General features: G+C 46.1%; 4 protein-coding genes across 7 annotated transcripts; 1 reads left to right on the forward strand and 3 right to left on the reverse strand.

The window, feature by feature from the left end:
• Positions 1–530: 530 nt before the first annotated feature.
• Positions 531–76,633, reverse strand: LOC106598783 (ATP-dependent chromatin remodeler CHD7). Of its 2 annotated transcripts, none has more exons than XM_082973336.1 (34): positions 76,485–76,633; positions 76,298–76,360; positions 49,123–49,178; positions 48,679–48,793; positions 48,412–48,495; positions 44,984–45,121; positions 44,715–44,836; positions 42,132–42,375; positions 41,403–41,579; positions 40,914–41,156; positions 39,858–40,044; positions 39,036–39,246; positions 38,446–38,641; positions 37,927–38,094; positions 37,483–37,662; positions 37,019–37,129; positions 33,099–33,307; positions 30,853–31,052; positions 30,183–30,345; positions 29,333–29,422; positions 19,293–19,396; positions 17,301–17,430; positions 16,913–17,031; positions 14,609–14,942; positions 14,113–14,321; positions 11,838–12,716; positions 11,315–11,475; positions 7,215–7,448; positions 6,771–6,938; positions 6,211–6,441; positions 4,027–4,230; positions 3,612–3,755; positions 3,129–3,233; positions 531–2,929 (listed from the first exon to the last, which is right to left on the reverse strand). In XM_082973336.1, exons 2-34 carry the CDS (start codon positions 76,310–76,312, stop codon positions 1,925–1,927), a joined length of 6,936 nt encoding a protein of 2,311 aa, XP_082829462.1. In that variant the 5' UTR covers positions 76,313–76,360; positions 76,485–76,633; the 3' UTR covers positions 531–1,924. The 2 variants fall into 2 exon arrangements, with proteins under 2 accessions (XP_082829462.1, XP_082829463.1); XM_082973337.1 differs by having other exon boundaries at positions 76,462–76,631.
• Positions 76,634–82,241: 5,608 nt separating this feature from the next.
• On the reverse strand, positions 82,242–144,512 carry LOC106599585 (ATP-dependent chromatin remodeler CHD7). 2 transcript variants are annotated; one of them, XM_082973339.1, is made up of 5 exons: positions 144,251–144,512; positions 119,380–119,474; positions 115,113–116,981; positions 109,735–110,141; positions 82,242–83,819 (listed from the first exon to the last, which is right to left on the reverse strand). In XM_082973339.1, exons 3-5 carry the CDS (start codon positions 116,817–116,819, stop codon positions 83,606–83,608), a joined length of 2,328 nt encoding a protein of 775 aa, XP_082829465.1. In that variant the 5' UTR covers positions 116,820–116,981; positions 119,380–119,474; positions 144,251–144,512; the 3' UTR covers positions 82,242–83,605. The 2 variants fall into 2 exon arrangements, with proteins under 2 accessions (XP_082829465.1, XP_082829464.1); XM_082973338.1 differs by lacking the exon at positions 119,380–119,474 and having other exon boundaries at positions 82,245–83,819; positions 144,251–144,511.
• A 2,315-nt stretch (positions 144,513–146,827) lies between these two features.
• Positions 146,828–162,420, reverse strand: LOC106599584 (ras-related protein Rab-2A). Its single transcript, XM_014190875.3, has 8 exons — positions 162,190–162,420; positions 159,007–159,078; positions 157,582–157,649; positions 152,990–153,072; positions 152,520–152,612; positions 151,987–152,098; positions 150,894–150,962; positions 146,828–149,761 (listed from the first exon to the last, which is right to left on the reverse strand). The coding sequence occupies exons 1-8, from the start codon at positions 162,233–162,235 to the stop codon at positions 149,666–149,668; spliced, it is 639 nt and encodes a 212-aa protein (XP_014046350.1). The 5' UTR covers positions 162,236–162,420; the 3' UTR covers positions 146,828–149,665.
• Positions 162,421–176,401: 13,981 nt separating this feature from the next.
• LOC106599582 (carbonic anhydrase-related protein) lies at positions 176,402–188,702 on the forward strand. Of its 2 annotated transcripts, XM_014190871.3 has the most exons (10): positions 176,410–176,639; positions 176,912–176,932; positions 178,757–178,948; positions 179,237–179,361; positions 180,239–180,334; positions 181,164–181,226; positions 181,846–181,894; positions 181,992–182,104; positions 186,597–186,787; positions 188,442–188,702. In XM_014190871.3, exons 1-9 carry the CDS (start codon positions 176,567–176,569, stop codon positions 186,729–186,731), a joined length of 867 nt encoding a protein of 288 aa, XP_014046346.1. In that variant the 5' UTR covers positions 176,410–176,566; the 3' UTR covers positions 186,732–186,787; positions 188,442–188,702. The 2 variants fall into 2 exon arrangements, with proteins under 2 accessions (XP_014046349.1, XP_014046346.1); XM_014190874.3 differs by lacking the exon at positions 176,912–176,932 and having other exon boundaries at positions 176,402–176,639.
• Positions 188,703–214,249: the final 25,547 nt, after the last annotated feature.

Genomic DNA, 214,249 nt, shown 5'->3' on the forward strand with positions numbered 1-214,249 from the left:
TTTGAATGAGGGTGTAACGTAACACAATGTGGAAAAAGTCAAGGGGTCTGAATACTTTCCGAATACACTGTACATTGCTCTGGAAGCATCTGTTGAAAGACCATATCATGAGGCATATGCTAGAACGTCCCAGTAAGAACCCAAGTTCATGACCTTTAGGACTCAATGACTGTGGCCAAATTCTCAAATAGCCTCACTACATCCATATTGGCTCCTTCTCATGACGAAGATAAGGACTAATTAGGGTTGTATGAGATTGCGTTCACCTATAAAGACCTTCTCATCAGGTGAGAGCAGAGCTGGCAATCAGCCAACGTCTCTCGGCAAGTGTCACCTTTCCTCATGTAGGGTAGATGGATAGCGTGGCTGTTCTAGTGTTTTGCAAAATTACAACATATGCAGACAATTACTTTGCTATGAAATTAAATATGTCTGAAATGTGATTCTTAAGTGAATGTAGTTGATTTTATTGAATCGTTAGTGGATATTTGTAATAGACAGAAGCAATGAACAGATTTGGCGAAAAGTGGTCCATCTGCACTTAAAAACCCTTTATTTTCAGATTCTGGGGTATTTACTTCATTTTCTGCTGCTTTCTGACAATATCACCACCATGAATCAACCAACATCATTTAACACTCAAAATAGACATCTACATTTAACATCTAATTTCAAAACAGTCACAACAAGCACTCTGGGTTTGGTTTCCTAGGCGAATATCATGATTCACTTTTATTAAAAGCGTCATAACAACAGTTCATCGTACGATGTTCCAAAAAAACCCATTTACAACGTATGTCTGTAAACTTCAAGGCTAGTTAGAATTGAGGTAATGCTGTTCAGCTTGGTGGCTAAAAGAAAGAAAAAGTCCATTCAAAGATAAAAGGTACCTGATTATTTTACTCGTACACCAATGCATCATCAGAAAGAGAGTGAGACGAATTGATTGCAGAACTTTTTAATGTCATCATTTGTATGCAATTTCGTTTCTCTTTTTCACCAACACTTGTGGTTGTAGTTGTGTTAAAATGGGAGAGCGATGTTTGAAACATTCAAAAGCTGCCTTCGGTTATTGCTGTCTCCCTCCGCGTTGTGGGAGAGAGGTCTCTCCTCTGCTCGGCTTTGTCAGTGTCAGACTAAAAACAGGCAGGAGAGTCAGGGCCATCGGTCGCTGTGAAACTGGAAAACTGTTTCTAAAACCAGTGTGACTTGGAAGAGTCAGACAATATGGGTGTTAATAGTGGACAGAAAACTGGTACTGAGAAGGGTAATGGGACAGGAACGGTTGGAAGGTGACGGTAGGACCGTCCGATTGAGACGGGGGAACAGTCAGGTAGGATTGTTTAGAGTGTAAGACTACAGGAATAGACAGACGTGTGTGTGTGTGATCGTCAGTGAGAGACTGGGAACAGTCAGATTATTAGGCCATCTGATTTGTGAGAACTTCCTCCTGCTCTTCAAAGCAGAACAGTACAACAGCAAAATCTAAATTACCCATGATTCTTTTCATCAGCAGCATATAGACAGATGCTTAATGCCGTTAAATTGTGCGCCACTGGAGAGTTACGAGATGCTACTTACTGTCACAATATCCACCAAAAAATTAAATAACTGAAACAGAAAAGCAGCATAGCACTATTGGAACGATTAATTCCTATAATAATATTTGAGGAAATTTCCCATTTCATCTAGAATGCACCATTCAGTGAACAAAGACCAAAAATAACACCCTTTTAACATCCGCAAAACTCTACTTCAGTTAGCTTTTTCCCTGACTATGCCATTAACAATACATTAAGAGCCTTTAGCTACATATGCTCTCCCTGATTTACATTTTTACCTGTCAAAGAAACAAAAACAATGAAAACAAATTCATATGTTTGGATATCAAGTTGGTGTGTGGGGGGTCAAAGCCCAGTTAGATTCAGTCACTCTTCTCTTCCTCCTCAAGGGCATCCTCTCCTTCCTCCTCTTCCTCGGCCTCCAGGTCTTCTGGTGAGTCGGCTTCCTCGGCCAATGCGGAGGCCTCATCTTCTAGCGCAGACGACTCTGCAGTCTTCTCCAGGCTCTCAGCTGAGTCACTGTCATCAGGAGTCTCTGGGTCTGCGGTAGCAGCAGCAGGGCGGTCCAGGGCACCCTGGCTGGGCTCCTTCTCCTGGCCCTGAGCTCCAGAGGCAACCCCCATGGCTCCAGCCATGGCACTCTGCAGGTCGGCCAGGGCAGTGGGGGGGAAGCCAGGCAGGGTGAGACCTCCCAGGCCAGGGGGCAGGAACATGTAGGGGGAAAAGAGCCCCGGGGCCATGGTGGAGAGCAGGAAGGGATTGAAGGCCAGGGAGTTAGCCGACATGCCGGAGGCGGCCATAGCGGCAGCAGCCACATTCAGAGCCACGGCCTCCCCATTAGCCTTGCTCGACGCTGTCTCCTTCCCAGTGTCGTCCTTCTCCTCATCCCGCTCTTCTCCACCCTCCCTGGCATCTCTCTTCGATGTCTCGTCCGAATCGCCCTCGTCGTTGGTGCCGTTGGAGGCTGCAGCAGGCGTGGCTGCAACAGGGGTGGCTACAGCCAGGTTGCTGGCGAACAGGCCTCCCAGGCCAAACACGTTGGGCAGACCACCCATACCAGCCATGCCAGGCAGCACGAGAGGCAGCATGGCCGAGACGTGTTTAGCATCAGCCCCCCCCATGCCGGGGAAGCCCATGAGCTGCAGCTGCAGGCTCTGGAGGCTCTGTAGGCCCTGCAAGCTGGTGAGGTCCATGCCTCCAAACAGGCCGTTTATCAGCAGGGGGTTAAGGCCCCCAGAGGATGCAGCCTGGGCCGCTGTTGCCTTGGCGATCTCCGATTTGGGACGTCTTCCCCGACGACGGACGCCTTCCTCACGCACCAAGGGCCCAGTCAGGAGACGGTCGGACATGGCCTCAGGGAGGAAGCCCTAAGGAAGGGAGAGGAGACCACAGTTAGTTTGACCTTACACTCATGGCAGTCAATGACAATTTAGCATTTAGGCATCAATTTCTGCTCAAACAGAGTTCAAACTGCTTGTTGAAATTCCATCAGATAAAGTCAAAATATAAAACAAGTGCTGATTGCCATCATTTGATGGCTAAACAGGAGAAGGACAAATGACTCACCGATTGCTTGACAATGTCAGTCCACTCTGGAGCGACAGCAAAATCTGGGTTCTCCAGGAGCCATCTGGGAAGATCCTTCATGGGAGGGGCCATGGCACCACCCATCTGGGAAAGAAATGGGACAAAATGGTTCTTAAGCTACCAATACCTTCAGTTTGCCATGAAAAGCCAAATTAGGTCTTTGAAACTGTTGCTACACAGCGACCAATGCATTTGTGAAAATTGATTTGTACCGAAATGAGCCCAAACCTTTCTGTACCAAAATGAGCCCAAACCTTTCTGTACCAAAATGAGCCCAAACCTTTCTGTACCAAAATGAGCCCAAACCTTTCTGTACCAAAATGAGCCCAAACCTTTCTGTACCAAAATGAGCCCAAACCTTTCTGTACCAAAATGAGCCCAAACCTTTCTGTACCAAAATGAGCCCAAACCTTTCTGTACCAAAATGAGCCCAAACCTTTCTGTACCAAAATGAGCCCAAACCTTTCTTCCGTTTCTTCGGTTGACCACGGGAACCCTCTCTTCTCCGGTGAGCGTGTTGATGTCGATCTTGTTGGGGTTCCGGCAGCGGTGTCTCTTCTGCTTGGGTTTGGGGAACTGGGAGGAGAGGAGCGTCTCCTCACTCTTCTACAGTGAGGCAGACGGGGGAAGGGACAGGGTTTAGGAACCATGACAGGACATCTGAGATTCTTTAATACACTACAACCGTTACAAAATAGAATAGCTAAATGTTATATTTTGTAACCATAGTTGAATCACTGAAAGGGTTGTGGTAAGATTTGATTTAGGAAAGCGACCAGGGGGTTGAAGGTAAGTCATATGCCACATGAATGGATAGTTCCACTGGATAGGGAAATCTGATAAAAAATATTGTATACAAAAAAAATCTAGTACATACTGGTGTGTACGCAGTAGGCATGTCCATGGTGTATGTGGGGTGCTGTCTGAGCCAGTCACTCAGGTCTTTGTTAGAGGGGGTACCAGCCTCCCTGTCCTCCATAGCGCTGACAGAGGGGACACGGGCGGAGGTGCTGGGAATGTTGTGGCGGTGGGAACGTGGTGACATCCCCTCCACTGAAGCTTTGGTCCTGTCTGAATCTTCCTGTTGTGGGAAGGCAGGAGAAACTCTGTTCATTACCATGTCAAATTACATCATGATCTGTTCATTACCATGTCAAATTACATCATGATCTGTTCATTACCATGTCAAATTACATCATGATCTGTTCATTACCATGTCAAATTACATCATGATCTGTTCATTACCATGTCAAATTACATCATGATCTGTTCATTACCATGTCAAATTACATCATGATCTGTTCATTACCATGTCAAATTACATCTTGATCTGTTCATTACCATGTCAAATTACATCATGATCTGTTCATTACCATGTCAAATTACATCATGATCTGTTCATTACCATGTCAAATTACATCATGATCTGTTCATTACCATGTCAAATTACATCATGATCTGTTCATTACCATGTCAAATTACATCATGATCTGTTCATTACCATGTCAAATTACATCATGATCTGTTCATTACCATGTCAAATTACATCATGATCTGTTCATTACCATGTCAAATTACATCATGATCTGTTCATTACCATGTCAAATTACATCATGATCTGTTCATTACCATGTCAAATTACATCATGATCTGTTCATTACCATGTCAAATTACATCATGATCTGTCATTACCATGTCAAATTACATCATGATCTGTTCATTACCATGTCAAATTACATCATGATCTGTTCATTACCATGTCAAATTACATCATGATCTGTTCATTACCATGTCAAATTACATCATGATCTGTTCATTACCATGTCAAATTACATCATGATCTGTTCATTACCATGTCAAATTACATCATGATCTGTTCATTACCATGTCAAATTACATCTTGATCTGTTCATTACCATGTCAAATTACATCATGATCTGTTCATTAGCATGTCAAATTACATCATGATCTGTTCATTACCATGTCAAATTACATCTTGATCTGTTCATTACCATGTCAAATTACATCATGATCTGTTCATTAGCATGTCAAATTACATCATGATCTGTTCATTACCATGTCAAATTACATCATGATCTGTTCATTACCATGTCAAATTCACATCTGAGTATTTCTGTGATTTATTTAAAAAAAAAATTTTTATCAAATATATACTGAAAAAGAATAAACGCAACACCAGCTACTTCGAAGATTTTACATAGCTCACAAGGAAATCAGTCAATTGAAATAAATTCATTAGACCCTAATCTATGGACTGGGAATACAGATATGCATCTGTAGGTCACAGATACCGTAGAAACAATGGGCCTCAGGGTCTCGTCATGGTATTTCTGCCCATCCCATAACCTCACCTCCACCATGAGGCACTCTGTTCACAACTTTGACATCAGCAAACCGCTCGCCCACATGGTCTGCGGTTGTGAGGCCGGTTGGATGTACTGCCAAATTCTAAATCTACGTTGGAGGTGGCTTATGGTTGAGAAATGAACATTCAATTCTCAGGCAACAGCTCTGGTGGACATTCCTGTAGTCAGCATGCCAACTGCACGCTCCCTCAAAACTTGAGACATCTGTGGCATTGTATTGTGTGACAAAACTGCACATTTTAGAGTGGCCTTTTATTGTCCCCAGCACAAGGTGCACCTGTGTAATGATCATGCTGTTTAATCAGCTTCTTTATATGCCACACCTGTCAGGTGGATGGATTATCTTGGCAAAGATGAAATGCTCACTAACAGGAATGTAAACACATTTGTGCACCAAATTTCAGAGAAATAAGATTTTTTGTGCTTATGGAATATTTATGATATCTTTTATTTCAGCTCGTGAAACATATTTTTCTTCAGTGTAATTTGATGTTTTCATTCCTATCAAATTTATTTGAATGTAGTTTAGTCTAATTGAGAAAGCATGCCTTTTCCCAAAAAGATCCAATACGTACAATGTTCAGGGCATCTTACAAAAACGTTCAAAACTAAATCCATCTGTGTATTTTCTTTAGAATTATTGACATGTATTTCTCTAGTAATGAGTCCTGTACCGTGGCTCCTCTCATGAACAGCAGCTCCAGCCCCTCCACATTTTTCCTGCGGCCCCGCCTCCTCCTGGTGGGCAGGTCAGCCTCGACCAATGAGCAGTTGGCCCTGTGTCTGGAGGGTGTGGACGCCTGCAGAAGCTCCATCTGTGCCTTGAGGGCAGCAGGTGACACCATGCTGCTGGAGGAGCTCGCCGGGGACGGCGCTGAAGACTTGTGGTGCTGGTGCAGAATACCCTGGAAAAGATAAACCAGTATGGAAACTTTTAGAGTAAATGAATAGACTAAATACAATACCCGTAACAAAAATGGAAACTTTAATATAATACAGTCCATAGTGCTTTACATATTTGATTAATTTATATAAATAGATGTTATGATAAATACATTTTATTTTAATGATATCCATTTTACTCCTACACCTGATCCCATTGAGATTAAAAGTATTTAAAATCAGGGACCTGACCCAAAACTATAATTAAAAAATGAAACAATGCAGTTGTAAAAAGTGACGCATAATTCTCATTTCTGAATTGAGTATTAATTCCTAACTCTAAAGACCGTGCCTTGGTAAGATCCATGGCCTGGCTCTGGGACTCTGCAGCGTGAGACTCTCTGAGCTGGGCCACCATATCCATCAGGTTCCTGCGCTTGGCCACACGCTCCGCCTCTATCTCCACCTTCCTCCGCCTGCGACGACGCTGCTTCGGCAATGATATGCTCAGAGCATCCTCCTGTACGGAGGAAGGGAAGAAGAGAGGGATGATTAAGATGTGATCACAACAACAATTAAAATCAATGAAAGTAAATTGCAATGATGTAAGGAATGTGTTTTTATGATTAATAAAGGAATATCTATTTACAGACCGCATCAATACATTAACTTCAATCAATTTATTGTGAAGGACTAATATCTTGATAAATTGTGCAGTTAGAACAAACTAAACCTACTTTGGGAGGGTAGGGATAGAGTCTTCGGTTAGCAGTTTCGGGCCTAGCTAGCGACTTACATTAACCTGGGGCGACAGGGTGAGGTCCTCGCTGCCACTGAAGCTGGTCTGAGCGGCCGCTGCCATCGACAGTTCGGCCAGGCTTCGCCTCGGCATGGGGCTTTCAGACGTCATGGGGCCGGGGTATCCAGGCAACAGGCCCGGGAAGTCGAAGAGCTGGCGTCGGTTGGCGGGCCACTTGCCCATGATGACCACATCGCAGATGTTGTCCATGCGATTGATCATGACACGATCCTGGAAGGTCGGGACAGAGCAGAGAGAAATGGGTTCATTCTAGAGCAGGGGTTGGAACTTTTTATAGAATACCACTAGGGCACTGGACTAGTACCTTCATGATGGAGTGTAGTCTGACTTGAACAGGGTTTTGCTTGTTTTTCAAAAATTCTTTACATAAACTGATTCGTGTTATATCAATACAGAACTTAAAGGGAACTCATGGCTACCATGTTTATGTCTGTGTGTGCAGTTTGACAAAAGTATGTATGCTTGTCAGAAATCTCATTACAAAATCATGGATATTAATATGGAGTTGGTCCCCCCTTTGCTGCTATAACAGCCTTCACTCTTCTGGGAAGGCTTTACATTAGCTGTCGGAACATTGCTGAGGGGACTTACATCTATTCAGCCACAAGAACATTAGTGAGGTCAGGTACTGATGTTGGGCGATTAGGCCTGGCTTGCAGTCGGCATTCCAATTCATCCCAAAGGTGTTTGATAGGGTTGAGGTCAGGGCTCTGTGCAGGCCAGTCAAGTTCTTCCTCACTTTGTGCACGGTGGCATTGTCATGCCGAAACAAGAAAAGACCTGCCACAAAGTTGGAATCATCTAGAATGTCATTGTATGCTGTAGCGTTAAGATTTCCATTCACTGGAACTAAGAGGTCTAGCCCAAACCATGAAAAACAGCCCCAGACCATAATTTCTCCTCCACCAAACTTTACAGTTGGCACTATGCATTGGGGCAGGTAGCGTTTTCCTGGCACCCGCCCAACCCAGATTTGTTCGGACTGCCGAACAGTTAATGTGCTGACGTTGCTTCCAGAGGCAGCTTGGAACTCGGTAGTGAGTGTTGCAACCGAGGACAGAAGATTTGTATGTGCTAATTGCTTCAGCCCTCGGCGGTCCCGTTCTGTGAACTTGTGTGGCCTACCACTTTGCAGCTAAGCTGTTGTTGCTCCTAGACGTTTCCACTTCACAATAACAGCACTTACAGTTGACCCGCTAGCAGTTACGCTAATGCTAGTTAGCAACTTCCTTCAAACTGCAGACAGACATAAAAATGGTAGCCACGATTTCATCTGACTCCGGGGAAGTAGATAACGGGCTTCATTGCCAAAATATTGACGTATCCCCTTAACACTCTGTCCAAGGAGTACAGTCGTGGCCAAAAGTTTTGAGAATGACACAAATATTAATTTCCACAAAGTTTGCTGCTTCAGTGTCTTTAGATATTTTTGTCAGATGTTACTATGGAATACTTTAGTATAATTACAAGCATTTCATAAGTGTCAAAAGCTTTTATTGACAATTACATGAAGTTGATGCAAAGAGTCAATATTTGCAGTGTTGACCCTTCTTATTAAAGACCTCTGCAATCCACCCTGGCATACTGTCAATTAATTTCTGGGCCACATCCTGACTGATGGCAGCTCATTCTTGCATAATCAATGCTTGGAGTTTGTCAGAATTTGTGGGTTTTTGTTTGTCCACCTGCCTCTTGAGGATTGTCCACAAGTTCTCAATGGGATTAAGGTCTGGGGAGTTTCCTGGCCATGGACCCAAAATATCGATGTTTTGTTCCCCGAGCCACTTAGTTATCACTTTTGCCTTGTGGCAAGGTGCTCCATCATGCTGGAAAAGGCATTGTTTGTCACCAAACTGTTCCTGGATGGTTGGGAGAAGATGCTCTCGGAGAATGTGTTGATACCATTCTTTATTCATGGCTGTGTTCTTAGGCAAAATTGTGAGTGAGCCCACTCCCTTGGCTGAGAAGCAACCCCACACATGAATGGTCTCAGGATGCTTTACTGTTGGCATGACACAGGACTGATGGTAGCGCTCACCTTGTCTTCAACGGACAAGCTTTATTCCGGATGCTCCAAACAATCGGAAAGGGAATTCATCAGAGAAAATGACTTTACCCCAGTCCTCAGCAGTCCAATCCCTGTACCTTTTGCAGAATATCAGTCTGCCCCTGATGTTTTTTCCTGGAGAGAAGTGGCTTCTTTGCTGCCCTTCTTGACACCAGGCCATCCTCCAAAAGTCTTCGCCTCACTGTGCGTGCAGATGCACTCACACCTGCCTGCTGCCATTCCTGAGCAAGCTCTGTACTGGTGGTGCCCCGATCCCGCAGCTGAATCAACTTTAGGAGATGGTCCTGGCGCTTGGTGGACTTTCTTGGGCGCTCTGAAGCCTTCTTCACAACAATTTAACCGCTCTCCTTGAAGTTCTTGATTAGCCGATAAATGGTTGATTTAGGTGCAATCTTACTGACAGCAATATCCTTGCCTGTGAAGCCCTTTTTGTGCAAAGCAATGATGACGGCACGTTTCCTTGCAGGTAACCATGGTTGACAGAGGAAGAACAATGATTCCAAGCACCACCCTCCTTTTGAAGCTTCCAGTCTGTTATTCGAACTCAATCAGCATGACAGAGTGATCTCCAGCCTTGTCCTCATCAACACTCACACCTGTGTTAACGAGAGAATCACTGACATGATTTCAGCTGGTCCTTTAGTGCCAGGGCTGAAATGCAGTGGAATTTTTTTTTGGGGGGGGGGGATTCAGTTCATTTGCATGGCAAAGAGGGACTTTGCAATTTATTGCAATTCATCTGATCACTCTTCATAACATTATATGGAGTATATGCAAACTGCCATCATACAAACTGAGGCAGCAGGCTTCGAGAAAATTTATATTTGTGTCATTCTCAAAAAGTACAGTCGTGGCCAAAAGTTATGTACACCAAACATTAGGAACACCTTCCTAAAATTGAGTTGCGCGCAATTTTTGTCTTGATAATTCACCCTCTCAACGTCACACATACACAATCCATGTCTCAATTGTCTCAAGGCTTAAAAATCATTCTTAACCTCTTATGGACAGGCGTTCCGTTACCAATATCCAATGGTAGCGCCTGGCGCGAAACACGAAAAACCTTAAAAATGCTATAATTTCAATTTCTCAAACATATGACTATTTTACACCATTTGAAAGATAAGACTCTCCTTTATCTAACCACATTGTCCGATTTCAAAAAGGCTTTACAACGAAAGCAAAACATTAGATTATGTCAGGAGAGTACCCAGCCAGAAATAATCACACACCCATTTTTCAAGCTAGCATATAATGTCACAAAAACCAAAACCACAGCTAAATGCAGCACTAACCTTTGATGATCTTCATCAGATGACACTCCTAGGACATTATGTTATACAATACATGCATGTTTTGTTCAATCAAGTTCATATTTATATCAAAAACCAGCTTTTTACATTAGCATGTTTTGTTCAGAACTAGCATACCCACCGAAAACTTCCGGTGAATTTACTAAATTACTCACGATAAACGTTGACAAAAAACATAACAATTATTTTAAGAATTATAGATACAGAACTCATTTATGCAATCGCGGTGTCCGATTTTAAAATAGCTTTTCGGTGAAAGCACATTTTGCAATATTCTGAGTAGATAGCCCAGCCATCACGGCTAGCTATTTTGACACCCACCAAGTTTGGCACTCACCAAACTCAGATTTACTATAAGAAAAATTGGATTACCAAGAAATGGTCAGACAGGGCACTTCCCATATAGAATCTTCTCAGGTTTTTGCCTGCCATATGAGTTCTGTTATACTCACAGACACCATTCAAACAGTTTTAGAAACTTTAGAGTGTTTTCTATTCAAAGTTCTGAATGTTTTGTACACTCAATGTACATAGTGTACGCCTATCGTTCACTGACAGTTCCCACAATGTGTGTTTTTATATATTTGAATACATATGTTGAGAAAAATATATTTGTATATATTTTTTCATTTGTGTGTTCATTTAATTCACCACTACATTAATACATATGAGAATGTATATGGTTTACTACCAACCTTGGGCCAGAAGGATGAGGTGGTTCTCTCCTGGAGGGCCGGGATGGCAGAGGGCTCTCCGTCCTCGGGGCAGAACCCGTCGCGGGTCTCGTCTCTGGCTGTGGTGCTCAGTGAGGCGTTGCTCTCCTCGTCAAAGTTCTTCTGCTCTGAGGTGGCGCCCGCTGAAAAACAACAACAGTGCTTTGTCAATACCAGCCAGAGGAAAATCTACAAATGGCTTCAAATATAGTACTTCCTTAATACTAGCCACAGCAGAATACTACGAGAACCATACAGTGTCCTCAATGCAAGCCTAAGCAGCTTAATTATACAAACACACAGCCATGTAGTCCTTTCTAAATGCCATCTAAAGCAGACCAACTACACACCACCACTAACTGTTGTGGCTGGCTTCAACACAAAGCAGTAGACCCAACTCTTTGTCTAGACTTTTACAGACTCACTGTTGACGGTTTAAAATGAATTCAAACACCAATTGCCCTAAAATACTTATTTAAGCAATGGAGTTAGGAGTAGGACCTACCTTCAGCTTGAGAGGACTTCTCAGAATTGTCGTCTTCCTCCATCTTCTCCTCATCGGGCCCTTTCTCAGCCACTGGTTTAGGAGACTTGGCAGGGCTTCCTTCTTTCTCATCTCTCTCTTCCTTCTTGGTTCCCTGCTCTTCTGATGCTTTAGGATACTCTGGTTTCTCCTGGAATTCCAGCTTTTTGTCCTGGTCGTTGGTCTCCTCAGTGGGGGCTTTGTACTCCTTCTCGGGTTTGGCCTCCTTGGAAGTCTCTCCGTCAGCGTCGCCGTTGACCTCCATTTTCTCCTCTTTGTCTTCCTCCTCTCCCTTCTCCTCCTCCTCGTCCTTCACCTTCTTGGGAGACCCGGACTTCTCTTCCTTCTTCGCCTCCATCTCTTCTTCCTTGCCTTCATCTGGTTTCTCAGTTTTAGTACATGGAATGTCGTCACCTTCCTCTTTCATCTCCTTCCCTTCTTCCTCCTCTTGGACAGGTAAGGATTTCTCAGCACCAGCAGTAGTTGAGGCCAGCTCAGTGGAAGAGGAAGAAGCAGTAGAGAGAGCTCCATCGCGGGGCGGCTGAGGCACCCCAGCCGATCCACCCTTGGTGAACTTCCTGTGGGCCTCCAGGAAGCCCAGCGCAGGGTCGTTGAGGATGTGGTAGTCAGTGCGGCTCACGCCGTGCTTGGAGGCGCCCAGGAGGAGGTCGAGGTCGTGCCGGCCGCAGTCCCACCACTCGGGCAGGTCGGAGCTGGGCTGGCAGAGGCGCAGGCGCTCACCCAGCAGGGGATTGGGCAGCACCTGCTCGCGAATGCGACGCAGCAGCTCAATGCGGTAGAGGGTGCGCGAGGCGCGCTCCTCCGTGATGGGGTCGATGATCAGGGTAGGGTCTGGGAGCTCTGCCAGACAGAAAAGAGGGAGGGAGGAAGAGGGTGGGGGTAGGTAAGGAGTAATAGGGTGGGGGTAGGATGGGAGGAAGGAGGGTGGGAGGAAGAGGGTGGGAGTAAGTAAGGAGTAAGAGGGTGGGAGGGAGGAAGCAGGGTGGGGGTAGGTAAGGAGTAAGAGGGTGGGAGGTAAGGAGTAAGAGGGTGGGAGGTAAGGAGTAAGAGGTTGGGAGGGAGGAAGGAGGGTGGGGGGAGGTAAGGAGTAAGAGGTTGGGAGGTAAGGAGTAAGAGGGTGGGAGGTAAGGAGTAAGAGGGTGGAAGGTAAGGAGTAAGAGGGTGGGAGGTAAGGAGTAAGAGGTTGGGAGGGAGGAAGGAGGGTGGGGGTAGGTAAGGAGTAAGAGGGTGGGAGGTAAGGAGTAAGAGGGTGGGAGGTAAGGAGTAAGAGGGTGGGAGGTAAGGAGTAAGAGGTTGGGAGGGAGGAAGGAGGGTGGGGGGAGGTAAGGAGTAAGAGGTTGGGAGGTAAGGAGTAAGAGGGTGGGAGGGAGGAAGGAGGGTGGGGGGAGGTAAGGAGTAAGAGGGTGGGAGGTAAGGAGTAAGAGGTTGGGAGGGAGGAAGGAGGGTGGGGGGAGGTAAGGAGTAAGAGGGTGGGAGGTAAGGAGTAAGAGGTTGGGAGGGAGGAAGGAGGGTGGGGGGAGGTAAGGAGGAAGAGGGTGGGAGGTAAGGAGTAAGAGGGTGGGAGGGAGGAAGGAGGGTGGGGGGAGGTAAGGAGTAAGAGGGTGGGAGGTAAGGAGGAAGAGGGTGGGAGGTAAGGAGGAAGAGGGTGGGAGGTAAGGAGTAAGAGGGTGGGAGGGAGGAAGGAGGGTGGGGGGAGGTAAGGAGGAAGAGGGTGGGAGGTAAGGAGTAAGAGGGTGGGAGGGAGGAAGGAGGGTGGGGGGAGGTAAGGAGTAAGAGGTTGGGAGGTAAGGAGTAAGAGGTTGGGAGGGAGGAAGGAGGGTGGGGGGAGGTAAGGAGTAAGAGGTTGGGAGGGAGGAAGGAGGGTGGGGGGAGGAAGGAGTAAGAGGTTGGGAGGGAGGAAGGAGGGTGGTGGGAGGTAAGGAGTAAGAGGGTGGGAGGTAAGGAGTAAGAGGTTGGGAGGGAGGAAGGAGGGTGGGGGGAGGTAAGGAGTAAGAGGGTGGGAGGTAAGGAGGAAGAGGGTGGGAGGTAAGGAGGAAGAGGGTGGGAGGGAGGAAGGAGGGTGGGGAGAGAGAGAGATGGGGAATGGAAAACAGAGGGGATAGAGAGAGGTGTTGAGAAAGGAAGAGTTGTTTGTCTTCTCAGGGAAAGGTCCTTTGCTTTAGCACAAGCAAATTTAACTACGAGTGAGGGTTGTTGTAAGGAGACACAACAGAACTAGATAATTGAGGGCCCTTACCTGTGTTGGTCTTGACCTGCATGCGACACACCCGCTTGCACATGGCCACGAAGGAGAAGTAGTATTTCTCCAGGCTCTCGTCACTCTTCTTGTCCAGCCGGGCGAATGCCCTGAACTGGGTCCAGTCAAAGCGCTGGCGGTCCGTGTCATAGATCACACCAAACGTAGACACAACCCGGTAGAAGTCTGATTCCTCACGCCTGGTCCACCTCAGGGAACAAGACAAGGGAAGGGTTAATCCAACAACCAATGGGACAAAAAGCAATGCATGAGTAGTGTATTGATAAGGAGACTGGAGCATTGTGGGTACTGTAGTACAGTTAGAAGTAGGGCTTCTCAAACGATCATACAGGAACAGTTGATATTCGAGAGCTTCTTGTAGTTCTAATGCCTTCTATACAGCAGGCTAACAAATTCTACTGTTTATTATACACAAGTCATCATAAACTGTTCATATTGTTTATCTTGTACAGCATCAGTCATAAGAGATCTATACCTCTGACGCCTCTCTTTGAAGGCGGCCGGGAGCCCCGTCGCCTCAGGCATAAAAGCTCCGCCCTTGGCCATATAAGGACTTCCCTCTGCCATGAAGGCTCCGTCCTCCTGCACGTAGGCCCCTCCTCCGTCTGTGACCATAGAGAAGAGATGTTCTCGGGGCCGGCGGCGGCGTCCGTCAGGCCGGGCCATGGCTTCCTGGCGGAGCTGCTCCCTCTTGTGTGTGCGCTGGTAGGCCGTGATGAGGCGGCGGAGTCTAGCGGTGAGGGCCGAGGCCGCCGGCCAGTACAGACGACCCACCCCTCTGCTGCCTGCTACATTCTCACCTGGTTTAGCTGGGAGGAGGAGGAATATTATTATTATACACACCTGGTTTAGCTGGGAGGAGGAGGAATATTATTATACACACCTGGTTTAGCTGGGAGGAGGAATATTATTATTATACACACCTGGTTTAGCTGGGAGGAGGAGGAATATTATTATACACACCTGGTTTAGCTGGGAGGAGGAGGAATATTATTATACACACCTGGTTTAGCTGGGATGAGGAATATTATTATACACACCTGGTTTAGCTGGGAGGAGGGGGAGGAACATTATTATACACACCTGCTTTAGCTGGGAGGAGGAGAAACATTATTATACACACCTGGTTTAGCTGGGAGGAGGAGGAACATTATTATACACACCTGGTTTAGCTGGGAGGAGGAGGAATATTATTATTATACACACCTGGTTTAGCTGGGAGGAGGAATATTATTATACACACCTGGTTTAGCTGGGAGGAGGAGGAGTATTATTATTATACACACCTGGTTTAGCTGGGAGGAGGAATATTATTATTATACACACCTGGTTTAGCTGGGAGGAGGAGGAATATTATTATTATACACACCTGGTTTAGCGAGGAGGAGGAGTATTATTATTATACACACCTGGTTTAGCTGGGAGGAGGAGGAATATTATTATACACACCTGGTTTAGCTGGGAGGAGGAGGAATATTATTATACACACCTGGTTTAGCTGGGAGGAGGAGGAATATTATTATTATACACACCTGGTTTAGCTGGGAGGATGAGGAATATTATTATTATACACACCTGGTTTAGCTGGGAGGAGGAGGAACATTATTATACACACCTTGTTTTTGCTCGGAGGAGGAATATTATTATACACACCTGGTTCTAGCTTGGAGGAGTATTATTATTATACACACCTTGTTTAGCTGGGAGGAGGAGGAATATTATTATTATACACACCTTGTTTAGCTGGGAGGAGGAGGAATATTATTATTATACACAGCTGGTTTAGCTGGGAAGAGGAGGAATATTATTACACACCTGGTTTAGCTGGGAGGAGGAATATTATTATACACACCTGGTTTAGCTGGGAGGAGGAATATTATTATACACACCTGGTTTGTTTAGCTGGGAGGAGGAATATTATTATACACACCTGGTTTAGCTGGGAGGAGGAGGAATATTATTATACACACCTGGTTTAGCTGGGATGAGGAATATTAATATTATACACACCTGGTTTAGCTGGGAGGAGGAGGAGGAACATTATTATACACACCTGGTTTAGCTGGGAGGAGGAGGAACATTATTATACACACCTGGTTTAGCTGGGAGGAGGAGGAAGATTATTATACACACCTGGTTTAGCTGGGAGGAGGAGGAGGAACATTATTATACACACCTGGTTTAGCTGGGAGGAGGAGGAATATTATTATACACACCTGGTTTAGCTGGGAGGAGGAATATTATTATTATACACACCTGGTTTAGCTGGGAGGAGGAGGAACATTATTATACACACCTGGTTAAGCTGGGAGGAGGAGGAGGAACATTATTATACACACCTGGTTTAGCTGGGAGGAGGAGGAGGAACATTATTATACACACCTGGTTTAGCTGGGAGGAGGAATATTATTATACACACCTGGTTTAGCTGGGAGGAGGAGGAATATTATTATACACACCTGGTTTAGCTGGGAGGAGGAGGAACATTATTATACACACCTGGTTTAGCTGGGAGGAGGAGGAACATTAGGACTACTAAATGAGTCTGCATACTGTTGAGATGATTCTGAAGAGAAACTTTGGTTTCTTTGGATGCGCACATTGGTGGTTTGATACAAAATAGAAATGTTTAAATGAAATGATGGATCATGAATGGTAAATGATCCTCTGATTTGTATCAGATTGCTAGCAAATGTCATTGTCAACCTTTTTGTTCCACTTATCCCAAATGGTGTTTTGTAATATATGACAAAGCTAGACAGGCCAGTCAATCACTTACATTCACCACTCTCAATGACCACAGTCTCCTCTTTGTCATCCAGGGGTGAGTTTGCTAAGTCCTCCATCTCATCTTTAAAGGTCATGCGGAGAGGCTTGTACTCTGGGTCTTCATCCTCTCTGTACACACAAAGAACCAGGGATGGAAAGAAAGAGAAAGAGGGAGAAATGACTTCAAATTAAAAACAGAATGAAACAAAGGAGCGGGGAAAAGAGGGGAACACGGGAAAGAAAATGGAAAGATGAGGGAGATGGGAGGTCAGAATGAAAAAATAAAAAAAGCTGGTGAGAGAAAAGATGAACAAATGGAGAGAGACAGGAGGAAAAGAGGAGGAGGGAAAAAGTGGAGGGAAAAAGTGGTGGTGGTGAATATTGGCTGAGTGTCTTACCCCTCTGGACCATCTGCCATCATGTCCGCCCCCCTCTGCTCTGCAGCGATGGCCTTGGCGTCGGGCATGCCCACCCGCTCCAAGAAACACAGCGCAGGGTCAGCACGCATAGAGTTATACTTCTCATAGCCTGGACAGACAGACAGGAAGACAGACAGGAAGACAGACAGGAAGAGAATGAGAAAAAATGGGTAAGACAGTGATTGAATTACTGAGTTCTACTTTTCACATCGGGGGAGGAGGAGAGAGGGAGTGGGTGAGAGATTATTGAATTATTACCACTGGGAACCTACATGCACAGGAACAAGGCCTAGAACTAAGTCCAGTTTCAATGACAATTCACATTGGAACTATATAGGCTGCACACACCTAGCCGTCAATCCCGAAAGACAACGAACTGCAATACCACGCCAGAAAGATCCGCTTGCATTCAAACAGAGCTAAAACTAAACCATTATGAAGTTCACAGTTAGAATAAAACCCAACTGCCGTCCGTATGAAATGCAGCTGAAGAGGAGAGAAAAACAGACCCAGACAGAGGGCAGAGCCTGTTGGAGTGTCTGACTGGTTGTTTCAGTGGGCAAGAAAATCTTTGTGTCTAAGTGTGTGTGCGCCTTTGCCCAAGTGTGCCAGCGAACGAGAGAGAGAGATGCCCGTTGAAGTCCTCCAAGCAGAACAGATAAGAGCCTGCAGATCCTACTAAGCACGGTGGGTGGGAGGAGGGAGGGAGGAGGGAGGGAGGAGAGAGGCACAGGCTGGACAACCGTGACAGTGAGCAGACCAGACCAGGCCATCAGCCCCCCGCCCCCAAAGCCCCCGGCAGAACATCACATTTCAATTAGGATTTATGTGGTGACACATTGTTCCTAACCGCTGCTGCGCCCCGAGCCTAGCGCTAATCATGAGGGGGTTTATAGGCCATCACTCTTCCCTCTTGCAGTCCTGGAGAGTGCTGTGTGAGACAGTGTGTGTACGTTGTGTAGGGTGTGTGAGTGCTGTGTGAGACAGTGTGTGTATGTTGTGTAGGGTGTGTGAGTGCTGTGTGAGACAGTGTGTGTACGTTGTGTAGGGTGTGTGAGTGCTGTGTGAGACAGTGTGTGTAGGGTGTGTAGTGTGTGTGAGTGCTGTGTGAGACAGTGTGTGTAGTGTGTGTGAGTGCTGTGTGAGACAGTGTGTGTAGGGTGTGTAGTGTGTGTGAGTGCTGTGTGAGACAGTGTGTGTAGGGTGCGTGAGTGCTGTGTGAGACAGTGTGTGTAGGGTGTGTAGTGTATGTGAGTGCTGTGTGAGACAGTGTGTGTAGGGTGTGTGAGTGCTGTGTGAGACAGTGTGTGTAGAGTGTGTGAGTGCTGTGTGAGACAGTGTGTGTAGGGTGTGTGAGTGCTGTGTGAGACAGTGTGTGTAGAGTGTGTGAGTGCTGTGTGAGACAGTGTGTGTAGGGTGTGTGAGACAGAGAGCAGCTTCCTCCCCAGGCCTCCCAAGTGAATGAGGATTATGATTAACTATAGGCAAGCTCTATTGTATCCATTTGTGTTTGAGACAGCACCCGGGGGGGGGGTGTGTGTGTGTGTGTGTGTGTGTGTGTGTGTGTGTGTGTGTGTGTGTGTGTGTGTATGCTCGTCAGTGCTGAGGCACAGGGTGGCAATTACAGAGAATAATGACAATTATCCCAAATTAATATTAATCACCATCAATATAATTACCACTATTAAATCATTACAATTCTAGCTTGTAATCTTGTTTGGCACTGTAATACAATTGAAATGGTCCAATGTAAACCAGCTAGCTCATAGCTAGCAGAGATCAAACAGAACACCGTCTAACCATGAAGTAGAACACCTCCACACACTGACAGCCTCTTCTCAGGCGGCTGGACATGGCCACCAATCAATCTCCTGACGTCTCACTGAGCCAGCTGTGCTCCGCGGTCGCTATGGGAACACCAATCAAGCTGAAGAAGCCAGGGTGTGTGTGACGCAGAGGGGTGGGGCTTACCGTGTTTGAAGACACCGATGAGCAGCGATCTGTCTGCCTCGCTGTCCCACCAATCGGCGGGCACCTCGGCGTGGAAAGGATGAGGGATCCAGATATCCATTTCACTGTGGCCCCAACCAAGGAGAGGGAGAGAGAAAAAGACAGGCGGAGAGACAGGCAGAGAGACAGGCAGAGAGACAGGCAGAGAGACAGGCAGAGAGACAGGCAGAGAGACAAGCAGAGAGACAGGCAGAGAGACAGGCAGAGAGACAGGCAGAGAGACAAGCAGAGAGACAGGCAGAGAGACAGGCAGAGAGACAAGCAGAGAGACAGGCAGAGAGACAAGCAGAGAGACAGGCAGAGAGACAAGCAGAGAGACAGGCAGAGAGACAGGCAGAGAGACAGGCAGAGAGACAAGCAGAGAGACAGGCAGAGAGACAGGCAGAGAGACAGGCAGAGAGACAAGCAGAGAGACAGGCAGAGAGACAGGCAGAGAGACAGGCAGAGAGACAGGCAGAGAGACAAGCAGAGAGACAAGCAGAGAGACAAGCAGAGAGACAGAGCAGAGAGACAGGCAGAGAGACAGAGCAGAGAGACAGGCAGAGAGACAGGCAGAGAGACAGGCAGAGAGACAGGCAGAGAGACAAGCAGAGAGACAGGCAGAGAGACAGGCAGAGAGACAGGCAGAGAGACAGGCAGAGAGACAGGCAGAGAGACAGGCAGAGAGACAGGCAGAGAGACAGGCAGAGAGACAGGCAGAGAGACAGGCAGAGAGACAGGCAGAGAGACAGGCAGAGAGACAGGCAGAGAGACAGGCAGAGAGACAAGCAGAGAGACAGGCAGAGAGACAGGCAGAGAGACAGGCAGAGAGACAAGCAGAGAGACAGGCAGAGAGACAGGCAGAGAGACAGGCAGAGAGACAAGCAGAGAGACAGGCAGAGAGACAGGCAGAGAGACAAGCAGAGAGACAGGCAGAGAGACAGGCAGAGAGACAGGCAGAGAGACAGGCAGAGAGACAGGCAGAGAGACAGGCAGAGAGGGGAATGGATTAAAAGGGTCTAAAATCAACACGCAATCATTTACTCTGATGTGTCTCTGTAATGGGCCCCATCTCCAGGGGTCTGGAGGAAATATGGTCATTAGACAATTCTGGAACATCTCCACAGAGGCCAAATGGCACCCTATTCACAACATTGTGCCTTGACTAGAGCAAAAAGTAGTGCACTAAACATGGAAAAGGATGCCATTTAGGAAGCAGAACTCATCTGGAAGGAGACATAAGCAGAGGAGGCCGAACATCATGACCCCTACCAGACTACTGTCCCCACCACCATCACCCCTACCAGACTACTGTCCCCACCACCATCACCCCTACCAGACTACTGTCCCCACCACCATCACCCCTACCAGACTACTGTCCCCACCACCATCACCCCTACCAGACTACTGTCCCCACCACCATCACCCCTACCAGACTACTGTCCCCACCACCATCACCCCTACCAGACTACTGTCCCCACCACCACCACCCCTACCAGACTACTGTCCCCACCACCCCTACCAGACTACTGTCCCCACCACCATCACCCCTACCAGACTACTGTCCCCACCATCACCACCCCTACCAGACTACTGTCCCCACCACCATCACCCCTACCAGACTACTGTCCCCACCACCACCACCCCTACCAGACTACTGTCCCCACCACCATCACCCCTACCAGACTACTGTCCCCACCACCACCACCCCTACCAGACTACTGTCCCCACCACCACCACCCCTACCAGACTACTGTCCCCACCACCATCACCCCTACCAGACTACTGTCCCCACCACCACCACCCCTCCCAGACTACTGTCCCCACCACCATCACCCCTACCAGACTACTGTCCCCACCACCATCACCCCTACCAGACTACTGTCCCCACCACCATCACCATCACCCCTACCAGACTACTGTCCCCACCACCACCACCACCCCTACCAGACTACTGTCCCCACCACCATCACCCCTACCAGACTACTGTCCCCACCACCATCACCCCTACCAGACTACTGTCCCCACCACCATCACCCCTACCAGACTACTGTCCCCACCACCATCACCCCTACCAGACTACTGTCCCCACCACCACCACCCCTACCAGACTACTGTCCCCACCACCACCACCCCTACCAGACTACTGTCCCCACCACCACCACCCCTACCAGACTACTGTCCCCACCACCATCACCCCTACCAGACTACTGTCCCCACCACCATCACCCCTACCAGACTACTGTCCCCACCACCATCACCCCTACCAGACTACTGTCCCCACCACCATCACCCCTACCAGACTACTGTCCCCACCACCATCACCCCTACCAGACTACTGTCCCCACCACCACCACCCCTACCAGACTACTGTCCCCACCACCATCACCCCTACCAGACTACTGTCCCCACCACCATCACCCCTACCAGACTACTGTCCCCACCACCATCACCCCTACCAGACTACTGTCCCCACCACCATCACCCCTACCAGACTACTGTCCCCACCACCATCACCCCTACCAGACTACTGTCCCCACCACCATCACCCCTACCAGACTACTGTCCCCACCACCATCACCACCCCTACCAGACTACTGTCCCCACCACCATCACCCCTACCAGACTACTGTCCCCACCACCATCACCCCTACCAGACTACTGTCCCCACCACCATCACCCCTACCAGACTACTGTCCCCACCACCACCACCCCTACCAGACTACTGTCCCCACCACCACCACCCCTACCAGACTACTGTCCCCACCACCATCACCCCTACCAGACTACTGTCCCCACCACCATCACCCCTACCAGACTACTGTCCCCACCACCACCACCACCCCTACCAGACTACTGTCCCCACCACCATCACCCCTACCAGACTACTGTCCCCACCACCCCTACCAGACTACTGTCCCCACCACCCCTACCAGACTACTGTCCCCACCACCATCACCCCTACCAGACTACTGTCCCCACCACCATCACCCCTACCAGACTACTGTCCCCACCACCATCACCCCTACCAGACTACTGTCCCCACCACCATCACCCCTACCAGACTACTGTCCCCACCACCACCACCCCTACCAGACTACTGTCCCCACCACCACCACCCCTACCAGACTACTGTCCCCACCACCATCACCCCTACCAGACTACTGTCCCCACCACCATCACCCCTACCAGACTACTGTCCCCACCACCACCACCCCTACCAGACTACTGTCCCCACCACCACCACCCCTACCAGACTACTGTCCCCACCACCACCACCCCTACCAGACTACTGTCCCCACCACCATCACCCCTACCAGACTACTGTCCCCACCACCACCACCCCTACCAGACTACTGTCCCCACCACCATCACCCCTACCAGACTACTGTCCCCACCACCATCACCCCTACCAGACTACTGTCCCCACCACCACCACCACCCCTACCAGACTACTGTCCCCACCACCACCACCCCTACCAGACTACTGTCCCCACCACCATCACCCCTACCAGACTACTGTCCCCACCACCACCACCCCTACCAGACTACTGTCCCCACCACCATCACCCCTACCAGACTACTGTCCCCACCACCATCACCCCTACCAGACTACTGTCCCCACCACCACCACCCCTACCAGACTACTGTCCCCACCACCATCACCCCTACCAGACTACTGTCCCCACCACCATCACCCCTACCAGACTACTGTCCCCACCACCATCACCCCTACCAGACTACTGTCCCCACCACCATCACCCCTACCAGACTACTGTCCCCACCACCACCACCCCTACCAGACTACTGTCCCCACCACCATCACCCCTACCAGACTACTGTCCCCACCACCATCACCCCTACCAGACTACTGTCCCCACCACCACCACCCCTACCAGACTACTGTCCCCACCACCATCACCCCTACCAGACTACTGTCCCCACCACCATCACCCCTACCAGACTACTGTCCCCACCACCACCACCACCCCTACCAGACTACTGTCCCCACCACCATCACCACCCCTACCAGACTACTGTCCCCACCACCATCACCCCTACCAGACTACTGTCCCCACCACCATCACCCCTACCAGACTACTGTCCCCACCACCACCACCCCTACCAGACTACTGTCCCCACCACCCCTACCAGACTACTGTCCCCACCACCATCACCCCTACCAGACTACTGTCCCCACCACCATCACCCCTACCAGACTACTGTCCCCACCACCCCTACCAGACTACTGTCCCCACCACCATCACCCCTACCAGACTACTGTCCCCACCACCACCACCCCTACCAGACTACTGTCCCCACCACCACACCCTACCAGACTACTGTCCCCACCACCATCACCCCTACCAGACTACTGTCCCCACCACCATCACCCCTACCAGACTACTGTCCCCACCACCATCACCCCTACCAGACTACTGTCCCCACCACCATCACCCCTACCAGACTACTGTCCCCACCACCCCTACCAGACTACTGTCCCCACCACCATCACCCCTACCAGACTACTGTCCCCACCACCATCACCCCTACCAGACTACTGTCCCCACCACCATCACCCCTACCAGACTACTGTCCCCACCACCATCACCCCTACCAGACTACTGTCCCCACCACCATCACCCCTACCAGACTACTGTCCCCACCACCATCACCCCTACCAGACTACTGTCCCCACCACCATCACCCCTACCAGACTACTGTCCCCACCACCATCACCCCTACCAGACTACTGTCCCCACCACCATCACCCCTACCAGACTACTGTCCCCACCACCATCACCCCTACCAGACTACTGTCCCCACCACCATCCCACCCCTACCAGACTACTGTCCCCACCACCATCCCACCCCTACCAGACTACTGTCCCCACCACCATCACCCCTACCAGACTACTGTCCCCACCACCACACCCTACCAGACTACTGTCCCCACCACCCACTACCAGACTACTGTCCCCCACCACCCCCTACCAGACTACTGTCCCCACCACCACCACCCCTACCAGACTACTGTCCCCACCACCATCACCCCTACCAGACTACTGTCCCCACCACCATCACCCCTACCAGACTACTGTCCCCACCACCATCACCCCTACCAGACTACTGTCCCCACCACCATCACCCCTACCAGACTACTGTCCCCACCACCACCACCCCTACCAGACTACTGTCCCCACCACCATCACCCCTACCAGACTACTGTCCCCACCACCATCACCCCTACCAGACTACTGTCCCCACCACCATCACCCCTACCAGACTACTGTCCCCACCACCATCACCCCTACCAGACTACTGTCCCCACCACCATCACCCCTACCAGACTACTGTCCCCACCACCACCACCCCTACCAGACTACTGTCCCCACCACCATCACCCCTACCAGACTACTGTCCCCACCACCATCACCCCTACCAGACTACTGTCCCCACCACCACTCACCCCTACCAGACTACTGTCCCCACCACCATCACCCCCTACCAGACTACTGTCCCCACCACCATCACCCCTACCAGACTACTGTCCCCACCACCACCACCCCTACCAGACTACTGTCCCCCCACCACCACCACCCCTACCAGACTACTGTCCCCACCACCATCACCCCTACCAGACTACTGTCCCCACCACCATCACCCCTACCAGACTACTGTCCCCACCACCATCACCCCTACCAGACTACTGTCCCCACCACCATCACCCCTACCAGACTACTGTCCCCACCACCATCACCCCTACCAGACTACTGTCCCCACCACCATCACCCCTACCAGACTACTGTCCCCACCACCATCACCCCTACCAGACTACTGTCCCCACCACCATCACCCCTACCAGACTACTGTCCCCACCACCACACCCCTACCAGACTACTGTCCCCACCACCCCTACCAGACTACTGTCCCCACCACCCCTACCAGACTACTGTCCCCACCACCATCACCCCTACCAGACTACTGTCCCCACCACCATCACCCCTACCAGACTACTGTCCCCACCACCATCACCCCTACCAGACTACTGTCCCCACCACCACCACCCCTACCAGACTACTGTCCCCACCACCATCACCCCTACCAGACTACTGTCCCCACCACCATCACCCCTACCAGACTACTGTCCCCACCACCACCACCCCTACCAGACTACTGTCCCCACCACCATCACCCCTACCAGACTACTGTCCCCACCACCACCACCCCTACCAGACTACTGTCCCCACCACCATCACCCCTACCAGACTACTGTCCCCACCACCACCACCCCTACCAGACTACTGTCCCCACCACCATCACCCCTACCAGACTACTGTCCCCACCACCATCACCCCTACCAGACTACTGTCCCCACCACCACCACCCCTACCAGACTACTGTCCCCACCACCATCACCCCTACCAGACTACTGTCCCCACCACCACCACCCCTACCAGACTACTGTCCCCACCACCACCACCCCTACCAGACTACTGTCCCCACCACCCCTACCAGACTACTGTCCCCCACCATCCCCTACCAGACTACTGTCCCCATCACCCCTACCAGACTACTGTCCCCACCACCACCACCCCTACCAGACTACTGTCCCCACCACCACCCCTACCAGACTACTGTCCCCCACCACCCCTACCAGACTACTGTCCCCACCACCATCACCCCTACCAGACTACTGTCCCCACCACCATCACCCCTACCAGACTACTGTCCCCACCACCATCACCCCTACCAGACTACTGTCCCCACCACCACCACCCCTACCAGACTACTGTCCCCACCACCATCACCCCTACCAGACTACTGTCCCCACCACCATCACCCCTACCAGACTACTGTCCCCACCACCACCACCCCTACCAGACTACTGTCCCCACCACCATCACCCCTACCAGACTACTGTCCCCACCACCACCACCCCTACCAGACTACTGTCCCCACCACCATCACCCCTACCAGACTACTGTCCCCACCACCACCACCCCTACCAGACTACTGTCCCCACCACCATCACCCCTACCAGACTACTGTCCCCACCACCATCACCCCTACCAGACTACTGTCCCCACCACCACCACCCCTACCAGACTACTGTCCCCACCACCATCACCCCTACCAGACTACTGTCCCCACCACCACCACCCCTACCAGACTACTGTCCCCACCACCATCACCCCTACCAGACTACTGTCCCCACCACCATCACCCCTACCAGACTACTGTCCCCACCACCATCACCCCTACCAGACTACTGTCCCCACCACCATCACCCCTACCAGACTACTGTCCCCACCACCATCACCCCTACCAGACTACTGTCCCCACCACCACCACCCCTACCAGACTACTGTCCCCACCACCATCACCCCTACCAGACTACTGTCCCCACCACCCCTACCAGACTACTGTCCCCACCACCATCACCCCTACCAGACTACTGTCCCCACCACCATCACCCCTACCAGACTACTGTCCCCACCACCATCCACCCCTACCAGACTACTGTCCCCACCACCATCACCCCTACCAGACTACTGTCCCCACCACCACCACCCCTACCAGACTACTGTCCCCACCACCATCACCCCTACCAGACTACTGTCCCCACCACCATCACCCCTACCAGACTACTGTCCCCACCACCATCACCCCTACCAGACTACTGTCCCCACCACCATCACCCCTACCAGACTACTGTCCCCACCACCACACCCCTACCAGACTACTGTCCCCACCACCACCACCCCTACCAGACTACTGTCCCCACCACCCCTACCAGACTACTGTCCCCACCACCCCTACCAGACTACTGTCCCCACCACCATCACCCCTACCAGGCTACTGTCCCCACCATCACCACCCCTACCAGACTACTGTCCCCACCACCATCACCCCTACCAGACTACTGTCCCCACCACCATCACCCCTACCAGACTACTGTCCCCACCACCATCACCCCTACCAGACTACTGTCCCCACCACCATCACCCCTACCAGACTACTGTCCCCACCACCATCACCCCTACCAGACTACTGTCCCCACCACCATCACCCCTACCAGACTACTGTCCCCACCACCATCACCCCTACCAGACTACTGTCCCCACCACCACCACCCCTACCAGACTACTGTCCCCACCACCATCACCCCTACCAGACTACTGTCCCCACCACCATCACCCCTACCAGACTACTGTCCCCACCACCATCACCCTTACCAGACTACTGTCCCCACCACCATCACCCCTACCAGACTACTGTCCCCACCACCATCACTCCTACCAGACTACTGTCCCCACCACCATCACCCCTACCAGACTACTGTCCCCACCACCCCTACCAGACTACTGTCCCCACCACCATCACCCCTACCAGACTACTGTCCCCACCACCATCACCCCTACCAGACTACTGTCCCCACCACCATCACCCCTACCAGACACTGTCCCGATTCACGCAATACAGACATGCTGGCTGGCACTTGCACACACACCATCCATCAACTGGCACATTTATAGGCGTACACAGACACACACACTCTTAGTCACTAACTAGCTGGCACATTCACAGATACACTACATGACCAAAGGTATGTGAACACCTGCTCGTTGAACATCTCATTCCAAAATCATGGCCATTAATATGGAGTTGGTCCCTTTGCCGCTATAACAGCCTCCACTCTTCTGGGAAGGCTTTCTACTAAATGTTGGAATATTTCTGCAGGGACTTGCTTCCATTCAGCCACAGGAGCATTAGTGAGGTAAGGCACTGACGTTAGGCGATTAGGCCTGGCTCACAGTCGGCATTGCAATTCATCCCAAAGGTGTTTGATGGGGTTTAGGTCAGGGCTCTGTGCCGGCCAGTCAAGTTCTTCCACACGATCTCGACAAACCATTTCTGTATGGACCTCGCTTTGTGCATCAGGGCATTGTCATGCTGAAACAAGAAAGGGCCTTCCCCAAACTGTTGCCACAAAGTTGGAAGCACAGAATCTTCTAGAATGTCATTGTATACTGTAGAATTAAGATTTAAATTCACTGGAACTAAGGGGCCCGAACCATGAAAAACCGCTCCAGACCATTATTCCTGCTCCAACAAACTTTACAGTTGGCACTTTGCATTCAGGCAGGTAGCGTTCTCCTGGCATCCAGCAAACCCAGATTTGTCTGTCGGACTGCCAGATGGTGAATCACTCCATAGAACGTGTTTCTACTGCTGCAGAGTCCAATGGCGGCGAGCTTTACAGCCGAAGCTTGGCATTGCGTGTGATCTTAGGCTTGTGTGTGTTTGCTCAGCCATGGAAACCCATTTCATGAAGCTCCCGACGAACAGTTCTTGTGCTGAAGTTCCTTCCAGGGGCAGTTTGGAACTCAGTAGTGAGTGTTGCAACCGAGGACAGACGATTTGTACACGCTACGCGCTTCAGCACTCGGTGGTCCCGTTCTGTGAGCTTGTGTGGCCTACCACTTCGCGGCTGAGCTGTTGTTGTGCCTAGGTGTTTCCACTTCACAATAACACCACTTACAGTTGACCGGGACAGCTCTAGCAGAACAGAAATTTGACAAACTGACTTATTGAAAAGGTGGTGTCCTATGACGTTGAAAGTCACTGAGCTCTTCAGTAAGGCCATTCTAATGCCAAATGTTGTCTATGGAGATTTCATGGCTGTGTGCTCAATTTTATACAAGTGTCAGCAATGGGTGTGGCTGAAACAGCCAAATCCACCACTAATTTGAAGGGGTGTCCACATACTTTTGTATATATGCGCGATTACACACATATGCATGCACACACAATAACGGCATTTTAAGTATTCAGCGAAGAGCCTCAGGTGCCATCAATACGGAGCACACATTTCTGCATTATACATGCATGCACATCTGGGTGAGGGGCGGAACGAGGGGATAGAAGAGGGAGAGACGGAGAGGGAAGATCAAGCAGGCAGGGGCTTGGGAGTGTTGGAGGGAGAGATGAAGAGATGGAGGAGCATGGATGCCAACCTTGAGTCTGTTCCCTCTAGGATCCTGTCGGTGTGGTCACCGATGACTTCCTGTCGCAGATAGTAGAGCATACGGACCCTAAGGAGAACTCTGTGGGAGGGAGAGAGAGGGGAAAGAGGGGGAGGAGAGAGAGAGAGGAAAGTGGGGAGATATATAGAGAGAGATTGGAGGGAGAAAGAAAATGATATGAAGAGAGGGGGAGGGTAAAAAAAGGAAAGAGTGAGTGTTTAACTCTGGTTGGTGCACGTGTGCCAGCAGCAGTAGCTGGGTAGAGCGACAGTAGTGGCTCTTTGGCACGAACCCCTGGCCATCCATCATGCTGCCAGGCCTGATTAGCCACGCTGCGCACCAGCCTGACAGATGGCACCACATAATCACCCCTGTGTGTGCCGCCTTTCACCCGCATCCAACAGGTCTGCCTGGCACCTGGCCTGGCGCCAGCCTCGGCCCCAAAAACCTGGCCGTCGCAAAATCTCCCCAACAACAGCAGATTAGAAAGAAAAAGAGCGGAGAGGAGAAGAAGAGTTGTGGCCAAGGAAGAAGGAGGAGGAGTAAATAGGACACTGCCTAGAACTAAACAAAAGAGTGAAGTGAAAAGTGTGTTGGTGTCTGTCACTAGCAGCTAACTCATGGGAAATAGGATTACTGGGGGCTGTGGATGGGGACTGTGTTCTAAATGAAACCACCAACTGTGTTGGCCTATCCATGTGTGGAAACTTGGATGTTTTGTGTTTGGTTTGAGGTTCGAGGTCAAAGGGCTGACAAAAGGCTCACTTGTTCTTGTGGTGTTTCAGCGACAGCGTTGGGGTTAGAGGTCAGGATTTGGGTTTAAAGGTCAGTTGTGACTTACTTGTTACAGTGGTGTTTGAGGTGTCTCTTGTAGCTGTCCTCCTGCAGTAGCAGGTCAGGGTTACAGCTGGCCAGCCACTCTGCCCTGGGGAGCTGGGGAGGGGCAGGCAGGGCTGGTTTTCCCTTCTTCCCCTTACGACCCCGCGGTACTGGAGTAGACAGACCTACAGGAGTGGGGGGAGTATAACAATGGTCAGACAAGTCCACACTCGCATGTTAAAAATGTCAAATTCAGATGACATCTCTTTAAACAAGAGACCTGGGTTGGCCAAGTCTAGTATCAGCAAAGACTTGATTATTTATTTAAACCATTTCAAATGGATATTTGCAAACTATAATTGAAAACAATAGCAACTAATTGGGCCAATTGGAGTCCATGTTTTTTTTTTTAACCAATCAGACTCTAGTGTTGGCTTCTGAGCGAAACCAATGAGGATTAAGGTCAAACAAGTCCAGAATCTGAACCAGTTGGAACCAGACCGCCACAATGTTAGACTAAGGTCAGGTCAGGTGTAGTGGGGAGGACTGTGAAAAATCCTATGGAATTCAATGGATGTTTTTGGGAAGGCCTTGCGGAGCAGTTCATCAGGGTGTTACTGAGCGGAAAGTGTGTGTTTATGTTGTAGCTAAGCTATGGTTGTGCTGCGGTAGGAGTGTGTAGGAATACATACCGGAGTGGTTGGTGAGTGTGCGACTTTGTCCGTCCTCAGAGGGCGTGATGAGGTCCCAGATGAAGCGCTTGATGTTCTCGTCTCCACGGTAGTGCAGCAGGCAGTAGGCCAGCAGGGCGCGGCAGATGGTCTCCACGTCTTGCTCCTGCAGGGGCCGCTTGAAACGCCCGCGGGACAGGATGTCTCCCCAGCGACCCCACCTAGCAGGGAGGGAACGGGGGGAGGATAGAAAAAGGGTGAAGGAGAGGGGGGAGGGAGAGAGGGGAATTTAGTCTGTCTGGAGTATTATCATTTATCCCGATGATTGACATTTACAGTGTCGGGCTGGGAGGTTCCATACTGTTCCATCCCTCCTCATCCACTACAGTAAATGAAGAGAGGAGGGGGTAGGTGTGGCTGGGTCTGTGTTATGTCTGGCTCTCTGAACTTCAACCACGGTCCAATGTCACACCGCGATCTGATTCCGTGACACACTTCATTCATGACTGCACACTCAACTGACATCACATCTCACTACTGTGGGTGACCCAGAGTAGAACAACTGGCCGAAGACTTGTCTCTCCCTAAACGCTTTGACACAACGGTGAGATAACCCTAGTTGGCATGCAGCCCACCAATCCCTCAATTCTAGTACGATCAATTTGACTTTGTGTGTGTTTGTGGGTCGATGGAGACTAGGTCTGGGTTAGGGAGGGGGATCGAGAGAGGGAGTCAATGGCAGCAGCGTCAGTTGAGGGGAAGAGTTCTCAGACGTGATGGCCCTATAATTTGCCCTATAGCCCAGGGGTCTAGACAGTAGTCGAGTCGGTCAGATTGTGAAAAACAACTCCACTGCTGGTCAGACGTGGTTGGTGCGTGCAGCCAGCCGTGATCTGTCACTGTAGAGGGCAGTCGGGCATGGCGACTAATGAGTGTGTGTGTGTGTGTGTGTGTGTGTGTGTCAGGTCACTGTGCATGTGTGTGATTGGTTCACTGTGTGTGTGTGTGTGTGTGTGTTGGGTCATATTAGGAGTTGGGTTCGTGTGTGTGCAAGTAAGCAGGCATGTTTAATGGTCCCATGCGTATCAGAGCATCAGATTGCTGTGTATGTTAAATGACCCTACATGTGAGTGGACAAGCATTAGCACTCTATGACCATTATTCTCCCCAGACCACCGCAGCATGTGTTTAGCCAGACGCAAGCATACATCCTCAGCCTCATCATACTTCAAGGACCTGGCAGACAATAAACCAGACAGGATATGACATCTCTCAGGTGGACATCCTGAGCGAGATGTAGATATGGTAATAGCCCTCTGGTAGGCTTGTGGCAGTGTCTGACATATTTCTTCCATCCCCCTGCAGTCTCAGGAATTTAGCGGTAGATAATAGAATGGGCACGTCTCCATACCAAATTTACCACTATGGCAAAAATCAGGTCGATCGCCTAGTCTGTGAAGACTGCAAAGTGGATAGTTAACCAAATCACTAAAAACCTACTAAATTGGCTCAGGTCTACGAGGGGTATGTAGTAGAGATGTTCTGACCTGCCCATACTCTTAATCGTATCCGTAAAATGACAGTCGGATTGGATGAGACTAGTGATCGGAAAAAACTGTTTTCATATGCCTAAAATGATCATCTTTTTCCCTACCCTCTCCCCGCTAGTTAGATATTATGCACATTGATAGCTTGCTAGATATTATGCACATTGATAGCTTGCTAGATATTATGCACATTGATAGCTTGCTAGATATTATGCACATTGATAGCTTGCTAGATATTATGCACATTGATAGCTTGCTAGATATTATGCACATTGATAGCTTGCTAGATATTATGCACATTGATAACTTGCTAGATATTATGCACATTGATAACTTGCTATCATAGTATTAGGCTAGCAGGAGGCAATCTAAATGATTAAACCGAAAGAGAAGTGATCGGGTGAAATTATTAAACAAGTGAGTGGACACAGAAATACAACTCCAATCAAAGCAGCAGGATCAGCGTACAGCCCGCCCTTCTATTTACAAACAGACAAACTAGCCAGTTGAGTTTAGACTACGTAGCACTTCGCACTTGATTGAAAGACGTAAATTGGCACCCATAAATATACGTTTTAGATCACAGATAATTACAAGAAAACTCTTGATCATATCAGGAAAACTGCTAGTATGTAGAGTTACCCTTCCAAAAGGGCCAGGGTTTAGAGAACAGTCAACCTTTCTGAAAGAATAACAAACATGTTAGAGATGTCCACTCACCCATAAACCAGCAGGTTCTTCTCCACCCTGAAGCACTCGCTGCGGGGGTACCCATGGGCTCGGTCCTGGGGCCGCCTGGGTTTGGTCAAGGGCTTCTCGTTCTCGCCGTCACTTTCCAGCTCGGAGAACTCGGCCAATTCGTCCTCCTTCATCGAGCTGTAGTGGCGTGTCTGCTTCCGCACCCTCGGAGTGTCAATCACAAGGGTGTTCTTGGAGAAAAGAAATACGTGTCAAAAACCCCAATCACACTTTCCTCTCTCCTCCATCTCCCAAGTGTTAAAATGCACAAAAAAAAGGTAGCATGATGTTTTTATTATTGACCTCATTAGCATAGTTTCCCTACTAAGCTCAATATAGCTATAAAAAAAACAGCTGACGTGTCTGTTTATGCGGCTGGATTAAGTGCTATACTCCAGGGCCCTTGAGGAGAGGGAGGGCGAGTACGGGAGCGGCGTGGGGTAGAGGAGAGAAAAGGACTTGCTTTCGACTGACTAAGTGATGTCTCTGTTCCCCTCTGGAGGCAGCGTAAGCTGCTTACTGCCTCTGGGTCCACTGAAGAGGGGAACGCAGGGTAATTAAGGAATATAAAGAGATTCCCACGGCCACCATTTTAAATTAGCTTGCCGTAGCCCAGTTATGACTGGGGCTCCACACATGGCTAGCCTGGGGTAATAAGACAAATTAATTAACGCTTTAGATTTGCGTATGAGGGAGAGAATACCACTGACCTCTGACATTGTAACGTGGTGTCTACAGGGAGGGGAATGCTGGTGTGGTTTCTACCATTCCCATAGCGGTTAAGAGCGTTGGACCAGTAACCGAAAGGTAGCTGGTTTCAAATCCCGAGCCGACAAGGTGAAAAAATCTGCCGATCTGCCCATTAGCAAGGCAGTTAACTCCCCAAGGTCGATGTCCGTGCGGAAATCTAATTAGATTAATACAACAGTCTATTTAAGGTAGAGATGGTTTTTTTTTTGTGCATTGGATGAATATTATTTATCGGCTTTTTTATTTCTTTATTTTTATCATCAGACAAAAGCCGGCTATTACCGGCTAATGGAAACCCTTGCATCGGCTACATCTTGATTTACCCAGTTTATCAATGGAGATTTAGCAGTAAAATAAATGACCACCATTATGTGGTTGTAGTTATATTGGTAAAAACAAAGTCAAATTGATTGTAAACTCAGCAAAAAAAAGAAATGTCCTCTCACTGTCAACTGCGTTTATTTTCAGCAAACTTGTGACTAACAAATGGAATAATGTATCCCTGAACAAAGGGGGGGGGGGGGGTCAAAATCAAAATGAACAGTCAGTATCTGGTGTGGCCACCAGCTGCATTAAGTACTGCAGTGCATCTCCTCATGGACTGCACCAGATTAGCCAGTTCTTGCTGTGAGATGTTACCCCACTCTTCCGCCAAGGCACCTGCAAGTTCCTGGACATTTCTGGGGGAATGGCCCTAGCCCTCACCCTCTGATCCAACAGGTCCCAGACGAGCTCAATGGGATTGAGATCCAGGCTCTTCGCTGGCCATGGCAGAGCACTGACATTCCTGTCTTGCAGGAAATCAGTACAGTACAGGCCTCGGTGTAACGCTCATTCCTTCAACGATAAACGCAAATCCGACCATCACCCCTGGTGAGACAAAACCGCGACTCGTCAGTGAAGAGCACTTTTTGCCAGTCCTGTCTGGTCCAGCGACGGTGGGTTTGTGCCCATAGGCGACGTTGTTGCCGGTGATATCTGGTGAGGACCTGCCTTACTACAGGCCTACAAGCCCTCAGTCCAGCCTCTCTCAGCCTATTGCGGACAGTCTGAGCACTGGTGGAGGGATTGTGCGTTCCTGGTGTAACTCGGGCAGTTGTTGTTGCCATCCTGTACCTGTCCCGCAGGTGTGATGTTCGGATGTACCAATCCTGTGCAGGTGTTGTTACATGTGATCTGCCACTACGAGGACGATCAGCTGTCCGTCCTGTCTCCCTGTAGCGCTGTCTTAGGCGTGTCATGACGTTGGCCTGTTGGTGAGGTTTATGATCCCCATAAATACCTTTCCTCTCTCTCTAGTCTACAGAGTGACTCTTGGAAAGCCCTTTGTTAACATAGAGAGTCTGGTAACATCAAAAGGGTGGTGAACAGAACCATATTTCGGTAATCCAACCAGCTGAAAATATGCGTTGGTACTTAAAGAATATGATGTCAGTTCTGTTGTCATCTGAGACATTATTACTGATGATAGGATGACAAACTGTAACTTGGAAAGTCTACACATTCTAGTTATCAGATTCACATGGAATTGTTGTGCAATTTAAATGTTTAAATATGAAACTATTTGTGAAAAGATGAAATGTAATTTTAGCTTCTAAATGAGAGAATTGTTTCCATAAGGTAAATTCTGTTCACTCCGTGGCCCCGCCCAAGTGAACAGACATTGGTTGTAAACTATGAAACACGCCCTTCTCTCCCCACTACATAAGCCCCCCTTAACTTCTTTGGGATAGGGGGCAGTATTTTCACGTCCGGATGAAAAGCGTGCCCAAATTAAACTGCCTGTTTCTCAGGCCCAGAAGCTAGGATATTCAATTGGTAGATTTGGATAGAAAACACTCTGAAGTTTCTAAAACTGTTTGAATGATGTCTGTGAGTATAACAGAACTTATTTGGCAGGCGAAACCCCGAGGTCACTCTCTTTTCAATGGGGTTTCTTTGGGAACCTACATTTCTAAGGCAGTTGTTTGCAGTTCCTATCGCTTCCACTGCATGTCAACAGTCTTTAGAAATTGGTTGATGTTTTTCCTTTGTGTAATGAAGAAGTACGGCTGTCCAGAACGAGGCTCGAGGGAAGTGTACTGTTTGATAGAGGCGCGTGACCAGAAAGCACGCTCCACATTATTTTCCCCGGGTATTGAACGCTGTTTATCCCGTCTTAAATTTGATCGATTATTTACATTAAAAAATACCTAAAGTTGTTTTAGGAAAGTTGTTTGAAATGTTTGGACAGCGGTTACAGGTAACTTATTACATATTTTGTAGTCATGCTGGGCGAGTTGGAACAGGTGTTTTTCTGGATCAAACGCGCCAAATAAATGGACATTTTGGATATATAACGATGGAATTAATCGAACAAAAGGACCATTTGTGATGGTTATGGGACATATTGGAGTGCCAACAGAAGAAGATCTTCAAAGGTAAGGCATGCATTATATGTTATTTCTGACTTTTGTGTTGTGCCTGGCGGGTTGAATTCTGATCGTCTGTATTTGTTTGATTGTCCTCAGATAATAGCATGGTTTGCTTTTGCCGTAAAGCCTATTGAAATCGGACACTGTGGTTGGATTAACAGAAGTATATCTTTAAAATGGTGTATAATACTTGTATGTTTGAGGAATTCTAATTATGAGATTTGTTGTTTGAATTTGGCGCCCTGCAATATCACTGGCTGTTGTCGAGGTGGGACGCTAGCATCCCACATATCCCAGAGAAGTTAAGCTTTATTTTGATGTATTACACTTGTGATTTGATGAAAGTTAAATATTTATAGTAATTTAATTTGAATTTGGCGCTCTGCAATTTCACCAGATGTTGGCTAATGTAATGATATTGAACTCAAAAGATACCCAACGATTAAACAGAGCAGTAGCTAAGTGTATCTGTCTGGATCAAGTGCCACTGTGACTTTGGCTAATTAGCCTTCTTGTTTTTGCCTTGGTATCATTTTGGAATAGAGTATCTTGATGGTATCTAATATCGTGATATTAAACCAAAATTCTGGTATCGTGACAACACTACCGGTTACAGTTCAACCCTCAGCATTTTATTTTGCATTCCTTGAGAGACAAATACTGACCAAGCCAAGTCTTTGCCCCTTAGGTCATCCCTGTTACACTACATTTCCCACAATACAGTTTCCCGAAGCTCACCCGTCCATTGATGGCTTCCATGTCGAGCTCCGCCTTCTTGGCCCACTTCTGCCAGAAGTCCGGGTCCTCCAGGGAAATGTCCGTCCTGTTCCCAGCGGCCACAAAGCTCGCCTGGGGAGAAAGGTAAAAGAAGAAATGGTCCCAACGGTGAATCTCCTGAATGCATTTTCTCCGCCTTTCTTTTCCAATTACGCTTTTGATCTCAAATAAGTGCTGCTGGGTTGGCCACTGGAACAAGCTCCCAGTGACACTGCACAGTTTGATTCTGAAAGAGCCTGGCTCTCTACTGGTAATGAGCATAGAAATATAATTACTAGAATGGGCCATCAGTACACCTAGACCCATTGACTTGAATGGGAAATCTGTTATAGTAATTCAATTCCTATGTTACTGACCACTAAAATGAAGGAACACGCTACAAAAAGGGTGCTAAGAACACATGGGAGACAGCGTATTGAAGCTACCTTGGCGAAGGTGGACCCCTTGCCCTCGGACTCAATGGTGATGGTCTGGGTTCGTCTCAGGAGGATCTGGTCAATGTCCTCTTCGCAGAACTTCGAGCCCTCGTCCTCCTCGTCCATCAGAGCTCCATAGGCTCCTTTACGGAGGAGGTCCTCCACCTCCTTCTTAGACAGCTGTGGCACCTGAGGTGGTGGAGCACATTTGATGGTTTAGACAACTGAGCTCAGCATATCAACAATAGTTCACCTTTATTAAGACAATTAAATATGGTTGAGAAGAACCTCTCTTCACAAAGGCAGGTGAGCAATCTAACTGTTTTAGAGATGTATTCAACAGGGGGGGGCACACAGAACGTTGAAAAACAATACTAACACGTCCCCAAGCCTGGTCTTACTATTTAACTGTGTCAGATCTGTGTTAACTGTGCGTGTGTTTGTGTGTCTTACCCCGTTGGCTGCATTTTCTCGGCCACTCATGGACTGCAGCACAGCCTTGTCGAGGCCCAGCTTGAGGCTGGCCTTGTCAAACATCTCCCTCTCATAGGAGTTCCTGGTGATCAGTCTGTAGATTTTCACTGCCTTGCTCTGGCCAATCCTGTGGCATCTGGCTTGTGCCTGAGAGAGGGGGAGGAAAAGAGAGCGAGGGAGAGGAAAAGAGAGCGAGAGAGATGGAGAGAAAAAGCTTGCTTAGATTGAGTAGACCAACTGACAACAACAAACAAAGTCATGTAGTGGTGTACCAGCGGTGTGATCATTGTTTCCTGTTGTTCTTGTTTTATGAACCTGTGTACTGCGTTTCCACATGTGTCTCTACTGTATCTTAACAGGACTGTCTTCTTTCAAAGTCTACTGAAGTAGCACTGTATTTACCTGTGTGGTAGTGACCACAGTATTCCATAAATTGCATCTTCAACTTGAGTATTTAACAAAATGGTAACGCTCTATTTCCAAGCCCAGCCCACTCACCTGTAAGTCATTCTGTGGGTTCCAATCCGAGTCAAAGATGATGCAGGTGTCAGCAGCGGTCAGGTTGATGCCCAGGCCTCCGGCCCGGGTACACAGCAGGAAGACAAAGCGGTCAGAGTCCGGACGAGAGAAGCGGTCAATCGCAGCCTGCCGAAGGTTACCCCTCACACGGCCGTCGATACGTTCATACGGGTACCTGGTCGGATGGAGACAGCCATACACAGCTTTATCAACAGATTCAACACAATCATAAAAAACTACCCACAATGACTTTGTCATTGATGTGCTCGCTGTCATTGATGTGCTCACGCAGATGACTAGTAAAATACATTACATTTATATATAGTATGAAATACGGTGAAGCTCAAATGCATCAACAATTAAAATCAGAAGATTAGGGTAGGGTTCTCAAAATCACAATTTCTTTCGTTTTTGTTTTAAGAATTGGCTTGCAGGCCGCATCTGGCACACAGGGCCCCAGTTTCAGTCCCCTGGGTTAGGTAAGAGTGGAATGGAAGACAAAATCTGGAAGAGGACATAAAAGGGGTACTTCAAATCAAATCTTCAGGGGTAAAAGGTCAGATCCGTACCGTTTCTGGATGAGGTAGTCCTCCAGAATGTCCAGGCAGCGCACCATCTGGGAGAAGACGAGGACCCTGTGTCCCCCAGCCTTCAGCTTGGGCAGCAGCTTGTCGATCAGCACCAGCTTGCCCGCTGCCTGGATCATGGCCTGTAGGTGGAACTGGGGCATCTCGGCATGGTGGTTCTCACGGAAGTCTTCCAGGATCTTCTCCTCTGCACCTAGAACATCATAAAACAAACGGCCATGCATCAGAATCATTCAAAGCAGTGAGACTAAACCCAGCATGTTCACAAACCAACCCAAGCCAAGTACCAACAGAGGTTGGGGGCATGTCCTGTGCCACACCCAAGAAAAATCAACACTCAGAGCGTCCAAAATAAACACTTTCTAAGCCAAAAGACTGAGTGAGGACTATGTTAGTAGTGTGTGTTAAGCCTTCCGCATGCTTCGGTTGGCACCTAGCTTAACTCGGCTAGGTGACCTGAACAGATGTGTTCACATACTCCCTTAAAAGACCTTCGCTTGAAGAATTTGAAAAAAAAAAAGCACCAATAGTACTGTTTGTCCATCTTGGAGATGCCGTAGCCAGTATAAACGACCTCAAAATAGTCCGACTTCATCTAAGATAACTCAAGAAAACTGTCACTCATTTCATTTGTTGAGGAGATCTTAGACCAATCACCAACGAAGGGACGTAGACTTAGAGAAAAAATGTAGTGTGCACGAACAGCTGAAGAAACCTTTGCTGAAGACCAAAACGTTGTCATAATATATGCACAAACTGTTCAGACGGAAGCATGCGGACGCCTTTCGTGTGCGTGTTCCATACCATTGATGAGGTAGGGGTGGTTGCAGCACTTCCTCAGCTCCATCATGGTGTTGAGCAGGTTGGGGACCTGAGCACCGCCGCCTCCCCATGCGCCACCTCCTCCTCCCGGTCCTCCTTTAGACAGGAAGGAGAAGTTCTTCTCCAGGATGGCCCGGTAGTACTTCTTCTGGATGTTGGTCAGCTCCACCTGAGAACAGGAGATGGGAACAACATCAGTTAGTTAAACTCAGTAGAGAGAAATGACATCAGTTAGGTAAACTCAGTAGAGAGAAATGACATCAGTTAGGTAAACTCAGTAGAGAGAAATGACATCAGTTAGGTAAACTCAGTAGAGAGAAATGACATCAGTTAGGTAAACTCAGTAGAGAGAAATGACATCAGTTAGGTAAACTCAGTAGAGAGAAATGACATCAGTTAGGTAAACTCAGTAGAGAGAAATGACATCAGTTAGGTAAACTCAGTAGAGAGAAATGTCATCAGTTAGGTAAACTCAGTAGAGAGAAATGACATCAGTTAGGTAAACTCAGTAGAGAGAAATGACATCAGTTAGGTAAACTCAGTAGAGAGAAATGACATCAGTTAGGTAAACTCAGTAGAGAGAAATGACATCAGTTAGGTAAACTCAGTAGAGAGAAATGACATCAGTTAGGTAAACTCAGTAGAGAGAAATGTCATCAGTTAGGTAAACTCAGTAGAGAGAAATGACATCAGTTAGGTAAACTCAGTAGAGAGAAATTACATCAGTTAGGTAAACTCAGTAGAGAGAAATTACATCAGTTAGGTAAACTCAGTAGAGAGAAATGTCATCAGTTAGGTAAACTCAGTAGAGAGAAATGTCATCAGTTAGTTAAACTCAGTAGAGAGAAATTACATCAGTTAGGTAAACTCAGTAGAGAGAAATGACATCAGTTAGGTAAACTCAGTAGAGAGAAATGTCATCAGTTAGGTAAACTCAGTAGAGAGAAATGTCATCAGTTAGGTAAACTCAGTAGAGAGAAATGACATCAGTTGACCATGAGGAACACACACACAAAGTCAAAACACAGAAACAAACACCTCGATGATGGTCTCCTCCTTGGGGGCCAGGTTCTTCTCCACGTCCTCCTTGAGACGTCGCAGCATCATGGGCTTCAGGATGGCCTGCAGCTTTTGGACCTGCTCCTCAGTCTTGAGGTCTCCAAACTCCTGCATGAAGGTGTTCTCCGAGGGGAAGCGTTCAGGTTCCAGGAAGTTGAGCAGACTGAAGAGCTCCTCCACCGTGTTCTGCAGGGGGGTCCCGGTCAGCAGCACCTTGTGCTCCTTTACAGAGGGAGAGGAGGACTTGGTTTTTACTATACTTAGGTCCTTCCAGTAGGTCATTATAGATGGGTTTTTTTTATTACTCCTGTGGTAGGAGAGGATGAAACGTCCCATTGATGTCCATAAAATATTAGCATTTTATCAATAACTATTGCTTATTTTCCAACAGGTTCAATGGCAAGTCTTCCAAAACAACCACAGGAGAAATGGAAGTTAACAACTAGACATCTCCCCATGTCAACACACCATGTCCATCATCTTGAGTCCCTCCAGCAGCTTGCAGTTCCTGTTCTTGAGGCGGTGAGCCTCGTCGATGACCACACAGCGCCACGGGACGCTGCGCAGCTCCGGGCAGTCTGTCAGAATCATCTCAAATGTGGTGATGACCGCATGGAATTTGTACGCTCCCTTTATCACACGACCCTGAAGATGGAGGGAGAAGTGGGAGAGCGAGGTCAGAACACAGGGAAGAGCGTCATGGTGTATGGCCAGTAGTTTTTCCTACTTAACTCAATCGAGAAAACTCTGGACGCTGGTCAGGGAGATCTGGCCTTTGGTCAATTTACTGAATCAAAATGGACTCAACATATAATGTAATAAACATATTTGCTCAAGTATGAGGTTAGTGGAGTAAGTTTACACATTTAAATGGTTAGTGGAGTAGGTTATGGTCACATTTCAGTCACTCTTTATTTGGTCGGTACGGTCAGCGTGGAGCTCTGATTAATGTTGTTAAATACCTGACTGTCTAAGGTGCTTCTTGTGGGATTATTCCTATATTAGGGTTAAGAACGGACTGTACCATTCTATATCCATGTATCCAGTCCAACGCTCTAACCACTAGGCTACCCTGGGTCTTGTTACCTGTGCATCTGGCCTTAATGGTCTTGTTACGTCAGGTCATGCCTGTAGTGGATGGTACTGTTATAGTTATGGTATGGTTAAGGTCACGGTTACAGTATGGTCACGACGTACCTGCACGTCGCGGTAGTTCATTTCGTAGGCCTGGATGGTCTTGCGGCTGGCCTGGCTGCCGTGGTAGACGATCACGTTGAGTTCGGTCCAGGTGCGGAACTCCCTCTCCCAGTTTGGAATGGTGGAGAGGGGGGCGATGACCAGGAAGGGCCCGTGGATCCCCTTCAGGTAGATCTCATAGAGGAATGTGATGGACTGGATGGTCTTGCCCAGGCCCATTTCATCTGCTAGGATGCAGTTCCGTCTGGAGGGGAACAGAGAGAGAACATGATGAAAGGGGAACAACCAGTCACTGTATTAGCAGTAGTGAGTAATCTGAATGGGTCTCCTAGGCGGACAGAAAGGAGAGAAAATAGTGCAAATGAATGAGATGTAACAGGGATAGTCTGTGTCTCAAATTACACCCTATTCACAGTGCAGAGACCTAGATAGAGCACTATATTGGCAATAGTGTGTCCTTAAGTCTCTGTGCACTCTATTCGTGAGTGAGTAATCTAATGAACAGCTAGATAACCCTGTAAAGGCAGATCAACGACACTAACGAACAAGTTGGCTGTGTGGCTATTGCATCATACTGACTGAGTGTGTGTGTGTGTGTGTGTGTGCAGCAGTGGTAGATCACACATTAATGATTGGTGTGAGAAAAGCACAGATTGGGTACACACATGTCCCTGCAACACATGGGTTGCAGGACACAATATGGGGCATGGATGTGTTGATTGTATTTACACATGCTGGGTGACATGGTTCAGTATTATCTATGGGAGTGTGTTGGATAAACACATAGCATATATGGTCCTACTTGTTATTGAGTAATTGTGGGTTATAAAGACAGACTTTAGTCAGTAGATATCTTGTATATTATACTATGTAATAGTTCCATAATATATACAGTACCAGTAGATATCTTGTATATTATACTATGTAATAGTTCCATAATATATACAGTACCAGTAGATATCTTGTATATTATACTATGTAATAGTTCCATAATATATACAGTACCAGTCAAAAATGGTACACCTACTCATTCCATTGTTTTTCTTTATTTTTTAGTATTTGCTAAATTTTTGGAATTTCTTTCCTTCTTAATGCGTTTGAGCCAATCAGTTGTGTTGTGACAAGGTAGGGGTGGTATACAGAATATAGTCATATTTGGTTAAAGTCCATATGGCGAGAACAGCTCAAATAAGCAGAGAAATGACAGTCCATCATTACTTTAAGACATGAAGGTCAGTCAATACAGAACATTAAGAACTTTGAAAGTTTCTTCAAGTGCAGTGGCAAATACTATCAAGCACTATGATGAAACTGGCTCTCATGAGGACTGCCACAGGAAAGGAAGACCCAGTTACCTCTGCTGCAGAGGATAAGTTCATTAGAGTTACCAGACTCAGAAATTGCAACCCAAATAAATTCTTCACAGAATTCAAGTAACAGATGAATCTCAACATCAACTGTTCAGAGGAGACTGCGTGAATCACGCCTTCATGGTCGAATTGCTGCAAAGAAACCACTACTAAAGGACACCAATAAGAAGAAGAGACTTGCTTGGGGCAAGAAACACCAGCAATGGACATTAGACTGGTGGAAATCTGTCCTTTGATCTGATGAGTCCAAATTTCAGATATTTGGTTCCAACCACAGTGTCTTTGTGAGATGCAGAGTAGGTGAACGGATGATCTCTGCATGTGTGGTTCCCACCGTGAAGCATGGAGGAGGAGGTGTGATGGTGCTTTGCTGGTGGCACTGTCAGTGATTTATTAAGAATTTAAGGCACACTTAACCAGCATGGCTACCACAGCATTCTGCAGCAATACACCATCCCATCTGGTTTGCGCTTAGTGGGACTATCATTTGTTTTTCAACAGGACAACAACCCAAAATACAGTCTGTGTAAGGGTTATTTAGTTTTTTTTATTTAACCTAGGCAAGTAAGTTAAGAACAAATTCTTATTTACAACGACGGCCTAGGAACACTGCCTTGTTCAGGGGCAGAACGACAGATTTTTACCTTGTCAGCTCGGGGATTCGATCAAGCAACCTTTCGGTTACTGGTCCAACGCTCTAACCACTAGGCTACCTGCCTCCCCTATTTGACCAAGAAGGAGAGTGATGGAGTGCTGCATCAGATGACCTGGGCTCCACAATCACCGACCTCAAACCAATTGAGATGGTTTGGGATGAGTTGGACCACAGATTGAAGGAAAAGCAGCCAACAAGTGCTCAGCATATGTGGGAAGTCCTTCAAGAATGTTGGAAAAGCATTCCTCATGAAGCTGGTTGAGAGAATGTCAAGAGTGTGCAAAGCTGTCATCAAGGCAAAGGGTGCTTTTTGAAGAATCTAAAATATATTTTTATTTGTTTAACACTTTTTTGGTTACTACATGATTCCATGTGTTATTTCATAGTTTATGTCTTCACTATTATTCTACAATGTAGGATAAAGAAAAACCCTTGAATGAGTAGGTGTCCAAACTTTTGACTGGTACTGTACATGTTATATAAGTGGGTCTCACACACACACATCATATATCTTAACACATGCACACACGAACAGTAGGTTTTAGTACTTCTCCTTACGTATTGTACCAGTTGAAGAGCAACCAGTTCACTCCCTCCAGCTGGTATTCCCTGAGTGCGTTGTCGTTTTTATAATCCCTGGAACTCTGGGATTTCTGCCAGTTTTCAGTGGGAGGTCGCTCCTGTTTCAAATAAAAGTCTACTGTTAGTGGTTTCTGTGTGACCGCAGGAGACCTAGCTGGCTCCGCGTTAAAGGGCTGGGGCCAGAAAATGTAAGAAAAAGGCAGCAGGAGAGTGTATAGTGTGTGTGAGGTTTTTATTTTACGCACCACGCGTTTGGTCTCGGGCTGACGGGCCGCGACGGCCTCGTACTCATCGATCTTGGCCTGGTCGATGTCCGTCTTCAGCTCCCAAGTTCTATCCTCATAGGGCAGGGAACACCACTTCACCAGATACAGCTTTACAGGCTGGGGGGGGGGGGGGCAGAGAGAGGTTGAGGTTAGTGTGTGTGTTGGGGCAGAGAGGGCGTTAGTATGTGGGGAGGGGTAAGTGTGTCTTGGGGATTAGTGTGTGTGTGTGCGCGTGCGTCCGCGGGGTTTAGTGCGCAAGCCGGGGGGAGATAAGTGTGTTGGTTAGTGTGTGTGTTGGGGGGATAAGTGTGCGCGCGCGCATGTTGGGGGGGTTAGTGTGCGCACTCGCGTGTTGGGGGGGGGTTAGTGTGCGCTCGCGTGTTGGGGGGGGGTTAGTGTGCGCGCTCGCGTGTTGGGGGGTTAGTGTGCGCGCTCGCGTGTTGGGGGGGGTTAGTGTGCGCGCTCGCGTGTTGGGGGGTTAGTGTGCGCTCGCGTGTTGGGGGGCATAGTGTGCACTCGAGTGTTGGGGGGTTAGTGTGCGCACTCGCGTGTTGGGGGGGGTTAGTGTGCGCTCGCGTGTTGGGGGCGTTAGTGTGCGCGCTCGCGTGTTGGGGGGGTTAGTGTGCGCGCTCGCGTGTTGGGGGGGTTAGTGTGCGCTCGCGTGTTGGGGGGCATAGTGTGCACTCGAGTGTTGGGGGGGTTAGTGTGCGCGCGGGCATGTTGGGGTGGTTAGTGTGTGCGCATTGGGGGGTTAGTGTGCATGTGCATGTATTGGGGGATAGCGTGCGTGTTGGAGGATAGCGTGCGTGTGCGCGTGTTGGGGGGTTTGTGTGTGTGTTGGGGGGGTTAGCGTGCGTGTGTTGGGGGGGTTAGCGTGCGTGTGTTGGGGGGGTTAGTGCGCGTGTGTTGGGGGGGTTAGTGTGCGTGTGTTGGGGGGGTTAGTGTGCGTGTGTTGGGGGGGTTAGTGCGCGTGTGTTGGGGGGTTAGTGCGCGTGTGTTGGGGGGTTAGTGCGCGTGTCTTGGGGGGTTAGTGTGCGTGTGTTGGGGGGGTTAGTGTGCGTGTGTCGGGGGGTTAGTGTGCGTGTGTTGGGGGGTTAGTGTGCGTGTGTTGGGGGGTTAGTGTGCGTGTGTTGTGGGGGGTTAGTGTGCGTGTGTTGGGGGGGTTAGCGTGCGTGTGTTTGGGGGGGTTAGTGTGCGTGTGTTGGGGGGTTAGTGTGCGTTGGGGGGGTTAGTGTGCGTGTGTTGGGGGTTAGTGTGTGTGTGTTGGGGGGTTAGTGTGCGTGTGTTGGGGGGTTAGTGTGCGTGTGTTGGGGGGTTAGTGTGCGTGCGTGTGTTGGGGGGGTTAGTGTGCGTGCGTATTGGGGGGCTTAGTGTGTGTGTGTTGGGGGGGTTAGTGTGTGTGTGTTGGGGGGGTTAGTGTGCATGTGTGTGTGTTAGGGGGTTAGTGTGAGTGTGTGTGTGTGTTGCGGGGTTTAGTGTGAGTGTGTTGGGGGGTTAGTGTGCGTGTGTTGCGGGGGTTAGTGTGAGTGTGTTGGGGGTTAGTGTGCGTGTGTTGCGGGGGTTAGTGTGCGTGTGCGTTGGGGGGGTTAGTGTGCGTGTGTGTGTGTTAGGGGGTTAGTGTGCGTGTGTTGCGGGGGTTAGTGTGAGTGTGTGTGTGTGTTGCGGGGGTTAGTGTGCGTGTTGGGGGGGTTAGTGTGCGTGTGTTGGGGGGGTTAGTGCGCGTGTGTTGGGGGGGTTAGTGCGCGTGTGTTGGGGGGTTAGTGCGCGTGTGTTGGGGGGGTTAGTGCGCGTGTGTTGGGGGGTTAGTGCGCGTGTGTTGGGGGGTTAGTGCGCGTGTGTTGGGGGGGTTAGTGCGGCGTGTGTTGGGGGGTTAGTGCGCGTGTCTTGGGGGGTTAGTGCGCGTGTGTTGGGGGGGTTAGTGTGCATGTGCGTGTGTTGGGGGGTTAGTGTGCGTGTGTTGGGGGGGTTAGTGTGCGTGTGTGTTGGGGGGTTAGTGTGCGGTGTGTTGGGGGGTTAGTGTGCGTGTGTTGGGGGGTTAGTGTGCGTGCGTGTTGGGGGGTTAGTGTGCGCGTGTGTTGGGGGGTTAGTGTGCGTGTGTTGGGGGGGTTAGTGTGCGTGCGTGTGTGGGGGGGTTAGTGTGCGTGCGTGTGTTGGGGGGTTAGTGTGCGTGCGTGTGTTGGGGGGTTAGTGTGCGTGCGTGTGTTGGGGGGTTAGTGTGCGTGCGTGTGTTGGGGGGTTAGTGTGCGTGCGTGTGTTGGGGGGTTAGTGTGCGTGCGTGTGTTGGGGGGTTAGTGTGCGTGCGTGTGTTGGGGGGTTAGTGTGCGTGCGTGTGTTGGGGGGTTAGTGTGCGTGCGTGTGTTGGGGGGTTAGTGTGCGTGCGTGTGTTGGGGGGGTTAGTGTGCGTGCGTGTGTTGGGGGGTTAGTGTGCGTGCGTGTGTTGGGGGGTTAGTGTGCGTGCGTGTGTTGGGGGGTTAGTGTGCGTGCGTGTGTTGGGGGGTTAGTGTGCGTGCGTGTGTGGGGGGTTAGTGTGCGTGCGTGTGTGGGGGTTAGTGTGCGTGCGTTGGGGGGTTAGTGTGCGTGCGTTGGGGGGTTAGTGTGCGTGTGTTGGGGGGTTAGTGTGCGTGTGTTGGGGGGGTTAGTGTGCGTGTGTTGGGGGGTTAGTGTGCGTGTGTTGGGGGGTTAGTGTGCGTGTGTTGGGGGGTTAGTGTGCGTGTGTTGGGGGGTTAGTGTGCGTGTGTTGGGGGGTTAGTGTGCGTGTGTTGGGGGGTTAGTGTGCGTGTGTTGGGGGGTTAGTGTGCGTGTGTTGGGGGGTTAGTGTGCGTGTGTTGGGGGGTTAGTGTGCGTGTGTTGGGGGGTTAGTGTGCGTGTGTTGGGGGGTTAGTGTGCGTGTGTTGGGGGGTTAGTGTGCGTGTGTTGGGGGGTTAGTGTGCGTGTGTTGGGGGGTTAGTGTGCGTGTGTTGGGGGGTTAGGTGTGCGTGTGTTGGGGGGTTAGGGTGCGTGCGTTGGGGGGTTAGGGTGCGTGCGTGGTGGGGGGGTTAGGGTGCGTGCGTTGGGGGGTTAGGGTGCGTGCGTTGGGGGGTTAGTGTGCGTGCTGTTGGGGGGTTAGTGTGTGTGTGTTGGGGGGTTAGTGTGCGTGTGTTGGGGGGTTAGTGTGTGTGTGTTGGGGGGTTAGTGTGTGTGTGTGTTGGGGAGTTAGTGTGCGTATGTTGGGGGGTTAGTGTGTGTGTGTGTCTTTCTGTGACTCCAAGATTAAAGGAAAGGGCAATGTTTTTTCGGAACTTAAAAAGGAACGTTTAGCCAAAGCATCAACTTCAATCAACGACATAACCAAACTTATTCCCACTTTTGAGGTTGATTAGAGGCCATATAGAACAGGAAGGAGGGAGAGGGCAAGAACAGGAGCGCACCTCTCCGTTCTCATCTGTGCTCTCTGACACGTCCAGTACCCGGTCCACCTCAACGTAGTCTGGGTTGAAAGGCTCGTCATCCATCTGGAGGAGGGAGGGAGAAAGGAATGAGAGAAGGATGGAGACGTTGAGGTTAGTGTTGTCATAGCAGAGAGTGAATGGCCTGGTTTCGTTCTGTGCAGTCTAGGTCCAATTCACCCAACCAAATATAACATGTCATTGAATCCTCTGAAGTTGAAAGTGGGAAGACAGAACTGTGGGACTGACCTCTGTCACGAAGGTGGGGAGGGCCTGTTTGGCCCTGAACCGCTTGACCTTCTGGTGGATCCTTTTGTCCTTCTCCAGCTCCTCCAGATCTGCCCAGCGACAGTGCAGGTAGGAGCTACACAGAGAGAGTGGGGGGAATACACACCATTACATAGATATACACTATGAACTCTCACTCAAATACACCCACCCGTGACAGATGCAATCTCATACACCATAAACACACCCCACAAAAAGAAAACGAAAAATACAGACGCACCATCACAAAACCCAACGTGCTAATCTAGAGATTTATAGCATTATACAAATTGCTCTTCGGTCCAAACATTAAACCTGTGGTTTACAGAGCGTTTATTTGATTTCACGTTAATCCACCATTTCCCCTGAAGCTGGAAGAAATAAAATGAAACGGTGGACCAAGACCACAGTCGTGTTGGTACTCACAAGCTCTTGAACTTCACATAGAATTCTTCCACTTCCATTTTCTCTCCCGATTCCATCTTTGGAAAAAGTTACATTTGTGTCAGTTGTTGATTAGAGTCAGAAGATGGGTGAGTATTAATGTTTCTCTAAAAATATATAAAATCAAGGCCACCGTTTTCTCTAACAAAGTAGTCATTTAATAAACGTCTTCTGGCAGAGTTGTGTATACTTTAGGAGACAATAACACTGACCATACCCCCTACCAACCATCTCCACATGGTGCTGTGTGATGACTCACAAAGCCCTTACCCACGGCCCCCATGCCCCTTCCCTGATACGTGGAAATGTTGGACTATATTATATGACTTCCTGTATTATACCTGTGCTAAAATGTTAATTATATTCTACTGAGCCATTTACTTTGTGTTGAAATCCTTCTATTACTTTTTATTGTTGTTGACCTGCCAGTAAGCATTTCATTGGACAGTGTATACCATTTGTATCCTGTACATATGACTAATAAAACTTAAAACACACACGGGCACGCTCACAGACACACACGGGCCCGCTACACTGTGCATGCTCACAGACACACACGGGCCCGCTACACTGTGCATGCTCACAGACACACACGGGCCCGCTACACTGTGCATGCTCACAGACACACACGGGCCCGCTACACTGTGCACGCTCACAGACACACTCGGGCCCGCTACACTGTGCACGCTCACAGACACACTCGGGCCCGCTACACTGTGCACGCTCACAGACACACTCGGGCCCGCTACACTGTGCACGCTCACAGACACACACAGGCCCACTACACTGTGCACGCTCACAGACACACTCGGGCCCGCTACACTGTGCACGCTCACAGACACACACAGGCCCGCTACACTGTGCACGCTCACACACAGGCCCGCTACACTGTGCACGCTCACACACAGGCCCGCTACACTGTGCACGCTCACAGACACACACAGGCCCGCTACACTGTGCATGCTACACTGTGCACGCTCACAGACACACTCGGGCCCGCTACACTGTGCACGCTCACAGACACACACAGGCCCGCTATACTGTGCACGCTCACAGACACACTCGGGCCCGCTACACTGTGCACGCTCACAGACACACACGGTTCCATTCAGAGAGCTGACCCAAGGCCTGGCTTCCTGCCAAAACCACAGCGCTACGACAGACAGACTAGCGTTTCCTCGGGAAGGTGTGTGTGAGGGGGGGAGGTGGAGGTGGGGGAGGTGAGGGGGATGTGGAGGGGGGGGGGGATGTGGAGGGGGGGGGGTGTGGAGGTGGGGGGGATGTGGAGGTGGGGGGGGTTACCCATTCACAGCTGCTTTAAGTAGAGTTCCACCAGACAGCCTGTGGGAGTGTTCAGATTGTTTTGGCAGAGATGAACCAAGCTTTAGTTTAGAGCAGCCTTTTCAAAGGGTGTGAATAAACAAACTCTCCCCCCCCACACTACTCCCCCCACACACACACTAACTCCCCCCCCACACACACACTAACTCCCCCCCCACACACACACACTAACTCCCCCCCCAATCACACACACACTAACTCCCCCCCCAATCACACACACACTAACTCCCCCCCCAATCACCCACACCACACGACGCCCCCCCCCATCACACACTAACTCCCCCCCCCACACACACTAACTCCCCCCCCCACACTAACTCCCCCCCCCCACACACACTACCCCCACTACCACCCACACACTAACTCCCCCCCCACACACACTAACTCCCCCCCCACACACACTAACACCCCCCCCACACACACTAACTCCCACACACACACACACTAACTCCCACTACACACACACTAACTCCCCCCCACACACACTAACTCCCCCCCACACACACTAACTCCCCCCCCCACACACACTAACTCCCCCCCCCACACACACACTAACTCCCCCCCCCACACACACACACTAACCTCCCCCCCCACACACACACTAACTCCCCCCCACACACACACTAACTCCCACCACACACACACTAACTCCCCCCCCCACACACACTAACTCCCCCCCCACACACACACTACCTCCCCCCCCACACACACACACTAACTCCCCCCTACCACACACACACACTAACCTCCCCCTACACACACACTAACTCCCCACACTACACACACACTAACTCCCCCCCACACACACACTACCCCCCCCACACACACACACACACTACTCCCCCCCACACACACTAACCCCCCCCCACACACACAACTCCCCCCCCACACACACTAACTCCCACTACACACACACTAACTCCCCACCACACACACAACTAACTCCCACTACACACACACCACACCCCCCCCCACACACACACTAACTCCCCCCCACACACACACTAACTCCCCCCCACACACACACTAACTCCCACTACACACACACTAACTCCCCCCCACACACTAACCCCCCCCCACACACACTAACTCCCACTACACACACACTAACCCCCCCCCACACACACACTAACTCCCCCCCACACACACACTAACCCCCCCACACACACACTACTCCCACACACACACACTAACTCCCCCCCCACACACACTAACTCCCCCCCACACACACACTAACTCCCCCCCCACACACACACACTAACTCCCCCCCCACACACACACTAACTCCCCCCCCCACACACACACTAACCCCCCCCCACACACACACTACCCCCACTACACACACACAACCCCCCCCCCACACACACTAACCCCCCCCACACACACACTAACTCCCCCCCCACACCACTAACCCCCCCCCCCACACACTAACCCCCCCCCACACACACTAACTCCCCCCCCACACACACTAACTCCCCCCCACACACACTAACTCCCCCACACACACACTAACTCCCCCCCACACACATAACCCCCCCCCACACCCACCACTAACTCCCCCCCACACACACACTAACTCCCCCCCACACACACACTAACTCCCACTACACACACACTACCCCCCCCCACACACACTACTCCCCCCCCACACACACTAACTCCCCCCCACACACACTAACCCCCCCCACACACACTAACTCCCCCCCACACACACACTAACTCCCACTACACACACACTAACTCCCCCCCCACACACACACACTAACACCCCCCCCCCACACACACTAACTCCCCCCCCCCCCACACACTAACTCCCCCCTACACACACACTAACCCCCACTACACACACACTAACCCCCCCCCCCCCCCACACACACACTAACTCCCCCCCACACACACACTAACTCCCCCCCACACACACTAACTCCCCCCCACACACACTAACTCCCACTACACACACACTAACTCCCACTACACACAAACTCCCCCCCACACACACTAACTCCCCACTACACACACACACACACTAACTCCCACTACACACACACACACTCCCCCTACACACACACACACTAACTCCCCCCCACACACACACACACTAACTCCCCCCCACACACACACTAACTCCCCCCCCACACACACACTAACTCCCACTACACACACACACTAACTCCCCACACACACTAACTCCCCCCCCACACACACACACTAACTCCCCCCCCACACACACTAACTCCCCCCCCCACACACACTAACTCCCCCCACACACACTAACTCCCCCCCACACACACACACACTAACTCCCCCCCACACACACACACACTAACTCCCCCCCACACACACACACACTAACTCCCCCCACACACACACACTAACTCCCCCCACACACACACTAACTCCCCCCCCACACACACACTAACTCCCCCCCCCACACACACACTAACTCCAACTACACACACACTAACTCCCCCCCACACACACTAACTCCCCCCCTACACACACACTAACTCCCCCCCTACACACACACTAACTCCCACTACACACACACTAACCCCCCCCACACACACTAACTCCCCCCCCCACACACACTAACTCCCCCCCACACACACACTAACTCCCCCCACACACACTAACTCCCCCCCACACAAACACTAACTCCCCCCCACACACACTAACTCCCCCCCCACACACACACTAACTCCCCCCCTACACACACACTAACTCCCACTACACACACACACTAACCCCCCCCCCCCCCCCCACACACACTAACTCCCCCCCACACACACACACTAACTCCCCCCCCACACACACTAACCCCCCCCACACACACTAACTCCCCCCCACACACACTAACTCCCCCCCCACACACACTAACTCCCACTACACACACACTAACTCCCCCCACACACACTAACTCCCCCCCACACACACACTAACTCCCCCCCACACACACACTAACTCCCCCCCCGACACACACACTAACTCCCCCCCACACACACACTAACTTCCCCCCCCACACACACTAACTCTCCCACCCAAACACACACACTAACTCTCCCACCCAAACACACACACTAACTCTCCCACCCACACACACACACAAACTCTCCCACCCACACACACACACAAACTCTCCCACCCACACACACACACTCTCTCCCACCCACACTAACTCTCCCCCCCACACACAAACCTCCCCCCACACACAAACCTCCCCCCACACACAAACCTCCCCCCACACACAAACCTCCCCCCACACACATCTCCCACACCCCTCTCCCACACACAAACCTTCCCCCCACACACATCTCTCCCACACCCCTCTCCAACACACACCCCCCTCTCACACACAAACCTCCCCCCCACACACACACAAACCTCCCCCACACACATCTCCCACACCCCTCTCCCACACACAACCCCCCTTCTCCCACACACACACCCCTCCCTCTCACACACACACAAACCTCCCTCCCACACACATCTCCCACACCCTCTCCCACACACAACCCCCCTTCTCCCACACACACAAACCTCCCCCCACACACACACAAACCTCCCCCCACACACACACACCTCTCCCACACCCCGCCCTCACACACACACATCATCTCTCCCGCCCCCCACACACACACGCACCCCTCTCTCACACACCCATCCCTCACACACACCCCTCTCACACACACACACACCCATCTCGCACACACAAACACCTCTCGCACACACAAACACCTCTCGCACACACAAACACCTCTCGCACACACACACACCTCTCTCGCACACACCCACCCACCTCCCGCACACACACCTCTGCCACATAACCATCTCACACACACACCCCCACCACACCCCCCCACACACCTACATCTCACACACTCTCCCACACACCCACATCTCGCTCACACACACACAAACACCCCTCTAACACACCTCTCTCTCACACACATACACACCTCTCTCTCTCTCTCTCTCTCTCACCCAAACCCCACTCACTCACCGACCCAAACCCCACTCACACCTCTCCCTCACACAAACCCCACTCACACCTCTCCCTCACACAAACCCCACTCACTCACACAAACCCCACTCACTCACACAAACAAACATCACCCCTCTCTCGCACTCCACCCCCCACCTCTCTCCACACCCCCTATCTCCCCAAACACAAACACCCCCCACCTCTCTCCACACCCCCCCACACACTCTCCACAAACCCCCATCCACCCCCCCTCACTCCACACACACCCCCATCTATCCACACACCCCCCCCCTTCTCTCTCCACACACCCCCCTGTCCGCCCCCCCTCTTACTCCACACCCCCCCACTCACACACAAACAAACCCCACTAACTCAAACAAACCCCACTAACTCAAACAAACCCCACTCACTCAAACAAACCCCACTCACTCACACACATACACCCCCTGTCCACACCCCCCTCTCTCCACACACAAACCCCACTCACACACCTCTCACACACACACATACACACACAAAACCCACTCCCACACACAAACACCACTCACCTCTCACACACACACGAAAAACAAACCCCACTCACTCACACAAAATACAGACACCACACACACACCACTCACAAACATAACTCTCCCTCACAAACCCCACACAGTCACTCACAAACTCACTCAAACACACCACTCACACACATACCTCACTCACTCAAACAAACCTAACTCACAAAATACACAGACACTACAAACAAAAAAACACCTCTCCCTACAAACACACACCTCTCCCTACACACACACACACACACCTCTCCCTACACACACACACCACACACACACACACCTCTCCCTACACACACACACACACACACACCTCTCCCTACACACACACACACCTCTCCCTACACACACACACCTCTCCCTACACACACACACACACCTCTCCCTACACACACACACACACACACACACCTCTCCCTACACACACACACACACACACACACACCTCTCCCTACACACACACACACACACCTCTCCCTACACACACACACACCTCTCCCTACACACACACACACACACACACACACACACACACCTCTCCCTACACACACACACACACCACACACACACACACACACACACACACACACACACACCTCTCCCTACACACACACACCTCTCCCTACACACACACACCTCTCCCTACACACACACACCTCTCCCTACACACACACACACACACACACACATCTCTCCCTACACACACACACACCTCTCCCTACACACACCCCTCCCTACACACACACACACACACACACACCTCTCCCTACACACACACACCTCTCCCTACACACACACACACACACACCTCTCCCTACACACACACACCTCTCCCTACACACACACACACACCTCTCCCTACACACACACACACACCTCTCCCTACACACACACACCTCTCCCTACACACACACACCTCTCCCTACACACACACACCTCTCCCTACACACACACACACACACACACACACACACACACACCTCTCCCTACACACACACACACACACACACACACACACCTCTCCCTACACACACACACACACACACACACACCTCTCCCTACACACACACACACCTCTCCCTACACACACACACCTCTCCCTACACACACACACACACACCTCTCCCCACACACACACACCTCTCCCTACACACACACACCTCCCTACACACACACACACACACACCTCTCCCTACACACACACACACCTCTCCCTACACACACACACACACCTCTCCCTACACACACACACCTCTCCCTACACACACACACACCTCTCCCTACACACACACACACACCTCTCCCTACACACACACACACACACACACACACACACACACACACCTCTCCCTACACACACACACACACACACACACACCTCTCCCTACACACACACACACCTCTCCCTACACACACACACACACCTCTCCCTACACACACACACACCTCTCCCTACACACACACACACACACCTCTCCCTCACACCACACACACACACACACACACACCTCTCCCTACACACACACACACACCCTCTCCCTACACACACACCTCTCCCTACACACACACACACACACCTCTCCGTACACACACACACACACACACACACCTCTCCCTACACACACACACACACACACACCTCTCCCTACACACACACACACCACCTCTCCCTACACACACACACACACACACACCTCTCCCTACACACACACACAACTCTCCCTACACACACACACCCCTCTCCCTACACACACACCTCTCCCTACACACACACACACACACACACACCTCTCCCTACACACACACACACCTCTCCCTACACACACACACACACACACACACACACACCTCTCCCTACACACACACACCTCTCCCTACACACACACACACACACACACACCTCTCCCTACACACACACACTCTCCCTACACACACACACACACTCTCCCTACACACATCACACCTCTCCCTACACACACACACACACACCTCTCCCTACACACACACACACACACCTCTCCCTACACACACACACACACACACACACACACCACACACACACACACACCTCTCCCTACACACACCACACACCTCTCCCTACACACACACACACCTCTCCCTACACACACACACACCTCTCCCTACACACACACACCTCTCCCTACACACACACACACCTCTCCCTACACACACACACACCTCTCCCTACACACACACACACCTCTCCCTACACACACACCACACACCTCTCCCTACACACACACACACACACCTCCCTACCACACACACACACACACCTCCCCTCCACACACACACACACACACACCACACACACACACACACACACACCTCTCCCTACACACACACACACACTCTCCCCACACACACACCTCCCCACACCACACACCCCTCCCTACACACACACACACACACCCTCCCCACACACACACACACACCACACCCTCCCACACACACACACACCTCTCCCTACACACACACACTCTCCCTACACACACACACACACTCTCCCTACACCACACCCCTCCCACACACACCTCTCCCTACACACACACACACACACACCTCTCCCTACACACACACACACACACACACCACACACACACACACACACACCTCTCCCTACACACACACACCTCTCCCACACACACACACACCTCTCCCTACACACCACACACACACCTCTCCCTACACACACACACACACACACCTCTCCCTACACACACACACACACACACACCTCTCCCTACACACACACACACCTCTCCCTACACACACACCTCTCCCTACACACACACACACACACACACTCTCCCTACACACACACACACACCTCTCCCTACACACACACCACACCACCTCTCCCTACACACACACACACACCTCTCCCTACACACACACACACCTCTCCCTACACACACACACACCTCTCCCTACACACCACACACCTCTCCCTACACACACACACACACACACACCTCTCCCTACACACACACACACACACACCTCTCCCTACACACACACCACACACACACACCACACACACACCTCTCCCTACACACACACCCACACACACACCTCTCCCTACACACACACACACTCTCCCTACACACACACACACACACACCTCCCTCCCCTACACACACACACACCTCCCCTACACACACCCTACACACACACACACCTCTCCCTACACACACACACCTCTCCCTACACACACACACACACACACACACACACACACCTCTCCCTACACACACACACCCACACACACACCTCTCCCTACACACACACACACTCTCCCTACACACACACACACCCCACACACACACACCTCTCCCTACACACACACACCTCTCCCCACACACACACACACCTCTCCCTACACACACACCCCCACACACACACCTCTCCCTACACACACACACACACACCTCTCCCTACACACACACACACACACACCTCTCCCTACACACCACACACACACACTCTCCCTACACACACACACACACACCACACACACACACACCTCTCCCTACACACACACCTCCCCCACACACACACCTCCCCTACACACACACCTCTCCCTACACACACACACCTCTCCCTACACACACACACCTCTCCCTACACACACACACACCTCTCCCTACACACACACACACACACACACCCCCCACACACACACCTCACCCTACACACACACCTCTCCCTACACACACACACACACACCTCTCCCTACACACACACACACACCTCTCCCTACACACCCACACACACACACACACCTCTCCCTACACACACACACACACCTCTCCCTACACACACACACACCTCTCCCTACACACACACACACCTCTCCCCACACACACACACACACACTCTCCCTACACACACACACACACACACCTCTCCCTACACACACACACACCCTCCCTACACACACACACACTCTCCCTACACACACACACACACACACACACACACACACACCTCTCCCTACACACACACACCTCTCCCTACACACACACCACACACCTCTCCCTACACACACACACACCTCTCCCTACACACACACACACACACCTCTCCCTACACACACACACACCTCTCCCTACACACACACACACACCTCTCCCTACACACACACACACCTCTCCCTACACACACACACACCTCTCACACACACACACACACACACACCTCTCCCTACACACACACACACACACACCTCTCCCTACACACACACACACCTCTACCCTACACACACACACACCTCTCCCTACACACACACACACACACACACACACACACACACCTCTCCCTACACACACACACCTCTCCCTACACACACACCACACACCTCTCCCTACACACACACACACCTCTCCCTACACACACACACACACACCTCTCCCTACACACACACACACCTCTCCCTACACACACACACACACACCTCTCCCTACACACACACACACACACACACACACACACACACCTCTCCCTACACACACACACACCTCCCTACACACACACACACCTCTCCCTACACACACACACACACACACACCTCTCCCTACACACACACACACACACACACACACCTCTCCACACACACCTCTCCCTACACACACCTCTCCCTACACACACACACCTCTCCCTACACACACACACCTCTCCCTACACACACACACTACACACCTCTCCCTACACACACACACCTCTCCCTACACACACACACACCTCTCCCTACACACACACACACACACCACCTCTCCCTACACACACACACACACACACACACCTCTCCCTACACACACACACCTCTCCCTACACACACACACACTCTCCCTACACACACACACACACACTCACACACACACACACACACACACACACACACACACCTCTCCCTACACACACACACACACACACACACACACCTCTCCCTACACACACACACCTCTCCCTACACACACACACACACCTCTCCCTACACACACACACACACACACACACCTCTCCCTACACACACACACACCTCTCCCTACACACACACACCTCTCCCTACACACACACACACACCTCTCCCTACACACACACACACACACCTCTCCCTACACACACACCTCCCTACACACACCTCTCCCTCCACACACACACACACCTCTCCCTACACACACACACACCTCTCCCTACACACACACACACCTCTCCCTACACACACACACCTCTCCCTACACACACACACCTCTCCCTACACACACACACCTCTCCCTACACACACACACCTCTCCCTACACACACACACCTCTCCCTACACACACACACCTCTCCCTACACACACACACCTCTCCCTACACACACACCTCTCCCTACACACACACCTCTCCCTACACACACACACACACACACCTCTCCCTACACACACACCTCTCCCTACACACACACACACACACTCCTCTCTCTCTCTCCACACACTCACACAAACAAACCCCACTCTCTCACACACCTCTCACCATACACACTTCTCCCTCCACACCCCCCTGTCCACACCACCCACAAACATCTCACTCAAAAAAACCTCACACACACACACACACACACAAACCCCACTCACTCACACAAAATACAGACACCACACAGACACAAATCCCACTCACGCACCTCTCACACACACACACACGAAAAACAAACCCCACTCACTCACACAATATACTCAGACACCACACACAACTCTCCCTCAAAACCCCACAGTCTCTCACCACACAAACCCCACAGTCTCTCACCACACAAACCCCACTTTCTCACCACACAAACCCCACTTTCTCACCACACAAACCCCACTTTCTCACCACACAAACCCCACTTTCTCACCACACAAACCCCACTTTCTCATCACACAAACCCCACTGTCTCACCACACAAACCCCACTGTCTCACCACACAAACCCCACTTTCTCACCACACAAACCCCACTTTCTCACCACACAAACCCCACTTTCTCACCACACAAACCCCACTTTCTCACCACACAAACCCCACTTTCTCACCACACAAACAAAATAGACAGACACTACAAACAAAAACACACCTCTCACCACACACACACACCTCACACCACACACACACACACCTCACCACACACACACACACCCCACCACACACACACACACACACACACTCTCACACACACACCCCCACACACACACACACCTCTCCCTACACACACACACACCTCACCCTACACACACACACACACACACACACACCTCTCCCTACACACACACACACACTCTCCCTACACACACACACACCCACCCTACACACACACACACCTCTCCCTACACACACACACACCTCTCCCTACACACACACACACCTCTCCCTACACACACACACACCTCTCCCTACACACACACACACACCTCTCCCTACACACACACACACCTCTCCCTACACACACCACACACCTCTCCCTACACACACACACACCTCCCCTACACACACACACACCTCTCCCTACACACACACACACCTCTCCCTACACACCACACACCTCTCCCTACACACACACACACACACCTCTCCCTACACACACACACACACACCTCTCCCTACACACACACACACACCTCTCCCTACACACACACACACACACCTCTCCCTACACACACACACACACCTCTCCCTACACACACACACACACACCTCTCCACTACACACCCCCCACACACACACACCTCTCCCTATACACACACACACACACCTCTCCCTATACACACACACACACCTCTCCCTATACACACACACCTCTCCCTACACACACACACACCTCTCCCTATACACACACACACACACACACACACCTCTCCCTACACACACACACACCTCTCCCTACACACACACACACACCTCTCCCTACACACACACACACACACACCTCTCCCTACACACACACACACACCACTCCCTACACACACACCCACCTCTCCCCACACACACACCACTCTCTCTCCACACCCCCCCACAAACCGCTCTCACCACACACACACCTCTCACCACACATACACACCTACATCTCACACACACACCTCTCTCTCTCACACACACCCACATCTCGCTCACACACACACACAAACCCCACTTTCTCACCACACAAACCCCACTTTCTCACCACACAAACCCCACTTTCTCACCACACAAACCCCACTGTCTCACCACACAAACCCCACTCTCACCACACAAACAAAATAGACAGACACTACAAACAAAAACACAACTCACACACACACACACACACACCTCTCACCACACACACACACACACACACCTCTCACCACACACACATCTCACCACACACATACACACCACACACCTCTCCCTACACACACACACACACACCTCTCCCTACACACACACACACACACACACACACCTCTCCCTACACACACACACACACCTCTCCCTACACACACACACACCTCTCCCTACACACACACACACCTCTCCCTACACACACACACACACCTCTCCCTACACACACACACACACACACCTCTCCCTACACACACACACACCTCTACCTACACACCACACACACACACACCTCTACCTACCACACACACACACACACCTCTCCCTACACACACCTCTCCCTACACACACACACACCTCTCCCTACACACACACACACCTCTCCCTACACACACACACAACTCTCCCTACACACACACACACACACACACACCTCTCCCTACACACACACACCTCTCCCTACACACACACACACACACACACACCTCTCCCTACACACACACACACACCTCTCCCTACACACACACACACACCTCTCCCTACACACACACACACACACACACACACACCTCTCCCCACACACACACCTCTCCCAACACACACACACACCTCTCCCTACACACACACACACACACACCTCTCCCTACACACACCTCTCCCTACACACACACACACACACACCTCTCCCTACACACACACACACCTCTCCCTACACACACACACACACACACACACACACACACACACACACACCTCTCCCTACACACACACACACACACACCTCTCCCTACACACACACACACACCTCTCCCTACACACACACACACACACACCACACCTCTCCCTACACACACACACACACCTCTCCCTACACACACACACACCTCTCCCTACACACACACACACCTCTCCCTACACACACACCACACACACACACACACACCTCTCCCTACACACACACCTCTCCCTCACACACACACCTCTCCCTACACACACACACCTCTCCCTCACACACACACACACACACCTCTCCATACACACACACACACACACACCTCTCCCTCCCCACACACACACACACACCTCTCCCCACACACACACCACACACACCTCCCCCACACACACACACACACACCTCCCAACACACACACACACCTCTCCCTCCACACACACACACACACACACACACACACACACCACCTCTCCCTACACACACACACACCTCTCCCTACACACACACACCACACCTCTCCCTACACACACCTCTCCCTCACACACCTCTCCCTACACACACCTCTCCCTACACACACCTCTCCCTACACACACCTCTTCCTACACACACACACACACACACACACACACACACACACCTCTCCCTACACACACACACACACACACCTCTCCCGACACACACACACACACACCACTCCCTACACACACACACACACACACCACTCTCTCTCCACACCCCCCCACAAACCGCTCTCACCACACACACACACCTCTCACCACACATACACACCTACATCTCACACACACCTCTCTCTCTCACACACACCCATATCTCGCTCACACACACACACAAACACCCCACTTTCTCACCACACAAACCCCACTTTCTCACCACACAAACCCCACTTTCTCACCACACAAACCCCACTGTCTCACCACACAAACCCCACTGTCTCACCACACAAACCCCACTGTCTCACCACACAAACCCCACTGTCTCACCACACAAACCCCACTCTCTCACCACACAAACCCCACTCTCTCACCACACAAACCCCACTCTCTCACCACACAAACCCCACTCTCTCACCACACAACCCCACCCCCCCACCCACTCTCTCACCACACAAACAAAATAGACAGACACTACAAACAAAAACACAACTCACACACCTCTCACCACACACACCACTCACCACACACACACACCTCTCACCACACACACACACACACACCTCTCACCACACACACACCTCTCACCACACACATACACACACATCTCACCACACACACACACACCACTCCCTACACACACACCTCTCACCACACACACACACACACACACATCTCACCACACACATACACACACATCTCACCACACACATACACACACATCTCACCACACACATACATACACATCTCACCTCTCACCACACACACACACACCCCTCTCACCACACACACACATCTCTCCCACCCACACATCTCTCCCCCCACCCACCCACACACACCTCTCACCAACACACACACCTCTCACCAACACACACACCTCTCACCCCCACCCCACCCACACACCTCTCACCCACACACCTCTCACCCACACACCTCTCTCACCACACAAACCTACCTCACACACAACTACCACACACACCACACCTCTCACAACACACACACCTCTCACAACACACACATACACACCTACCTCTCACCACACACACACCCACACACCTCTCACCACACACACACACACCTCACCCACACACACCTACCCCTCACACACACACCTACCTCTCTCACACACACACCTACCTCTCTCACACACACACCTACCTCTCACCCACACCTATTTCTCACCACACACACACACCTACCACTCACCACACCCCCCCCACACACACACACCTACCTCTCACCACACCCCCCCCCACCTCTCACCACACACACACACACCAACCTCTCTCACCACACACCACACCTACCGCTCACCACACACCTACCTCTCACCACACACACACACACCTACCACCACACACCTACCACCACACACACACACCTCTCACCACACACACACACACATACCTACCTACCTACCTCTCACCACACACACACACACCTACCTACCTACCTCTCACCACACACACACACCTACCTACCTCTCACCACACACACACACACACACACACACCAACCTACCTCTCCCCACCACACACACACACACCTACCTCTCACCACACACACACACCTACCTCTCACCACACACACACACACACCTCTCCCACCACACACACACACACCTACCTCTCACCACACATACACATACCTCTCCCACCACACACCCTCCCACACATACCTCTCACCCACACCCTCCCCCAACCTCTCACCACACACACACACATACCTCTCACCACACACACACCTACCTCTCACCACACACACACACACACACACCTACCTCTCACCACACACACACACACACACACACACACACACACACACACACACACCTACCTCTCACCACACACACACACACACCTACCTCTCACCACACACACACACACACCTCTCCACACACACACACACACACCCACCTACCTCTCACCACATACACACACCTCTCACCACACACCCCCCCACACACCTACCTCTCACCACACACACACACACACACACACACACACACCTCTCACTCACCACACACACACCTACCTCTCACCACACACACACCTACCTCTCACACACACCTACCTCTCACACACACACCTCTCACACACCTCTCACACACACACACACACACACACACACACACACCTCTCACACCTCTCACACACACACCTCTCACACCTCTCACACACACACAAACACACACCTCTCACACACACACCTCTCACCACACACACACACACCTCTCACCACACATACCCACACACACCTCTCACCACACGCACCTACCTCTCACCACACGCACCTACCTCTCACCACACGCACCTACCTCTCACCACACGCACCTACCTCTCACCACACGCACCTACCTCTCACCACACGCACCTACCTCTCACCACACGCACGCACCTACCTCTCACCACACGCACACACACACCTCTCACACACACACCTCTCACACACACACCTCTCACACACACACCTCTCACACACACACCTCTCACACACATCTCTCACACACATCTCTCACCACACACACACACATCTCTCACACACACACATCTCTCACCACACACACACCTACACACACACACCTCTTACCACACACACCTACCTACCTCTCACCACACACACACACCTACCTCTCACCACACACACCTACCTACCTCTCACCACACACACCTACCTACCTCTCACCACACACACACACACCTACCTCTCACCACACACACACCTACCTCTCACCACACACACACCTACCTCTCACCACACACACACCTCTCACCACACATACACACACACACACCTCTCACCACACACACACCTCTCACCACACATACACACACACACACCTCTCACACACACACACACACACACACACACACACACACACACACACACACACACACACACACACACCTCACCACACACACCTCTCACCTCTCAAACACACACCTACCTCACCACACAAACACACCTCTCACACACATACACACACCTCTCACCACACACACACACATCTCACCACACACACACACATCTCACCACACACACACACACACACACCTCTCACATACACACACACACCTCTCACATACACCTCTCACATACACACACACCTCTCACCACACACACACCTACCTCTCACCACACACACACCTACCTCTCACCACACACACACCTACCTCTCACCACACACACACCTACCTCTCACCACACACACACCTACCTCTCACCACACACACACACACACCTACCTCTCACCACACACACACACACCTACCACCACACACACACACACACACACACCTACCACCACCTCCACCACACACACACACACACACACACCTACCAACACACACACACCTACCACCACACACACACACACACACACCTCACCCCACACCTCACCCCACACACACCTCTCACCACACACACACCTCTCACCACACACACACACACACCTCTCACACACACGCACACCTACCTCTCACCACACACACGCACACCTACCTCTCACCACACACACGCACACCTACCTCTCACACACACACACCTCGCACACACACACACCTCTCACACACACACACCTCGCACACACTACCTCTCACCACACACACACCTCACCTCTCACCCTCACACACACACCTCTCACACACACACACCTCTCACACACACACACACCTCTCACACACACACACACACACCTCACACACACACCTCTCACACACACACCTCTCACACACACACACCTCTCACACACACACACACCTCTCACACACACACACACACACCTCTCACACACACACACCTCTCACACACACACACCTCTCACACACCTCTCACACACACACACACACACCTCTCACACACACACACCTCTCACACACACACACACCTCTCACCACACACACACACACCTCTCACACACATACCTCTCACACACACACACACACACACACACACACCTCACACCTCTCACCACACACACACACACCCTCTCACCACACGCACCTACCTCTCACCACACGCACCTACCTCTCACCACACGCACCTACCTCTCACCACACGCACCTACCTCTCACCACACGCACCTACCTCTCACCACACGCACCTACCTCTCACCACACGCACCTACCTCTCACCACACACACACACACACACCCCTACCTCTCACACACACACCTACCTCTCTCACACAAACACACACACACACACCTACCTCTCTCACACACACACACACACACCTACCTCTCTCACACACACACACACACCTACCTCTCTCACACACACACACACACACACACCTACCTCTCTCACACACACACACACACACACACACACACACCTCTCACACACACACCTCTCACACACACACCTACACACACCTCTCACCACACACACACCTACACACACCTCTCACCACACACACACCTACCTCTCACCACACACACACACACCTACCTCATCACATACACACACCTACCTACCTCTCACCACACACACCTACCTACCTCTCACCACACACACACACACACCTACCTCTCACCACACACACACACACCTACCTCTCACCACACACACACACACACCTACCTCTCACCACACACACACACCTAACACCACACACATACCTACCTACCTCTCACCACACACACACACACACACACACACACACCTACCTCTCACCACACACACACACACCTACCTCTCACCACACACACACACCTACCACCACACACCTACCACCACACACACCTACCACACACACACCTACCACACACACACCTACCACACACACACACACACACACACACCTACCTACCTCACCACACACACACACACCTACCTACCTCACCACACACACACACACACACCTACCTCTCACCACACACACACACACACACACCTACCTCTCACCACACACACACACACACACACACACCTACCTCTCACCACACACACACACACACACACACCTACCTCTCACCACACACACACACACCTACCTCTCACCACACACACACACACACACCTACCTCTCACCACACACACACACACACCTACCTCTCACCACACACACACACCTACCTCTCACCACACACACACCTACCTCTCACCACACACACACCTACCTCTCACCACACACACACACACACACCTCTCACCACACACACACACACACACATACACCTCTCACCACACACACACACCTCTCACCACACACACACACACCTACCTCTCACCACACACACACACACACCTACCTCTCACCACACACACACACACACACACACCTCTCACCACACACACACACCTCTCACCACACACACACACACACACACACCACACACACACACACACACACACACACACACACACACACACCACCTCTCACCACACACACACACACCTACCTCTCACCACACACACACACAACCTACCTCTCACCACACACACACACACACACACCTACCTCTCACCACACACACACACACACACACCTACCTCTCACCACACCTACACACACACACACACACCTACCTCTCACCACACACACACACACACACACCTACCTCTCACCACACACACACACACACACACCTACCTCTCACCACACACACACACACACACCTACCTCTCACCACACACACACACACCTACCTCTCACACACACACACACCTACCTCTCACACACACACACACACACACACACACCTACCTCTCTCACACACACACACACACACCTACCTCTCTCACACACACACACACACACCTACCTCTCTCACACACACACACACACACACACACACACACCTCTCACACACACACACACCTCTCACACACACACACACCTCTCACACACACACCTCTCACACACACACCTCTCACACACACACACACCTCTCACACACACACCTACACACACACACCTACACACACCTCTCACCACACACACACCTACACACACCTCTCACCACACACACACCTACCTCTCACCACACACACACACACCTACCTACCTCTCACCACACACACCTACCTACCTCTCACCACACACACCTACCTACCTCTCACCACACACACACCTACCTCTCACCACACACACCTACACACACCTCTCACCACACACACACCTCTCACCACACACACACCTACCTCTCACCACACACACACACCTACCTCTCACCACACACACACCACACCTACCTCATCACATACACACACCTACCTACCTCTCACCACACACACCTACCTACCTCTCACCACACACACACACACCTACCTCTCACCACACACACACACACCTACCTCTCACCACACACACACCTCTCACCACACACACACCTACCTCTCACCACACACACACACCTACCTCTCACCACACACACACACACCTACCTCATCACATACACACACCTACCTACCTCTCACCACACACACCTACCTACCTCTCACCACACACACACACACCTACCTCTCACCACACACACACACACCTACCTCTCACCACACACACACACACCTCTCACCACACACACACACACACCTACCTCTCACCACACACACACACCTAACACCACACACATACCTACCTACCTCTCACCACACACACACACACACACACACCTACCTCTCACCACACACACACACACCTACCTCTCACCACACACACACACCTACCACCACACACCTACCACCACACACACACCTACCACACACACACCTACCACACACACACACACACACACCTACCTACCTCACCACACACACACACACCTACCTACCTCTCACCACACACACACACACCTACCTCTCACCACACACACACACACACACCTACCTCTCACCACACACACACACACACACCTACCTCTCACCACACACACACACCTACCTCTCACCACACACACACCTACCTCTCACCACACACACACCTACCTCTCACCACACACACACCTACCTCTCACCACACACACACACACACACACCTCTCACCACACACACACACACACACACACACCTCTCACCACACACACACACCTCTCACCACACACACACACACACACACCTACCTCTCACCACACACACACACACACACACCTACCTCTCACCACACACACACACACACACACCTACCTCTCACCACACACACACACACACACACACCTACCTCTCACCACACACACACACCTACCTCTCACCACACACACACACACACACACACACCTACCTCTCACCACACACACACACACACACCTACCTCTCACCACACACACACACACACACACACACACACACCACACACACACACACACACACACACACACCTCTCACCACACACACACACACACACACACACACACACACACACACCTCTCACCACACACACACACGCACACACCTACCTCTCACCACACACACACACACACCTACCTCTCACCACACACACACACACACACACCTACCTCTCACCACACCTACACACACACACCTACCTCTCACCACACCTACACACACACACACACACCTACCTCTCACCACACACACACACACACACCTACCTCTCACCACACACACACACACACACACACACACCTACCTCTCACCACACACACACACACACACCTACCTCTCACCACACACACACACACCTACCTCTCACCACACACACACACACCTACCTCTCACCACACACACACACCTACCTCTCACCACACACACACACCTACCTCTCACCATACACATACACACACACACCACATACCTACCTACCTCTCACCACACACACACACACACACCTACCTCTCACCACACACACACACCTACCTCTCACCACACACACACACCTACCTCTCACCACACACACACACACTACCTCTCACCTACCTCTCACCACACACACACACCTCTCACCTACCTCTCACCACACACACACCTACCTCTCACCACACACACACCTACCTCTCACCACACACACACCTACCTCTCACCACACACACACCTACCTCTCACCACACACACACCTACACCTCTCACCACACACACACCTACACCTCTCACCACACACACACCTACACCTCTCACCACACACACACCTCACCTCTCACCACACACACACACACCTCTCACCACACACACACCTACACCTCTCACCACACACACACACACACACACCTCTCACCACACACACACACACACCTCTCACCACACACACACACACACTACACCTACCTCTCACCACACACACACCTACCTCTCACCCACACACACACACACACACACACACCTACCTCTCACCACACACACACACACACACACACACACACCTACCTCTCACCACACACACACACACCTACCTCTCACCACACACACACACCTACCTCTCACCACACACACACACCTACCTCTCACCACACACACACACACATACACCTACCTCTCACCACACACACACACACACATACACCTACCTCTCACCACACACACACCTACCTCTCACCACACACACACACACACACACACACACCTACCTCTCACCACACACACACACACACACACACACACACACACACACACACACCTACCTCTCACCACACACACACACACCTACCTCTCACCACACACACACACCTACCTCTCACCACACACACACACCTACCTCTCACCACACACACACACACACACACACCTCTCACCACACACACACACACATACACCTACCTCTCACCACACACACACACACCTCTCACCACACACACACCTACCTCTCACCACACACACACACACACACACCTACCTCTCACCACACACACACACACACACCTACCTCTCACCACACACACACACACACACACACACACACCTACCTCTCACCCACACACACACACACACACACACACACACACCTACCTCTCACCACACACACACACACACACCACACACACACCTACCTCTCACCACACACACACACCTACCTCTCACCACACACACACACACACCTACCTCTCACCACACACACACACACACCTACCTCTCACCACACACACACACACCTCTCACACACACACACACACCTCTCACACACACACACCTCTCACCACACACACACACACACACCTCTCACCACACACACACACACACACACACACACCTACCTCTCACCACACACACACACACACACACCTACCTCTCACCACACACACACACACACACACCTACCTCACACACACCTACCTCTCACACACACACCTACCTCACACACACCTACCTCTCACCACACACACACACACCTACCTCTCACCACACACACACACACCTACCTCTCACCACACACACACACACACCTCTCACCACACACCATCTGAAGTGTAATGTGACAGGAACACAAAGCAAGCTGGAATGCTCTTCTCCTTTTCTCATCCCCTACTTTACCTCTACACAACCATTACCAGGACTACACTGTCACCCTTCACTGGAAACAACAGTTACAATGAAGTACCTGGACCTTTAAAGTGTCACTTCACACAGTTTTACATGTTGCCTTATTTTTCACTCTGATTATAGTGGATCCCCACCAAACTGTTCTCCTGGTTTCATTCGAGAAAATTGGGAGACATTTTGCTGAGTCATCACATGCCATTGACTATAATGCAATATGGAAATATGTCTGAAGCATATTAGAAAACACCAACTAAATGGTGTCTCTGCACTACATGCACACCAACTAAATGAAGTCTCTGCACTACATGCACACCAACTAAATGAAGTCTCTGCACTACATGCACACCAACTAAATGATGTCTCTGCACTACATGCACACCAACTAAATGATGTCTCTGCACTACATGCACACCAACTAAATGATGCCTCTGCACTACATGCACACCAACTAAATGATGCCTCTGCACTACATGCACACCAACTAAATGATGCCTCTGCACTACATGCACACCAACTAAATGGTTTCTCTGCACTACATGCACACCAACTAAATGGTTTCTCTGCACTACATGCACACCAACTAAATGAAGTCTCTGCACTACATGCACACCAACTAAATGATGCCTCTGCACTACATGCACACCAACTAAATGATGTCTCTGCACTACATGCACACCAACTAAATGATGTCTCTGCACTACATGCACACCAACTAAATGAAGTCTCTGCACTACATGCACACCAACTAAATGATGCCTCTGCACTACATGCACACCAACTAAATGATGCCTCTGCACTACATGCACACCAACTAAATGATGCCTCTGCACTACATGCACACCAACTAAATGATGCCTCTGCACTACATGCACACCAACTAAATGATGCCTCTGCACTACATGCACACCAACTAAATGATGTCTCTGCACTACATGCACACCAACTAAATGATGTCTCTGCACTACATGCACACCAACTAAATGATGTCTCTGCACTACATGCACACCAACTAAATGTCTCTGCACTACATGCACACCAACTAAATGATGTCTCTGCACTACATGCACACCAACTAAATGATGTCTCTGCACTACATGCACACCAACTAAATGATGTCTCTGCACTACATGCACACCAACTAAATGATGTCTCTGCACTACATGCACACCAACTAAATGAAGTCTCTGCACTACATGCACACCAACTAAATGGTGTCTCTGCACTACATGCACACCAACTAAATGATGTCTCTGCACTACATGCACACCAACTAAATGAAGTCTCTGCACTACATGCACACCAACTAAATGATGTCTCTGCACTACATGCACACCAACTAAATGAAGTCTCTGCACTACATGCACACCAACTAAATGAAGTCTCTGCACTACATGCACACCAACTAAATGGTGTCTCTGCACTACATGCACACCAACTAAATGGTGTCTCTGCACTACATGCACACCAACTAAATGAAGTCTCTGCACTACATGCACACCAACTAAATGAAGTCTCTGCACTACATGCACACCAACTAAATGAAGTCTCTGCACTACATGCACACCAACTAAATGGTGTCTCTGCACTACATGCACACCAACTAAATGATGTCTCTGCACTACATGCACACCAACTAAATGAAGTCTCTGCACTACATGCACACCAACTAAATGAAGCCTCTGCACTACATGCACACCAACTAAATGATGCCTCTGCACTACATGCACACCAACTAAATGATGCCTCTGCACTACATGCACACCAACTAAATGATGCCTCTGCACTACATGCACACCAACTAAATGATGCCTCTGCACTACATGCACACCAACTAAATGATGCCTCTGCACTACATGCACACCAACTAAATGATGCCTCTGCACTACATGCACACCAACTAAATGATGCCTCTGCACTACATGCACACCAACTAAATGAAGTCTCTGCACTACATGCACACCAACTAAATGAAGTCTCTGCACTACATGCACACCAACTAAATGATGCCTCTGCACTACATGCACACCAACTAAATGATGCCTCTGCACTACATGCACACCAACTAAATGATGCCTCTGCACTACATGCACACCAACTAAATGAAGTCTCTGCACTACATGCACACCAACTAAATGAAGTCTCTGCACTACATGCACACCAACTAAATGAAGTCTCTGCACTACATGCACACCAACTAAATGAAGTCTCTGCACTACATGCACACCAACTAAATGAAGTCTCTGCACTACATGCACACCAACTAAATGATGTCTCTGCACTACATGCACACCAACTAAATGAAGTCTCTGCACTACATGCACACCAACTAAATGAAGTCTCTGCACTACATGCACACCAACTAAATGATGCCTCTGCACTACATGCACACCAACTAAATGAAGTCTCTGCACTACATGCACACCAACTAAATGGTTTCTCTGCACTACATCTTTTAAAGAAATGCTCCACTGTGCTATAAATCGATGTTGGAATGATTCCGTTTACAACAACAAAAAGATGCAACTATGGATTTATGGGACAGTGGACCATTGAAAAATAAATAATTACAAATTGTTGAGAGATAATGTTGATGATGTAATACTTTGTTCGTTTGGAGCATTTTATAACAAGCTTGAGACAGTTTCCCAATGTAGTCAGAGTGTTGACCAGAACAACGTAGTCAGAGTGTTGACCAGAACAACGTAGTCAGAGTGTTGACCAGAACAACGTAGTCAGAGTGTTGACCAGAACAACGTAGTCAATGCCAAGTGTTAACTCAGAAATATTTGTCTACCAATTTTCTCTGTAATGAAACAAAATATAAAAACATCGTTTGAGGGATCAACTACAAGCACAGAAAGAGTGAAAATAAGTATACATGTAGAATTTGGTGACAAGTCTCGTAACTCTCATAACCCCGGCTCAAAGGTCACCAGACTTCAAGTCCACACAAGTGTCTCCTCTCCAGACCACTGCTAGACTGGTCTACGAAGTGGCTGTGTGGGTGTGTAATCTATTTGGAGCTGGTCGAGCAGCACATCATAAGATGACAGGGGCACTGGTACCCTCTCTCTCCACAGACCCAGATGTCTGGGAGGGTGTGCCTCACCTCTTTCTTCCCCATGCGTATGGACAGGATCTTCTCCACCACGGGCCCCTCTGTCTCCACCTCCTACAGTCACACAGATTGAACAACATTAGCACAGTCCAATGGAATGAAGAGCAATGAGCACAAACCTACTCACACATTTTCTCTGTGGAACGCATGCACACCTGCACACATTGTGGGTGCTGACCTGCTGTTCAGAGTTGGTGAAGGGCGGCTTGGGAGCGGTGGAAACATCTCCATCATCGTCTGAGATCCTGAACTCAAGTTCCTCTGTATAGCGCTTCCTCTTCACCTGACGACTGGAACGACGCTTCTATAGAGAGCGAGGGGTGAGGAGAGAGAGAGGGGTGAGGAGAGAGCGAGAGCGAGGGGTGAGGAGAGAGCGAGAGAGAGGGACGAGGAGAGAGCGAGAGAGAGGGACGAGGAGAGAGCGAGAGAGAGAGAGGGGTGAGGAGAGAGCGAGAGAGAGAGAGGGGTGAGGAGAGAGCGAGAGAGAGAGAGGGGTGAGGAGAGAGCGAGAGAGAGAGAGGGGTGAGGAGAGAGCGAGAGAGAGAGAGGGGTGAGGAGAGAGCGAGAGAGAGAGAGGGGTGAGGAGAGAGAGAGAGAGAGAGAGGGGCGGTGAGGAGAGAGAGAGAGAGAGAGAGGGGCGGTGAGGAGAGAGAGAGAGAGAGAGGGGCGGTGAGGAGAGAGAGAGAGAGAGAGGGGCGGTGAGGAGAGAGAGAGAGAGGGGCGGTGAGGAGAGAGAGAGAGAGAGAGAGAGAGAGAGAGGGGCGGTGAGGAGAGAGAGAGAGAGAGAGGGGCGGTGAGGAGAGAGTGAGTGAGAGGGGCGGTGAGGAGAGAGTGAGTGAGAGGGGCGGTGAGGAGAGAGAGAGAGACGTGAGGAGAGAGTGAGAGGGGCGGTGAGGAGAGAGACGTGAGGAGAGAGAGAGACGTGAGGAGAGAGAGAGAGGGGCGGTGAGGAGAGAGAGACGTGAGGAGAGAGAGAGGGGCGGTGAGGAGAGAGAGAGAGACGTGAGGAGAGAGAGAGGGGCGGTGAGGAGAGAGAGACGTGAGGAGAGAGAGAGAGGGGCGGTGAGGAGAGAGAGAGACGTGAGGAGAGAGAGAGAGGGGCGGTGAGGAGAGAGAGAGACGTGAGGAGAGAGAGAGAGAGAGGGGCGGTGAGGAGAGAGAGAGACGTGAGGAGAGAGAGAGAGAGAGAGAGGGGCGGTGAGAGAGAGAGGGGCGGTGAGGAGAGAGAGAGAGAGGGGCGGTGAGGAGAGAGAGAGACGTGAGGAGAGAGAGAGAGGGGCGGTGAGGAGAGAGAGAGGGGCGGTGAGGAGAGAGAGAGACGTGAGGAGAGAGAGAGAGAGGGGCGGTGAGGAGAGAGAGAGAGAGAGAGACGTGAGGAGAGAGAGAGGGGCGGTGAGGAGAGAGAGAGAGAGAGAGAGAGAGAGACGTGAGGAGAGAGAGAGGGGCGGTGAGGAGAGAGAGACGTGAGGAGAGAGAGAGAGGGGCGGTGAGGAGAGAGAGAGAGAGGGGCGGTGAGGAGAGAGAGAGAGAGGGGCGGTGAGGAGAGAGAGAGAGGGGCGGTGAGGAGAGAGAGAGACGTGAGGAGAGAGAGAGAGAGAGGGGCGGTGAGGAGAGAGAGAGAGAGAGAGAGAGACGTGAGGAGAGAGAGAGAGGGGCGGTGAGGAGAGAGAGAGACGTGAGGAGAGAGAGAGAGAGGGGCGGTGAGGAGAGAGAGAGACGTGAGGAGAGAGGGAGAGAGAGAGGGGCGGTGAGGAGAGAGAGAGAGGGGCGGTGAGGAGAGAGAGAGAGGGGCGGTGAGGAGAGAGAGAGACGTGAGGAGAGAGAGAGGGGCGGTGAGGAGAGAGAGACGTGAGGAGAGAGAGAGAGGGGCGGTGAGGAGAGAGAGAGAGAGAGGGGCGGTGAGGAGAGAGAGAGACGTGAGGAGAGAGAGAGAGAGACGTGAGGAGAGAGAGGGGCGGTGAGGAGAGAGACGTGAGGAGAGAGAGAGAGGGGCGGTGAGGAGAGAGAGAGGGGCGGTGAGGAGAGAGAGGGGCGGTGAGGAGAGAGACGTGAGGAGAGAGAGAGACGTGAGGAGAGAGAGAGACGTGAGGAGAGAGAGAGGGGCGGTGAGGAGAGAGAGACGTGAGGAGAGAGAGAGAGGGGCGGTGAGGAGAGAGAGAGACGTGAGGAGAGAGAGAGAGGGGCGGTGAGGAGAGAGACGTGAGGAGAGAGAGAGACGTGAGGAGAGAGAGAGACGTGAGGAGAGAGAGAGACGTGAGGAGAGAGAGAGACGTGAGGAGAGAGAGAGAGGGGCGGTGAGAGAGAGAGGGGCGGTGAGGAGAGAGACGTGAGGAGTGAGAGAGAGAGGGGCGGTGAGGAGAGAGAGGGGCGGTGAGGAGAGAGAGGGGCGGTGAGGAGAGAGAGAGACGTGAGGAGTGAGAGAGACGTGAGGAGTGAGAGAGACGTGAGGAGTGAGAGAGACGTGAGGAGTGAGAGAGACGTGAGGAGTGAGAGAGACGTGAGGAGTGAGAGAGAGACGTGAGGAGAGAGAGAGAGACGTGAGGAGAGAGAGAGAGACGTGAGGAGAGAGAGAGAGACGTGAGGAGAGAGAGAGACGTGAGGAGAGAGAGAGACGTGAGGAGAGAGAGAGACGTGAGGAGAGAGAGAGACGTGAGGAGAGAGAGAGAGAGAGACGTGAGGAGAGAGAGAGAGAGAGAGAGAGAGAGCGAGAGAGGGATATGAGAGAGGCTAAACAGGTGTACCATATTGGGCTAACGGCCCTGAATTAAGGCTGCAGTGATAACACACCTGGGTCCTGTTCAATACGCACACAAACAGGGCATAAAATGTACTTTTTGGTTTTTTAAAAATCTACCAGCCACTCAGATTTTTTACCAGGCCAAATAGTCACAACAAATTACACCAACAGAAAACTGATGAGCATGTGTTGTAATGTTTCTAAAACAATACATGTATTACTTGTAAGAAGTAAAGCGGTATATTGTTTCATTTAAGATTTTTTGTGACCTGGGCCTTTTAACCAAAATATCAGCGATTAGACAAATGTTCACCTGCCCCTTTAAGGGTGGGAGGTTACCGTGGTAATGCCAGGGTCATGTGCCTGTGAGATTGAGTCTGACTAATAGCAGTGTTGTCATCTCTTCCCTAGCAGCTGAAACTCTAACATAGAAAAACAACTTTGCTTGTGAACAGAACTATGTAAATAGACCAAGAAACACAAGGACAAAGTCTCACTGCAGTAGACTTTCCTTTCAAGTAAACTAGACCAACTGTTACGCCTGTGCACAGCGCTTGTAAAAACAAATGTGTCACTCAGCGCTTCACGTGCACACAGCCCCCAGCCAAGCAGTGTTGCAGAGCGAGGTGGGATAGGCTATAGGATTCATAGTTCTTTGACGTTGTGTGATTCATTTACCAGCTATGAAACAAGACAGCAGAAATACTTTCAACATAATACTTTTTATTCACACATGCAAGTGAAATGCTCACACTGGAGCCCTGAGCACCTGCCAACGTGGCTGGTTAAACGGACATCTTACCCGCCAATATCAAAATCAACCCATATTTGGCAGGTGGTGGGTGTTGATTTTAGGCCCTGCATACAAACAAAAGGAGTTTATTTTTGGACAAGTTTAGACGGTACCTCAGTTCTGTTTGGTGTTCAACGAACATGACCCAGGTATGTTACTGATAACAGAAAAGTCACAGGAGAAACATCTACAGATTCATTTTAAATCAGGAAAGCTCACATCACTCCCACAACACTCCCACAACACTCCCACAACCTACAGCAGTCTAACCTAGGGAGCCAGACACACGATCAGTCTCTAGCGCGAGGCAGGCGGCCCTCTCAGTCTGTCCTGAAGGGGTAAACCATAACCGCTGCAGTCATGGTATTACATTGGTCAGGCAGTGCCTGTTGTTTAAGACTGGTGAACATTGGGCAGTGCCTGTTGTTTAAGACTGGTGAACATTGGGCAGTGCCTGCTGTTTAAGACTGGTGAACATTGGGCAGTGCCTGCTGTATAAGACTGGTGAACATTGGGCAGTGCCTGCTGTATAAGACTGGTGAACATTGGGCAGTGCCTGCTGTATAAGACTGGTGAACATTGGGCAGTGCCTGCTGTATAAGACTGGTGAACATTGGGCAGTGCCTGCTGTTTAAGACTGGTGAACATTGGGCAGTGCCTGTTGTTTAAGACTGGTGAACATTGGGCAGTGCCTGCTGTATAAGACTGGTGAACATTGGGCAGTGCCTGCTGTTTAAGACTGGTGAACATTGGGCAGTGCCTGTTGTTTAAGACTGGTGAACATTGGGCAGTGCCTGTTGTTTAAGACTGGTGAACATTGGGCAGTGCCTGTTGTTTAAGACTGGTGAACATTGGGCAGTGCCTGCTGTATAAGACTGGTGAACATTGGGCAGTGCCTGCTGTTTAAGACTGGTGAACATTGGGCAGTGCCTGTTGTTTAAGACTGGTGAACATTGGGCAGTGCCTGCTGTTTAAGACTGGTGAACATTGGGCAGTGCCTGCTGTATAAGACTGGTGAACATTGGGCAGTGCCTGCTGTATAAGACTGGTGAACATTGGGCAGTGCCTGCTGTATAAGACTGGTGAACATTGGGCAGTGCCTGCTGTATAAGACTGGTGAACATTGGGCAGTGCCTGCTGTATAAGACTGGTGAACATTGGGCAGTGCCTGCTGTTTAACCTGTTATGGATAGGGGGCAGTATTTTCACGGCCGGATAAAAAAACGTACCCGATTGAATCTGGTTATTACTCCTGCCCAGAAACTAGAATATGCATATAATTAGTAGCTTTGGATAGAAAACACTCCAGTTTCTAAAACTGTTTGAATGGTGTCTGAGTATAACAGAACTCAAATGGCAGGCCAAAACCTGAGAAGATTCTGTACAGGAAGTACACTGTCTGACCATTTCTTGGCCTTCTTTGTCATCTCTATCCAAAACAAAGGATCTCTGCTGTAACGTGACATTTTCTAAGGCTCCCATAGGCTCTCAGAAGGTGCCAGAACGTTGAATGATGACTTTGCAGCCCATAGCTGAAAAACAGTAGCGCATTTGGTAAGTGGTCGATCTGAGAACAATGAGACGGATGTGCGCATGCACATGAAGAGTCCATTTTAGATTTTGAGTCTTTGAACGGAAAGGACGTCTCCCGGTCGGAATATTATCGCTTTTTTACGAGAAAAATCGCATAAAAATTGATTTTAAACAGCGTTTGACATGCTTCGAAGTACGGTAATGGAATATTTTGACATTTTTTTGTCACGATACGCGTCCGCGCATCACCCTTCGGATAGTGTCTTGAATGCACGAACAAAACACCGCTATTTGGATATAACTATGGATTATTTGGAACCAAACCAACATTTGTTGTTGAAGTAGAAGTCCTGGGAGTGCATTCTGTCGAAGAACAGCAAAGGTAATCCAATTTTTCTTATAGTAAATCTGAGTTTGGTGAGTACCAAACTTGGTGGGTGTCAAAATGGCTAGCCCGTGATGGCGAGCTATCTACTCAGAATATTGCAAAATGTGCTTTCACCGAAAAGCTATTTTAAAATCGGACACCGCGATTGCATAAATGAGTTCTGTATCTATAATTCTTAAAATAATTGTTATGTTTTTTGTGAACGTTTATCATGAGTAAATTCACCGGAAGTGTTCGGTGGGAATGCTAGTTCTGAACATTACATGCCAATGTAAAAAGCTGGTTTTTGATATAAATATGTACTTGATTGAACAAAACATGCATGTATTGTATAACATAATGTCCTAGGAGTGTCATCTGATGAAGATCATCAAAGGTTAGTGCTGCATTTAGCTGTGGTTTTGGTTTTTGTGACATTATATGCTAGCTTGAAAAATGGGTGTCTGATTATTTCTGGCTGGGTACTCTGCTGACATAATCTAATGTTTTGCTTTCGTTGTAAAGCCTTTTTGAAATCGGACAGTGTGGTTAGATAAAGGAGAGTCTTGTCTTTAAAATGGTGTAAAATAGTCATATGTTTGAAAAATGGAAGTTTTCGGATTTTTGAGGAATTTGTATTTCGCGCCACGCCCACCATTGGATATTGGAGCAGGTGTTCCGCTAGCGGAACGTCTAGATGTAAGAAGTTAAGACTGGGCAGTGCCTGCTGTTTAAGACTGGTGAACATTGGGCAGTGCCTGCTGTTTAAGACTGGTGAACATTGGGCAGTGCCTGCTGTATAAGACTGGTGAACGTTGGGCAGTGCCTGCTGTTTAAGACTGGTGAACATTGGGCAGTGCCCCAGTATCAGCCGGCTGGGTCACCTGGATATTTGGGTTGGTTTAGTAATTTGCTGCTAACAGCTCCCATATGCCTGCATCAGAGTGGAGGAGTGTGTGTGTCACCATATTTTGATTAAATTCACTCCTGAAAAACACCAGGACCAGTCCAAAGTACGTCGGGGATCTAGTTTCAGGCCAGTACGTCGGGGATCTAGTTTCGGGCCAGTACGTCGGGGATCTAGTTTCGGGCCAGTACGTCGGGGATCTAGTTTCGGGCCAGCACGTCGGGGATCTAGTTTCAGGCCAGCACGTCGGGGATCTAGTTTCAGGCCAGCACGTCGGGGATCTAGTTTCAGGCCAGCACGTCGGGGATCTAGTTTCAGGCCAGTACGTCGGGGATCTAGTTTCAGGCCAGTATGTAAGGGATCTAGTTCCAGGCCAGCATGTCGGGGATCTAGTTTCAGGCCAGTATGTCGGGGATCTAGTTCCAGGCCAGTATGTCGGGGATCTAGTTTCAGGCCAGTATGTCGGGGATCTAGTGTCAGGCCAGTGTGTCGGGGATCTAGTTTCAGGCCAGTATGTCGGGGATTTAGTTTCAGGCCAGTATGTCGGGGATCTAGTTTCAGGCCAGTATGTCGGGGATTTAGTTTCAGGCCAGTATGTCGGGGATCTAGTTTCAGGCCAGTATGTCGGGGATCTAGTTTCAGGCCAGTATGTCGGGGATCTAGTTTCAGGCCAGTATGTCGGGGATTTAGTTTCAGGCCAGTATGTCGGGGATCTAGTTTCAGGCCAGTATGTCGGGGATCTAGTTTCAGGCCAGTATGTCGGGGATCTAGTTTCAGGCCAGTATGTCGGGGATCTAGTTTCAGGCCAGTATGTCGGGGATTTAGTTTCAGGCCAGTATGTCGGGGATCTAGTTTCAGGCCAGTATGTCGGGGATCTAGTTTCAGGCCAGTATGTAAGGGATCTAGTTTCAGGCCAGTATGTCGGGGATCTAGTTTCAGGCATTTATTTTACGCCTGCTACATTAGGTTAGCTCAAAACTGATGTTACTGTGTGTGTCACTAACGTTACAGTGTGTGTGTGTGTACCTGGACACCGCGTCGTCGTCGTCGTCGTCCTCTTCGGAGGGACCTGGAGGTGACTTCTCCACATCGGAGCAGACCGAGGGCTCCCTCTTCCTCTTAGTCTCCATCACACTGCTGCCACTGCCCTCTGCTAACTCCACCTTCTTAGTGCTTCTGGAGGCAGGAGGGGAAGAGAGGGATTAGAAGAAGGATGAAAGAGCGTCAGGAGAGAGTGGGATGAGGATGAAAGAGTGACAGAGAAGAGGACGGAGGGATTAGGAAGAGAAGGATGAATGAGAGGTTGATATGAAAGAGGTGGAGAATATTTAGAGAAGGACTGATGAGAGTGAACACCATCTTAAAACAGGTATTACAGTCAGCTTCTGCTTCTGTCTCTGATAGTATGAAGTCATCAATGCTGAAAACAGTGTTTCCCAACTCCAGGCCTCAGGTACACTCAACAGCATACATTTTTGCACTGAAGGACTGGAGTTAGGATACACTGGCCTAAAGTATAGTTAAGTTTACACCACAATCTTTAAACTCCTGAAAAAATCATCATCTGCTTCCACTATATAGACTTTCCATAGCATGAGGACCCACCGTAGACACCAGTGGAAACCATTTTGATGACTGTTGGAACAATCAACAATCATCCGTACACAAGAGCATTTAGCAAGTTAAACCTGTGGTTTCAAAGTTGATGTTCAGAAACACAATGAGATGGAAGATGTGGGATTTCTAGTAACCATCTTGGAGATGCCATGTTTTAAATTAACAGGTTGAGGTCAATTCATTTCCTTGTAGCTCGATGACGGACGGTTGAAACGTGAACAGCTAGAGAAGGGAAGAGGAGGGAGGGAAGCTGTGTGTCTCTTTCCGGGGGGGGGACGGGAGAGAGAGCAGAGAGAGAGAGACAGAGAGAGAGAGAGACGGGGGGGACAGAGAGAGAGAGAGACAGAGAGAGAGAGAGACAGAGAGAGAGAGAGACGGGGGGAGCAGAGAGAGAGAGAGACGAGAGAGCGCTCCTCCCTGCCACAGATTACACAAAGCCCTGGGGGCGGGCAGTCAACCCCCCCTCTTCCTTAGCTCACTCCCTTGCTGGCTCTACTCTAGGGCCCCCCTCTCCTTTCATTTGCAGCCAAGAGCAATCACATCGCCCTGGTAACCCGCGGTCACGTGATCCGCACCTGTTCCTCTGGCTGGACTCCACAGGCTGGAGCCATCTGCTCTACTCAGACACTAGTCCTCTCCCTCTTCTCCTCTCCTCCTCCTACTGCTGCTACACTGAACAAAAATAAAATGCAACATGACACAATTTCAAAAGATTTTACTGAGTTTGTCTGATTTCCTTAAATGAACTATTTGAATGAATGAATTAGGCCCTAATCTATGAATTTCACATGACTGAATACAGATATGCATCTGTTGGTCACAGCGATCTTTAAAAAAAAGAAAGATGGATCAGAAACCAGTCAGTATCTGGTGTGACCATTTGCCTCATGCAGCACGACACATCTCCTTCACATAGTTGATCAGTTGATCAGGCTGTTGATCAGGCTGTTGAGTTGATCAGGCTGTTGATTGTGTCTTGTGGAATGTGGTCCCACTCCTCAATGGCTGTGCGAAGTTGCTGGATATTGTCGTGAACTGGAAAAAGCTGTCGTACACGTCGATCTAGAGCATCCCAAACATGCTCAGTGGGCGACATGTCTGATGAGTATTCAAGCCATGGAAGAACTGACATTTTCAGCTTCCAGGAATTGTGTACATATCCTTGTGACATGGGGCCGTGCATTATCATGCTGAAACATGTGATGGCAGCGGATGAATGGCACCAACAATGGGCCTCAGGATCTCATCACGGTATCTCTGTGTATTCAAATTGATATAAATAAAATTGTGTTCGTTGTCTGTAGCTCTTCCCTGTCTATACCATAACCCCACCGCCACCATGAGGCACTCTGTTCACAACGTAGACATCAGCAAACCGCTCACCCACACGACACCATACATGCTGTCTGCTACCAGCCCGGTACAGATGAAACTGGGATTTATTCATAAACAGCACACTTCTCCAGCATGCCAGTGGCCATCGAAGGTGAGCACTGAAGTCTGTAATGACGCCGAACTGCAGTCAGGTCAAGACCCTGGTGAGGACAACGAGCACGCAGATGAGCTTCCCTGACTGTTTCTGACAATTTGTGCAGAAATTCTTTGGTTGTGCAAACTCACAGTTCATGCACAAACCGGGTGGCTGGTCTCAGCCAATCCCGCAGGTGAAGAAGCCGGATGTGGAGTAGAGGTCGACCGATTAATCGGAATGGCCGATTAATTCGGGCCGATTTCAAGTTCATAACAATCGGTATTTTTGTTTACACCTTTATTTAACTATGCAAGTCAGTTAAGAACACATTCTTATTTTCAATGACGGCCTAGGAACGGTGGGCTAACTGCCTTGTTCAGGGGCAGAATGACAGATTTTTACCTTGTCAGCTTGGGGATTCAATCTTGCAACCTTACGGTTAACTAGTCCAACGCTCTAACCACCTGCTTTACATTGCACTCCACGAGGAGCCTGCCTGTTGCGCGAATGCAGTAAGAAGCCATGGTAAGTTGCTAGCTAGCATTAAACTTATCTTATAAAAAACAATCAATCATAATCACTAGTTAACTACACATGGTTGATGATATTACTAGTTTATCTAGCCTGTCCTGCGTTGCATATAATCGATGCAGTGAGCATTTGCGAAAAAGGACTGTCGTTGCTCCAACGTGTACCTAACCATAAACATCAATGTCTTTCTTAAAATCAATACACAAGAATATATATGTTTAAACCTGCATATTTAGCTAAAAGAAATCCAGGTTAGCAGGCAATATTAATCAGGTGAAATTGTGTCACTTCTCTTGCGTTCATTGCACGCAGAGTCAGGGTATATGCAACAGTTTGGGCCGCCTGGCTTGTTGCGAACTAATTTTATATAATTATGACATAACATTGAAGGTTGTGCAATGTAACAAGAATATTTAGACTTAGGGATGCCACCCGTTAGATAAAATACGGAATGGTTCCAAATTTCACTGAAAGAAAAAAACTTTTGTTTTCGAGATGATAGTTTCCGTATTCGACCATATTAATGACCTAAGGCTCGTATTTCTGTGTGATTATTATATTATAATTAAGTCTATGATTTGATAGAACAGTCTGACTGAGCGATGGTAGGCACCAGCAGGCTCGTAAGCATTCATTCAAACAGCACTTTCGTGCGTTTTGCCAGCAGCTCTTCGCAATGCTTCAAGCATTGCGCTGTTTATGACTTCAAGCCTATTAACTCCCAAGATTAGGCTGGTGTAACCCATGTGAAATGGCTAGCTAGTTAGCGGGGTGTGCGCTAATAGCGTTTCAAATGTCACTCGCTCTGAGACTTGGAGTAGTTGTTCCCCTTGCTCTGCATGGGTAATGCTGCTTCGAGGGTGGCTGTTGTCGATGTGTTCCTGGTTCGAGCCCAGGTAGGAGCGAGGAGAGGGACGGAAGCTATACTGTTACACTGGCAATAATAAAGTGCCTATAAGAACATCCAATAGTCAAAGGTATATGAAATACAAATCGTATAGAGAGAAATAGTCCTATAATAACTACAACCTAAAACTTCTTACCTGGGAATATTGAAGACTCATGTTAAAAGGAACCACCAGCTATCATATGTTCCCATGTTCTGAGCAAGGCACTTAAACGTTAGCTTTCTTACTTGGCACATATTGCACTTTTACTTTCTTCTCCAACACTTTGTTTTTGCATTATTTAAACCAAATTGAACATGTTTCATTATTTATTTGAGGCTAAATTGATTTTATTGATGTATTATATTAAGTTAAAATAAGTGTTCATTCAGTATTGTTGTAATTATCATTATTACAAATAAATAAATACAAATTAAAAAAACTGTCCGATTAATCGGTATCGGCTTTTTTTTTGGTCCTCCAATAATCGGTATCCGTGTTGAAAAATCATAATCGGTCGACCTCTAATGTGGAGGTCCTGGTCTGGCGTGGTTACACGTGGTCTGCGGTTGTGAGGCCGGTTGGACGTACTGCCAAATTCTCTAAAACAACATTAGTAGAAAAATAAACATTAATTTCTCTGGCATCAGCTCTGGTGGACATCGCATGCTCCCTCAAAATGTGAAACATCTTTGACATTGTGTTGAGTTAAAACTACACATTTTAGAGTGGCCTACTGTCCCCAGCGCAAGGTGAACTTGTGTAATGATCATGCTGTTTAATCAGCTTCATGTTATGCCACGCCTGTCAGGTGGATCAATTAACTTAGCAAAGGAGAAACGCTCACTAACATAGACGTAAACACATTTGTGCACAACACTTAACAGAAATACATTTTTTGTGCTTATGGAACATTTCTGGGATATTTTTATTTCAACTCATGAAACAGGACCAACACTTCACATATTTTTGTTCAGTGTACATAATTTTATAACTCTTTTTCTCATCTTGGTTAGATAAGCTTTCCCATCTTCGCCCCTCCTAATCAACCACAGACTTGCTCCTCTCGGTCCGCTCCTCTCCAATGCATCCCCTCTAACAATCAGAGGCTCTAGCTCTCTCCTTTCATTCTACTGTTCCATCTTCTTGATCAGCTTCATCATCCCTTCGCTCTCATTCTCTTGCTTTTCTCCGTTGACCTAATATCCCTTTCCCCCGTTCTTTCACCCCTCTTTCCTTCTCCATCTCTTTTCCACTTAGTCAGCCTCTAAACCTCTTCTCTACCCCACTATCAAGTCTCCCTTTCTCTCCTAACCACCCATTCTTCTCTTCCCTACTATCCTGGTTACTCCTCAATACTGCTCTCCAGTAACATTGGCTTGTGGGCAGGGTTCAAGGCTGTGTGTGTATGCAACCAGGAGAGGAGGAAGGTAGCAGAGGCAGCAACACAGAGGGATAACGCCTCTAACCAACGCTGTTATACATTTGTTTTTTAAAATGTAAATCTTTATTTAACTAGGCAAGAACAAATTCTTATTTACAATGACGCCAACCCCGGACGACGCTGGGCCAATCACGGCCGGATGTGAAATAGCAGGTTTTAGAAGATGGTGGCTCTAGTATGTACAGCTAAAATACCAGTCGGCCATTATGGTGCTTAACTACATTAACAAGTGGGATTTGTTAAAGTGCACCACTGGAATTCATCTGGAATCCGCTGTCTGAGGTGTACTGGGTGGCATTTAGGCATGTGGTCCTCCAGCAGTGGAGTGTGATGCTGTATTCTGACAGTAAGACAGCGGAGGAGGAGAGGGAAGGAAGGAGAAGGTCCAAGGGGGAGAGTTCCAGGACATCTGCCATGCACTGCTGAGATGAGTCATACACAGCTAGACCCCCTGACACTTCCTCTTCCTGCACACACACACACACCACAGCTTTTGCATACTTGCTAAGGGCAATGCATGTACACAGGGGTATATACACAGAGCTTCAGCAGAGTGCCTTAACAAGGTACGGTTAGCTCAGTCATGTGAGGCTGGGGAGGGGAGGTGCCTCGTTGCAGAGAGAGTGTAAGCAACAAGATAAACAGATGGTATGGTGACAGCTGTGTGCTGATTGAGGGCTGAAGGCACTTCTGTCATTTCAGTATGAGCCGGAGACATTGTAGTACCGCATGTCTAAATGCATTCACAAATCACAACGAACGTGGATCTAGCGTTCGTCTGCGCGTTGTTTTAGGGATGACCTGCTGTAGACGTCTGACTGACAATTTTTGGGGGGCAAAATAGGTGTGTACGCGGTTAGCAAAGTCTGTTCAGGGGCGAAGCACTATTGGTGTGTCTGAGCACTTAAGGGTTAACACATGGTTCAGTTTGTTTGTATTCAGGGAGAGAAACACACACACAGGTGAGGTGGCTGCAGGTGTGCTTCCTTCCTGACAGTGGTGTGTACTACAAACAAATCTAGGACACACCACGTCACACCCATCTGTGGGTGTGGCAGCAAGACGAGTGATGACACAGGAGATGGGCAGCTATTAATAGCTCAGCTTTCTCCCAGGATGACCCAGCACACAAACAAGGTAAAAAAAAGCCAGCCTGCTACCTACCTGCCATTGGCTCACGGACCGTCCCCCTCTTGCCTGAAGCCTCGCACTCCACCCATGTCAGTGAAGCTGGCTAGGCAAGCAGGGGACAAATAAGTCCACACGCTCCTCATCGGTTTAAGCCAAACTGACACTCTACACAGTACAAAGGACACACACACACACACACATACACCCATACATACATATATATGTGTGTGTACATACATACATACATACATACATACATACACACTGCTCAAAAAAATAAAGGGAACACTTAAACAACACATCCTAGATCTGAATGAAAGAAATAATCTTATTAAATACTTTTTTCTTTACATAGTTGAATGTGCTGACAACAAAATCACACAAAAATAATCAATGGAAATCCAATTTATCAACCCATGGAGGTCTGGATTTGGAGTCACACTCAAAATGAAAGTGGAAAACCACACTACAGGCTGATCCAACTTTGATGTAATGTCCTTAAAACAAGTCAAAATGAGGCTCGGTAGTGTGTGTGGCCTCCACGTGCCTGTATGACCTCCCTACAACGCCTGGGCATGCTCCTGATGAGGTGGCAGATGGTCTCCTGAGGGATCTCCTCCCAGACCTGTACTAAAGCATCCGCCAACTCCTGGACAGTCTGTGGTGCAACGTGGCGTTGGTGGATGGAGCGAGACATGATGTCCCAGATGTGCTCAATTGGATTCAGGTCTGGGGAACGGGCGGGCCAGTCCATAGCATCAATGCCTTCCTCTTGCAGGAACTGCTGACACACTCCAGCCACATGAGGTCTAGCATTGTCTTGCATTAGGAGGAACCCAGGGCCAACCGCACCAGCATATGGTCTCACAAGGGGTCTGAGGATCTCATCTTGGTACCTAATGGCAGTCAGGCTACCTCTGGCGAGCACATGGAGGGCTGTGTGGCCCCGCAAAGAAATGCCACCCCACACCATGACTGACCCACCACCAGACCGGTCATGCTGGAGGATGTTGCAGGCAGCAGAACGTTCTCCACGGCGTCTCCAGACTCTGTCACGTGCTCAGTGTGAACCTGCTTTCATCTGTGAAGAGCACAGGGCGCCAGTGGCGAATTTGCCAATCTTGGTGTTCTCTGGCAAATGCCAAACGTCCTGCACGGTGTTGGGCTGTAAGCACAACCCCCACCTGTGGATGTCGGGCCCTCATACCACCCTCATGGAGTCTGTTTCTGACCGTTTGAGCAGACACATGCACATTTGTGGCCTGCTGGAGGTCATTTTGCAGGGCTCTGGCAGTGCTCCTCCTTGCACAAAGGCGGAGGTAGCGGTCCTGCTGCTGGGTTGTTGCCCTCCTACGGCCTCCTCCACGTCTCCTGATGTACTGGCCTGTCTCCTGGTAGTGCCTCCATGCTCTGGACACTACGCTGACAGACACAGCAAACCTTCTTGCCACAGCTCACATTGATGTGCCATCCTGGATGAGCTGCACTACCTGAGCCACTTGTGTGGGTTGTAGACTCCGTCTCATGCTACCACTAGAGTGAAAGCACCGCCAGCATTCAAAAGTGACCAAAACATCAGCCAGGAAGCATAGGAACTGAGAAGTGGTCTGTGGTTACCACCTGCAGAACCACTCCTTTATTGGGGGTGTCTTCCTTATTGCCTATAATTTCCACCTGTTGTCTATTCCATTTGCACAACAGCATGTGAAATGTATTGTCAATCAGTGTTGCTTCCTAAGTGGACAGTTTGATTTCACAGAAGTGTGATTGACTTGGAGTTACATTGTGTTGTTTAAGTGTTCACTTCATTTTTTTGAGCAGTATATATATATATATATATATATATATACATACATACATACATACACACACATATATATATAAATACATTAATAAATAATACACACACACACATTTTTATATACACACACACACACACACGCACATATATACACACACACCAATGAGGAAAATGATTGTGAAAGCAATATGGCGGAAGCTTTCACATAGCCACTTCTTTTAGATCAGTGTAGTAATACTAATACATCCAGGACTAACAGAGTAAACACCGAGGTGCTAAGATACTAATACATCCAGGACTAACAGAGTAAACACCGAGGTGCTAAGATACTAATACATCCAGGACTAACAGAGTAAACACCTATGTGCTAAGATACTAATACATCCAGGACTAACAGAGTAAACACCTAGGTGCTAAGATACTAATACATCCAGGACTAACAGAGTAAACACCTATGTGCTAAGATACTAATACATCCAGGACTAACAGAGTAAACACCTAGGTGCTAAGATACTAATACATCCAGGACTAACAGAGTATACACCTATGTGCTAAGATACTAATACGTCTAGGATTTATAGAGCAGAAGGCGAACACTGAGGTTATTTTTCCCTCTGAGGAGAGAGAACAGGGTCAAGACCAAGTTTGACTGGGTAGGTGTGGGCAGGCATGTCTAGGATTAGTTCAATTTTCCCCACCTCATGGTTGAGACCTGGGTTGGGGGAAATCTGATAACCGAACTTCAGAGTTGAAAACTTCTGCCTGGAGCAATTAGACTGAGAGAAGGGTTTATTTCGTCCACCCTTACAGTACAGGGTGGTTGAGTGAATGCGCTGCCATCATTATCATGCTAAATGAAAACGACTGGCATAGCCATCACAAAATGGAGGAAGGTTGCAGAGAAGGGACTTAGCCCCCCAGTTGATTGGAGCTCATTTAGCTGCCAGTGACAACAGCCTTTTTGCTGTGCTTCATTCCGGTGCTAGTCAAGCCTGGAGGCTAAATGAAGAAGCCTTGCCTTGATTACCATTAGCGGCCATTTTACTCCACAAGATTACCCACTCCCTCCACACACACACACACAAACAAACACGCAAACTAACAGAAACACACACACTTCCATCCCCCTCACATGCATACCCCCCCCCCCCCCAATCTGCTGACCCCTGTGCTGTCACTGGTCCCTCCCTCTTCCTCTGGATGAAAGTGGCAGGAGGAGTGACAGCACTGCGGAGGAGGGTAGGGGTGGAGAGGGATAAGTGCAGTGGGATGTAGAGAGAGCAGAGAGGGATAAGCGCAGTGGGATGTAGAGAGAGCAGAGAGGGATAAGTGCAGTGGGATGTAGAGAGAGCGGAGAGGGATAAGTGCAGTGGGATGTAGAGAGAGCAGAGAGGAATAAGGGCAGTGGGATGTAGAGAGAGCAGAGAGGAATAAGGGCAGTGGGATGTAGAGAGAGCGGAGAGGGATAAGGGCAGTGGGATGTAGAGAGAGCAGAGAGGGATAAGTGCAGTGGGATGTAGAGAGAGCGGAGAGGGATAAGTGCAGTGGGATGTAGAGAGAGCAGAGAGGAATAAGGGCAGTGGGATGTAGAGAGAGCAGAGAGGGATAAGGGCAGTGGGATGTAGAGAGAGCGGAGAGGGATAAGGGCAGTGGGATGTAGAGAGAGCGGAGAGGGATAAGGGCAGTGGGATGTAGAGAGAGCAGAGAGGGATAAGGGCAGTGGGATGTAGAGAGAGCAGAGAGGGATAAGGGCAGTGGGATGTAGAGAGAGCGGAGAGGGATAAGGGCAGTGGGATGTAGAGAGAGCAGAGAGGAATAAGGGCAGTGGGATGTAGAGAGAGCAGAGAGGGATAAGGGCAGTGGGATGTAGAGACAGCGGAGAGGGATAAGGGCAGTGGGATGTAGAGAGAGCAGAGAGGAATAAGGGCAGTGGGATGTAGAGAGAGCAGAGAGGGATAAGGGCAGTGGGATGTAGAGAGAGCAGAGAGGGATAAGGGCAGTGGGATGTAGAGAGAGCGGAGAGGGATAAGGGCAGTGGGATGTAGAGAGAGCAGAGAGGGATAAGGGCAGTGGGATGTAGAGAGAGCAGAGAGGGATAAGGGCAGTGGGATGTAGAGAGAGCGGAGATGGATAAGGGCAGTGGGATGTAGAGAGAGCAGAGAGGGATAAGGGCAGTGGGATGTAGAGAGAGCAGAGAGGGATAAGGGCAGTGGGATGTAGAGAGAGCAGAGAGGGATAAGGGCAGTGGGATGTAGAGAGAGCAGAGAGGGATAAGGGCAGTGGGATGTAGAGAGAGCGGAGAGGGATAAGTGCAGTGGGATGTAGAGAGAGCAGAGAGGAATAAGGGCAGTGGGATGTAGAGAGAGCAGAGAGGGATAAGGGCAGTGTGATGTAGAGAGAGCAGAGAGGAATAAGGGCAGTGGGATGTAGAGAGAGCGGAGAGGGATAAGTGCAGTGGGATGTAGAGAGAGCAGAGAGGGATAAGTGCAGTGTGATGTAGAGAGAGCAGAGAGGGATAAGGGCAGTGTGATGTAGAGAGAGCAGAGAGGGATAAGGGCAGTGGGATGTAGAGAGAGCAGAGAGGGATAAGGGCAGTGGGATGTAGAGAGAGCGGAGAGGGATAAGTGCAGTGGGATGTAGAGAGAGCAGAGAGGGATAAGGGCAGTGGGATGTAGAGAGAGCGGAGAGGGATAAGTGCAGTGGGATGTAGAGAGAGCAGAGAGGAATAAGGGCAGTGGGATGTAGAGAGAGCAGAGAGGGATAAGGGCAGTGTGATGTAGAGAGAGCGGAGAGGGATAAGGGCAGTGGGATGTAGAGAGAGCAGAGAGGGATAAGGGCAGTGGGATGTAGAGAGAGCAGAGAGGGATAAGGGCAGTGGGATGTAGAGAGAGCGGAGAGGGATAAGGGCAGTGGGATGTAGAGAGAGCAGAGGGATAAGTGCAGTGGGATGTAGAGAGAGCAGAGAGGGATAAGTGCAGTGGGATGTAGAGAGAGCAGAGAGGGATAAGGGCAGTGGGATGTAGAGAGAGCAGAGAGGGATAAGTGCAGTGGGATGTAGAGAGAGCAGAGAGGGATAAGGGCAGTGGGATGTAGAGAGAGCAGAGAGGGATAAGGGCAGTGGGATGTAGAGAGAGCAGAGAGGGATAAGGGCAGTGTGATGTAGAGAGAGCGGAGAGGGATAAGGGCAGTGGGATGTAGAGAGAGCAGAGAGGGATAAGTGCAGTGGGATGTAGAGAGAGCAGAGAGGGATAAGGGCAGTGGGATGTAGAGAGAGCAGAGAGGGATAAGGGCAGTGGGATGTAGAGAGAGCAGAGCGGGATAAGGGCAGTGGGATGTAGAGAGAGCGGAGATGGATAAGGGCAGTGGGATGTAGAGAGAGCAGAGAGGGATAAGGGCAGTGGGATGTAGAGAGAGCAGAGAGGGATAAGGGCAGTGGGATGTAGAGAGAGCAGAGAGGGATAAGGGCAGTGGGATGTAGAGAGAGCAGAGAGGGATAAGGGCAGTGGGATGTAGAGAGAGCAGAGAGGGATAAGGGCAGTGGGATGTAGAGAGAGCAGAGAGGGATAAGGGCAGTGGGATGTAGAGAGAGCGGAGAGGGATAAGTGCAGTGGGATGTAGAGAGAGCAGAGAGGGATAAGGGCAGTGGGATGTAGAGAGAGCGGAGAGGGATAAGTGCAGTGGGATGTAGAGAGAGCAGAGAGGAATAAGGGCAGTGGGATGTAGAGAGAGCAGAGAGGGATAAGGGCAGTGTGATGTAGAGAGAGCGGAGAGGGATAAGGGCAGTGGGATGTAGAGAGAGCAGAGAGGGATAAGGGCAGTGGGATGTAGAGAGAGCAGAGAGGGATAAGGGCAGTGGGATGTAGAGAGAGCGGAGAGGGATAAGGGCAGTGGGATGTAGAGAGAGCAGAGGGATAAGTGCAGTGGGATGTAGAGAGAGCAGAGAGGGATAAGTGCAGTGGGATGTAGAGAGAGCAGAGAGGGATAAGGGCAGTGGGATGTAGAGAGAGCAGAGAGGGATAAGTGCAGTGGGATGTAGAGAGAGCAGAGAGGGATAAGGGCAGTGGGATGTAGAGAGAGCAGAGAGGGATAAGGGCAGTGGGATGTAGAGAGAGCAGAGAGGGATAAGGGCAGTGTGATGTAGAGAGAGCGGAGAGGGATAAGGGCAGTGGGATGTAGAGAGAGCAGAGAGGGATAAGTGCAGTGGGATGTAGAGAGAGCAGAGAGGGATAAGGGCAGTGGGATGTAGAGAGAGCAGAGAGGGATAAGGGCAGTGGGATGTAGAGAGAGCAGAGAGGGATAAGGGCAGTGGGATGTAGAGAGAGCAGAGATGGATAAGGGCAGTGGGATGTAGAGAGAGCAGAGAGGGATAAGGGCAGTGGGATGTAGAGAGAGCAGAGATGGATAAGGGCAGTGGGATGTAGAGAGAGCAGAGAGGGATAAGGGCAGTGGGATGTAGAGAGAGCAGAGAGGGATAAGGGCAGTGGGATGTAGAGAGAGCGGAGAGGGATAAGGGCATAGTTATATCCAAATAGCGGCGTTTTGTTCGTGCGTTCAAGACACTATCCGAAAGGGTAAAGAAGGGCCCGACGCGTTTCGTGACAAAAAAAAATTCGAAATATTCCATTACCGTACTTCGAAGCATGTCAACCGCTGTTTAAAATCAATTTTTATGCCATTTTTCTCGTAAAAAAGCGATAATATTCCAACCGGGAATCTGTGTTTTAGTACAAAGAGAGAGAAAATAAAAACATGGGGTCGTCTCGTGCACGCGCCTCAGTCTCATTGTCCTCTGATAGACCACTTACCAAAGGCGCTAATGTTTTTCAGCCAGGGGCTGGAATTACATCATTCAGCTTTTTCCCGGGTTCTGAGAGCCTATGGGAGCCGTAGGAAGTGTCACGTTACAGCAAAGATCCTCAGTTTTCAATAAAGAGAGTCAAGAAGAACAAGAACTTGTCAGACAGGCCACTTCCTGTAAGGAATCTTCTCAGGTTTTTGCCTGCCATATGAGTTCTGTTATACTCACAGACACCATTCAAACAGTTTTAGAAACTTTAGGGTGTTTTCTATCCAAAGCCAATAATTATATGCATATTCTAGTTTCTGGGCATTAGTAATAACCAGATTAAATCGGGTACGTTTTTTATCCGGCCGTGTAAATACTGCCCCCTAGCCCTAACAGGTTAACAAGTCACACAATAAGTTGCATGAACTCACTGTGTGCAATAATATATAGTTAATGATTACCTCATCTCTCTACCCAACAAATTATCTTTAAGGTCCCTCAGTCAAGCAGTGAACTTCAAACAGATTCAATCACAAAGACCAGTGAGGTTTCCCAATACCTCGCAATGTAGGGCACCTATTGGGAGATGGGTAAAAATAAAAAAGGCATTGAATATCACTTTGAGCATGGTGAAGTTATTAATTACACTTTGGATGGTGTATCAATACATCCAGTTACTACAAAGATAGACGTCCTTCCTAACTCAGTTGCCAGAGGAAGGAAACCGCTCAGGGATTACACCATGAGGTCAATGGTGCCTTTAAAACAGTTAGAGTTTAATGGCTGTGATAGGAGAAAACTGAGGATGGATCAACACAACAGTGTAGTTACTCCACAATACTAACCTAATTGACCAAGTGAAGAGGAAGCCTGTGCAGAATAAAAATATTCCAAAACATGCATCCTGTTTGCGACAAGGGACTAAAGTAATACTGCAAAAAAATGTGGCAAAGAAATTTACTTTTTGTCCTAAATACAAGTGCTATGTTTTCGAGCAGGGCACTGAGTACCAGTCTCCATATTTTCAAGCACAGTTGTGGCTGCATCATGTTATGGGTATACTTGTAATCGATAAGAACTAGAGTTTTGCAGGATTAAAAAAAACAGAATGGTGCTAAGCACATGAACAATCCTAGAGGAAAACCTGGTTCAGTCTGCTTTCCACCAGACACTGGGAGATGAATTCACCTTTCAGCAGGACAATAACCTAAAACACAAGGCCAAATATACACTGGAGTTGCTTACCAAGAAGACGGAATGTTCCCGAGTGGCCGAGTTACAGTTTTAACTTAAATCTACTTGAAAATCTATGGCAATACCTGAAAATGGTTGTCTTGCAATGATCAACCAAAAATTTGACAGAGCTTGAATCATTTTTTAAAGAATAATGGCCAAATATTGCACAATCCAGGTGTGGAAAGCTCTTCCAGACTCACCCAGAAATAGTCAACTGTAACCGCTGCCAAAGGTGTTTAAACAAAGTATTGATTCAGGGTAGTAAATACTTATGTAAATTATATATTTCTGTATGTCACAGGGATGCAAACTGGTGAGGGACCAAAGGTGACACTTTTGCTGCAAAAAAAAACTGCTAGGGGAAAATGCAGGTGTGAACAAATTAAACAAAGAATATGATCTACATGATCAGTCTCTCTGTGTAAAATAAAAAAGTGGTTACTGTGAACCTAACTCACAGCTAAAACATGTAAAGAAAGCAATCCAATGTTATTTGTTGGAGTGCCTTGGAGGAGCTGTTCTCAGTCTTATAGACTTAATTTTAACCTGTTATGGCTAGGGGGCAGTATTTTCACGGCTGGATAAAAAACGTACCCGATTTAATCTGGTTACTACTCCTGCCCAGTAACTAGAATATGCATATAATTATTGGCTTTGGATAGAAAACACTCCAAAGTTTCTAAAACTGTTTGAATGGTGTCTGTGAGTATAACAGAACTCAAATGGCAGGTCAAAACCTGAGAGATTCCTTTACAGGAAGTGGCCTGTCTGACCATTTCTTGAACTTCTTTGCGATCTCTATCTTTTACAAAGGATCTCTGCTCTAACGTGACACTTCCTACGTCTTCCATGGGCGCTCAGAGCCCGGGAAAAACCTGAATGTCGTCATCCCAGCCCCAGGCTGAAACACATTATCGCCTTTCTCAAGTGGCCGATCAAGGGACTGTGGGCTTAGGCGCGTGCCCTGGCCGCCCCCGTCTTTGTGATTTTTCCTCTGTTTGCCGAAAAGGAGATTCCCGGTCGGAATATTATCGCTTTTTTACGAGATAAATTGCATAAAAATTGATTTTAAACAGCAGTTGACATGCTTCGAAGTACGGTAATGGAATATTTAGAATTTTTTTGTCACGAATTGCGCCATGCGCACGACCCTGATTTACCATTTCGGATAGTGTCTGGGACGTACGAACAAAACGCCGCTATTCGGATATAACGATGGATTATTTTGGACCAAACCAACATTTGTTATTGAAGTAGCAGTCCTGGGAGTGCATTCTGACGAAGACAACAAAAGGTAATCAAACTTTTATAATAGTAAATCTGATTTTGGTGAAGGCTAAACTTGCCGGGTGTCTAAATAGCTAGCCCGTGATGGCTGGGCTATGTACTTAGAATATTGCAAAATGTGCTTTCACCAAAAAGCTATTTTAAAATCGGACATATCGAGTGCATAGAGGAGGTCTGTATCTATAATTCTTAAAATAATTGTTATGCTTTTTGTGAACGTTTATCGTGAGTAATTTAGTAAATTGTTAGCAAATTCCCCGGAAGTTTGCGGGGGGTATGCTAGTTCTGAACGTCACATGCTAATGTGAAAAGCTGTTTTTTGATATAAATATGAACTTGATTGAACAAAACATGCATGTATTGTATAACATAATGTCCTAGGTGTGTCATCTGATGAAGATCATCAAAGGTTAGTGCTGCATTTAGCTGTCTTCTGGGTTTTTGTGACATTATATGCTAGCTTGAAAAATGGGTGTCTGATTATTTCTGGCTTGGTACTCTGCTGACATAATCTAATGTTTTGCTTTCGCTGTAAAGCCTTTTTGAAATCGGACAGTGTGGTTAGATAAAGGAGAGTCTTGTCTTTAAAATGCTGTGAAATAGTCATATGTTTGAAAAATTGAAGTTTTTGTATTTTTGAGGAATTTGTCATTCGCGCCACGCCTATCATTGGATATTGGAGCAGGTGTTCCGCTAGCGGAACGTCTAGATGTAAGAGGATAACATAACACACAGAAATACGAGCCTTAGGTCATTAATATGGTCAAACCCGGAAACTATCATTTCGAAAACAAAACATTTATTCTTTCAGTGAAATACGGAACCGTTCCGTATTTTATCTAACGGGTGGCATCCATAAGTCTAAATATTTCCGTTACATTGCACAACCTTCAATGCTGTCATAATTACATAACATTTTGGCAAATTAATTACGGTCTTTGTTTATGGTTAGGTACATTCGTGCAACGATTGTGCTTTTTTTCGCAAATGCGCTTTTGTTAAGTCGTCTCCCGTTTGGCGAAGTTGGTCTTCACACAGTTCGCAACGAGCCAGGCGGCCCAAACTGCTGCATATAGCCTGACTCTGTTGCACAGAACGCAAGAGAAGTGACACAATTTCCCTAGTTAAAATAAATTCATGTTAGCAGGCAATATTAACTAAATATGCAGGTTTAAAAATATATACTTGTGTACTGATTTTAAGAAAGGCTTGGTTGAAAGGTTGTTTATGGTTAGGTACACATTGGTGCAACGACAGTGCTTTTTTCGCGAATGCGCTTGTTAAATAACCGTTTGGCGAAGTAGGCTATGACTCAAAGATAAATTAACAGGCACCGCATCGATTATATGCAACGCAGGACACACTAGATAAACTAGTAATAGCATCAACCATGTGTAGTTAACTAGTGATTATGTTAATATTGATTGTTTTTTAGAAGATACGTTTAATGCTAGCTAGCACCTTACCTTGGCTCCTTGCTGCACTCACATAACAGGTAGTCAGCCTGCCACGCAGTCTCCTCGTGGAGTGCAATGTAATCGGCCATGATCGGTGTCCAAAAATGCCGATTACCGATTGTTATGAAAACTTGAAATCTGCCCTAATTAAATCAGCCATTCTGATTATTCGGTCGACCTCTATCACCTACCTCTTCGTTATCGTTCAGGGACACCCTGCTGTAACTGGCAAACTGCCTTTCCACTCTCCCGCTGTCTTTCCAGAGCACGCGCTGATGCTGTAACTAGCAACTTGGTTGTCTCTTCTCTCTTCAGTTGCGTGCTGCATTCTGTTATGTGAACGATTGGCTGAGCCTTGGATACAGCCAGTATTGCTTCAAACATGCATCACTCATTCTCTTACAGCCAGTAGTGATCCAAAGCCACCCAACCCCCACTCCCAAACTTTTCTCATTGGATCGACACAAATCCCATAGGTCACCTATATCGGATTCAAAATGGAAAATTTCGCCAAAAGGTGAATAGTTTGCATCCCTGATGTAATTTTCAATAGATTTGCAAAAATGTCTAAAAACATGTTTTCACTTTGTCATTATGTGGTATTGTGTGTAGATCGTTGAATAAAAATGTATTGAATCAATTTTGAATTCAGGTTGTAACATGTGGAATAAGTCAAGGGGTATTGTTAGGGTTGAACTGGCTATTTGTATGCATAACCTTTATAATATACTGGGGAAGCTATGCTACAATATTAAGTATATGAACTGCGAGTAAATCAACTGAAGACAAGAAGAACTACAACCGGCAACAGGAAGTGCGTCACGACGCTGGGATCAGCCTACACGCCGACGACAGGAGGAGCAAGTTTAAACCACGCTCCTCCTCCCTCGGACAGGCCAGCATTGAGCAGGAACTATCTCTGTTAGAGTATAAAAGAGAACAATAGGATGTGTCGCTCTCTTCTCTGTTTTGCCCTGCAAGGTAAAACAGCGAGACCGTATATATACGAACCACACATATACCACGCACGTGTTTGCATTGATTAAAGTACAGCTAAATCAGAAGTTACCATGAGCTGACTATTTTGTTCTGTTACCAGAAAAGAACTGTCGCAACATTAACATGGTGACCCCGACGTTCTGGTATATAGGACGTTTACGCTGAGCATTTAATCAGCCAATTGGACTTCGCTTTCGGGAAACGGTGTACTTTACAAATTGTCCGGGCTACTAAAAACAGGTAAGCAGACACCTATTGTTATAATAACTAAAGATCTGCATATTGGCTTTAACCAAATTAATTTTGTGAAGCACCTGTTCGATGTAAGTGAACAAAATTATGAATTATTATGAGTAGATAAGAAATTTGATAGAGTCACCATTGTGAACTGCAAACCTGTGGTAGATGTGTTGTTATTACCATGGTACCTTAGAGTATTGATCCCCTGGCGAGATCCGTAAAATATAAAAGGTGCGGTTAGGTTCAGGGAGAATACTGAAATCTATCGGCGAGAATCGTAAGGGAGGTTACGATTAGGTTCGATGATATAGCGAATAATTGAAAACTGAAATCTTCGGCTGGGATCGTAACATATAGAGTGCGACCCGGAGATAAAAATATAGAAACGGAATTCTCCGGCTGGGATCGACACGAGTAGGGTGCGACCCGGAGAAATAGGGAATAATTGATTTAGTAATTGTTATCGGCAAGATTCGTACATATACAATTACGGTTAGGTTCAAGGAATTACCACGACAAAGATCGGGAAATTTTAGATAAGAATACTGGATGACCGGCAAGATCCGTTCATATACAGGTGCGGTTGGGTTCGGTAGAGTAATTCTTGGGAAAGGAGGTGAGGTTATAAGGCGAAGTAACAGAGGAATGCTGAGTTGAGGATTTAAAGATAAGAGAATAATGGTATAATATTGAAAGGCTAACTAATTAGAAAATAATAGCAAGGGAATTTTGATATAATACGTTGTCTGGCGATTTACATGTTACTTTTAAAGTCTTGGATATTTCATAAATGTGAAGCTGAAAGAGAAGAGGAAGTTGTGAAGTTGGGTTTTAATCTTACTATAGAGGTAAGGCAGAACGTTGGTTGAGTAGTGGGTTATATTTTTGCTTACGGGTAAAACAAAAGATGAGAAGAGAATTGGTTATGTGCGCTGAGCTATGCTTGGCTGGAAGGAAACATTTGGTGATGTGAAGCTGGTTATTGATTCTTGGTTTGAATGTTTAGGTAACACCAGTGAATTAGAAAAGGAAGTTTATGTATTTAAACATTATACTCCGTTTCCATTACGTGGAAAAATGTCAAGTCATTAAAGTGAATTACAGGTGGAGTTAATTTTATATTAATAGGGAAGGTGCACATTAAACACAGTTGTGTATAATGGTAGGGTATTCCTAACAAACAGAAATGGGCCGGTTTGCAGACAAACTGAAGGGGTTTTAACGTTTTAAGCAATCTTGGGTCAAAATTGGTTAAATAGTACGTTAAAATATGGGGTTTCATAGATTGAAGTACAGTATTGTATCCAAGGTTAGCGCATGTTCAATTAAGTTTAAAACTAATGATTGGGGGGAGTACAATGGAATTATAAGCATTTTTAGGTTTTGTTTGTTGTTAACTTTTGGGTTTCTGAATTGGTGTAGTATGAGGAAATGCTGACAAAGTGGTTATTTTATGGAAAAAGGAGCGCTTAGCTCTTTTGAGAAAAATTCCTAGGGACAGGATATCTTAAAGGGGTATACACACATGGCATTTTGAAGTTTTGTTTTCTGAGTTTTAATTAAACACGTGAAATTCTTTTAATAGGGAATGTTCTGGGAAATTGAGATACAAAATGTAGATAAATTTACTAGCTTCATTTGTCTAATATAGTAAGAAACACGGTTCTGAAAAGGGGGTATGATTTTTGACCCCACTGGTGACTTTTCCTTTTGTGGTCTGATCAGCCGCAATGAAAAGCCATTTGGATGGTGAATTTAAGGTCATTTGTGATACTGACTTTAAGGAAATTTGGAGAACTGATAATTATGATGGAGTTAAAGTTCTTGGACACAAGTGATAATTTGAACTAATGAAAAGACAGAATGACAACAAGGGTATAATACATTTTCTTAGTGGAGTAGTTCAGATTAATAAGCAAGAGTACTTTTTACATTATCTGGATGAGTTTATTTTCCTTTAGGAAGTCAGCTGTGGTTGTATTTAGTGGAAGAGATTTAACACAACAAGACTGTGGAATTAATATAATAGTAATATTATATTGTGTTGTTAATTAAGGTTAATAATGGTAGACTTAAGTCAACAGGACAGGGAAATATGACATCTGTAGGTGATCCAGGATTATTGAGGGTATCGAGATAAATGTAAGTAGCTATGTAATAAGACAATGAGACATTTAGTACCCCCTGCACTGCTGAGACCTTGATGGGTTGGAAGTAGAAGGAGGAGAGCATAAGCAAGGAAGAGAAGATAAAAGTGACATAGAAGAATTAGATAACGGTTAGTGAGTGGAGACCAGCATAGTTAAATTATAAACGGGTGAGGACAGAAATAACACTGGAGAGACAGAAAAGACATAAGAATAGAAGATAGAAGGATCATTTAGTTAGGTTCATTTAGTTAGTCTCTCCATGTATTAATATCCTATCGGCTCCATAAGCATGTATTATAGTTTGGATTTTAAGTTATGTTTCGTAAAATTCGCTAGGAAAAGATATGATAATTTAGTTGAAAGTAGTTGTTAAATCTTAAAGAAGATAAGACACTTGATAGAGAAATGCACAGGGTAGCTAAGGAGGAATGCCCCAGGGAGAATTGGACATGTGGAAAGTAAAAGGGGGCAATCCTACAAGAGAAGGGCTGACATAAGGATAATTTACTAACCTTACCAAAGACATTGTTTAGATATGCAGCAAAATTGATACATGGCTTGAGCCATGTATAAATAGGGGGAGTATAGTAGAGCAGGCGATAGAACAGGATAGGATGCTACTAGAACCAAAAAAAAAATTTGTAGAATGTCCATTCCAACATTTGGAAATTGACTTATTGAACTATTCCGAATTAAGGGGAAGAAGGGGTGTTTAACAATAACAGATAAGTATAGCAAATGGGTAGAAGCGTTCCCAACTTACTTGGTAGACATGATTATGGTAGCTAGAATATGAGGTCAAGATAATATTCCTAATGTTGGTTTACTAGGAGCCATCTCTTTAAATGATGGATGACATTTTAGCTAATTAGGTAGAACCTATAGAATGCCAGAGTTAGAGAGACCAGAACAGGTAGACATAGAAGTTGAAGAAATACTAGCAGAGCACGTGAGAAGACTGTTTGTTAACCAAACCCGTATGTCCAAGATTTTGTGTCCAACAGGTGAATTACAGGAGAAGGTGATTCACTCAGTACAACCAGGAGACTGGGTGTGGATCCAGTCCCTGAGGAGAAAAGACTGGAAGCAGCCCCGTGGAGAAGGTCCATACCAGGTTCTGTTAAACCACTGCCTTTGCCATTAGGAAAGCTGAGAGAGTCACTTGGGTCCACGTTACCCACTGCAAGAAGGTATGTACACATATGAGCACTGATGATCACACACAGAGTTAGGAGAAGAACCGAGAACCAATAAGGTCCGGGGGTTACCTCCTTAACGAAGATTTCCTATCCCGACCGTTCATCACTGTGTGTGCTCCTAGAGGTGTGAGTATGGGGTGGTACCTAGCAGAGAGACTAAGGGCAGGAGAGGGTTGACGGTTTTTGGGAAGAGTAGAAACTCTGAGCTGCATCATAGTCTAATCTTTCTGATATATTCAGATCCACCACATACGGGTACTAATCATACGATACCGTTGTCATTGAGAAGAAGTAAAAGATAAACTATATAATACACTGATGAGTGACGTACAGAATAAGGAATCAAAGAAGATCAAGATGTAGAATTTAAGGTAAACATTAAACAATTTCCTGGGGAAGCAGACAACTGTACAGGAATAGGGGTTGGCCAGATTGAAGTATTCAGCCAACCCACCTCGGTTCACCTAAATTCCTGATGAGCACCAGTGGTATAGATACAAGAATGGCACCGAGAATTAAGATGATTTTAATGGCTGGAAAGGTAATTGTTAATGTGACTGACTTAGGTTTGAAAGCACAGGAGAAAATGTTTAACCTCATAGCACCTACAACTGATGAAGGGTGGGCTAGTACCAGCAAAGGACGCATACGAAAGAAAATACCACAAAGGGTGGTTAGGAACTTGCGCCCTGGGGTTATTGGTCCAACCAGTTCGAATTAACTATCAGAGACCAGTTATAGGAGGCTAAAGAAGGTACAGGAGGAGTTTTGATCAGGATGGGATTAGCTTTGTCTAGATGGATGCTATTGGCATCCTCAGGGAGGTTCCAGATGAATACAAAGTTATGAATCAAATATGTGAAGGCTTTAACACTACATTATGTTGGTAGTTGAAAATAAATAATAATGTGGATTGAATTAATGACATCTTTTAATCAACAGAGATTCATGAATGAAACAGGGGATGCAGTAAAGAGGTTCTCTGACCAATTATCCGCCACCTCCCTCATGACCTGGTAAAATAGACTGACTCTCGATAGGTTACGGGCAAAGAGGATGGTGTAGGTAGAATGATTAGGTTCATTGCTGTACGTACATTTTTGATAACACAGCTCATGTTTGGGAAATGGAAAAGTGTTTTAAGAACTGTATTATGGGCTGCTTTCACCTGTATGAGTGTGTTTGGGTTGTGTGGTTGTTGTTTGGTCCCGTGTGCGAGAGGTTTAATCACCAGAACTCTAGAGAGATGGATAACGGAGAAGATGGTGAGCTACGGACCGAGTCAAAGTTCAGACCAATGAGACGACAAGTACCTACCGCCGAGCAAGGTGGAGGATTCATTCAATTATGAGGAGCCCATGTTAGATGAGACCATCTTTAGAGATTCCTGAATTAGTTTGAATTTGTGTGAAATTACTGAATCCAATAAAAATAGAGGTGTTATAATGTATGTGAAATATCTAGCAAAACGGGTGGATTGTAATGGAAATGATATGATTTCAATCCCTATTGAGACTTGACAAGCTATCTGCTGAGATGAAGGGTGTAGCAGGGGTAGACGAGGGAAATTGGATGAATTTCTTTTTTGGCAAGTACACATCTATGGTGGATACTAGAATGCTGACCCTAGTACTGGTGTTCTTAATATTGATATGTTGTACTGCCTGTATAATCCCTTGCATAGGAAAGTCTCTTACAGAAACCGGAATGATGCCTTTGATGGAATTGTCCCCGGAGAACACTAAATCCAGCTCTGGGCCAAAGATGGATCTGTCAGAGGACGATCCTTGTATTACTGTTGAGGAAGTGGTTGAATAAGGCGTATGCACAATAAATTCATATGTATTGAATGTAGTGGCAGGTGGATGAGAAGGTTTTAAGTTCTGGGACAAAGAGTCTGTCCCACACATGTTAGGTGTAGGTGTCGCAAAAAGGCTTTTTATACGTGTTGAGTAATATGTTATGAATTTATCCTGTATACTATTTGTCTTTCCTGATGTGAAGGTTTATAAGGAAATATATAATCATTAAAATGGAGATATACAAATTGTGTTGAGTGACACCCTAGGGGGTGTCAAAAGGGGGACTTAAATTTCCCTGAAATTTCTTATTGGAATATGTTCACACCCCAAGGGGTGTGAAAAGGGGGATTGTTAGGGTTGAACTGGCTATTTGTATGCATAACCTTTATAATATACTGGGGAAGCTATGCTACAATATTAAGTATATGAACTGCGAGTAAATCAACTGAAGACAAGAAGAACTACAACCGGCAACAGGAAGTGCGTCACGACGCTGGGATCAGCCTACACGCCGACGACAGGAGGAGCAAGTTTAAACCACGCTCCTCCTCCCTCGGACAGGCCAGCATTGAGCAGGAACTATCTCTGTTAGAGTATAAAACAGAACAATAGGATGTGTCGCTCTCTTCTCTGTTTTGCCCTGCAAGGTAAAACAGCGAGACCGTATATATACGAACCACACATATACCACGCACGTGTTTGCATTGATTAAAGTACAGCTAAATCAGAAGTTACCATGAGCTGACTATTTTGTTCTGTTACCAGAAAAGAACTGTCGCAACATTAACAGTATGAATACTTTCTGAACATATGAACAATGAATTGGCATGGGCACTGGAACAGTCAGCAGCAACCGGCCTCCCCATACTGGACTGGGAAATCAAATGTCTGTTTACAGATGATCTGGTGCCTAAAGCAGCACCTATATATCCAGCCAATTAGAGAATCTCAGTAAGACTAAAATAATGCAGCTCCAAAAAAGGCCCAGTTGCCAGAACAAAAAGTACAAATTCTAATCTAGACACCGTTGCCCTAGAGCACACAAATAATTATATCTACCTCGGCCTAAACACCACCACAGTTAACTTACACAAGGCTGTGAACGATCTATGAGACAAGGTAAGGGCCTTCTTGCCATCAAAAGGAACATAAAACTCGACATCCCAATTAGGATCTGGCAAAAAAAAACATATACTTCAAATCAGTTCTGGAACCCATTGCCCTCTATTGTTGTGAGGTCTGAGGTCCACTCCCCAACCAAGAATTCACACAATGTGACAAACACTCAATTGAGAATCTGCACACAGAATTCTGCAAAAATATACTTAAATGTACAACACAATACCCCAAACAATGCATTCAGAGCAGAATTAAGACTATACTAGTTATCAAAATCCAGAAAAGAACCGTTACATTCTACAACCACCTAAAAAGGAAGTGATGCCACACATTCCACCACAAAGCCCTCAACTACAGAGATTAACCTAGAGAAAAGTCCCCTCAAACCGCTGGTTCTGTGGCTCTGTTCACAGACAGACCCCACAGAGGCCCAGGACAGCAACAATTGGACCCAACCAAATTATGAAAAAGCAAAAAGGATACCTATTTGACACACTGGAAAGAAATCAACCAGAAAACAGAGCAAGATTGGAATGCTATTTGGCCCTAAACAGAGAGTACACAGCAGCAGAATACCTGACTACTGACTGACCCAAAATCCTTGATCATGTGCTGACTCAGCGAGCATTGCCTTGCTATTGAAAGAGGTTGCCATAGGCAGACAGGATATTTCCCCACTGTCCACAAAATGAGGTGGAAACTGAGCTCCACTTAATTAACCTCCTGCCAAATGTATGACCACATTAGACATTTCCCACAGATCACAAAACCCCAGCATTTTTTAAAACAAAAGACCAAGCAGTGCCCCCTCGGCCTACATGTACTAAGACCATGGACCTCACTCCTCACCCACCTAGGAGTTAGCGAACTCTGGGTCTTAACCTGCGTTTCTCACTGACTGGTCACATGAGTGAGGGGTGGGATAAAGAGTGCCGCACAGCTCAGCTGCAGTGATGGCAACAATTTTTGCTATTGGCTCCTTGATTTGTCGCTAGATGACGTTTGCCATTGCCGCGATGACATCACAGCACCAATTTGCCTTGTTGTGCGCCATAGCTACGGTCCCCAACATAACGTTTTTCGCCCCATTTCCTAACGCATTTCCATGTGTGCTTTTCTGCCTGTGTATTCAGTGATGTGACTGTTGCACAGGCAGCTTCTCCAACTCTCGTTTGCACCAGAATTGAGTGAGAAAAGTCGCTAAATGCTATAAAAACCATCAAAACCCACTGTCAAAAAACTCCAAACGCAGCCTAAAATGTAGGTGTGCATTTGTTGCTAGACTCATACCAATAAAAGTCGCTGGAAAGGTCTGAAAATTCTGTAAATATAGCGACAAAGTCGCTAAATTGGCAACATTGGTAAGGTGGTGTTGATAGTTTGAGGTGACCCTCCCATATGGCCTGGGAAACAGGCCAATGAAACTTAGATCAAATCTCTGATTATGGAAATGCAGTTGCTGATGGTGGGGATGAGTATGCGCTATCAAGTCCAAGTCGACTTGAGAGTAAGGTTTATCCTAAAAGCATAAATAGTGACCTGAACACAAATCAGCTTTAAGACCCTAGCCAAAACCCATTCGCACCGGTAGTAATACTGATCCCTGAGGAACACCAAAGCTTTCATTCAAAGCATTCAATAACAGTAGTAAGAGAGAAGCTGACTTCGAGGTATGGGCCTTGCCTAGATCTAGCCTAGCTTATGTAGTGCTGGTATAAATAGCCTAGATCTAGCCTAGCTAATGTAGTGCTGGTATAAATAGCCAAGATGTAGCCAAGCTAATGTAGTGCTGGTATAAATAGCCTAGATCTAGCCTAGCTTATGTAGTGCTGATATAAATAGCCAAGATGTAGCCTAGCTAATGTAGCGCTGATATAAATAGTTAGGCCTAAACTAAAGTGACATTTAGTTTATGTAAAGCAAATGTAACCTACCTGGGCTTCTTGGGCATCTTGGCCTTGGGGGTAGTGCTCTTGGCCTTCTCCTTGGGCTCTTTGAGGGTCTTGGGTGTTTTCGGAGTCTTGGGCTCTTTAGGCTCCTTTGGTTTCTTCTTTGTCTTCACCACAAGCGATTCCTCCAGGGCACCTGTCAGACAGTTAACCTCCGCCCAGGGACCGTCCCCGACCTTTTGTTTCCCCTCCTCGCCACATTCCTCTATACATCCTCCTTTCTTCTTTTTGGGCTTCTTTCCCCCCTCTACTGTTTCCTCCTCCACAATCACCTTCGCTTTCTTCTTTTTTGGTTTCTGCTCGGTGGGCTTCTTGTCACGGTTGGCTGGCTGGAGGTTCACCCCCGAAGCGGGTGTCCTGTCAGAAGCTGTCATCTCAGATGACGTAGAATACTGCCAGGAGAAGGGGAAGGAATAATAAACTAGTAAATATTTTCGGCAGCAGGAGAAACAAAAACCAACCAACCGCTCTGAGGCGGTTCATCAGACAACGAGGTTTAAACAGTTTTTGTTCAGATTTGAACAAAAGATATCTGGCACAAGTCAAATTTCCACTGCCTACCCGAGTCCTTACCTTTATCTCCATATGGCCATTACTAGCTTTATACTATTCTTAAATTCAGCATGGTGACAATGATAACTTTACTAAATCTATAGCTCAATAGAGAAAGAGCAAATGTCTAACTTAAACCTATTGAGACAACATGTCATTTATTCAGACTGCTGGTTCAATTGAGAATGATATACCTAAAGAGAGTGAGGGGCTAGGACTCCTCTAGCCTCAAATCCTAAAGAGGAACTTGTTCATTCTGGTCTAACCTCTATTCCTATAGAGACTGCGCTGGTCCTCTCCCCGCCACAGCCCCAGCAGAGATGGGCTGATAGGAAACCAGTTGGCAGCTGTTTGGGGGGGGGGGGGGGGGGGGGGCAGCATTTATGGACATCAGCAAATATACTGCAATATGCCACAGCGCTCTCCAAAAAGAGTCTTCGAAAACAACGCCCTTGTCTGAGCTAGTTCAAGTGTGTGCAAGCATTTCCACTAAAGAGAGTAGAGCGAAAAAAAGAAAATTCAGAAGAATGAAAGACGTGAGGTTCTGTTTGTAGAGCACTTGCTTTATCCCGGAGGCCCGCAGTTCACTCAAAGACAAAACTTGAGAAACCACATCAATTGCGGCAGTCGAATGCAAATTTCCTGTAAACAGGCGAGCAGACAGATTGGTTGCATGGTGCATGCCAAACATCACCAAGGTCACAGAGAAAGTGTTTACGCCCATCCCCAAACAGAGGTGTGCAGAAGACAGGCCGGCCATAGAAAGAGAGCAAGGCGAGAGAGGAGGGCTTGGGCTGCTGCTTTAAATGGATAAATGTCTCCTCTTGCCCAGCTCCCCCGATAATCAATCCCATGAATGACAATGGGCCCAGTGCGCGCACTCACTGCATCACTAATGTGACAGCAGCAGTGAGGAATACGATACGGACGGTATTGGGTTTCATCTCTCGGAGGGGGAAGAGTGACGTGCCGGTTAATCTGACAGCCAAAGTGCTCGCTCTAGAAGCTAAATACTCCTTAAAGGAGCAGAGCAGAGGCCTGCCACGGCTGATGAGTGGCTGTGGTCTTTCATACCCAACACTATTACGGTGGGCAAAGGGCCTGATGGAGCCATCGAGACTAGAGGTTGACCGATTAATCGGAATGGCCGATTAATTAGAGCCGATTTCAAGTTTTCATAACAATCGGTAATCAGCATTTTGGACGATTGCAATCCACGAGGAGACTGCGTGGCAGGCTGATATGCGAGTGCAGGCAGCAAGGAGCCATGGTAAGGTGCTAGCTAGCATTAAACGCATCTTATAAAAAAACAATCAATCTTGACATAATCACTAGTTAACTACACATGGTGATGATATTACTAGTTTAACTAGCTTGTCCTGTGTTGCATATAATCAATGCGGTGCCTAAAATTGTGTCACTTCTCTTGCGTTCAGTGTAAGCAGAGTCAGGGTAAATGCAGCTGTTTGGGCCTCCTGGCTCGTTACGAACTGTGTGAAGACCATTTCTACCTAACAAAGGCCATAATTAATTTGCCAGATTTTTACATAATTATGACACACCATTGAAGGTTGTGCAATGTAACAGCAATATTTAGACTTGGATGGCACCCGTTAGATAAAATATGCAAAGGTTCCCTATTTCACTGAAAGAATAAACGTTTTGTTTTCGAAATGATAGTTTCCGGATTCGACCATATTAATGACCTAAGGCTTGTATTTCTGTTATTATTTTATAATTTAGTCTATGATTTGATAGAGCAGTCTGACTGAGCGATGGTAGGCACCAGCAGGCTCGTACGCATTCATTCAAACAGCACTTTCCTCCGTTTGCCAGCAGCTTTTCGCAATGCTTGAAGCACAGCGCTGTTTATGACTTCAAGCCTATCAACTCCAGTGATTAGGCTGGCAATACTATAGTGCCTTAAAAGAACATCCAATTGTCAAAAGTATATGAAATACAAATAGTATAGAGAGAAATAGTCCTATAATTCCTATAATAACTACAACTTAAACCTTAGCTTTCTTACATGGCACATATTGCACTTTTACTTTCTCCTCCAACACTTTGTTTTTGCATTATTTAAACCAAATTGAACATGTTTCATTATTTATTTGAGACTAAATTGATTTTATTGATGTATTATATTAAGTTAAAATAGAAGTGTTCATTCAGTAATTGTCATTATTACACACACACACACACACACACACACACACACACACACATCCCACTTGTAAATGTTTTTTTTTTTTTTTATCTGCCAATTAATCGGCATCGGCTTTTTTTGGTCCTCCAATAATTGGTATCGGTGTTGAAAAATCATAATCAGTTGACCTCTAATCGAGGCGCTACAAATATGGTTCTTTTTTATATTCAGTATTCCTAAAAGAGCCATAGGATGGACAATGATGCTAGTGATGTGACAATACCAGTATGGCAATATTTTTTATATGGCAAAAAGAAAACGCAAAGCAGACCAAACTATGGTCCTTTAAAAACCTACCTTATGTAACAGTGTGATATAGCTAGGAAAATAAACATTAGGGACCTTTTCCTAAATAAGTTAAATCCGATTCGTGTTTTGTTCCCATGCCACGATACTAACGAGTATCGCGATACTGGTATTGTCCTGGACCTAAGTGATGCCGTCAAAAATAATTTAGTCTAGTGTATAGGCCCTAGTCTCTGGTGTTAGAGAACAGTTGGCTGGCTCGTATTAAGCATTTCTTGTTTTCAAGGTGACTCGTTTTTGAAACTAGCAGACCTGGTTTCATTCCAGGCTGGGGTTAGAAACCCCTGGGAGCCCCTGCCTTTCAAAAGCCCTGTGCCAATTAGGGTCACTGTCAGTTCCATTTCAATCCAGGAGATTTCTTTACATTTAGGGTTCTTCAATGATGCCAATTCTTCACCCTTAAAACAAAATGGAAGGCTGTGGCCTAGGGGTGTAAAAGGCCCTAGAGGTGGGACGGCCAATAGTGATATTTAGATGTGTCACACACCCTTTCTTGTGAGCGTTCTATATAGCAAGCAGCACCAAAGTTCATGGAACCAGCTCAGCAACCTTGAGCTGCTAAATAGCTGTTTAGGAATAGGTAGGTAGCCCGGTGCAGTGTGCACTACCCAGCCAAAACCATATTACAGCATACAGGGCTAAGAGCTGAAGGAGATGGTCTCAGACGTTTAGGAAGAGGTAGCCCTGCATGCCACCCTATAACCAGAGAGAGTAGTGCGAGACGGCTACCACGACCACGCAGCAGAAAACACCATCATGGTCAGACATCCTCCGGACACATTTCCCTCAGCCAGACTAACAGATAACGGGGCGACGTTCTTGCAGACAGGGACCAAAGCGCACTGAAGCGATGCTATGAGACTTAACTGTGTGCCAAACATCTAGGTCATTCGTGTTGGACAAATTAACTCCGACATCTTAAATGTCAACCACAAAACTCCCCAATCAGAGCCCCAGTATCGGGAGGATGGGGGGAGGGGGAAACTCTGGTAAAGGGGAAGAGGAGGACTGGAGACAAAGGTGTGAATGAGGAAGACGCCTAATAGAGATGCTAAGTGCTGGATGTGTGTGCTGCCACAGCGCGACCATTGTATGTTAATGGGTCAGCAGAGGCTTTGAGCACAAAACAAGCTAATGGAACCCAGGGCATGTGACTGACACACACACGCACGCGCACACGCACACGCACACACACACGCACACACACACACAGCGAGTTATTGAGAGCTGCTAACCTCCACTCCCCACCGGCTGCCCCATCCTCCCTTCTCTGCCCCCTTTCTCCCTCCCCCGACAGAGCACATCCTGCTGTACACCATTAACTCACGCATGAGTCCTCCGAGACAAACAAGGCAAACACACACAGAGAGCGAGAGAGAGCGAGAAGGAATAGAGGGAGAGAGAGCAGAGCGGGCGGAAAGAGAGCAGACGGGAGAGGTGAGATGCTTAGAGAGCAGGAAGGGAGTATTCCCCCTCAGAGAGAGGGGGTGGGGATGGGAGGGGGTTAGGAGATTAGCACAGTGGCGCCTGGATCTTGGGGAGGGCCAGGATATGCAGTGGAGAGGAAACAAACAGCTGTAAAAATCCATTTCCCCACACACTAACACCTCAAAACCCCCAATCAACAGAGCAACGCTGAGTTTTTAAATGTCACGCACCCACTCTCCCACACACATACACACACACACACCCATGAAAACAAACTCACAACCCCCCCCCCCCCACACACACCCACCCACACACGAAAACAAACTCACAACCCCCCCCCACACACATGAAAACAAACTCACAACCCCCCCCCCACACACACATACACACCCACCCACATGAAAACAAACTCACAACCCCCCCCCCCCCACACGAAAACAAACTCACAACCCCCCCCACCCACACACACACACCCCCACATGAAAACAAACTCACAACCCCCCCCCCCCCCCCCACACACCCACATGAAAACAAACTCACAACCCCCCCCCACACCCACACATGAAAACAAACTCACAACCCCCCCCCCACACACATGAAAACAAACTCACACCCCCACACACACATGAAAAGAAACTCACAACCCCCCCCCCCACACACACACACACACACACACACCCACATGAAAACAAACTCACACCCCCACACACACACCCACATGAAAACAAACTCACAACCCCCCCCCCCCCCCACACACACACACACACACACACATGAAAACAAACTCACAACCCCCCCACACACACACACACATGAAAACAAACTCACACCCCCCCCCACACACACACAAACATCAAAGCAAACTCACCTGAATGTGAGGCACTTTCTGGGGGGTTGGAGGCAACTGGTGTCCTGCCGGCGCCCAAGGTGGCTGGTTGGGAGGGGAGCTCTGGTGGTGGGGGCCGGCCAGATGTGTCTGAGCCTGCGACGGGGGCAAAGCGGTCTGGGCTGGGTGCACCTGCTGCTGGAAGGCCATGGGAGGAGGCTGCAGCCCAGATTTGGGAGCCTGTTGCTGGGGAGGGAGCAGCCGCTGGTCCTGTGGTCCTGGAGGTCTCACCTGGTCGAGAGGGCCTCTCTGGTTGGGGGACATACCCGGGTAGAGCTGCTGGCTCGGGGGCATGTGGGGGTGCTGCTGTGGGTGGGAGAGGTGCTGGGGATGATGTTGCGGTTGCTGCACGCCCAGGGGAGTGGTGTTTCTCTGAGGGGGGGCCATGGGGTTAGGGGCCTGGAGTGGCGCTCCAGGGTACCCCCCTACCTCGGGAGCAAGACCTGCACTAGGGGGCCGGACCTGTTGAGGCGGAGGTGTGACCGCGGTGGTTCCCATGCCCTTCATGGAGGTGGGAGAGCCGTAAGATCCATGAGGTGGTGTGGGGAGGTGGGGCTGCTTATGGGGGGTGGCCTGGGCCTGGGAGGGGTGTATGGGCTGGCCGGTGATTTGGTTGGGGTGGACAGGCTGCTGGTGTACCTGAGGACCTGGGTAGCGCTGTGGGGCCCCCCCTGCGTTGGGGTAACACTGGACCTGGGCTGGCCCCATAGGCCCGCTGGCGCTACTGTTGTTGTTGCTGGTGCTGCTGAGGCTCATGCCGGGACTCATCCCTGCACTGCCGGCTAATCCCTGATTAAGGTTGCCGTACTGGGGGTAGGGGGGGTACGGCCCTGAGCTGGTTACAGCACCAGGAGAGGCTGCCTGGCCGTGCATGTTGAACCCCATGTTCTGGTGTGGCCTCCCCGCCAAGCCCTGGTGCTGCTGGTGAGAGGTGTGGGAGGCCATGTGGTCCTGCGTGTGAACAGGGCCCTGGCCGGGCCGGTGGAGGAACTGCTGGGGGGGCTGCTGTTGCTGTGCCGGGTGGCCCGTCATGCTGGAGTTCTGCTGGAGCCCCACGTGGCCCATGTAGTGGTCGGGCTCCTGGCCCATGCCCGGAGGGAAGTGGGTGATCCTGGGTGGCGTCTGGGTCTGGCCAGGGTGGCCCTGCATAGTGGCGTAGTCGGACCGGCCCATGTAGGGGCCCATACGGTGGCCGTGGTCCTGGGACCCTGAGGGGTCGTGCTGCTGGTGGGAGGGGGCCTGGGCGGATGCCTGTTGCTGCTGGAATGGAGGCCTGCCCTGCCCGGGGCCAGTCTGGGGGCCCCACACGGCTCCTCCATCAGGGAAGGACTGCCCGTGCCCATCGCCTTGGGCTCTGGGGTAGACATGGTGCCCCCCTCCGGGTTGTTGGGGGTTGTTGTGGTAGCGCGAGTGTGGGGTCACCATGCCATTGACGGCAGGGCCGTTGCCCTGCTGCTGCTCGTAGCCTGCAAAGGGGTCGTAGGGGTGGCCCATCTTGGGCTGTACGGGGCCGGCCTGTGAGGGGTGGTTGAGGGAGTTGGAGGAGAGCGACCCGTAGCCCTGGTGTTCCTGCTGTCCTATAGGGTTGGGCTGGTCCTGGGGGAAGCCACAGTCCCCCAGGCCTTCCAGCCCGTCCGAGAACAGGTTGGCATCATCCCCGAACAGGCTCAAGATCCCCGGGTCAGCCATGGCTGCTGGGGGGAGCGGAGCTCCGGGGAACCTGCGCTCACACAGAGGTGGATGTCCTCAAAGCCTCTAATCCGCTAAGTAATCTGCAGCATGTCACTCCATATTTCCCTAATTCTCCCAGAGAACGAGAATGCAGAGTCAGGCAAAGACAGGTTACAGGACCTGGAGGGAGAGGAGAGAGAGATAAGAACAGAGTATTAGCAGGGGCTATATCAGATGAGGCCCACTGTGCAACCTTACTCCCGTTCTTTAACCTCCTGCTAACTGAATTGGAGTTGTTAAAGTGGCACATGTTCAGCAGTTTAAACAGTTGTAAGCAACCCCTCCCCCAAGATGGCCCTTTCATCCCATCCCCCACCACCCCATCCCACCTCCGTTTCCATTTGCTTTCAAACAAAAGATTTTCTTCCGACACACAGAGAGAGAGAGAGAGACAGGCACCAAACCTAAACCCATTCATTCTTTAGGGAAAGAACAAAGGCCTGGGCAGAAGCAGGAGTGTTTAAACAGCAGCAGCTGCCAGATCAGCCCGGCAGATGTGAAAATACAAGGAGGGAGCCACCTGCTCAAGTGTGTGTTTTGTTGGGCAGAGAGAGAGAGGGAAGGAGAGAAAGAGGCAGAGATTCAGAGTGTGAATGTGTAAGGGAGTGAGTGTATGCACATACATTTTAGAGTAGCTGTGTGTTTTTCTGTGTGTGTCCTCAACCTGCTCATCCTCTGAGCTCTAATCAGATGGTTATTATGGAGGTGTGAGAAACCAGGCTGAAAGGAGAGCCAGCACAGGGATTGGATGTCCAACTCAACACGCCACGTGTGTTTATGTGTGGGCCTGTGCGGACTTGAGGCTATATGTGCTTGCATTACTATCCTCATGGGTACTGGAAATACCCAAAAGTCCCCACAAGGACAGTAAAATCAGGAAAATGCTCCTGATGGGGATATTTCCCAGAGGCCTCTCCTCATGGCTGCCAGCACCACTACCACTGACCTTACGTCAATGAGCAGAGGGGAAACCACTGACCTTACGCCAATGAGCAGAGGGGAAACCACTGACCTTACGTCAATGAGCAGAGGGGAAACCACTGACCTTATGCCAATGAGCAGAGGGGAAACCACTGACCTTATGCCAATGAGCAGAGGGGAAACCACTGACCTTATGCCAATGAGCAGAGGGGAAACCACTGACTTTACGCCAATGAGCAGAGGGGAAACCACTGACCTTACGTCAATGAGCAGAGGGGAAACCACTGACCTTACGTCAATGAGCAGAGGGGAAACCACTGACTTTACGTCAATGAGCAGAGGGGAAACCACTGACCTTACGTCAATGAGCAGAGGGGAAACCACTGACCTTACGTCAATGAGCAGAGGGGAAACCACTGACTTTACGTCAATGAGCAGAGGGGAAACCACTGACTTTACGTCAATGAGCAGAGGGGAAACCACTGACCTTACGTCAATGAGCAGAGGGGAAACCACTGACCTTACGTCAATGAGCAGAGGGGAAACCACTGACCTTATGCCAATGAGCAGAGGGGAAACCACTGACTTTACGTCAATGAGCAGAGGGGAAACCACTGACCTTACGTCAATGAGCAGAGGGGAAACCACTGACCTTACGCCAATGAGCAGAGGGGAAACCACTGACCTTACGCCAATGAGCAGAGGGGAAACCACTGACCTTACGCCAATGAGCAGAGGGGAAACCATTTCCTGCAAAATAGCAACTTTTCAAAAAGGGACATACGCATAAGCCCTTGTAAAATAATTCAGAGACACTGAATTTCACCGTAAGAAATCCCTGAGGTGAGAAAGAGAACGCAACTTAAGGTGCTACACAACATGCTTTAGCTACATACTACAAAAGGAATCAAAATACATTTGCTGGGCGACTCACCAGATGAAGAAGAAACAAGCTGTAACCGATCTCTAAAGACAAACCGCAACACAGCCAGCAGTGTGGACAGAGAGAAGAGACAGAGACGTAGCCTAGGCCTACGCAGTAGTAAAAAACACAGTATAGCAAACAGACATACTACAACATATTTGACTTATACTAGAATTGCTACATTTGTAGAACAACCATAATACTTATTGCTTACATCTACAGAAGTGATTGGACAAGTCTGAACCGCCATATAGACCTAGAGCACAGACTACGACATCTCCTAATACTACCACTTACAGTACGTCTCCACAGTCACCTTCAATTATACGCCCACACCATTATGCTCCTTACATTTGCCCGAGGTCATTTCAGCCACAGTAGAAGCCCAGTGAAAATGTATGATAACAAGTCAGTAGCAATCAACACAACACTCACAAATGAATTGAATTCCACTTGGGCCTTCGAGGAAAAGACTCACGAGGGATAGAGAATGAACGAGGCAGAGGCACGCTCTTCCATTCAAAATAAAAACTGTCATATTACAGCATGGCTGGGAAAGTATCTCTTCTGTGATCTGGCTTACATTTGGAGAGATTGAGTCTTATGATTTAAAATGTCCCTTTCATCATCTCAAAGATCCCACTGAGCAGGAGGAATTTGCCAATTTCTCACCTCCTGGGCCATAGATCTTCTCTGCTGCCATTCAGCAGCTCAGCTCCTCCAGCATAGAGAGAGAGCTCCCATGGCCTCCTTATGGACACCACACCCTGGGGGTGGAGACGAGGCAGTGGAAATGTGTGTGTGTGAGACAGTGTTCATTTCGTCAACAATATGATGACAAATACTCAGCAACGACCCATTTTTCCTGACAAACAGACGCCCTGGAAAAAACGGTAACTATTACAAATGACTTTTCATTTTAGTCTATGAGACGAGAATATTTCATGCAATCTCTATTCGGCAGACTTGACGTCTTTCAGTTGTGCGGTCTGATTGAGCTAATCTGCCTGGCTCTCCCACACGGGGGTATTTGGTAATACGGGGTATTTGGTAATACGGGGTATTTGGTAATACCAGAACTGAACACATGGGGCGCTGTTTTCAAAACACCATTGATACTCTCATCCGAAGGTTAGCAATGCTAACAAGCGCATGTAAAATCCCAAAGAGAATGATAAATGCTAACAAGCACATTGTGAACATTTTGTACAGTTTCTGACCAAAACTACACAAATAAGTAAAAAAAAATGCTACTCTTTTGCTGCAAGCACAAAACAAATATTAGCCAGCAAGGCTCTTGATCCAGAAGGGGATTCTCTGTAGTTCCCAAGTGAATGTTTGATTTTGAAGACGCTAACCAGCAACTAAATGAGCAAACCAAATGCACAACTGCTTCTGGAACATTTGGAACATTTTAGACAGTTAACTTGATAGTTATAAGATATTTAGCTGGCAAATATTTAGTTGTGAATAGCATACTGTAATTATAGTTAAATATAAGATGCAACAAATTCAACTATGTTACTGAGTTACAGTTCATACAAGGAAAAAAATCAGTACATTTAAATAAATTCATTAGGCCCTAATCTATGGATTTCACATGACAATGCAGGGGCGCACCCACTTGGGAGCCAGGCCCAGCCAATGAAAATGAGTTTTTCCCCAACAAAAGGGCTTTATTACAGACAGAAATACTCAGTTTCATCAGCTGTCCAGGTGGCTGGTCTCAGACGATCCCACAGGTGAAGAAGCCGGATGTGGAGGTCCTGGGCTGGCGTGGTTACATGTGGTCTATGGTTGTGAGGCCGGTTGGATGTACTGCCAAATTCTCTAAAACGATGTTGGAGTTGGCTTATGGTAGAGAAATTAACATTTAATTATCTGGCAACAGCTCTGGTGGACATTCCTGCTGTCAGCATGCCAATTGCACGCTCCCTCAAAACTTAAGACATCTTGTACTGTGTGACAAAACAGCACATTTTGGATTGGCCTCTTATTGACCCCAGCACAAGTTGCACCTGTGTAATGATCATGCAGTTTAATCAGCTTCTTGATAATCCCTCCACCTGACAGGTGTGGCATATCTTGGCAAAGGATAAATGCTCACTAACAGGGATGCAAACTAATTTGTGCACAAAATACGAGAGAAATAAGGTTTGTGCGTATGAAACATTTCTGGGATCTTTTATTTCAGCTCATGAAACCAACACTTTACATGTTGTGTTTATATTTCTGTTCAGTATAGATCACCTGGCGCATGCTGCACAACAGTGAGTGACTCACAAGACTCCGGTATCTCATCGTTGTGTGCTTGTAAACAAACACCACGTGACACGTGACTGGGGACTACCGTAAGCTTCATAATGAGACAGGTGAAATGAAGAACGCAATGTGCTTTATCACCTAACGTATTGCACAAGTTGACTGCAGGTACTCACTAAAAAAGTAGCTAAAAATATTCAAATGTATTTTTAAAAACTTAAAAAAATAAGTTGTTTCAACAGTATTGATGGTGTTGAAAAACCATTGTGGCTTTTTCCAAATACCCCGGTATACCGTAATAATACAGTAAACCACTCGAGCCTAATGTAGGTCATGTTTGCTTTGATCACATCAGAAGTTTTATTTTCCCATGCGAAAAACAAATGCTATTTGTTGAATATTAGGAGTGCTGTAATACTTCTGGCATTTTTTGGAAAGTTCAAATTCTCATCTTTTCAATGAAACCACTTATTTACCCCCTTGACAGTTATGACAGGGAGAAAATCAGAGCTATAAATTGTTTATATCCTATATGGTTAATTAGGGCTAGCATTGGTAACAATCTGCCACAATATCAATGTTGCCAGCTAAGGTATACGAGGGGATAGTAGGCAGAGTTGGACAAGGCTATCTGAATGTGCACATGGAAGTTAGAGGAAGCCTAAATATTAATTATTTAATCGAAAAAATATGCACTGACTATGTGACTAAAAGTAGACTAAAATTGTCCTGAGTTTAAGTTGACTGATAACTAAGGATGAAATGACAAAAAGGTGACCAAGACTAAAATGGTATAACAAGACTGAAACAGATGCCAAAATGAACAGTGCGTGTGTGTGGTCAGGATGGTGTAAATCTGTGTACATGTCTGTGTGTTGGGTGATTGGGTGCCAGGCAGTAGGCTCGTAGGGGGCGGAGCAGAGCCATGCCAAAAGCTGAATATTTGAATCCCTTCGATCTGATTTGGAGTCTAAGCTGACAGGCTGACCGTTCACCTAATTCCCTCTAAGTGACATGTGGCTTATTGACAGGGCCATTCCCATGTCTCTTTCCATCTTTCTCTACACCCCGGTGTGTGTGTGTGTGTGTGGGGGGGAGAGGGACTATTTTGTTTTGCTGGTGTAAAGATCACAGGTCTCCCTTAACTCAGATACATTTTTCCCCCCTCGCTATTTGCACTTCTTTACTTGAGGTTTACCAAGGTAACCCCATCTCTGGCTGGTCTGAGTTCTTTCCTCAGCTTTCCCTCCGCGGCGTGTCGACCAATCTGCTCCTCTTCCCTCTCCGCCTGGCTGTCAGAGGCAGCTCAACAATCCCCAACCCGTTCTCTCAATCTACCCCAACACCCAATCTACTCACACATACACACTGTCCCTCTCTCCCATTACCTTTCCTTGGCCTCTATTTCTTACACCTCTCAGAGAAAATGACAATTTGTGGAATTGCTTTGTGCACTGACTTTACTGAACATTGTCTGCGGGAACTCGCTCTTTTTCACTCCGTCCAAGTGCCGATGCATTTGTGGTATGATGTGAACAGTACGAACTTGTGTCACTACCAAAGTCTAATGGTTTTAAATGACTTTTGTATTGTCTGGAAACTCACTTGTAGAATTCGCTTGCAGTAGGTCTCTTAAAAAAGAGAGGCCGTGCAAGGTTATTAAACAGAGGTACCTAGTTCTTCTTCTGTTGTTGATATCAGGTAACGTGCAGCCTAACCCTGGCCCTGATATGCAGTCTCCAAACCTCTGATTTTAAATCTAGAGTTAGGATTTGGGCTAAAACAACTGATGCAATTGTGTTTTCTGAAAGCTGGCTCAGCAAGTCTGTTCTTGATAAGGATATTTGTATAAATGGTTACAATGTGTATCACACTGATCGAGTTAAGAAAGGTGGGTGGGGCTATATATGTAAAGACTAAACTCCCTGTAAGTGTGGCAAAGTCTGAAACTATTTGTAAACAGTTGGAATTTCTTGCTTTGAATATTGAGGTTTCAAAGGGTCTCTCTATAACAGTGATTGGCTGTTATAGACTGCCTTCTGCATCTGTGATTGGCTGTTATAAACCCACCTCTGCTCTCTGTGATTGGCTGTTATAGATCCCCCTCCCCCTGCCTCTGTGATTGGCTGTTAAAGACCCCCCCCCCCCTCTCTGCTCTCGGTGATGCATTTTCTTCTCTGATGCACCTCGTCTAAACTTCTTTACAGTGAAATGATTTTGATTGGTGATCTCAACTGGTGTTGGTTAAAGCCGGTGTCTGATGATTTTAAAATGCTTTGTAATTCTATGAATCTTACCCAGTTGATTAACTCACCTACTCGCCCAAATCTCAAATGTCCAGATAAATCTACCCCGATTGATTTGATATTGACAAATGTTCCACATAAATATTCTGCGGTTGTTGTTTTTTGTAATGATTTAAGAGACCATTGTGCTGGTGTTGCTGTTAGAAATACTCAGGTTCCTAAGAGTTTTAACCTGTTAGGGCTAGGGGGCAGTATTGACACGGCTGGATAAAAAACGTACCCGATTTAATCTGGTTACTACTCCTGCCCAGTAACTAGAATATGCATATAATTATTGGCTTTGGATAGAAAACACCCTAAAGTTTCTAAAACTGTTTGAATGGTGTCTGTGAGTATGAAACAAAACATGGCCCATTCCACAGGTTCAGGGTTAAAGGGCGGGATAAATCCAAGGTTTTCTTCTGAGCTGTCTTGTATTATTCACAAACGTAATCTAGCCTGGGCTAAAGCAAGGAAATCATGTTCTGATGCTGATTGGCTTCTTTTTAGGCAGTTACGAAACAAGTGTTCTTCTCTTCTCAGGAAGTCTAAGTCTGAATATTTTATGTCTGTTACCACTGATAACCTGAATGACCCTAGAAAGTTTTGGAAGGCTATTAAGTCTGTCTGGAAACCGCAATGTTCATAAATTACCGTCATGTGTATTGAAGGACTTTGTTGCTGTATATGACAACTGAAATGCTGAATTGTTTCAATGAGCACTTTGTATCATCTGGTAGGCTGTTTGATTCAGTGTCCTCTGTCTCTATACAACCCTGTGTGGATGAACCAGTGAGAGCTGGTCAAACGTGTAGCTTTTTGCCATTCTCAGTGCAGGAGGTACATAAAGCCCTGAAATCCTTAGATCAGAGAAAGCCTGCAGGTCCTGATCTTCTTGAGCCCTGCTTTTAAATCTGGCAGCTGATTTCATAGCTGAACCACTTACATATCTGTTCAATCTAACCCTGGAATGTAATCAAATTCCAAAGATCTGGAAATCAGCATTTGTCCTGCCACTTTTAAAAAGGTGAAGATCCAACCCTTTTAAGTAATTATTAGGCCAATCTCAAAGCTGTCACCCCTGGAGAAAATACTTGAAACCCTTGTAAGTGAACGGCTAAAAGAGTTAAAATAGTTATATACTATCAACGTACCAATCTGGCTTCAGGAAGAAGCATAGCACAATTACAGCAGCCATGAAGGTTTTAAATGATATCATTGAAGCCCTTGACAAAAAAACAGCACTGCGTCTCACTTTTTATTGATCTCTAAGGCTTTTGATAGCGTTGATCATGCTATAGTGAGGCAGAGATTGTTGTGTAGGTCTTTCGGAGCATGCAGTTGCATGGTTTGTTAACTATCTGTGATAGAACTCAGTGCACTCAATTTGATGGGCTCATGTCTGTCTGTAATGGTGTGCCCCAGGGCTCTGTACTTGGTCCCCTCTTATTCACTATTTATATAAATAAGACAAACTTGCAAAATGCGCAACTTCACTTTTATGCTGATACTGTTATTTATTGTTGTGCCTCGTCTCTCACAAAAGCTTTCCAGAACTTGCAAACTGCTTTTTATACTGTTCAACAAACCTTGTGTCAATTGAAGCTCATCCTCAATACTAACAAAACTAACTATTTTCTGAAGCAAGAAATAGATCTCTGAACCTTTCACCTATTACTACCGGTCAGGGCAATGAGAGACTGTAACCTCAAATATCGTGGAATTTTAATTGATGACGGCCTCTTAAAATTGCATATTCAAGAACTTATAATTTTTTTTACTGAAGTTTGGATTTTATTTTAGGAAGAAGGGCTGTTTTTCTTTTGAAGCCATGAGGAGGCTAGTATGAGCTACATTTATGCCTTTACTAGACTATGGGGATATTTTATATGAATTCTTCCACTCAGTGTTTGAGATCAATTGACACCCTTTACCATGGTGCTTTGAGATTTATTTTAAACTGCAAAACCCTTACGCACCACTGCACTTTATATACCAGGGTTGGCTGGCCGTCTCTAGTCACTCATAGGCTCAGTCACTGGTATACTTTTATTTACAAAGCCATTTTGGGTTTGCTACCATTTTATTTGGGAAATTTTATAGTTCAGAAATGTGTTGGGTACTCTCTTCGTTCACAGGACTTTATCCTGCTAACTGTTCCAAATATCCAAACTGAATTTGGTAAAAGGGCTTTTATGTACTCATTGTCTTGGAACACCTTACAAAATACTTTTAAACTGGAAGAACTTGTCCCGATTGGTGTTTTTCAAATCACTGGTGAGGGATTTTGAGACTGATTCCCTGACCTGTCAATGTTTTTAATTTGCTGTTTTATGATTTTGTTATATGGTTTACTAGATTACTTGTAGTTTTGCATGTTGTCTGTCTGTAATTGTGTAATGACTTGGTGCTGCCTATCTTGACCAGGACGCTCTTCAAAAAAAAGAAAAAGAGATTTCAAATCTCAATGAGCCTTTCCTGGTTAAATAAAGGTTAAATAAAATAAATATAAATAGGGGAGGGAGCCAGCGAGAGGTGCAATGAGAGAAAGATGGAGTTCAGTCAGCGGGCTGGGTGCCGACCGATGAGTGTGTGGCGAGGTGCGAGTGGGCAGTCGGGCATGCCCTAATGCAGGAAACATTAGGAGGCACCCCCACTAACAACCAGACCAACACTTTCTCTCCTGGGGTTAGACTATGTGTGGTGCACTCATACAGCGCCTTAGGAAAGTATTCAGACCCCTTGATTTCATCCACATTGTTAGGTTACAGGCTTATTTCAATCTACACATAATGACAAAGCAAAAACAGGTTTTGCAAAATGTCTAATTTATAAGAAATAAAAATCAAATTTACATAAGTATTCAGACCCTTTACGCAGTACTTTGTTGAAGCACCTTTGGCAGCGATTCTAACCTTGAGTCTTCCTTGGGTATAACGCGACAACCTTGGCACACCTGTATTTGGAGAGTTTCTCCCATTCTTCTCTGCAGATCCTCTCAAGCTCTGTCAGGTTGGATGGGGAGCATCGCTGCACAGCTATTTTCAGGTCTCTCCAGAGATGTTTGATCAGGTTCAAGTCTGGGCCACTCAAGGACATTCAGAGACTTGTCCAGAAGCCACTCCTGCGTTGTCTTACATGCTGACCAGACCCCATCAGGACACGCAGGTTGATTTTGTCCCCCCCACACCAGACGCCATCAGGACATGCCGGTTGATTTTGTCCCCCCACACCAGACACCATCAGGACATGCAGGTTGATTTTGTCCCCCCACACCAGACCCCATCAGGACATGCAGGTTGATTTTGTCCCCCCACACCAGACCCCATCAGGACATGCAGGTTGATTTTGTCCCCCCACACCAGACCCCATCAGGACATGCAGGTTGATTTTGTCCCCCCACACCAGACACCATCAGGACACACAGGTTGATTTTGTCCCCCCACACCAGACCCCATCAGGACATGCAGGTTGATTTTGTCCCCCCACACCAGACACCATCAGGACACACAGGTTGATTTTGTCCTCCTACACCAGACACCATCAGGACACACAGGTTGATTTTGTCCCCCCACACCAGACACCATCAGGACACACAGGTTGAAATATACAAAATTCTGAACCAACTATATTAATTTGGGGACAGGTCGAAAAGCATTAAACATTTATGGCAATTTAGCTAGCTTGCTGTTGCTAGCTAATTTGTCCATGGATATAAACTTCGGGTTGTCATTTTACCTGAAACGCACAAGGTCCTTTACTCCGACAATGAATCCACAGATAAAGCAGTAAACCTTCGTCTTATTCTTATGGTGGTTGGCAACCAACTTTAAGGTGCATTACCACAACAACTGGATTCTGGACCTCAGTTCATCTTGCAAAATCACCCACGTGGGTATATACACTCCTAAAAACCAATGAGGAGATTTGAGAGAGTGTTGAGCATCACAAATAGAAGCAAGTCATATTTTCATGCCTGGCTACGTGAGCAGTGTGGGTGCAATAATTGAATAATATGTAAGTGTACATTTATTTAGCAGCACACGCACCGTGTCCGGTCTGGTCAGCATGTAAGGGTCGTTGTTTGGCATTCAGGACAAAGATTTTCATCTTGGTTTCATCCGACCAGAGAATCTTGTTTCTCATGGTCAGAGTCTTTAGCTGCCTTCGGCAAACTGCCCTTTACTGGCTGTCCTCCTGGAAGCTTCTCCCATCTCCACAGAGGAACTCTGGAGCTCTCTGTGATAATAGGGTTCTTGGTCACCTCCCCGACCAAGGCCCTTCTCTCCCAGGCAGCCAGCTCTAGGAAGAGTCATGGTGGTTCCAAACTTCCATTAAGAATGGAGGCCACTGTGTTCTTGGGGACCTTCAATGCTGCGGACATTTTTTTGGTACACTTCCCCAGATCTGTGCCTGGAAACAATCCTGTCTCGGAGCTCTACGAATAATTCCTTCGACCTCATGGCTTGGTTTGTGCTCTGACATCCACTGTCAACTGTGGGACCTTACATAGACAGGTGTGTGCCTATCCAAATCATGTCCAATCAATTGAATTGACCTCAGGTGGATCAATTTGTAGAAACATCAAGGATGATCAATAGAAACAGGATGCACCAGAGCTCAATTTCGAGCCACATAGAAAAGGGTCTGAATACTTATGTAAATAAAGGTATTTACGTTTTTTATTTTTAATACATTTGCCAAAAGCTCTAAAAAAACAGTTTTTGCTTTGTCATTATGGGGTAGTGTGTAGATTGCTGGGGATTCTTTTTCATTTAATCCATTTTAGAATAAGGCTGTAATGTAACAATGTGGATAAGTCAAGGGGTCTGAATACTTTCCAAAGACACTAACTACCCAAACCATAACTACTAGTCGACAGCTGTCTCTAACTACCATTGTACATGAACTAGTCACAAAATTGAATGTAGCAAGTGAAAGAACAATAGACAGAGTGGGCTAGTTATTTCCCCCCTGCTATCTTGTTGGTTTGGCTGAAGAGACATTTGTCCAGGCAATCCCCAAAATGTGACCAGGAGACATTTCCTGCTCGTGGGGTGGTGAGCTGACAATGTCACATACGATACCATTTTTGCTTTCACACTAATACCATCATAATAACAGCCTTTCATTAGAAATACTATCAGAACATAGCCATGACCATGTATAGAAGGTAGACAGTGTGGGGAAGGAAGGGAAGTTGAAAGTTCCAGCTAGCGTGACCACAGGTCTTCATAAAATGTGCACTGCTGTTTTGTTTTGAAGGCTGGCTGGCACGCCCAACGGCTGTGCTGCTATTGACACAAGCAACAGTGACAAACAGACAAGCTTCTAATTATACGTGATTAGGGATAATTCAAAACAGTTGGCCTCCCCTTTAGCTACTCTCACAGTGCTCGTGTTTTTATGCAGTTTAGATTGCGAGAGGACTAGGAAGAACATTGAAAATTCAAATGAGGAAAACCTGACACCACATGTATCCCAAACTGCACTGTATCAGTATGTGTTTATATACAAAGGAATGATTCAAGTCAGAACAAAAGAGCAAAAGCAACAGACTATTTTCCTAGTAGGAAAGGTAGAGAAGATCTGCTTTCCAAATGCTCTTGTTCACACCTTTCTAAACAGGCCTATTTTTATTGTACCTTTAACTTGGCAAGTCAGTTAAGAACATATTCTTATTTACAATGACGGCCTACCCTAGCCAAACCAAATGTGTGCCGCCCTATGGGACTACCAATCATGGCCGGTTGTGATACAGCATGCAATGGAAACCAGGGTCTGTAGTGACACCTTCAGCACTGAGATGCAGTGTCTTAGACCGCTGCGCCACCCAGGAGCCCTATACGACGTTCTCCAGTAGCATTCAGTGGCGTTTGTTTACACATTTTGGAGTGTGCTCAAGAAATTAGAATATTTGACACTGAAAAGGAGGGGGTTCATTTCAGCCACTTAATTTTATGTGACAGCAACTAGCCTACTTCTCACTTCATAAACACCCTAAGCTAATGACGGCTTATGTTCTTTAGCTTTAATGATAACACTAATTATGTAAATGTATGTGCGAGTGGCAAACAAGCTTAACTATGAGAATAGTTTCACTGCAGGGCATCTAAACAGGTTGGTGCAGACTGTTCAAGGATTTCATTTGAAGTGGGTTAGTAGAACTGGCTATCTACTACTGATATATTACAAGTAGAGCGGTGGTCCAAGTTTGTTGGCTGCCCGGCTAGACCCCGCTGCCGCCCGGCTAGACCGCTGCCCGGCTAGACCGCTGCTTATGGAATATGACACCAAGTCATTTTCACTTGGCATGTTGAAAACAACTCAAAAGAATCTGAAAACAAGTTTAGCGTTACTAATTGGGTACCTGACAAATGACTGACATGTCCTAACCAAACTGTCAACATTTCAAGATGAATTGTCATACTTAACTGTCTGCTCTCTTTTATCTATAGCCTACTTAAGGCAGTCCCAATTGAATAAACTTGAACACTGCCATTGTAACTTCCAAAAGCTAACCACACTTCTATTTCAAAAGTAATGGTCACAGGGGTCCTATTTTTAGACATTAAATTATACATAAAACATGAGTAAAATGCCTCAGAGCTCTCAATGTCTTGGTCCCACTAATCCAGGGCTATCTGATTCAGTGGTGTCCCTGTGGACTGGCCTGGTATAACCACCTGGGGTGTCTCCCTCCCTCAGAGTACAGGTGGCACATCATGCCCCAGCCAGAGGCCAGCACTCCAGAGGCACACCTTACCACCAGCTATCCTTTTATCTATCCTAACGCCCTCCCTCTCCAATCTACTAAACTCCCTCTACTACTACCCCCCACAAGGAGGGTAGGGATGTCTGTTGTGGCTAATCGCACAGAGTGTGAGTGTGAATAGATGTGAGAAGTTGGGGGGGTTGAGAAGGGAGGCAGGGGGGACTGAGCAGAATGTTTGGGCTGTTATTTGCATGAGGGGAATCTGGTTATTTCACACACGGCTGCCTTTCTCTGAAAAGTCCCCATATTTGGGGTCCCCATTTTTTTTTTTTTTCCAATTCAGTCTGGTATGAGAACGGTAGCCCCTATCTGCAAAAGCAGAGTATCTGTAGAAAGCTGAGTATCTTGGCTATTAATCTGTGCCTTCAAAATCTTGCGTGACTTACTACCATATATGGGTATACGAATATATAAGGGCAGGCCGAGACAATGACCTCATTTCAAAATGGCTGCTACCTACATTTCAGTTAGCGTTGTGAAGCATAAACACCGAAAGACGGGACTCCACAGATCATGAGGATTTCGACATGGCCGATGAAGATTGCTTTCTAGAAGGATTGGATTCACTTTAAGACCTATAAGAAAAATTATTTGCCTTTATATTGCTAATTCAATACATGTATTTCATTTTTTATAAATTGTCTGCTTTTTGTGCTTTGGATTTAGTTTACATTAGGCCTATGTAACAAGTAATTTCAATGTTATACAATTCCAAAGTAGTTCTATGTGTTTCATATTAGTTCACTGTTCTAAGTTTCATCCTTGTAACTTTGGAGAGGCCATTAAACTCTCATGGCCACTGTTTATTTGTGGTTCTCACCTCTGCCTTTGTCTCCAAAGTGTTACTGTTTGCATTGTGTGTGTCCTTCACACCGATGTGAGTCACTGTACAGATTTAGCTTAGGCTTGGTGTTTTTACTTTACAGTAATGTCGTTTTGTAAATTTAGTCATCTGTAATTCTGTGTCTTACAACAATATATCGCTTTATTTTATTCACCACAGAGTGGAGGATGTAGAGGATTTAGATGATGTTTGGGAGCCAGCCCTCCCCAGCAAGCCCCCCCTGCCGGTCAAGGTCTTCACTCCCCCACTGCTGTGTCAATCATCCTGTCTGATGGTTCTACATCCACTTTTCATAGACCTCTTGAGAAATAAAATAGGGGCTTGTGGCACCATGTCATAACAGAACTGGTTTCCCCAAGACCAAGGTAAACGACATGACAAAGACAGCGGCGAGGGGGACCATACGTTGGATCAGGACTAACATGCCACTTTTTGTTAAATGGAAGGACACCAGGGAAGTAACCACGTTCACCACACAGCATAAGGCATTCAATAACAACCATGTCTCAAGGAGGGTGAAAAATGCCAATGGGGCATGGGTGAGGAAGAATGTCCCCGTTTCTGTGAAGGACTACAATGCCAGCATGGGGGTTGTCAATCTATATGACGCTCTGATAAGCTACTACCAGGTCCTCTAGGTCCTCCACCAGACCAGGAAATTGTATAAGGCTTTTTTTTTTACCACTTTGTGGACTTTACAACAGTAAATGCTTTCATTCTCCACAAGCAGATGTCCAAAGCAAAAGGTCAAACCCGTCTCTCCCAGTTGGCCTTCTGAGAGCAGCTGGTGTTGGAAATGGCTGAATTAGGGGCCCAAAGCAACCTCACAACCATCACAAGACCCCCCCCGCTCAAGGTGAGCATCATTATCCAACACACATACCACAAGAGAAAAGGAAAAACTGCAAGTTTTGCACAAAACATACCAGTACGCCTTTTGTTTCCTGGCAGAGGGACTGCTTCAAAGACTATCACGACTAGAGGTCGACCGATTAGGATTTTTCAACGCCGATACCGATTAATCGGCCGATTTTTGTTTGTTTATTTGTAATAATGACAATTACAACAATACTGAATGAACACTTATTTTAACTTAATATAATACATCAATAAAATCAATTAAGCCTCAAATAAATAATGAAACATGTTCAATTCGGTTTAAATAATGCAAAAACAAAGTGTTGGAGAAGAAAGTAAAAATGCCATATGTGCCATGTAAGAAAGCTAAAGTTTAAGTTCCTTGCTCAGAACATGTGAACATATGAAAACTGGTGGTTCCTTTTAACATGAGTCTTCAATATTCCCTGGTAAGAAGTTTTAGGTTGTAGTTATTATAGGAATTATAGGACTATTTCTCTCTATACGATTTGTATTTCATATACCTTTGACTATTGGATGTTCTTATAGGCACTTTAGTATTGCCAGTGTAACAGTATAGCTTCCGTCCCTCTCCTCGCTCCTACCTGGGCTCGAACCAGGAACACATCGACAACAGCCAACCTCGAAGCAGCGTTACCCATGCAGAGCAAGGGGAACAACTACTCCAAGTCTCGGAGCGAGTGACGTTTGAAACGCTATTAGCGCGCACCCCGCTAACTATCTAGCCATTTCACATCGGTTACACCAGTCTAATCTTGGGAGTTGATAGGCTTGAAGTCAAACAGCGCAATGCTTGAAGCATAGCAAAGAGCTGCTGGCAAAACGCACGAAAGTGCTGTTTGAATGAATGCTTACGAGCCTGCTGGTGCCTACCATCGCTCAGTCAGACTGCTCTATCAAATCATAGACTTAATTATAAAATAATAACACAGAAATACGAGCCTTAGGTCATTAATATGGTCGAATCCAGAAACTATCATCTCGAAAACAAAACGTTTATTTCTGTGAAATACGGAACCGTTCCGTATTTTATCTAACGGGTGGCATCCCTAAATCTAAATATTCCTGTTACATTGCACAACCTTCAATGTTATGTCATAATTGCGTAAAATCAGTTCGCAATGAGCCAGGCGGCCCAAACTGTTGCATATACCCTGACTCTGCGTGCAATGAACGCAAGAGAAGGACACAATTTCACCTGGTTAACCTGTTATGGATAGGGGGCAGTATTTTCACAGCCGGATAAAAAACGTACCCGATTTAATCTGATTATTACTCCTGCCCAGAAACTAGAATATGCATATAATTATTAGCTTTGGATAGAAAACACTCCAAAGTTTCTAAAACTGTTTGAATGGTGTCTGTGTATAACAGAACTCATTTGGCAGGCCAAAACCTGAGAAGATTCTGTACAGGAAGTACCCTGTCTGACCATTTCTTGGCCTTCTTTGCCATCTCTATCCATTACAGAGGATCTCTGCTGTTACGTGACACTTCCTACGGCTCACATGGGCTCTCAGAAGGCGGCAAAAAGCTGAATCGTGGCTTTGCAGGCTCTGGTTGAAACAAAGTAGCGCGTTTGGGTAGTGGCTGGTTACAGTACTGTGAGACTCAGGCTCGTGCCCGCGTCGACCGAAAGCTTTGTTTTCTTTCCTCTGTTTACCTAAAAGGAGATTCCCGGTCGGAATATTATCGCTTTTTTTACGAGAAAAATGGCATAAAAATGGATTTTAAACAGCGGTTGACATGCTTCGAAGTACGGTAATGGAATATTTAGATTTTTTTGTCACGAATTGCGCCATGCTCGCGACCCTGATTTACCATTTCGGATAGTGTCTGGAACGCACGAACAAAACGCCGCTATTTGGATATAACGATGGATTATTTTGGACCAAACCAACATTTGTTATTGAAGTAGCAGTCCTGGGAGTGCATTCTGACGAAGACAACAAAGGTAATCAAACTTTTGTAATAGTAAATCGGAGTTTGGTCAGGGCTAAACTTGGTCGGTGTCTAAATGGCTAGGCGTGATGGCTGGGCTATCTACTGAGAATATTGCAAAATGTGCTTTCACCGAAAAGCTATTTTAAAATCTGACATATCGAGTGCATAGAGGAGTTCTGTATCTATAATTCTTAAAATAATTGTTATGTTTTTTGTGAACGTTTATCATGAGTAATTTAGTAAATTCACCGGATGTTTGCGGGGGGTATGCTAGTTCTGAACGTCACATGCTAATGTAAAAAGGCTGTTTTTTGTTATAAATATGAACTTGATTGAACAAAACATGCATGCATTGTATAACATAATGTCCTAGGGTTGTCATCTGATGAAGATCATCAAAGGTTAGTGCTGCATTTAGCTGTGGTTTTGTTTTTTGTGACATTATATGCTAGCTTGAAAAATGGGTGTCTGATTATTTCTGGCTGGGTACTCTGCTGACATAATCTAATGTTTTGCTTTCGCTGTAAAGCCTTTTTGAAATCGGAGAGTGTGGTTAGATTAACGAGAGTCTTGTCTTTAAAATGCTGTAAAATAGTCATATGTTTGAAAAATGGAAGTTTTCGGATTTTAGAGGAATTTGTATTTCGCGCCACGCCCATCATTGGATATTGGAGCAGGTGTTCCGCTAGCGGAACGTCTAGATGTAAGAGGTTAATATTGCCTGCTAACCTGGATTTCTTTTAGCTAAATATGCAGGTTTAAAAATATATACTTGTGTATTGATTTTAAGAAAGACATTGATGTTTATGGTTAGGTACACGTTGGAGCAACGACAGTCCTTTTTCGCAAATGCTCACTGCATCGATTATATGCAACGCAGGACAGGCTAGATAAACTAGCAATATCAACCATGTGTAGTTAACTAGTGATTATGATTGATTCTTTTTTATAAGATAAGTTTAATGCTAGCTAGCAACTTACCTTGGCTTCTTACTGCATTTGCATAACAGGCAGGCTCCTCGTGGAGTGCAATGTAAAGCAGGTGGTTAGAGTGTTGGACTAGTTAACCGTAAGGTTGCAAGATTGAATCCCCAAGCTGACAAGGTAAAAATCTGTCGTTCTTCCCCTGAACAAGGCAGTTAACCCACTGTTCCTAGGCCATCATTGAAAATAAGAATGTGTTCTTAACTGACTTGCCTAGTTAAATAAAGGTGTACATTTTTTTAAGAAAAAAATTATAAATAAAATAAAACATTTATAAAAATCAGTGGACGAAAATACCGATTGTTATGAAAACTTGAAATCGGCCCTAATTAAAATTGGCCATTCCGATTAATCGGTCGACCTCTAATCACGACAGGCACAAGCTATGGTGAAAGTGAAAGCTAATCTACACCTGGGATGTAAAACTAACACAAATGCCATTTGTAAACAGATCAGCTTATTTCTATTTTTGCAAAGGACACGTGTAACCAAGTGTTCGGTAAGACATTTTTAGATATATCTGTTGCATTTCTATTGTTTTTGTTGGATATGCCTAGGCTAATTGGATATGGATATGCCTAGGCTAAACATTCAGGCACTTTGGAGAGGTTAATGTCCCCCGACACCACCACAATGTTTGAGAGGTTGGTATGGTAGAGATAGTGTTTCTATACTGAACAAATAGCATTTAGGGAATGCAAATATTTGATAGCACTGGAATGATCTATTTTACAGACATAAGCCACTTTGGAGAGGTTTCGGGAGACTTGGACACGTCCCGTGACCACACCTGACACCACTTACTAAAACATCTGCCCTTTTCTAGTTGTTAGGTCCGTCAATCCCTTTTCTAGTTGTTAGGTCTATCAATCTCATTTTTCTCTGATATTGTTCACATGTTGTAGAAGCCATCTGATGTGTTTCCAGGTCTAGTCATCAATATTCACTTATAGCTTTTCAATGAAAGATGACTTTCAAAATAAAAATAAATTGTGAGTGTGCTTGATCTTGTGTATTCTAAACTATATAACTCCTGTCTTCTGATCATTTCCTCATAGTCGCCTAGATTTCTTCTTTCCAAATATATCCAGTTTTTCCATTGTCAGAATCATGTACATGAATAGCAGTTACTTTTGGGTATGTCTATTTAGGCAGAAATCTACATTTTGCCATTACATTTAAGAGGTTAATGGACTTTCACTTGTCTAGAGCAGGGAGGGGTAAAACAGGAAGGAGTTCTGTTTATGCAATCTGCTCTCCGCTTTAAACGTGGGCTTAATATCTCCCGAAAAAAATCACGGTCCAACTCCGAGGCCTTTCCTTGGTCAAGAGTGGGGCAGATGGGAGGAGTATTCTGGGGAATACAAAAGGTCGTCAGTAATATATTCAGCAGAACTTGACTCCCAGGGAATGGCGGCACCTTGCCTTCCTCTTTGGCACCCCTCGTCTGACTGGCTGCCCACCGGCAGCGGGACCTGCTGCAGCTCCCCCCTAACCACTCACCCCTGGGGCTTTTGGGATGGCCCGTAGCAGGCCTGGGGGCAGCAGCCATGCATGTGGCCTTGACACTGGCGTGTGGGAATGAAGGGGTGGGGGGGGGCTTTAACTTCCTGTCAGGGATGTCTGGCTCAGCAGAAAAAAATTACAGAGGGACAGGGGAAGAGCGAGAGAGACGAAGTTAAGAGGAAAGACGTGGGGAGAGAAGTTGAGCTTTGGAAGGTTTCATCTTTTCCTGCCTGGAGTCCATGGCAGAGGGAATGTTTGTATGAATGGCTCAATTCATGAATTTGTCGTTCCATAAATTCGGTCTGAAACAATCCCCCAAACTGTACTGTAGTTTGCATGTGCCATTTTTCCTGGAAGAGTCTTGTTTGCAAATCATCTAGAATGTGCTTAGAGTGCATTTACAGGTTATACGCATCTAACACATTTTTTAAAAAATGGGCTAGGTCATACTAAAAATGGGCTAGGTCATACTAAAAATGGGCTAGGTCATACTAAAAATGGGCTAGGTCATACTAGGTCATACTAAAAATGGGCTAGGTCATACTAAAAACGGGCTAGGTCATACTAAAAACGGGCTAGGTCATACTAAAAATGTATCCCAAGTTTGCTCCTGCACATTTTTTTATATGTTGAGATGACTAAACAAATCAAATTTAATTGGTCACATGTTTAGCAGATGTTATTGCGGGTGTAGCGAAATGCTTGTGTTTCTAGCTCCATCAGTGCAGTAATATCTAACAGTACACACAAATCTAAGCAAAGGGATGGAATTAAGAATATATCAATATATGGATGAACAATGTCAGAGCAGCATAGACTAAGATACAGTAGAACTGAATTCTACTAGTCTCTGCTTTAAAACAGACTACTGAGCAATTCAATTGGCACCACAAATACCATGTTGAAAGTTGGTCTTACTATAAGTTTAACAGTTTCCATGGAGAACAGTTAAAACCTCCATCCTTCCATTAAGAAGAATCAATTACAGGATTCCCGGGCCTCCCAGAGAGCTAAATAATTTTCCAGAGAGACCACCAACCCAACCATGCTGAAAAGTATTCAGTCAGTGGCTGTGAGTGCGACTGGGTGGGAGGTGGTGCAGGGGCTACCCATGCACAGTTAAAGGCTGAAGCCTCCAGGCGAGGTTAAGACGTCAGCACGCTTCAGTTTGGCTGGCGCCTAGCCAAAATTGGCTAGCCGAACAAGTGTGCTTGTTTGTTCATATTGAGATGCCGTAGCCAGTATACGCTCCCCGCAAAAGTTAAAATTAAACTAAAATAACGCGTGTCATTAATAAGCTGTCATTAATTAACATTTTTGCAGAGGAGATCTTAGTCTAACTACTGTATCTCAATGAAAGAATGTGTATGAAAACAAGGCATTTCTCGTTGAATGAGATGATTTAAGCATCCCTACTGTCACCCTATCACCAACGAAGGGGCATAGACTTCGGCTCCGAACAGCTTGCATTTAGAGAAAAATGTGCCCCCAACAGCCGAAGTCCAAAACATCACAAAATACTGTAATTCATTTATACAAACTCTTCCAAACTGTTTCAGATTGGAAGCAGGCGGAGGCCTTTAACCTATTGGTTTTATGACACGCTCCCTCAGGGCAAATGATTTCTGACTGTACTTCCTGAGGACCGTCTAACAGAACACAAAACTGGCCTTAGATCAGTGTAGGGGCAACTTCATCCCACTCCTGCGGTAGGACTCAAGTCATGAATGGCGTCTCCTTTTCTACTGCTGTACTGACAGCCCTGGACAGGTCAACGCGAGCCCTTGTCTTTTGCTGTATTGCTTTCACCTACACTGAGTGTACATTAGGAGCACCAGCTCTTTCCATGACAGACTGACCAGGTGAAAGCTATGATCCCTTACTGATGTCACTTGTTAAATCAACTTCAATCAGTATAGATGAAGGGGAGAAGACAGGTTCAAGGATTTTTAAGCCTTGAGACATGGATTGTGTATGTGCGCCATTCAGAGGGTGAATGGACAAGACAAGATTTAAGTGCCTTTGAACAGGGTATGGTAGTAGGTGCCAGGCGTACCGGTTTGAGTGTCAAGAACTGCAGCGCTGCTGGGTTTTTCACACTCAACAGTTTCCTGTGTGTTTCAAGAATGGTCCACCACCCAAATGACATCCAGCCAACTTGACACAACTATGGTAAGCATTGGAGTCTACATGGATAGTGCGTCAACAGCCCTGTGGAACGCTTTCAACACCTTGTGGGGTCCATGCCCTGACGAAGAGGCTGTTCTGACGGCGGGGGGCAAACTCAATTGTAGAAAGTTCCTCTAATGTTCTGTACACTGATTTGAAATGATCGTATGATCATATACACTCAATGCAGAGGAAGGACCTACTTTACACTAATCTAGTGAGATGCAACCCTGACTAATGTCTTTAAATCTCCTCTAGGCTATCTTGAGATGAATTATCCTTCAGACACTAACACTTAAGCACTATACTGAATCTCAGCTGTGACTGTGCCATGGTTTGAATAAGAGGATGAGGACTGAGCGAAAAGGCCAACTAATGAATGGACAGAGGGAAATACCCTCTACTTCTGCCATAACTAGATGAGGCTACTGGATGAAAATGGGGCATCTACAAATACAGATGACAAAAACTGCCTCGCAGGAGCAATACAAAGGTGAGCAGAGTGAATAATACAATCTAATCAACTGTGGCCAATCTTTAAACATGTTCTGTTTAGAAGAAAGGAACTGTGACACAAGCAAGGCTTGGGGGCTGGCTAGGCTTCACTTCAGATAGATTTGAGATGCTGCTTCTTCACCACTACTAGAGGTAGACAGATGGCCGAAGAGGGGGGGGGTTGCTTGTTTTACAGGCACAAGAGGCCAGCACAGCCCTCCTGCTAACCCCGGAGAGGCAGAGGAGCAAAGGGAGGCCTGGGGGAGAGGGACATGATGACAGAACCATGCAAAGCTTTTTCCACTGACGGGAGCAACAACCGCCACATAACTAAACAAAATGGCAGCGATAATAAGTGGTCAGATCTGATGATCCACACAGCATTCATACAAGGACTCAGTTGAGATTGAGTGTACCTCTGACAGATGAGGCTGCCGAGACAGGATCCGGACTGCTGTTCCAGGTGTTAGGCAATGACAGCAAGGCAGAGAGGGGTGGGAGAAAGAAGTGTCTGTTCCTTACACGCATTAGCCTATCGTAACGCAATAAACCCTGGTTTAAATCTGAATAAAACCACATTAGATATTTGTGTCAAACTGCTTTGTAAACAATCAGGCTGATTTAGTGGATATATGCTAGAGAAGTACCTTTACCTTTCCACATTTGCTTATATATGAAAAGGTTGCTATTTCCCCAGTAATCTGTCAAAATATCAGTATTGACCCCTTTCAATTGAGAACTATTCTGAGGAGTGTGTCAGCTGGACGCCTCTTCAAACGGTGCTTCTGATCAACATAAAACTGTCTTTATAGAACCATTTAAGTCCTGATTAAGTCTGTAGTAGTTTGAATGTGAAACGATTTTATTTGTTACGACAAATAAAAATGTGATATATAAAAATAAATAATTGTGTGTATATATATATATATATATATATATATAAAATTCCCGACATACCCAGGGCCTCTTATCTGTTGACGGAAAATAAAATCAAACCATCTAATGTTCAGCAAAACACAAGGTCAAACTTTTTATTTAACTAGGCAAGTCAGTTAAGAACAAATTCTTATTTACAATGACAGCCTTTCGGGGAACAGTGGGTTAACTGCCTTGTTCAGGGGCAGAACGACAGATTTTTTACCTTGTCAGCTCGGGGATTTGATCCAGCAACCTTTGAGGAGTTTTTTGAGCGAGAATAAAGATGACTTTCGAGTAGTAAGACATGTATAAAAGAAACAGATACCATTAATAAGAAGGGGCTGGAAGCGTCTTATATGGTGAGCTACTGAGTGGCTAGGACAGGCAAGCCCCATACTATTGTGGAGGACTTAATTCTTCCTGCTGCCGCGGATATGTCTGGGACAATGCTGGGGGAAAAAGGCAACAAAAAAAAACAAGACAATGCCTTCATCAAACACTGTTCACAACTCATCAGTGACGTAGGCAGCAGATGTTTTGAAACAATTACTGCTTTGCATACAAGCCAGTGAATTCTATGCGTTACAGCTGGGATGAGTCAACAGATGTGGCGGGCCTGGCACAGCTCCTGGTATATGTCCATTACGTTTATGGGAGGTCAATTAAGGAAGACATACTCTTCTGCAAACCAGGACAACATGAGACAATATTTTTAAAGTACTGGATAGCTTTGTGACATCAAATGACTATGGTGGTCAAGATGTGTTGGTATCTGTACTGATGGCGCAAAAGCCATGAGAGGGAGACATAGTGGAGTGGTAACGCGCGAGCATCAGTTGCTCCCGACGCCACTTGGGTACACTGCAGCATCCACCGAGAGGCTCTTGCTGTCAAGAGAATGCCTTTCAACTTGAAAGACGTTTTGGACACTACAGTGAAAATGGTTAACTTTGTTAAAGCAAGGCCCATGAACTCGTGTATTTTCTGCATTGTGCTTTTTCAACATACAGAAGCGCACTGTTATCAAGGGGCAAAGTATTGACACTTTTTTTTGAATTGGGAGACGAGCTTAAAGTTGTCATTACTGACCATAATTTTCACTTGTGTGACCGCTTGCATGATGACGAGTTACTCACAGGTCTTTCCATCATTGTATGATTTGTGTGCAAATGAACTCAAGCTTGCGGACAATGTCAAATGTGATACAGCGAAGCACCTGAGTGAGCTGGAGGCGCAATTACACAGGTACTTCCCCGAAACGGATGACACAAACACCTGGATTCATTATCCCTTTCATGCCCTGCCTCCAGTCCACTTACCGATATCTGAACAAGAGAACGTCATCGAAATTGCAACAAGTGGTTCTGTGAGAATTTAATTTAATCAGAAGCCACTGCCAAGATTTCTGGATTGGGCTGCGCTCAGAGTATCCTGCCTTGGCAAATCGTGCTGTTAAGACACTGATGCCCTTTGCAACCATGTACCTATGTGAAAGTGGATTCTCAGCCTTCACTTGCATGAAAACTAAATACAGGCACAGACTGTGTGGGAAATTATTTAAGACTGAGACTCTCTCCAATTCAACCCGACATTGCAGAGTTATGTGCATCCTTTCAAGCACACCCTTCTCATTAACCTGTGGTGAGTTATTCACAATGTTTGATGAACAAATAAGGTTTTATGTAAGATGCTTAAATAAAGAGCTCAATTATTGACTATTATTTGTGCCCTAGTCCTATAAGAGCTCTTTGTCACTTCTCACGAGCCAGGATGTGACAAACTCACTCATTCTTATGTTTAATAAATGTATAGTATAGTGTGTGTGGCAGGCTTACAATGGCAAAACACATTTGAGAGTGCTCTGACCCTGGTGCTAGAGGGGGTACGCAGCTGGAGGTTGAATGTTTGAAGGGGTACGGGACTATAGAAAGGTTTTGGAACCACTGCTCTTCACCATAGAAATGGGGAGGGGGGGCTGCTAAACAAAGCTCATTTTCACAGAAAAAAAACAATATGGCACTGTTTACAAGGGCCCCTAGTGTTCACTCTGTCAAGAGGAAAACAATGTATCTGTTTCGTATTGGTTTCCCCTCAACTCTCCATCTTTGCATTTTAAGTTTAGTTTCTTGAGCGTGGCCCCTAGGGATCGACAGTGTATGCTTGTTAGATTAGGATCCTGTAGTTGCATCTATTTTTACATTTTAGTAATTTAGCAGACGCTCTTATCCGGAGTGCATACATTTTCATACTGGTCCCCTGTGGGAATCGAACCCAGAATCCTATGCTCTACCAACTGAGCCACACAGGACATATCTGAGACTGGGTTTTGAGTCATGTTTCTTTTTTGTTTTAAATACTGACACCAGAGCTTCAAATCTGATCTCGCATACATCTTGCCGAACCACAGGTTTCTCTCCAGTCTAAAGATGGATGAACTGGCACAATATCATACAAATATTAGGTAGAAGAGATCACTCCCAAAGCACTGTATACAATTTTCCTACACTTGTGCTACGTGGATTCAGAAATGCCACGGTCAGGGCCTTGGATTTTTTTGTCAGATAAATATATATTTTTTGCAAAAACTGTTTAGCAGTAGAGCATCAAAGAAAGCTGAACACTGGTACCATTGCTAAAAACGTTTGTTCAAGAGAACCCCACCACACTTCATGAAGTTAACGCTGCTATATAAGCCAGTCGAATAAAGTACCTCAACAGTCACAAGAAAGGGCAGGCTATGGTGGAAACCACAAGTTAAAAACATCTGTTCCGCCCGACATACCCGGGACCTCTTATCTGTTGGCTGAGTGACCCAACTGACTTTAGAAGCTGCCATCTTAGGTTAGAGACTTCGCAGAAGGTGGGGTAGTATTTCATGGGATGCTCCATTATAACTGAACACGTAGCTAGCTTGGTCGTTCAATAAAAGTGTGTTTTTTCTATGTGCACAGTTTTTTCCGAAAAATAACAGTTCGTTTTCGTTCTGTTATGAAAGGTTAAAAGTAGTCACGTCTGTAGTTGCTGGTTGACTGATTACAAAATAATGGAGAGAGAAAGACCGACGCGTTCGGGAAAATAATGGTCATCTCGCACTTAGAAATTCAGCCAGGATCTATACAGCGGCAGGTGCTTTTTAATCGAAAAGACATGGAATAACTTTACTTGTTACCGTCGGTTCATCCAAGTTCACCCAGATCCAATGTTTTATGATAAACAAGCTCCCTTAAACGTTAAAATGCGGAAACGCACTAAACAAACTGCAACCGGATCGCTTGCTGTTGATCAAAGTGGCACCACAGGAAAATGTTTGTGCAGGTTTTTTTTCGACGAGCAACAACCGCCATCAATGTAGTCCACATGATTAGCCTTTGGGCTAGCAGCAAGACAATGATGGCGATGATACAGTGCTCGAATGTTGGCTACAGGCTAAACTTCTCCACTAAACAATGGGGCCACCTCCAACTAGCTAGCAGCAAGCTAATTAGGCTATCATTACGCACAGTTGACGGAAACGCAGAACTCACCTAGTTATTCCCTTCTAAAATAAAATAATCCCGAACCATATAAACTGAATATACTCTATGTACTTTAACAATTATATATAGATATAAGGGAGAAAAAAACATTGTCTAAACAGGGATGACCGTCTGGCCTCAAGCTACCCTCTGTCCATATTCATCGTCCAATAACACTAGACAGGCTACTTTTTTATCCCGTCATTAGCAAGTTAAATATCATGTGAATTCACTCAATTTAAGAAATGCAAATTGGACTTCTGTCTGGACTATGTATCAAAATCCAGCTGTGTGGTATGCCGTATTTTTTAAAAGTAGTTTTCATAGCTAGTGTGCATTCAGGGAATATCCCTTGCGCTAGCAACCTACAGTATTAAATAATTCAGCTCGACCACCGACTCACCTCTACATTTGAGCCACCTCGTGTCTCACTAGCTGAACACACAATTAGCTAGCTAACCCAAGCTAACAAAACACTCACCCTTGCCTATTGCATTATAAATAAATAAAACAATTCAAAATGTTTCTAAATTCAAACAAGTTGCTCACATTTGTCTGCTTATCGAGATCTCATCGTGTTGGCTAGATAATATTCTTCACCTAGGGAACACAACTATTGGGACTCAGTAGAGCGGAAGGCGAGTTAAACTTGCTAACTGTAGTTAGCGTTTCAGCATGGTAGTTTACGGACCTGTAATAACTTGTGTTGGAAATGATTGTATCCCCTTTTCATTTACGTTCCAGAATAAGCTTTGTTTACAGTAATTTGCTAAATAGACTAAAAGTCAGCTTCCAAACAAACTTGTATGGTAGATTTAAAGTCGATTGTAAGTGGGAAAAATCGTTCTATAACATTACATGGGTTACTTACAGGTAAGAGTAACACACAACTAATTCACCATGTGAACAAATGGGATATAGAGCGACTACGGAATTCAACCATTCAAAAAAATCATTGCTCGCTTACCCAACAAGCTCGGTCAATTCAGGGTTTCTCAAATTAACTCCCGTTAGTATCTCCAGTACAATCCTTTCTGGTCCGTTAATAAATGACGTAATTCAAGTTATTTTATAATGTTCGGCGTGTCGGTACCCCGTCTTCACCGACTTGGTTTTTCTCCTTTGTGTTAATTTCACTCAATTCGAGTTTAATCCGATCGATCCCGGCAGTCGCGTACTCGTGTCTTCCAGATACTCTCACCTTCTACGGGCAGGGGGCGCGTTCATGGCTCCAATAGATAAACATGCGTGCGCGTGAATGACCCTGCTGGGCTGTGACGAATGTGCGCTTTATTTTTCAGTTCTTGTAACATAGTAGATGCGATTAAAGCTGCACCTTTTAATTTCTTATTTCTGCGTAGGGTTATGGAAGTTATTCATACATGTAGTGTGGACATCAAATTGCTTTAAAATTGCTCCAATTGATTCTCAAATTATAAACTGGAACTTGGCATGGGATGACGTCTATAAATAAAAGCTTAGTTTTCTGTTAAAACCTCAAATGATATGGTATTCTAAAAGCTCATACAGGTTCAAAACTAGTTCAAAACATGTTCCCAATTGAAATGGAACTGTATCAACTGAAATGAGTGGATGGTTTTATTTGTTGTTTGGAGCATCAGTTCATCCCCGATAATGAGATTCATAATAATTCCATGTGAACTGCAGATTAATAATTATGATTATAAGAGATGGACATCATGCAAGTTCACGATTCAAATTGACATAATACTTGCTCTTCTACCGAGCCTGAGAGAGCCTATTCTACATGGTCCCTTGGGCACGCACAGGGCCAACCTGAGACAGTGGATTTCAGAGTAGTTCGAGTCCTTGGATTTTGCGAAGTTAAAAGCTAAACATGTGCAACCATTTTAGATAGAAATATATCAAAATGAAGAAATATGTATTTCACACTTGTGTGAAGGTCTCATCCTTGATGAACACTACAGAGGAATAATCAGGCAAGTAACCCGCAAGTCCCTTGCGTGGTCATTCATTTGCTTAGCATAACAACCTGTCCCACAGGAGTACTGTATTTAAAGGCGCAGGCATCCACTTTCTGTATGCCCAAATAAATGTCCTCTCAAATCGACTGTATATATTTTTGTGTTTACATGTTTATGTGGTGATGAATATATGCTTGTAAATATTCCAATGGATCACTTATACATTTTGCAGTTTTCAGAACATAATTTAATAAAGCATGTCTTTAAAAAAATAAATGTCCTTTGCGTTTGTGGGTTTAATTTGCATGAGAGAAGGCTATCGTGAAGGTCACACTACTTGAATTGCATTCACTAAAATCAAACTTACATTTTTGAAACAGTTAATACAATTCATGCAGCAGGCATACTACTAACGTTTCAGAGGGTTCACTAATCTGTTCAACACAAGCTTTTCCATTTTCACATTTCGTTTCTTTACCTCTTTCAAAAGTAGGTCATGAGAATTGTAAGGATTTGATCATGTGATCTCACCTATAACATCATAAGCTGTTGCTGTGCGTGACTACCAACAAAAAACAATTTCAGGTTACATCCTAATGTTAAGGGGATGATGAGTAAAGAATATACCTCATGAACTATATATGACTGCAATGCATCCCCACCCAACATTGATTTTTGATTTGCTGTAGGCCTATTTGACAAACCTTGCGCACTGGGCCAGTTTCCCAAAAGCATACTAAGAATAAATTGATTGTTTGAACTATAGGATCATATGGTTCTAAGGATGAACTTGGCCTTAGAATGCTTTTGGGAAACCAGGGCCAGAGCAGGGTTTCTTTTATAATAGACTAAAGCACACAAATAAGGTGAAACAAGGTGCATTTCCAGTAAGTTATGTGGAATTATTTCATAACAACATAGGAGACCGAGAAATTAAATCACACTTTCAATTGAATATCACCTGATAGAGTATCAAGGCCTACCTGAAACGCATGTAACAGAGCAAAGTGTGTTATAAAGCCAGTTGAATTGGTACTGGGTGCATATGCCCCTTTAACCTTAGTGTTCATATTTTAATGCGTAAATCATAGTCCACAGACATAAGGTAGCTACGCAGCGCTGTACCATCTGAGGAAGCAAAGCCCAAACGTGCGCCTCCCCCACAATTCCCAACCAACTCGGCTCCAGTGTGCATCCTCTATTCATTTGAATGTGTTGACAGTTGGAGAAATTGCTCGAGCCGTGCTGAAATATTCAGAAAGTATGAAAGCCAACAGTCCAATATTCTAGAACACTGCTGTGTGTAGGGGTACACATTTTGGACAATGATAAATACATGGAAAGGGTGCAGTGATCATTTGAGAACCAAGCCTGTATGAAAGCGTTTCCCAAACTCAGTCCTGGGGACCCCAAGGGGTACACGTTTAGTTTTCTTGCCCTAAAACTACACAGCTGATTCATATTATCAAAGCTTGATTATTAGTTGATTATTTGAATCAGCTGTGTAGTGTGCTATGAGAAAAAACCAAAACGTGCACCCCTTTGGGTTCCGATGCTGCTGCATGATTTTACAGGAATTCCCAAACTCCAGGCAGCGCTGAGGACACACATGCTTCACTTTATCATTTGATAAATCAAGAGATACAATACAGTATGGATCCATATATAATTGTTTCATTCATATACCAACACAGACACTCAGAAAAGTACTATAGGGAGATGCAAAATGCAAAACATCAACTCTAAAAAGGAAATTACAAAATGTAAGTTTAAACATTGCACATTTCTTCCAGATAAATTTATATTTCAGTTTATAATTTTGTATTATTTGTGATAGCATTTTTTTTATTTTTAAGAAAAACCAACACAGCAAACGTCGGGGGGGGGGGGGGGGGTCACAGACACTCCAGGTTCGGCTTTTCCCGCACCGCTCCTACAACAGACGCGATGGTCACCATTATATCTACTAACAGAACGCACTGCCAAAGAAAGCAAGGCTTTACACAGCCACTCACACACCTACAGGACAACGCTGCTCTGCACTGATGCTCCACAGCGAGCTGCTTGGAAAACAAACTCCTGAAGAGAAAATATGTATGCATCTACGTATGCATGCAGATATTGTATGTATAAATAGACAATCGTGTGTGCGCATGTAGGTACACATGTATGCATTTAGGAATGCATGTACTTTCTTAATATATGTGTATACATACATACACACACATTTAGAGCAGTGGTTCTCAATCCTGGTCCTGGTGATCCGAAGGAGTGTAGTTTAGTTTTTGCCATAGCACTACACACCTGAGTCAAATGATCAACTCATCATCAGGCGTGTAGTGCAAAAATAAAAAGTGCACCCCTTTGGGTCCCCAGGACCAGGATTGAGAACCAGTGATTTAGAGTATGCATGTCTGAATGTATGCAATGCGTGTTTGAATGTAAAAAAAAAAGGTGCTGTGTATGTACTGTGCATGTATAAAACTATGCATATGTAGTTAGTGGAATGATTCCTTCGCAACCTGATTATGTTTTTCTATTGTTTTTCTGCTGTCCCAATCTTTTCGTTAAGGCAAACAGCAGAGATCCCTTTCCAGAGTAGAGGTGATCAAATTCTGGGGTTTGTGGTTATTGAACACAGGTAAACACAACATTTTGGCATTAAAATAGATAAGATGCAGAATATTGAGCCAAAGTTTCTATACACAGTCATAGCAGATCTAGGGCACAGAGAGATAGCGAGGGGAGGGGGAAGGCAGATGGCGGGACAAACAAAGTCAAATCTTAAAATGGTGTCAAAGTAGGTTTTTTAGCAATACTGTTGCAGTTTCAAGCTCTATTCATACAGTATAGATTTTTCCAGGAAATTCAAAGAATTCTAGCTCGGTCAACATACACTAAAGCAAGAAAGGATTACTATATATATATATATATATATATATATATATATATATATATATATATATATATATACACACACACAGAATGTGAGTGATAAATACAGAATTAAAACAGTCCTGTTTTTTCTCCTTTTAGCTTCTTCACTTCAGACATGGCCGCTGCTCGACAACTCTACGGTTCTTTTTCTCTTTTATTTCAAACTTCTGTGTTCTCCACACATTCAAAGCTTTCTTTCTCCCACATGAAACCAATTAAAATACTAATTGATGACCAAGCTTGTAGTGTTCGATACAATTCAGCTTTAAGTCAAAACGTCACAAAATGAAAGAGACATGATCCACAACTGGCTCACAGATGTACAGATAGATATGAGTCCCTATCCTAAAGCATCCTGCCTGTTTGATGTACAGATAGATATGAGTCCCTATCCTAAAGCATCCTGCCTGTTTGATGTACAGATGGATATGAGTCCCTATCCTAAAGCATCCTGCCTGTTTGATGTACAGATAGATATGAGTCCCTATCCTAAAGCATCCTGTCTGTGATGTACAGATAGATAGGAGTCCCTATCCTAAAGCATCCTGCCTGTTTGATGTACAGATGGATATGAGTCCCTATCCTAAAGCATCCTGTCTGTTTGATGTACAGATAGATATGAGTCCCTATCCTAAAGCATCCTGCCTGTTTGATGTACAGATGGATATGAGTCCCTATCCTAAAGCATCCTGTCTGTTTGATGTACAGATAGATGAGTCCCTATCCTAAAGCATCCTGTCTGTGATGTACAGATGGATATGAGTCCCTATCCTAAAGCATCCTGTCTGTTTGATGTACAGATAGATGAGTCCCTATCCTAAAGCATCCTGTCTGTGATGTACAGATGGATATGAGTCCCTATCCTAAAGCATCCTGTCTGTGATGTACAGATAGATATGAGTCCCTATCCTAAAGCATCCTGTCTGTGATGTACAGATAGATATGAATCCCTATCCTAAAGCATCCTGCCTGTTTGATGTACAGATAGATATGAATCCCTATCCTAAAGCATCCTGCCTGTTTGATGTACAGATAGATATGAGTCCCTATCCTAAAGCATCCTGCCTGTTTGATGTACAGATGGATATGAGTCCCTATCCTAAAGCATCCTGCCTGTTTGATGTACAGATAGATATGAGTCCCTATCCTAAAACATCCTGCCTGTTTGATGTACAGATGGATATGAGTCCCTATCCTAAAGCATCCTGTCTGTTTTGCCACAATAGTAACAGTAAACCCTACCATTTTTCAACCCAGACAGGCTCCAATGCTCCGATGCAGGACAAGCATTTTTGCCCCAGGACCGGGGGTACTTTAACGTGTTTTGCTTGGTATATTTTGACTGACAGTCATGGAGTATACAATTAGACTCTCCTGTGGCAAGGCTGTGTGGAGGGAGGGGTTAAGAAAATGTTAGTGAGCCCGACCAGTCCAGAAGAAACGCGAGGGGCAGGATGGGTGGTTGGGGGAGGGGGGTATGAGACAGAGGGGCAGGGTGTTCAGCAGCATCCCCCTCCAGCCTGTTGGCCCCCCTGGCTACCGGAGAGTGTGGAGTTGGTGGCAGCGTGCTGGGGCCCAATCTTAATGCCGTTAGCCTGCCGAGACAGAACCACAACACAATGCAACCGGTTAGTCAGGAAAATGGAACGTGATGATGGTCAGGTGTGGGTTGATGATTTAGAGTTTGAGTTTCTGGGGTGGATGAAATAGATATAACAAGAAATATCAATGGTGACAAATTCTCTTTGGCTCAGTCACATGCACACTCTTTTGTAAGCATCTCTCCCACACACACCAGCAAGTGGCACTTTCATCCATTGCCCCACTTTCATCTCTCCAGCCCTTTAGTGGCTGAAGAGAACACAGAGTGGCTAAAAGGCATCACTCCACTATGAGCCTGTGCTGCTGTGGCTTTAAGCAGTAGTAGCTATTAAGTCTACTCTGAATCATTCTAAATCACATTTATAGTGTTCAGGGAAGAGGAGGAGGGTGGAGAGGGGGGGGGGGGTTCTCACGACGCCTGCCAGCAAGCGACGGGAATTCTGACCAGGGCTTCCCCCTTCATCAGTCAGCTGATGCGGTTTGGACCGTGTGCCTGGCCTCACTCCCCCCCCCCCTTTTTTTACCCTTTACAACCCCTCTAAAAGAAAGCATACCCAATGGCTGATCAGGGGCTCGCCGCCTTCACGCTGGCTGTAACCTTGTGGGATGTGAGGAATTTATGCACTGGCCAGCAGCCAGTGAGAGAGGGAAGGAGAGAGGGAGGGGAGAAGGGAAAAACAGTGGAAGTTTTGCTTGGCTCTGCAGACTGGAACCTGCTCTGCTTCTTCTTGCCTTCCTTTAGAGGAGAGAGAAGGGGTGTGGGCCGCTACAAATAAGCTAAAGTGGAGGGGCTGCCTCGAAAATATGAATATGTGTGCAGTGTCTCCTAGGAGCATGTGACTACGTAACAGCGTAAGCTAACACAATGACTTGCTGGCCTTCAAATTGGCCTTTTTTCCCCAATAGGATTTATCCAACGTCTGCTCTGTCAAGGTTTTATCCTCTTCACTCTGTTTATGACGTGGGCTTAGGGCACTACGAAGGGAGCAAGGGCGTTTGACCACTTGGCCATATCTCAGTTGATGACTTAAAACTAAGAAGTCAAGCCATGTCAAGAAGATGGTCTTTGTCTAAGCTGCGGTGTACAAAATAGACACCAAATGTGTGTCTCCCATGTCAAATGACCTCATTGTTGATGTCGAAGACACCCTCCTGGATCTTCTCGTAGATCTCCTTCGCTGTGTTGATGAATGCCTGAAAAGAGAGAGTGCCTAGTTAGTATAGGATCAGAGCTGAAATCCATAACATCTAGACGTGACCGTTGTAATAACTGATAAACTCCCCTGCAAGATATCAAGCCTTGGACCAGTCAAACCATATACGTGGTTCTCATTAACTGAATACGCTCTAAAAAGAGTGGGATTTACAGGAGCTTAGCCTCTGGCTTGTTGCCACAGAAAATACATCTACAGCGCTCCGCTGTACAAACGACACAAGCAGACGTATAAACAGAGCCTTAGATTTAGCCTGAATGTACAGCATGGTAGGCCTTATATAATCATTACCTTATGTACACCTCAAAAGCTAGACTAGTCCAGGGTGCCCATCTATAGTAAATACTGCCTGTAATTCAGCTTTTTACCACAGAGGGAGGCCTGCTTTAGAATCTGGAAACAAATGTCCACCTCAGGTTAGCTCAGGAGGCTCCGGCCTGGTCGGGTCCCCTCTAACCTCCTGCCTCTTCACACATGAAAATGTTTAACAGCAACAGATTGGTTTCCCTCAGCCAAGGCAGAGCTCCCCCACCTGGCCATGGAGGCCCAGGGCATAACCCAGGGACCCAGAATTAGCTTCAACACATTACTCTCCATATAGTGCATACAGTAGTAGCACGGGTGCCTGATTGGCATTTGGCTGTTGCTTAGGACAGGAGAGCAGAGGTTATGAATGTAGGCGATGTACATGTCACTGACGGAGAGGGGGACAAATGGAGATCGAGGAGGAGAGGTATCGGGAGGATTCAGGGGACACTAATGAGACAAATTAATCATATCAGGGGTTTCTGCTGGGGGAGGGGTTATATAAACCAGTCTCCCCCTGCCTTAAAGCCTCAGAGAGCCTGGCTACCCAGCACACTGAAGAACAGATGTGTATGTGTGCGTTGGAGTGTTTGAGCAAGAGAGGTGGGTATATTAATAGGCGAACGTGTCAGTGTGAGAAAATGCTGACAAACAAACAAATGCACGCACACACACAGTACAGTGTGAGCTGGAGGTACCTCTTCTACGTTGGATGCGGTCTTGGCGGAGGTCTCCATGAAGATAAGGCCGTGCTCTCTGGCAAAGGCCTCTCCCTCCTCCTTCTTTACCTCTCTCCTGGACTCCAGGTCACTATGGGGAAACCGCCACACACATTCAGTATTTCACACACATTACCATAGACCTGTTATGCTAGCATGGTCTTTGTGTGTCTGTTTTATTGCAAATGATCTGTTAATTCATTCTGTTACGTTTCCCAGTAAGGAGATATGTCATTAACTAGAGGAGACATGAGCACACAGGGAGCAGGGCTGTGAACTGGGTGGGTGTATCTCAATTGTCAAAGATGGCTTCCTCACACTTTTTCCTTTCCTTCATTTGAAAGCAAAGAAAAACAAAGCATCCATCATTTAGACTTGACATAACCCACGCTTTCAGATAAGTATGGACAAAGACAAAATGAAGAAAGGATGCCATTTCAGACCTTTGAGGCATAGCCTGTTTAGTAGCCATGACAACCATGACTAGGTTGTTTGGTAAACATGAATCTGACCTCTTGTTCCCAATGAGCATGATGACCATGTTGGAGTTGGAATGTTGGCGAGCGTCCTCTAACCAGGTTGTCAAGTGGTTGAAGGTGTCCCTTCTAAACAAAAACAGTTGAGCAACACTTAACATAAGAACAATACATTTTCCTTTCCTAGTAAACTAATGCATAAACATGTCCTTCATTAGGTGAATGTAGGTCCCAACAGTTGACCCACATGAGCAAAATAAGGGCATTGGGGCGGGAGATGAAATTACACCCAAAATGTATTATACAAACAAATCTCAGTGGCTCCAACTATTGTTAAACTGAATGAACTGGATAAGAAAACGACATTTCCTTACCTCCTGAACAAACTTACATATATATTTTACATTTGTCAAGAGCAATAGTCATGTCCTAAATCCTAGGGTAGACCTAGTGGCCAAAGTGTTTACATAGATAAGGCCTGGGGAGAAAATGGCCGCCAGACTGACCTTGTGATGTCATACACGAGCAGGGCGCCAGCTGCCCCTCTGTAGTAAGACCGGGTGATGGAGCGGAAGGACTCTTGGCCGGCCTGACACACACACACACACACACACACACACACACACACACACAATTAGTGCCAAAGACAAACAGACACAGTACACAAACAGACGCTCTGTTAAAGCAAAGACAAAGTTCAGCACAGAAGCATAGTAACCCATAGGAAGGGTACAAACAAGAGCCAGCAGTACTTCAAAGCAGTAGTAGTAAGCTGAACAAAGCAACTACTCTTAAAGGAGTCTTACTTCAAGTGCTCAAGGGTGTGTTGGACAAAATACCAACACAGATGTACTGTGTTACTAGGGTCAGGGGTTCTTCTGAGCCCATGTCCTGAAAAACTCCTGGCCCGAGCCATGTTTTACTCATGCATGTCCTGCCTAGTGCCTACTACACTCCTCCAGTCCAGGCTTTCCAGTAGCTTTCCTCTAATCCATATACATTCCCAACACCATAGATATTCCCAACCGGAGAGCCAAGCCTCCTGATTTTCCCTGTGCAGAGAGGCAGAGCACAGGCAAACCCCTGTCACTGTGTACAAAAGGCTCCTCTCTTTCTCTGCATCCCATACCTGACTGACTGAGTCCTCATAAACAAGGGGCCCATTGTGTTCCACTATAGCCCACAATACAACATTCTACCCACACTCAGTGTTGGGTTAAAACAGCAGGCAGGCAGACCAGACCTGTCGATAGATGCCATTGTCAGCAGCTTATAAAATGGCTTCCCTGTTCCCTGGCTAGCAGCCGTTGTACCTTGGCCTACTCTACTCTGTTCTACCTCAATTCTGGCCTGGCAGCAGGTGAGTGAGAGCCAGGCAGCCCAGCACTGCAGCACATTTGAATTCAATAAGGCCCAGTCAGTGAGTCAGTGGCAACAGTCCCCCCCGAGGCAGCTGCTAACATTGGAGCTAATGGAGGCCATTGTGAATAAATGATGAATGACACCTTTATGCCTGCCATCTGCCGGATCTCAAAGGTTACAGGAAGGCCAGAAATGCAGATTTTGGCTATTACATCACTCCTAGGGCAGGCAGTACCTCCCTACTCCTCCTCCTGTGCTCCCCCCCCCCCCCCCCACACACACACACACACACACACACACACACACACACACACACACACACACACACACACACACCACACACACACACACACACACACACACAGCTACACAGACGGTACACACACCCTGTGTTTGATTTGAACTCTGTCTTGGCAGGGTGGACATGTAGTGGTTTGGGGATGGAAGCTAAACCACAGATCATTCTAATAGAGAGTGTATATTCATAATGGTGTTTCTAAAATATTAAAGTGAAATTGTCATTTCTCAAAATGCCAGCTAGAGTCCCGTGTGGCTCAGTTGGTAGAGCATGGTGTTTGCAACGCCAGGGTTGTGGGTTCGATTCCCACGTGGGACCAGTACGGGGGGGGGGGGGAATTATGAAATGTATGCATTCACTACTGTAAGTCGCTCTGGATAAGAGCGTCTGCTAAATGACTAAAATGTAAATGTAGATTACCAAAGTGCCCAATCAAAGGTTGCCATTCTTATCCCCCTTGGTATCCATTTTTGCTGAATTCCAGCCCTACCTTTTCATCAACCAAAATGCACCTGTGTTGCCATGTGGCCTAGTAAGCACACAGCAGCTGGCTCGGCCTGAAGGTCAAAAAGCCTATAGGGCCTCAACTTGCACCATCCATGAGAATTACTGCTGAGAGATTCTATTCTTATTTATAGAACGGTGTCTCCCCCTACAGGCCAATAGACATACTACACTAACACCAAGATCACCATATCCTGTAGTGTTCATATTTCCTCAGCAGTCAGTAGGGCACTATAAAATCCACGTTAAGTAGAAAATGGACGAAATCATGGAAGCCAAACCTTAAAACGGAATTCAACAATATATTGAACTTGAAATTAATACATTTGCCCAAGTTAATCACATGACATGAACAAACTGCATCAGTGATTTCTATTTTCCTGCAACGGCACAGGAATGCCTGTGTGTGTGTGTGTGCGGTGCGCGCGTATGCCTACACTTTATATAACCGTCAGTGATGATGATAATGATCGATATGATAGTTTTCATCAATCCAGTGCCAATTTCTTTTGCACACCCCAAACAATTAAAATAAATATATATATTTCCTAGACCACAAAAGTCTCGTGATGTGGTTTAAGCAGTGTTGCGGACTTAAAGAACTACAAATTGGATGTTCTATATATTTTTTAAAGTATGATTTTGAGAGCAAAACAAATAAATAAAAAGAAACCTAGAAAAACTAAAATGGGGGAAAAAATATGGAATTTGGGAAAATTCTAAAAGAAAAATCAGGCCAAAAAATGTAAACAGCTTTTAATGGGCCCTAGCAAAGCACAGGGAATCCCACAGAATTAACAGTAGGGCACACTGAGAAACCCTAATTAACACTTCAATTTTCACTCCTAATTAGGGATGTTAAATGGCTAACGGCTAATTGGTTAGGCACCGAAAACACATTTGACTGGTCATGCTTATCAGTCTATAGGTTCATTTGCATAATTTAGTGTAATTAAAAATGGCGGTGTTTGTTAGCCATCATGCATCTTATTTGTCACATGCGCACAGCATACAGAGCCTAGTTTGAGGAGCGGAATAGCCTATCAAATCAAACGCCAATTTATTTGTCACGTGCTTCGTAAACAAGAGGTGCAGACTAGCAGTGAAATGGTTACATACGGAGCCTTCTCAACAATTCAGAGAAAAGACAATAGAAAACACGTAATAATAAAAGTAAACAATAAGTAACGATAACATGGCTTTATACACGGGGTACCATTCCTGAGTTGATGTGCAGAGGTACGAGATAATTGAGGTAGACATGTACATATAACTAGGAATAAAGTCACTAGGCAACAGGACAGAAACTGTAGCAGCAGCATATGTGATGAGTCAAAAGAGTGAGTGCAAAAAGGATCAATGCAGACAGTTAAATAGTTAACCAATAGCTACCCGGAATATTGAACAGTCTTATGGCTTGGAGTAGAAGCTGTTCAGGGTCCTGTTGGTTCCAGACTTGGTGCATCGGTACCGCTTGCCGTGCGGTAGCAGAGAGAAAAGTCTATGACTTGAGCAGCTGCTCAAAAAGCTGGTACTGGACTGAAACGTGTTTTTGTAAGCCCAGGCATTAAGCAATAAATAATTCTAAAATGCAATCGCATGTTAAACTGTTTTGACGGCCACGATTAAAAAGAGCTACCATTTTTATTTGTCAATCTCAACTGGTAATTAAAGCGCGCCTCCCATTTGTTATTCGAGTGCATAGGCCATAGTCAACAGTAGGCAGGCTATCAGCGTGTCACCACCACTTTGCAACGTGAGCTTGAGGCAGTGATTGTTTGAAACCTGAACATTTGACTTTACTTCATATTATAAGTAATGTCTTACCATGCTTCAAAGTAGCCTAGCCGAAATCCAGCCACAGAAACATGGAGGCAGTTATTTTATAAAAAGACTTCCTCATGACATCAAACCAGCATTTCTCTCCTGTTCTATTGGTTTTACATCAACTTTTGTTGTCCAGAAGCCAAAGGCACAATCCTAGTCATATCAGCAACTCATCCCAGTGGTTATTAGATTCCCCCTCTTTCTAACAGAGATTTTCATTATGGAACTGCTCTCATTATGTGAACTGTTTAGAACAGTGTTTTCCTGTAAATTGCATTTCGGTAAATGTTTTAAAAATACGTTTTATTTGCTGCTTCATTACAGGAGTTGAATGTTCAATAATAGACTATAGCCTTTTGACCTCATGACGATAGGCTTGCTATTGTTGCATGTCTCCATTTATTGCTTCATGATAAATGTCCGGTCCTTGTATGCATGCACAGTACTGTATTTTCTGTTGGTCACATCATTTTACTGTTTGGAAAGAATGTAACCGTTTGTTGACTGGTTAATGAGGGTCAGTTAGTATGCAACCAAAAATATTTCAAAATAGAAAACTTCTCACAATGACAAAGCTGAGGTTATTTGAGAAGAGGAGGGTGAAACATGTGAACAGCAAACTGACACAAATGCTGTTGTGTAGAGCTCTGTCATTCTTCTCTTTACAAGGCAAGCAACATGTCCATAGTGACACAAAATGGTGATACACATGCTGAACGAAACGTCAATAGCATGTACTGCATGTTGAAAATAAAACCTATTTTCCCCAGGTGTACAAGATTCCAATGACTCCAAGATTTAAAAACCTCCTCATCACTGATAAGATACAGATGTACCAAAGAGTATTCTGAGAAACTCATGATTACAGTCGACCCCTGATAAGTGCACTTGAGACAGTCCAAGTATAACCTGTTTAATTGGCAGAATAAACCTGTATCACTTCAACAGTACATTGACTACATTCATTATGATTGAACTGCATGCAGTACTTGATAACTTAACTGATGAGAACTGTCCCACACTGCTGCATTTATCAGGAGTCGACTGTGTCGCGTGTTCAGGTAAAGAATCATATCTGTTCAATGTGCAACAGGGCAGGTATCTTACCGTGTCCCAGATCTGCAGCTTGATCTGTTTACCATCTATGGTGATCATCCGCGCCCCAAACTCCACACCTGGGAAAGACACACCCACCACACGGACACAGTCAGTCTACAACTCACTTACATGAAAACACTAACACCAAGATTCAATGGAAATCATGAATGGTTAGTACTATATGGGATCCTTGGGACGTCCCTACCCTAAACATTTTAAATGTCAACTTCAATGACTCTGGTCAGAGTGTAACCTGGTCAGGTCATGTGGTATGGTAAAAACATTGGCGCTAATCATGAGGTGTAATCCTAAACTCCAAACGAACTTTAACCACTAGCCTTATTAACCATAACCCACTAACCCTAACCACCGAGACCATGGTTGCCCTAGCACTACACAGCTGATTAAAATAATGAAAGATTGATGATGAGTTGGTTATTTGAATCAGCTGTGTAGTGCTAGGGCAAAAACCAAAACATGCACCCAGGGGGGGCCCCCAGGACTGGGTTTGGGAAACCCTGGTCTAGAACACCTCCCCTGCTTCCACCACAGAAACACCCTAAAAGCCTATGGTGAATAATGGTTAGCACTGACACAGTGTAGTAGACGAGACAAACACACTGGCCAAACATTAAATGATTAATAAAATAGTCAAAAAAACAGAATTAAATTGTTGCCAGTAACACAGCGCAGTCACTAACCCTCTTGATAACATTTTACTCGACCTAGCAGAGCTGATTTGTGTTAAGAGTGAGGTGTTCTGTTATTCATGTCTGGAAGTAGCTAGCAAGCTAAAATAAAATTAATCTCCCTCATCGTCAGAGGTTAGACCAGAGGAGAGATGAAAATCCTTAAGAAATTAATTAACACAAGGGCAGGGCGTGACATTAACGCTTGTCCGCTTGCCTGGGGCAACAACAAAAAAAGTTGTCCGATATGGAGATCACAATATGGAACCAATTAGGCTGCGCCGATCAGAACTGGAACAAAGACTTTACACCCAGTAGCTCTCCAGATGGAGGGTTGACAGATCACATGTGTTTTATACAGTAGCATATCAGTGCAATATTTAACTTTGTGGGGGGGTAAGTGCCTTGCTCAAGGCACAACAGCAGGAGATATAATGCATGGGATCAGAGACCAGCAGCCTTACACTGTCAAGACCAGTGAAAATAATGAATGTTATTTTGTGAAGTGGGTCCTTGCATCATACATCACAATTTGTCACCTTTTTGGCCCATGGTGTTATAACTTTTCTGGGAGAGGAGGGGCAAGTGGCTAAAAAAGTTAATGTGAAGCTCTGGACGTGGAGATGTGAGCCGAGCACAGATGATTTGATTGAGGTCCATCCAGTGCAGCTAGGCAGCGCAGAGGCAGGATACATTTCAATCACCGTCCTTGTTAAACGTTATAATGAATATAGAGGAGCCTTACCGATAGTGAGGTCGTGTACCGGCTGAAACCGCTTGTCTGTGAACTGTAATAATAGGCATGATTTCCCCACACCTGTAAAACAAACATGCACAGTTAAACAGAGGCACACACAGGAACAAATAGGCACTCTGTCTGCATAACTAACATCATTTAGCCAGTCACACACACGTTGGAAAACCAACAACACATCTGGTCGCACACACACATTAAAGAAGTTGAATCCCAGTCTTTGATATGATGTGTCAGAGAACAAAAAAATGACATCATGAGGGTAATTTAACGAGATAAAAATGTCAGACTGTATCAGGTCCTACAGCCCTCTGACTACACCCACAATGGTAAAGAAGCTCATAGTCAGTCCTGCTGAAGCCAAGACGCTTGTCAAACAATTAGAAATCTGGTTGTCATTTGTTTCTGGAGTAGGTAGAGGATGCATTGAAACACATTCAGGGTCAGATAGTTTTATTCCCTCAATGGTTCAGAGTGGGATAGTGTTATCCGATCCGAGATCAGTGGTTAAGAAGAGCCATTTCGCCCTCAAGCTTGTTTCTTTAGGAGGACCTGTGTTCGAGGCACTGTCAACATGATGATGAAGCTCCTGATAGGGATGGACATTTTATCAAAAATATCAACCCACAAATGTGGTTGTTTGGTGTGATGAAACAAAGATATTCCTAGGTAGCACTGACCATAATGAATGCAATAATTAGCCGCCCATCATTAGGCTAACTCCATTTATTACAAAGTAGACCTAAATATAATGTGTGGCGTGCGCCTGTGTTAAAAAATATATACGGAAATGAAACACACTGCCATACAGTGAAGGAGAGGCCTGTGAAAACATGTGTCCAGCACTGCATGGTTATAATGCAAACAGGTGAAACCTTTAGGACACCAGAGAAGGCTATCATTAGTGTTTCTATGGGTTACCACCACCGTTGCTAGGCAGGGGAGCCAGGGTGATAGAAGACATCATGAGAAGGATGTAACAAAACAAAGCTATGTCACCCTTTTAACTGTGTACCTGCTAGCCAATCAGCCTCTAGCACTGAATAGATAGTCCATCTGGTTCTTTAGTGGTCAGGTCATTATCTTAAAGCAACAGCAATTAGACAGGGCTGCCAAATCAAAGACTAGCCTAATTACACCCCCCCCCCATCACTAATTGAAATACTGCATTTGATTGGGCAGGAAGAGATGTACAACTGGATTTTGATTCAGGTGAAAACTAAGGTTTATGGTAAGGAGGCTGAGAAAAAAAATGCATCCTTTTGGATAGGGGTTTCTCAACTATCACCTCGTCTAGCCAAGTTACCAACCACAGCGTAGACTATATCTAACTGCTTGAACAGCTGGGCTAGCCATACCTAAACAGCAAAGTCATGTAGAATGTGAGTGAGTAATGTGAAAACACTGAATGATCAACAGCTTGGGTTGCAGAGGGTCACATGATGGCCCCCAGTGAAGCCAGGGCGATGACAGGTCTGCAGTGTTGCAACAATGGCTGTGACGATACCAGTATCGCAAAAACAAAATCCATGGCATAAATGAATACAAAGCAGACCAAACTCTTTGGTCCTTTAAAAGCCTACCTTATGTAAAATATTGTGTGCTATAGTTTAGAAAATAAATAAATGTGACTCTGGATTACATTTACATTTGAGTCATTTAGCAGACGCTCTTATCCAGAGTGACTTACAGTAGTAAATGCATACATTTCATATATTTTATTTTTTCCCTGTGTTGGCCCCCCGTGGGAATCGAACCCACAACCCTGGTGTTACAAACACCATGCTCTACCAACTGAGCTACACATGATGTTTGTTTCCACATTAGGGCTGTTTTTCTTGAAGTGTAATCCCTTCTTGTTTTCTTTCCTAGCCACAATACTAACGAATATCGTGATACTGGTATCGTCCTGCCCCTACTAATTATACAAATAAAACAAGGGGAAAAACTGCACCGACAGATTTGTACTCCTAAATGCTGACTGCTGTTTTGGGTTGGAAATGATGTCTCCAGTTTGAAACAAGCATCATATGATATGCGGTCCTGTAAGCAAATAGTCTGGGTCAAGTAAAATTCTGCCCTTTCATCTCAGAGAAATGCAGGGGAGCATGTTGGTTAATCTGTTATTGGCCTTCCTGTAAACAGGGTACACTTCCCTTCACTGATACTTTCAAACAGAGTAAACCACAGTAAATTGTTACTTTTAAAAAGGCAGCATGTACCCTTTGAATGTACCCTCCCTGGGTAAAATGCATAGCAAGCGGTGCTGCCATTAGGCTATTTCAACAAGGACCCGTGTTGAGCAATAGATGTATAACAGATCTAATCAAATAAGATGATACACATAGTTGTACTATTTTTGATAAACAAGTATCTACGTCGCCTGCTTCTAATGCAACCTGCAATAAATTATCTGTACAAAAATGTAGGTTGGCTTTGGCAGCAACCTACTCAGTCCGCCTCGTCTAGGTAAACAAACGACAGCGAACTGCTTAACTTCATTACCATAACACCCGTGTAAAAGTACATTATGTCAGGTTAACAACACGAGCATAAACGCCTAGACAGCTCAACTAGAATGCTGCCGTAGTAGGCAACCGTACAAAAAAAGTATGTAAAACGCCATTTCGAGGGAGGGCGCTTGATGCTTGTGGCCTAGTAATACAACCGCGCAAAAAAAGACAGCCAGCCCAAAACCTTGGCTTGACTCTGTCCAAGTGACTGACATAGTCAGTGCAAACGCCCATGTTGTAGAGAAGCTGTCAAACTAGCTGTTGTTTATGTCGCTGTAAACAGCTACTTTACCAACGTTAGCCTATTAGTTAGCAAGGTAACGTTAGGTAGCAAAGCTAGCTTAGCACCCCCACCCTCAGTGCACAACGGAAGGACAATAGGCAGTCGGCTTGTTGGATGTGTTGCTAAATTAACACGCTACTAGTTGACCACAACATTATGCGATGTAAGGTGGGAATTTGGTGGGGAGGGGGGGGGTTATTTCACGTTAATGACAAGCTATTAACGACGTTTGCAAGCGAGAAATCTATCATCAGTCATCCCACCTCTTGCGTCTCCGCTTTTACCACGTCATATTGGACTCTCCAACACTGCGGAAATAAAAGATAACTGCTTGCTAACTATCGCTAGCAATATTTGCTGCCATTGACTAGTGCTTACCTGTGTCTCCGATAATGATGTATTTGAAAAGGTATGCATATGCCATGGCCACTGGGTCCTGTGTCAACCTTCCTCTGCCGTTGTTTTGTGTAATTGAAACCGTATGAAAATGGTCTTTGTAAACGTCTAGGTAATCGTTAAAGCTTCGCCTTTCTAGCCTCCTTTCTCTCTTCGAAGGGAAGGAACAAATAACACCTCCAAGCTTCGGCTGAAAACGTCATACGTTCCGCCCTCGCCACGCAAGCAAAAAGCAATTATTCACCCCAGTTGCCACTGGTAGTAGTCTATTAATTTATGTTATGTCACTTAGACTCTTTAAAACAAATCTAAACCTGATTAACTAAACAATTTGCAAGACATGTAATTAATGTGCACATGATATAGCATAGCTGCTTAGACCTGCACAATCTGATGTAGTTCTAGTAGTCCTCGTTAAAAAAGGGTCCCCCGTTAACGCATTCCATTCTCTCCCAAGGAGCACCTGTAAATCCATTTGTTTTCATTCTTTGCTAGTTGCTTGCAGATTATTTAACCCCTTATGACATGTCCATATGAATTTTATTGGGAGCAGAGAAGGGTCAGTGAAAGACACTCAAAAGGGGTCCAGCAGAACTGTTGGAGAGCAGAATGACAACGAGGTAAGTATTTTCTCTTTAACAGCAAATAGTTGATTACCAATGCAATGCATATTATGCTATTGTGTACATGACCATGAAGATACACAAATCAGGCTACTATTCTGGAACCCATTCAGACCTGTGATACCAGAAGTGCCCCATTACTTCAATATTTTTTCATAATTGATTTGCCATTTCTTTTAAAATGCTGAAAACTCCACTTATGTATATGGAAAAACCCATTCTGGGCAAATGGCCTGTGGAACAAGAATAACAATTATTTACATCACAGCTACTTCAGCCATATATTATATTACTGCAAAATAAAAGCTCTGCAATTGAAATGTATTAATTTTGGAAGGGCTGTCCAGAGTTATACCTCAATTTTTATTTTACCTTTATTTAACTAGGCAAGTCAGTTAAGAACAAATTCTTATTTTCAATGACGGCCTAGGAACAGTTAGCCTTGTTCAGGGGCAGAACGACAGATTTGTACCTTGTCAGCTCAGGGATTCGAGCTTGCAACCTTTCAGTTACTAGTACAATGCTCTAACCACTAGGCTACACTGCCGCCCCAATAGGGTAGAGTGCATGGGGCAAGTTTCTGCCTGCCAACCTGGGAGCAATCAAATGGCACAGCCTGTCTGCCAACCTGGGAGCAATCAAATGGCACAGCCTGTCTGCCAACCTGGGAGCAATCAAATGGCACAGCCTGTCTGCCAACCTGGGAGCAATCAAATAGCACAGCCTGTCTGCCAACCTGGGAGCAATCAAATGGCACAGCCATTGATGCCATGAGGGTGGTGTGTGGGCAAGGGAGCTGGCCAGGCCCCTGGCTTTGAGGCATTGTGATGGTCCTATTAAGGTACAGCATTGTAGGGTATCTGCTGCCCCATAGACCTGCTGTAAGTGTTAAATATGTTAGCAGGAGATCACCAGAGAGAGCAATGACTGGCTGGCAGAGTATTGGAGCAATATTCAACTGCTGTCATGGAGTAAGAATTCACTCCTTTGGAAAGACTGCCAGAGTTCCCCAGATACCCATTTGTCCCCACCAGCGGAGGAAGTGGAACAAGCTTGTTCTGTAAAGCACATCAACATATTTTCAAAATTAGTGACATTCTCACATTGAAATTCAACAGTCATCAATTGATTTAAATTGATCTGATTAATTGGAGTGAATACCTCAGCATTGGGCTCACTTTTGTCGACCAACTCCGTATGGCCTGATCCCAGACAATCTGAGGGAGCAATGTGAATCAAGCCACAGAGAAAAATATGAATCCACTGAAGTGTCTGTATAAAGAATATAGATAACAGGTTCTTTATGGAGTTGTCTTTGTCATCAGGCAGATGAACCCCTTTCTTTTTGCCACCAATGACCCAGCTGATACAGCCTCTACTGTTTGGTGATTTCTGTACTGCAGGGGTCTCAGGCTAATCCGCTTGGCCTCGGGTTGGTGATGGTCATCATAGCAGGGTCCACAACATATCTACTTCGGATATCTGTGACAAATGGGAGAAGTCAAGAGACTCCGCTCATGTCACTACACAGAACAATCACTACTAGCTGACAGTAGGAGCATCTTGCTCTGATACTCTGTAACAGCCCAAAGTATAACAGCCTTACAACCATATGAATAGTAGCCATTCCTCCAAACAGCCTGCGTACCTGCGCAGAGGAAGGGGATCCTCTCCACAGGTATCATTCCTCCACCACCACCACCACCACCACCTCCCATCATCCCCATGGTAGAAAAGGAAATACCCAGATTCTGCAATCAAATCAAATTTTATTTGTCACATATGCCGAATACAACAGGTGTAGACCTTACCGTGAAATGCTTACTTACGAGCCCTTAACCAACAATGCAGTTGAAGAAATAGATTTAAGAAAATATTTACTAAACAAACTAAAGTAAAAAATGTAATAAAAAGTAACACAATAAAACAGAGTCAATGTGCGGGGGTACAGGTTAGCCAAGGTAATTTGTACATGTAGGTAGGAGTAAAGTGACTATGCATAGATAATAAACAGTGAGTAGCAGCAGTGTAAAAACAAAAGGGGGGGGGGGGGGGGGTCAATGTAAATAGTCCGGGTGGCCATTTCATTAATTGTTCACTATTCTGGGCGACTTTAACAACACCAGTCTGAGCCATGAGCTGTACAGTTACAAACAACTGTTGAAAGGCCACACAAGAAAACCGAAAACTTTAGATCACTGTTACAACACCATCAAAGGAGCGTACCACGCTACCCCCGCTCCCCCCTGGGGAACTCGGACCATGTGATGATCCAACTCATCCCCTTATACAGACAGAAACTGACAACCACCAAGCCTTTAAAAAAAAACGGTGAGGAAATGGACCGGTGAGGCCATAGGGAAATTTAAGGACAGCCTGGAATCCAACGATTGGGATATTTTCAAAAATGACAATACCACAATTCACGACTTTTAACAGGGTCACATCTTACATCAGTATCTGTGAGGAAAACTGCATTCCAACCAGCACTTTTGTCACATTCAGCAAAGACAAACCCTGATTCAATGCAGAGCTGAAAGGAGAGCTGAAAGGTCTATGCCCTGCCAAAGATAAGGCACATAGGAGTGGCATTAGGAGTGGTAATATGGACCATTACAGAGTGGCAAAGCAACAACTGAATTGACAATGGACATTACAAGGAGAGGCTAGAACAACAACTCTCCACCTATGAATAAACAGATAAAAATGATTTTGGTTAAGGCATATGCTCTGGGGTCCTAGACTCTAATAACATCAAGACTGGACACTATATCATAAATCATTTGTTGTATTTCTGTGATGTTTTAGCCTACTTCTCATTATTTCTAAATATTTCTGTGATTTCTTTTCTCCCATTATAGCTGTAACATGGTTGACCTTGACAAAGCCCTTGGCACCATTTTTTTTGTGTGCTGTTGTGTAACCCAGTGCAGACCAGGTTAGGTTAGGTTGATTGATACCAGGTGTGATGAGACCTGGGTGCGGCCGCCCAGAGGAAGGAGTAGGTGAGAGGGAATAGGGAATTGTTTTTTGTGATTTGAGATCTAAGTTTGACTCAGTTTTTGCAGAATAATGTATAGTTTGATGCCCAATACTAAACTGTTACAAGGTGTTGTTTTGCTAATTTCCACATTTGCCAGCTCAACATGGATTGATAGAACCTGTGTATAGCGTTAGGCAGAGCTCCCTATGCTCTTGTTTAAACCTGGGGTAGCGTAGTGTGTCAGCGTTCCATAGCCTATAGGCCTATTCTTGTCTACTCTGAATAAGAGATTTGCTAATCTCAATATGATTGAGGTGGCAGGTAGCCTAGTGGTTAGAGTGTTGGGCCAGTAACTGAAAGGTCAGCTGGGGGATTTGATCTAGCAACAAGGTAAAAATCTGTCGTTCTGCCCTGAACAAGGCTGTTAACCCACTGTTCCTAGGCCGTCATTGTAAAAAAGAATGTGTTCTTAACTGGCTTGCCTAGTTAAACAAAAATGATCTCATTATTTGATAAATAGGCCTACTAATAAAGACTGGACACTTGAGATAGTTAAATGTTAAATGTAGATAGGCTTAAAACAAATAATGTAGGTTGTGATGTTTTACTTCTCATATTAAAATAAAACCTCAACATGCGCTTTTCCCTGCCCCGTATCAAGTGCCTGGCCTAGGCAACAAACATGAGCTGGTAGATTCCCATGCTGGAGAGGGGGAAATTTGTTTAAAACATTTAATTTCCAAGAGAATGTAAGTGTCATGATCTCATGGGGAATATATTCAAATTAGTGGATTCAGCTATTTCAGCCACACCCATTGCTGAGCGGTGTAGAAAATTGAGCACACAGCCATGCAATCTCCATAGACAAACATTGGCATTAGAATGGCCTTACTGAAAAGCTCAGTGACTTTCAACGTGGCACCGTCATAAGACACCACATTTCCAACAAGTCAGTTCATCAAATGTCTGCCCTGCTAGAGCTGCCCCGGTCAACTGTAAGTGCTGTTATTGTGAAGTGGAAACGTCTAGGACCAGCAACGGCTCAGCCGCGAAGTGGTAAGCCACACAAGTTCACAGAATGGGAGGAATAATGGTCTGGTGCTGTTTTTCATGGTTCGGGCTAGGCCCCTTAGTTCCAATTAAGGGAAATCTTAACGCTACAGCATACAATGCCATTCTATCTATCAATCAATCAAATGTTTTTATAAAGCCCTTTTTACATCAGCCAATGTCACAAAGTGCTATACAGAAACCCAGTCTAAAACCCCAAACAGCAAGCAATGCAGATGTAGAAGCACAGTGGCTAGGAAAAACTCCCTAGAAAGGCAGAAACCTAGAGAGGAACCAGGCTAGGAGGGGTGGCCAGTCCTTTTCTGGCTGTGCCGGGTGGAGATTATAACAGTACATGGCCAAGATGTTCAAATGTTCATAGATGACCAGCAGGGTCAAATAATAATAATCACAGTGGTTGTAGAAGGTGCAACAGGTCAGCACCTCAGGAGCAAATGTCAGTTGGCTTTTCATAGCCGACTATTCAGAGTTAGAGACAGCAGGTGCGTTAGAGAGAGAGAGTCGAAACAGCAGGTCTGGGACAAGGTAGCACGTCCTGTGAACAGGTCAGGGTTCCATAGCCACAGGCAGAACAGTTGAAACTGGAGCAGCAGCACAACCAGGTGGACTGGAGACAGCAAGGAGTTATCAGGCCAGGTAGTCCTGAGGCAGGCCTCAGGTCCTCAGAGAGAAGAGAGAAAAGAGAGAAAGAGAGAGAGTTAGAGGGAGCATACTTAATTTCACACAGAACACCGGATAAGACAGGAGAAATACTCCAGATATAACAGACTGATCCTAGCCCCCGAAACATAAACTATTGCAGCATAAATACTGAAGGCTGAGACAGGAGGGGTCGGGAGACACTGTGGCCCCGTCCAACGATACACCCAGTCAGGGCCAACCAGGCAGGATATAACCCCACCTACTTTGCCAAAACACAGCCCCCACACCACGAGAGATATCTTCAACCCACCAACTTACTACCCTAAGACAAGGCCAAGTATAGCCCACGAAGATCTCCCCCACTGCACAAACCCGAGTGGGGCGCCAACCTGGACAGGAAGATCACGTCAGTGACTCTATCCACTCAAGTGACGCACCCCTCCTAGGGACGGCATGGAAGAGCACCAGTAAGCCAACGACTCAGCCCCCGTAATAGGGTTAGAGGCAGAGAATCCCAGTGGAGAGAGGGGAACCGGCCAGGCAGAGACAGCAAGGAGCTGTTCGTTGCTCCAGTGCCTTTCCGTTCACCTTCACACCCCTGGGCCAGACTACACTCAATCATAGGACCCACTGAAGAGATTAGTCTTCAATAAAGACTTAAAGGTTGAGACTGAGTCTGCGTCTCTCACATGGATAGGCAGACCATTCCATAAAAATGTACCTCTATAGGAGAAAGCATTGCCTCCAGTAGTTTGGAGGCCTGCGTCTTGTGACCGTTGCGTACGTGTAGGTATGTACGGCAGGACCAAATTGGAAAGATAGGAAGGAGCAAGCCCATGTAATGCTTTGTAGGTTAGCAGTAAAACCTTGAAATCAGCCCTAGCCTTAACAGGAAGCCAGTGTAGAGAGGCTAGCACTGGAGTAATATGATCACATTTTTTGGTTCTAGTCAAGATTCTAGCAGCCGTGTTTAGCACTAACTGAAGTTTATTTCGTGCTTTATCCGGATAGCCGGAATGTAGAGCATTGCAGTAGTCTAACCTAGAAGTGTCAAAAGCATGGATAAATGTTTCTGCATAATTTTTGGACAGAAAGTTTCTGATTTTTGCAATGTTACATAGATGGAAAAAAGATGTCCTTGAAACAGTCTTGATATATTCGTCAAAAGAGAGATTACGGTCCAGAGTAATGCTGAGGTCCTTCAGTTTTATTTGAGACAACAGTACAACCATCAAGATTAATTGTCAGATCAAACAAAAGATGTCTTTGTTTCTTGGGACCTAGAACTGTCCGAGTTTAAAAGTAAAACATTTTCCGCCATCCTCTTCCTTATGTCTGAAACACAGGCTTCCAGGAGGGCAATTTTGGGGCTTCACCATGTTTCATTGAAATGTACAGCTGTGTATCGTCTGCATAGCAGTGAAAGTTAGCATTATGTTTCCGAATGACATCACTAAGAGGTAAAATATATAGTGAAAACAATAATGCTCCTAAAACAGAACAGAGACAATTCTGTGCTTCCAACTTTGTGGCAACAGTTTGGAGAAGGCCCTTTCCTGTTTCAGCATGAAAATGCCCCTATGCACAAAGCGAGGTCCATTCAGAAGTGGTTTTGTCAAGATTGGTGTGGAAAAACTTGACTGGCCTGCACAAAGCCCTGACCTCAACCCCATCGATCACCTTTGGGATGAATTGAAACGCCGACTACGAGACAGGCCTAATCGCCCAACACCAGTGCCCGACCTCACTAATGCTCTTGTGGCTGAATGGAAGCAAGTCCCCACAGCAATGTTCCAACATCTAGTGGAAAGCCTTCCATGAAGAGTGGAGGCTGTTATTGCAGCAAAGGGGGGACCAACTCCATATTAATGCCCATGATTTCGGAATGAGATGTTGGTGTCCACATACTTTTGGTCATGTAGTGTACTTATTCTACTCTATTTGAGGGTCTTCTGACACTACATTAGAGATGGTACTCTGCATCTCAAACTGCCCCTTCGTGTTGTTCAGCTGCCCCTGCATGTGGTTAATCGACTGCTTTACATTGTTCAGCAGGACCAAAATGTCACCCCTAGAGGAAATCAGGAGGTCAACAGATTGAGATAATGAGTGAGGCTTCACACCCATTGGACCATCTTTGTTTCTTTCTCACTTAACACCAATCTTATTAGGAAAACATATACACAATGGTGCTAAGTGCTATTTAGAAAAGCCTTACCTTGACAGACACCTTTGGACTGATGGGATGTCTTGCTCACTGATGGGATGTCTTGTGAAGAATCCTTAGTCAAGTCAACATTTTGTTAGCAATTCCAGAGAAAGAACATTAAATATTCTACTTAAGGCAGTGCTTCTAGGTATGGGAGGTATAAAAGCAAGTCAAGAATCTGGTGTCTGAGTACTCATTGGAGAGGTGTCCATGGTTAGCTTTCTAGATGAATGAAGCCAGAAGCTAGCATCCTGGCTGGGTCAACAATAGATGGATACACAGCATTGTGCCTGGAGGATGAGACAGTACAGGTATCTCTCAGTTTTATGACATATTATTGAGTCATAATCACGACTGCTTAACTAGTGAATCTCGAGGTCATAGTGATATTCACCAATGTCATAGTAACCACTAACCAGACACTCATACTGTTATTACTAACTATGTTATGATTGTGATGTAATCAATATGTATGTAATCCATTGTTGCATAGTATTTTCTGACTGTCTATATGGAAGAAATGTGAAAGGTCATAATTATGACAAACAATTCCAACCTTTTTCCAGCAATAGTCTTATAGGCCAATATCTTATTCAATACTTTTCTCATACTGTGGCGTATATACCAAACTAATAACAAAATGCCAAGTACCCTACCCAATCAACATAATATCAAACGCCTGCCTCCTACAAACCAAATGCCCACCAAGCTTTTAGGATGATCACATCATAATTAAGGATAATCATGGGTTTCACCCTTGGCGATGGAACATTTGAATGCGGCGGCAGGTAGCCTAGCGGTTAAGCCTACGGTTAAGAGCGTTGGGCCAGGAACTGAAAGGTCGCTGGTTCGAATCCCAGAGCCGACTAGGTGTAAAATCTGTCGATGTGCCCTTGAGCAAAGCACTTTACTTGATACCCAGCGTTATGTTGCAGCCGTAGCCATGTCATAACATGGTCATAAAACTGCCATGACTCATATATTTACACCTGTTGTGTCATATATTGCACTATTTTATGACACCTTGTAGTTTTTTGGGGTATATGTACTTTACTATTTGTATTTTCGACAACTTTTACTTTACTACATTCCTGAAGAAAATAATGTACTTTTTTACTCCATACATTCTCCCTGACACCCAAAAGTACTCGTTACATTTTGAATGCTTAGCAGGACAGGAAAATGGTCCAATTCACGCACTTACAGTATCAAGAAAACATCCATGTTCATCCCTATTGCCTCTGGTCTGGTAGACTCACTAAACACAAATGCTTGGTTTGTAAATGATGTCTGAGTGTGCCCCTGGCTATCGTAAAAAAAGAAAATAAAATAGTGTCGTCTGGTTTGCTTAATATAAGGAATTTGAAATGATTTATACTTTAACTTTTGATACTTAAGTATATTTTAGCAGTTACATTTACTTTTGACACTTAAGTATATTTAAAACCAAATGCTTTGAAACTTTTACTCAAGTAGTATTTTACTGGGTGGCTTTCACTTTTAAGATATATTAACTTTTACTCAAGTATGACAATTGTGTACTTTTTCCACTACTGCATATAAGCCATATAGACCTAGCACGTATAGATCTAGTACATATGTCAGTCATCAGTCAAAAATAGGGTGTCTTGTCCTGCTCCTGAAATCTGCTTCTGCATTTCTCTCAGTCATCAGCAACAGAGCATTGGGGTAGGTGCATGTCTGACATCAATGTGTGCACAATTACAGTAATCACTTAATATAGTCAATTTTAGAAAATGTTATATAACATAAGCATACTGTTGACAAGTAGGCTATGGTGTAATGGAATGTTTTGCGGTTTTTGACCCTCTTATGTAGGTGTCATAACCAGCCTTAAAGTAACGCAATATTTTACATTTACATTTTAGTCATTTAGCAGATGCTCTTATCCAGAGCGACTTACAGTAGTGAATACATACATTTCATACATTTTTTTTTTTTTGTACTGGCCCCCCGTGGGAATTGAACCCACAACCCTGGCGTTGCATTATGACAAGTTATGTCAGCTGTCATGACATATATTATGACATAGTTATGACCATATCAAAATGTGTTATGATGCTCGGTGTCAAGTAAAGTGTTACCCACAGTTAACCCTAATTGCTCCTGTAAGATGCTCTAGATAAGAGCGCTTGCTAAAATGTAAATGGAATCTGTCTTTCCCAACCAAATTTTTATTAGCCTATCCCCAATTGATTTATTTTTTTACATTGATTTAATAAGAAGTTTCAGGGGGAACAGAAAGCTAGGTTGAAGATACTGTATCCCCGGCATAGAGCAGGATAGAGGCCTCTAGTGGCCAAAAGGCTGTTATAAACTGGGTGGTTTGAGCCCTGATTGCTGATTGACTGACAGGCGTGGTATATCAGACCGTATACTACAGGTATGACAAAACACTTATTTTTACTGCTCTAATTCCGTTGGTAACCAGTTTATAATAGCAATAAGGCACCTCGGAGGTTTTTGATATATGGCCAATATACCACGGCTAAGGGCTGTGTCCAGGCACTCCGTGTTGTGTTGTGCATAAGAACAGTCCTTAGCTGTGGTATATTGGCCATATACCACACCCCCTCAGGCCTTATTGCTTAATTATAGCATTGGCAGCACCATTGAGGGCTTCCATCATTTTAATGTAGTCAACTGGGTGGGACTTCAAACTTTATTGGCTGATCCCTGCTGATGACCCTGTTGGAGGGAGCAGCCAATTGTGAAGAAGAAAATGTACTACTTCTGAATGGAGATTGCCTTAATGGCGGTGCCCGTGTGCTCACAGACAAAATAATGGGAACTAACCTGAACTAAAATATGAACGCGACATGTAAAGTGTTTGTCCCATGTTTCATGAGATGAAATAAAATATCCCAGAAATATTCAATACTCACAAAAAGCTTATTAATCTCAAATTTTGTGGACAAATTTGTTTACATTTATGTTAGTGAGCATTTCTCCTTTGCCAAGATAATCCATCCACCTGACAGGTGTGACATATCAAGAAGATGATTAAACAGCATGATCATTACACAGGTGCACCTTGTGCTGCGGACAATAAAAGGCCACTCTAAAATGTGCAGTTTTGTCACACAACACAATGCCACAGATGTCTTAAGTTTTGAGGGAATGTGCAATTGGCATGCTGACTGCAGGAATGTCCACCAGAGCTGTTGCCAGATAATTAAATGTTAATTTCTTTACCATAAGCCACCAGACACCCGGACAGCTGATGAAACTGTGGGTTTTTACAACCGAATAATCTCTGCACAAACTGTCAGAAACCGTCTCAGGAAAGCTCATCTGCAGTTCGGCGTCATAACCGACTTCAGTGGGCAAATGCTCACCTTCTATGGCCACTGGCACGCTGGACAAGTGTGCTCTTTACGGATGAACCCCCATTTCAACTCTACAGGGTAGATGTCAGACAGCGTGTATAGCGTTGTGTGGGCGAGCGGTTTGCTGATGTCAATGTTGTGAACAGAGTGCCCCATGGTGGGGTTATTGTATGGGTAGGCATAAGCTACGGACAACGAACACAATTGCATTTTATCTATGGCAATTTTAATGCACAGATATACTGTGACGAGATCCTGAGGCCCATTTTCGTGCCGTTCATCCGCCGCCATCACCTCATGTTTCAGCATGATAATACACGGCCCCATGTCGCAAGGATCTGTACACAATTCCTGGTAGCTGAAAATGGTCTAGTTCTTCAATGGCCTGCATACTCACCAGACATTTCACCCATTGAGAATGTTTGTGATGCTCTGGGTCACCATGTATGACAGCGTGTTCCAGTTCCCGCCATTGAAGAGGAGTGGGACAACATTCCACAGGCCACAATCAACAGCCTGATCAACTCTATGCAAAGGAGATGTGTCATGCTGCATGAGGCAAATGGTGGTCACACTAGATACTAACTGGTTTTCTGATCCACGCCCCTACCTTTTTTTAAAGGTACAGTAAGTGCCCTGCAATATCCTATATTGTCCACCAGAGAGCGGTGGTGTTATTGACTTTAGATCCAAATTGAAAAAGGTGCCTTGGACGAGTTGAGAGTCGGATCTGGCATACTCTGATGGCTGGAGAAACTATTTGTTATAAGAAATGCCTATAGCATTATAAAAATCTGACAGAATACATTCAATAATACTATATTATAACACTTATAGATTTAGTGAATATATACAGTACCAGTCAAAAGTTTGGACACACCTACACGTTCAAGGGGCTTTTCTTTATTTTTACTATTTTCTGCATTGTCGAATCATAGTGAAGACATCAAAACTATGAAATAACACGTATGGAATCATGTAGTAACCAGAAAAGTGTTAAGCAAATCAAATATATTTTATATTTGAGATTTTTCAAAGTAGCCACCCTTTTCCTTGATGACAGCTTTGCACACTCTTGGCATTCTCTCAACCAGATCATGAGGTAGTCACCTGGAATGCTTTTCCAACAGTATTGAAGGAGTTCTCACATATGCTGAGCACTTGTTGGCTGCTTTTCCTTCACTCTGCGGTCCAACTCATCCCAAACATCTCAATTTGGTTGAGGTCGGGGAATTGTGGAGGCCAGGTCATCTGATGCAACAGTCCATGACTTTCCTTCTTGGTCAAATAGTCCTTACACAGCCTGGAGGTGTGTTGGGTCATTGTCCTGTTGAAAAACAAATGATAGTCCTACTAAGCCCAAACCAGATAGGATGGCGTATCACTGCAGAATGCTGTGGTAGCCATGCTGGTTAAGTGTGCCTTGAATTCTAAATAAATCACTAACAGTGTCACCAGCAAAGCACCCCCACACCATCTCCTCCATGCTTCACGGGGGGGGGGGGGGGGGGGTGTTCCTAATGTTTGGGGTGCTATCAGGAAGGTGTTCCTAATGTTTGGGGTGCTATCAGGAAGGTGTTCCTAATGTTTGGTATAGTCAGTGTATACAAGGTTGTTATCAAAATGAATCAACAAAGAATATGAGAAAATGAATGTAAACTACAGTATATGAAGAAGTCAAGATGAGAAAAGAAAGAAAAGTAGACCAGTTTCCAAAATATATCCAGAATTTATTCTTGTCCGGAGAGGATTATCAGGCTAAAGTCATGCTATTTAAAACAAATACTTTTAGCCTCATATCTGGTCCTTTGGGATCTAAATGACCTCATTATGAAGATTTTGACAGAGAGTGGGATATGCAATCTATTCAATTTAGGAAATGAGGGTCAAGGTGGTTTCTTAGTACAGAATATTAAGCGATTAATCAATCTAATTCCCTTTGACAAATTCTACACTTTGGGACAGGCATATGACACAGCGGGATATATCATATCTTGCCAGAACAGTACTGGTCAGTTCTACTCTATAAGCTAATCATCTATGTTTGCATCTATTGACAATGAAATTATTGGTTTACTTTGTGCTGTAAGTAAGGAGCCTTGCACAAGCCTTGTGTGAGCAGGAATGGCTCATAGGAGCTGGAGTCGTGTTTCTGTAGCATGAGACAGTTTGATGTACACCACCTCGACAGGACACTAGTCTTACCCCCAATCTCTCTCCTTAATTCTGAGTGCCAAGCAGAGACGCACTGGGTACCAGTTTTTGTCTTTGGTATGACTTGGCCGGGGATCAAACTCCCAACCTTCCAATCTCAAGACAGACACAAGGCAACAAGGCCACTAAGTGCTGAGTTAGTCAACAAAAAGCCTAGCCAGTAAAGGACTTCCACAGGAATGTGCACGTGTAATATGTGACACCAATTTTACATAAACCTTCTATTTTTCAAGAATAGTGTTAATCTGTTCTCTTTGCACAAACAGATATTTTTTTCCCAGAAATCTCTGAGGAAACACAAATCTGGACAAACGGATCACATTCTAAAATTGAAATGCTGACTGTCAATTTCTTCACCTGAAAAACATCAGGATCATAATATCTATTCCTAACAGTAACCCCTCTGAAAAGCTCTCCACTTCTCTCCCCCGTCTCCCTCCCCCGTCTCCCTCCCCCTCTCTTTTTGTTGTTGTTGGTATTGATCCCCATTAGCTGTTGGGAAAGCAGCAGCTACTCTTCCTGGGGTCCACACAGAACATGAAACATGACATAGTACAGAACATTAATAGACAAGAACAGCTCACGGACAGAACTACATACATTTAGAAATGGCACACAGCCTACATATCTAGGTCAAATAGGGGAGAGGCGTTGTGCCGTGAGGTGTTGCTTTATCTGTTTTTTCAAACCAGGTTTAAAAAAAACAGCAATATGAGATGGAAGGGAGGTCCATGCAATAATGGCTCTATATAATACTGTACGCTTTCTTGAATTTGTTCTTAATTTGCGGACTATGAAAAGACTCACACACACACAGACACACACACACACACACACACACACACACACACACACACACACACACACACACACACACACACACACACACACACACACACACACACACACACACACACACACACACACACACACACCTTCCTTTCCTTACACCACAGTGAATTGCTGAGCTGTTTAAAAGGTGCTCCACTTTGACAGGGACTTGCCTCATCCAATCCAAGCTTTCTGTGTCTGTGTGGGGCGGGGACTCTGTGGGCTGCTAGTGCTGAAAGAGAGTTTTGAAACTTACCTAGAGTGTCTGTTGATGGGACAGTCTACACTGCAGCCGAGAGAGAGAGAGAGAGACTTTCACTCTCTCCTATTAGATGGACTGAGCAGGAAGAAAGAAAACGGATAAAATCAAAAGCCAAAGACTTCGACTTCAAATCAAAGCAAGTGTGTTCAGTAAAAAGACTTGTTCCATACTGCCATGGCAGACAGCATGATTGAGGAGTCTGACTACTACCCTGGGAAGGATGATCTGGACTGGGGATATCAGGAAGGTAAGGGCTTTGGAGATTTTTAGTAAAAACTTATGTACCAAACACTTGTTTCCTTTTCTCTCCCAAAACATAACTTTCTTTACCATTTAGGCACTAAACAATGCATGCATTGATATGGAAATTCTTTCTTCTCACATCTAAACAGAAAAAATAGCCATCTCTTCTCTCTCCCTCTCGTTCTCTATTCTCTCTCTCCCCCTCTTTCGTTCTCTATTCTCTCTCTCGCTCTCTCTCTCTCTCTTTCTCTCTCTCTCTCTCTCTCTCACATACAGTAGGTAAAGAACCCAAAGAAGGTAGGGTATTTTGATCAATGCACTTCTTATTGGGGTAACTTGATCATGCACATAATGTATAGAGCTGAACTTGAGATTCTGGAGTCACACCCATGATTAAGTATTCTAAGAGAGTAGTGGTCTAGCTACCATGCTTTTATGATTCTGGGCTTTTAAGAACTCTTGTCCAGGGCACCGTTGTGTGCATTGTCTCAAAATGCCTCTGGGCTCTTGGAATGTAATTGTCAAGGTTTCCAGAGAGCTTTTCCAGAGAAAAGTCAAGAGCTAAACTTTTAGTAACTAATGTTGTTATTGGTGTTGACTTGAAATAAAAAGAATCTGGTTGGTAGGGGATAAAGTCATTCATACACTGGAAGAGAAGAGAGGACTTGTCTGTAGCGCTAACTAACTTAGCCTCATAAGCCAATGACTCTTGGCTATGCATCAGAAAGCTAACTGTTTCCACACATTCTTTTTATTCTGTTTTTCACACTGTGTATTCATATATTCACACAGCTCATTCTAATATATCTACTACTCTACATTGCATTTTGTTACACTGTTTATTCACACAGCGTATTTATATACTGGATTCTTGACATGGCTCACTGTCATTTATCTACCTCTGTACATTCTTACCCACTGGGCACACACTGGTTGAATCAACATGGTTTCCACGTCATTTCAATGAAATTACGTTGAACCAACGTGGTATAGATGTTGAATTGACGTCTGTGCCCAGTGAGTAGTATATATTTTTGGTTTGGACGCATAGATTGCATTTGGATTACTGATAGTGTTGTTTGGGTTGTTAACTGGATTCGTTGTGACATTTGTGATTTCTTGTTCTAGTTTTTGATTATTATTTGTGTACTTGTTTGACATTTTACTGCATTGTAAGGAACGAGTAACAAACATTTCGCTGCACCGCTATAACATCTGCTCAACTGTGCTATGGGCTGTCTCTGTGATTCAAAGCAATGGTTTCATCATCTTAATTACAACGCTAAATGTGTGTGTGAGGTCAGACATTTCAGAGTGGGAGTGACTTTGTCCAGTTTATGTCCCATCTGGGGACTAGAGACAGAGAGATATACTCTAGGTGTGTGTGTCCCTGACAGATTGAGTTTTGCACTCTCTCTGCGCTTACAGCCAACTGATAAATAACTTTGAAATAATCCAGGGCATGCTATGGAAAGAGCAGAGACCTAAGACCGCTAGCTAACAGAATGTTCTTACAAAGTATGAAAAGAAGTGACAATGAGAAGGAGAAGATTTGTACTCTTTGTGGAAGATTGAAGGAGGGGGTATGACGAAATGTGAGAAAGAGAGGAAGATAGTGTCAGTGAGGTATAGACAGAGAGGAAGAGGATCAAGTAAAAAGAGAGGAAGTGTGAGCGGTGTTAAGAAAGAAGAGCTAGAACATCCTTGTGTCCCTCTGGTTTGGGTTATTTCTGGTACAGACTCCCCACGTGCCCAGTTCAGTGACACTCAGGGATTGGCGTACTCTTAGCCCAGTTTAGCTTGTGTGTGTGTGTGTGTGTGTGTGTGTGTGTGTGTGTGTGTGTGTGTGTGTGTGTGTGTGTGTGTGTGTGTGTGTGTGTGTGTGTGTGCGTGCGTGCACATTTGTGTGTCCTCAGGTATACTTTGTTTATGCTGCTTGTGTATTCAAAGGCTGGATTTACACTCCACCAGACATACTCCGTCACCACTTTGTGACTTCACCACACACCATAGAGGACTCTGCATGGAGGTCTCAGTGCAAGCCAGAGGTTGTAACCTCACTGAGGTTACACTAAGGAGAGCATTTGGTGGAGTTGAAGTCTAAGTTGTGTGGGTTTTCAGGTGTAGAGTGGGGTTTGCTGTTCCCTGATGCGAATGGAGAGTACCAGTCCCCGATCAACCTGAACTCCCGGGAGGCCCGTTATGACCCCTCTCTCCTGGACGTGGGGCTCACGCCCAATTATGTGGTGTGTCGGGACTGTGAGGTCATCAACGATGGACACACCGCACGCATCATTCTGAGGTCCAAATCAGGTGAAAGTTGATATTACATTACCACAGTATCATCAAAACAATGAATGGGTTAACTGTACCTGAACACTACACTAGACTGGGGATTTTGCATACACCTTTTCAATGAGCTCACATTAGCCGTAATAACTGAACGTTGAGTCAATGACTGTGTGCTGCGTGTGATACACACTTAGAGAAATCAGAGTTGCACCAGAATTCAGACCTACATTCAAAACCCCCAGGTAATTTAATGTGGTCTTCATTTCCTGTGTCTGCTCTCCCATGACGCTCTGGGTTTCCTGTCTGCAGTGGTAACTGGTGGCCCATTGCCAAGTGACCACGAGTATGAGCTGCATGAGGTGCGCTTCCACTGGGGCAAGGAGAACCAGCGGGGGTCAGAACACACCGTCAACTTTAAGGCCTTCCCCATGGAGGTATGAGTCTCAGCCAAACACACACACACACACACACACACACACACACAGTCTACTTCAAGGCCTTCCCCATGGAGGTATGAGTCTCAGCCAAACACACACACACACACACACACCACACACACACACACCACACACACACACACACACACACACACACAGTCTACTTCAAGGCCATGACCATGGATGTTTGTCTCAGTTAGAGGCCACTGTCACAGTACTCAGACAGAGGGAGTTGGTATGTTATTTTCACATAAAATAAGGTTATTTCATGTCAGGGCTTTTGTAATGGAATCCTGTACGGCTCAGTTAGTAGAGCAGGGTTGCAATTCCTGGGGCCACCTATACACAAACATGTATGCACAAATAACTGTAAGTTGCTTTGGATAAAGCATCTGTTAAATGGTATATATTAATATTATTATTATTATTATTATACAGTATATTAGCTCATTATTATGTTTCATATATTTACAAATCACTGAGACCATTGATGTAAACAAGCGTTTGAAAGGCCCTGAAGAAGCTATGCCGCTGGTGGTTTTGCTTTATAAGCTTCCTTCTCTATCACAGGTGCTTGGTGCTCTATTTCAAATTGAAGAGTGCACTTACGTCCCATACACCTGCTCTGTCTCGGCCCTGTCTTCTACAGCCTCATTCTGCCTATGGTCTGTCTGTCTGTCTGTCTGTCTGTCTGTCTGTCTGTCTGTCTGTCTGTCTGTCTGTCTGTCTGTCTGTCTGTCTGTCTGTCTGTCTGTCTGTCTGTCTGTCTGTCTCTTTCTCTGAATATCATATGTGGTTGATCTCTTTTTGTGATCAACTTCCCTATAATATGATACAATATAAATATGATACAATAAGTGTGCTTACCCCCCAGCTCCATCTGATCCACTGGAACACAACGCTGTTCAACAGTGTGGAAGAAGCCCTGGCGAAGAAGAACGGAGTTCTCATCATCGCTCTGTTTGTGCAGGTATTGATTGCTTTGGTTCACTCCGTAGTGATATGAGAATCCTCTCTTCTCATGGTCAGTATGGTTATTTTAGGGACTTGCCAACTTGGTACTGTAATTTATATCATATCATATATTCATATGAGCTTTGACACTAAAGTCAACATATATCCACTTGTTTTTTAATTGGACTGAGAAAACCCCCAACATTCAAATAACCACAATAACATTTGATTGACGTGAGCTGGCTTGAGGCTTACTGTTTACCTAAATGTATAAGACCGTCCGTTTTAAGTGAACACATCACTTTGTCCTTCCTGTTTTTGAAAGCTCCAAGAGTTTCCCCCACCACCACCAACACATCCTGGCAGGACTCACGTTAGCAGCCCCATGTTAACACCTGTTAACCTCACAACATAATACTTATATGTTAGGACAGTGATATTCAAACTCGGTGTCGCAAAAACTGCAGTGGGGTCGCCAAATTATTAATATTATTTTAATATTTTAATATTTTTTAGGAATAGTACAGATTATTGTATGGGATGTTTTTGAGAAAGAATTTGAAAAATGTAATTGGTTTATTTTCATTTTGATAAGCGATGAAAATGTAATGAATTGAAGGTTATTTGTTAATGTAAAAATCGAAATGGACGGATTTTTAAGGTGGTGTCATTATATTTGGGGTGGGGTGGGGTGGGGTCTTGAAAAAAATGCTAAAACAAATGGGGCCCCCAGAAATTCTGGCAGAAAAAAAGGGTCCCTGCTGAAAAGGTTTGAATATCACTGTGTTAGGACCCTCTTTCCTTAACTCTTTTTGACTCAATGCCCTTGACGTTGTTTCCTTCAGATAGGGAAGGAGCATCTGGGGTTGAAGGCCATAACAGAAGTGCTGCAGGACCTACAATACAAGGTAAGACGTTGCCGTCCATTTTGTTGTCCAAGTGATATTGTTATGGCGATGATGTTATGGTTATGACTTTTCATGGTGATGAGAGGGCAGATGTTATGATAAATTACTGATATGACCTAAGGGTGTAGAAGCCCAATGCTTAACTGAGAGATAGAGGAAGACATACAGAACATAGGCATTCAAATTAGGGTCCGTGCTATCAGGGCTACTTGGGACGACCCTACTCCATTGAAGTTGACATTTAAAAGGGTTAAAGTAAGGGTTAAGGTTAGGGTTAAGGTCAGGGTAAGGGTAGGAGTTCAGGTCCCAAGACGTCCCTACCCTAAATAGCATTAACCATCAAATTAGGCAGTTAACAGACAAATCAGCAGAGCTGCAATGGTTGGAGCATGCAGCAATTTATTAATTTATTGTTTTTTCAATGAAACCTGATGCAATTAATGCTCCAGATTGATTTGAGACCATGTGAAACATTTAAGATTAGACAGGAGAAATGTTGATGCAGAATGTGAAGGAAGAGGTCCAGTAGTACAGATGACATGGTGGCTGAATGAAGAGTACATTACAAATGAAGCAAAACAACCAATATTTTTTGTTTTGTTTTGACTTATCTTTACAGGGGAAGACCAAAATAATACCGTGCTTCAATCCCAACACACTACTTCCTGGTGAGTCCTTCATCTAATTGTGTATAATTCCTGCTTGCATGTATGGTGTGACACAGTATTAGATGAAGTTATGGTGTGTGTTTGTTACTCCCTCCAGACCCTCTCCTGAGAGACTACTGGGTGTATGAGGGCTCCCTGACCACACCTCCATGTAGTGAGAATGTCACCTGGATCCTGTACCGTTACCCACTCACTATCTCACAGTTACAGGTAGGCCATCTGACACAATGGCCTGGTTCAAGCAATCAAATGTATTTTATAAATCCATTTTTACATCAGCAGTTGTCACACTTAAATCTTTTGTCTTGCCAATTCACCCTCTTAACACACACATACACAATCAATGTCTCAATTGTCTCAAAGCTTAAAAATCCTTATTTAACCTGTGTCCTCCCCTTCATCTACACTGATTGATGTGGATTTAACAAGTGACATCAATAAGGGATCATAGATTTTACCTGGATTCACCTGGTCAGTCTGTCATGGAAAGAGCAAGTGTTCCTAATGTTTTGTGCACTGTGTACTGCCGACGTGATCACCCGATGTGGTCTCAACAGGCTATTCTGTTACGATGTCGCTGAAGAACCATCTACCAGCCCCGGCCCGCTAGCTTTTCTGAACGCTGTGTCCCCTGCTCGCCTAGCGTAGTAGTGACTACTGAACGGCACCCTGACTCGCCTATTGTTGCTCTTTTGACCCTATGATCACTCAGCTACACAGCTGATGCCCCCTGGACTGTTTCAATAACACGGTACCTCATTTTCTTTACCTGTCGGCCCCAGCCTCGAACTCAGGTCCTGTATGTAGCTAACTATACTGCTCTGCCCATTCATCACCATTTACCCTTTGTTGTCTTAGCTCTCTTGATCAACACCTGTGATTGCTTTATGCCTCTCTCTAATGTCAATATGCCTTGTCTACTGCTGTCTTGGCTAGTTCTTATTGTTTTGTTTCACTGTAGAGCCGTCAGTCCCGCTCAACATGTCTTAGATAGCTCTTTTGTTGCACCCCACACACATGCAGAGACCTCACCTGGCTTAACTGGTGCCTCCAGAGACGAAACCTCTCTCATCGTCACTCAACGCCTAGGTTTACCTCCACTGTACTCACATCCTACCATACCATTGTCTGTACATTATGCCCTGAATCTATTCTACTACGGCCAGAAATCTGCTCCTTTTATTCTCTGTTCCCAACGCACTAGACGACCAGTTCTTATAGCCTTCATCCTCTGGTGATATAGAGGTTATCCCAGGCCCTGTAGCCCCAAGTTCCACTCCTATTCCCCAGGCGCTATCATTTGTTGACTTCTGTAACCATAAAAGCCTTGGTTTCATGCATGTTAACATCAGAAGCCTCCTCCCTAGTTTGTTTTATTCACTGTTTTAGCACACTCCACCAACCCTGATGTCCTAGCCGAGTCTGAATCCTGGCTTAGGAAGGCCACCAAAAATTCTGTAATTTACATCCCCAACTATAACATTTTCCGCCAAGATAGAACTGCCAAAGGGGGTGGAGTTGCAATCTACTGCAGAGATGTTCTGTCTTACTATCCAGGTCTGTACCCAAACCGTTTGAGCTTCTACTTTTAAAAATCCACCTTTCCAGATACAAGTCTCTCACTGTTGCCGCTTGTTATAGACCCCCCTCAGCCCCCAGCTGTGCCCTAGACACCATATGTGAATTAATTGCCGCCCATTTATCTTCAGAGTTTGTACTGTTAGGTGACCTAAACTGGGACATGCTTAACACCCCGGCCATCGTACAATCTAAGGTAGATGCCCTCAATCTCACACAAATGATTAAGGAACCTACCAGGTACAACCCTAAATCCGTAAACACGGACACCCTCATAGATATCATCCTGACCAACCTGCCCTCTAAATACACCTCTGCTGTTTTCAATCAGGATCTCAGCGATCACTGCCTCATTGCCTGGGTCCGTAATCGGTCCGCTGTCAAATGACCAACCCTCATCAATGTCAAACGCTCCCTAAAACACTTCAGCGAGCAGGCCTTTCTAATAGACCTGGCCCGGGTATCCTGGAAGGATATTGACCTCATTCCGTCAGTAGAGGATGCCTGGTTATTCTTTAAAAGTGCTTTCCTCACCATCTTAAATAAGCATGCCCCATTCAAAAAATGTAGAACTAAGAACAGATATATCCCTTGGTTCACTCCAGACTTGACTGCCCTTGACCAGCACAAAAACATCCTGTGGCGTACGGTATTAGCATCGAATAGCCCCCGTGATATGCAACTTTTCAGGGAAGTTAGGAACCAATATACTCCGGCAGTTAGGAAAGCAAAGGCTAGCTTTTTCTAACAGAAAAGTGCATCCTGTAGCACAAACTCCAAAAAGTTCTGGGACACTAAAGTCCATGGAGAATAAGAGCACATCCTCCCAGCTGGGAAACACTGTCACCACCGATAAGTCTACGATAATCGATAATTTCAATAAGCATTGTTCTATGGCTGGCCATGCTTTCCACCTGGCTACCCCTAACCTGGTCAACAGCTCTGCACCCCCCACAGCAACTTACCCAAGCCTCCCCACTTCTCCTTCATCCAAATCAAGATAGCTGATGTTCTGAAAGAGCTGCAAAATCTGCACCCCTACAAATCAGATGGGCTAGACAATCTGGACCCTCTCTTTCTAAAATGATCCGCCGAAACTGTTGCAACCTCTATTACTAGCCTGTTCGACTTCTCCTTCGTATCGTCTGAGATCCCTAAAGATTGTAAATCTGCCGCGGTCATCCCCCTCTTCAAAGGGGGAGACACTCTAGACCCAAACTGTTACAGACCTATATCTATCCTACCCTGCCTTTCTAAAGTCTTCGAAAGCCAAGTTAACAAACAGATCACCGACCATTTCGAATCCCACTGTACCTTCTCCGCTATGCAATCGGGTTTCCGAGCTGGTCATGGGTGCACCTCAGCCACGCTCAAGGTGCTAAACAATATCATAACCATTGATAAAAGACAATACGGTGCAGCCTTCTTCATCGACCTGGCCAAGGCTTTCGACTCTGTCAATCACCACATTCTTATCGGCAGACTCAACAGCCTTGGTTTCTCAAATGACTGCTTCGCCTGGTTCACCAACTACTTCTCAGATAGAGTTTAGTGTGTCAAATCGGAGGGCCTGTTGTCCGGACCTCTGGCAGTCTCTGACGCTTTTCTCTGTATACATCAATGATGTCGCTCTTGCTGCTGGTGATTCTCTGATCCACCTCTACACAGACGACACCATTCTGTATACTTCTGGCCCTTCTTTGGACACTGTGTTAACAAACCTACAGACGAGCTTCAATGCCATACAACACTCCTTCCATGGCCTCCAACTGCTCTTAAATGCAAGTAAAACTAAATGAATGCTCTTCAACCGATCGCTGCCTGCACCTGCCCGCCCATCCAGCATCACTACTCTGGACGGCTCTGACTTAGAATATGTGGACAACTACAAATACCTAGGTGTCTGGTTAGACTGTAAACTCTCCTTCCAGACTCACATTAAGCATCTCCAATCCAAAATTAAATCTAGAATCAGCTTCCTATTTCGCAACAAAGCCTCCTTCACTCATCCTGCCAAACATACCCTCATAAAACTGACTATCCTACCGATCCTTGACTTCGGCGATGTCATTTACAAAATAGCCTCCAACACTCTACTCAGCAAATTGGATGTAGTCTATCACAGTGCCATCCGTTTTGTCACCAAAGCCCCATATACTACCCACCACTGCGACCTGTATGCTCTCGTTGGCTGGCCCTCACTTCATATTCGTCACCAAACCCACTGGCTCCAGGTAATCTATAAGTCTTTGCTAGGTAAAGCCCCGCCTTATCTCAGCTCACTGGTCACCCACCCATAGCACGCGCTCCAGCAGGTGTATTTCACTGGTCATACCCAAACCCAATTCCTCCTTTGGCCGCCTTTCCTTCCGGTTCTCTGCTGCTAATGACTGGAACGAATTGCAAAAATCACTGAAGCTGGAGTCTTATATCTCCCTCACTAACTTTAAGCATCAGCTGTCAGAGCAGCTTACCGATCATTGCATCTGTTCACAGCCTATCTGTAAATAGCCCACCCTACTACCTCATCCCCATATTGTTATTTTTTTTGCTCCTTTGCACTCCAGTATCTCTACTTGCACAGTCATCTTCTGCACATCTATCACTCCAGTGTTAATGCTAAATTGTAATTATTTCGCCACTATGGCCTATTTATTGCCTTACCTCCCTAATCTTACTACATTTGCTCACACTGTATATAGATTATTCTATTGTGTTATTGACTGTAGGTTTGTTTATCCCATGTATAACTCTGTGTTGTTTGTGTCACACTGCTTTGCTTTATCTTCGCCAGGTCGCAGTTGTAAATGAGAACTTGTTCTCAACTGGCCTACCTGGTTAAATAAAGGTGAAATAATAAAAAAATAAAAAAATACGGAATAGGGCTCACATGGAAAGAGGAGTCTAAAATAGCCCAGGACAGGCATACAGTAAAATGCTAATATTTATCCACACCATAATCACTACACAGAACACTTAATTAATCCATCACCACTCATTCCCTTCTATTTAACTTCTCTCTCTTTCTTCCTCCATTTCCCTAATTTCCCTCATCTCATCACTCTCTCTCTCTCTCTCTCTCTCTCTGTCTCATCCCTCTCTCTTTCTCATCCCTCTCTCCCAGATAGAGGAGTTCAGGAGGCTGAGGTCCCATCTAAAAGGTGCTGAGCTTCCTGAGGGAAACGATGGGATGTTGGGAGACAATTTCCGCCCCACTCAGCCCCTTAGTGACAGGACGGTCCGGGCTGCCTTCCAGTGACACCCCCCCCCCCCAGTCCATTCTCCATGGCGAATCCCTAGCTACATGTTCCACAGGTAAAGGTCAACAGTCAGACTGTTCTGAGCCCCTCACAACCTCACATATAGTTTCAGGCCCTTAGAAGGTTTGTTTTTAGAAGTTGTGGCCCTCTTTCTTGCGGAGATGTACTTTTAGCAATACAGCTAATAGTTTAGCAGCGGTCCTGAGTGGAGCAGCGGTCGAAGGCACTGTATCGCAGGGCTAGAGGCATCACTACAGACCCGGGTTTGAGCCCATGCTGTATCACAACCAGCCGTGATCGGGAGTCATATAGGGCGGCGCACAATTGGCCCAGCGTCGTCCGGGTTAGGGGAGGGTTTGGCTGGGGGGGACTTTACAAGTAGGCCGTCATTGTAAATAGGAATTTGTTCTTAACTGACTTGCCTCATTAAAAAGGTTAAATAAAAATGTCATATTGATGCATAGACTATGTTCTTCCATGACCTGGATTGATGGATAATAATGTATACCACAAAGAAACATGTATCAGGGTCACATTGGCTTGCCCTGGAAGTTATAGTTTAACGGAAATAGGCCAGGTATTTCCCAGAGGTACAATCATAATGGTACCACTAAACACTGGAGCAGTGGCAGAGCTACAGTAATAATGATCTAACCCAGTTCTCCCACTAATCTAGGACTAGCTGTGTTGTGTTTGGACCGGAGCGATATATCTATTTTAGAGCTAGCATTGGGAACACCTAGGATACTGGCAAATTACTCATTTTGAAAGGAGTGGGTGGATTTGGATGTGCTCAATTGAGGGCACATGGACAAAGTGTGTCTAGACTCACAACTGTATTATGCAAACAGTGAAGAGAAAGAACAGGATTGTATCAGATAGCCAGATAAGCCCATTGCTTGGTAGTTTGACAGTGTAAGTATAAGTATATCAAAGTTTCAACTGGGTGGAAAAAGTTGTATAATAGTTGTGAGCTGCTATGTAGCTACAGAGGGAAATGTCAGAGGGACTGTGGAAGAGATAGTGGAGTATTGTCTCTGGTAAGGGATATTTAAGTGGTCATGTGACCTGGCCAGACCTGAGAGGGGCCAGGAAAGGAGGAATAGAGGAAGAAGTAGGAGGGATAAAGGAAGGGGGTTCTGAAGGGACTCCAATTGCATAATTAAGCGATACCTTAAATTACATTGCCAAACCATTCGTAGTTAATTATAAGGGAATAATGCATGTAATTACATTGTAGCATGTTTGTAAATGCAGGTACTGTAGTTAAATGGGTTTGCCAAATGTTAGTTCTGTTTACCATGGAAATACAAAAAGGACGGTGGTCAGTACTGCATAAGTGCATGTACTTACGAGATATAATTGTAACAATCATATAAAGTGCATAAGTGATTTTATAGGTTATTGCACCAGTAGGTACTCTGAAATAAGGATTATGTGACAAAACGTGTGGCCGAAAACATCACATTTCTAGCTCTGTAACCATCATAGCTCATCCAAAGAAAACAGGATATTAGTTTGTGGATTTAAGTTTGGAAAATATTACATCTTAACATTGCACAATGTCCAACAATTCCAATCCAAAACATGGGACTTATAAAATAGCACTTTGCTCTTCTATCTGCCATCTTTGTTTCCAAAGTCTTAGGGCGACATTATTGCTGGAATGTTCCGACATCTACAAAACATTCCCTTTTTTCTTTTCATAGTGAAACAAGAGGAGGAGATAAAGGAGGGGAGAGGGAGAAACAACCTTGCTGACTCGGCCGGATGGTTGGAATTTATGTTACATTGGATCACTTGGACTGGGAGGGAGCTAACAAAGGCACCATTTTACTCTGTGTTGATGAAGGCAGTGCTGACAGATCAACCGGCTGACTTCACCTGTGACCTGGAACCAATGGCATATATCAGTTTTCAAACAATGTAAAAAAATATATATATATTGAGTTAATAAAGTCGCATACAAACATGGTCTCTTTTTCTCTTTCTTGAGTAAGGCAGCTCCATAATGCAGGGGTTTCAGCCTAGCTCAGTGCTTTCTGTGGAGGGACAGCCAGCGGAAAATATAGTGTCGGGATTGGTAATCTTCTCTAGTTGTGCTGTGATTGGCTCAGTCTTGTCACTCACGGAGACACTGCGTCACAGCAAAATCTACAGGGAGAGCTAGAAAGTTCAAGCCCCTTTGGGTGCTGCAATAGATTTACATTAGAAGTGCCCGTCCAAGAAGGCTCAAGGTCATTGGCCACAGATAGCAAGCTAGATAAGCAGTTATCATCATGAATCACGTCAACAATCTACTGCTAAATCCTTTTCAATCCATGTCATATGAAGAGAAATTCTAGATAAAAAGTATCGGTGCTCATCGACCATTGGACATAAACATTACACAACAAGTTGGAAATCGCAAATTCAACAATGAGGTGGTGGAAGGAATCAGTGGTTAACTGCAAGCGTTGCAAAGCAATCACCATTTTTCTTCCCCTGCCTGCTATTCGGTGGAGTGGGTGTGTGGTCCAAGTCTGGGTTTAAGGGTCTCTTTTCCAAGCGTAAAAGGATAAACATTCACAAGTTAAGGTTGAGTAGGTTTCGTTCAAACGGCTCTCCTGTGAAGTCGTGACTTGCGACATACACATAGTTTCCTGAATCGGGTCACAAATTACAGTTACTAGTTACCTGTCCAAAATTGTAATCGGTAACGTAACTTTTGGATTACCCAAACTCAGTAACGTAATCTGATTACATTCAGTTACTTTTAGATTACTTTCCCCTTAAGAGACATGAGAAAAAGACAAACATGTATGTTACCAATTGAACAACATCGATTGCAGGATAAATCAATGTTAAAGTTTACATAGCTAGCCATATATGGATGTTAAATTTTACTTTATGGGTTGGTTATGTAGGCTTCTTCTAACCCATCGCTTTCTACCACATATAGTAATACGATTCAATTACACATTGATTTTTAATGTAAATATATATCAGAATTCCAGTCATTCCAATAAATGTTATACCCCTTGATCTTCAAGAATAGGACTTAGAAGTATAGATTAGCCAAATTGTTTTACCTGAGCATAACCCCAAAACTGAGGACTTATTAGCCAGCCCTACTCTGTTGTTTATGATTTTGTTGTCATGGAGGACTGATTGGGCTCATTGATTCAAGTTGGAAAAATAAAAACTGCACTCATTGAATGGCATGCTTTGAGCACTACTGAAAAATGCTATTTACATGTGAAAAATGAATGCCATATGCTGCATTTGCTATAGGCCTATTGCTGACCTTTTTGTTGGTGACACTTTGGTATCTTCATAATATGTAGCTGTTTAAAGGGCAAATCCACAGATGAAACAATAATAAAACATACACTGGACAGAGGAAGATTGGAAAAAAGTGTTATGGACAGACAAATCTAAGTTTGAGGTGTTCGGATCACAAAGAAGAACATTCGTGAGACGCACGAAAAGATGCTGGAGTAGTGCTTAACGCCATCTGTCAAGCATGGTGGAGGCAATGTGATGGTCTGGGGTGCTTTGGCGGTGGTAAAGTGGGAGATTTGTACAGGGTTAAAGGTGATCTTGAAGAAGGAAGGCTATCACTCCATTTTGTAATGCCATGCCATACCCTGTGGACGGCGCTTAATTGGAGCCAATTTCCTCCTACAACAGGACAATGACCCAAAGCACAGCTCCAAACTATGCAAGAACTATTTAGGGAAGAAGCAGTCAGATGGTATACTGTCTATAATGGAGTGGCCAGCACAGTCACCGGATCTCATCCCTATTGAGCTGTTGTGGGAGCAGCTTGACCGTATGGTACTTAAGCATCAAGCCAATCCAACTTGTGGGAGGTGCTTCAGGAAGCATGGGGTGAAATCTCTTCAGATTACCTCACCAAATTGACAACTAGAATGCCAAAGGTCTGCAAGGCTGTAATCGCTGCAAATTGAGGATTCTTTGACGAAAGCAAAGTTTAAAGGACACAATTATTATTTCAATTAAAAATCATTATTTATAACCTTGTCAACGTCTTGACTATATTTCCTATTAATTTTGCAACTCATTTCATGTATGTTTTCATGGAAAACAAGGACATTTCTAAGTGACTCCAAACTTTTGAACGGTAGTGTACATCAATAAGCAATCCTAGCTTTCACCTGGATCCACCTAGTTAGTCTATGTCATGGAAAGAGCAGGTGTTCTTGATGTTTTGTATACTCAGTGCACATGGGCAGGTAAGGTTTAATGATGTATAATCATTTCAGGAGACTCATAGGCTGATATTTGTTGAGATATTTCGGTTGGCTTCTAGCTCCTGTCCTTACGGTATTGAAAGCTGAAGAGTGTTTTGGTGTTTTTAGATATCTGCTTATCTAGTGGTAGGAAGGTTGGCAATAGACATTTAGACCACAGGGTGCCCTCTCTTGTAAAAACAAAGAAAACATGCATCAAAGGTAAATTACCTCAAGGGCTACAGACACACAGAATGGCTCAGATTTATAGGCTATGAAAATGAAACAATGAGAGACTTGTTGTGATATTTTTAGACATTTTAGACGTTATGGTACTGTGGTTATTGTACTGATAGTCATTTGATGATGATAAAGATGACTATTACTGTAAGTTAATAATAAAAGGTCAAACTGTTCTTAGTAATACATTTGTCACTGGTGTTGTCAACCATCTAGCCTATTACATGGACCTACTCAATTTCCCATTACACCACAAAAAATGTTCACTACCATCCAACTAACTGACAAAATAAAGGAAACACTTGAGTAAATGAGGGATATAAAGTATATTCAAAGCAAGTGCTTCCACACAGGTGTAGTTCCTGAGTTAATTAAGCATTTAACATCCCTTCATGCTTAGGGTCATGTATAAAAAGGCCCAGTTGCTCATTATTTTGGCTACCATGGCTAGAAGAAGAGATCTAAGTGACTTTAAAAGAAGGGTCGTGCGTGCATGTGTGTCTCTCAGTTACCAAATCTCAACCCAATTGAATACTTATGGGAGATTTTGGAGCGGCGCCTGAGAGAGCGTTTTCCACCACCATCAGCAAATCACCAAATTATGTAATTTCTCGTGAAAGAATGGTGTCTGATTCCTCCAAGAGTTCCAGAATCACTTCTTGACAGTAATGTACTGTTAAACCAAAGTTTATTTGGAATTTACGGTAACATCCTATACTTTTTTTTAACTGTAGCTTACAGGTAACTAGCTGCCAGTAAATTACCGTTAAAACAACAGGATTGTTTTTACAGTGTACATCCTGGTGTAATCACACCCACCTATCTAACACACAACTAATCTGCCCATAGGGAGCTCTCATCTCACAGTGCAACAGTACAACAAAGTTCCACCCATAGTATTAGTATAAGCTTAAACACACAGCTAAGCCATAAACATGCTGTAATACAGTACAGGACTGTGACTGAGAACCCTGAGACCATAGCATCAGAAATCCTTTGCCAAAAGCACCTGTTGAGATCAACAGGATTGTGAGTTGGGCAATAAGTTTTTTCTGGCCATGTGACCTGGGCTAGGAGGTTTTCCTGGCCAAGAATAGCTACATTTAAAATTTTATATTTTAATCATTTAGCAGACGCTATTATCCAGAGTGACTTAAACTTAGTGCATTCATCTTAAGATAGCTGGGTGAGACAACCACATATCACAGAAACAGCAAGTATATTTTCCCTCAATAAAGTAGTTATCAGCAACATCAGTGCTACAAGCATGTCCAAACAAGCATGTCAATGCAAATAGTCCGGGTAGCCATTCGATTAGCTGTTCAGGAGTCTTATGGCTTGGGGGTAGAAGCTGTTAAGAAGCCTTTTGGACCTAGACTTGGTGCTCCAGTACCGCTTGCCGTGCGGTAGCAGAGAGAACAGTCTATGACTAGGGTAGCTGGAGTCTTTGGCAATTTTTAGGGCCTTCCTCTGACACAGCTTGGTATAGAGGTCCTTGACGGCAGGAAGCTTGGCCCTGGTGATGTACTGGGCCGTATGCACAACCCTCTGTAGTGCCTTGCGGTTGGAGGCCGAGCAGTTGCAATACCAGGCGGTGATGCAACCAGTCAGGATGCTCTCGATGGTGCAGCTGTAGAACTTTTGGAGGATCTGAGGACCCATGCCAAATCTTTTCAGTCTCCTGAGGAGGAAAAGGCATTGTCGTGCCCTCTTCACAGCTCTCTTGGTGTGTTTGGACCATGATAGTTCGTTGGTGATGTGGACACCAAGGAACTTGATGCGCTCAACCTGCTCCACTACAGCCCCATTGATGAGAATGGGGGCGTGCTCGACCCTCCTTTTCCTGTAGTACACGATCATCTCACTGCCAGGTCTCTGACCTCCTCCCTATAGGCTGTCTCATCATTGTCGGTGATCAGGCCAACCACTGTTGTGTCGTCAGCAAACTTAATCATGGTCCCGGAGTCGTGCTTGGCCATGCAGTCATGGGTGAACAGGTAGTACAGGAGCTGACTGAGCACGCACCCCTGAGGGGCCCCCGTGTTGAGGATCAACGTGGCAGATGTGTTGTTACCTACCCTTACCACCTGGGGGCGGCCCGTCAGGAAGTCCAGGATCCAGTTGCAGAGGGAGGTGTTCAGTCCCAGGGTCCTTAGCTGAGTGATGAGCTTTGAGGGCACTATGGTGTTGAACACTGAGCTGTAGTCAATGAATAGCAGTCTCACATAGGTGTTCCTTTTGTCCAGGTGGGAAAGGGCAGTGTGGAGTGCAAAAGAGATTGCGTCATCTGTGGATCTGTTGGTGCGGTATGCAAATTGGAGTGGGTCTAGGGTTTCTGGGATAATGGTGTTGATGTGAGCCATGACCAGCCTTTCAAAGCACTTCATGGCTACAGACGTTAGTGCTACAGGTTGGTAATCATTTAGGCAGGTTACCTTGGTTTTCTTGGGCACAGGGACTATGGTGGTCTGCTTGAAACATGTTGGTATTACAGACTCGGTCAGGGACAGGTTGAAAATGTCAGTGAAGACACTTGCCAGTTGTCAGCGCATGCTCGGCGTACACGTCCTGGTAATCCGTCTGAATGTTGACCTGTTTAAAAGTCTTACTCACATCGGCTACGGAGAGCATGATCACACAGTTGTCCCGGAACAGCTGGTGCTCTCATGCATGCTTCAGTGTTGCTTTTCTCGAAGCAAGCTTGGAAGTAATTTAGCTTGTCTGATAGGCTCGTGTCACTGGGCAGTGGCTGTGCTTCCCTCTATAGTCTGTAATAGTTTGCAAGCCCTGCCACATCTGACAAGTGTCAGAGCCGGTGTAGTATGATTAAATATTAGTCCTGTATTGACGCTTTGCCTGTTTGATGGTTTGTCAGAGGGCATAGCGTGATTTCTTATAAGCGTCCGGGTTACAGACCCGCTCCTTAAAAACGGCAGCTCTACCCTTTAGCTCAGTGCAGATGTTGCCTGTAATCCATGGCTTCTGGTTGGAGTATGTACATATGGTCACTGTGGGGACGACGTCATCGATGCACTTATTGCTGAAGCCAGTGACTGATGTGGTGTACTGCTCAATGCCATCGGAAGAATCCAATAACATATTCCAGTCTGTCCTAGCAAAACAGTCCTGAAGCTTAGCATCTGCATCATCTGGCCACTTCCGTATTGAGCGAGTCACTCATACTTCCTGCTTTAGTTTTTGCTTGTAAACCGGAATCAGGAGGATAGAGTTATGGTCAAATTTGCCAAATGGAGGGCGAGATACATTTTTGTACGCATCTCTGTGTGTGGAGTAAAGGTAGTCTAGAGTTTTTTTTCCTCTGGTTGCACATCTAACATGCTGGTAGAAATGAGGTAAAACGGATTTAAGGTTCCCTGTGTTAAAGTTCCCGGCCACTAGGAGTGCCGCCTCTGGATGATCATTTTCTTGTTCGCTTATGGCGGTATACAGCTCGTTGAGTGTGTTCTTAGTGCAAGCATTGGTTTGTGGTGGTAAATAGACAGCTATGAAAAATATAGACTCTCTTGGTAAATAGTGTGGTCTACAGCTTATCATGTGATACACAACCTCAAGAGAGCAAAACCTATAGACTTCCTTAGTATTAGATTTTGTGCACCAGCTATTATTTACAAATAGACATAGACCACCACCCCTTGTCTTACCGGAGACAGCTGTTCTATCTTGCAGATGGATAGAAAACCCAGCCAGCTGTATGTTATTCATATCGTCGTTCAGCCAGGACTCAGTGAAACATAAGATATTACAGTTTTTAATGTCCCGTTGGTAGGATAGTCTTGATCGGAGCTCATTCAGTTTATTATCCAATGATTGCACGTTGGCTAATAGAACTGATGGTAGAGGCGGATTACTCACTTGCCATCGGATCCTTACAAGGCACCCCGACCTACGTCCCCATTATCTCCGTCTCTTCTTCATGTGAATGACGGGGATTTGGGCCTTGTCCGGTGTCTGAAGTAAATCCTTAGCGTCCAACTCGTTAAAGAAAAAAATCTTTGTCCAGTACGAGGCGAGTAATCGCTGTCCTGATATCCAGAAGCTCTTTTTGGTTATAAGAGATGGTGGCAGAACCATTATGTACAAAATATATTTTTTAAACACACACAAGAGCCCGTAGAACGGCAGCCATCTCCTCCAGCGCCATTCTATCCAGCATGTTTTACTGTTTGTGGCCTTGAAGAGAGCAGAACACAAGATAAAGAGACTGGAATTAGTCGGTGTCGTGACCGGAACTGCAGTGAGGTTGCCAACATTTTTATTTTCCTTTTTAGGAACAATAAAATGAAGAGTACAGATTATTGTATGGGAGAGTAAAAGATCATTTGAACATTTACATTTTATTGTGTATGTATTTACTGGTTTAATTTCATTTTGATAAGAGTCAAAAATGTAATTAATTAAAAGTTATTTGTTGACGTAAAGATTTACAGATTTTAAGGTTGTGTCATTACATTTGGGGTGAGATGGGGTCGCAAGAAAAAAAAAAAAAGATATATATTTTATAATTCATTATATGATTGCTACACAGTTAAAAGAGCAACTTAATATATAGTGTGATGGATTTCAGCAGGAAACCATATACAGTGCAGCAGTACTAGCGTGACAATGTGGCCAGACAAGTCTTACAGTGCCCTCCTCTGTCTGAAAGTGTCACAATTGTCTTCAAGAATGGACCAAGGCGCAGCGGGAATGTGGATACTCATAGTTTAATTCCAAACACAAGTAAAGCATCCACAGGGAAAACAATAAACGGTACTCACAAAGACAGGAACAATTTTGCAGGCACACAACACGCAGTGCAAAAACAATTACCCACCAATACCAAACACAAACACACCCCACTATATGGGACTCTCAATCAAAGGCAGATAGACAAAACCTGCCTTCAACTGAGAGTCCCAACCCCAATTAACCAAACAGACATACACTCACTAGACTCCACATAGAAATACCTAACCCAACACTCACAACCCCACTATACCATAACCAAACATAACTCTGCCACGTCCTGACCAAATATAATACAAAAATACCTAAGTATATGGTCAGGACGTGACAGAAAGACTAATGGCAGCATAGAAAACAGAGCCCCTTCAAATGTCAGAGAAAACACACCGCACTAATATACACTTCACCGGCCAGTTTATTAGGCACACCCATCTAGTACCGGGTTGGACCCCCTATGCCTCATAACAGCCTGAATTCTTCGGGCATGAATTCTACAAGTCGGAAACGTTCCACAAGGATGTTGGTTCATGCTGACGCGACGACATCATGCAGTTGCTACAGATTGGACAGTGGTACACCACCACCACCATACTGTACCGTTGACACCAGGCAGGATGGGTCCATGGACTCATGGTGCTTACGCCACATCTTGACTCTGCCATCAGCATGATGCAACAGGGACCAGGATTCATTGCTCTTCCTGTCTGGGTTGGCGCCCTCCCTTGGGTTGTGCCGTGGCGGAGATCTTTGTGGGCTATACTCGGCCTTGTCTCAGGATGGTAAGTTGGTGGTTGAAGATATCCCTCTAGTGGTGTGGGGGCTGTGCTTTGGCAAAGTGGGTGGGGTTATGTCCTGCCTGTTTGACCCTGTCCGGGGGTATTGTCGGATGGGGCCACAGTGTCTCCCGACCCCTCCTGTCTCCGCCTCCAGTATTTATGCTGCAATAGTTTATGAGTCGGGGGGCTAGGGTCAGTCTTATATCTGGAGTATTTCTCCTGTCTTATCTGGTGTCCTGTGTGAATTTAAATATGCTCTCTCTAATTCTCCCTTTCGTTCTCTTTCTCTCTTTCTTTTTTCTTTCTTTCTTTCTTTCTTTCTTTCTTTCTTTCTTTCTTTCTTTTTTTCTTTCTTTCTTTTGGAGGACCTGAGCCCTAGGACCATGCCTCTACCTGGCATGATGACTCCTTGCTGTCCCAAGTCCACCTGGCTGTGCTGCTGCTCCAGTTTCAACTGTTCTGCCTGCGGCTATGGAACCCTGACCTGTTCACCGGATGTGCTACCTGTCCCAGACCTGCTGTTTTCAACTCTCTAGAGACAGCAGGAGTGGTAGAGATACTCTGAATGATCGGCTATGAAAAGCCAACTGACATTTACTCCTGAGGTGCTGACCTGTTGCACCCTCGATAACCACTTTGATTATTATTATTATTTGACCCTGCTGGACATCTATGAACATTTGAACATCTTGGCCATGTTCTGTTATAATCTCCACCCGGCACAGCCAGAAGAGAACTGGCCACCCTTCATAGCCTGGTTCCTCTCTAGGTTTCTTCCTAGGTTCTGGCCTTTCTAGGGAGTTTTTCCTAGCCACCGTGCTTCTATTGCTTTCTGTTTTGGGTTTTAGGCTGGGTTTCTGTACAGCACTTTGAGATATCAGCTGATGTAAGAAGGGCTTTATAAATACATTTGATTGATTGGACCAGGCAATGTTTTTTCCATTCCTCAATTGTCTTGTTAGCTGATAGGAGTGGAACCTGGTGTGGTCGTCTGCGGCAATAACTCATCCATGACAAGAATTGAATAGTTGTGTGTTTCGAGATGCCGGTCTGCACACCACTGTTGTACTGCGCCATTATTTGTCTGTTTGTGGCTTGCCTGTTAGCTTGCACAATTTATTGCCATTCTCCTTTCAACCTCTCTCATCACAAGCCGTTTTTGCCCACAGGACTGCCGCTGACTGGATGTTTTTTGTTTGTTGCACCTTTCTCTGAATACTCTAGACACTGTTGCGCGTGAAAAGCCCAGGAGGATGGCTGTTTCTGAGATACTGGATCTGGCGACTGGCACCGACGGTCTTACCACGCTAAAAGTTGCTTAGGTCACTCGTGTTGCCTATTCTAACTTTCAATCGTACAGCAAATGAATGCCTCAATGCCTGTCTACCTGCTTTATATAGCAAGCCACGGCCACATAACTCACTGTCTGTAGAAGCGATCAATTTTCGTGAATGGGATGGTGTACCTAATAAACTGTCCGGTGAGTGTAAATACAGTTGAAGTCGGAAGTTTTCTTGACCTTAGCCAAATACATTTAAACTCAGTTTTTCACAATTCCTGAGGTTTAATCCTAGTAAACATTCCCTGTCTTAGGTCAGCTAGGATCACCACTTTATTTTAAGAACGTGAAATGTTTTGTTTTTTTCACCTTTATTTAACCAGGTAGGCTAGTTGAGAACAAGTTCTCATTTACAACTGCGACCTGGCGTAGTTGTAAATAATAGTAGAGAGAGTGATTTATTTCAGCTTCTAGTTCTTTCATCACATTCCCAGTGGGTCAGAAGTTTACATACACTCAATTAGTATTTGGTAGCATTGCTTTTAATTGTTTAACTTGGGTCAAACGTTTCGGGTAGACTTCCACAAGCTTCCCACAATAAGTTGGGTGAATTTTGGCCCATTCCCCCTGATAGAGCTGGTGTAACTGAGTCAGGTTTGTATGGTCATTATGGCCAAACAGTTCTATTTTTGTTTCATCAGACCAGAGGACATTTCTCCAAAAAGTACTATCTTTGTCCCCATGTGGAGTTGCAATCCGTAGTCTGGCTTTTTATTGGCAGTTTTGGAGCAGTTGCTTCTTCCTTGCTGAGCGTCCTTTCAGGTTTTGTCAATATAGGACTCGTTTTACTGTGGATATAGATACTTTTGTACCCGTTTCATCCAGCATCTTCACAAGGTTAATTTGCACTTTTCGCACCAAAGTATGTTCATCTATAGGAGACAGAAAGCATCTCCTTCCTGAGCGGTATGACAGCTGCATGGACCCATGGTGTTTATACTTGCATACTATTGTTTGTACAGATTGAACGTGGTACCTTCAGGTATTTGGAAATTGCTCCCAAGGATGAATCAGACTTGTGGAGGACTACAATTAGTTTTCTGAGGTCTTGGCTGATTTCTTTAGATTTTCCCAAAGGAACGTCTTGATTAGTGCTATGTTAGCTAGCTACATAGTTGCTTTTGTATCATGATAAGGTGTAGTACTGAAACTATCGAGGTTACCTAGCCAGCTACACATTCAAACAAAGTCAACAATGCAGCCACTGCTAGCTAGCCTGTATCATCTTCGTCATTTTAGTCAATAAAATTTTTGCAACGTAAGCTTAACTTTCTGAACATTCGAGAAGTGTAGTCCACTTGTCATTCCAATCTTCTTTGCATTAGCGTAGCCTCTTCTGTAGCCTGTCAACTATGTGTCTGTCTATCCCTGTTCTCTCCCCTCTGCACAGGCCACACAAACGCTTCACACCGCGTGGCCGCTGCCACTCTAACCTGGTGGTCCCAGCGCACACGACCCACGTGGAGTTCCAGATCTCCGGCAGCCTCTGGAACTGCCGGTCTGCGGCCAACAAGGCAGAGTTCATCTCAGCCTATGCTACCCTCCAGCACCTCGACTTCTTGGCACTGACGGAAACATGGATTACCACAGATAACACTGCTACTCCTACTGCTCTCTCCTCGTCTGCCCACGTGTTCTCGCATACCCCGAGAGCATCTGGCCAGCGGGGTGGTGGCACTGGAATCCTCATCTCTCCCAAGTGGACATTCTCTCTTTCTCCCCTGACCCATCTGTCTATCTCCTCATTTGAATTCCATGTTGTCACAGTTACCAGCCCTTTCAAGCTTAACATCCTTATCATTTATCGCCCTCCAGGTTCCCTTGGAGAGTTCATCAATGAGCTTGACGTCTTGATAAGTTCGTTTCCTGAGGATGGCTCACCTCTCACAGTTCTGGGTGACTTGAACCTCCCCACGTCTACCTTTGACTCATTCCTCTCTGCCTCCTTCTTTCCACTCCTCTTCTCTTTTGACCTCACCCTCTCACCTTCCCCCCCTACTCACAAGGCAGGCAATACGCTTGACCTCATCTTTACTAGATGCTGTTCGTCCACTAATCTCATTGCAACTCCCCTCCAAGTCTCCGACCACTACCTTGTATCCTTTTCCCTCTCGCTCTCATCCAACACTTCTCACTCTGCCCCTACTCGGATGGTATTGCGCCGTCCCAACCTTCGCTCTCTCTCTCCCGCTACTCTCTCCTCTTCCATCCTATCATCTCTTCCCTCTGATCAAAACCTTCTCCAACCTATCCCCTGATTCTGCCTCCTCAACCCTCCTCTCCTCCCTTTCTGCATCCTTTGATTCTCTATGTCCCCTATCCTCCAGGCCGGCTCGGTCCTCCCCTCCTGCTCCGTGGCTCGACGACTCATTGCGAGCTCACAGAACAGGGCTCCGGGCAGCCGAGCGGAAATGGAGGAAAACTCACCTCCCTGCGGACCTGGCATCCTTTCACTCCTTCCGCTCTACATTTTCCTCTTCTGTCTCTGCTGCTAAAGCCACTTTCTACCACTCTAAATTCCAAGCATCTTCCTCTAACCCTAGGAAGCTCTTTGCCACCTTCTCCTCCCTCCTGAATCCTCCTCCCCCTCTCCCCCCCTCCTCCCTCTCTGCGGATGACTTTGTCAACCATTTTGAAAAGAAGGTCGACGACATCCGATCCTCATTTGCTAAGTCAAACGACACCGCTGGTCCTGCTCACACTGCCCTACCCTGTGCTTTGACCTCTTTCTCCCCTCTCTCTCCAGATGAAATCTCGCATCTTGTGACGGCCGGCCGCCCAACAACCTGCCCGCTTGACCCTATCCCCTCCTCTCTTCTCCAGACCATTTCCGGAGACCTTCTCCCTTACCTCACCTCGCTCATCAACTCATCCTTGACCGCTGGCTACGTCCCTTCCGTCTTCAAGAGAGCGAGAGTTGCACCCCTTCTGAAAAAACCTACACTCGATCCCTCCGAAGTCAACAACTACAGACCAGTATCCCTTCTTTCTTTTCTCTCCAAAACTCTTGAACGTGCCGTCCTTGGCCAGCTCTCCTGCTATCTCTCTCAGAATGACCTTCTTGATCCAAATCAGTCAGGTTTCAAGACTGGTCATTCAACTGAGACTGCTCTTCTCTGTGTCACGGAGGCTCTCCGCACTGCTAAAGCTAACTCTCTCTCCTCTGCTCTCATCCTCCTAGACCTATCTGCTGCCTTTGATACGGTGAACCATCAGATCCTCCTCTCCACCCTCTCCGAGTTGGGCATCTCCGGCGCGGCCCACGCTTGGATTGCGTCCTACCTGACAGGTCGCTCCTACCAGGTGGCGTGGCGAGAATCTGTCTCCGCACCAAGTGCTCTCACCACTGGTGTCCCCCAGGGCTCTGTTCTAGGCCCTCTCCTATTCTCGCTATACACCAAGTCACTTGGCTCTGTCATATCCTCACATGGTCTCTCCTATCATTGCTATGCAGACGACACACAATTAATCTTCTCCTTTCCCCCTTCTGATAACCAGGTGGTGAATCGCATCTCTGCATGTCTGGCAGACATATCAGTGTGGATGACTGATCACCACCTCAAGCTGAACCTCGGCAAGACGGAGCTGCTCTTCCTCCCGGGGAAGGACTGCCCGTTCCATGATCTCGCCATCACGGTTGACAACTCCATTGTGTCCTCCTCCCAGAGTGCTAAGAACCTTGGCGTGACCCTGGACAACTCCCTGTCGTTCTCTACTAACATCAAGGCGGTGACCCGATCCTGTAGGTTCATGCTCTACAACATTCGCAGAGTCTGACCCTGCCTCACACAGGAAGCGGCGCAGGTCCTAATCCAGGCACTTGTCATCTCCCGTCTGGATTACTGCAACTCGCTGTTGGCTGGGCTCCCTGCCTGTGCCATTAAACCCCTACAACTCATCCAGAACGCCGCAGCCCGTCTGGTGTTCAACCTTCCCAAGTTCTCTCACGTCACCCCGCTCCTCCGCTCTCTCCACTGGCTTCCTGTTGAAGCTCGCATCTGCTACAAGACCATGGTGCTTGCCTACGGAGCTGTGAGGGGAACAGCACCTCCGTACCTTCAGGCTCTGATCAGGCCCTACACCCAAACAAGGGTACTGCGTTCATCCACCTCTGGCCTGCTCGCCTCCCTACCTCTGAGGAAGCACAGTTCCCGCTCAGCCCAGTCAAAACTGTTCGCTGCTCTGGCACCCCAATGGTGGAACAAGCTCCCTCACGACGCCAGGACAGCGGAGTCAATCACCACCTTCCGGAGACACCTGAAACCCCACCTCTTTAAGGAATACCTAGGATAGGATAAAGCAATCCTTCTAACCCCCCCCCCCCCCCATAAAAGATTTAGATGCACTATTGTAAAGTGGTTGTTCCACTGGATATCATAAGGTGAATCCACCAATTTGTAAGTCGCTCTGGATAAGAGCGTCTGCTAAATGACTTAAATGTAAATGTCAAGCAAAGAGGCATTGCGTTTGAAGGTAGGCCTTGAAATGTAGCGACAGGTACACCTCCAATTGACTCAAATGATGTCAATTAGCCTATCAGAAGCTTCTAAAGCCATGAGATCATTTTCTGGATTTTTCCATGCTGTTTAAAGGCACAGTCAACTTAGTGTATGTAAACTTCTGACCCACTGGAATTGTGATACAGTAAATTATAAGTGAAATGACCTGTCTGGAAACAATTGTTGGAAAAATGACTTGTGTCATGCACAAAGTAGATGTCCTAACCGACTTGCCAAAACTATAATTTGTTAACCTGAAATTTGTGGAGTGGTTGAAAAACAAGTTTTAATGACTCCAACCTAAGTGTATGTAAACTTCCGACTTCAACTGTAGCACTGGGCAGCAGGTAGCCTAGTGGATAAGAGCATTTGGGTAGTAACCGAAAGGTCGCTGGTTCGAATATCCTGAGAAATCTGTTGATGTGCCCTTGAACAAGGCACTTAACCCCAGTTGCTCTGGATATTTTTTTTATGTATTTAACTAGGCAAGTCTATTAAGAACAAATTCTCATTTACAGTGACCTCATGCCCCAGCCAAACCTTAATGATGCTGGGCCATTTTTTTTAAACCTTTATATAACTAGGCAAGCCAGTTAAGAACAAATTCTTATTTTCAATGACAGCCTAGGAACAGTGGGTTAACAGCTTTGTCCAGGGGTAGAACAACAGATTTTTACCTGGGGGATTTGATCTCGCAACCTTCCGGTTACTAGTCCAACACTCTAACCACTAGGCTACCTACCGGCCACGCTATGGGACTCCCAATCACAACCAGTTGTGAAACAGCCTTGAATCAAACCGAGGTCTGTAGTGACACCTCTAGCACTGAGATGCAGTGCCTTAGACCGCTGCGCCACTAAGGAGCCCATATGAGTGTCTGCTAAATTACGAAAATGAAAGGTCACTGGTAAAGGAGGTCACATGACTGTGGCTAGATGTACTGTAGGCTAATACCCTGACTACACTGCTCGCATCGCGTGCGCGAGTGTTGCAAAATACATTTTGAAATCTATATTATTCAATTATTGCACCCACACTGCTCGCGCGCACCAACGAGCATCTGCGTTATCAAGGGCTAAAATAAAGTCAGTTCTATTTGTGATGCAGATCGCGCAGCAAGTCCTGCCTCTCCCATCTCCTCATTGGTTTATAGAAGTTGGTACCAACGTAACATCTCCTCATTGGTTATACCCACGTGGGTGACTGAAAGACAAACGAGGTCGGTGGCGGTAATGCACCTAATTTATGAAAGTTGCCTATCGCAATATAAAGTCAAGAAAAGAAAAAGCCTGGAAGGAGGAGAGATGACTAGAAACGATTCGGTTGACCGTTTTATGTGTGGATTAATTGGCTGAGTAGAGGACCTTGTGCATTTCAGGTAAAATAACGTTTATATCCCAGTACAAATTAGCTAGCAACAGCAAGCTAGCTAAATAGGACAAATTAGCTAGGAAGTGCAAGCTAGCTAGCTAAATTGCCATAAATGTTTAATGCTTTTTGACCTGTCCTCAAATTAATATAATTGGTTCAGAGTTTGTTTTGATATTTTAACCTGCGTGTCGGGATCGCGTTTGGTGTGGGAGGACAAAATACATTTATGCACGATGGCGCACGCACGCAGCTGGTTTGGGTTCTGTGTAATAGGGTGAGTCTCAGTGCAAAGACATGTATTCGACACAAATTTACCATCATGACCTTATCTGTTTGACAATTCTCTATTTTTGTGACTTAATATTTCTTATCTATTAGTCAACCTATCTTAAGATTCACCATTTAATTCTTTAAAATCATGGAGTTAATTGTGTGCATGCAGGGGAGCCGTATGGGGGGGAAAGTTAGGACGATTCTAAGGGCCTGTGACTGCCTGTCACGTATACTCCCTCTCCGACCTCTAGATCATCAGGCTGCTGATTATCCTCCTTGATTATCTTCCCTATATCTGTCACTCCCCTTGGTTCTTTCCTCAGGTGTTATTGACTCTGTTTTCATGTTGGTGTGTTGTTTGTGTTTCGTGTTGATTGTTTTGTTTATTTATTAAAACACTCACTCCCTGTATTTGTTTCCCGACTCTCAGCGTACTCGTTACAGAATAACACCTCACCTAAGGGAAGCATCAGGGAGTGTTTTTTTATTTTATTTTTGTGTCAGAGTAATGACGTTGGGTCTGGGAACTGCTACAGGCTCTCATGCTTCAACCAGATCATCAGGCTCCCCTGCCTCAGCAGCGGTGGTTCTGGGGGGGGGGGGGGGGGGGGGGGGGGATGGGCAGTGCCCCTGTGACAACAATTTTGGACCCCTTGTGGCCCCCCTAAAGGCTATTTTTGCTCCCTTAACATTAGTTACTTAATATCTTCACAGAAAATTCGGAGTGTTTACGTTTCACTTCTCTTTTAGCCGACATTTAATCAATGCAGGCAAACTTTTAGCAAGCTATTCATACTAAATCAGTTGTCTCTGCCCCTGCTTGGTGCCAGGCCCAACAGATGTAGCTTCAGGCTCAGCAGCCCAGTCTCCCGATCCCCATACCCCTGAACCAGCCTTACTCCCGACTGAAGGAGGTGAGCAGCATTGTGTTGAATGACATGTCAGTTGGCAAAATTGCAGGTACTGCAATGCATTGAGGACAGGAATGTGATTCTCCAGTCAGGAAAAATCTCACTTGACACAAAGGCAGCCAATATCAGAGCCTTAAAGGAAGAGATGCAGGCTCTTAGAGATGGATGGAAGTCTCTCCTGTCTGAGGCAACACTGATTGCTATGCAAATGTATGTTGCACCTCAATTTAGCACGGAACACAGAGGAAAAGGAAGAGATTATATGATGAGACCTCTCAAGAGGAGACAGCTCAGGACAGTGCTGCAACAATGTTACGGAACATGATTTTTTACTGCTATGGACAACATCATAAGTGACTTGGACACTAGGTTCCACACCACTGCAAAAATTGTAGAATAATTTTCTGCTGTTCTGAAAGTTGGGCTAATTAGTGAGGATAAAGTCCCTTCTGTGTGCCAACCACTGATCATTAAGTATTCCAGAGATCAGAGATCTTACACCTGAGTTTCAACATGAAATAAGACACCTGAACACTGTATATGCTGCCACTTTCCTCCCCAACTTGTTGCCTCTTGGTCTCCTGAATGCAATTTGTAAGATGCAGCTGCAAAGCATTTTTGGAGAAGTGTGTATTGCTTTATGTATATTTTGCACACTGCCTGTGACTGTTGCTGGTGGCGAGAGAGCTTTCAGTAAGCTAAAACTGATAAACTATTTGAGGTCCACTATGTTCCAGGACAGGCTTTGCAGTCTTGCCATGCTGTCCATTGAAAGTCAGTTAGCTAGAAAGCTGGATTTCAAAGACGTGATCAGTGACTTTGCTAGCAAGAAGGCTCGGCGCTGGGCTCTTGGTGAGTAAGGCTGAGCAAGGGCCAGTGATAACTGTTAAATTACATGGCTATGGATATTGGATCACTACACACATGATGCCCACAGGCTGAGAACAAGACTGAGAACAGACTGAGAACAAGATATATCTCAAAGTAATGGCTGGATTGCCATAAAATTTGTTGTGCACAATCAAGACCCCAAGTGGAAGAAACCTATTGATTTGGTGACCACTTGACCTTTCCTCTAGCGCCACCATCAGGCCTTTTCATTTCCATTTCCACTTTTACAGCTGCTTATTTTCTAGTTTCTATGTATACTTAGTTCAACAATCTGCTGCTGATTTTATTATTTTGTTTGTTATATAATTTTATAGATGATGATGTTAATTTATTTTAATTGAAGAGGTTAATGTATATTTAAGTTATATTTATTTTAAGTTATTCATTAATGTTAAGAGAATTTTCCATTCATGTATTTTACCATTAAAATTACATGTAGACTGTAAAAGATGGCCTTTAGCACAGTTCTTATAGAGGGTATCAGTCTTGCATCAAATAGTGAATTCCACTGTATGCAGAATGTTGCATGCATGTCTGCACAGTGTTATATTTTTACAGCTCACTGTCAGTAAATATCCTACAGTAAATATTGGACTACAAGAGAGTTGCAAGCCTGCAAAGGTAGAGATATTTAAAGCTTTGAATGGGTCGATTGGGTTCTGGAGGTGTGTGGTTACAGCAATTGCGCAGGGTTGGTGTGGCCTGTGGTGGTGGGGCCCAATGTAATATCTTTTCATGGGGCCCAAAATCACTGGCGGCGCCCCTGTGTGCATGCATCATTCACAGCAATTGCCTCCATAGTTTCCTTACGTATGTATCTGAGTTGCAGTTCTTCAGTGAAACAGCAGGGGGCACTCTAATCCAATCCTGCGAGAACCTGGTATCAACTACAGCGGTACAGAGACGGAGAGGCATGGAGAGCGGATATGGAGGAGAAGAGGGGAGACAGGGGGAATGTTCCGGGCCACAGAGCATCTAACTGTCTTATCAGCTGTGGCTTTTCACACAGCGAGAGACTATTGGAGATGAAGGAACATCTCGTCTGACATTTCTTCTATTATTCAGTTTCTTCCTCTCTCACAGAGAGGGAGGATAGAAAAAGCTACAATATTATATGATCGAGAGAGAGAGAGATAAAGCGAGAGAGAGGAGAAAAAAGAGAGAATTCAAATTGAGCCTTTCTGTCGTAAAATGTCCCTCTTGCATCCTCAAGAGATTGCAATTGTATAGCACAGTGTACCTTCACTTCACTAGTTGCTCTCTCACTGAGTCAGAAAAAAAGGCATCCAGGCACTAGCCTGGGTGCCATCTCTGTTCAGGTATTACATTCTACTCCTTGCCACTCCTGTCATTTGCCAAAGAGACTGGCCTTTCGGCAATCTTCAATTATGAACATTCTATCATTAATGAGCTCAAGGAGATCAGCAGATTTGGTCCTGGTTCGATAACCCTCAAAGCTATCATCCAATCACAATGTTTATGCAAATTAGACTGATAGGAAACATTCTAATTCATACATTTTATTGGAAACATTCTAACTTTGGGCATTCTGACTTAGTACTGGGCGTCAGGAGAAAAGAGGATTCATGTTTATTGCATTTTGACCACCACATCATGCCAGATAAACTCTCACCATTCAACCTATTTTATATTCTGTAACAAGAGCAAGGTGCTTATTTCCTTGAATATACAGTAGCCCAGTGGCCGGCAGAGGGAGAAAATGGAGCGAGATGGATTTTGGTCAACATTCTGCACATTTTCTCATCGATTAAACTTTTGATTTCCATATAGTTTTCTGTTTCCAAAACTAGATCTGTAACCAATAGAGTGGACTGCGTTTTGTAGACTTTACCCTTTGCCAAAGTTTAAAAAAATTGCTTTGTTTAGAAGGAGTTCAAGGGCGAATTGAGTTATTGCAGACGCGCACCTCACAGAGTAGACGTTCCCAATGAAAATGTGCAAATAAATGCTAGAATGTGCCATTAGGATCTCACTAGCTCATGTTTGCCTATGCCCACCTCTTTGCATGTTTTTATTTAACTAGGCAAGTCAGTTAAGAACAAATTCTTATTTACAATGACGGCCTACCACGGACAATGCTGGGCCAGTTGTGCGCCGCCCTATGGGACTCCCAATCACGGCCGGTTGTGATACAGCCCAGGATAGAACCAGGGTCTGTAGTGACGCATTGCCTTAGACCACTGCGCCACTCAGGAGCCCTCTATGATTCATTTGCTCCCATTGGAAACAACAGTATCTGGTCTATCTTGGGTTAATTATACAAATCTTAGTCCTGTGTTTATTTGTTATTGGAACATACAATCTACCTGCAGTGAAGCTGCTCAACATTTACATTACATTCAGTCATATAACAGACTCCCATCCAGAGCGATCCACAGGAGCAACCAGGGTCAAGCGCCCCAACGAAGGGCACGTCGACGGATCTCCCACCAAGTCAAAAGCAGGGACGTGTTACATATAGTTTTGTAATTGACTAAAACAAGCAGACAACAAGAAAAATAATATCGACTCAGAGTATAGTCCCAGTCGGTATTAGATAGAATGTGCGACCCACCCGCCTGTGGGGAAAACAACCTATGGTTACCTAGGTTACCCCATTGGATCACAGCAAAAACTTGACCTTTTTGAAACACATTTTTCATGTTGTCTGCTTGCTTTAGTCAATTACAAAACTACATTTAAGAACATGTCGAAAGATGACTTTTCAACATTGAGAAATGAGTGCTAGTGCTAGCTAGCGAGTGAGTGCTAGCTAGCTACTGACCAGAACATTAAGGTATCCAAGACCAACAACACAAACAAACTGACTATGGAGCTACAACTAGTGAGTGGAATTACAAAAAATACTTTACTAAACAAATTAGATGTCTTACCTGTGATGAAATGTTTTGACACACACATAGCAACGTATGGCCTACTTGGACTCTGGGTCTCCTAATTTCCATTCAGAGGTTTATTGATGTACCTCTTAACGTGACCCTTTTGACTCAAGTTGTTCGGACAGTAGAGACAGAAGCCCAAACAGATGGGCAGGTCTCCACACACAGAAGAGGAGGAGAGACTCTGACCTTGGTAAGCTATAGCTGCCATAACATTACACCAATGTTATTCTGTAGCCAGTCATTCACATTACAGCAAACCAAGGGTGGTATTGAAAGTATAATGTCAGGTGATGTTGGCCGATCCTTACTCTGTGAAGTGGGGGAATGAGTGTAGATATCTATGGGTATCTAATAGGTTGGTAATAGCTAGGCCAGGGGTGTTTCCCTGCATGTCGTATTGGGTCTTCACCGAGGTTCGGGGGGGCCGCACATAAAATGTATCATATTTCCTCGCCATCAGGATTTACAAAAAAAATTGTTCTATCCATCGCTTTTGGAATGGTTCCTGACTGTCCACTAGCTTTCATTTCGATGACTGTTAGCAAGCTGGACAGAGTGAAGAGACTATAAATGTACAGTACCAGTCAAAAGTTTGGACACATACTCATTCAAGGGTTTTTCTTTATTTTTACTATTTTCTACATTGTAGAATAATGGTGAAGACATCAAAATTATGAAGTAACACATATGGAATCATGTAGTAACCAAACAAGTGTTAAACAAATCAAACTATATTTTATATTTGAGATTCTTCGAAGTAGCCACCCTTTGCATTGATGACAGCTTTGCACACTCTTAGCATTCTCTCAACCAGTTTCATGAGGTAGTCACCTGGAATGCATTTCATTTAACAGGTGTGCCTTGTTAAAAGTTAATTTGTGGAATTTCTTTCCTTCTTAATGCGTTTCAGTTGTGTTGTGACAAGGTAGGGGTGGTATACAGAAGATAGCGCTATTTGGTAAAAGACAAAGTCCATATTATGGCAAGAACAGCTCAAATAAGCAAAGGGAAATGACAATCCATAATTACTTTAAGACTTTAAGTCGCAAAAACCATCAATCGCTATGATGGAACTGAATCTCATGAGGACCGCCACAGGAAAGGAAGACCCAGAGTTACCTCTGCTGCAGAGGATAAGTTCATTAGAGTTACCAGTCTCATAAATTGCAGCCCAAATAAATGCTTCACAGCACGCTCTTGGCATAGGATCTTAATTTGTGACAGTGTGCTACAGCAGGAAAATAATCCTGCAGCAACAGGAAATGTGAATTATTCTGTTGATTATAATCCACAATTTTCTTTTAGGGTTTGATACATTTTTTGTTAAAGCAAATCTAGTCTGAAATGTTTAAGTGGAAATTTCAAACTTTAGAAGCCTTTTTAATCCTAGAATACAATACACATTTGCATTTCCTGCAGTGCAGGAAAATTCTCAGCAACAAAAGAGTGATCAAATGAAGATCTTACATCTGTATCTAGTACCCCCATTTGAAGGTGTCATAAGTATTTGGACAAATGAACTTATATGTGTATTAAAGTAGTCAAAAGTTTAGTATTTTGGCCCATATTCCTAACACACAATGACTACATCAAGCTTGTGACTGTACAGCAGTTTGTTTTGGTTGTGTTTAAGATTACAGTGCCTTCAGAAAGTATTCATACCACTTGATTTATTCTAAATTTTGTTGTGTTACAGCCTGAATTCAAAATTGATTCAATTGTATTTTCTTCTCACCCATCTATACATAATACCCCATTATAACAAAGTGAAAACATGTTTTCAGAAATTTCAGCAAATTTATTGAAAATGAAATGCAAAAATATCTCATTTACATAAGAATTCACACCCCTGAATCAATACATGTTAGAAGCACCTTTGGCAGCGATTACAGCTGTGAGTCTTTCTGGGTAAGTCTCTAAGAGCTATGAGTCTTCCTGGGTAAGTTTCTAAGAGCTTTCCACACCTGGATTGTGCAACATTTGCCCATTATTCTTTTCAAAGTTTTTCAAGCTCTGTCAAATTGGTTGTTGATCATTGCAGGACAACCATTTCCAGGTCTTGCCATAGATTTTCAAGTAGATTTAATTCAGAACTGTAATTCAGCCAGTCAGGAACATTCACTGTCTTCTTGGTAAGCAACTTCAGTGTAGATTTGGCCTTGTGTTTTAGGTTATTTTAAGGTGAATTTGTCTCCCAGTGTCTGGTGGAAAGCAGACTGAACCAGGTCTTCCTCTAGGATTTTGCCTGTGCTTACATCATTCCGTTTCTTTTTTGTCCTAAAAAACACAACAGTCCTTAACGATTACAACCATACCAATTAAACATGATCAAATGAAATTGCATTAGTCACTTGCAATGAATACAACAGGTGAAATACGTAGACCTATCCTAACAATGCAGAGTTAAAAAGTAAGAAAATTCAAATGAGCAAATAAGATAAAAAAGGAAATAGAAACACAATAAAATAACAATAACGAGAAAGTTACAGAGACAAACAGATTATACCACATTCTAACCTCTCACCATTACCAATAACAGGGAAGGTTAGCATGTCTTGGGGGTATGATATTTATGTGTCTGTAACTTTCTCACTCATCATTAGTCACGATTCATTCATGATTATCCATAATCATGGTAGCATCCATATTCATGTTGAAGTGTTGAGAAACATATTCTATTCTTATTTAGAATAAAGCTGACTCCAAAATAACATAACACATTACTTAGCATTAATTTCTATTGGGCACAAACTAATCTGATACACAACCAAAACAAACTGCAAATGCATCCAACAAGTTTGTAGAGTCACAAGCTTGATGTTGTCATTGTGTGCTAGGAATATGGGACCAAATACTAAACTTTTGACCAAATTGAATACAGTATAAGTGAACTTGTCCAAATACTTATGACACCTTCAAATGGGGGGACTAGATAAATAGAGTGCATTCATTTCTAAACGGCAAAACGTATGTATGAAAATACCATCAAATAGAAGGTGACATTCTGTTCTGTCACCTCAAAAGAAACATTTGATCTCAAATCCAAAATGCTGGAGTATAGAGCCAAATTATATGTTTTAGCTTCACTGTCCAAATAAATACATAGGGGAGTGTACGGGCGTGTGTTCCTGCATACATGTGTATGTATTATGTGAGTACATACCCCAGGTATCTGTGAGGAGGGTACTGACCCCACCCTGCTTTTCGTTGGACATGTGTGTCCTGTACATACAACTTATAAATCTTGAAACTTAAAACTATACTGTATTAGAGGTCGACCGATTAATCGGAATGGCCGATTAATTAGGGCCGATTTCAAGTTTTCATAACAATCGGTAATCGGTATTTTTGGCCACCGATTTGCCGATTTAAAACAACAACAAAAACATTTTTACACCTTTATTTAACTAGGCAAGTCAGATTAAGAACACATTCTTATTTACAATGACGGCCTAGAAACGGGGGTTAACTGCCTTGTTCAGGGGGATTCGTTTTTGCAACCTTCGGTTACCAGTCCAACGCTCTAACCACCTGCCTTACATTGCACTCCACAAGGATTAACAGGCTGACTACCTGTTACGCGAGGGCAGCAAGAAGCAAAGGTAAGTTGCTAGCTAGCATTAGATTTATAAAAAACTATCAATCTTAACATAATCACTAGTTAACTACACATGGTTGATGATATTACTAGTTTATCTAACATGTCCTGCGTTGCATATAATCGATGCGGTGCCTGTTAATTTTCATTGAATCACAGCCTACTTCGACAAACGGGTGTTGATTTAACAAGCGCATTTGCGAAAAAAGTACTGTCGTTGCACCAATGTACTTAACCATAAACATCAATGCCTAACAGGAATATTTAGACTTAGCCACCCGTTAGATAAAATACCGAACGGATCCGTACGTCACTGAAAGAAAAAAACTTTTTTTTTGAGATGATAGTTTCCGTATTCGACCATATTAATGACCTAAGGCTCGTATTTCTGTGTGTTTATTATATTATAATTAAGTCTATGATTTGATAGAGCAGTCTGATTGAGCGGTGGTAGGCAGCAGCAGGCTCGTAAGCATTCATTCAAACAGCCCTTCGCTGTGCTTCAAGCATTGCGCTGTTTATGACTTCAACCTGGGTGGGTATAATTTCTGGAACGTTCCAACAGGAATCTATTCCAAAAACGTTGTAAATAACAAGGTTTCAAAAAACAACGCATACAAAGTTGTATAGCGGCAGAATAAGATACCGGGTAGGGAGTGGTCTATTTCATTGCGTTTTTCACTCATCGCGTTTATTCCGAAAAATGTCTGTCCTCACATGTCTGTTTGCCTATAGACAAACATTAAGAATAAGCTACGTGGTGAGTTGATGCCTATTCGGCAGCTAGTTAGCTAGGTTTGTATGCGTTGCTACTTTGTATGCGTTTTTGGTTGGCAGCCTTTTACTTTACGTTTTTTGGAACAGATTCCTGTTGGAACGTTCCACCCCTTCAAATCTATTAACTCCCAAGATTAGGCTGGTGTAACCGATGTGAAATGGCTAGCAAGTTAGCCGGGTGCACGCTAATAGCGTTTCAAATGTCACTCGCTCTGAGACTTGGAGTAGTTGTTTCCCTTGCTCTACATGGGTAACGCTGCTTCGAGGGTGGCTGTTGTCGATGTGTTCCTGGTTTGAGCCCAGGTAGGAGCGAGGAGAGAGACGGAAGCTATACTGTTACACTGGCAACACTAAAGTGCCTATAAGAACATCCAATAGTCAAAGGTATATGAAATACAAATCGTATAGAGAGAAATAGTCCTATAATTCCTATAATAACTACAACCTAACACTTCTTACCTGGGAATATTGAAGACTCATGTTAAAAGGAACCACTAGCTTTCATATGTTCCCATGTTCTGAGCAAGGCACTTAAACATTAGCTTTCTTACATGGCACATATTGCACTTTTACTTTCTTCTCCAACACTTTGTTTTGCATTATTTAAACCAAATTGAACGTTTCATTATTTATTTGAGGCTAAATTGATTTTATTGATGTATTATATTAAGTTAAAATAAGTGTTCATTCAGTATTGTTGTAATTGTCATTATTACAAAAAATAATAACAATAATAATAATCGGCCGATTAATCGGTAGTGGGGTTTTTGGGCCTCCAATAATCGGCATCGGTATCGGCGGTGAAAAATCATAATCGGCCGACCTCTATACTGTATAACAGGGGTTGACTGCAGCTGAGGCCTGAGTGGAGTGAGCCATTCCTGGAACGCAGCAGAGCATCGTAGGGACAGATTGGAGCTGATGTGTGATTGTGTGAGGGCAGGGACCCAGAAAATAG

Source organism: Salmo salar, chromosome 03, assembly GCF_965601325.2.
Source record: "Salmo salar chromosome 03, fSalSal1, whole genome shotgun sequence".
Lineage (NCBI taxonomy): Eukaryota > Metazoa > Chordata > Actinopteri > Salmoniformes > Salmonidae > Salmo > Salmo salar.

What these genes read in the sequence shown, in the direction of transcription:
- LOC106598783 (XM_082973336.1), bottom strand. An exon ending in GAGAAAATGCAGCCAACGGG is followed by an intron (nt 37,663 to 37,926) that starts GTAAGACACACA and finishes CCACCACCTCAG; the next exon opens with GTGCCACAGCTGTCTAAGAA. An exon ending in TGGAAGCCATCAATGGACGG is followed by an intron (nt 33,308 to 37,018) that starts GTGAGCTTCGGG and finishes CTTTTCTCCAAG; the next exon opens with AACACCCTTGTGATTGACAC.
- LOC106599584 (XM_014190875.3), bottom strand. Translation starts at nt 162,235, where the DNA reads ATGGCATATGCATACCTTTTCAAATACATCATTATCGGAGACACAG. An exon ending in AGCTGCAGATCTGGGACACG is followed by an intron (nt 153,073 to 157,581) that starts GTAAGATACCTG and finishes TGTGTGTGTCAG; the next exon opens with GCCGGCCAAGAGTCCTTCCG. An exon ending in TCTTCGACATCAACAATGAG is followed by an intron (nt 149,762 to 150,893) that starts GTCATTTGACAT and finishes CTGTCTCGGCAG; the next exon opens with GCTAACGGCATTAAGATTGG.
- LOC106599582 (XM_014190871.3), top strand. Translation starts at nt 176,567, where the DNA reads ATGGCAGACAGCATGATTGAGGAGTCTGACTACTACCCTGGGAAGGAT. An exon ending in GGACTGGGGATATCAGGAAG is followed by an intron (nt 176,640 to 176,911) that starts GTAAGGGCTTTG and finishes TCTCACATACAG; the next exon opens with TAGGTAAAGAACCCAAAGAA. An exon ending in CATTCTGAGGTCCAAATCAG is followed by an intron (nt 178,949 to 179,236) that starts GTGAAAGTTGAT and finishes TCCTGTCTGCAG; the next exon opens with TGGTAACTGGTGGCCCATTG.
- LOC106599585 (XM_082973339.1), bottom strand. Translation starts at nt 116,819, where the DNA reads ATGGCTGACCCGGGGATCTTGAGCCTGTTCGGGGATGATGCCAACCTG. An exon ending in AGAAAGTGCCTCACATTCAG is followed by an intron (nt 110,142 to 115,112) that starts GTGAGTTTGCTT and finishes TTCTCCTGGCAG; the next exon opens with TATTCTACGTCATCTGAGAT. An exon ending in AAGATGCCCAAGAAGCCCAG is followed by an intron (nt 83,820 to 109,734) that starts GTAGGTTACATT and finishes TCCTGCCTCCAG; the next exon opens with AAGCACTAAGAAGGTGGAGT.